The 218,709-nt window shown below is 44.1% G+C and overlaps 1 protein-coding gene across 3 annotated transcripts; it reads right to left on the bottom strand.

The window, feature by feature from the left end:
• Positions 1–13,204: 13,204 nt before the first annotated feature.
• On the bottom strand, positions 13,205–208,900 carry LOC122941072 (signal transducer and activator of transcription 5B). 3 transcript variants are annotated; one of them, XM_044298062.1, is made up of 20 exons: positions 208,504–208,900; positions 92,603–92,667; positions 66,051–66,187; positions 53,935–54,091; positions 51,367–51,456; positions 50,546–50,720; positions 44,947–45,077; positions 42,096–42,247; positions 40,640–40,795; positions 38,653–38,832; positions 38,191–38,278; positions 37,762–37,884; positions 36,099–36,191; positions 35,725–35,931; positions 34,159–34,253; positions 24,372–24,502; positions 24,008–24,172; positions 22,755–22,803; positions 22,135–22,233; positions 13,205–16,655 (listed from the first exon to the last, which is right to left on the bottom strand). In XM_044298062.1, exons 3-20 carry the CDS (start codon positions 66,176–66,178, stop codon positions 16,526–16,528), a joined length of 2,349 nt encoding a protein of 782 aa, XP_044153997.1. In that variant the 5' UTR covers positions 66,179–66,187; positions 92,603–92,667; positions 208,504–208,900; the 3' UTR covers positions 13,205–16,525. The 3 variants fall into 3 exon arrangements, with proteins under 3 accessions (XP_044153997.1, XP_044153998.1, XP_044153999.1); XM_044298063.1 differs by lacking the exon at positions 208,504–208,900 and adding an exon at positions 106,274–106,316; XM_044298064.1 differs by lacking the exons at positions 92,603–92,667; positions 208,504–208,900 and adding an exon at positions 68,253–68,360.
• Positions 208,901–218,709: the final 9,809 nt, after the last annotated feature.

Below are 218,709 nucleotides of genomic sequence, written 5' to 3'. Positions count from 1 at the left end.
CCCCGGCAGTTCTGGGAGGTCAGGCCGGGTGCTGCGCTGCGAGTTCCTAACGTGACACCGGCTTGTCTGAAAGGGGCCTAAAGGTGCCACCAAACAAATGAGCAAGTACTCGGGTGTCAGATTTTTTTATTCAGCACCAAAAATATTTGTTTGTCTTCAGCACATCATCCTGTGGAGACAAGGGTCAAAAAACAAGGAAACTGTGTGGGGATGAATAAATATAGTAATGATCATTCAAGCCCTATAAATCAGCGATTATTGCTGTATGTAAATGTAGCTTGCAAGTGTGAATGAACTTTCTTATTCCCACGCCAATGATGGACACGAGTCTGATCACAGCAGTCCCACAATTAGCTAAAAAAGGAGCCACAGTGCACTGGTACTAGCACAGCTTCTTATTCTGCATACTGCACTGCAAGCTCAATGCCATTCACATTTCTGTGTCTGTTTGACCTCTGGAAAATGTGTCCATGTTTCATCCGTGAACAATCCATGTATGGACCATGTAGTTTTTTGCCCTCAGTGTGTCTAATCTGTATTCCACAGACACTGCTTAGCTGAAACTTTATTTCCAGAGCATCTCTCTCTGATCAGTGACAAACAGACCAAACATGGTTGCCATCTGTGTTGTGTTATTAGTTTTTCACGGACCCATAGACTTCAATGGGCATGTTTGGTCCACATTATGGACCAAAATAGTTCCTGTCTGTGATTTTTTTCACTGACCCACAGTCAGTGGAAAACCATTTGTGTGAACAAATACATTATAATCACTGGGTACGCATGCTGTCCATGGAAAATGAGGATAGCACACATTTGTGAAAAAACTTAAATGTAAACAAGGCCTTAACCCCTTAAGGACTCAGCCCCATTTCACCTTAAGGACTTGGCCATTTTTTGCAAATCTGACCAGTGTCCCTTTAAGTGCTCATAACTTTAAAACGCTTTGACTTACCCAGGCCGTTCTGAGATTGTTTTTTCGTCACATATTGTACTTCATGACACTGCTAAAATTGGGTCAAAAAAGTTAATTTTTTTGCACCAAAAAATAAAATTTTTACAATTTTTTTTGAAATATTAGCAAATTTCAAAGTTTCAGTTTCTCTACTTCTGTAATACATAGTAATACCCCCAAAAATTGTGATGGCTTTACATTCCCCATATGTCTACTTCATGTGTGTAGCATTTTGGGAATGATATTTTATTTTTTGGGGATGTTACAAGGCTTAGAAGTTTAGAAGCAAATTTTGAAATTTTTCAGAAATCTTCAAAATCCCACTTTTTATGGACCAGTTCAGGTTTGCAGTCATATTGTGAGGCTTAGATAATAGAAACCTCCCAAAAATGACCCCATTCTAGAAACTACACCCCTCAAGGTATTCAAAACTGTTTTTTCAAACTTTATTAACCCTTTAGGTCTTCCACAAGAGTTAATGGCAGATGGAGAAACAATTTAGAAATTTCTATTTTTGGGGAAATTTTCCAATATAATCAATTTTTTCCAGGAGTAAAACAAGGGTTAACTGCCAAACAAAACTCAAAATGGGTTGCCCTGATTCTGTAGTTTGCAGAAACACCCCATATGTGGTCGTAAACTACTGTTTGGCCAAACGGCAGGACATAGAAGGAGGGGAACACCATATGGGTTTTGGAAGGCAGATTTTGCAGGACTGGTTTTGTTTATACCATGTCCCATTTGAAGCCCCCTGTTGCACCCCTAGAATAGAAATTTCAAAAAAGTGACTCCATCTAAGAAAGTACACCCCTCAAGGTATTCAAAACTGGGTTTACAAACTTTGTTAACCCTTTAGGTGTTCCACAAGAGTTAATGGCAGATGGAGAAACAATTTAGAAATTTCTATTTTTTGGAAAATTTTCCAATATAATCAATTTTTTCCAGGAGTAAAACAAGGGTTAACTGCCAAACAAAACTCAAAATGGGTTGCCCTGATTCTGTAGTTTGCAGAAACACCCCATATGTGGTCGTAAACTACTGTTTGGCCAAACGGGAGGACATAGAAGGAGGGGAACACCATATGGGTTTTGGAAGGCAGATTTTGCAGGACTGGTTTTGTTTATACCATGTCCCATTTGAAGCCCCCTGTTGCACCCCTAGAATAGAAATTTCAAAAAAGTGACTCCATCTAAGAAAGTACACCCCTCAAGGTATTCAAAACTGGGTTTACAAACTTTGTTAACCCTTTAGGTGTTCCACAAGAGTTAATGGCAGATGGAGAAACAATTTAGAAATTTCTATTTTTTGGAAAATTTTCCAATATAATCAATTTTTTCCAGGAGTAAAACAAGGGTTAACTGCCAAACAAAACTCAAAATGGGTTGCCCTGATTCTGTAGTTTGCAGAAACACCCCATATGTGGTCGTAAACTACTGTTTGGCCAAACGGGAGGACATAGAAGGAGGGGAACACCATATGGGTTTTGGAAGGCAGATTTTGCAGGACTGGTTTTGTTTATACCATGTCCCATTTGAAGCCCCCTGTTGCACCCCTAGAATAGAAATTTCAAAAAAGTGACTCCATCTAAGAAAGTACACCCCTCAAGGTATTCAAAACTGGGTTTACAAACTTTGTTAACCCTTTAGGTGTTCCACAAGAGTTAATGGCAGATGGAGAAACAATTTAGAAATTTCTATTTTTTGGAAAATTTTCCAATATAATCAATTTTTTCCAGGAGTAAAACAAGGGTTAACTGCCAAACAAAACTCAAAATGGGTTGCCCTGATTCTGTAGTTTGCAGAAACACCCCATATGTGGTCGTAAACTACTGTTTGGCCAAACGGCAGGACATAGGAGGGGAACGTCATATGGTTTTTGGAAGGCAGATTTTGCTGGACTGGTTTATTTACACCATGTACCCTTTCAAGCCCCCTGATGCACCCCTAGAGTAGAAACTCCATAAAAGTGACCCCATCTAGGAAACTACAGGATAAGGTGGTTGTTGTTTTGGGACTATTTTAGGGGTAAATATGATTTTTGGTTGCTCTATATTACTCTTTTTTGAGGCAATGTAACAAAAAAATTAAATTCTAAAAAATTTTCTACATTCGCTATTTAGTTTTGTGGAACACCTAAAGGGTTAACATAGTTTGTAAAGTAACTTTTGAATACCTTGAGGGGTGTAGTTTCTTAGATGGGGTCACTTTTTTGGAGTTTCTAGTCTAGGCTACATCAGGGGGGGCTTCTAATGGGACATGGTGTCAAAAAAAAAACTGTCCATCAAAATCTGCCTTCCAGAAACCGTATGGAGTTCCCTTCGTTCTATGCCCTGCCGTGCGGCTATATAGCCATTTACGACCACATATGGGGTGTTTCTGCAAACTACAGAATCAGGGCCATAAATATTGAGTTTTTTTTGGCTGTTAACCCTTGCTTTATTACCGGCAAAAGGGATTCAAATTGAAATTTTGCCCAAAAATGGGTGTTTTGGCACCGTTTTTGTTTTATATTTTTAACACCGTTCATTCGAGGCGTTTGGTCAAATGTTATTTTTATAGCGACGACTTTTACGCACGCGACGATGCCCAATATGTATGGCTCTCAGACTTTGGAGACACTAAGCAGGCATCCTAAAAACTGCGGCCCTCCAGATGTTGTAAAACTACAATTCCCACCATGCCCTGCTGATGGCTGTAGGTTGTCTGGGCATGCTGGGAGTTAATAGTTTTACAACATCTGGAGGGCCGCAGTTTGAGGATGCCTGCTCTAAAACTAATATTTTTTTGGGGAAAAAAAATTGTTTCTGTGTCTCCAAAGTCTAAGAGCCATAGTGTTTTATGTTCTCTAGTGGACTGTTGGGGATTATAAAAATTTAGTACTCCATGGAAGTGTGATACTCCCTGAAGCAATCGATAACGCAGAGGCCCGGATGATCGGGGCACGTGTCACATTGAGTGGTGGTGTCCTTCCGTATCCCCCTCTTGTGACACACTCTGCATCTTTTTTGGGTTCGTCCCTTCTTTCCAGTATGGGGGACCACACCTGGAAAGTGTTGGCCAGGGACGATCCGGGCGCCTCCAGTTCCCGAGGTACTCCGGCCTGCTCTTTCCCGGTCCGAAAAGATCAGGTCTTTGAGGACTGCCTCATAGAATTGGAGGAATGTCCCTGTGCTGCCAGCGCTTCGGGATAGTACAAAAGAGTTGTACATGGCAACCTGCACCATGTAGACCGTAACTTTTTTGTACCATGCCCGGGTTTTGCGCATGGCATTATATGGCGTGAGGACTTGATCAGAGAGATCAACTCCTCCCATATACCGATTGTAGTCGACGATACAATCGGGCTTGAGGACCGTTGCCGCGGTACCTCGCACAGGGACTGGGGTGGTGTTGTTACCGTGGATTGTGGACAGCATAAGGACATCCTTCTTGTCCTTATACCTGACCAGCAACAGGTTTCCACTGGTAAGGGCACGGGTCTCACCCCTGGGGATAGGTACCTGGAGGGGGTGGGCAGGGAGGCCGCGCTGATTTTTCCGCACTGTCCCACAAGCGAACGTGGATCTGGCGGCAAGGGACCTGAACAAGGGAATGCTGGTATAAAAGTTATCCACGTACAAGTGGTAACCCTTATCCAGCAGTGGGTGCATAAGGTCCCACACGAGTTTCCCGCTAACACCCAGAGTGGGGGGACATTCTGGGGGTTGAATACGGGAATCTCGCCCCTCGTACACACGAAATTTGTAAGTGTACCCTGAGGTACTCTCACAAATTTTGTATAGCTTCACGCCATACCTCGCCCGCTTTGTGGGAATGTATTGGCGGAAACTGAGTCTCCCCTTGAACGCAACGAGAGACTCATCAACCGCGACCTCCCTTCCAGGTACGTAGGCCTGCTGAAATGTGGCCCCAAAGTGATCGATGACCGGCCGTATCTTATACAGCCGGTCATAGGCAGGATCACCTCGGGGTGGACATGCTGCATTATCGGAATAATGCAGACATTTCCGGATGGCCTCAAACCGGGGACGTGTCATGACCATACTGTACAGTGGGGTCTGGTATAGGACGTCCCCACTCCAGTATTGCCTGACACTGGGTTTTTGGACTAGACCCATATGCAGCACGAGGCCCCAAAATGTCCTCATTTCGGCTGCACTGACCGGCGTCCAGCCACCGGGTCTAGCCAAAAATGAGCCTGGGTTTTGAGCGACGAACTGTTGGGCGTACAGATTCGTCTGCTCCACCATCAAATTCACCAGTGGGTTACTGAAAAAAAAACTAAAAAAGTCTATTTCAGTAAACCCCACTGTGGGAATCTGGATTCCAGGATTGCCAGCGAAATCCGGAATCTCAGGCTCAAAGTCCACTGGGGGACACCAGCTAAGTTCATTGGCAGGGGGCTCCGGTGAACTTATTTGGTGGGCCGGGAAACCAGTACGAACCCCAGGGCGGCTCGTACTAGGGTGGGCCACAGGATCCCTAGCATGTGTGGCCCCTGGCTCCGCCTGGCGGCGTCTCCGCCGCCTTGGTGGCTCATCGTCATCCGATGATGATGAGGAGGATGCGGATGACAGAAGGAATGTGGGGTCATCCTCATCCTCACTGGGGCTCTCGGAGTCGGAGGCAATCTGGGCGTATGCCTCCTCGGCCGAGAACACCCGGCGGGCCATGGGTGTGTGTGCGTGTAGGTGTGCGTGTGTGGAAACCTTTATTATATGTGCGTGTGTGTGGGGGCAACGGGTGTTCGCGTACTAAAAAAAGGAAAATAAAGGGGCAAGTGTTAGGAAAAAAAAAAAAAAAGTTCAAAGTTGCTGATCAGCGGTACAACGCTGATCAGCGGTGGGGCAGGCGATGCGCTAACAGTGGACGGACGCTAAAGTGCCGACCAGTCAGCGAACGCAGAAAAATAAAAAAAAAGTGGTGGTAAGGGGGCTAGTGGTGAGGGGGGGGGGGGGGAGGCTGGGGGAGGGCTGGTGGGGGGATGGGTGGGGGGGGTGCTGGTGGTGGGGGCTGGTAGGGGGGGGGCTGGTAGGGGGGGGGCAAGTGGCAGGGGGGGCTCTGGGGTCTGATAGATGGATCAAAAAAGTTTTGTGTAAAAGTTCTTTTTTTTTTTTTTTTCCTAACTAACTTTTCCCTTCTTTCCCTTCCTAATGGTGCCTCTCCCTCACTGACCCTAACCTACCTGAGTGGCGATGGGTGCAGGAGGGTGATGGATGCCGATTAGGGGGACACAGGAGCTGGTGCTGGACGATGCTGCACGGTCAGGGTGCTGGACAGGAAGAGGAGGGGAGAGAGGAGCGCAGGAAGTTTGAATCTCGCGCCTCTCTCCCCTGCACCAATCAGCACCCTGGACAGCAGTGTTCAGCACCAGGGCCAGCACCGCCTCCTCAAATCCTCGGACTGCGATTGGTGGTGTAAAATTACGCCACCGATCGCAGTCTTTTTCCGGTTCATCGGGTCACAGCACACCCGAATGGACTGGAAACGCAGAAAACCGCAGGTCTGAATGGACCTGCGGTTTTCTGCGATCGTCTATACGGGGGGGTCAAATGACCCCCCCCTGCGTTGTTACGGGATGCCGGCTGAATGATTTCAGCCGGCATCCCGTTCCGATTAACCCCCGCGGCGCCGGAATCGCGAATTGAAGCCATGACGTACCGGTACGTCATGGGTCCTTAAGGATTCGGGAAACATGCCGTACCGATACGTCATGGGTCCCTAAGGGGTTAAAGGCTATGTACACCTTCAGAGCCAATTTTTTTTTTTTTATGATTGCATGTTACTTGTTTTTGGCTAAAAAACATTTATTCAATTGGCCTTTATTAAAAATATTGATCAGTTCTGTCAAAAAGGGTTAACTGTTTTTCTTACTGTGACTGGTACTTTCACTTCGTGCCCGCTTATTTCTAAACTACTGAGAGCGGTCATAAAAACAGATAAGAACAGCTATAATGAGTGTTTATAATGTTAGAGATCAGAAAGAAGGAGCCCGTCTTCTCTTGGTCTGACGGAAAAGACAGAAAATCTAAATCAGGCATCCTCAAACTGAGTCCCTCCAGCTGTTGCAAAACTACAACTCCCAGCATGCCCGAACAGCCTGCAGGTATCAGCCTACAGCAGGGAATTGTGGGAGTTGTAGTTTTACAACAGCTGGAAGTCCGTAGTTTGAGGATGCCTGATCTAAAGGGTGCTACTAGAGCATGTCAACTCTGTAGAGAAAAAAAGGAAGTCATATTTTTTAATAAAGACCAATAAAAAAATTACTTCTAGTTCAAATTGAGTACAATGCAATAATTTTAAAAATTTTCCCCAAAAGGTGTACATAGCCTTTAAATGGGACTGAGCTTGCAGGACATTTTCTAGCTACTACACAGAGAATGGAGTTACAGTAGTGAACACTATGGCTTCCTATAAGCTAATTGGTGTAGGTGCCAGAAGTCGGACCGAGGACTGATTTATATAACCTTTAGTGAATTCATTAAGTCATATGCAGGATCACCCCTTTAGAAGACCATTTTTCAATGCAATTTTTGCTGGTCATGTTTAAAAGGTTTTAGAATTCATATGCACTAAAGGTCTGAACATTTGTAGAAGGCTGACTGTCCTACAGACCTTACTGAGAACATAAAAATAAAATGCACTCTGTTAAATAACAACCATTATGGGACCAATTTTTATTTCTTAATGGAAAATACATTTTATTTCCAAAATAAAAGTCACAGATGCACAAAACACACAATGTAATTTGCTGAATAAAAGAGTAACTATAGAACAGGGAAATACACTTAACAGCAAAGATCAGGCAAACATAACAGAGATTTTAGGAAGCAGATCTCTTTCGAACATTCAAGAAAGAAAAAAATAAAAGTATAGAAAACCCAAGAAATATTCCCTATGTATTTCTTAGGATGAAAACAGGAGGCTGGGGAGACATGAGGGACCTCCTCTTAAATGGCTATTTTAAAAAAATTAGACACTGTACTAACTTTTGACCAACCTACAGCTAGCTAATGAGTAGCTGATACTAACATGAATGAAGTTGTAGCATTTCTTAATAAACCTATCGTGCACTGTTAAAACAGAAATACCTCTATCTGAGCGCTATGGCAGTTACATATTTTATGATTTTAAATTCTATAAAAAAAATGGCAAAAAAAAGTATATAAAAAAAAGTAGTACTAAAAGACGGCCAGAAAGGTATGCATTATAATAAGGGAGTAGGAGTCGTTTTCTGCTTCTTTAAGGCACACCTAACCACTTTAAGGACACAGTGGCAGGCCATGTAACTAAATCGGTTCGCTGAGATTGGCTTTGTCATCTGGTGTCTTTGTAAATATGGTAATTTCTCTTCCTGGTAACCTTACATAAAAATCCAACATTCATAAAAACATCTTGAATCGTATATATGGAGAATTGCATTTAAAAAGATATATATCTACATATTTATACATCTGTCCTGAGTGCTGCAGTTCATTTTCTCTTCCACTTGTCTTGGAGAGCTTTTATTTTTCTGAATCTCTATATGACAACAGAACCGTGAGGATGCAATTCTTAAATAGCTAATGGAACTTAGAGGGATTGTCCATTTAGGACAACCCCTTTTTAACTTGAAAGGTGCCTCTATGACAAGCTGTCCCCAAGAGCAGCTATCACCAAGGAAACTGGCCCGCCAATGACACTGCAGGAGAAATGAGACATTACATGAAGACCATTGAAATCATTGTCCATAGAACGCACGGATAAGCTAGGTCCTCCAAAAGGGAAAGCCACTCTTTGAGGCAACTCTCTGCTCAAACTATAAAAAAGGTGTTGCCTGAACTGGATCCCCCTCCCCCCATTACATGGGTATACCCTAACAGGGAATATACAGGGATTGTCTAAAGTAGACAACATCTTCTAGGATCCAGCAGAGGAATTAACTTGAATTTGTGAGAAACACTACACAAAATGTGGCCTTATTCTGACTTGATGAGAATTTCTAGGACTTTCAGAGAACTAAACTACGGTCAGGATATGGCATCGACTACCAGGGTTTTGGCAAGAAACAAAGTTAAAAGAAGTTAAAATAAAAATAAAAAAACAACTTGGTAACAAAAACAGATTGGGCCACTAATGATTAAAAACCCTTCATATCATTGCCGAACCTATAACCAAAATATTATATACATATACACAGTAGCCTTAAAAAAAAAGTGTGGTGTAATGACAGACGTGAGAGGTTATACTCTCTGATTGTGCATTTACGGTGATGATAATCTACCTGTTACCTGGCTAGAAGAGGGAAAAGATTGACAACTTTGAAGAAAGTGGCGTCGCTATAGAGAATTAAAGACAAAAAACAATAAAACAAAAAAACGACAAGGGATAAGAAGAGCTAAAAGTCTAAAACTGCACAATGTGTAATCTTATAAATGAAAGGCACAGACAGACGTGTGTCTCATTTCCAGACCATATAAAACTAGCCCTCAAGCCTTTGCAAAATATGGCAGTAATCCAGGGATATTAAAAAGAATAAAATTTCTTCTGTAAAAAGTGACAGTTTAGGAATATACACCAAATGTATTATCTACCATCTTTTTAAAAAGTCAGTTACATGAATCCCTGACTTATCAGGGATAACTGAGAACGCCTTTGCCTGCTGCGACTTCACTTACAGAGGTCCTCCGTATAAATCCATGTTTAAAAAATAAGGCCCTGTTCACACATGTCCATCATTAGTTTGTTTCTGTCATTCCTTTACCAAGAATCATTGGAAACCAATGTCAAAACATTCAGTTGGCTCCAAGGGGAGTTTTTTTTTGTTTTGACAAAGACAATCTACCATTTCCTTCTCTGCTCTCAGTTCAGCGGCAAACTGGTATTACAGTGAAATAGGGACATGCTACCAAGAGAACTCCAATCAAAAGACGATTTTGGATGTACAGATAGCAGAGAAAGGGAAGAGCATCCAACTACATTAATCAGATAGTTAGGTGATAACTGACCTGAACTGGAAATAATTATGCTCCACTGATGGGATTCACCATTGGTTCCATCACATGTATAGATTACATTTACTAACCTTTCAACAAACTTTACATAAATTAATAGTACAAGTAAATCTAAAAATGTATTATATCTAGAGATGAGGGAAGTTACGGAAAATTCGATTTGGCTGCTTCGCCAAATTTCAAAAAAAAAATTGCTAAGTGAAGAATTACTTACCCTCAGATGCAGAGTTTATAGCTGATCGTGTCATCTGAGGCTACAATTTAGGCCTTTCGGGGGTTAATTAGGGTAAAATAAATAAATACTTACCTTATACATTTGATCCCATAGAGGGTGTCGCGGCCATTTTGATTGAAGACACAGCACTGACGTGATGATGTCATCACACTGTCCGGTGTGGCGACATAAGAAACTGTGCGCAAGCTTTCAAGCGAAATCTGCAATCAAGATGGCCACGCCCCTCTTCGCATGCAAATGGATGAGGTGAGTTTTTTTTAACCTCCATTTCAGGGAAAATTGATTCATTACCATGAAGTGCAAGGAAATTCAGCTATGGGGCATATCAAATTTTTCCTGAAATTCGTATCAAAGTCCACTTCGGATACTTTGATTTGCTCAACACTAATTATATCTTAGGAGAGATCATGGCCTCTTTCTTCCCTCATTAGGCTGCCCCCACCCCTTCCTAAATGGATAAACTCTCTGTTTTGAGGGAGGAGCAAAACAGACAGCTGACTAAAGGCCCTTTCTCAGGGGCGAGAATTCCATGCGGGTGCAATGCGTTAGGTGAACGCATTGCACCTGCACTGAATCCGGACCCATTCACTCCAATAGGGCTGTGCACATGAGCGGTGATTTTTTCACGCATTACTTGTGCGTTGCGTGAAAGTCGCAGCATGCTCTTTATTGTGCTTTTTTCACGCAATGCAGGCCCCATAGAAGTGAATGGGGCTGCGTGAAAATTGCAAGTATCCGCAAGCAAGTGCGGATGCGGTGCGATTTTCACACATGGTTGCTAGGAGACGATCGGGATGGGGACCTGATCTGTATTACCATGTTATAAGGGAAAATAATAAAATCTACACAACACCGATCCCAAACCCGAACTTCTGTGAAGAAGTCCGGGTTCGGGTCTGGGTAACAAACATGCCACATTTTCTCACGCGCAAAACACTTTGCACTCGCGCGGAAAAACGGCGCATTTTCCCGCAACGCAACCGCATATTTTCCCGCAACGCCCATGTGAACCCAGCCTAAAGCATCAGATTACATGTCGTCTAGAGAAGTCTGTGGAGAAGGGAGGAGTAGTAAGCTGACAGTTTGTCTCGCTCTCTTAAGATGTGTAATGTTAGTTTGGAGGAAGTAGGGGTATGTGTGTGTGATAAATGAGGAAAAAAGGCATTCGTCTCTGAGAAGCTATATTACAACATTTTTGATAGTCACCTGTACTATTGATTTATTTAAATGTGTGCTAAAAGTTACTGACCATTTTAGGGTGACCTATGCGCCCTATCAACAACTAACGTGATCACGTACCTTTCTACATATATGTTTTTCTTTGGAATGAGAACTATATGATTGTACTTCTGTACAAGATCTGGTTTAAAATTACAATAACAGTATATTTTATTCTAAAACACTAGCTTCAAATTCATAAGATAGAGGATAAAGTAACCCTCTAGTTACTGAAAATATATATTTTTCTGCATGGCTTATCTTATATAACATAGCTCATAAGTGCCGGGTTCTATGTTAATAATGTGCAAAATGGCTTCAGAGTCACAGTTGTGTTTCTCGTATATGCTAGAATTTAACCCTAAAACTTATTGTTATATATCCATGTAAAAACGCAAGTTTGGTTTAAATCTGCAAAATGGTGAGAAAGACATAAAGCCATCCATACGCATATGACTGTTTTACTGGATATCCTCATTTAACCAACAGGCTGCTGCTTCCAACCGCCCAACCTCCCCTACAGAAATGTAAAGGGTGTATAAGAAGAGAAAAAGGTCTGCTTTTTTCCCCCCTAGAAAGAACGTCACTCTTCCATGGGCTATATGTAGGTTTAAAAGAACGGAGCTGAAACCTCAGGCACAGCCCAAGGAAGACTACTGCAGTGATGGAGAAAGGCAACCAAGGAAATTAAAGGGGTTATCCTATGAGTAATGTCAAAAAATAAATAAAATCAATCAGGTATCATATAAAAAAATATTTTTCAAAAACTTAGAACCAGCCATGTACCTCACATGGATCCAGGGATCTGCCCATTAATTGCTGCAATTTCTCAGAATTAAATTAACCTGACAGCTCAGGGGCCGCGTCCTTTCTGCTGCAGCTGGTGGCAGTTGGAGGATGGAACCGAGCATGTATGTCAACCTCATTGAGCTGGACAGAGAATTTAGAAAAAGGGCAAACAGCAGGTGGAGCTATACAGATAGATTTCAGAGAGTAACTCAGTAGCTATGCTAAATTTTTAATTACATACAAAAGTATTCAGATCCAGGTGCTGGTTTAAAAAATGTAGAATATATTTGGTGGGACAACCCTTTTAAAGGCAAAGGTTGTCTGCATTACAAAGACAGGTTTATCAAACATGTTTGTAAAGGACCCTCTACACGGGCTGAGAACCCAACAGATAATCGCTAATGAACATTCATAGGAACGCTCTTTAGCAATTATCAGGCAGCGTAAAGGGGCCACCGATAACACGATAAACTAGCAAAACGCTTGTTCGTTGGGTAATAGAATCGTTTGTGTATGCACCTAAATCATCGTCTGCTGGCAGAACATCATGCTGTCTAAACAGGTTCTGTGATCGCTTTTTCCCATACTGTGGAGGAGATCATTGCCTGTAAATGCAGAGGTCTCCTTCACTGAGGAGCAGGCACTTGCTGGGAAGGAATGCTTCCTTCCCGGACAATCGTCTGCTAAACAGTCCCGTCTAAAGAGACCTTAAAGGGGTTTTCCCACAAAAAATATTCTACAATTTTCAAACCAGCATCTGGATCTGAATACTTTAATATTTGCATGCAATAAAAAAAGTTGGTATAGCCACTGAGTTATTTAATGAAATGTATTTGTACAGAGCCACCTGCTGTTTGTTCTTTTTCTTATTTCTTTTGTCCTGCTCACTGAGAAGGCCGCACATGCTCCGTTTCATCCTTCAACTGCTTCCTGAGCTGTGAAGGGGAGAGAGCTGCAGCAGAATGAACTGTCCATAGAAACCAATCCTGTCACTGCTGCTTTTTTTGAACCGCTATAACACGTCATCTGGGCTCTGATTGGTTGCCAACCTTATCCACTGTGTCATGATTTCAATTTTTCTTTCATACATTAGTATAAGCAAATGTTAAAGTTGTTCTCTACTCTTTAGATATTGATAACCCTATCCTCCGGAGAGGTCATCAATATTAGATTGGTGGGGGTCAGACACCCGATACCCTGACCGAATTTGCAAATCATCAACGTAGGGATGAGTGAATCTATTTGTACAAATCAATTCGTTCATGACATCAAATAGAGTTCTCCAGCTGCGAGGGCCTACAAGAGGATCCCCCTGCCACTTGACTGACAGTGACATACAGCCCGCCTAGCCCCGACAATTCTGAGTGTGTGCTGCTGTTCTGAGTGGCGTTGTAAGTGCAGAGGCTCTGCTTCCAATACCGGAGCAGGTACTGTTCCTGTGCCACTACCCAGAAGTGGGCACAGCTGGCGATCTGACTGTAGGACTAGACTGCAACTTTCTGGCAATCTGACTGTAGGACTAGGCTACAACTCTCTGTAGGAATAGACTACAACTCACTGGCAATCTGACTGTAGGAATAGACTACAACTCACTGGCAATCTGACTGTAGGACTAGACTACAACTCTCTGGCAATCTGACTGTAGGACTAGACTACAACTCTCTGGCAATCTGACTGTAGGACTAGACTACAACTCTCTGGCAATCTGACTGTAGGACTAGACTACAACTCTCTGGCAATCTGACTGTAGGACTAGACTACAACTCTCTGGCAATCTGACTGTAGGACTAGACTACAACTCTCTGGCAATCTGACTGTAGGACTAGACTACAACTCTCTGGCAATCTGACTGTAGGACTAGACTACAACTCTCTGGCAATCTGACTGTAGGACTAGACTACAACTCTCTGGCAATCTGACTGTAGGACTAGACTACAACTCTCTGGCAATCTGACTGTAGGACTAGACTACAACTCTCTGGCAATCTGACTGTAGGACTAGACTACAACTCTCTGGCAATCTGACTGTAGGACTAGACTACAACTCTCTGGCAATCTGACTGTAGGACTAGACTACAACTCTCTGGCAATCTGACTGAAGGACTAGACTACAACTCACTGGCAATCTGACTGTAGGAATAGACTACAACTCACTGGCAATCTGACTGTAGGACTAGACTACAACTCTCTGGCAATCTGACTGTAGGACTAGACTACAACTCTCTGGCAATCTGACTGTAGGACTAGACTACAACTCTCTGGCAATCTGACTGTAGGACTAGACTACAACTCTCTGGCAATCTGACTGTAGGACTCTTTGCATTGTTGATTCAGTTAATTTTAGATTATTAACACTGCAGGGTCGATTTAGTAGACACAATAAGCTTTGATAGGGTTTTCTAAACATGCCCTGAACTAAGGGGAACCTGACCTGGTGATGGGTCCCCTTTATAATAGGTATCTTATGGGAATGGACAATGTGATTGTAACAGAATAATATTTTCTAGAAGCCTGAAGAGTGGTAAAGATGTTTGCTGGTCACTTTTGTACAGTCAGAAGTCTCGCAGGACGCAAGTGCTATCCAGGACTGATTTCATGGGACCATACCACTTGTGTCACATGCCATTCTGCACTTGTGTTGTGGCTGTAATATGGTATGATAATATTACATGAGCTGAAATACATTACTGGAGGTATTTTGACAATTGTGCTCAAAATAAATGAGGCCATTTCAGAAAAGTGGAGGGAAAAAAATAAAATAGAAACAATTCATATAGTTCGTTATATTTTGAAGTATATATATTTTTATAGATATATATATTTAATGTTAAATAAACTTAAGGGGAATCTGTCACTAAATACCTCTCAATAAACCAGCAGACATGGGAGATGTGCCCTTGTCAGTTGAATCTAATTCTGTTGGTCCCATCTTGCTCTGTTGAGAAAAGAGCATCTTAATTAAAGGCAAATTAGTCCATGGGTGCAACGAGAGTGCTGCCATTGCATCTCGTTGCACCCAGAGCCTCCACTCACTTTCCTATATGCCACAGCCCCAGCATTTTGACTTACAGGGCCTGGCAGCGAAGACGTAAACACGCTTGATCTCCAAGTCTCATGCTTGCACCTTTGCTTTAGTGTTTGGTGCAGGTACAGTACAGAAGTGCCATGGCTTATGAATTCTGTACTGCTAGGGCGCCAAACATTGGCCGAGGCCAATGTTTGACATATCTGTACTGTACTGTGCCAAGCACTGAAGCAAAAAGGCAGGCGTAAAACTTTTGGGCCAGACATGATTACCTCTTTACTGTCTGGCCCTGTCCGTAAAAAAAGTGGTGAGGCCACGACTTGCAGGAGAGCGAGCGGAGCCCCTGGGTGCCACAAGATGCAATGGCAATGCCCTTGTTCTACCCAGGAGCTTATTTGCATATTATTAAATCAATGTTTTCTCTGCAATGCAGCCACAGAGCAAGATGGGACCAAAGCCGTTAGATTCAGTTGACAAGGGCACATCTCCCAAGTCAGCTGGTTTTATTGAGAGCTATTTAGTGACACGTTCCCTTTAAAACCCTAATTAACCCTAAGTAGGGTTTATTTATATTAGCTCTCTGTTATCTTCTAACTCTTCCCACACTGGGGCTCAGATATGGAGGAGAAGACTATACATATCTTGTAAAGTAAACATGATTGACATTTAGCTTGATCCGAATCCCTAAGGACTATGGCCTATACACTGCTTGTGGCTTATCGCTCAGCAACATTTCACAACCCACTGAAGCAGAGTAAAGGTTATACTGACAAAGATAAAAATCCTAAACAAAATGAACTTTAAAGAGGTTGTCCACCCTCTGTTGGACCTACTCTTACCCCATGTAATATGGAGGAATCCTCTCCTGTCATAACACAGGCTGGCAGCCATAACGGGCCTTTAAACTTTTAGGACGGGGAGGCTAATTATGTTCAGTTCCTGTTCATTACAACACTTACATACAGCTCTATAAACGACGTGTAGATGGAACTGAAGACTGAAAGCGTCCCGTCTTGTGCTGCAGGTTTAAAGCACAGTATGACTTGCACCTTCAGGAAAAAAAAGGAAGGCCAGGCATTACCTCCCCTTATATTACCTGAGGTGAGAGCAAGTACAAATGTGGACAAAACCTTTAAGTGGGTAATAGAAGTGAAAATATGGGAGGATACAGTTTTCTTGTCAAAAAAGTACCATAAAATAAACAAAAGAAAATAAAACCTATGTATCACCATGCACAAAATACCAAATTATTTTTTGTGAAAACAATTCACATTTAGATTTTTGGAGGCAGTGAGCCGTGGGTAGGACTACATCAGGACTGCGCATGGGGAATCCACTGGCTGTTATCCAGGGGTCTTCGGAGCAGTTCTTCCACGTGCCTTGCCACATCCATACTATCATCTAGGTCAAAGTCTCCATCAGGATCCAAAACAGAGTCAGGACTGTAGAGAAAGACAAAAAAGTGGTTTTAAGAACTATAGAGGTTTTTCTTCACATTTGTAGTACGGCCACACATGGCATATACTGTGCCGATTTTTTACAGTGGAATTCCTTATGGACTATGTGCAGCATTAACAGTAGTCACAAGGTAGCTGCAATTTTAAAAAATTTCATCCACAAGCTGCAGAAAATGTCTACAAATTGAATTGGAACTTGACGTAAGGTGCAGATATTAACAGAAAGTCAATTTATGCTACTAATATGTGGTAAAATCCACAGCAGATTTTCCTAAACAAAATATGCCACGTGTGGACATTACCTTACAGGAAGCCTGTAGAGAAGGAAGGCACAGAGTGCTGGAAGGTAAGGAACATTGATACAACGGATACATCAGGGAAATGAGCAGGGCCACATAATAGTGCTGAATGAAAGAGCCATGGCCAAATTCACGTCATTCACGTCATTTACGTTTAGTAAGCACTTGGCCGACATATTATTAACCAGAAATTTAAAGGGAAAATGTTTCCAGGATTTAACCTTACAAACCATTGCCACCACTTTAAAGGGGTTGTCCCATTACAACAACCTATGGGATAAGTGTCTGATCAACAGGGGGTCTGACCACCTGGTCTCCGCCGATCACAAGAATGGGGGCCCATGTTTCTGTTTGACTGAAGCACTGGACACTCCATTCAACTTTATGGGTCTTATACCTCATTCAACTCTAGGGGGGTCAAAGTTTGTACCCAGATGAAAACATAACATCTATCCACAGAATAGAGAATAGGCATTTGATTAATGGGGGTGCATTCTCAGGATTTTTGGGGGCCCCAGCAGATGGACTCCCTATAATCAAACACTTAACTTGTTGTAATGGAACACCACCTTTAACTTGACCTGGAAAGATTTTTCTAAAGGTACAGAGGTAACTGTGGCAGGTATGCCGCACTGCAAATTACAAATCTCTAACTCTAGAAAGGCAAGATGGTGGCAGTGGTTTATCCAGGTAAATTCTGGTGACCTGTCCCCTCTGAATATACAGACAAAGAGGTACTCTCAACAACTCACATGTCGCTTTAGTAATTACAAGCAAAAATGAAATAATTCCTCTGTTCTGCCTCTTAAATAAATTGACAACTGGGTGTTACCATTGCCCTTGTCAAAAGGGTGTGTCCCTATAAAGCAGGACTTTTGCCAGCACTGGCTGGACAGTGTCAGAGTCTGTAGGGACACACACACATTAATTTATTCATAACATTTTAAAAGGAACGGCACAGGACTGAGTTATGATAAAAGTTACAATAAGGGTCTATTCACATGTCCGCAAGTGTTATGCGATCCGCAAATTGCGGATCCGCAAAAACACTGGACCACACATGGCCGGCACCCCAATAGAAATGCCTTTTCTTGTCCGTGTCTGAAGACAAGAATAGGACATGCTCTATTTTTTTGCGGGGCTGCGGAACGGAAGTGCGGATGCAGACAGCACACTGTGTGCTGTCCGCATCAGCACTTCCGTTCCGCGGCTCCACTGAAAATGAATGGGTCCGCACCGTTCAACAAAATTGCAGAACGTATTCGGACCTATTCATACGGACGTGTGAATGGACCTTCAAACCGACCTGAACTCTGCAGCAGAATTTCACTTGTGGTTGATGGAGTTTATCCTAAAGGGGCTTTCTGGAACTTAAATATCGATGACTTGTCCTAAGGATAGGACAGCACACACTGTAAATGATACAGTGCAAAGACTTTATTGATGCTCCCAAGCAAACATGTGGCAATGTTTTTTTTCAGCCCACCTCTCAGCATGTTTGCCATACTGCGGCCAGACCTCCGGCCTGCCCAAATATAGTGAATGGGGCCAGAGCGGACTTCCGGCGGCACAATGCACTAGCTCACCGCCAGAACAGCCTGCCGGAGAAGGCTACCTCTAGTTTGAAAGTAGCCTAAGTCGACCCTCCCCACGCACGCTGCACTTTGCTGAATTCGCTATACAGCAGCACATACCTGTCACATCCAGTGCATCCAGGTGATGTCTCCTCTGATGTAGATCTTCTCTGTCATTATCTTCTCCACTCGGTCCAGACAACTTCTTAGCTTCCTCACATTTCTATCATCATCCCCCAACCTGGAGTCCCCACAGTGTTCTCCTACTGCTCGCTGTGCTCCCCAATACCCCCAAATACTATCCTGAATAAAAATGAGTGCTGTACAGATAGCCAGCCCGCCCCCCCCCCCATAGTAATACTGATCCTCGTAGTCCCACTAATAGTAATTCCCTTCTAGAGTGTCATCATTAGTAATACTGCCCCCGACAGCTCCCTCAACAGCGATAATGCTTCCCAAGAGTGCCTCCATTAGTAGAAGAGCCCTCCAGTATTAATAATGCACTCGCAGACCCCTCAGTAATTAGGCCCCCATAGTGCTCTTTGTAGAAATAAGGCGGATCTATAAGTCACTCCTACAGAGCCCCTAGTAGTAATAAGAATGCCTAATGTCCTCTGGATTTAAAATGCCCCCACCATACCCCCAGTATTTATACTGCCACCTACTGTTATAATGCTCTCCCCTGCAGTGCCCCCTGTAGTTATATTCCTCCTCTTCGTGTCCTCACAAACTATAATTCCTCAGCCCCTCCACCATACAGTCCCATGTAAATAACACTATTCCCCTCCCTCCGCCATAGAGTCCCATGTAAATACCACCCCCTCTCCAGCCACCATCAACACACAGTCCCATGTAAATAACATAACACCATCTCTCCAGCCCCCTCCAATATACAGTCCCATGTAAATAATATAACCCCCTCCCAGCCACCTTCAACATAGTCTCATGTAAATAACACCACCCCCTCTCCAACCTCCTCCAACATACAGTCCCATGTAAATAAAATCACCGCCTCCCCAGCCTCCTCCAACATACAGTCCCATGTAAATAACATCACTCTCTCCCACAGCCGCCATCAACATACAGTCCTATGTAAATAACATCACTCCCATCACCACCATCAACAAACAGTCCCATGTTAACATCACTCCTTCCCACAGCTGCCATGAACATACAGTCCCATGTAAATAAGGCTACTTTCACACTCGCGCTTTGTGCGGATCAGTCATGGACGGATCCGTTCAGATAATACAACCGTCTGCATCCGTTCAGAACGGATCCGTTTGTATTATCTTTAACATAGCCAAGACGGATCCATCTTGAACACCATTGAAAGTCAATAGAGGACGGATCCATTTTCTATTGTGCCAGATTGGGTCAGTGACAATGGATTGACTTAGGCTGAGTTCACACGGGCGAGATTTCCGCGCGGGTGCAATGCAGTAGGTGAACGCATTGCACCTGCACTGAATCCTGACCCATTCATTTCAATGGGGCTGTGCACATGAGCATTTTTTTTCACGCATCACTTCTGCAATGCTTTAAAATCGCAGCATGTTCTATATTCTGCGTTTTTAACGCAGCCCTGGCTCCATAGAAGTGAATGGGGCTGCGTTAACGCATTGCATCTGCAAGCAAGTGCGGATGCAATGCGTTTTTCACTGATGGTTGCTAGGAGATGTTGTTTGTAAACCTTCAGTTTTTTATCACGCGCGTGAAAAACGCATCAAAACGCATTGCATCCGCGCGGAAAAAACTGAACAACTAAACGCAATTGCAGCCAAAACTGACTGAACTTGCTTGCAAAATGGTGCGAGTTTAACTGAACGCACCCTGAACGCATCCGGACCAAATCTGTCACGCACGTGTGAACTCAGCCTTACTTGTGTGCCAGGACGGATCTGTTTGGCTCAGTTTCATCAGACGGACACCAAAACGCTGCAAGCAGCATTTTGATGTCAGTCTCCAAAGCGGAATGGAGACTGAACTGATGCAAACTGATGCAATCTGAGCGGATCCTTTTCCATTCAGAATGCATTAGAATGCAAACTGATCCGTTTTGGACCGCTTGGGAGAGCCCTGAATGGATCTCACAAACGGAAAGCCAAAACGCAGGTGTGAAAGTAGACTAACATCACTCCCTCCCCCAGCCACAATGAATATACAGTCCCATGTAAATAACATCACTCCCTCCCACAGCCGCCTTCAACATACAGTCCCATGTAAACTACATCACCCCCTCCCACAGCAGCCTTCAACATACAGCCTCATTTAAATAACATCACTCCCTCCCCCAGCCACCATCAATATGAAGTCCCATGTAAATATCACCCCCTCCCCAGCCTTATCCAACATACAGTCCCATGTAAATCACTCCCTACCCCAGCCACCACCAATATACAGCCCCATGTAAATAACATCACTCCTGAACATTTAGTCCCATGATAACATCCCTCCCTTCAGCCCTAACATACAGTCCCAGTTAAATAACCACAACTCCCAGCATTTCTCTGCCTCTCCCTTCACTTACCTCACCTCATGTAGCAGACATCACCACAGCTTCTTCCCCAGGACTTCTCCTCTTCACTGCGGGCCTCTCCTGCACTGGTCACATGATGGTGATGTCATCGTAGGTCCTTCTCAACCCCTACCTTCTGCACTGATCACGTGACCTGTGATGTCATCACAGGTCCTTCAGATCTTGCAGTGCATTATATTCAATTGTATGGCTGTCCTAAGGACGGCAATACAGTTGTATCTGCCTTGCAGGCAGCACATTCGGGGCCTGGGACAAAACATCAGGGGCCCAGGCCCCGAATGTTTTAGCCTAGCAACGCCCCTGATCCCCAGATAGGTCATCACTGCCTTATCTGGCTTCCAGAAAACCCTGACGAGAAGCTGTTAGAAAGGGCTTGGCCTCTTCCTCGGCCTGTGATATCACATCCATCGGGCATGGCCTTTGTGCAGCTCAGTCCTATTTAAGTGAATGGGACTGAGCTACAAAACCAAAACCAGCCTCTATACAATGTAGTGTACTGCACTGTGCTTGGTATGTTAAGAAAGGCCACAGTGTTTGTCGGATTGCGGAGGGCCCCTCAAACAGCGGATTGGCAGGGGTACTGGGAGTTTGACCCCAACCAATCTAATTAATTCCCAGAAAACCCCTTTAAGGATATCCACGTCTGGTTTAGAGGTACCGTTCTGATATTATACTAGTATTAAAATTGATTCCCTCTGGTCTTTATCAACTGGAGTAATAAAGTGGGCAATGCTGAGTGGCCGGATGATAGATAAACCATTTGTCTTGAACAGAGATACTCTGTCACTTGCAGCACAGCCTTTTGCCAGTGACAGGCTTCTCAAGTAGTACTCAATGACAAGCATCAGGGGCAAAAGTAAACGGCCTGTGCTGTCCATGGCAGCCAATCATAGACCAGCTTTTATTTCTTAGCAGGCTCTTCAAAAATGAAAGCTGAGCTGGTATTGGTTGCTATGGGCAACACAAGTTTTTTAAGACAGCTTTCATGAATCTGCCTCGAAAAGTTTTATCATAAATATATCAATGTATATATAATACAATGTATAGCTTACTTCTGCTGGTACAAGTTATAGTGTGACTGGGTACAAACTGCAGGGGATGGTGCCTGGTCCATGTAGCTGCTTGGTGGGATTACATCAGAGGTCACAAACCTTACAAAAAAAAAAAAAAAAAAGATAATAATGCTGAGCCATTTGTCTGAACACAAAAGTAATGATTGTTCTCCAGGTTAGATATAATGTCAGTTACCTCCATAATATAGGGAATGTGCATCTACAGCACAAAATATTAATGGGGTAGTCCAGTAATTTCACAGTATCCCCTATCCACATCTCTATGGTCCTGCTGGAAAAAGCCAACAGGTGTACTCACCTCTCCCCGTTGCCCGACCTGCCGCTCTGTTCGATTCGGGAAGGAGGGGCTGCAGGGTACGAGGACCCGTTCTTGTGATTGGTGGGGATCCCAGCGGTAGGATTCACACCGATCTAGTAGTCATACCCCTACCATGTGGACAGGGGATAACCTGAAATCCCTTTAACAGGTAAAAAGAGACTGGACACAAACTATTAAAATCTACCAGAATAATGGAACTGAATGTAAAGCGAAGGTAATGTGCAACTAGTTCTTGTGTTCTGGGATGATGTGGTATGTGCATATATATATAATGGCTTACTCTGGAACCACTTGCTTTATGGCTGGCTTGACATATCCATCTGCTTTTGCTGTAGGAGGTAAAAATATAAAAACAGGAATTAAAAAGTACACCAGTAGAAAACACATACTAAGGCTTTATGCACACAAACATATTTTTTGTCCATGTCAGGTCTGCATTTTTTGCGGATCGAACACAGATTCATTGATTTCTATGAATCTGTGTAGCCAGGCCACAAGTTATAGAACCTATCCTAGGTTCTGCAAAAATGGGTCCTGCACAAACTGCAAGATGGACCGCATCTGTATTTTGTGGATCTGTGATTTGCAGACCACGAAATTGAAATGGTCGTGTGCAGGAGGCCCAAGTATCACTGAACTTCCCTTTATGACTGGGTAATGTTATTTACAGAATACAACACTGCAATACACACCTGAACAGGTCTCCTTAAGTGTAAAAAAATACCTTTTCTAGCAGGATTAATTATCAGGACATTAGCGTTTGGATTTTGTCTTACCTGGTTTCACAATGCAATTTTCGCCCGTGTGGCAAATGTAGGTAAAGCATATAAAAACCACATGCATCAGAAGCCACTGCTGAGCAGCCAAAAACTGTATCATGAAACTGTAGTAAAATCCTCGTAAATCGCATGGGGTTTTGCCACACGGATTGCAGTTCCTAGTATGGGCACCCTTCAACCACCTTAAGGAGGACCTTTCATGTTTTTTTTTTTAATTTAAGATAAATACCTTTACTTGCGGGGTACTGATGCTGCCACCCTGCCATTTTTTTTTTTTTTTTATATCGCTCCTGCGACCCGCTGTGAAACCTTCCCCCTGGCTGTGACGCTCTCCGTGGTGTTCGGATTGCGGCATAGCCAGGGAGAAAAAGACCCACATTGAGAAACCCTGGCGTCGTCTCCTCCCTGTACCGATACTCAGTATTAACATACTGAGCGGGAAAACTACAGGGGGCACAGGAGCGATAGCTTAAAAAAACAGGCAGAGTGGCAGCATCAGTGGGGTACCCTGCAAGTAAAGGTAAAAAAAACATGAAAGGTCCTCTTTAAGACTAAAGTTAAAGTCAAAGTCACAAGAATATCTGAAGAGAGTGGAAGTAGTACAATTTTTACTTTTACATACGGTGTAAATGGAAAAGAAAATTATCAAAACCAGTACAAATAAGTATAGAAATATATGAATGAAGTTTGGCAAACTCTCACACACATACATTTATACCAATACAGGATGACCAACAGGCAAAAAAAATCTTACAAGGATTGCAGAGCACTGGGGTGTAATACTTTGAGAAAACTTCATCTTTCGGCCTGTCAGGAAATACATAGATGAGATAGTTCAGGTCTCCAAGTCGGTCCGCCAGCGAACGTACTGAAAAATCTCGGCTTGTAAATGGCATCAGGTTCCATAAGGCCCTCTCCGCTAAACAGGCAAAAAAACAAAACAAAAAACACCACAAAAAAAACAAAAACATTATCTCAATATGACATGTCAGAATTACAGTAAAAACAATACTAGAAAAGCTGGGGATGTCCTTTAACATCAGCTGGACAGGGAAACAGGACCCCGATACTAGTACAAAATTATTTTTGATGTTGTTCAGCTAAGAGCGGAAACTTACGCAACTCAAACTTCCAAGCTATTGTGATGCCCCCAATCTCAGAATCACTGAAACGCAGGAGGAAAGTTCCATCTCTTTTGTTCACCAACATATCATGAGCTTGCTGCTTGTTGACAAAGCCCAGAATGGCCCTACAATTAAATAAGGGTTAGAAAGTGAATTTAAGTCACAGACTGGCAATACGCAGAGGCACACAAGGCAGGATAGCATTGAACTAGATGAGAAAGGAAAGCCGCATAGTGGGAAATATATAATATATACAGGTATATTTACTCATTTTCTCATTCTTTCACCATCTGAGCTGATGACAGATCCTGGTTAACATGATGACAGGAGAGAACTATTGTTTTCAGGTCCAAAATTTGGTGATTAACTTCTTAATACATCCATTCACACGACAGCAAATCGCAGATCCACAAAATACAGATGCAGTCTTTGTGCATCCCACATTGTAACAAAGCCTATTCTTGTCTGGACGCCGAGTGTGTCAGCATCCAATCCACAAAAAAATACGAACGTGTGAATGGGGCCTTACAGCGAAAAGAGCTTAAATTTTATGATACAGAGCTCAAAATCCAGGACCAGGCGATTTTCATTTTTGTCTTTTACTCCCTGCCAGTGGCGTACTTAGAGAAGTAAGGGCCCATAGGAAGGATCAAACCAGGCACCCCACAAAGGACAAAAGGGTTTCCACCTAAACCCCTTTCAATGACTATTCGGCCATTTTTTCCACTGCCTCATTTGCTAAAAGTTGTTCCTTTAGAGCAGGCATGCTCAACCTGCGGCCCTCCAGCTCTTGTAAAAGTACAACTCCCACAATGCCCTGCTATAGGCTGATAGCTGTAGGCTGTTCAGGCATGCTATGGAGTTGTAGTTTTGCAACAGCTGGAGGGACGCAGGTTGAGCATGCCTTCTTTAGAGGGTAGAGTCCTGACCAAGTTTTTACACCAGTAGACGAGTGGATGATCCCAACTGTGCCCCCTCTTGCCCTGAGCCCTATAGCAGTCGCATGGTCTGCCGCTATGGTAGTTACGCCCCTGCTCCCTGCCTTCCCAAAGCCATAAAATTTTATTTTTCCATTCACAAAGCCGTACGAGGGCTTTTTTTTGTGGGAAAAGTTGTACTTTCTAATGGCACTAGTGATGGGAAGTTCGGATCTTTGAGCTGAATCGGTTCATTTGAATCAGCTCATTCAAATGAACCGATTCATGAATCGGATCTTCGGTTCACTTCATGAGCCGGCAGAGGCAAGTGAACTGAAGATCAATGCGCATGCTCAGCTCATCGAATCTTCGGTTCACTTGCTGAGTCGGCTCTCAAGTGAACCGAAGGTCAGGAGGGACTCGCTCCTGGCAAACACAGCTCTGCTGCAGTGAAGCAGACTGTGATAATTGAGAGTGTTAAAAGAATCGTGTCACCGAGTCCCTACCAGACTTCCTGCTCTGCTACAGCATGTAGCAGTGTAGCATGATGCTACACTGCTGCATGCACCCTGTACACACACAGCTCTGCTACATGCTAGATTAATGCCCCCCCTTCCCCCCGGACGGACGGACTTACAGGGAGCCTGGCAGGGACTCGGTGACTCACGGCTCTTTTAACTCAAAAGAATCAAATGAGTCTCTGACTCATTTGATTATTTTAACTAATAGACTCAGCCGATTCTCTGAGTCCCTGCGACTCCCCCTGTGCTGGTAGGCAGTGCTGGCTGCCTCTGATTGGTTGGAGGGCGGGGAGGGGCGGGGCTAGCGTCCACTGCCGGCTCCTATTTCACTGCCTGCTGCTGCCTCTGTGCTGATCTGACTGAGCCGTTTCATTCGGATCGGCTCAGTCAGAGGAACCGACTCTTCCGGATCAGTGAACTGAATCGGTTCAAAAGAACGATTCGTTCATGATCCGGACATCACTAAATGGCACCATTTACAGTTGCATACAATGTAGTAAAAAAGCGAAAAAGGGGAAAGAATTCCAAATTGAGTGGCATTAAAAAAAATAAAAAATTCCACCTCGGTTTTATGGGTTTTATTTTAACAGTGTGTCCTATGCAGTAAAACTGGCCTGATACTTTCATTTTCTGGGTCAGTACAATTACAACAATACCACATATGTATAGTTTTCCTGCGTTTTAATACAAAAAATTTGGACAAAAACACATTTTTTTTATTGCATTGCCACATTCTGACCCCTATAACTTTTTTATTTTTATGTATACTGAGCTGTGCCAGGGCTAATTTTTTTGCGGGGGCAATTTGTACTTTTAATTGATAACCTTTTAGGGTGTGTATGACTTTTTGATCACTTTTTATTCCATTTTTAGTGGGAGATCAAGCGACCCAAAAAATGGCGAATTGGCCATTTCGCTGTTTGCCCTATGGGATAAATATTTTATATATTAATACTACACAGCAATGCCCATGATGTTTATTTTTTATATATTTATTTTATCTTTGTATTTTTAAATATAATATATTTTTTTTTACTTCATAATAATTTTTTCTACAGAACTTTAACAATCATAGACTACACTGTGTTTCTATGGAGCCCTAGCAGGCTCTCCATAGGAACTAAAGTGCGGCAGCCTCGTATCACTGAGGAGCTGCTGCACACACCATCTGGCTCCCTGATCCTCACTAGGGGGAGCCGATGCACTGCCAGAAGAACGTGATCCCGGTTTTTGACCTCCCAGATGCTGTGGTCACATTTGACCACGCCATCCAAGGAGTTAAATGTATGCAATCCTTGCTATCGTCGATCACATATATCAGTCCTGGGTGCCTGCTGTTTAAAGGCTATGTACACCTTTGGGGCAATTTTTTATTATTACATTGTACTCATTTTGAGCTAGAAATCTTTTTTTCAATTGGTCTTCATTAACAATATGGAATCCTTTTTTGTGTACAGGGCTGAGATGCTCTACTAGAAGCCTGTGGATTTTCTGTCTTTTCCGTCATCTGAAGAGTAGACAGGCTCCTTATCCCTGTTCTCTCACATTATAAACACTCATAAGAATGTGGCTTAATTAAGTGTTTATGACCTCTTGGTAGTTTAGAGATAAGGGTTATAAGATGACCAAACAAAGTGAAAATGAAAGTTCCCTTACGTCCTACCAGCAGCACAGATGGGGTTAACTGCCCCCCGTGGACTGGTAGGACCGGCGGAATTTTTAATGAGCCCAAGAGTAACCAATGAAAGAACTCCAGCTCCCTTAAAGGGAGGGGTTCACCTCCCAGCCCACAGTGTTTTTTTCTGTCCTTTGGACAGGTGGACTGGAGAGTTTTCCTCTCCTTCTGGGGAGTTTGGAGACGCTTCTGACTCTGAGTTGTCTCCATTTTTCTTTAAACATAGGAGCACTTATATTTGCGCTTTATTTTTTATAATTTTTCCCCCTTTTGATCGCGCTGCGGTACCTGGGGGCATGCTTGCCTCATCTGCGCCTCCCCTCCTGCGGTGTAGACTCTGCGGCGTTCCGCCGCCGGCGTGGCATGGGCGCCACCATGACCGGAAGTGACGCGGCCTGCCGGGGCGTCCTCGGTCACAGGGGGGAGATGTGATGTGAGGGCTCTCCTCACTTAGGCAGGTTTTTTTGGGAAAAAAAATAAAAAATAATATCTTATTAAGGGTTTAATTCAGCAGTGTCGTTTAGGAGGAGGGTTGTCATAGGAAACCACTCCCCTAGGCGGAGCTTCGCTATTTAAGCTCCCTGAGTTCCTTCAGTCGGTCTTTGGCTGCGCTACTTGATAAGCTAGCTCCAGTCTCCTGTGCCGACTGAGAATTTCTGCTATTTACTGAATTTTCAGTTTCTGATATTTTCTATTTTGCCTGTCTTACTCCTCTGGTTCGTGCCGTTACATAGGTGTTAAACTCCCTTTGAGTTTTTAGGGATGTTTTAATCCTTTTTCTTCGTTTCAGCTATGGCTTCTCCTAGAGATCCAGACCAGCAGCGAAAATCGGCGACCAAGAGGAAACACCTGGCCTGCTATGATTGCAATACGCCTTTAGACGATTCTTGCCCCTATTCCAAGTGCGACAGTTGCCGTTCTGGTTCTGCTAAGGAACCCACGATGCAGGACATGTACCAGTGGGCCAAGACGTATGTGAATGATTCCATCAAGGGGGTCGTAACCCTGCTGAATGAGAGACTACCTGGCTCTTCCCAGACGCCCATGGATGTTGCCGACCCTACCCTCAGACCCACCCCCCTTTCTGTGGGGTCATCTTCCTCTGAGGAGGAAGAATCTACTTAATGTTTTTTCCCTCCAGAAAAAACACAGAAGCTATTGAAGTCCATCAGGTCAGGGGACCGTGATGTTGACATAGGGGAGTCCTCCGATCCCGCCTGTCGGACCCAGGGAGTCTTTAAGGCGGATGAGACCCTCCTTTCTGTGATGCGCACAGAATAGAAAAAAATTGAGAAAGGCCCAGTCCTTTCCGATGGCTAAATCCTTAGTGGAATCATGGGGTTCCATTCCTAAGGTGGACATGGCTATAGCCAAGTTGTCCAGACGCACCCTAGTTCCAGCAGACAATGGGTCTAGCCTGCAGGACCCTCTAGATAGGAGGACAGAGTGCACCCTGAGAAGGAGCTACACGGCAGCCGCAGCTTTGGCCTCAACTTCTATCGCAGCCACAGAGGTTACTTCCTTTCTAAGGTCCAGGCTGAACCAGATTCAGACTGATGTTGACCAAAGTGTCTCATGGGACGACATCCTGGCCGCGTTTAAACCCATAAAGCTGGCCATGGATTTCCTATGTGATGCATCCCAATTACAGCTGAAATTGGCAGCCAAGACAATGGCTCTAGTGTCAGCTGCCAGGAGACCTCTATGGCTAAAGCCCTGGAATGCGGATAACGCTTCCAAATATAATCTCTGTGGGCTCCCCTTCGAGCCAGACCGTTTATTCGGTTCGGAACTAGACACCATCATGGAGGGACTCTCCAATAAAAGGGGAAAGAGTCTCCCTCAACAGCCCTTTCGGACAGAGGTTCTGTTCCCTATATAGGGAGGACAACCCCCTGGCGATAGATGCTCTGACAATACCGTGGAGGTTCAGGCTGGCGTACATCTTCCCTCCTTTTTCCATGATTCCGAGGGTTTTGATGAAAATCTGTCAGGATCAGGCCTCGGTAATAGCCATCATACCATTTGGCCCAGGAGATCCTGGTTTACCCAGCTCATTCAGATGAGTCGGGGACAATATTGGAGACTCCCCCCAGAGCAGACCCTGGTGTCGTGGGACACTCCTCTCTGCCCAGATCTGCACAGATTCAACCTGACAGCCTGGAGGTTGATCAGTCCCTTCCCAGAGTGGATGGGCTCTCTGAGTCGGTCCTGAGAACTTTATCGCATTCCAGAGCAGAGTCTACCAAGAAGGCCTACTCCCGGATCATGAGGATCTTCACCTTCTGGTGTAGCCCCAACCAGGTGGCGTCTGCAGATCCGCCCCTCTCAGCGATCTTACAATTCCTTCAGGATGGGATAGACAGAGGTCTCTCCCCCTCTACACTGAAGGTCCAAGTTTTTGCCATCTCGGCCTGTCTCAACAGACCATATTCTCGGGACCTGCTCATCAAACGCTTCCTTAAGAGAGCGGAAAGATTGAAGCCTACAATACTGAAACCCGTTCCTCAATGGGATTTGTCAGTTGTTCTCAGGGGGTTAGCATCTCCCCCCCCCCCCCCTTTGAACCTTTGGAGGAGGCAAGCTTTAAGTTTTTAACTCTTAAGGTGGTTTTTCTCCTGGCTATTACTTTAGCCAAAAGAATTTCTAAGCCGCAGGGCTTTTCCGCTTTGCACTCATTATTTTTTCTACAGGACAGAGTCCTTCTACGATATCTACCTTAATTTTAAATCTAAGGTTCCAACCTTTCAAAATATCAATCAGGTAATTTCTCCACCTGTATTATTCTTCTCCTCCTCCTCTGATGTTCCAGTCAGATATCCTCTGGACATATCGAGATGCCTCCAGATCTATGTGGATAGATCCAGAGAATTCAGGATAGATGAGAACCTCTTCTTCCTGTTTGCCGGTAAGTTTAAAGGCCGTAAGGCGTCTAAACTACTATTAGTCGCTGGTCAAGGAAACCTTTGGGGAAGCTTTCACCTCCCAATCCTTAGATCCTCTGGAGTGTGTAGGGGCCCATTCTATTGGGGGCGCAGCTACCTCTGTCGAAGGGAGAAATCTTCTCCCCCTAGAGTTGATGTTTAAGGTGTTTTTTCCTGGAGCTCTGAAATCAGCCTTCATCTCTCATTATAGAATAGATGCTAAGGTAGCAGAGTTTTTGGCCTTTGGGCAGACAGTTCTTAATTTCTGCCAGGCATGAGGACCCTCCCTAGGGGATTCTTCTTGCTATCTCCCCATCTGTGCTGCTGGTAGGACGTAAGGGAATCGTTAATTTCTAACGATAATTTGTTTTCCCTTAGTCCTAACAGCAGCACACAAATTTCCCACCCTAAAGTACTTTCTTGTTATAGACACGGTGGGCTGGGGGGTGAACCCCTCCCTTTAAGGGAGCTGGAGTTCTTTCATTGGTTACTCTTGGGCTCATTAAAAATTCCGCCGGTCCTACCAGTCCACGGGGGGCAGTTAACCCCATCTGTGCTGCTGTTAGGACTAAGGGAAAACTAATTATCGTTAGAAATTAACGATACCAGTCACACAGTTAGAAAAACAGGTAACCCTTTGTTTCAGAATGGCTCAATATTTTTAATAAAGGCCAATTGAAAATGTTTTTTAGCCAAAAATGAGTAAAATGCAATCATAAACAAAGATTTCCCCCAAAGGTGTACATAGCCTTTAAAACAGCAGGCACCCAGGAGCTATGGCTCCCGCTGCACTTGCGAGCGAGTGCCGTCTTTAAAGGGAGTCTGTCACCTCCATATGGCCATATACAGCGCTTGCATGGCTCTGTAGCACACCCAGGGCCGGCCTTTGGGGTGTGCGGGCTGTGCGGCCGCACAGGGCGCCATAGCAACAGGGGCGCCGGGCGGCCGACAGCCCGCAATGTAATATGGGCAGGCGAGGCGGCACTTATGTTTTCCCACGGGGCGGGCCCCCCCCCCCTCCTGTATTCAGCAGGGGGCGCCCGGCGCCCGTTGCGGTTAAAAAAAAAAAAAGTTGCTTATATAAGTTCGGGGCGGCTGGCGGCGCCCCTCATTCTGCGCCGCCTGAGTGGCTGAGGCTGAGCGCTTGCTTCTCTAAAGAATCCTGCCTGCGCCTGTTAATGTAGCGTGGCCGAGCTCTGTTAGGTCCGCGGTACAGGAGCTTTTGTTTCCTGTACCCGGCCGGACTGACAGGAAGTGCTCACTTAGTGTGCACTTCCTGTCAGTCCGGCCGGGTACAGGAAACAAATGCTCCTGTACCGCGGATCGAACAGAGCTCGGCCACGCTACACTAGAGGTGGAGGTGGGAGTAGAAAGAGAGTGACAAGGGGGGAGGGGGGAGGAAATAATGAGAGTGATGGGGGGGAAATAATGAGAGTGATTGGGGGGGGGGGGAAATAATGAGAGTGATTGGGGGGGGGGGGAAATAATGAGAGTGATTGGGGGGGGAATAATGAGAGTGATGGGGGGGGGGGAAATAATGAGAGTGATGGGGGGGGGAAATAATGAGAGTGATGGGGGGGGGGAAATAATGAGAGTGATGGGGGGGGGGGAATAATGAGAGTGATGGGGGGGGGGAATAATGAGAGGGATGGGGGGGGAATAATGAGAGTGATGGGGGGGGGGGAAATAATGAGAGTGATGGGGGGGGGAAATAATGAGAGTGATGGGGGGGGGAAATAATGAGAGTGATGGGGGGGGGGAATAATGAGAGTGATGGGGGGGGGAAATAATGAGAGTGATGGGGGTGGAAATAATGAGAGTGATGGGGGGGGGAAATAATGAGAGAGATGGGGGGGGGGAAATAATGAGAGTGATGGGGGGGGGAAATAATGAGTGATGGGGGGGGGAAATAATGAGAGTGATGGGGGGGGAAATAATGAGAGTGATGGGGGGGGGAAATAATGAGAGTGATGGGGGGGGAATAATGAGAGTGATGGGGGGGATAATGAGAGTGATGGGGGGAATAATGAGAGTGATGGGGGGGAAATAATGAGAGTGATGGGGGGGGGGAATAATGAGCGTGACAAGGGAGGGCGGGTGGAATAATGAGAGTGACAAAAGAGAGGGGGGGGAATAATGAGAGTGACAAGGGAGAGGGGGGATAATGAGAGTGACAAGGGAAGGGGGGGGGGGGAAGAGTGACAAGAGAGGGAGGGGGGGGGGGGGAGAGAGTGACAATGGAGTCCCCAGAGCCAGACTGCAGCCAGAGTCCAGATCATCTTATTGTCCTGGTGGTAAGTAGACAATGCAATATGTTTATTATTTAATTGTTTAGTTATTAATACTACATTGGAAACGAATTTTCTCAGCTGGACACCGGCCGACACTGCGCATGCGCTGGGAGCCTCACCAGCGGTTAGGGTAGGGAAAAAGCACTGGCCCGTACGTAATTTTTCCCTTCCCTAACCGCTGGTGAGGCTCCCGGTGCATGCGCAGTGTCGGCCGGTGTTCAGCTGAGAACATCCATCCGATCACTGCGCCTGCGCATTGGCCCATAGTTTTTCCCTACCCTAACCGCCGGCGAGGCTCCTGGCGCATGCGCACTCTGCTGTGAAATTTCCCTAACCTGTCGTTGTGCGCCTCCTCACGTCATGTCCGGTGCGACCGGAAGTGACGAGGGTAGGGAAATCTCACGAACTAGGGAAGTATAACATTACACCGGCCTTTGGGGTGTGAGGGCTGGTAACTACTTGGTTGGATAGTCAGCCAGCCTATGCCATGATGCCAGCAACAAGCAGTGTTTTTTTTTTGGGGGGGGGGGGGCGCCACAAGGTTAGCTCACACAGGGCGCCTGAACACCTAAGGCCGGCCCTGAGCACACCTATACAGGATTGTAACGGTACCTTTGTTCTTTTCTTTAGACTTGCACCAGCAGGAAAACGAAGTTTAATTCATATGCAAATGAGCACTCGCAAGTGCCCAGGGGCGGAGTTCAGTGTGTAGGTGCCCAGGCTGCTCTGCCTTCTTTTCACTTTACTCCTCCGCAGTCTCTTCCTTTGCCCGCCCTCCAAGTCTCTTGCCTCATCGATAGGTCTGGACTTGGAGGGTGGGCAAAGGAAGAGGCTGGGGGGAGGAGTAAAGTGAAAAGAAGGCAGAGCAGCCTGGGCACCTACACACTGAACGCCCCCCCCCCCCCCCCCCCCCCCCCCCCGGGCACTTGCGAGTGCTCATTTGCATATTAATTAAACTTTGTTTTTCCTGCTAGTGCAAGTCTAAAGAATAGGTGAGCTACAGAGCCATGTAAGCACTGTATATGGCCATATGGAGGCGACAGACTCCCTTTAAACACAAACTTGTGTGCAGCGAAATCTTTTGCTCCCTCTAGGGGAGGTTTCAGGCTGAAAGTATTTTTTAACTCTATCTCTATGCGGGGGTTATGCAGCTCTCCAAAAAACTAATTTCTGGCACTAGAAATATATTATGTTAATTGGAACAAAACCATTCGACCTATTTTGATAAAAATCTAGCTAAAAAAAAACTAAACGTCATTCAATGGTGGACATTTACTATAAGAACTTGCTGATGTATTAAAACAAAGTTAAATGAACATGAGAAATGCAAGCTAACAATTGCTCATAGATAATTTGCATAAAACAGGTTATAAGTTGCCATGACTAATTTCATGTGGGTTACAGATTATCACAAGAAGCCACCATGTTTTCTAGGCATTAAGTTCACACTTACCCATCATTCCAGTGAGGCTTTAAGTGCTTTTTCAACACTTCCATTACTCCATCAAACCATTGCCAGAAAGTGTAATTCCAGCCTTGCAAATTCTCCTGAATAAAGGAAAAAACACACACTATATGAACATACAGAAACTTAATAGTCTGTAGATTCATTATAAGGATCAATGGTCGTGGATATCACAAGCTTGCATTCGTCCCCCACTCCAAGCATCCAAGCCAGTGATGTCAGAATAGTAGCTTCCAAATAGTCAATGGTCACCTGCTAGAACAGTCCCAGCTATTGACATTTGTAACTGTCCATACACTGGATAACTGAAGTTAAAATTACAGTTTTATATGCATTGTGATAGCTCCATGTTACACATTGGCAAACTCAGCTCTGCAACAGCGAAGCTCCTGTTCTTAGGTGCATCTCTTGCACCACTGACTTGATTTTGCCACTTTGATCATACCGTATGTGTACAAATATAGCATCATACCCTCCACCTACACAGACATATAAGCTGTGGGTTTTGCCATGGCAGATTTGAGAACCACAAACCCACGCTTTTATTTATTTCATAGTTCCAGCAAAGAGAATGACACTTTAAAAAACCTCATCTAAATACGGAGGAATTGTGTATTGATGTGATGTGTATTGTAAATCTGCAGCATGTTAATTTAGGGCTCATTCAGACAACCATGTATGTTTTGCGGTCCGCAAAACACAGATATTGGCTGTGCCCGTTCCGCATTTTGCGGAACACACACGACAGATATGCCTATTCTTGTGCGCAATTGTGGACAAGAATAAGACATGCTCTATCTTTTCTGCAGAAACACGGAACAGAAGTACTTTTTTTGCGGCATCATTGAAATGAATAGGACACATAAAGATCGTTGTGTGAATGAGCCCCAATGCTGCAGATTTCTACCATGGATTTCAAACTTTGCAGTGCATAGGGTCAAATCCACAGCAGAATGTCCACACTTATGTCATTATGTCAGGGTGCATTATTCCTTGCAGAACACGCTCTTTACAACTTTTACAGGATGGCAATGGGGAGGCACAGAGCAGGTACCATACCAGTACGAATGTAACAAAATGTTTTTACTTTCAATGACAAGTGGCATCTATTATCAGAACTTGCATATTAAAAGTGTGGCACAATCCCTTAAAAAATTCCAAGTTCATGTCACTAGTGACTAATGGATATTTAGCAGTAGTAACCTCACTTATACACATTCAGGAACATTTTAGAAAATATGCGTATACAAACAGGTGTAACAGAAAGAACTTTTTTCTATTCTGATATTGTGTGTTATCATTTGTGCTTTTCACAGGACTTCTCAATGTGCAGAAAAGAAGCAGTTTTTTATCTCATGTATCTGTTACATCCATCAATTTCTCTGACACTTGATCAAAATAACATGAGTGGAAACTGGAGAGGGCTCTTTGCATATTACTAGTACTTAGCAGCCGAGCAATTTTTGTACTAGCATGTGGCATGCCCAAGTGGCAACACTGGGACAGTGACCAGCTCCGTGCATGACCCTTAAGCCAGGATGTTCTGCCTCTCACCCTGTTGAACTGTGCCCAGGACACGGTCATGTTGTTAAAGTCATCCTTGTGGTTACTGGTGTTGTTATAAAGTTTCTGTGCCAAGAACACAAGATTCTCATCGCTGAGCCCTCGGTTACTCTGAACTTCTGCTTTAAACTTCATGTTCAGAGCCTCACATAGCTGAGACCAAAGAACTTTGTCTGGAACCACAAATGGCACCCGGCCCTGTAAAAAAAAAGATCAGACACATATTAGACGATGGAAAATTTTCCATGGGAAAAAAAAAATGTATTGGGAATAATATAACAGCAGAAGTATGCAGCAAGGAGATCTGACCACACGACAAAGAGGACGCAGGACCAGTGTAAGACAAGTCAAAGCTAACAACTTACTGGCTCGGCAAATGCATTGTCCCACAAGACTGTTGCTGTAGCATTGTTGTCCTGACTCCCATGGACAATTACAACAACAGGGAGAGAGAGGGTCTGTGGGAAAAGAACAGATCAATGATAAAAACTAATGGAAACCAAGAAAGTTATACAGTAAAACTTTCTAAATCTGGCACTGGACAGGTGTTGGATGATCAAATATTCTGGACTGCTAGTTGGTCATAATATAGTACAGGGATCAGCATCCTTCAGCACTCCAGATGTTGTGACAACTACAACTCCCAGCATGCACACTTACTCAGCTGTTCTTGTAACTACCATAGAAGTGAAAGGAGGATTCTGAAAGTTGTAGTTCCAGAATAGCTGGAGTGCCGAAGGTTGCTGATCGTTAGTATAGAATGTAAAACTTTAAGGGCTTATGCACAGGAACGTGTGCTGGCTGGGCCTGTGCTGCGGACCGCAAATTGTGGTCTGCAAAGCACGGGCACTGACCGTAGGGCCGCCGCATGTGGACGCGGACCCATTCACTTGAATGGGGTCTGCAATCCACATGCGAAGGTCTGCACCGCAAAAAAGTAGTGCATGCACTACTTTTTTTTGCCGCGCGGAGGGACAGAGAGAAACCCCACGGAAGTGCTCCATAGCGCTTCCGTGGGAGTCCGTGCCTCCGTTCCGCATCGACCTTCCGGATTGCGGACCGCATCCGCGAGATTAAGGGGTGCACACAGCTAATGCCCGAATATTGCGGACCCGATATTTGCGGCCCACAATACGGGCACGGCTGTGCAACAGCCGTGTGCATGAGCCCTTAATGGGGTTCTCTCATCTCAGACAATGGGGGCATGTCGCTAGGATATGCCTCTATTGTCTTATAGGTGCGGGTCCCACCGCTGGGACCCGCACCTATATCGAGAACGGAGACCCGAAAGTGAAGGAGAGCGCACTGCGCATGCGCAGTCTCACTCCATTCATTTCTATGGAGCCGCCGAAAATAGCCGAGCACTGGCTCGGCTATTGCCGTCTGCCCCATAGAAATAAATGGGAACATGGGCCGCGCATGCGCAGAACGCTCCCAATTACTTCTATGGTAGAGGCGGGGATTAGCGCTTGGTGGTGGACAGACCCCGGGAAATCTGGGGTCCTCCAGCCACAGCGCTCCCCACTCTGTTCTCAATATAGGTGCGGGTCCCAGCGGTGGTACCCGCACCTATCAGACAATGGGGGCATATCCTAGCGATATGCCCCCATTGTCTAAGATGGGAATTCTGCTTTAAGGAAGGGCAGCATAAAATGAAATATTATCAGGAAAACTACTACAATTACTTTTTTTATCCTAATCAGAGGGATTTCCTAATTGATTCTATCATCTCTATCCCCTATTTCTGGGCTTATAAAATTCTGTGTTGGAATCAGGTGTAAGATCATTTGACTTTCTGGAAAATTTGAAAATTAAGGAATGATCACAAAAAAATTGTGTAAGGTATTTGATAGTAATGAGCAATAATTGGATGTATGCGCCATGTTCTGGCTGTAAACTCTGGTAATTTAACACTTCATTACACTTCAGAAAATGACAATTTGAAATTGGCTTTAGTTATAGTGACAAATCTTACTTTCAGGAGCATCTATGGCAGATGGATCATTATATCTGTAATTGGCCTCTCACCTTCACCTGGAAAACCAGTTCATTTCCCCCAACACTGAACTGTGACTCAAACAATATAGTGAACTTCTCCTCAGTGACCGACTCTGCCCCACGCCGGTCTGAACGCTTGATCCTCTTCAAGGACTGGAAGAAAGAATTAAGGAATTAGTCAGAAGGAAGCTGGATTTTTATCATCTAATTAAACCATGTATAGGTGTTCCCAAAACATGTAAAAACTGCTTTAAAAAGACAGAGGAGTTTTTTCGAGCAAAAATATGAAATCACCTCACAGAATCTCCTATAAGAAATAATGAAGGTCACATCTGATGCCATTATTGGGGGCATATATCCAATTCAGCCAAATTTCAAGTTGCAGCATGCTGCTACTCTGGGTACATCAAAGGAAAACTTTTTCTGATACCAGAACCCATGGCATTAATGCATACCTACCATGTTTCTGAAGTGTGCGCTTAGCGTGCCGGTGGCCTGGTGGTACTCCATTACACAACAGTTATTCAGGATCTCTCCGCTACTCTCACTGTACAACAAAGGCAAAGTATTTTAGCGAACTACATCAGATTAAGTGATGAAAAATAATAAATTACAGGCAAAAAATGAACCATGAGGACTGTTCTAGATTAGGAGCTATGACATAGATAAGGACTCTAACCACAGGAGGCAGCGATGAGATATTATAAGGGATACATAACAAAGATACGTGTTAGGTGAAGAAATCTATCTGTCTCTTGACAGATGCTGCATACAGATGGAGGGCATGTTATATAACCATTATCTGCAAAACTATCTTCAAGTCAGAGTGAAGTGCTAACAAACATCTCAATGTCTATGGCCACTTCAAGACACAATACAGAAAGAGAGAAGAGATGTATACAGAGAAATGTCTCCACTTACTTGCGTGTGTTTTCATTCTTTAGAAGAGCCTTGGCTTGTAGTTCACTAATGATCGTGGCCTTCACTTGGGGTGGGTTCATGTGGACATTTAGTTTTCCACCCACCAGCAGCCGAACTGTTGCTGCAAACTTTGTCTGTGTTTTCAGTACCTGTGGAGGCTGCTTTTCAATGATAAATGTGCTGCAGAAAGAAGCAAAAGTACTAAGTGTATAGACTTAATGACAACAACCAAGCTACATCTGGTTCTTAGGGCAGATGATTGGGACAGTTATCAGGGACTGGTAGGTGAGCACCTCTGTAAACAAGAATGTCCTGTTGACAAACAATCAATATGGGAATGAATGACCATAGTAGCGATCCTTCACCCCCATACAGAGGTGACTACTGTAAATGCAGCTGTAGTGCGGGGCTAAATGATGGCGCAATAATCAGGAACACACAGTTTGTTCCTGATCATTGCACTGTGCTTCGGCACATGTGAATGGGCGCTTACAGAGAATGAATATGTAATACATGACAAAGAATGCAAAGGTCACCAATAACCACAGCCATTAAAACAGTACATTTCAAAAACTGTTCTCCAGCCTGATTTCCATAGTGAAAATGCATTTAAAGGGACTTCTCCTAGGCTACTTTTCTTTAGCGTTTTTGATCACCGCTCCTCCAACATTAAACATCCCCTCACGTTACATATCCTCAATGCTGCTAAACTCCTAATTCCTAGATTATGGAAAGAGAAATCACCCCCCTCAATTCCAGAATGGTTGAATGAAATGCACTTACTGCACAATCTTGAGAAATCAAGACTACTGAGAGAAGACAAGTTACATCATTATCATACAACTTGGGATATTTGGAACTCATTTATTAAAAATGACGTTATCTTAAAGTTTCTATAATCATCTCTTGACATTAAACATAAGTACAGATGAGTCAAGCTCACATACTGAGCCCTGATACCCCCCTTGCCCTAAGTTTATTTCCTACTCTCCCCCCAGTTATCTTTGTTAGATAGATTAAAAGGCATACAATATATACATGTTTACAATATTTATGTAAAATCATATATTACATATACCATGCATGAATATTAATGCTACGTATCTTGTGATTTAATTCTCAGACTCTAAGTTTGTTAATAAAGACTACGGTCCTTTCTAGATTGTTAATTAACTGTACAATGTCTGTTGTTATATGCATACAGTTGGAATGAAATATATTTTGTCATAAGAAATGATTATGCCTGATATATGGAAAACTTTCAATAAAAAGAAAATGTTACATAAAGGGACTTCTCCATCCAAAAGGGGTATTTTTATCTCAATATTCACGGGCAAATAATTTTTGGCAGTTTTTCATTTCAGCTGTACTATACCACTGAAAAATAAATATTGTCCTTCTGTAGCAGTCAGCACAGAAAGATAAAACTCCTATATAGATAGGAATCCCATCCCAATCCCATTTTATTTCTGCAAGGGGGAAACATTGTTCCTAAAATAGTAGATTGGTAGAATTTGGATAACAGTATGAAAGTTCTATTGTTCTCCTAATAGATGGAAATAAAGATGTTCACAGCAGAGCATCAGTGTAATGTGTAGTTACTCATCTCCTTCCCACAGTGGATGGTCTGACAGAGAGTCAAGTGAGACTGTTTGCTGTACTAAAAGTCCAAATAAAGGAGGAAGTTAAAGAGTCAGGACAGGAAGTAGAATACATGGAGTGAGTTCCAAAAATGATATCCAAAAAACCATCCTATCATTTTTTTGTAACAAAAATTGACATAGAATATTCATATATAGGCTATTACTATGTGATTAAAAAAAGGAGATGACTAAGCCACCACCCTTCTTCAAATACTACTCTAATAACCTTCCATGGCCACATAAACCACACACAGTGACAAGCTTTCTGACAACACTGCATGCTTTCCTTTATCATGTTAGAGCTGAAACAAAACCTGAGGAACACCTGGTAAGTTAGAGGTTACCTGGTTACTAAAGCAGAGATGATATCTGTGATGGTGGCATTAAGCTCTGCAAGGAGCTCTTCCACAGGCCCAGGAATAGGCAGTTGTTGGCACAGGTGCTCTGCCCGTCTTATCTGCTGTCGGTTCTGCCAGATTATTTCTGCAAGTTTTTCACACCTGTTAAGAGGAGAGGTGGGGTAGTACACATCAGTACATTTGAATGGATGGAATTAGAACAAGTCAATAGCTTTTTCTGTGATAATGGTTTCTCAGGAAAACAACTTTTCTATTTAGTCATATGGACATCCATGAGCCAGGACAAAGAATCACACTGTACAAGAGGAGCTCTTATTCTGGAGAAGGCAAACAATCCTTATAGGATATGAAAGGTCTTTCATCTGAATGACTGCCATGTAATACTACATTTACCCTGCAGGGGGGGGTTGTTGATGGTGCTGGAAAGAGTTGACTGGTCCACAGAGCAGAGTCATTTCTGATGAGACAACCCCTTCCCATTCCTCCAGTAGGTAATACTATACCTGCATTGTTCAGAAGGGAGAGACATTAAAGAGGTTGTGCCGTGTCAGGATATTGATGACCATTTTCAGAGTAGGTCATCAATATCAGAACAGCGAGGGTCCAACTCCCACTACACTCCCAGAGGAGCAGTTTGGAGGAGTCACTGCACTCATGTGAGCGCTGCATCCTCTTTAAGGGAGTCTAGCTTGTAGCAGCGGTGCAGTGTAATTATAACTGCTAATCCTATTAAAGGGGTTGTCCGGGTTCAGAGCTGAACCCGGACATACCCTTATTTTCACCCCGGCAGCCCTCCTGAGCCTGGCATCGGAGCATCTGATGCTCCGATGCGCTCCTGTGCCCTGCGCTACATCGCGCAGGGCACAGGCTCTTGTGTTTTCAATAACACACTGCCGGGCGGTAACTTCCGCCCAGCGGCGTGTTCGGTGACGTCACCGGCTCTGAGGGCGGGCTTTAGCTCTGCCCTAGCCGTTTTACTGGCTAGGGCAGAGCCAAATCCCGCCCATCAGTGCCGGTGACGTCACCGGGCTGCCTGTCAGCCCCATGGTGAGCCCGGTTCGTCACCGGAACTCAGAAAAATACCTTTGCCCTGCGCGATTTAGCGCAGGGCAAAGGAGAGCATCGGAGCATGAACTGCTCCGATGCTCATGTCAGGGGGGCTGCCTGGGTGAAAATGGAGGTATGTCCAGGTTCAGCTCTGAACCTGGACAACCCCTTTAACTTGCATAAGAAAAAATAATCTGTGCCCAAAATGTAACTTTCATACAGTCACGAAGCACAAGACAATATGTCATAAACAAAGAAAAATGTTATGGAGGACATCTATCAGCTTATGATGATCTTCAGCCCAGAGCCTCACACAATTTATCTACATAATCCCATGAACAAAGACCTTATTAGTTGTAGAACAAATACAAAAGCAATGCCAGAAGACACAAACCATGTCTGTAAAAGGTCTAAGCTGCCTTCTGGAGGACCGCCGTTTCCTGCAAGCTGTTGCCGTCTCTTCCACTGGATGAGCTCATCATCCAAGATGATTGTTTGCTGCTTGCGTAAAAGCTGCAGGGTCTTTTGGTGTTTTTCTGACAAATCCTGAAGAAACAAAATGAATCCGTGTACAACTGAACTAGGAAAGATCTAAATGTATACATTAAAAGTAGTACAGAACTATATATCAGTCTGCTCAGCTCCTCCTGCTATATAGCATGCTGTCTGCAGACTGCACTGCATTTTGTGGTGACAGGTGCTCTTTAAAAGGCAACTTAATTTAAATAAATCTCTGACGTGCCACAGTGATGAAGTTTTGTTCACTTCTGATTAAAGGGGTTGTCCCACGAAAAATATTCTACAGTTTTTAAACCAGCACCTGGATTTGAATTCTTTTGTAACTGCATGTAATTAAAAATGTATCATCGCCACTGAGTTATTCAATGGAATTTATGTGTATAGCGCCACCTGCTGTTCGTTTTTATCTTTTTTCTTTGTCCTGCTCACTGAGATGGCCGCACATGCTCAGTTTCATCCTTCAACTGCCTCCTGAGCTGTGATAGTGAGAATATGGACACGCCCCCTGAGCTGTGATAGGGAGAGCATGGACACGCCCCCTTTAGCTGCAGCAAAACAGACACTCCCCTTGAGCTGTCCGCTTGATATAAATCTAGCAGAGCAATAAATGGGGAGATCTCTGGATCCATGTGAGGTACAGGGCTGGTTCTAGCTGTGTTAGAAAGAGATTGTCATGTAATATAGCTTGCCTGATTTTCATGTTTTACATTAGTCATGGGATAACCCCTTTTAAAGGGGTTGTCTCTCTTCCACAAATGGCATTTATCATGTAGAGAAAGTTAATACCAGGCCCCTACTAATATTGCCTCCTTTGCTGGCTTGATTCATTTTTCCATCACATTATACACTGCTCATTTCCAGGGGTTATGATCATCCTGCAATCCAGCAGCAGTGGTCATGCTTTCACACTATAGAAAAAGGTGTCCACCTCTCTGGCGGCCGGGACCACGGGAGTGTGCATAGGCCGCACCCTTTCCTATAGTGTGCAAGCACGGACAATGCTACAATGCTGCTGAATTGCAGGGTGGTCGTAACCATGGAAACGAGAAGCGTATAATGCGATTGGAAAATGAATCAAGCCAGCGAAGGAGGCAATATGAATAATCCCAATATATTAGTAAGTGCCTTGTATTAACTTTTTGTACATGATAAATGCCGCTTGCTGAAGTGACACAACCCATTTAAGTTCTTGGTTTACTGTTATTTTAACAACCTTCTAGCATGTCATTGTAACACATCACATTGATTGGTAGGGTCTGAGTGCCGGGACCCCCACTAATCGTCAAAAAGAGGGGCAAAAGTACACAGCTGAGCATGAAGCCTGTTCCATTGTTTGGCTCTGCTTGGCTCCCTGAGTAAGCAGTGTACAGTCTCACAAAAACTCCACAGACTTTCAATAAATCCGTAAGCTCAATTGAAATAAAAAGGCACAACGCACAGCACCCTGACCCCCACCAATCAAAGCTTCTGAAATGTCACTATGACATGTCAGTACAGTTACCAGTTTAAAAAAATGGTAAAATGCCCCTAAAGACAAAAAGTCTTGTATGACCTTATGAGGGGAACAATGTATAATATAAAATAAAAAACAAAACAAAATAAGAATGGCAAAAATAGAGCCCCATGTATCATCAGAAAAAAGATGCAAAAATGACAAGAAAAAAAAAAAAATTATATATATATAAAAAATAAAATAAAAATTATATATATATATATATATATATATATATATATATATATTTAAAAACTGCATGTACAAAAAAAATGTCTATTGAATGGGGTTAATGGAGGAACTGCTGGAAGATATTTTCTGTGTTTATTGTTCATTTAAAAAAAGAAAAGAAAAATCGCTAAAGGCTGAGCATACATATAGATCAAAATCTATCAAACCCACCAATTTCAGCAGGTTCTTCCCCTCCATGGCAGATGTAAGGGAAAACAAGGATCAGGCATGCTGGATTGCAACATGCCTGATTCTGCATTACCTAAAACAGGGATTAGCAACCTCCAGCAGCCCGGCAGTTCTGAAGTTACAACTCCCAGAATGCTCTATTTACTTCTATGGGAATTACAAGAGCAGCTGATCCGATGCGTATGCTGGCAATTGCAGTTTCACAGCAGCCGGAGTGCCGAAGATTGTGCTGGCAGCTATCGAATGAGAATGACCGGCCTTAGGGCCTCACAATCATAATAATCAGTGACTGGTAAAACATATTCACATTTTTATTGACTGAATTTGCATTCACATTTTGATTGCTTCTGAGTAATTATTATATGTATTTGGGGGCTGTAAAAATCACTATGGCCACCTTTTAGCACATTTTGGTACTCTACTGGAGCATCCTCACTACATATACTGGCTCAGCAGCGGGACGCCACTGCATGCTGCTGATACTGCCAGAGCCATCAGGTCATTAGGAGTCAAGCCATGCCAGCTACAGACTGGGGTAACATAATGTACAAGCCTAATGAGGGGCTGGAAGGAAAGCTAGACATTTCCTCCGCTATCGGACAGCTCCTGTTGCCAATTTACGAGATACCATATAATCCCCTCATATTTTACTTCCAAACTAAACTTTCTCTAGAGCTAGTTCTAAGCAAGGCATGACTGCCACTATTCACAAGCATTCCTCTTCAGGTCTCATAAATGGTGAGAAAAAACTAAAGGACTTTATGAGCTGCTGTTTTGACAGCCATCTTCCTCTTCCTCCATGATAAGACATTACCAGTCTGTACTGCTGCAGAGTCTGGGCCTCTCGCTGTAGCCAGGCCTCTAAGGAGGCCTGCCGCTGCTGTAACGTGGCTTCACGGGGCATGCGTTCTTGAGGGCTCAGCTGTGACAGCTGCGAGAACTGAGCTGCGAGAGGTAATAAAAAACAGACAATACTTTAGAAACATCCAGCATACAACCCTTTTCACTGCATATTAATATAAATATACAATGTACACCGCCATGCTACTCATTAAATAGGATCCGTGTATTGGCAAATGATGTGTTCCTCTATGGCTCCAGCTCCCACTATATTGTGAATAGAGGCTAGTATGTAGAGATTCAGACCAGCTTTATAAGCTATAGTGCTGTTCATCCTGAGCTTCCTGGTTTATGTATTTAGTGCTAGAACTGGCAGAATCAATTGTGAAATCTAAACAGGCAGAGCATTTGGGTTGAAAAGCAGTATCAGAGCTTTAATAACTGATAATGATGACACTGACAAGTTACTTCGAGTAGCTCTTAAAGGAGTATTCCCATTTTGGCGTTTTATGGCCCCGTGCACTCTGCTGTATCTGTAACTCCCATGGCAGTGAACGGAACAGCAGAGCACAGCAAACCGTAACTCCCGAGTTATCAGACACAAAGAAGCTTCCTGTGCCACGCTGTTTGCATAGCTGTAATTCACTGCTCTAGGAGTTACACAAACAGTGGAGTGCAGCCAGCTTGGATGTTTTCTTAACGCCAACCACCCCTGGCCTCCGCTTACTCAGATTATCCTCATCTTGGCCATGAAAGCCCACAATGAACATCCTTAACCTAAGCCAGATTTTCCTTTGTATGGTACCGCCATGCACCCATCTAGAAGACAAGATTTCATCCTCAGAGATTTCATTTTATTATGAAAAACACATCTGATAGCCGGAAACTCCCCTATAAAAACAGAAGGGTCCTAGGTCCAGGTAGCCATACACAAAAGGACACCGCTCTATTAAAATCAATGAGTCAGATTTATCATTTGATTACTCCAGTTTTCGGTTATGAAAAAGTTGCAAACTGCCCTTTTTCAATGCCACTTGTCGAAACATTTTAGCACAAATGTAGTTTCTCCCCTGGCCTCGCCACTTTCCCCAAAAAGGGGCGTGGCAGCACAGACGTCCCCGACACATTTATCATCTTCTACCTAGTTTTATGGCATGGAAGAACACCGAAATCTACGCAAGCCAAGAACTGGAGTGGATTTTAGTTCAGGTGCAAAGACTGCCAGATGCAGTGCCTAATTTATGACGAAACCTACGTCTCATCATAATTTAGATGCAGCATCCGACAGAGCCAGGCTATGATAAATCAGAAAAAGTGAGAGAACTAGGGGTGGACGATATGGCCTAAAATCTATATTGAGATATAATTTTAAGCATGTGCGATATATATCACAATATATTGTTTTCTATATTTGGGGGGGGTTTAAACTTTTTTTTTTTTTTTTACTTTTTATTTAATAACTATTAGCCTCCTTAAGGTCTGGTCATATTCACCCTAATAGAGCTCTATTAGGGTGAATAGGACTTTACACTCTCCCTGCTGCCCTGTGCTTTGTGCACACAACAGCAGGGAGCTGACCATGGAAGCCAGCCTCTCATGTGCCCCCCAGCCTCTCATGTGCCCCCCAGCCCCTCATGTGCCCCCCAGCCACATTATACACTACTGTATCTAGGGTTTACAACCACCATTGCAGGGCAGATCAGAGGTGTCCAGGATGGCAGCTGCTGTGCATGCGTTCTCACTGCCCCGGCCAGCGCTTTTTCCCATAGTGTGCAAGCATGACCACCACAAATGAATCCAGCCAGCAAAGGAGGCGATATGGACAATAACAATACATTAGTAAGTGCATTTTATTAACTTTGTCTACATTTGCTGAAGTGAGACAACCAGGAATGAGCGAACCCAACGTTTTCAGGTTTGGCGTTCGGGCGGTGGAGGAATTCCGTTAGCACGGAATATAACCGAATTCTATGACAGAAGGCAAAAAGGCATTCCGTCATAATAGAAGTCTATGGGCAGCATAACAGAGCCGTCTGGTTTCCGTTATGCAGGCCAGGACTTTGTTTTCCGTCCTGCATAACGGAAACCAGACGGATCCATTATGCAGCCCATAGACTTCTATTATGACAGAATGATTCTTAAAGGGGTTGTCCGAGTTATGAAAACAAATATAAAGCACTGTAAATCTGATGGGCAGCAATACATAACTTGGGCTACTTTCACACTAGCGTTTTAGTTTTCCGGTACTGAGATCCGTCATAAGGGCTCAATACCGGAAAAAAATGCTTCAGTTTTGTCCCCATTCATTGGAAATGGGGACAAAACTGAACGGAATGCTCCAAAATGAATTCTGTTCCGTTTAATTGCGTTCCCAGACCGGAGACCAAACCGCAACATGTTGTAGTTTGCTTTCCATCCTGGGATGCGGAGCAAGACGGAGGCGGCATGACTCCCAATGCAAGTCAATGGGGACGGATCCGTTTTCTCTGACACAATAGAAAACGGATCCGTCCCCCATTGACTTTCAGTGGAGTTCATGACGGATCCATCTTGGCAATGTTAAAGATAATACAACCTGATCAGTTAATAATGGATGCGGATGGTTGTATTATCAGTAACGGAAGCATTTTTGCTGAACCCTGCCGGTCTCATATTTTCCTGGTTCTCTTCTGGCCCTTTGTTTACCTGCAATAACAACTAATCTCTGAGGTTTTCCTCATGAATATTTGTGCCCCTCCCCCTGCTCTGCTAAGGGATTGAATACAAGACCTGCCCTGAGAGACATGTCTGACTGCTGGGAGACTCAGCAGCATGTTGTATGTGTAGCACTACAAGTCCCAGCTGTACAATGACACTGCTGATACACACAGGATCTTCCCCCTACCTGTTCTTGTGCAATGCTCTGCAGAACTCCACTAGTCTGTCAGCTCCTTTGCCCAGCATTTGTCTCCTCACTGCCTGCAGCTACTCCGTAAAGACTTCAGCCCTGATTCTGTGCTATTGAAGGGGTTTAAGTTTTTTTTCTTAAGAATCCAGGAAGAGAGCAGGCAGCAGCAGACGGCAGTGCAGGGGGGCGTGGCCTGCACAGTAACGTCTGGTGTACAGACTCATATCTGCTCTCTCCGGCTTGTGCATTATCAGAGCAGGGAAAGAATCTGACATCACAGGTCATGTGACCCTCAGTGAAATCTGAGAAAGCAGCAACTGGAGATAAAGTAAGTGCATTGTAAAGTCCTTACATTTGCCTGGTTAGAAACAATACAAAGAACAAAAAAATAACTCAGACAACCCCTTTAAAGGCCATTTTGCCTTCCGTCATAGAATTCTGTTATATTCCGTGCTAACGGAATCCATACCGGAATTCCTCCACCGCTCGAATGGCGAACCTGAAAATGTCAGGTTCGCTCATCCCTAGAGACAACCCCTTTAACATAAAAGCACGTTAATATGAAAAGAAGCAGACATCACAACCTGGGCCTGCAAGTGATTTTTAAAAGGCAATAATTTGGCATGGACTATGACCAATAGTGAAATACAGCAATCACCATGATCTAGCTAGTGAGGTCCCAGCAGAAAGACTAAGAAGCCATGATTTACCCCGTATTGTGTGACGGGCACGGTAGCATATGCTTAGGGCTGTTCGTTTACCATCCGCACAGCACTGCGTGTTGATGGTGTTTAGAGGCAGCCACGCCAGCCAACCTATCTCAGCACTGCGTGCTCTCCACGCACTCAAGCTAGGCAATGCATGCCTGACACAGGTTATGACCGAGGCAATCTCTGATGGAGTTTAATTATTCCTGGCGAGGTTTAACGATAGTAAATCCATCAAGCTTCTGAGAGCAGCACAGGGTATGCAATTAAGCTCCCATAATAGGCACCTTTATTTAGAGCGGCTCGGTGGGTAATTGTTGTCAAAATGATAGTAATTATAAAAATGCAAATAATCGATGTAAAAGTAACAAATTACGCATGACGAAGGAAGGACTAAAAATGCCTCTGAATTACGACTCCGTCCAAAAGATTTTATTTCATAGGCTTTAAACATGGGGGGAAAAAAACTTTGCCATGGTCCCTATGTTTCACTAATGGAAGCCATTCTCCAATAACCGCATATTCCCCAATATGTACAAGAAATGCATGAATATAGATGGCTGTGTACTGAGCTACAGATTTCTAATTGGGAAGGAGGCTTGCCTTATATAGTTTATGTGCACAATAGTCCGCCTTCCTAGAGAAGCATGCATATGATATGAAGGAATAACAAGGCTTCTTTCCTAGTACCGTCAATGCAAGGCTGACCCAATTCTACCCTGACTTAAGAGGGCAAGGAGCTGGACCATGCAGGGAGATCTTTTCTGGAGATAGAGCATTTCTGACAATCAGAAGTTATCTCAAAGCAATGATGCCATTATTTACATCCTGTTAGATTAGTGAAGGATAAGCGCTTACATTTCATGGCCTGCTTGGCAATCTGTCCCTGCGTACCCAGACACCGTCCAATCAGCGCTGACAGCCACAAATTCTACAGGACACAACCCATTGACAATGGAATACAGACCCGTTCATCTCAATGAGGCTGCAAAAAAATGCAGACAGCAGACCATGTGCTGTCCGCATCCGTATTTCTGTTCTGCAGCAATGCAAAAAAGATAGAACATGTCCCATTCTTGTCCATTTTACGGAAAGGAATAGGCACTGATACAACGGGTCCGCAAAAAAACGGATGCAACACGGATGTCATCTGTATTTTTTTGCAGACCATAAAATGCATAAGATCGTGTTAATGCACTTTTTAGGGACCCTATTGAGGAGTTCAGATAACAGAGGCTATCCTATGTTCAGAGTTCTTCACCTGACATTTTACCCAGCCCTAACAATCTTGTGCCAGTGCCAATGCTCTGATTAGTAGCGCATGCACAGAGACTTTGTTTCTGTTACTGGAGAAGCGACTGTGCATGTGCCACTACACTTCCGGTAGTGGAAGCAGAGCCACTCTACTTGCACCACTACTCTGAGAAGTGGCCCAGGTGTGAGATTGCCAGAGTCGGGCAAGATGTCCAGTCTGTCAATCAAGTGGGGGCGCCTTCAGCAGTGAGGACAGACCCTCATAGGAGAGCAACTCTTGTAGAGGAGACAAATCGATTTGTAAAAATTGATTCACTCATCTCTAGTGACACACTGTAGGTGGGTCCAAACTGGCAACAGGCATGGTCAACACAAGAAGGTGGGATCAGCCATAGCCACAGTGGGCACAGGGGTGGCCAATGCAAATACACAATGGAATACTCTCTAATTACAGAGCTCCCCGAACTTTAAATACAGCTCTATAGTGAAATATGGGAGCACCATCATTTTATATACAGTCCTACAGTGACATTACATATGTAGTCCTATAGTGAGACAAGTAGCACATAACTATACATATAGATATATAGAGCACTACAATGAGAACTATTGACTCATAACATAACACAAGGAAATCAGAATTCAAGCAATTCTCTTTTAAAGCAACATTTAAACCCAGCACAATTTCCTGAACAGTGTAAAAATGGTTAAGAAGACATACTTACCCTGAATTCTCAGGCTCTCCTGATACTGGATAATGAAATACTCTTGTGTCTGTTGTAACTTCTTGAGTCCACTTTCTGTGTCCTGAGTAATAAGTCTCAGCTCTTCAAATGTCTGATTAATCTGGAGGTGCTTCTGAGACAGGGTGTCCACAAGGCCACCAACCGGTGAACTGGACTGTAGGAGGAATCAGCGCCATTACAAACACAATATGTGAATAACTGTGTGGAATCATTGCAGTTAATGGTATTCTCCTATAAACATTTATCACCTATTCACAGAAAAGGCATTATTGTTGGGGGTCAGACTGCTGGGACCCTCACCGATCACAAGAAAGGGGGTGCTAGTGATAGGCTGCTGTTCTCTCATGGAGTCTGGCACATCATTGCTGCAGTGTCAGAAAAAAAGCCTGCCAGGGCACTGGCATGAATGGTGGTTGATTAAGCAGGTATAGTTTCTTGTGTGAATGGAGTAGTAGTGTGCATTCCTGATCCCCACTTCATTCACCTCTGTAGGATTGAAGGAGATAGCCAGGCATTGCACGTAGCAGTCCCAAGGACAGTAAATGGAGTGGTGGTTATTCATGTGGCCCACTGCTCCATTCATATAGAGGACATAGGGATGGGGATACTAGCGGTCGGACCCCTAGCGGTCATACATTCATTACTTCTCTTGTGCATAGGTGACAACTGTTGTTGATGAGAAACCCCTTTAAGTAACGTAGAAAATAGGACGCCGCCATATTCAAAAGCCTGAGAAAACTGTGTACAAACTAAAAAAGTTGAAATACGCCTTGGAGAATTTGGAATAAGCATAGACTTACGTTAGAGGCTTCACGCACTAGTCTTTGCTCATGGTATAAGATGTGTCGAATGCATCGAACCAGCTCCATAGGACATCGTTCGTACGTATTCTACATGGAGAGTGAAGAAATAGTTACTTTAGAACAAATGACAACCTGGAATAAAAAAAAGATTTCTTTCACATTAAAGCGGTATTCCAGATTTTGCATAGAATTTTTAATTGTATGATTTGTGGAAGTTTCACCCCTGGTTCTCTATCAATCAGCAGAACTCATTTAGACTAGGCCGAGTTCACACTTCAGTTATTTGGCCAGTGATTTCCATCAGTTATTGTGAGCCAAAATCAGGTGCGAGTCAAAAACACAGAGCAGGTACAGATCTGTCCCTTATACCTCATCTCCGAGTAGGCATCACCATGCGTTTTGGCTCACAATAACTGATATAAATAATTAAAGTGTGAACTCAGCTTTACTGGTGTGCCGCAGCCCATTACTGCAGTACCGAAAATGGAGACTAGTGAAATGGGCTGCATTATAACACCTGGCAAAACACTACACTCATAGGGATGACGCTGTGCCACTGCTCCGTTATTCTCCCGACTGGTGGGGTTGATAGAGTTTAGGCCTCTATCAAACATACATCGATGGTTTACCCTAAAATAGGCTGTCAAAATAAAACCCAGAAAAAAAATAATAATTTAAAAATACTTGGTTTAACAGTTTTACCAGCTGAAAAATACTCCCAATTAGGTGCAAAGGGAGAGATTTATCAAACTGGTGTAAAGTAGAACTGGCTTAGTTGCCCAGAGCAACCAATCAGATTCCTCCTTTCATTTTCCAAAAGAGCTTTTAAAAATGAAAGGTGGAATCTGATTGGTTGCTATGGGCAGCTAAGCCAGTTCTACTTTACACCAGTTTCATAATTCTCCCCAAAGTAGCAAAAACGGTCCATGACTAGATGTTAGTGTTGTTTTCTGCAGCGGTTAAAAAAGAGCTATCCAGGATTTTACAACACATGACCTATTCACAGGATAGGCTATCAATAGTAGATTGGAGTGGGTCCAACCCTTAGCACTCCTGCCAATAACTGTTTGAAGGGGTCAGGGGTGGGACAAAAAAGAAATATCACTGCTGCAAAAAGTGGGGCGTTCTGCAATGCAAAACAATGTTCAGACTAGCATAAACAAGGCTGGCTGCGGCAGACACCCTTCAAACAGGTGATCGGCATGGGGTGCCGAGAGAGAGAACCCCAGCAAACTGATATGGGTGACCTACCATTTAATTTAAATGCAGTATTGTGACAATGCACTCAACTTTGATTTCCAGGATGAGATCAAAGGGGTTTCTCCATTAAACTTTATATTGATTGCCTATCCTTAGGCAGACTCCTGACAACCCAGCCGATCAGTAGCTCTGGTGCCAGAAATTGGCACAGGACCTACTGTACACTGCCCGCATACTGCCTCAATAAGCAGAGGTTCACTGCTTACATGCTCCCCACCTCTCTGGTCCTCCATGATGCCTCCGCTATATTCAAGTTCTGGCCCCCAGCTTGTTTTCTTCCGGAACTGCATGGGCATGGTCCCATGCAGCGCTGCAGCCAATTATTGGCTTGAGCAGTGAAGAGCCGATTCTCGTCATGTCCACTGCACCGAAACACTGCAAGGCCCGGAATTTGGAACAGCAGAGATATCGTAGAGGATTGGAGCAGCAAAAAAACGTGGGCACTTGCTGAAACAACAGCATTCCTGAAAAAAACCTTTAATATGTATTTACACCTATTTTTAAACTTTCCCCTTTTTTATTTCAGTTCTCGCCTTTATAAAATAGAGGAGTAACCTTGTATACTTATCTTGACCCGATCTACTAAGAAAAAATGGCCGTACACATAAGATTAAATTGATTAAATTACCTATTTTGGAAGACCATCATTTGAAAATTGGCATAAACAATTGTTTGCGATGGCCAGTGCTAGATTTCTGTCTGCCAAAAATGTGATTGGTCATGTTGTAAAATTTTGGCCGTTATCAGCTGAAATTACAAGTGTATGGCATGCTCGACCAAATTCATCTGGTCATTTGCCATTGTGCTCAAGGACAAGGTAGTAAGTGTTTTTTTAATTTTTTTACTGGTCAGTTACTGTAGCCTTGTTCATAAGAAAGATCCCACAGACGACTGATCAGTTGCAATGCAGCCGATCACTGCTTATATGTATGGCTATCATCACATCCGATGTTACAGTCCAGAGCTGTATTCAAAATTTTGCTGGCTGCTGCAAAGCAATGGGCTATATCGCCATTAGCATGGCTGAGCTCCCATAATGCAGTAGGACCATCTTCCCTACAACACTGTACAGTGCCGGGCGTAAATATGACACTTCCAAGAATCTAAACCTCAAGAAATGCTGAAGGATTTCAGCTCTGAAGTCTACAGAATTGTGAATGCACAAGATTAGAACACATGCTGTGAACAAAGGATCACTATAAGATACACCTATGAAGATCAATTCTATATGGATTGTAAAGGTGAATACATACAGTACATTAAAGGATTATTCAATTTTACATATAATGTAATTTCTTGGCCCACCTTGAACTGCGTAGCATAATGGCCAAGTTTAATCTTCAGTAAGAACCCATCCTCGCCTACTTGATGCTCCGCTTTCTTCTGCAGCTCCTGGACCAGCCCTTCCAGCAGCTGTGTGGCTTTCATGCTGTCCTGTGGGTTCTCTGGGTCCACCGAGTCCCTGTTAATTTAATTTTGTGATAACAATCACTTATTCCACTTTAAATGCCTTGTATAATACAGTGGTCTTATCTTTACTTTCTCATCCTAAGAGATAAAAAACAAACTGCTTCCTCATTGGCATTCAAAAACCTAATAATTCAGGGGGTAGGTGGGACTCCTCATCTCTCTCAGCATGAACATGCTCTGGCTTCTTTGGGAGAATGATTAAAATGGCAAACAGACCTACCTGAAGAGGAGTCTCGCTGCCTACATTTAGGCCTTGTGCAAACCACAGATCCACAAAATACGGATGTTGTCCTCATTTTTTGGGGACCCATTGATCTCAATGGGCCTCTGGTCTGGATGCGGAAAGCAACAGTATGTCACTTCCACAAGAAGATAGAACATGTCCTATACTTGGCCGCTAAATGCGGACCATGGACCCATTTAAATCAACGGGTCTGCAAAAATGTATATGCAACACGGTTATCTATACCTTGTGGACTGCAGAATACATGCGGTTATGAGCATGAGGCCTTAAAGAAAGGGCTAGACTGTACTGAAGACATTTTACGTTGACAATAATCAAAATTAGATATACTGACATCTTTGCTTGAGCGAAACAACCGATAACTTGACTGGGATATGTTCTGGCGGGAATAACTAGTACTATAAGGGGCTTATACCCCTAAATGTATTCTCCTGTGTGCCCTAATGGGGGTGGCTGAGTGGGGGGGGAGGGTGGGAGGGATGGTCATAGGAAAGAAATCTACTACAATATGTGGTGGATTGCTTGTAGGAGGGGGGTGAGGGGAGGGGGGCGGTGGGGTTGGGCTGTGGTGCGTCAAGGTAGGTGTGGTTTCCCTTATTTTAGTTTTCTTTGTCTTGTTCTTCCTCTTTCTCCGGTTTTTCCATCTGACCACTGGTAATGACGCTGATTAGAATTCTTGCTTGGAATATACGTGGTCTGGGAGATAGAGGTAAGAGACAAGCGATTTTTGATTTAACTCAGGCCCACCTACCAGCAATAATTTGCTTGTTAGAGACCCATCTTACCGAGGAGAATACTAGAGTGCTCGACAGGGGATGGGCTGCGCACACGTTTCATTCTACCCTCTCCAATTATTCGAGAGGTGTCACGGTGTTGATACACAGACTTATTGATTTCGTTTGTGAGGCATCCTCTGTTGACCAACAGGGGAGATTTATTTTCCTATATTGTAGGATAGGGGGGAAGATATGTATCTTGGCCTTTGTCTATATCCCACCGCCGTTTTCTCTCTCGGTTCTTAACTCTCTTTTACTATTCATGGATAAATGGCCAGAATGTCCAACATTGATTATGGGTGACTTTAACTGTGTCATCGATCCTCTTTGTGACAGGGTTTCTACGAGAGCTAGGAGTGATAGTCCGCTCCGGGGGTCCCCCCTGGCACGGTTCTGCATGGAGATTGGATTTGAGGATGCTTGGGAACACCTGAGACAGGGGAAAAGGGCTTTTTCATGCTCTAGCAAAGCAGGTAAATCATTGTCCAGAATAGATCTTGTATTGATTAACAGTAAATATGTGAAACTTATAAAGCGAATGAAATATGAAACAAGGTCAATATCAGATCACTCTCCGATACTAATTGAACTATGTCTATCTCAGGAAAGATATATACCAAAATCTCCCTTTAGATTAAATCCCTATTGGTTATCAGTTATAAAGACGCATGAAGCAATTCGAAATGACATAGGCCGATTCTGGGATATTAATTATGGTTCAACAAAAATTCAAGTAGTATGGGACACCTATAAGGCGTATATGAGGGGATTGATGGTTAGTAATATCACGTACCTTAGAAAGGATTATGGAAAAAAACAGAAAAATCTAGAAGAACACATAGTGTTGGCGACAGAATCCTTCCAGATGCACAAGACGGAGAAGAATAGGGAAAATATGCAAAGAGCCACACAAATATATGCTAAGTTTTTATTGGATAAGGCCCAACAGAACCTTTTTTTTAAGAGGCAAAAATACTTTACAGAGTCAGGGCGTCCTGGTAAACTCCTCGCTAGAGTAATCTCCAATCAACAACCTAAAAAACATATAGATAAGGTCCGATTGAGTGATGGTAGGATAGTCACTTCACAGGGCCTGGTGGAGAGGGCTTTTCTTGATTACTTTGTTGATTTGTATAAAGCTGACTCCAACATTACAGATGATAAGATAGATCTTTATTTAGATAGGATCAAGTTTCCAACTATTACTGAGATGCAAAAGAAAGCACTAGAATTGGAGGTCTCAATTCAGGAACTTGAGGGAGCTATTAAATTATGCTCAACTAACTCCACCCCTGGCTCAGACGGGCTTCCATATGAATTCTATAGTAAATATGAGGACTGTATTCTTCCCAGACTATTGGAGGTCTTTGCTGAATCAACAGAGGAGGGGATGCTTCCAGACTCAATGATGGAGGCCATAATAATATTAATTCCAAAAAAAGGCAAGGACCCTTTAGATTTAGAATCCTATAGGCCAATTTCACTGCTTAATGCAGATGTAAAGCTTCTTGCGAGGGTCCTGGCCACAAGGCTCTCCAGGGTCATTTCCTCCATTGTGCATCCTGATCAGAGTGGCTTTATACAAAACAAGGGTACACACCACAATCTACACCGACTCTTCTCTAATATCCAGGCCCCGGGGGGGACTGCCTGCTCCATCCTGTCATTGGATGCTTCTAAGGCCTTTGACAGGGTGGAATGGCGCTTCCTCTGGAAGGTTCTTGCTAAGATGGGCTTTGGGGAAAAATTTATACGTACTCTTAGGCTGTTGTATAGATCACCAAGGGCAAAACTGAGTCTCAATGGAATTCTGAGTAGTAGTATTGATCTAAACAGAGGCACCCGACAGGGCTGCCCACTATCTCCCCTGTTATTCGATATTTATATCGAGCCCCTTGCGTTGGCCATTAGGCAGGATGACCAGATTAAAGGATTTGGTACCCTAGGAACACAGGACCGCATCTCACTATATGCAGATGATATCCTGTTTTTTATAGATCATACGGAAATCATTCTTCCTAGGATTATTCAAATGGTTAACGCATTTGGTGAGGTATCTGGTCTCCGAATAAACTGGGCAAAAACTAGTCTGCTCCCAATAGATCCCCTGCCACAAAAGGAGGTTCCTGCTACACAGTTGGATATTGTTGATACTATTCAATACTTGGGTTTGACTATATCGCCTCGGGTTGAAAATTTTGTACAACTCAATCTGATCCCCATAATGGTAAAGATCAGAGCTAAAATAGGAATCTGGCTGAAACTTCCCCTATCCAGAGCTGATCGAGTTTCACTAGTTAAAATGGTGATATTACCACAATTTCTTTACGTGCTCAGGAATACACCTACTTGGATACAAGACAAACATTTTAAACTCATGGAAAGAATAATTAATGATTTAATATGGGGAAGAAAGCGAGTGCGAATTAAGCTGGAATACTTATATAAATCAGTGGAGTGGGGGGGTTTAAATCTCCCCTACTTTAAAGGGTATTTTATTGCAGCCCAGCTATTGAGGTGCTATGAATCAGAGGACAGTGCACTCCTGGGGAAGCTGGTAACTAGCCACGCTCATAACAATATTTTTACCTTGTTGGAATCCGGGCTTTTGAAGAGCTATGAGCAAGGATATAAAGAGACTATAAATCTACTCCTGAAAGTGTGGGGTATAACTAGGACATGGTTGAAGATTGGGGGTTCACTCACATTTACGCCTCTTTGGCATAATTCCTATTTACAAAGGTTAGATGATATTGCAGCTGACACTTTTTGGCAGAAGAATAAAATATTATATATTTCACAGGTAGTTAAAGATAGAGAAATTAAATCCTTTACAGAAATGACACATAATATAAGAAATCTCTCATGGTTTAGGTATTTTCAATTGCGATCTGTACTATCCAGTTTGGACGATAAACGTCTGCTGGAAATAGATAATTTATCTTTTTTGAATGATTGGGTAGGGGGTACACCTTCTAGAATAAAGATTTCTAATATATATAAGTTATTAATTAAGGCACGGTTTAGCGATACACAATCACCAGGACAAAAAGCATGGGAAGCGGACTGCCCGCACTTGCGAGTAGAAGGGTGGGAGAATATTTTTGGGAATCTGACTTCAGTATCCCAGAACTTTAACCATGTCCTAATACAATTTTACATTTCCCATAGACTATACATTACTCCCCTATGGATGAATAAATGCGGGTTGAGAGCCACATCCAACTGCCCCAAATGTGATATTGTAGGAGCAGACTTCCTCCACATGGTTTGGACTTGTCCAGAACTTGTAAAATACTGGAATAGTATTAATAATTGTATTATCCATAAATTAAAAATTCGAATTCCTTTTGAACCTCATGTATTCGTGCTTAATGACTTTTCCAAATTAAAAAATCACAAGTATCAAAAGATCTTTCTGAGCAGAATATTGATGTTGGCTAGAGTTCTGATTAGTCGGACCTGGTTTGCCCGATCCACTCCAGACATAAATATATGGATAAATTTAACTGATAAGGTAAAAAATTACGAGAAAATCATATATAAACGGAGGGAAGTTGAGGACCAGTGGAATAGGATATGGGGTGGCTGGAAGATTGACTAACTGAGGTCATGTTGGTTTGTTTATGGGGGCCCTACCTTGACGCACCACAGACTAGGGGGGAGGGAGGGGAGGGTTTTTTCTAAATGCAACTAAAAGATGAACTGACTATATTTATATTTATCTACATTTGGTTGGGTCATTAACAATTGAGGGGTTGTAAAAAATTTTGCTGTTCATGTTTTGTAATTTTCCCAATAAACTCTTCTTGCCTCAAAAAGATGAGATTTTGAGGCAATGCTTCCTGGGAAAAACGAGATTTTTGTATAACTTACCAGTAAAATCTCTTTCTCGCTCTTTCCTTGGGGGACACAGAAGACCTTGGGTATAGCTCATCTCCATAGGAGGCGTGACACTAAGTGAAGACTGTTAAGCCCCTCCTCCACAGCTATACCCTCAGCCTGGAGAGAGAGACTGCCAGTTGCGTGTCCAAGTAGTGAAAAAAGGCAAAGTCCAAAAGTGGAACCAAGAAGCCAACTACCCAACGGGTAAAACAAACTCGGAAACCGTGTAAGGAAAAAACAAGAATGGGTGGGTGCTGTGTCCCCCAAGGAAAGAGCGAGAAAGAGATTTTACTGGTAAGTTATACAAAAATCTCGTTTTCTCGCCCAGTTTCCTTGGGGGACACAGAAGACCTTGGGACGTTCAATAGCAGTCCAAGAGGGGAGGGACCACAGCACCAAGGCGAAGCACCCGAAGGAATCAAGAAACCACCGCCTGCAGACCAGGCGGCCCAAGGCAGCATACGCCGAAGCCAGAGTATGCACCCTGTAGAACTCGGTAAGGTGCGCAAGGAAAAAGTGACCGCCTTGCACAAATGAATGGCCGAAACCTAACGCCTCCGCCCCAGGAGGCACCGACCGCTCTGGTGAAATGAACGGTGACACCGAAAGCAGAACCCTGCCATTGGTGCGATAACCACAGCAAAGGCCACTCTGAGAAAGCGGAGGAAGCCACCCTGGAGGCCATCAACCTTTGCACTGACCTCCTGGAAACACAAGAGACCGAACGCCGACCAGAGTCGGAGATCTCCAAGCAAACAACTGCAAGGCCCCACAACCTCCAAACGATAAGCGACCGTTCCCGGCGATGGGAGGAAAAGGACGAAAGCCTCGTTGACAAGAAGGCAGATACCACCGTCAGAAGGAAGGAAGGGACAGGACGGAGAACAGCCCCGTCCTGGAAAAGGACAGAAGGCACAGAACACGAAGGGCCGCCAATCAGGCACCCGTCAGACATGATGACAACAGAAACACAACTGTACAGGACAGAAGGAGTAGGGAGAACTTCCGCAACGGCTCCAAGGGAAAGATTGGGGCGCCGAGAGTTCAGTATGTAGGTCCCAGGGTGGAACCAGGAAACGAGAAGGAGGAACCAAAGAGCCACTCTGTGGAAGAAGGTCATGACAAGGCCCAGGAAACGCTGGAAGGGGAAGGACAGCGCCGACACTTGACACTTCAAGTAACAGAGTCCCAGTCCCAGGGTCAGGCTGGACTAGAGAAAGACAGAACCAAGGGCGAGAAAGGCAGAGTGGGGGAATGCCCCGCTACCCACAAAACCCCAGGTAAGAACCCTAAGTCCGACAACCAAACCGGGACTAAGCAGTCGGGAGCGAACACTAGCGTGCTCGCAGGAATCACCCAGCAAGCGGGAGAAAACCCAAAGCGATCAGGCGCAGACCAGCAACACGGCCGAAGGATCGGAAACCACGGTCCTGTCGGCCCCCGAACAACACAGCCCCGCATCCAACCGGCGTGGGGGAGCAGAAGGACAGACGGAAGAACCCAGAAGGGTCTGCCCAGCATCAGACAGACGCCCAGACAAGACAGGCCAAATCTAAGTCGATGTAGCCACCAAAGAAGGAGTTCTACAGCCCCGTGTGGGAGATCCAAGGACAACCTTGACCAAAGGGCAGTCCTCCCAAGTCACCGAGAAAGTAAGTCCCACAGGACCATACGCCCAGACGGAAAAGCAATCTGCACCCAGTGGGAGGACAAAACGCGGTAGGCCCGGCAAACAGCTAGCACTACCAGCGAGAACGAGGGAGATGGTACGAGACCGCAAGTAACACCGGAACCATCCAATTGAACAACCATGCTCACCCCAGAGGAGGGGGGGGGGCAACGACGGAACAGCCTCTGAGGCCTGGCCGGGGCAGAAGCCACATTGGAGCGACAAACCCAGAGCAGAAGCCCAAAAACCGAGCCGGCGAGGAAAGGCAGAGTCGAATCCCCTCTACTCTGTGAGACGACCTGCACACCGCCTCGCAGCAGGCGAATACCCTGAAGAAACCAAAGTGGAGGTCCCCAGGACCTGGATAATCAAGCACCCAAGAAGAGTTGGGCGATCTACCCGAGAGGAGCAGTGTGAACCTGGTAGCAACAGACTGGAGCGAAAAGGGCGCCAATAGGAAGGACCCACACCACACTGCATCCGAGAGGAGGAAATGGTAGTAGGCAAGGTAGTCCCGCCAGAGCCAACGTAGAGGTCGAGCGGCACTGCAGACAACACTCTCGACCCCGACTGGTTGCGTAGGGAAACAATGTCACGAGATGACGAATGGGTACGCATCAAGGAACCCCGAACACTCCCCAGGTGGAAAGGCCAACGAACATGGTGGGTGCCGACAACAACGGGACCACACCGGAGAATGGGTACCACTCAGCTCAGTGCAGTAGCGAGCCAGCAGAGCTCGTCTACGTATATACAAGATATACAGCTGTGAATACATTGAGCATTCATTGTTGCGTGTTGGACAACAACACCTTAGGCTCACAAGTGGACAGAAGATCTCCACAGAGAAGAGTGCAAAGCTTGCGACAAGCAACCCCACCCCAGAGAGAAAAACGTATGTCGCAGGAAGAAGGGAGGCATACGTACTAGCAACCCTGCAGGCAGCGAGAAGGCCAACCCACCCACGGGAGGAGAAGGCATACACGGCCCAAACAACGCACAGAGCGCACAGCCACAGCGTCCCACAGTATCCACGGAAGTGTAAAGTGCAACCTGAAAAGGAGCTATGCACAAGACCAGCACCGGCATGCGAAGGAACGCAAGTAGCCCGCCCGGAAAAAAAGGGGGGAAAGGTACCTGGCAACTCTGATGGCAAGAGTGCAAAGGCCCTGAAAAGGGGGGGCATGCACCTGATTATCCTAGCATTAAATGATTGTGCAATAATCCACCCAACACCGAATTTCGTGAGAGTGCAACTACTCCGCCCAAGAAAGGGGAACGTACAGTACAGCATACACAAGGACAGCCGTGAATCTCGTGAGCGTACAAAATTTCGCCCATGGAATGAGAAGTGGTCATGCACAAGGCCAGCACCATTTCTAAAGGGAGTGCAAGCAGCGCACCCCTGTTAGAGCCATGCTCACGGCCCGCAACGTATTTGGTGAAAGTGCAGTGATCCTCCCAAAAAGGGGGAGGGGTGCACATGGCATCCCAGGAGAGCGCGAGCATCCGCCATGGATGGGGGTCATGCACCTGGCCGGCAACGTGCTGGCACAATGACACCCAGTCAGTGAAAGTGCATGAATGTCGCCTGAGGAGAGGAGGCATGGCCACGCCGGCAGCAATCCAGCGAGAGTGCGGAACACCGCCCACGGAAGGGGGCCATGCATATAGCCGGCAGCGGATCCGGTGAGAGTGCAAGCACCCAACCATGGAAGAGGGTCAGGCACGTGGCCAGCAACCTACCGCGAGAGAAGCCAGTAAGAGTGTATGTATGCCTCCTGAGAGAAGGAGGCATGCCCAAGGCCGGCAGCAAAAACCAATAAGAGTGCAGCATTCCGCTTATGAAAGGGAGTCATGCACATGGCCGGCAGTAAATCCAGTAAGAGTGCAGTGTTCCGCTTATGGAAGGGGGACGTGCACATGGCCAGCACCGCATCTAGCGAGAATGTGGAATTCCTCCTATAGAAGGGTTTCATACACATGGCCGACAGCGAACCCAGTGAGAGTGCAGCGTTCCGCCTAAGAAGGGGGTTACACACATGGCCGGCAGGGAATCCAGTGAGAGTGCCGCGTTCCCCTAAGGAGGGGGGTCGTGCACATGGCCAGCACCGAATCCGGTGAGAGTGCAATTATTCCGCCCCAGAAGGGGGACATGCACCTGTCCAGCATTAAATCCAGTGAGTGCAGCGTTCCCCTAAGGAAGGGGGGTGTCGTGCCATGGTCAGCACCGATCCAGTGAATGTAGTATTCCACCTATAGAAGGGGGCTATGCACATGGCCAGCCTGCGGCCAGAGAGCGCAGAATTCCACTGAGGCAGGGGTTCATGCCCATGGCCAGCACCATACTGGAAGGTGACGCCCTGCCATAGAACGGGCGGAAGAGGGGCGCCTACACTCGGCTAGCGCCGTATCCCGGGAGATGGCAAGGGTCCGCCTAAAAAGGAGACTTGCAGCCGGCCAGCACCACAGCCGGGGAGCGCGACATGTCGCCTACGGAAGGGGGGCACAGCATGCAGCCAGCACTACTGTATCATGCTGCAGCGTCCTGCGCAGCCATTCCGTTATTTAGTAACTCCGCCATGGAAGTTTTTTTGTTTTTTTTTTAAAACACAGCCACTCTTGAGGCAAGAAAAGGGGCCCCATACAGGGACACAGCCTTGTACAGGCTTATTAGGAAGCCCACCAGAACATAGAGGGGGTCCTCCAGATGGGAGCCGGCCCTTGGAGACGGCCGGCACCCAACAGGTTAACAAAGATCCGACCAGGGGGGGGCGGCGCTGCGATCCCCTGGGGGGCGGGGGACGTGCGGGCGGGAAGAATTCGCGCCGCGAGACGTTCCCGCCCCCTCCAACCGAGGCCGGGATGTTGCGGCCTAGTAGGTCCCAAAGCCGGGGCCTAGAGTTTTGCGGCGCCCGGCCGGCCAAGAGGCAGCGACGGCGAGCCGAGACCTGGAGGGAGCCGGCTGACCCATGTACCAACGGCCGCGGGTGCCCACCCCGCGGGCCGGCAGAGGCAGAAGCCCGGAACAGCAGGCCAAAGCCTGGGTCAAAGATTGCGGCACCCGGCCGACCCGATGCATCAGCAGTCGGCCGGGGCCTGTCGGAGCATCGCGTTCCACATGCAGGCCGCGAGGTCCTGCGTCCGGCAGCGTCTGGAGCGGCCCTTTGGCCCTAGCACACCGGTAAGGAGGGAGACCCTGGAGTCCAGCACTGCGCCCCCTGCCCCAATGGACAGGCCCCCGTAGAGGAGAGACAGGGGCAGCTAGCGCCGGCCCCCTGTACTGAACTGCGACCGGCAAGGGGGAGAGTCGGCATAACCCCTGTGTTAGGGGCAGCTAGGAGCAGGTCTCTGGCTCTATTTCCTCCACAGCAATGCCATGCTCACCCCTGTGCAATCCCCTATGGAGGGGCATTGTATTGTCGCCCTGCGGTCACCAGTATAGTGGTGGTGTGGGGCTATATAATTATTAGGCAACAGCTAGAAATGAGCGACAGCCCAGGAGTCAGAAACATGGCTGTTCACCTACGGCACCAGGGGTCAGCGTAGGTCCAGCCGGGACCAGCATGGGAGTCCAGCACGCAGGAGGCCAGGGAGGGGGACGTAGGGCTGGAGAAGCCTCTCTCTTACCAGCCGTCTTCACCCTCCGTCCGTTCCAGCAGGGTCGCCCCTTCAGCTACTGGCACCGTAGTGGCAGGACGCTGGAGAGGGACTTGGCGTGCGTGCGGGCGACCCTTGCGCTGGCGGGATGCAGGGGAGCTGGGCTGCCCTGGTCCACCTTGCCTTCTGTGGGGGAGGCAGCAGTGCGGATGACCGGCACTGGCGCAGCTCAACCCCGGGAGAAACAGAGAGGTCTAGTGCGTCTCTGTTGTCCCTGATGATCTGGAACAAAAAGAAAAGAAAAAAGTAAAAATCAAAAATTTAAACAAGGAGAAAAGAGCCCTGCAGAGCAGGGAGTGTCTTGCCTCCTTGGACACTAAGCAAAAACTGGCAGTCTCTCTCTCCAGGCTGAGGGTATAGCTGTGGAGGAGGGGCTTAACAGTCTTCACTTAGTGTCACGCCTCCTATGGAGATGAGCTATACCCAAGGTCTTCTGTGTCCCCCAAGGAAACTGGGCGAGAAAGTATAACTACTCACCTCTAGAAGGAAAAAAGCACCACCTGTAGGTGACTGCCCTGGAAGTCAAATGTCTGAAGTATGACTTGTGTGTCTGGTTTAGCTGATACCCAACTTGTAGACCGTACAGTTTTAGGGTACTTTTACACTTGCGGCAGGACGGATCCGGCAGGCTGGTCGTCCTGTCGGATCCATCCTTCCGCTGTTTCGTCGCTCCGTCGCAGCATGGTGGTGCACAGCGAAAGCCGCCGGACTAAAAAGTCGGACATGCAGGACTTTTTAGTCCGGCGGCTTTCGCCATGCACCGCCGGAGCTCAGCCCCCGTCTCCATTATAGTCAATGGGGACGGAGCGTCGGTCCGGCGAAACAGCGGAAGGACGGATCCGACAGGGAGACCAGCCTGAAGTTCAGTTCACCTCTTCATTGGAGAGACGGTTGCAGATTCCATCACATTTGACATATAGTATGCAGTGCTAATTTTTGACAGAACCGTATGGAGTCAAATGTGGGCCCCATGCGAGTTGCTAGTTTTCATCTGGTCATGGATCTGGAGATTGAATTTAGTTTTTCTGCTCCTAAGGCAGAATTCATAAATCAAAGTGAACTCAGGCTTAGAAGAGTTGTTGCTTCTTGTCGGTGCACAGTAGGGTTCAGATGGTAAGCTCCCTTCACGTCCATATGTGTTTTGCGGATCCGCAAAACACAGACACCAGCAATGTGCGTTTCGCATTTTGCGGACCGCACATCGCCGGCACTCTCATAGAAAATGCCTATTCTTGTCTGGACAAAAATAGGACATGTTCTATTTTTTTTGCGGAACGGAAGTGCAGATCCGGAAGTACGGATCCGCAAATGCGGATGCGGACAGCACATTCCGGCTCCAATGAAAATGAATGGGTCCGCACCTGTTCCACAAAATTGCGGAACAGATGCAGAACCATTTTGCGCATGTGTGAATGGACCCTAAACAACCATTAGGTGTCACTTGACTTTTCTTCCTTCTGTAGGATAGATATGTAGTGTAAATGTAGAGGTTTGATCATGTTTTGAGGGCTCTCAGTAAATTGTCAGCTATAATCCTAGGCTTGTCTCACGGCGGCATCTTGGCTCCTGCACAAAAGAAAAACTGTAGGGCAAAGCATGATAATCAAATATATGGCACTATTAAAATTTGGATTTTCTTTAGCTCTTAAGCTGACAGGACAGACTGGTGGAAGGTGGAAAATGGTGGAATATACATGACAGGATATAAGGAACATACCATGACTGAGCCTCTATCCAATGTGACAGGTAATGTCGAACTTCTATAGGGAAATGCTGTCCATACAAAGCCTGCATCTGCCGTAAGGCATCGCCCTGGAGCTGCTGTGCCTGAATCCACACTGCCATAGTGACAATCTGCAAGGTATAAAGCGAGAAGCTTCTTTCAGAACTACCGATTCATAACATACCAACATAGATCACATATGAATGATAAAGATAAAATCATCAGCAAAATGATCATCATTAAAATTCAAGGGGTTCTTCGGTTTCATAATGAATATTTTTATTTGTACAGAGTACTCCAAACACTGCATATTTTGCCCCATTGACCTCTTTTTATGTCATTCTCGTGTTTTTTGCATCCTTTCATCTGGGCAGAATGTTTACAAGCAGAACTTCCTGTTTTCATCAGCTTCCCATTTGGTTTTCTAATCAAGACCAGCATGTTTTGCACTGCAATATTTCACAGGGCTTGCGCGGTCTAGCTAAAATGGAGAAGCGGGGAGCAGGGGGCATGACTAATGCAGGGAGAACAATGTGGCAGGCTGAAAACATCCTGTGAAACATTACAGAGAAAAGCATGCTGGAATTTGTTAGAAAAGCCAGCAGGAAGTTGATGAAAACAGGAAGTTCTGCTTGTAAACCTCCTGCCAGGATGAACTGATGCCAGAACAAGGGAAGAAAACTGCCAACGAGAAAAACAGATATATGGGCCAAAAATATTGAGTGTTAGGGGTACTCTGGGCAGATTAAAAAAATTCATGATGAAACTGGATAACCTCTTTAAGTCCTCTGGATAGGTCACCGGTATCTGATTGGTGGGAGTCCAACACCTAGGCCGCCTCGATTGTCAGCTGTTTGAAAAGGCAGCGGTGGTCGCAGTAGCACAGCAGGCTTCTTTCAGCTTTTCCTAGGCCATGTGACATCACATTTATCAGTCACATGGTCTAGGCACAGATCAGCCCTGTTAAAGTGAATGGGGCTGAGCTGTGATACCAAGCACAGTCGCTATATAATATATGGTGCTGTGGTTGGTGAGCAGAGAGAAGGGCGCAGCACTACTGCGAGCACCAGTACTTCAAACAGCTGATCGGTGAAGGTCCCAGGAGTCAGGCCACCACCAGATACCGATGACCTATCTCAGTATAAAACTCCTGGAAAATCATTTTAAGTTATTATTTTTTTAATGTTTGTAAAACTTTGGTCAGCAATTTCACAAGGAGAACTGTTTTCTTCAAAAGTGACAAGAGAAAATGGCAGCCATTTCAACACTTAGGCCCCTAGCAGACGAGCATGTGTCATGCAGGGAGTCCGCAGGGCAGCTCCCGGTCTGACCTCCCAGCACTGACGGGGGTCACATAGCATTATATTGATTTGTGATTCTACGTAACCCTTACAGTTCAGCATTATGTCAGTGTCATCTAATACATTCCAGAACTGAAAGGGCTACATAGCATCATAAATCAATATAATGCTATGTGACCCCCGTCAGTGCTGGGAGGTCAGGCTGGGAGCTGCCCTGCAGACTCGCAGAGTGACACACGCTCGTCTGCAAGGGGCCTTATAGGCCTTGTCAGCTATTCCTTTCAGACTCCTGGAAGGAGAAATCTGCATTAGTATGTGGTGATATTTTTTATGTGCCTTTATAGATGACCCCAGCTTTAATGTGGTAGGATTCATAGACTTGTCTTCCTTCCAAAGGCTTGGAAAACATGTGGAAAAGACAATTACAAGCTACAACAAATAGATGTGATTTTACTGCAGTAAGGCTCTGTTCACAGTTCCGTAAAGAGATTCTGTCATAAGTCATAAGTCAATTGTACATCATACAATGCACCCGGCACTCCTATGACTGTGTGTAATCCGAGCCTTAGTCATACAAATGATTTTTAGGTCTATAAGCAGGCTCTCATGGAGTAATGTAAAAGTATGTACAGTTAGTAGATGGTAGGTGGCTGCAATGTTACCACAACATTCATAAAAGAAATTACCTAAAAAAAAGCAATAAGATATAATCAAAACCTATAATATGTATTCTGAAGCAGTCCAATCTAGGGTTTAAAATGTGCTGTGGCCCCTTCAGCAATGGTGGTACTCCACTTAATGTCATGGCTGGCATATGTGTATAGAAAAAAGCTCACCATGTATTTAGTACTATGTACTACGTGTAAGAGTGTCCAAAAGAACGTTCGTCACTCACCCGATAAAAACAGATAAAACTCACCACTCCGTGCGCTAGCAGTGGTATCCTGATATGTGTGCTGTATACGCTGGTTACGCTCTTGGCCTCCTGGGAGTCATTCCGCTGTATTGAGTGGACAGTTGGCACATGCGTAGTAGAGACCCAGTGGGCATATGAGCCAACTCTTGGCACAGAACAGTGGGACGACTTCCAAGACACTGAAAACATAACCAGCAAGTTCACAAAACAGCTCAATGTAGTTGACTTTTGATAGGTACACATGTAGGACAAAGGAATGGAATTTGCTTATTGGAGACCAGAGCTCGGAATCTAATGTCAGATGTACTTGTACAATAAATGTGCATTAGGGCAAATCTCACAAAGTCAACAGGGGGAATATATCACTCTTGGCACTCCGGAATTCTGGCTTCCAAAAGTCACAAATTAAGGCTTTGTGACTTTATGTACAAAAAATAAAAAAAATTGTTTTATTTTTGTTTTTACACCACTCACTTAAGTTTTAAAAAGTGTCCGTGGATAGTCTGTCAAGCTGGGTTAGGTCATGTTAAGTGGCGCTCCTATGACAGAGGCAGACCACGTACCTGCTATGAGGTCTGAGGCTGAACTGCTTCTCCTATTCCTGACATAGATTCACTGCATTTTCCATCAGCTGCCACTAGGGGCAGCTTAGTGCGAAGAGATTACCGCTGAAATCAAATGTAACCTGTAAAAATTGCTACTCCCTGAGCTCCCCTTAGTGGTGGCAGCAGGCAGTCAGTTTTCTAACATGCTGTCTGAAGGGAAACAGGAGATTTATGCACCATTTATGCACCATGATGCACCAAAACTGTGGGACATTTAATACATTTGCAAAGAAAAGTAATGCACAGTCCTGCAAAATGAACTCCACCTCATGACAAATCGCCTCCCATGAATCTATACAGGTCCATCACGTTTTTCCGATCCTTTTAACGTATACAAAAAATGTACGCGTTAAACGAATGCTTCAGACTGATGCCATACCATATCGTTCCATTGCTAAAATATATTTTTTTTAACTGGACTGTGCAGGATACAAGAACGTGGTGTGCGGTATTTTTGTATCCTTTTTTTCTAACGTGTACGTCAAACGGAGGCATAAAAGATTATGTGAATCCACCCTTTGTGACAAGAAACCAAGGACTTTGAGGGAAAGTAACACGAAAATCGGAAAAACAAGCAAACTTAACACAGCTGAACACCAAGCCACCATGTCAATGCGACTCATTTTAATCCTGGATACGCCAGTTGTCCATTATTGACCAGACGGATGAATAATCAGATACAAAACATGACTACTGGTAAGAAGAGTCAATGCTGGTGACATAAAGGTTAATATATCAATTTCAACACACGTCCGGAAGACATATTTCAGGCAGAATTTGTGTTGTGCAACCCTTGAAGCACAGGAGGGGGTAAAGAATAAAGAGAAACAGGGCGATAACTGGAGGGAGAGCGAACAGGAAGGGGGGCGTGCGCACAAACCTCCAGCCGGCAGCTTTTCCTCCTGAACCCCCTGCATACACATGGACGCTCCGCTGAGTGGATGTGTCTGAATGGTGAGAGGGAAATAAAAATGGTTCCCAGAAGCTCTAGCGTTCAGGCCTTAGCCTTATGATGGCGGACCGTCTCCAATGATATAGTTCTGAATATGAAAACTATATCAAACCGTTTCACAAAAGGCCATAAATGAGGCTAAGCAAAGCAAGTGAAGGGTGAGGTAGGACATGCGAGGTGAGGTCCTACCATTTTTGTACTACTGGCTTTTTCAGGTTTCTGTACAAGAAAAACGCATATAAAAAAAAAAAAAAAACAACCTTTGCAAAGATCAATGACCAAGAAGTGTGTCTAGATCACTTACAATGGATTGTGTACAGATATGCATAATCAGAGGCTGCCCCCGATGTCTTCTTCACTAACATCTGCACTTAGACATTGCATTCTTCTTGTGAGTGGAACTCGCTATAGCCATATTTGTACTCTTTTTGTTCCTGCTGCAATGCATCCAAGATAAAGTATGGAGCAACTTCACAAATGGCTTTGATTAAAACCTTACTGCTTTGAGTCGACCGTAATCTCTCAGTGCAAGCGCTGATGATATCTCACTTATTCCCATTACTGAGGTATTTTTACCCTTTTTGAAGAGATGCAAGGCGGTGGGATAAACAGCGCTGACTCTCTGACTGCTATAGGCTAATTGGCTGCATTAAGTTTCAGACTTAAAAGGATATTCCTATCACAGACAATGGGGGCATATCGCTAGGATATACACTGAGAACGGAGCGGGGAAGGTGACGGAGGGCGCACTGTGCATGCGCAGCGTCCCTCCATTAATTTCTATGGGGCTGCCAAAAATAGCCGAGCCCTAGCTATTTCCATCACCCCGTATAAAAGAATGGGAGCGGCGGCCGTGCAAGCGCAGTGCGCTCCCATTCACTAGTATGCAGACAGTGCTGGCGGTGGTCCTCCAGCCACCACTCTCCGTGCTCCATTCTCGGCATAAGTGCGGGTCCCTGAGGTTGGACCCACACCTATCAGACAATAGGGGCATATCCTAGTGATATGCCCCAATTGTCTGTGATGGGAATACCCCAGATAACCCCTTTAAAGGCTACGTACGTACGTACACCTTTAGGGCCAATTTTTTTTAAATTATTCTATTCTACTTATTTGGGGCTAAAAATATATTTTTTCAGTTGGTACCACTGAACCCGAGTTCGGGAGATGTTTTTTTTACAGTAAAAATTTATCTATGAAGTTATTATGCGAAGTCACATGAGACTTCGCAAAGTAATAACTTCGGCTCATCTGAGCCAATACATGCCAATACTGTACTAAGCGCTCGCCTCGCACAGTATTGGACCAAAGTTTTATGCGAATCGCTCATTCCTAGTTTATAAAAAAAAATCCGGCAGTTCTTGTACTACAGAGGTTAATTGAGAGAGTGTATGTACAGACTGTCAGTTTCTATTTCATCATCCAGCAGAGCTCCTGCTCATTCTGTAACCCTGTTCTTTGAACTCTTGACAGCTCCAATACTCATTACAGCTCAATTCTTGACACACTGATAAACATATGGATTAAACAGGTGCTTATGAGCTTCAGATGTTCACAAATAATGAATTCACATGAGCTGTCAGATGACGGGATCCAATGTAAACACAGGACCTGCTGGCTCTGCAAATACACAGATTACACTGTTATACTGGGAAAGTGGCTGAAAATGTTCAATTAAGAACAACTGAAAAAATATGATTTTCAGCCCAAAATAAGTAGAATCCAATAATTAAAACCACTGCCCCCAAAGGTGTCCATAACCTTTAAGTCAATTAGATACAGTCCTGCCAAGATACTTGTCCATAATGCTGAGCTATTCCAGCCAATTTTGAGTTGCGTTGTACAGTTGTGTTCAAAATAATAGCAGTCAGACATCACTAACCTGATCAATCACTGTTTCTGGTAGAAATGATATTTCTACATGGCAAATAATTTACTAGCAGGTGTAGTCGAGTAATAGAAACCCAACAGACCCAGCTGTTATGACATGCATGCTGCTGATTCTCTGTATTTCAATCACTTATTGAGAGCGGCATGTTCAAAATAATAGCAGTGTGGAGTCCAATTAGTGAGGTCATTCATTCTTTGAAAAACAGGTGGCAATTATTGCCCTTATTTAAGGCAGGAAGGAAGGCAGCAAATGTTGTACATGCTGGTTAAAGTGCATTTCTCTCTGAAATTCTGTGGAAAATGGGCCGTTCCAGACATTGTTCAGAAGAACAGGGTACCTTGATTAAAAAGTTGATTGAAGAGGGAAAAACATATAATGAAGTGCAGAAAATGATTGGTTGCTCAGCTAAAATAATCGCAAATGCTTTAAAATGGAGACGAAAACCTGAAAGATGTGGAAGAAAGCGAAAAACTACCATTCGAATGGATAGAAGAATAGCCAAAATGGCAAGGACTCAGCGAACAATCAGCTCCAGGAAGATCAGAGAAGGTCTAAAGTTACCTGTAAGTACTGTTACAATTAGAAGACACCTATGTGAAGCCAAGCTATCTGCAAGAAGCCCCCGCAAAGTCCCACTGTTGAAAAAAAAAAGACGTGCTGAAGAGGTTACAATTTGCCAAAGAGCACACTGACTGGCCTAAAGAGACATTTTGTGGACCGATGAAAGTAAGATTGCTCTTTTTGGGTCTAGTGGCCGGAGACAGTTTGTCAGACGACCCCCAAACTCTAAATTCAAACCACAGTACACTGTGAAGACAGTGAGGCATGGTGGCACAAGCATCATGATATGGGGATATTCTCATACTACGGTGTTGGGCCTATTTATCGCATACCAGGGATCATGGATCAGTTTGACTACATCAGAATACTTGAAGAGGTCATGCTGCCTTATGCTGAAGAGGAAATGTCCTTGAAATGGGTGTTCCAACAAGACAACGACCCCAAACTCACCAGTAAACGTACAACATCTTGGTTCCAGACCAACAAGATTGACGTTATGGAGTGGTCAGCCCAATCCCCTGATCTTAATCCAATAGAAAACTTGTGGGGTGACATCAAAAATGCAGTTTCTGAGGCAAAACCAAGATATTGAGAAGAACTGGGGAATATAATCCAATCATCCTGGGCTGGAATACCTGATCACAGGGGCCAGAAGTTGGTTGTCTCCATGCAACACAGATGTACAGCAGTTCTCAGAAACAGCGGTTATACAACGAAATAATAGCAAAGTGATTCAAAGGAAAGCAAAACCTTCAATCATTTTTCTGTTTATATAGTGAATGCTTGAGTTTGAGTTTGTAAAGAAGAATACAAACACTGCTATTTTTTTTTGAACAGTCTAATATTCACTTTGTAAATTTTTTTTAGTGTTCCCAATGCATTTGTGTGTATGGAAATAAAAGCTATTAGAAGGATTTTGAGCTGTATTCACTTTTTTAAACACACTGCTATTATTTTGACCACAACTGTATATCCCTAAAGGCTCCTAAGTTGGGCTAGCTAGGAACTTGTGCTGGGATAACCATCCATGCAACGCACCTCACAGTTCTGGTAAATGCTTTTCTGAGGGGAGATTTGCGATACGCTCTCTCAAGGGATCTGTGTGTCAATGTGTTGCATTCAGCCATGAATGTTTCATCCTTACTATTGGAACTTTGTCGCACTCTGTGGCTTTTGCTTGGAGTAGGGTTCCCACCCCAATTATCAGTAATACAAAGACTCCAGCATGTAGTATAGAAAAATGGTTCTTTTATTATGTTAAGGTTACTGCGGCTTTCAGTGTAACATTTCGGCCGGATGGCCTTCTTCAGACTAATGCCGCTATTGGAAGGGAAATCAGCACGTCTCCCTTCCAATGGCGGCATTAGTCTGAAGAAGGCCACCTGGCCGAAACGTTACACTGAAAGCTGTAGTAACTTTAACATAATAAAAGAACCATTTTTCTATACTACATGCTGGAGTCTTTGTATTACTGTTTCATCCTTACTGCAGTTTCTTCTGGCAGATAAGTATTGGCCTGTAGGAATTCTGTTGCTTTGGGTCTTTGGATGCCAGCTGCTCTAGTGTAAGAAGCTATTAGTGGACGCCGATTTCCTCAGATTATCAGTGTGGACACTGCCTCAAGGATGCAGCGATATCCTGAGGTCTTTAGCAATTATTTCATATGTAACGATGGGAGAAGTCTTAAAGGCCAGGCAATGCTCCTCTGGAATTCAGAGAAGAGGATATGCAAATGAGCTCTTACCCTCTTCCCAGATTTCCATCCTATGGGTTATAGGACTCCTCACACCATTTAGGCATTCTGCATAAAGAGATATAGCATCCCCCGAATCCTGACCTAGGTCTCTCACCAAGTTAAGCCAGTTCTCTTTGCTCTGCACCGATGAAGGGCAATCATCCCAAAACAGCAGTCTTCAGATGAGGTGCTGGCTTACTAATTATCAGAGTCATGTCAAACATTGATTTATGGGAAAGCTACCTTACATCTGGTGGCATCAGAAGCAGAGCTTGCTAAGAGTTCATTTGTAGGGATAAGCTAATTGCCCTACGGATCCAAGATCAGAAGTCTATTTACTCAAAACTTCGTATGGGCTATGGCAAGTTGAAATGAGACTTTTGTGAATAACTTCGGCATTCGATTTTTCAACTTTAATACCATTTTAAAACAGGAATCCAAAGATGGCTTCAGTACCGGCTGGTACCCCGATACCTAAGCAGACTTCGGATCCTTGTTTTAAAGTAAAAAAAATCAAATCCCGAAGTTATTCACCGAAGTCCCGCGAAACTTCAGTAATAACCAATTTCCCTCGCCAGAGCCCATACATTTGAATGCTGCATGGAGACAAATCTCTGTACAGCATTCAAACTTCAAAATTTGAGCGAATGAACTTTGGATCTTGGATCCAAAGGTCGATTCGCTCAACACTATTCATTTGCATACCATCTATTGCTCAACCTGCAGCCTTCCAGCTGTTGTAAAACTACAACTCCCTCCATGCCCTGCTGTAGGCTGTCTAGGCATGCTGGGAGTTGTAGTTTTGCAACATCTGGAGGGCCGCAGGTTGGGCATGCCTGCTCTACACTAATGCCGGTAACGCAACGGTATAAGATGTTTTGCTTCCGAGTCATCCTATTATAATAATTCAGTCAAAGGGCCGACAATAACACGAGTGGGTAAGACGATAGTGGTGCCAGTAAACAATGGCATGGATTTTCATCTTCTTACCACACGCTAGCCTGTTGTAATGACTGTCAAAGGTTAGCGGCAGCTGCCAGTTATGAGAGAACGAGTGGGTTTTTTATGCCTGCACTTAAGCCCTTCTGCTCATTACTAGGATGCAATTTTTTTCAGTTGCTATGGAAACATATAAACTACTACTTAACCTGTGCATTTAGAAAAATACCATAATGGGGCTATGAATTAAAAAGGAAGTCTACGAGCTGCACAGACCTTCTACTGACTTAGGACAAGCAAGAAATGACTTACTGGAGTAGAAGATGTCTTCAAACCATGGGGAGAGGCTCAAAACGTGACGGGCATTAAGTAGCTGATGAGACAATTAAGAGGGTCTAGGATGAGGAGAGAGTGTAGCTAAGGAAACAGTAGGCAAGCAGGCCTGTAGAAAAGCACGAGTTCAGGGAGGACATAAGTGTCGTTCACACTTCAATGTCATTTTGTTTCTATAACTAGACTGTAAAAAGCCTTAAAAGGATTTTCCGTAAATATTTTTTTTTTTTTTTATCTAATGCCCACACAGCCTGCCTCCAGGAAGAGTGAGTGTTGCATGGGAGGAGGGGGTTGCGTTTTAAAATTTGTTGTGGGGCCCAGTCAGTTCTAGTTACGCCACTGATTGAACATAAAGCTGATCTGGTCTCCTATGCCCAAGACACCTAGCGATCACATAATCGCCACGTACAATAGGGGAAGCAGCATAGCCACTTCCTCTACTAAATGCATACCTCTAATTGAGCAGTATGCACCAAGCAGAGGAGAAGGCAGAAGTGGTGATAAACTGCTTCCGTCTTCTCCTTGGGGTCCCCAGCTGTCAGTGATTGATTGCAGGAGCTATATTCTAGCTCCTTACATGTACAGTGCCATACATGTTTCAGTTGATAAATCTGAAGTGAAACTCATTAACATGGCTAATCAAGCCCATTTTACCAACCACTTTTCAAAACTGAAGTGAGTGGTGTGAAAAGTCTCAAAACCCTGTATTTTGCGATTTTTTGAAGCAAGAAATCTGTAGTTCAAGGTGTGATAAATTCCCCCTTTCAAATCCCCTTTGTCAGGACTTTTCATACGGCAGCCAGTCTCACTTTACACTCTGTCAGACCAGTGAGGAGTAAGTGGTGATGACTCAATTAGAGCACCATACCTCCTCTATGCTATCCCAATAATGTGGTTGGTCAGGACTTTTCACATTGCACTTATCACTGAACTGCTCCTCTGTTTGTACGTGTATACAGGTCCTTCTAAAAAAATTAGCATATTGTGATAAAGTTCATTATTTTCTGTAATGTACTGATAAACATTAGACTTTCATATATTTTAGATTCATTACACACCAACTGAAGAAGTTCAAGCCTTTTATTGTTTTAATATTGATGATTTTGGCATACAGCTCATGAAAACCCAAATTTCCTATCTAAAAAAATTAGCATATCATGAAAAGGTTCTCTAAAGGAGCTATTAACATAATCATCTGAATCAACTAATTAACTCTAAACACCTGCAAAAGATTCCTGAGGCTTTTAAAAACTCCCAGCCTGGTTCATTACTCAAAACCGCAATCATGGGTAAGACTGCCGACCTGACTTTTGTCCAGAAGGCCATCATTGACACCCTCAAACAATTTCTGAACGAATAGGCTGTTCCCAGAGTGCTGTATCAAGGCACCTCAGTGGGAAGTCTGCGGGAAGGAAAAAGTGTGGCAGAAAACGCTGCACAACGAGAAGAGGTGACCGGACCCTGAAGAAGATTGTGGAGAAGGACCGATTCCAGACCTTGGGGGACCTGCGGAAGCAGTGGACTGAGTCTGGAGTAGAAACATCCAGAGCCACCATGTACAGGCGTGTGCAGGAAATGGGCTACAGGTGCAGCATTCCCCAGGTCAAGCCACTTTTGAACCAGAAACAGCGGCAGAAGCGCCTGACCTGGGCTACAGAGAAGCAGCACTGGACTGTTGCTCAGTGGTCCAAAGTACTTTTTTCGGATGAAAGCAAATTTTGCATGTCATTCGGAAATCAAGGTGCCAGAGTCTGGAGGAAGACTGGGGAGAGGGAAATGGCAAAATGCCTGAAGTCCAGTGTCAAGTACCCACAGTCAGTGATGGTCTGGGGTGCCATGTCAGCTGCTGGTGTTGGTCCACTGTGTTTTATCAAGGGCAGGGTCAATGCAGCTAGCTATCAGGAGATTTTGGAGCACTTCATGCTTCCATCTGCTGAAAAGCTTTATGGAGATGAAGATTTCATTTTTCAGCACGACCTGGCACCTGCTCACAGTGCCAAAACCACTGGTAAATGGTTTACTGACCATGGTATTACTGTGCTCAATTGGCCTGCCAATTCTCCTGACCTGAACCCCATAGAGAATCTGTGGGATATTGGGAAGAGAAAGTTGAGAGACGCAAGACCCAACACTCTGGATGAGCTTAAGGCCGCTATCGAAGCATCCTGGGCCTCCATAACACCTCAGCAGTGCCACAGGCTGATTGCCTCCATGCCACGCCACATTGAAGCAGTCATTTCTGCAAAAGGATTCCGGATCAAGTATTGAGTGCATAACTGAACATAATTATTTGAAGGTTGACTTTTTTTGTATTAAAAACACTTTTCTTTTATTGGTCAGATAAAATATGCTAATTTTTTTAGATAGGAAATTTGGTTTTTCATGAGCTGTATGCCAAAATCATCAATATTAAAACAATAAAAGGCTTGAACTACTTCAGTTGGTGTGTAATGAATCTAAAATATATGAAAGTCTAATGTTTATCAGTACATTACAGAAAATAATGAACTTTATCACAATATGCTAATTTTTTGAGAAGGACCTGTATAGACCTATCAAGAGAACCATTCTGTCAGTCATTCCAGTCCTCCACCTAGTATCCTAATGAGGATTCCTTGCAGATAAGCCCTTCCCTGTGCAACATAAATGGGTCATAATCAGAGATGACTTTGTTCTCCTATTACTGTTACAGAAAGACAATAATCTGTATTTAATTTTCCATGGTATAGTACTGATGAAAAAAAAAGTCTAAAAATTCTTTAAAACATTGTTTGCTATGAATATTGTGTATAAAAAAAAAATACCCCTTTCTGAATAAATTGTCGTTTTAAAGGGAACCTGTCATCAACTTTATGCTGACCTCACTGAGGGCAGCATAAAATAGTGACAGAAATGCTGATTTCAGTGGTGTGTCACTCATGAGCTAATAGTAAGTGGTTGCCGAGAACCAGCATCATAATCATTGCAGCCCAGGCCTTGGAAAGAGTCACATCTACCTGAGAAGAGTCCTGGTTATTCCTAATCTCCTGCTCTCTCACCCACCTGCTGATGATTGTCAGTTCTCTCCTAGAGAGAAGGGGAGAAAACTAGGCATTAGACTGTCAGTCATCAGCAGGGGGGCAGGAGAGCAGGAATTCATGAATAACCAGGACTCTTTTCCAGGCCCAGTCTGCAATGATTGTGATGCTGGTTCTCAGCAACCACTTACTTTTTACTTTTAAATGACAGACCGCTGAAATCAACTTAACTATCTCTACTTTATGCTGTCCATACTAACAGCAGAATAAAGTTGATGACAGGTTCCCTTTAAAGTCCTGGCTGATAAATGTTTTACTATGTCTTTATAACAAACCTGCGCTGCTGCAGCCACCACTGGGGATGCATACAGTTAGACACCGAATCCAATGGTAAAACAGTATGCAGTAAGTTTCTCATAGAAGGGGCTGAGGCATCCTGAATTTTATGACTTGGGCTCCATTCACACGTCCTTGGTGTGTTGCGGACCCGCAAATTGCAGATCCGCAACACACTCAGCCGGCACCCCCTATGGAAATGCCTATTCTTGTCCGCAGCTGAAGACAAGAATAGGACCTGTTCTATCTTTTGCGGAGCTGCGCAACAGAAATGTGATGCCGGCAGACAATCGATCTGTATGGGGATGAGCGATCACAGTAGCGATTGTTCGTCTTCATACAGAGGGAATGACTGCTGTAACTATTATGAATGCCCGGTTCACTCCTCATAATTGCCAGGGCATCAGCCTTTAACCACCTCCCGACCGCTGTACGCGTATATGCGTCCGGGAGGTGGTTGCTTTATTCCTCCTGGACGCATATACGCGTCTTCTCGCGAGACGCAAGATTTCCTGTGAACGCGCGCGCACAGGCGCGCGCGCTCACAGGAACGGAAGGTAAGCGAGTGGATCTCCAGCATGCCAGCGGCGATCGCTCGCTGGCAGGCTGGAGATCCGAATTTTTTAACCCCTAACAGGTATATTAGACGCTGTTTTCATAACAGCGTCTAATATACCTCCTACCTGGTCCTCTGGTGGTCCCTTTTGTTAGGATCGACCACCAGAGGACTCAGGTAGGTCAGTACAGTCCCACCAAACACTACACTACACTACACCCCCCCCCCCGTCACTTATTAACCCCTTATAAACCCCTGATCACCCATGATCACCCCATATAAACTCCCTGATCACCCCCCTGTCATTGATCACCGCCCTGTCATTGATCACCCCCCTGTCATTGATCACCCCCCTGTCAGGCTCCGTTCAGACGTCCGTATGATTTTTACGGATCCACGGATACATGGATCGGATCCGCAAAAAGCATACGGACGTCTGAATGGAGCCTTACAGGGGGGTGATCAATGACAGGCGGGTGATCACCCATATACACTCCCTGATCACCCCCTGTCATTGATCACCCCCCTGTAAGGCTCCATTCAGACGTCCGCATGATTTTTACGGATCCGATCCATGTATCCATGGATCCGTAAAAATCATGCGGATGTCTGAATGGAGCCTTACAGGGGGGGTGATCAATGACAGGGGGGTGATCAGGGAGTCTATATGGGTGATCACCCCCCTGTCATTGATCACCCCCCCCCCCCCCCCCCCGGTAAGGCTCCATTCAGACATTTTTTTTGGCACAAGTTAACGGAAATTTTTTGTTTGTTTTTGTTTTTGTTTTTTCTTACAAAGTCTCATATTCCACTAACTTGTGTCAAAAAATAAAATCTCACATGGATGCACCATACCCCTCACGGAATCCAAATGCGTAAACATTTTTAGACATTTATATTCCAGACTTCTTCTCACGCTTTAGGGCCCCTAAAAAGCCAGGGCAGTATAAATACCCCACATGTGACCCCATTTTGGAAAGAAGACACCCCAAGGTATTCCGTGAGGGGCATATTGAGTCCATGAAAGATTGAAATTTTTGTCCTAAGTTAGCGGAAAGTGAGACTTTGTGAGAAAAAAAACAAAAAAAAAAATCAATATCCGCTAACTTATGCAAAAAAAAAAAAATTCTAGGAACTCGCCATGCCCCTCATTGAATACCTTGGGGTGTCTTCTTTCCAAAGTGGGGTCACATGTGGGGTATTTATACTGCCCTGGCTTTTTAGGGGCCCGAAAGTGTGAGAATAAGTCTGGGATCCAAATGTCTAAAAATGCCCTCCTAAAAGGAATTTGGGCCCCTTTGCGCATCTAGGCTGCAAAAAAGTGTCACACATCTGGTATCGCCGTACTCAGGAGAAGTTGGGGAATGTGTTTTGGGGTGTCATTTTACATATACCCATGCTGGGTGAGAAAAATATCTTGGTCAAATGCCAACTTTGTATAAAAAAATGGGAAAAGTTGTCTTTTGCCAAGATATTTCTCTCACCCAGCATGGGTATATGTAAAATGACCCCCCAAAACACATTGCCCAACTTCTCCTGAGTAGGGCGATACCACATGTGTGACACTTTTTTGCAGCCAAGGTGGGCAAAGGGGCACCTTTCGGATTTCGCAGGCCATTTTTTACACATTTTGATTGCAAGGTACTTCTTACACATTTGGGCCCCTAAATTGCCAGGGCAGTATAACTACGCCACAAGTGACCCCATTTTGGAAAGAAGACACCCCAAGGTATTCCGTGGGGGGCACGGCGAGTTCCTAGAATTTTTTATTTTTTGTCACAATTTAGCGGAAAATGATGATTTTTCTTTTTTTTTCTTTTTTCCTTACAAAGTCTCATATTCCACTAACTTGCGACAAAAAATAAAAAATTCTAGGAACTGGGTGAGAAAAATATCTTGGTCAAATGCCAACTTTGTATAAAAAAAATGGGAAAAGTTGTCTTTTGCCAAGATATTTCTCTCACCCAGCATGGGTATATGTAAAATGACACCCCAAATCACATTCCCCAACTTCTCCTGAGTACGGCGATACCAGATGTGTCACACTTTTTTGATGCCAAGGTGGGCAAAGGGGCACATATTCCAAAGTGCACCTTTTGGATTTCACCGGTCATTTTTTACAGATTTTGATTGCAAAGTACTTCTCACACATATGGGCCCCTAAATTGCCAGGGCAGTATAACTACGCCACAAGTGACCCCATTTTGGAAAGAAGACACCCCAAGGTATTCCGTGAGGGGCATGGCGAGTTCCTAGAATTTTTTATTTTTTGTCGCAAGTTAGTGGAATATGAGACTTTGTAAGGAAAAAAGAGAAAAAACAAAAATCATCATTTTCCGCTAACTTGTGACAAAAAATAAAAAATTCTAGGAACTCGCCATGCCCCTCACGGAATACCTTGGGGTGTCTTCTTTCCAAAATGGCGTCACTTGTGGCGTAGTTATACTGCCCTGGCAATTTAGGGGCCCAAATGTGTGAGAAGTACCTTGCAATCAAAATGTGTAAAAAATGGCCTGCAAAATCTGAAAGGTGCACTTTGGAATATGTGCCCCTTTGCCCACCTTGGCTGCAAAAAAGTGTGACACATCTGGTATCGCCGTACTCAGGAGAAGTTGGGGAATGTGTTTTGGGGTGTCATTTTACATATAACCATGCTGGATGAGAGAAATATCTTGGCAAAAGACAACTTTTCCCATTTTTTTTATACAAAGTTGGCATTTGACCAAGATATTTTTCTCACCCAGCATGGGTATATGTAAAATGACACCCCAAAACACATTCCCCAACTTCTCCTGAGTACGGCGATACCAGGTGTGTCACACTTTTTTGCTGCCAAGGTGGGCAAAGGGGCGCATATTCCAAAGTGCACCTTTTGGATTTCACCGGTCATTTTTTACACATTTTGATTGCAAAGTTCTTCTCACACATTTGGGCCCCTAAATTGCCAGGGCAGTATAACTACCCCACAAGTGACCCCATTTTGGAAAGAAGACACCCCAAGGTATTCTGTGAGGGGCATGGTGAGTTCCTAGAATTTTTTATTTTTTGTCGCAAGTTAGTGGAATATGAGACTTTGTAAGAAAAAAAAATAAAAAAAAAAATCATCATCATTTTCCGCTAACTTGTGACAAAAAATAAAAAGTTCTATGAACTCCCTATGCCCATCAGCGAATACCTTAGGGTGTCTACTTTCCGAAATGGGGTCATTTGTGGGGGTTTTCTACTGTCTGGGCATTGTAGAACCTCAGGAAACATGACAGGTGCTCAGAAAGTCAGAGCTGTTTCAAAAAGCGGAAATTCACATTTTTGTACCATAGTTTGTAAATGCTATAACTTTTACCCAAACCATTTTTTTTTTTGCCCAAACATTTTTTTTTTTTATCAAAGACATGTAGAACAATAAATTTGGCGAAAAATTTATATATGGATGTCGTTTTTTTTGCAAAATTTTACAGCTGAAAGTGAAAAATGTCATTTTTTGGCAAAAAAATCGTTACATTTTGATTAATAACAAAAAAAGTAAAAATGCCAGCAGCAATGAAATACCACCAAATGAAAGCTCTATTAGTGAGAAGAAAAGGAGGTAAAATTCATTTGGGTGGTAAGTTGCATGACCTAGCGATAAACGGTGAAAGTAGTGTAGTGCCGAAGTGTAAAAAGTGCTCTGGTCATGAAGGGGGTTTCACCTAGCGGGGCTGAAGTGGTTAAAAGATGAGTGAGTGATATTAACATCTCTTTTTTAAGAGTGTTAAAAAGGTTTTTCTGAGATTTTTATACTGACGAACTATCCTCAGGATAAGTCATCAGTATCTGATCGTGGGGGTCTAACACCCAGGACCCCCGTCGATCAGCTGTTCTGAGAAGGCATCGGTGCTCCTTTGAGCACTGCGACCTTCTCACAGCATATCAAGCACAGCGCCGTACATTGTATAGTGGCTGTTCTTGGTATTGCAGCCCAGCATCATTCACTTCTATGTGCCCAGGCCACGTGATTGATGAATGTATTGTCACTATCCTAGGAAAAGCTAACAAGAGCGCCGCTGCCTTCTTGAACAGCTAATCGGCGGGGGTCCTGGGTATCGGACCACCACCGATCAGATACTGATGACCTATGCAGAGGATAGCTCAACAGTTTTAATATCTCAGAAAACCCCTTTAATTCTAGAAGCTACAACTATTTAGTGCCACTACCCGTGGTGTGACCCAGAAGGATGTTGTTGGATGAGCACCAAGTACTCACAATTGTTCAAGATGTATTTATAGCCAGGACCTCAGGCAGTGTATGCAAATCAGTATCTTAAACTCTCCCAAACAAAGAACACAAATTATCCACCTGGCACCGATTTATATGAACAAAAAAGGAAAATGTAAGGACACTCATGAGAAGAATAAAATGTGAAATAATGTGAATGTGTCCTTGTGTACTAGCAACAAAAAAGTAGTCATCACTTTAACCCCAGTGTAAAATCTATAAGAGGCCCCAAGAATCATGCATCATTGATGGATCTGAGGGATCGATTGGGCTCTTGAGGGGCCAGGGTGTGCTAAAAAGGCCTATAGCTGTGACGGCTAACCTCTGGCACTCCAGCTGTGGTAAAACTACAACTCCCAATATGTAAACTTGCTTGGCTGTTCTCAGAACTCCATAGAAATGAATGGATCATGCTGGGAGTTGTAGTTTCACCACAGCTGGAGTGCCGGAGTTTAGCCTATACACTACGTGCAGAATTATTAGGCAAATGAGTATTTTGACCACATCATCCTCTTTATGCATGTTGTCTTACTCCAAGCTGTATAGGCTCGAAAGCCTACTACCAATTAAGCATATTAGGTGATGTGCATCTCTGTAATGAGAAGGGGTGTGGTCTAATGACATCAACACCCTATATCAGGTGTGCATAATTATTAGGCAACTTCCTTTCCTTTGGCAAAATGGGTCAAAAGAAGGACTTGACAGGCTCAGAAAAGTCAAAAATAGTGAGATATCTTGCAGAGGTATGCAGCACTCTTAAAATTGCAAAGCTTCTGAAGCGTGATCATCGAACAATCAAGCGTTTCATTCAAAATAGTCAACAGGGTCGCAAGAAGCGTGTGGAAAAACCAAGGCGCAAAATAACTGCCCATGAACTGAGAAAAGTCAAGCGTGCAGCTGCCAAGATGCCACTTGCCACCAGTTTGGCCATATTTCAGAGCTGCAACATCACTGAAGTGCCCAAAAGCACAAGGTGTGCAATACTCAGAGACATGGCCAAGGTAAGAAAGGCTGAAAGACGACCACCACTGAACAAGACACACAAGCTGAAACGTCAAGACTGGGCCAAGAAATATCTCAAGACTGATTTTTCTACAGTTTTATGGACTGATGAAATGAGAGTGAGTCTTGATGGGCCAGATGGCTGGATTGGTAAAGGGCAGAGAGCTCCAGTCCGACTCAGACGCCAGCAAGGTGGAGGTGGAGTACTGGTTTGGGCTGGTATCATCAAAGATGAGCTTGTGGGGCCTTTTTGGGTTGAGGATGGAGTCAAGCTCAACTCCCAGTCCTACTGCCAGTTTCTGGAAGACACCTTCTTCAAGCAGTGGTACAGGAAGAAGTCTGCAAGGTAAGAAAAACATGATTTTCATGCAGGACAATGCTCCATCACACGCGTCCAAGTACTCCACAACGTGGCTGGCAAGAAAGGGTATAAAAGAAGAAAATCTAATGACATGGCCTCCTTGTTCACCTGATCTGAACCCCATTGAGAACCTGTGGTCCATCATCAAATGTGAGATTTACAAGGAGGGAAAACAGTACACCTCTCTGAACAGTGTCTGGGAGGCTGTGGTTGCTGCTGCACGCAATGTTGATGGTGAACAGATCAAAACACTGACAGAATCCATGGATGGCAGGCTTTTGAGTGTCCTTGCAAAGAAAGGTGGCTATATTGGTCACTGATTTGTTTTTGTTTTGTTTTTGAATGTCAGAAATGTATATTTGTGAATGTTGAGATGTTATATTGGTTTCACTTATTGGTTTCACTGGTAAAAATAAATAATTGAAATGGGTATATATTTGTTTTTTGTTAAGTTGCCTAATAATTATGTACAGTAATAGTCACCTGCACACACAGATATCCCCCTAAAATAGCTAAAACTAAAAACAAACTAAAAACGACTTCCAAAAATATTCAGCTTTGATATTAATGAGTTTTTTGAGTTCATTGAGAACATGGTTGTTGTTCAATAATAAAATTAATCCTCAAAAATACAACTTGCCTAATAATTCTGCACTCCCTGTAGTTACAACCCCCTGAAACCAAGTTACTACTACATAATCATCATCCCAGTAATTAGGGTACCATTACATAAAGACATACTGTATTTATGGACCATAGGTTGTGACTAATGAGGCATCCCCTCATGTCTGGCCTCCACCCTTCGCCAACTAAGAGTGGCCATATGCCTAACTAACTGGGACAAAGTAATAAAACATTTTAAAAAACAATATAGCCACTAAATGGGATATTTTTAAAAGCATCCTAAAATCTAAATGTGAGAGGTACATACCTTATGGGAATAAAAGATTAAGGAACAAGAAAAAAATAATGTGGATAAACAGAAATGTAAAGAAAGCAATAAATGACAAAAAAAAAGCATTTAAAATCACTAAAAACAGGAGGGTAGTGAAGAAGCACTGAAAAAAAAATATATATATATATATATATATATATATATATATATATATATATATATGTAAAAAACAAATAAGAGGCCAAACTAGAGACCGAGAGATTAATTGCCAAAGAGAGCAAAACTAACCCTAAAATGTTCATCAATTATATAAATGGTAAAAAGTATAAATCTGAAGGTGTCGGCCCTCTACAAAGTGATGAGGGGGGAGTTGCAGAAAGCGATGAGGAGAAAGAAAAGTTATTAAATATTTTTTCTCCACTTTATTCACTGAGGGAAAAAACAATGTCAGATGAAATGCAGAATGTAAAAGTTAATTCCCCTTTAAAAGTGTCCTGTCTGACCCAGGAAGAAGTACAGCGGCGTCTTAAAAAGATTAAAATAGACAAAGAGAATTAAGTAATGTCATAACCAGACCCTTATTTCTGATATTTAAGGATTGGCACAAATCACTAGTCAGACCACACATGGAGTACTGTGTACAGTTCTGGGCTCCTGTGAACAAAGCAGACATAGCAGAGCTGGAGAGGGTACAGAGGAGGGCAACTAAAGTAATAATTGGAATAAATGGACTACATACCCTGGAAGATTAACAACAGTGGGGTTATTCACTTTAGAAAAAAAGACGACTGAGGGTGAGATCTAATAACTATGTATAAATATTTCAGGGGTCAGTACAGAGATCTCTCTCATCATCTATTTATCCCCAGGACTGTGACGAGGGGACATCCTCTGCGTCTGGAGGAAAGAAGGTTTGTACACAAACATAGAAGAGGATTCTTTACGGTAAGAGCAGTGAGACTATGGAACTCTCTGCCTGAGGAGCTGGTGATGGCGAGTTCACTAAAAGAGTTCAAGAGAGGCCTGGATGTATTTCTGGAGTGTACTAATATTACAGGCTATCGCTACTAGAGAGGGGTCTTTGATCCAGGGAGTTATTCTGATTGCCTGATTGGAGTCGGGAAGGATTTTTTTCCCCTAAAGTGAGGAAAATTGGCTTCTACTTTACAGGTTGTTTTTTTTTTTTTTGCCTTCCTCTGAATCAATTTGCAGGATAACAGGCCGAACTAGATGGGCTAATGTCTTTTTTCAGCCTTATAAACTATGGTACCATGTTATTGTACTTATGGACCATAGGTTGAGTCATCTCCTCATTTCTGGCCTCCACCCTCCCTCATTTACAGAAAAGAGGGACTACATCTTGTTCAGAATAGGAGCTTATTATATCCCTATATGACTGTATATCAGTGCAATTTCTCAGCTCAGTGGTGGCAAAAGCTACCAGGACACAAATCCAAGCATTTGTTCTGGGCATCGGCTTCAGAGCTGTGATCCAAGGTAGGCGTACAGCACCTGGCCTCCTAATATACTTTTGCATGACTTGTTGCCGTATGTACAAACAATTCAAAGCCAAAAATCCCACCCAAGTATAATCCTCATGGTGCAGAATACCTAAATTAAGCTCTGCTACATATATATACACCATTGCACTAGAGGTGGACAGAAAGGTTCTGATTTAGAAGATCAAGCTTCTTTAATTCTGCTTCACACAGTGTTTTCTTATACTAGCGAGCTCTGTTCAGGCAATGCACTGCTACTTCGTGCTTGTTAATGGTTCTCATCAATTAGATAATTATTTGAGCTCCTCGCCGATACACATCAGCCGTGACAATCACAGTGAGGAATAAGACAGAAGATCATGGACAGATGAGCACAAGAAAAGAATATGTCAGCGGAGAGTAGATATATGGCAGCTCTATGCTGAGCACCAGAAAGACCACTTCAAAGGCAGATACAATTGACCAGCTATCATCCTCAGGCTAGAACATCACCTAATAAAGGGGACAAGTCAGCAAGATATATTTATCTTTTAATTTTTTTTTAATTTTGTTTTTATCAGATAGCATATTTAATGTGCTCCATAAACTGGTCTAATGTCTGGATTTTGGGACAAGCATTAAAAGTTTTGCAAGTTAGATAATAGATATCTATATGTACTGTCTGGAGTGAGGTGGTGACCTATGATAGAGTTGACCAACTTGACCGAAGTAGTTGTGGACCCGCTGTGCTAACCAACCAGTTTGGCATTGGGGCTAGTCCTAAGGGTTTTATCCTGGCAGTCCTATGCTTTTCACTTTTTAACCTCTATACAGAGATCTGCAGGGGAGCCACCATGCTGCTAGCTCTTGGAATAGTCCCGGTGTGGTTTGTTGCTGACACACGGGATTTAAAGACACTGGTAAAGAAGAAGCACCAAAGTGTCGAGCAATACTTGTAGTCAGAAAACAGGCAGAAGTCAGGGCAGGTGAAGTTTGTGAAACTAATCTCAGAGAGGTCACAGTCGGCAGCAAAGGGTCAGTATAGTAAAGGGGTTGGATAAAGCAGCAGAGGGTCAGAATCAGTAGACAGGCTAAGTTCGGTACACAGGCAGGCAGGAACATCAAACCGTAATTTGGAAACTAGCAAACTAGAACAATTTATCAGATTAGGAACCCTCCCACTGGGAAATGCGCCTTAAATACCTTGAGACTGCCAGCAATAGGATGGGGAAGAATTAGGGTATGTAGGTCCTTTAAGGGTATGTTTAAACAGCATCATTTGCTGTGGATTTTGGCGCGGACACCCACACTCAAATTTCGCTTGAAGCCACATGGTTTTCTTGCTGGTTTCTGCCTCCTATTCATTTCAATCGGAGACAGTGCAGGGGACTTAATGGACATGTCCCTTCTCAGCGCAACTGTGGCTATAAACCACAATCTCCAGCACTGCCAGAAAGATTTCAGGGAAGTTTCCGTGTAGCTGTCCATACCAAAATCCTGCAGAAAAAGACACCATGTCAATGGCCCCTTAGAGCCAGGAGGCATGTGCGTGCCCTAAAGGCGGGGGGGGGGGGGGGGGGGGAACAGGCTGGGCAGCGAAGCGCAGACTGTGGACTGCAGGAGGAGACAGACTCCAGGTATGGGCCCTCTGGACCAATGCTTATAGGCCCCTCATTTGAGTGGACACAGAAAGAGGTGTGCTCAATTTATCACATCATATCTGGAGAATATTCCACTCCAGGCCGGATCTCTGTGGTCTCTGCATTTCTTATCTTTTACTAAAGAAAATTGTGAACGGATGCCAACAATAAGACCTGATAAAGCTCTCATTAACCATTTTAATTTCTCAGAGATCACTGACAGCCTATTATTGCAACTGTATTAATTCTAAATAGCTCACAATTTAGCCACTAGATGGCGCTATTTCATTGGCGTAAAATAAAAACGTAGCACAGAGCTGCCAAATACTACTGAACTCACACACACATTTATACAAAGTTTTATAGGAATAATGTCCAAGAAGCCAGTGTGTCACAGAGGAGGTAAAAATAGATCTTAACCAGTATTACTCATTTAGGGAAAAACAGAAATGTCCGATTTATCTGAAACAAACTCCACAAAAAAAATTATCCACTGTAATGCTGTTAAAAAGTGCAGTTTGCTACGCAATGGAAGAAATATGTTTAGGCTGTTGCCTAGCAACGCATGCTGTAGCCGGCAGGCATCTAATTGTGGGTTTCCGTTCTCCTAGGGAGGCCTACATAGTCACCCACCATGTCACTAGCACTTTCACTACTGCATTTCTTGGGGAGAGTGTGGAAAGAAAGCCGCGTCCATCACCATGGCTAAAACACTGCTCACAGACAATGAGAGTACATGCAGTGCAGGCCAGATCCAAACCTCCAGTCGCAGGGCTGCCGGGAAGCAGAGCTCACGGTGCCATAGGTTACCATTTTGGTCTGGCTGAAATTGTGCGTATTACTGTAAAGTATAAACGCAAGCAGGGATGTCAGGTCAACTACATTAGTTGACAAGGAAGACAACAGTACTTGTATCTAAACTAGATGACAGAAAACAATGATGTTTGAAGGCCTGGGACCTATGTCTAGAAGCGAAAGAGGGAAGGTACTTCAGAGAAAGGAAAGGCATGAATTAGAGCACAGAGATGTCACTATACACCACAGCAGAATGGTACCGCTCAACCACAACAGTCAACTGAGAGGAAACACCATCCATGTGTAGGTGAAGAGACTGAAATTTACAGTAAATGGAAGATTTCATCAACCCACTAGCTCCCACCCTCATCCCTACTGCACAAGGTCATACAGCACTCTGACGCAGCCCAACAAGCCCATCACCCAAAGGCGTAACACGGACCCATGGGGTCCCACACCAGCATGACCACTGTCAACAGCAGGAATATATGAAGATTATGTTGGTGGGCTTATGCCGACGACCGTGTATATTTTAGTCCGTAAAAAATAAGGATGACGTCCGTGTGCATTCCCTATTTTGCAGAACGGAACAGTTGGCCCCTAATAGAACAGCACTATACTTGTCTGCAATGCGAACAATAATATGACATGTTCTATTAGGAGCCCTAATGCACACAGTGATGTCACAGTGGTGGGATAATATGCACAGTGAAGCTATGGCACAGGAAGAATATGCCCAATGATGTCACAGTACAGCCATAAGGCTCACAGTGATGTCACAAAAGTATGAAAATAGGTATGGTGATGTACAGAAATTAATCAGTGATGTCACAGCAAAGAGAATGCAAATATAGTAAAAGCACTTTTCCACTGTCCATATACATTACTAACTGTACATATGTCTGGGCGGAAGTGGGGCCCTTTAGTTATTGGGCCCCATAGGAGCTGCTATGTCTGCTATCCTGGTAGTTACGTCCATGTCATTCCCCCTTTACAACCAGTTATCAGTAATAATGAGATTCTTGGGCTGCAAGTGATAAGCTTTCCTCACGGACTACTACATTTGGGATAACCCTATTTTTAAACTCAGGGTTTTTTCCACTCCATAATAAATATCATCATTACTCACTGCTTTTTTTTTTTTTTTTTACCCAAGATTTTTTTTTTTTTACTAAGAAAAAGTGGAAACAGAAGATCCCATGAAGGGGAGAATAATATTGGAAAAAAAAATCATTTATCTTTACGGCTATCTAAACTCGATCAGGTACCACAGTGTACACTAGGGTTACACGGCTACATGTAGTCAGTCGCATGACATAAAATCACAATGTTGTGCTACTACATCACACCTAGGCTTAGTGAATGTGGCTGCATTGCAAGCCTCATGGGCCGTGACCCGACAGTCAGCAGAAATCCAATCCTGATGGATATCTGGGCAACTGCAATCAGTATCATAAGCTGTGACGAACAGCACAACATTTTACGATCTAGTCTAAATCGTGCTCTACACCATTGGGCAAGAGCTGTGTCAGTACACCAGAGGTAGAAATAAATGATTAAGGTAAACAGGAGAAAACCTTGCCCCACTGGTTGTATCAGGATCGTGCAGAATGTGGAGAAGAAGTGTGGCTTGGCTGTCTTTTTATAAAACTTCTGAAAGGGACGGGAGAGGCTCCTGCTGCAGCCAAGTGTCTGGTGCCACACAATGGACAGTGAGGGGAGGAAGGAGGACTCGGCTAATCTGCTTGGACACAGAAGATTTCTTTATAGATTTCTCAGTTTTAATTATAATACGAGACAAATAAGACCAAATTGGAGGCGGTAGGAAATCATGAGACTTTGGTGCATATTCTATGGTTAGTACTGTTGAGCGAACTTGTGTTTTAAGTTTGGCGTCTAAAGTTCGGGTTATCAAAGAATCGCGTTATGGATTCCGCTACCACGGACCATAACTTGGTCCGTGGTAGAGGAATCCATAACGCGATTCTTTCGATAACCCGAACTTTAGACGCCGAACTTAAAACACAAGTTCGCTCAACACCAATCGTTAGCGTTTCTAAAAAAAAAAAAAAAAAAAAATGAAAATATTATAAATAGAGCTAAAACCTCAATCCTTTTCCATATAACAATGGCACAAAACATTTAAAAACAACAAGATAAAACGAAAAGTCATGTCTGAGGGCAGGTCCCTGGGGATATGCTAAAGGCTACATTCACACGACCATAAGTGTTTTGCGGTCCCCAAATTGCTATTGCGGACAAGAATAGGACATTCTCTATATTTTTGCGGGTCCATGGAATGGAACTACGGATGCGTACAGCACACGGTGCGCTCTCTGCATCTTTTGAGGCCCCATTTTTTTCCGCAAATTTGCTAAATGTATGCAGTCCCAGAATTATGGTCTGTGTGAATGCACCCTTCGTCACATTTGGTTGAGTAAAATGAACATGGCTTCATATTTGTACGCCTTAAAGAGGCTACCTGGGCTTTTAATATTGACGACCTATCCTCAGCATAGATCATCAATAACAGATCGGAGGGGGTCCGACACCCGCGCCGATCAGCTGTACAGGGAGACGGCGCGCGCAGTGTGCACATGCCGTCTCCCTTCTCTCTTCCTGTTGCTGCTGCTGTCCCACAGACATCCAGAGGAGAGCAGGAAGAGAGAAGGGAGACGCCACGTGCACACTGCGTGTGCTGTCTCCTCGTACAGCTGATCGGTGAGGGTGTGGGTGCCAGACCTCTGTCGATCTGATATTGATGACCTATTCTGACAATAGGTCATCAATATTAAAAAGCCCAGACAACCTCTTTAAATGCACACTTATGTTAGATCTGTGAACCAAATGTATATATAAAAAAAAGCAAAAAACAGATCAAACTTATTTCACTGCGCAATAGGTATCAATCACATGTACATCAGCCCCTACAATGACACAACTGGGAGAAACCTTACATGAGTGGAATGAATTTTACTCACGTCTCAGAGGCAGGCCCAGTGCGAGGTCACACAGTGGATAAAGTCCAATCAACTCCCAGTAATTTCTACAGAAGGAAAACATTAGTTAAAAACTTACTGCTCAAGTCATGAACATTCTATGAAATACAAAAGCATACACATATACACACAGCCCCTTTGGCTAAGGAAGCAAAACGCAATTAACCAAAAGAAAAGAACAAAACGCCATCTAACATTAGTCAAAAGTATCCTGCATACATCATACAAATATATAAAAAAAAACTGACCATCTAAATGTACAGTCAGCAACATAGCCTACACCTACACAAGTTGGACACTTCAATCAATCAAAATAGTAAAAGTGTAGGAATTATAGTACACAAGATAAATTAATCAAATATAATAGAAAATAAATCACACAATCCATCACTATGTTCTTTCACCAGTTACATGCACCAACACATGATGTACTATTACAGGGTGGATCGCTCCTGTTTAAATAGTAAAACGCCAAGTACATAGTTTAGAAATTAGTCACGGACGCCATTTTTTGGGTGGTATCTCTATAAACCAACTGTTACAATAATACCAGAGGAAAAAAAAATATGAATACTATAATCTAGTGTATGTAACAACTAGAAGCTAATGTGTAGAGTAATAAAGCTAAAGAAAATGGCTCATGCCCATCTTATAACCATGTGTCTAATCCTACATGAAATCCTGGGCCGAGGTACAATATATGTCAATCTCCTTGTATTAACATTAAATGCATAAAAATCACAGCTGTCTGGACAGATGGGAAGGGTAAGCAGCTGACATGAAGTGTAGTCGCTATGTAGGCTTAGGACTATGATAATACATGTATCAGTTGACATGTGGTTAAGACAAAGTCCTGACATTGTATCTCAAGACAAGCAATAAGGAGAACTGAAATCATCAATTGGCCTCAGGTAGGACAAATCCCAGAAATTTGTTTCTGCACCTAACTGGTTATTTCTATGGACAATTAGTGGTCCAGTAAAGAGAATGACCACAGACGAGTCACATAAGCTCATCTACGCTCATGAAGTCTACAATGCTACGACCAATCCTGGCCCATGGGGACAAAATGTTCAGCTATGATAAATGAAAAGCCCCGCAGTGAAATTGCAGCCTTCATACAGATCTGTCAGAAAATAGTGATGCAAAGAAAATTTAGATTTTTCTTTCAAAGGATTTTTTTTTTTTAAGGTAATAAAATACAAAAAAAAACAACTACCGGTATATAAATTTGGTATCACCGTAATCGTATCAACCCACAGAATAAAGAAGTCATGTCATTTTTAGCTCACAGTAAACATCGTAACATCATTAAAAAAAACCTTGGTGGAATTGTGGGTCTTTCTTTTCAATTTTACAAATTCAAGACAAGGTAAATTAAATGGTGCCATAAAATAAGCCCTCATAGGCATGCATGAATTGAAAATTAAGAAAGTTCCTGGCATTTTCGGGAGGAAAAATCAAAAATGTAAAAATGAAAAATAGGCCCAGTGTTCAAAAGGGTTGACCTATATCTGGAAGGTAGAAGCTCATCAACCATGATCATCCAAGCAGCATTGCAATTACAGGAGCTCTTAATCCTTTCCTATCATGCATAGAAAATAGTCCCTCACACAGAGCCCCAGAGATGCGCAAGGCATCTAATACCCCCACAAATATCCTTCTCCGCCATCCACAGAGAATTATGAGATCACTGCATCAGAGCTGAGGAGAAGGAAGCTACTGAGCATGTTGGTCCACCTCTGATGGGCCAAAAGGATAGACAACAGTTTAAAGGTTTAAAAAATTACAATAACCATGCAATAATGCTTCATTTGAAAAGCTGTATTTATTACATGGCAATAGTTTTTGTGGTATAACCCCTTTAAGATACCGTAAATCTGACTTTTGCAGACAGGGGTGGATTGGCCAAATTTCCCGGTGGGCCGAAGCCCCCATATCTCTGCTGTTGGCTTGGTACAGAATAAGCTATCAGTGGTAGTTACTATGTACTCGGCCAGCGACATGCCCTCCTGAATTCAACTACCGTATGTCCCACGTCTCACCTCCTAAGCCCCCTGCTCCATATCTTAATCAGAGAGAACTGGAAGAGTTGGAGAGAAAATGGCCTCTATGGATGGCCAACTTAGAGGGACAAATTTTGGGGCAAGATATTGTGTGGCACTGTAGTATGTGTTATTTTGTTCTATGGTATTGCTAACCACCCTACTTTTGTTGCCCCACCTCCTGTCAATTTAGACCCTCCTACCATAGGTGTGGTAGGTTTTTCCAGGGTCATTTTAGGTTCCCAATCCGCCCCTGTTTGTAGACCACCTATGGGTCCCCCAGGTATCTCCAACTGAAGAATTAATGGATAGGTGGTTGTGCATGTGTGTAGCTCTCTCCATTCACTTCGGTCACAGCTAGGAATAGCCCTTTAAACGGTTACAAGTTCCAATATCACAGTGTTCTAGTTTATTAACAGTATGACAATAAAGAGAACAAAAGCCCTATACCATAACATGGTCTTTATCTGTCAAACACACCTCATGTCCTATCACTTTTTCCACCTTTCAGTCCAATCCTTAATGGCTTCTCAAGTACAATTCACCAAACAACGTTCCAGATTAATATTTAAGCTGGATTTTTTTTTTTAACCCTGTGTTTAATTTTGTGACCTTTGACTCACTTTGGATCTTGCAGACCTTACCTTATCTGATTAGGTCTCCGAGATTAGAAATATTATTAATACAATGAGCGGCAAACATGATAAGACGTCTTGTGCCACGAGTTTTAAGTACATTATATCTGGCCTGCAGCATCTTAGTAAATAGCCGTCAGGATAAACACTGATATTAGAGCTGGAGTCTGCATGACAAACGCCACAATAATCTTGGGATTTAAGGATTAGGCTCATGAGCTGATACCCTCCTAGGGGGGGGTAAAGGGTAGAACCGCTAGATTCTGATGAGAGGAAACTAGATTTGTGTCTTAATGATGAAGGAGCGCATGAGGAAAGGACATTTCATTAGAGGAAAACAGGAAGATTTGAGGCCAGACAGGGATCTGTGACATTAGCTGGGCTCTTGTTATTAAGTAACAAGTAGCGTGTTATTTGCTTGCACATGCAGGCTGCTTTCTTGTGATTAAAATACAGTCGCTGATTATATGCTTTTTGATGACACACTTCTATAAAATCAATTTTATTAATGTTCTAGGAAGCTGTTTCTAGGGTCCTCATACTCAAGAACCACTCGCTTCCTACAGTATCTGCAACAGTAATTGAGGTAGTCATCAATGATTTTCTTTCCTCAGCTAACAAAATATTGACCTTTGGAGGGTTGAAGGGTCACAAGAGCCACTATGCCACTATTTGGGGGGGGGGGGGGGGGAACCAAGGGTAATGATATTTATCCCTCCATGCCATAAACAGGAACAGAAATAGCTACAAGAACCCTTCAATATGGGCAAAGCACCAAACAACTCCTCATATCTCAGCTTCTTGGAATCCATGGACTAGAATGCTTACAGGGTGTACTGCGATTTTAAGGTCGCACCTGAAAGACTACGATTTCAGATTTTGGTACAATATAAAAAAGTGTAGGAACACAGGGGGGAGATTTATCATAGACCTGCTTTCTACGCTTGTCTTTGAAATCTCCTGCGCCGCCTCGTCATAACTTCAGCGGATATTCCTCCTGTCTGTGCTACAGAATGGAATCAGTTTTCATTTGTGTCTGAAAAATGTAGTGGACCCGCTTGCCGTGCCCATGCCATGGCCCTTTTCCAGAAAGTGGCAAGGGGCTGCGTGGAAACGCTATTTAGGACAACATTTGTCACAAACTGTATTTAAAATGTTTGAAACAGGGTTTGCAACATTTTTTTTAATCCAAGAAAGAGGTGCAAAGAGATAATAAATCTCACTTGTAGTTTAGTCTGCCAAGTATTGGACAAGCGCAACAGTATAGTGTGACTTGAGATACATGATGATATCCAAGACACATCACTCAAGTGCGACACGAGCATTGAACTGTGCAAAAGTTAGACTGCGTGGACATTGCATCTTAGCCTTTCATTGGCGGTGTACATTAACGGTAACTTCTGATGGCAGCTCGGATGCATGCCACTATACAGACATAAATCGTCCATATGGTCCTACTGACGAAAAAAGTATACCACATGGAGGACTTTTGTATAAGAAAGCGGTCTACTGCGTTTTTATACAATTGAAAAAAATGGATGCCAATACTCAAAAGGTCAAAAGGACACTCTTGGCTTCTGTTGAGTAAATGGTCCGCTGTGGCTCACCAAACGATCCCCAAGGATACACTAAATGAAAAATCGGCAATCTATGGTTCCTGCAGTCAGCAAAACAGGCCATTTGTTTACTGCAGTTCTCACAAGCTGATGACATGATGTCAACTCTGCAGCCAAGTAAACAAGGCCCAACCAGGAAGACCAGAGTGACAGCTTTGGAAAGGTGGGGATTTACTCTGTCCATCTCAGAAAGAATTCCTAACCCTAAATATAGAAAAAAAACTGATTCCCCAGGAGGTAACAAGCACTATTGAAAGCGTGTATGTCCTACTTACTTCAAGTCTTCAGCAGCTTCCGGCACTCTGTACCCAGCATGCTCCATTCACTTCTGAGAGAGTTCTGGGGGCAACCAAGCAAGTGTAGTTTCACAACAGCTGGAGTGCTGGAGGTGGTTGACTCTTTCTCTCGCATTTAAGGAAAACTTATGCGAGTAGACTTTAAACTAGCTGGCTCTATTTCTAGGACCTTGAGGACCCAAGATATTTTCTCCAATTCTGCACTCTCATCCATCAGCCTCAGAACTTTGAAAATTAATGCACAAAACCTCAGCAGTCAACCCAATCTTTTAACCCCTTAAGGACTTCCACCGTATATGTACGGCGGAGGTCCAGTCCCTAAGCAAGGCGCCCGTTCGCTCGTGCAGCGGGCGCCATAGCTGCCGGGTTTCAGCTATTTTAAGGCTGATCGCATACATTTTACCCTTCAGATACCGTGGTCAAATGTGACCACAGCATCTGATCAGACCGGAAGTGGCAGTTGCGCGCTTCCGCTCCGGTAACAGCGTTTCCTGACAGAGATCGGGGAAACTGTTACATTGCTGAAATAGCCCAAAGCCTGCTTGAGGCTTCGGTGCCTATTACAGGCATATACCAATACAGGCCACTAGGTGTCAGCATAGTATTGGTATAGTGCAAATTAAGTGTTCAATGATGTCTACACAGCATTAAAACGCATTGGCTCCGTGGAGCCAAAGTTCATTTCGGCTGAAGTCATGCAAGACTTTGGTTAATTCCTACTGTGCGCATATATACGTATTGAAAAAAAAATTAAAAAAGCAATTTGATTGCTATTTTATTGCTTTTATAATTATTTTTTAATACGCAGATATGCATACAGGAGGAATTAACCGAAGTCTTGCATGAATTCGGCCTAAACGAACTTTGGCCCCATGGAGTCAAAGCTACAGCATTAAAATCTAAGTATATGAAACAATTCAACTTTGGATCCATGATCTGAAGGTCAATTCGCTCAAGCCGAGTCATCAAAATTGTAGTCGCAGGAAACTCTTTTAAGGCCATTCATGTAACAGAGGTATTGGGCATCGTTCCACACCACCGTAAACAAGTACAGGTATAGGATATGTTAGACATCACTACTGTCACTCATCCCCAAAAAGAGTAAAGGACATTTAACGGCCAATGATCTAAAAAAGAGTGAGGCAATTTTTTCTAGTTATGCAAGATGAATCATAAGGAGGAAAATAATAATTGTCTATTGTGGAATTTACAACACAAATTATTTATCAACTATATCAAAAAGTGTCAGCAGGATATAGATATACTCACAGCAAGAGGCAAGTCCACAAACTGCAAGACCTCGGCCTACCACTTGTATCAAGAAAAACTCAAACACACAAGCCAATCCATGGGGGTCATTTATTATGACTCCCGATGCCAGAAACTCAGAAAAATAAAAAAATAAAAATAAACTCACAAACTCCTGGAATTGTGCCTAAATTTACCAGCCAGGGCTGTGGAGTCGGAGTCAAAGCTAGTTTTGAGTGGATCAGTAGTGAGGTACTGACTGACTACAGCTTAAAAAATATTATGCTAATAATTCTGTGTAATTAATTAATTTTAATATAAATTTATGTTTATCATAAATATAGTTTATGTTCTATCAATCTAAGGCCCTTATTTATCAAAATCAGTGATAAGCAGGGTGGTTCTAGTGATGATAGAGAATAAGTTCTCACCTCTCCTGTACTCTCCACTGTCCTTATACTATAGACAGTAATAAACAGGATGTTTTAGTGGTGATAGAAAATCAGTTCTCATCTCTCCTGTGTTGTCTCCTGTCCCTATACTATAAAACAGTGATACGCAGAGTGTGCCATTGACGATAGAAAATCAGTTCTGACCTCTCTTGTGTTCTCGCCTGTCCCTATAATATAAACATTAATAAGCATGGTGTTCTAGTGATGACAGAGAATCAGTTCTCACCTCTCCTGTCCTTTATACTATAAACTGTGATAAGCAGGGTGTTCTACTGATGATAGGTAATCAGTTCTCATCTTGCCTGTGTTCTCTCCATTCTTTTATGCTATAAACTGTGATAAGCAGGGTGTTCTAGTGATTATAAAAAATCAGTTATACCCTCTCGTGTTCTCTTTTGCCCCTTATACTATAAACAGTGATCAGCAGGGTGTTCTGATGCTAATCGGTCCTTGTCTCTCCTGTGTTCACTCCTGCCTCTTATAATAGGTTATCTTCATGCTGCTCTGGGGTCCTTAGTTATAATGCCTGAAACTGTGCTGCACATATAAGTAGTATAGATACTGAGAACAGGGGCCCTGCACCGCATGATGCACCCCCTGAAATGGACAAAGGGGCTGGTTGGAAAAGTGCGCCACTGCTCAATTAATTTCTATGGGAGCACTAGAGATCACAGAGTACAGCGCTCTACTCTCTCTAGCACTCCTATGAAAATTGACGCATTGGTGCACTTTTCCGACCAGCCGCTTCGTCCAATTCAAGGGGCTCCATGAAGCATAGGGACCCCCTCTCATAATTGGTGGGGGTCCCTGTCATAGGACCTCCAACAGTCTAAAAGTTATCCCCTATCCTCCAACGGCACAGGAGATATAAAAAAATAATAATAATGGTATAAAATGTCAGTCTTTGACCAGTAACCTGCGACATGTTCACAGTTACAAACAGAAATATTTGTTCCTCTGGATTTGCCTCTGTGCGCATCCTCATGGTAAGAAGTCACCATTTCTTGCGGCATTCACAAAAACCCATGTTAGGCCTCATGCACACAACCGTTGTGTGCATCCGTGTCTGTTGTTCCGTTTCCCGTGATTTTCTGCGGACCCATTGACTTTCATGGGGTCCGTTGAAAACTCGGAAAATGCACCGTTTGTCATCCGCGTCCGTGATCCGTGTTTCCTGTCCGTCAAAAAAATATGACCCTGTCCTATTTTTTTGATGGACAACGGTTCGCGGACCCATTCAAGTCAATGGGTCCGTGAAAAAACACGGAGGCACACAAGATTGTCATCCGCGTGTCCGTTTTTTTCCCATCATTTTCAAGGCAAACTTGACTTAGTTTTTTCACTTTTCTGGTCTGGTGATCCTCCAAAAATCAAGGAAGACACACGGAAGAAAAAACAGACACGGATCACAGAACAACGGAACCCCGTTTTGCGGACCGTGAAAAAATACTGTCGTGTGCATGAGGCCTTAAGCTGACAAAATCCAGTACTGGCAGAAAGAGTGGACAGGAATCCTACACATACTCAGTTGTACAGAAATATCTATAGAACTGATGGGTAAAGCATGTTGTCATTAGTTTGATGGTATTATCTGTCCTCAACGGTGCAAAATGAAATATTAAAGTCTGCCAAGAGCTAAAGAGAGGAACCATCCCAATGTAACTGCCCTAAAGGCTGGTAAAGGAGGACACTGTTAGTCCTTGCTCACATTTCCATATCGGTTTGATGTCAGTAGAAAATCCATCCATGTTTCATCAGTGAAGATGTCTGTGAAGGATCCGTGTTCCAATTTTTTGCCCTCTGTGTGTTGTTCATATTCCACGGACACTGCTCAGCTGAAAATTAATTTCTAGAACCTCTCCTACCAGTGGTCAGTGAAAAACAGACCTAAACACGGATGCCATCTGTATTCTATCAGTGGTTTTTTGATGGAACCATAGACGTCACTGGGAATGTTTGGTCCATGTCAAAGACCAAAGTAGTGAAAATAACTGATGTGTGAACACATTAAAATCAATGTTACATGCGCTGTCCATGGAAAATGCAGATAGGACATGTCCGTGAAAAATGGAAAATGTTAACGAGGCTTTACAGTCAATGTTCTGCATGAATCATCAAGGATTTTCTAAGTGAAAGTGGCCGGACTAATAATCTAATCACAAGCTTAGCTTGGGTATTCACCAAATTAAGGGAAATTAATAATATTTTTTACTAATTAAATTCAGATAGTAAAACAAGTTTGTTCCTTTTATACTGTTTCTACTGTGTTTTAGTTAAAGGGGGTTCAGCAGTTCTTTTAAACTGATGATCTATCCTCTGGACAGATCATCAGCATCTGATCGGCGAGGGTCCGACACCCAGGACCCCTGCCGATCAGCTGTTTGAGAAGGCGCTCCTGGAGCGCCGCTGCCTTTTCAAGCAGCTGATCGGCAAGGGTCCCATGTGTCGATCCCTCGCCGATCAGATCTGAAGATCTATCCAGAGGATAGATAATCAGTTTAAAAGAACTGCAGAACCCCTTTAATCTTTAAAGTGGTTCTGCAGTTTTTTTAAACTGATGATCGATCTTTAGATGCTGATGATCTATCCAGATCGGCCGATCAGCTGTTTGAGAAAGCAGCGGTGCTGGCAGTAGCGCCGCAGCCTTCTCGCTGTTTACCGTAGGCCCAGTGACGTCACGACTGGCCTGGGCAGGAAAAAATTCACAGCCATGCTGCTGGACTGCTGGGTGGTCATAACCATCAAAACTTTCTCTGCATAATAAATGCTATTTGCTGAAGTGGCAAAACCCCTTTAAGTCTGATACAGAGGTCTGATGGAGCTGGGGGTCCGATACAGAGGTCTGATAGAGATAGGGGTCCGATACAGAGGTCTGATAGAGATAGGGGTCCGATACAGAGGTCTGATGGAGCTAGGGGTCCGATACAGAGGTCTGATAGAGATAGGGGGTCCGATACAGAGGTCTGATAGAGATAGGGGTCCGATACAGAGGTCTGATAGAGATAGGGGTCCGATACAGAGGTCTGATAGAGATAGGGGTCCGATACAGAGGTCTGATAGAGATAGGGGTCCGATACAGAGGTCTGATAGAGATAGGGGTCCGATACAGAGGTCTGATAGAGATAGGGGTCCGATACAGAGGTCTGATAGAGATAGGGGTCCGATACAGAGGTCTGATAGAGATAGGGGTCCGATACAGAGGTCTGATAGAGATAGGGGTCCGATACAGAGGTCTGATAGAGATAGGGGTCCGATACAGAGGTCTGATAGAGATAGGGGTCCGATACAGAGGTCTGATAGAGATAGGGGTCCGATACAGAGGTCTGATAGAGATAGGGGTCCGATACAGAGGTCTGATAGAGATAGGGGTCCGATACAGAGGTCTGATAGAGATAGGGGTCCGATACAGAGGTCTGATAGAGATAGGGGTCCGATACAGAGGTCTGATAGAGATAGGGGTCCGATACAGAGGTCTGATAGAGATAGGGGTCCGATACAGAGGTCTGATAGAGATAGGGGTCCGATACAGAGGTCTGATAGAGATAGGGGTCCGATACAGAGGTCTGATAGAGATAGGGGTCCGATACAGAGGTCTGATAGAGATAGGGGTCCGATACAGAGGTCTGATAGAGATAGGGGTCCGATACAGAGGTCTGATAGAGATAGGGGTCCGATACAGAGGTCTGATAGACATAGGGGTCCGATACAGAGGTCTGATAGTGGTCAGAAAGAGCTTAGGGGTCTGATGAAAAAAAAAAAATTCCCTCTATATCCTAGGTGCGTCTTATGGAGAGAAAATTGATTCATCTAAATCAGCAGGGCTCCTTGATAAGTGGGGGCTGTCCCTGTAAGTGAAGAGGCACCCTGACAATTTGCAGCCTGCACCGCTGAACCTGTGCAGGCTCTGAAATGTATGTCCAGCCCTGTCAATCTTGCAGTAGAGGTCCATTTACCCTTACACTGCTAAGTGTACTATGGCATGTAGAGTAAATTCTGAAACTCCACAGGAAGATAAGTTATAGCATGGTCACATACCAATGTACACACTGTGAGCGGCCAAAAATATGCCACAATGTCACAGGGCCAGATTTGCACTGCTCACTTGCTGCATCGCCATTGATCAGCTTACAGTCATACAGTGTTCTATATTTTCCCTACAGACATGCTAAATACAGAAGGTATGTAAAGTAGGACAAAGATAAAGTCAAGTCCCACTTTTGTGGGGATCTATGAGGTTATACGGTATAGTACAGTTGTCACTGAGAAATACAGATAGCTGAATTTATGTAAAAGCTCATACACAAGAGCATAACACGATACATCGCCTATAGCTGTCTGTATGGTCATACTATAAATCCTCGACTCTGATTTTATATCCAGGAACACCAAGGTGTTTTCATTAAAAAAAACGGACAGAAAAATATATTGTGGCATTGTACGCTGTATTATGGAAGTATAGTCTTCTAGAAGAATAGGTGCACTGTCACACCATGTCACCTCTTCAGTAATTCTGTACTGAAGACAAATACTACATGTCCCAGCAAGTCTTACACAGTTCATCTTCACAGAAATGTACAAGACGGGGAGAGGAGTGATCAGCCCAATGAATCCTCCCCTATACTGCTCTGGAACACAAGAACGCTTGCTGGCGGTATTCACTATAAGCCGCTCATCCTACACAGAAGAAAAAAAAAATATTAACCATTTGGTAAAAAGCTGCTTCAAGTGGAGCTTCACTTCAATATGCACTTCTGCTATAGCTAATAATAGGGAAGATGCAGTCCTAGTGTGACTACTGGGTGAGGGAGGAGGAGGGGAGTCCCATGGTGCCTACTTTTTAAAATGGGGAACTGAGAGAAGCCTTGCTGTGTCTAGAGGGAAGTGGACATCTTACCGTTCCAAAGTGTTACAAGGTGATAGCTAAGAAGTTGAAGTCTGCTGTGAATACTGGTGAGGTGTGTGAACTAGTGTACTAACTGAGAAAGGGGGAGGGTGGAGCACGAGACAACTTTTTGGGCATATTCACATGGAAGCTCAGCGCTGCACCATTGTGGCAAAACAACATGTACAAGAGCAGGTTTGCTGCGAGTTTATGACACTTATTGATTGCAGCAAAACTATAACTACTAATTAATGTGTATGGGCAGCTAGAGCACTGCTTACTTTGCTAGGCCACTCCTGTTTGAGCAGACAGCGCGCGCTGTAAGCACATGCCGAGTCCCTTCCCTCTTCCTGCTCGCTGCTGAATTCCCATAGACCTACAGCAGCAGGAAGGAAGAGGGAAGGGAGACAGCATGTGTGCACAGCACGCACCATCTCCTCAAACAGCCGATCGGCGGGGGTACAGGCTGTTGAACCCCGCCAATCTTTAGTTTTTATTGATACCATTTCAGAGTGTGTGTGACTTTCTGATCACTGATGTAAAATTTTGTAGATTTTTATTTTCTTTACCTTTTTCTTTTTACTTTTTAATAGCCCCTCTAGGAGGCTACAATATGCAGTACTCAGATTTATTACAACTTGTACTGTATTCTCATAGAATGACAGTACAAGCTGATTTCGTACATATCCTATGTTGGCCTGCCACCTGCTGGCCAACATAGGAACTGCAGCTCTAATACACTGGGTCTCTTCAGAGAGACTCGGCGTATTAGAATAAATGACCTGCACCCCCGATCGCTGTGCTGGAGTGCCGATCTTAACACTGAAGAGCGCGCTTCTGGGTTTTTCGCTATTTAGATGCTGTGGTCACACTTTACCACAGCATCCAAAGGCTTAAATGACTGCGATTGGCGTTATTGCCAGTCTCAGACATTAGCCGGAGGCCTTTGCCGTTTGAAACAGCCAGCTATGGCGTCCCCTGCACAAGCGAGCGGGCGCCATGTTTAAAGGACCTCTCCGCTCCGTACAGTCTAAGGGTTAAAGGGGCTTTCCTCAGCAAAGGTCATCAATAACTGATTAGTGGAGGTCCAGCACCTGGCACTGCCAACCATTTGAGGAGCCTGTGGTGCTCCGGCCTCCTCACAGCTTAACAAGTACAGCGCTAGGGCTGCAGCTATCGATTATTTTAGTAATCAAGTATTCTATTGATTAATCCAACTATTATAAAAGACAATAAAAAAAACCAATTAAAAGAACGTTTTCTATAAAAACTCCAGTGACATTAGCTCCCCCCCAGTGCAATCAGTTGCTCCCCCTAGTTCCCCTCCAATGCAATTAGTTCCTCCAGCAGTGCCACCAGTTCCCCCTCCATTGCCATCAGCTTCCCCATGTCTTAAGTTGCTTCCCCTCCCAGTGCCATCAGCTCCCCCTCCAATGCCACCAGCTCCCCCTCCAATGCCACCAGCTCCTCCCCCAATGTCACCAGCTCCCCCCACTACCATCAGTTCCTCCACTCCCCCTCCTAGCCATCAGTGCGCAGCGCCAGTGAACTAAAATGTCCTGACGATAACGTGCACGTCAGGAACCACTGCAGCGCTGTGCAGGCAGGCGGGTGACCACGGAGCGCGAGTCATAGCTTGCTCTTCACTCACACTTCATGGTCACATGGCACAAACGAATCATCGATTAATTAATCGATTAATTTGAGTAATCGTTTCGGCCCTATACAGCGCTGTGCATTGTATAGTGGCTCTGCTTGGTATTGTAGCCCAGGCCCATTTACTTGAAGATAGATCAACATTCTACTCCTGGAAAACCCCTTAAGTGATGCTGTACTGCCGATAAATCAAAAGATGGATTTTTTTTTTCTCAACAAGTCTGTATTAAAAGCTGCAGAAAGTCTTGCAGACTGACACAAACAATTTCCTTTCCGTTTTTGCTTTTTTTCTAGCTTTCGTTTCCCAATGACTTCGGCTCACCCATAAAACATGAACAGACACTTTGTAAGGGAATCAAGCATACCTCTCATAAAGCAAGTGCCAAAACGTCGGACCAAAAGCTCTATGATGGCTGTTGTGGTCAATATCTGACTCATCCATCTACTTAACCAACTAATTTAACACCTTGCATTTTCGTATTAAAAACAACTAAAGTCACTCTCTAAAGCGGCAAGGCAGAGTGTTGGAGAGAATACAAGTATGACATAAATGACCAAGTACATGACTTATCCAGTAGTAGTGCAGTGAGAGTCTATTAACAAAACTACCAGGGCGATAACCAGGGCAATGTGCAAGGAAAGTAAAGGAGATAAGCTGAGAGGAAACACAAGTGTGAAACCACACAGAATAGGCAGCCTGGCAACTCAACGAGGGAATCACTACTAACACAGGCTGACAATAGGCAAATTTCAAAAGAAATTAAAATGTATGGAGAATTAAAGGACATCTGTCAGCAGCTTCGTATCTATAAAACTGGCTGACCTGTTGCATGTGCGCTTGACAGCTGAAGGCATCAGTGTTGGTCCCATGTTTAAACGTGCCCGCATTGCTGAGAAAAATATGCAAATTAGCTCCTAAAAGCAACAAGGGTGTTACCCTCTCCACTTTGATTGACAGGGCTAGGCAGTGAAAACGTCATCATGCTCAGCCCTGTCAAAGTGCCGAGGGCGTGGCAGTTGCAGAGAGCGCAGAGCCTCTAGGTGTAATAGCAATGTCACCGTTGCATATATTAAAACTTATTTTTTCTCAGCAATGTGGGGGCATATGAACATGGGACCAACACAAATGCCTTCAGCTGCCAAGTGCACATGTGACAAGTCTCTGGGTACAAATCTGCTGATGGATACTACACATGATTGGAATCGCCACGTCTGTAATGACCTGTAAAAGGATCATATCCCGCACAGTGAACGCCATTAAAAAAAATAAACAAGGATGGAATTGCCTGCCACAACTCCAAAAAAAATAATTGCATAAAAAGTGATAAAAAAAAAGTCATATGTACCCCAAAAGAGTACCAATAAAAACTGCAGCCCATCCTGCAAAAAACAAGCCCTCAGAGAGCTACTCTGGTGGAAAAATAGAAATGCTTTGGATCTTCGTATATGGAAAATTAGCGTAAAACTATATAACTGTGGTATCAAACTATATAAACGCGGTATTGCTATAACCTTATCAACCCACAGCATAAAGTTATCATATAATATCTACCGCATGGAGAACCCCATAAAAAAAAAAAAAAACAATTAAAAAGACTGACAGAATTGCAATTTTTGCCCACCTCTCAAAAATGGTATAAAATAAGTGATCAAAACAGTCTTATGTACCCCAAAATGATACAGAAAAAGTACAGTTTACCCCTCCAAAAATAAGCCCTCACACAGCTTAGTAAACTAAAAAATGTAAAAGTTATGGCCCCTAAAAACAATTTAGGCAAATTCCATGTTAGAAAATCCATATGCCACTGCTTCACTTCTGAACACCGCCGTGCCCCCAAGCAGCAATTTACGATCACACACTGGGTGCTTCCGTATTCAGGGAAAAATGGATAACAAGTTGTCGGGTGCATTTTCTCCTGTTACCCCTTGCGAAAATGAAATCTTTGGAGCTAAAGTAACATTTTATTGGAAAAAAATGGAATTGTTCATTTTCACATCCAAAGTGTTTCTATATTCTATTAAACACTTGTTGGGTCAATACACTCACCACACCCTTGAGGGGTGTAGTTTCCAAAATGGCATGACTTTTAGGTGGTTTCCTTTCTAGGAGTACCTTAGGGTCTCTTCAAAAGTGACATGGCATTAAAAAACCTTTCCAGCAAAATCTGCTCTCCAAAAACCATATGGCGCTCCTTCCCTTATGAGCCCTGCAGTGTGGCCACACAGCTGTTTACAACCACATATGGGGTGCTGCAGTATTCAGGAGGAAATGCATAACAAATAGTTGGGTGCATGTTCTCCTGTAATCCCTTGTTAAAATAAAAAATGTGGGCCTAAAGTAACATTTTGTTGAAAAAGATGTAATTCTTTCATGTAAGATTGGTTAATTTTCCAAACACAAACTCTCCATACAGATATTGCACATTGTTGAATACAATCCCAGGACCCTGATGCTGTAAGACAACTGCACGATCATGGGGCCACCCAATCGACCATGGTTCCATTAGTAATTTCATAGGTTGTCTCTATGCAGTTCAAGAATCAGTCCCTAAATGATCAGTCCTGACCAAAACAAATCTGCTTTGATCTGCACAGTTGTACAGTTCCTGACGAGGAATAATGTAATACAACATAAATACATCATAAAAAGCTAGACACAGGCTGTTAATATGCAGTATTTGAGTAAATGGCTGCACAATGTACCAACCAAAAAGCCATAAAATAGCTTAGATAGAGGGACATATGTGGTAGGTTGTTTTACTACCTCTGATGGACACTTGGAGAAGCAGATTTGTGGATGAATTACTTAGAGGAAAAAAAAAATTAAAAAATTATAAAACTCGTAAGGACATACATATACATTAGTTAAGCTTGATTTCTTAAAAGAAAAAAACATATTTACACCTTTGCATAGTTATGTTATTCTTGCTTTGTTTACATGCTGCAGCAAAGCTGTGGGGGCGTGTAACAACAATGCCTGAGCTCTCCCTCATGAATATTTGTGGGCGTGAATAATCTGACCTTCCCCGCCTCCTGCACTGCAGTGCTTGCTCTGCACAACCTAACCTTGCATACAAACAGTCACATGATCATCTCCTAGTTCACACAGGCAGAAGATATTCCTGTCACATTGCAGATCGATCTATATCGCTATATACACATATATACATATGTGTGTACAGTACAGACCAAAAGTTTGGACACACCTTCTCATGTAAAGAGTTTTCTTTATTTTCATGACTATGAAAATTGTAAATCAGGGACAGATATTGCAGATGTTTGCATTCACATATACAGCCCCTCCAGGTAAACTCCAGAAAATGTCTGGATTCCACTGTAAGTGTGAATGTTGCTCGAGATCACTGCTACAGAAGGTCAATATTCTGTAATTCATTTTTAATGGCATAGCACTGCTGAAAATAATATTTCTTTGAATATTGAGTAAAAAAAAAAAAACTTGTGTAGAAGCATCCCTTAATAAATTAAAGGAGGGCAACCCATACACATACAGTACAGACCAAAAGTTTGGACACACCTTCTCATTCAAAGAGTTTTCTTTATTTTCATGACTATGAAAATTGTAGATTCACACTGAAGGCATCAAAACTATGAATTAACACATGTGGACTTATATACATAACAAAAAAGTGTGAAACAACTAAAAATATGTCATATTCTAGGTTCTTCAAAGTAGCCACCTTTTGCTTTGATTACTGCTTTGCACACTCTTGGCATTCTCTTGATGAGCTTCAAGAGGTTAGTCACCTGAAATGGTTTTCACTTCACAGGTGTGCCCTGTCAGGTTTAATAAGTGGGATTTCTTGCCTTATAAATGGGGTTGGGACCATCAGTTGCGTTGTGGAGAAGTCAGGTGGATACACAGCTGATAGTCCTACTGAATAGACTGTTAGAATTAGTATTATGGCAAGAAAAAAGCAGCCAAGTAAAGAAAAACGGGTGGCCATCATTACTTTAAGAAATGAAGGTCAGTCAGTCCAAAAAATTGGGAAAACTTTGAAAGTGTCCCCAAGTGCAGTCACAAAAACCATCAAGCGCTACAAAGAAACTGGCTCACATGCGGACCGCCCCAGGAAAGGAAGACCAAGAGTCACCTCTGCTGCGGAGGATAAGTTCATCCGAGTCACCAGCCTCAGAAATCGCAGGTTAACAGCAGGTCAGATTAGAGACCAGGTCAATGCTACACAGAGTTCTAGCAGCAGACACATCTCTAGAACAACTGTTAAGAGGAGACTGTGTGAATCAGGCCTTCATGGTAGAATATCTGCTAGGAAACCACTGCTAAGGACAGGCAACAAGCAGAAGAGACTTGTTTGGGCTAAAGAACACAAGGAATGGACATTAGACCAGTGGAAATCTGTGCTTTGGTCTGATGAGTCCAAATTTGAGATCTTTGGTTCCAACCACAGTGTCTTTGTGCGACGCAGAAAGGGTGAATGGATGGACTCTACATGCCTGGTTCCCACCGTGAAGCATGGAGAAGGAGGTGTGATGGTGTGGGGGTGCGCTAGAACAATCTGCAATCAGCATATGCTGTGAAGATACGAGATGTGCAGCACCTGAAACTACGGATACTGGAAGCCTGTGCTAGCATTTCTCCTGCGGTGTTGCTATCAGTGTGTGAAGAGTGGGAGAAGAGGGTTGCATTGACAATCCAACACAATGGGCAGCACATTGAACACATTTTATAAGTGGTCAGAAACTTGTAAATAACTCATGAAAGAATAAAGTTACTTTAAAACCAAGCAGACCATTGTTTTTCTTGTGAAATTCCCAATAAGTTTGATGTGTCACATGACCCTCTTCCTATTGAAAAAACAGTTGATTTCAAAATAGCCGACTTCAAAATGGCCGCCATGGTCACCACCCATCTTGAAAAGTTTCCCCCCCTCACATATACTAATGTGCCACAAACAGGAAGTTTATATCACCAACCATTCCCATTTTATTAAGGTGTATCCATATAAATGGCCCACCCTGTACCTCCATATCTCTCTCTCTCTCTATATAGCAATATCGATTGGTAAATATATATCTCCATATACTTATATATAGATGGTATATATAGATATATATGTATATAGAGATATAGATCAGTAAATATATATCTCTATATACATATAAAAATATCTATATCTCTATATAAATATATAGATGAAGTATATAGATATATATGCGTATAGAGATATAGATCAGTGTATATATTCCCACATACATATACACTCACCTAAAGAATTATTAGGAACACCGTACTAATACGGTGTTGGACCCCCTTTTGCCTTCAGAACTGCCTTAATTCTACGTGGCATTGATTCAACAAGGTGCTGATAGCATTCTTTAGAAATGTTGGCCCATATTGATAGGATAGCATCTTGCAGTTGATGGAGATTTGAGGGATGCACATCCAGGGCACGAAGCTCCCGTTCCACCACATCCCAAAGATGCTCTATTGGGTTGAGATCTGATGACTGTGGGGGCCATTTTAGTACAGTGAACTCATTGTCATGTTCAAGAAACCAATTTGAAATGATTCGAGCTTTGTGACATGGTGCATTATCCTGCTGGAAGTAGCCATCAGAGGATGGTACATGATGGTCATGAAGGGATGGACATGGTCAGAAACAATGCTCAGGTAGCCCGTGGCATTTAAACGATGGCCAATTGGCACTAAGGGGCCTAAAGTGTGCCCAGAAAACATCCCCCACACCATTACACCACCACCAGCCTGCACAGTGGTAACAAGGCATGATGGATAGATGTTCTCATTCTGTTTACGCCAAATTCGGACTCTACCATTTGAATGTCTCAACAGAAATCGAGACTCATCGGACCAGGCAAAATTTTTCCAGTCTTCAACAGTCCAATTTTGGTGAGCTTGTGCAACTTGTAGCCTCTTTGTCCTATTTGTAGTGGAGATGAGTGGTGCCCGGTGGGGTCTTCTGCTGTTGTAGCCTACCTTTCTTTCCCATTCTGACATTCAGTTTGAAGTTCAGGAGATTGTCTTGACCAGGACTACAACCCTACATGCATTCAAGCAACTGCCATGTGATTGGTTGACTAGATAATCGCATTCATGAGAAATAGAACAGGTGTTCCTAATAATTCTTTAGGTGAGTGCATATAGATGATATATATAGATCTATCTCCATCTCTAATCTAAACTATACATAAGGTATAGCTTAGGTATAGCTCTATATCTAATATATAAGTATATCTAAGCTATACTTTGTTTTGTTCCTGGGGATGGCTTTTGGTTCTGATGGCCAGTGGAATAGGGCAATGCTAATTTGAAAAGGCTGCCGGCACTGGTAAGGATCGCGCAGGAGCGGGCAGGCAGCCAGACGCAAAGGCAGGGAAACGGGCACACCGGGGGATCACAGGGAGGAAGTGGGCACACCAGTCAAGTGAATATTTTCACAAGGCTGCCGGACAAGATAAGGATCGCGCATGCGCGATCCCTCACAGGAGCCGACGCAGAGGGAGAGGGTGGCCACACAAGGCTCTGATGTTTCGAGTATAGAGCCAGGCCACTCCCTAAGGGTCCATTCACACGTCCGCAAAATTGGTCCGTTCCCCAATTTTCAATGGGGCCGGAATGTGCTGTCCGCATCCGCATTTGCGGATCCACACTTCCAGATCCGCAAAAAAAAATAGAACATGTCCTATTCTTGTTCGCAACTGCGGACAAGAAAAGGCATTTTCTATGAGAGTTCCGGCGATGTGCGGTCTGCAAAATGCGGAATGCACATTGCTGATGTCCGTGTTTTGCAGATCCGCAAAACACATACGGACGTGTGAATGGACCCTAAGGCAGGGATGAACCTGTACACGAAACGTCAGCACAGGGAGCTTGCTGGATGACGTCGCGGGTCACAAGACCCACATCAGCACAGAAGAAACAAGACATTATAGATAAAGAGAGTGATTTACAAAGGTAATAGTAGATATGCTAAATCATATCCCCAATATGCCGGGCCCCTCACCGGTAATATACTTACCCCGCTCCCTTGGACGGGGACAAGCCTCCCTAGCGTCACCCGCTTGTCCCTGTCCCCGCCTGCCATTGGCTGTTCCCCCCGGACACCGGATGTTTTCATCTGTGTGCAGAGAGAAGCAGCAGCAGCGGTGGTGCGGGGGCCAGGAGCGGGGTAAGTATATTACAGTTGAGGGTCACAGCACATGGGAAGGGGGGGGGGGGGAGAGGAGTATAAGAAATTGGACAACCCCTTTAATTATGCTTTATGACAACTTTAAAATACCATTAGGTAAGGGGATTATATGTCATTAAAGGAACAGTAAACACAGAAAATGCAGATAGAAAACAAAATGAATATTCCAGCACTCCTCTCATTCATCTCCACCGTTCCCTTGGTCTTACTGTGTTTCATATTGGAGTTAAAATGGAGAAACATGCAACATAATCTTCTCTCTGTGTCCAGTGACAAGCTGTAAGACAAGAGGTCGGAGCAGCAGCCTCCCTGCTGTGCACGGTCTCCAATAGGGCAAAAAGGTTGTTATGCCCCTCCGGCTAGGCTAATCCCTCCTAGCTCAATCCATCTCCAACTGAACATGCCGCAGATCAGTGGGAGATTAACTCCTTTGTCCACAGAAACTGCAATCTAACAAATCGCGAGCACAACCATATTTCTGGTTTACTTTTAGAGTGACTGCACACGGTGAAGACTTATGTGCAGAAAATATAAACAAAAAAAACAAATAAATCTTCACTGTTTATCGAGTTTTGTGTGGTTTTCGGTGCAGATTTTCCGCAGATCTCACCCTTCCATAGAAAAAGGTGAAATCCACACAAGGAAAACACAATAATTGACATCCTGCAGATTTCAAAATCCGCACAGCAGCTCAATTTCCGCACCCAAGAAAAAAAGAAAAGTGGACATGAGATTTGTCCAATTGCAATACATTTTGCTGGTACTGTATTACGTTGCGGGTTTTCCACACGAAACTCTGTGTGAAAGAACCTCAGGCAATCTGCATTGTGTCAGTCACCCTTAGCATTCACTTCTAGGTGTAGTGTACCATGGTTGAAAAACATGGACCTAATGTGGCTTAAAAGAGGTTGTCCGCTTTTTTACATTGATCAGATCAGCAGAGGTCTGACTCCAGGCACCCCTGCCAATCAGCTGCCTTATCTTCACTGTTCACAGTCGCAACCGCAGCGAGTAATTACATCTTAAGCTACTTTCACACTCGTATTTGGTGCGGATCTGTTATGGATCTACACAGACGGATCCGCACCGATAATACAACCGTCTGCATCCGTTCAGAACGGATCCATTGGTATTATCTTTAACATTGCCAAAACAGATCCGTCTTGAACACCATTGAAAGTCAATGGAGGACGGATCCCTTTTCTTATGTGCCATATTGTGTCAGTGAAAACGGATCCGTCCCCAATGACTTACATTGTGTGTCAGGACGGATCCGTTTGCCTCTGCATCGTCAGGCAGACACCAAAACGCTGCCAGCAGCGTTTTAGTGTCCGCCTCCAGAGCGGAATGGAGACTGAACAGAGGCAAACTGATGCATTCTGAATAGATCCTTTTCCATTCAAAATGCATTAGGGCAAAACTGATCCGTTGACCCAAAATGGATCTCACAAACGGAAACCAAAACGTCAGTGTGAAAGTAGCCTCAGCCATCCTAATCACTTCAATGGGACAGCTCCTTCCTATTCAAGTGCTGCTCGACAGACAGTAAGCAGGTAAACAGTGAAGATAAGGCTGCTCTTGTACTAACGCAGCTTTCTCTTCAAACAGCTGATCGCTGGGGGTGCCGGGAGTCGGTCGCCATTGATCAGATATTGATGACTTATCCACAGGATAGGTCATCAATATAAAAAAAAAAAAAAAAAAGTGGACAACCCCTTTAGACACAAATACAAAGTAATGCATACACTTCTCATAAACCTTCATAGGGTATTTTCACGCAGGTGCAGGTTTCCTAACAGAAAATCGGCACCCAAAACCGCATGTGTTACTTGCAGGTTTTTGGTGCGGATATGATGCAGTTTTGTCACAGATCTCACCCTTGCATAGCAAAGAGTGAAATCTGCACACAAGAAAAAATTAATAAAAACTAAAATAAAAATCACACAAACAATTGACATCTATGCTGTGGATTTTAAAACACAGCAGGCCAATTTCAGCATGGATGAAAAATGCGAAGTGTACGTGAGACTTGTCTACACATGTCTATACACTTTGCTGGTACAGTATTACGCTGCTGTTTTTCCGTATGAGAATCCGCACAAAAAAAACGTGCAGAATCTGCCCTAAGTTTCAGCATTTGCCACATAAACAGCGGTTGAGACTTTGGGTCCCTAGCTGAAATACAGTACATATAAAACCAAAAAAGGTCATTTGGAAACTGAACAGTAAGGAAATACTGTCAAGAATTTCAGAATTAGTCACTCTGCAAAATATAGAAGTTAATTCTTTTGGTCAAAGGCTTTACTTTGAGATAGAAGAGCGGCCCAGATCTGGCACATCTAGGGTTTCTACGCTCTTTCTGATGTGCTCAACAACGGAAGGGTGTGGAGCTTTATCAGAAAGGGGCAGGGTCTAAGATGCACCATTTTGTGCCAAAACTGTAGCATTATTCTGTTGTAAAAATCAGACTCAAAGCCATACCTTATTCACACAGTGTTTAGGAGAGAAACCTTCCTGCTAGGCAATCGCCTGCAAGTTGGTGGAGGAGACCGCTGCTATTACATGCAGCGATCTCCTCCACAGTATGGGGAGGAGCAGTCACTAATGCCATTGCTCATCCCCATACATTTGATAAGACAGCATGATCTGCTGCCGGCAAACAATGATTTTTAAACCTGCTGAAAGATTGTGATTGCCCAGAGACCAGTTTGCTTCTTCATCAGACAATCGGCGGCAGTATTACACAGGCAGATCATCTCTAACGGGCATTCCTACGAGCGCTTGTCAGTGATGATCTGCCTGACATTTGGCTAGTGTTTTTACTATGGATCACCTATCCTCAGCTGTATGAGGAGACCTCGCACACATTGTGCATGTGCCGTCACCCTTCTCTCTCTCTGTCTACAGCAGCAGCGGACAGGAAGAGAGAAGGGAGGCGGCATGGCGCCGTCTCCTCTTAAAGCTGATCGGCGGGGGTGCCAAGACAACCCTTTTATGCTTACACCATGTTTAGGATTAGTAAATTTGGGCCACAATTCTTAAATGCCTGAGGGCAGGAAAAGATATTAACTCCCAATTAGAAAACCAAAAAGAAGACCGAAATTCTTACAAATAAAGAACAAAAACACAATTCTGCATGAACTGAACAAGCATGAGTCAGTGTGACAGATTATATGTGAACCAACAAATGATTCTGCGGCTTTATGGATATAAAGATTGTGCATTGGGTCAGCTAGACCTGCTCTACAGTACCGAAGATAAAGGGTCATTCGGGATTAGATAGAGGGTCTACTTTCTCCCTCCTCAGAAACAGGGTTGCAAATGGTAGATGCAGTTCAGCCCTGACACACAATGCCTGCCATGGGCAAGAATGGCACCAATTCTGGGGGGGGGAAGCAAAATCTTTGAGATCCTGAATAATCTCTATAACATAGCGTGTAAGGACGTGTTCTTTTCTCTATCTACTAAATGTTGTAGAATAAAAGATCAAAATTGTCTGCCACCAAAAGGAGGAAAGCAGAGATGTGAAAACTGCATTTCTGACAAGTTGTGAAACACATAATGCTTACATTGCAGATGACTAATAATAATAATACGAAAATTGGTAAGTCTCAGTAAGTAAGAGACCAAGATGCAGAAAAGGGCTTTACCAGAGACCGGGTTTTAGGATTCTCTTGCATGACACCCGTCCTTAATAATTGTCCTGTGTAAACAGGGCTCTGCTGATGACAAACAATGACGACCAACATGCCAGACTTTTGTCTACACTAGAAAAACCTCCTGAACAGAAACCTAACGAACCCCATTACAGTCAACGGGGTCGGTAGGCTATGTTCACTTCAGTTGAGCGTTGAATCCAGCACTTCTGTTGTTTGTTCCTCTGCTCCTATAACGGAGCAGAAGAACCAAAATGTAAAGAGCAGATGTGAAAGCATCCCAATACTCTGCAGGGTACCTCAACTTGCCATACTGCCTCACATATGTAGAAAACACTAATATCTTTGGACTTGACAACTCTGAAAACCAACCATGCACTCAACACATTTCTGCGCTCTAACTTCTAACTGAGCAGGTCCTCAGGAGCTAAGATAACGTTAGCCATGATCCGTAAAGGTGCCAGCTACCTGCTCCACGTGCTGTAATGGCATTAATTGCCTGCTGGGAAGCTGGGTATCTAGAGCCAGGCCAGGGGTTGCTAAGAGTTCAGAGACAAGGGCTTGAAGCAGTCAGAGAAAAAGGATTAACATTTTTAATAAACTTATTGAATAAATGATTTGTAGCCAAGAAAATGTGTAGAATGCAATAATAAAAAAAGGTATTCAAGGCCGTGTGAATAACCCCCATAGACGACCATGTCGTGTGAATGTAGCCTATAACCTCTGTGCACCCTAGCTCTTCCTACTTCCTCTGCCAGACCCTCCCTTCCTGACAGACAAGGCCAGGTGAGATGACTATGCAGGAACCCCCCAAAACTGATAAAATGTGTTATGCCAGTAATCCTGAAGGGGCACATACATGACTACTTTCTTGAATTGCAGACCACCCCTAAGGCGCTGCACTAAGCATAACAGTATTCGCTTTTGCTACAATGTTCCTATTATACACTACATATATTAAGTGCAAAGATGTATCTAACAAATACAGTCAGTTAAAGGTCATTGATGGCAATGGCAGGTGGGGACGAGCCTCCCTAGCATCACCCGCGATGCTAGGGAGGCTCATCCCCGTTCGCCATTGGCTGCTCCCCCCCGACACCGGATGTTTTAATTTGCACGCGGGGAGAAGCTGCAGTGGCGGTGCAGGGACCAGGGGCCCGGCATATTGGGGGACATTTTTATCCTCTCAGATAACCCCTTTAACACTGCTCCTATATGATGTAAAGTCTACTTTAAGTTCAATGGTGGTCCTACAGAACTTGGCATAGTGGTTTGTCCATTTTAGAAATCCTATTACCATAAACCTGATTAGGGTTCGTATCTGCGCCATTAATGCCGAAAAGTGTCTGGGATCTGGCAGGCTGTTCGGCAGAGTGAGGCGTGGTTACAAATAGTATCCTTCACTATGAAGGACCTGTCCATTCCTGCATTACACAGAGGCCCGTTGAAAAGAAACGGGCACTGTGTAATATTTAGTCTCCCCTGTGGTGGCGCTGCACTCACTAAACACTCACTACCAGGTTTCTCCATAGATTTTAATTGATTGTTCAGGGTCCCAGCAGAGTAACACTTTATGATCAGCTTAAAGCATGGATGTCAAACTCATGGCCCTCCAGATGTTGCAAAACTACAACTCCCATCATTCCCTGATAGCTGTAGTATGCCCAGGCATGATGGGAGTTGTAGTTTTGCAACAGCTGGAGGGCCGCGAGTTTGACATCCCTGGCTTAAAGTGACTCACCTAACAAGTACGATTTAACCATAGCGGAAAACTACTTTAATGAAGTTATGTTTTACAGTAAAATGAAAAATCATAGTCAAAAATGGTTCTTGGACTATGGCCAACGGTCTACTAGTCGTCCTGGTTGGAAAACCAATTTGAATTCCTCAGGAATCCCAACCTTTTCCACATGACCTGATATAAGTAGTCAGATAAGCAACTGGGGTTTTTGGAATGATGGATCGTGGGCATCCAGGACCCAGGCGAGAATCTTTCTGCATTTTCTCAATTAAAATCCTGAACATGGTGCCTGACTGCGTCTTCAGTCCGTGCACTTGGTGGTTTGATGTTTCCTCAATAAAACTGCAAACAAATGCACCTTCTATAACACACTACAAGCATAAAAAGCAGAATCAAATCTTGGCTAATCTGCAGGTTTGCACCTTATCCGGTGGTGTACATGTTGCCCAACAGCCTGCTGGTTTAGTAAATCTCCTATGCCCACACAAAGCACATGGCATGTTTACAGCATCCCTGAAGAACGCTCCAGCATTTCTGAGCTGGTGACATTAATCTGTGTGTGCGAGCTGTATGTCAATTCTCTGCAGATTGAAGTAAACAGGTTTAGATGAATCAGATGCCTGGCATCCTCATCACACTACATCAATTTACAGGGGTCAGTGCAGCCCGGGAACGGTGTGTACTAAAGACATCTAATTACTCCAATGAGAAATATGGACACAGCCAGCATGAAGTGGGGACTTTACAAGAGACTCTGATAAATGGAAAATCACATCAAATTTTAATGTGCTAGAAAATCCAGGACCATGTGTGTACATTTTGCGATCATCCTATCTGTTCTACAGACATCAAAGCATCAGGGTCAGAACAAATTGTAGGACTTGGGGTAAAAACAACACTGTGCAATTTTGTTCAGACTCAAAATTTGTAATGGAAAATTGCTGGTAAATATAATTTTAGTGAATTTAAATCTTTCAAATGCACACTAAGGGGGTCATTTACTGTCCAGAAATATGCCCATATTAGGTGTATTTCTGGGACAGATTGTGGCACCAAGGTCCTTTGCGACTTTTTCCCGTTCACACCAGGTCTAAAAAAAGTGGGTGTGGCTGGGGAAGAGGACGTCTCCATCATTTTCTACTCCCGTTTTATGGTGTAAATGTAAGACAGCAAGGAAGCCGCCTTACATTTAGACTGGCGCAGGAAGTTATGTAGAGGCCTGCGCCTCTTCACAACTTCCGCAGATCCACCACCCGCTCTAGGGGTTATTAAGACCAGCGTCTAAAACGCCAGTCTTTATAAATGACCCCCTAAATCTAGAAACAAATGAGAAAGTAAAGAAATCTACAAAACTTCCGGCATGTCTCGTGTCTACCAGGCTTTAAAAAAAGGTTTGCCATCAACATTTTTCACTCATCCACTGAGGTCTGAATATTGGGACCCCCAAGCCATACAGGAATGGTGGTTCCTGAGTCCCCTATGTGAATAGAGTGGTGGTGCTCATGTGTGACCACCACTCCATTCGCTTTTATGGGACTGCCAAGTACATCAGTCTTATAGAAGTGAATGGAATGGAGAGGACATCACAGATAGTAGCGTCCTCTCCAGTCATACAGCGGGCTCAAAAACCATCAATCTTGTGATTGGTGGGGATCCAGCAGTAGCACCCCCACCAACTACACATTTAACACTTATCCCTGGGAGGATTTTTTGGGGAGATAGCTTATCCTAATTGACACTTATACTAATCCTATCAGTCAGCAGTTTTGAGGGCCAATTTTGGCACCAGTGCAACCCAGCCTCATTGCCCATTAAAGGGGGCTTGTCGCCTATCCTGGCATGTCTGTTTTAGCATCTTTTTGCATCTCTCATGTAATAAGTCTGGAACATCTATTCTGTATGTTGTGCCTTTTATATTTTTTTTAACTATTCCAGATAGAAGATATGAATGAATTGCTAGCAGTTTGCAATGAAGGTCCAGCTGGGTGTGACCAGCTGGGGGAGTGCCCTGCACAGTCTGACACTATCCAGTCAATGCTGCCAGTATTACACACACCCTGTTGGAACTTCACTGCAAACTGCTAACAATGAATTAATTTGTTTCTAGAAGGAATAATAGAGGAATGGTAAAACACATAGTCAGAAAAAGATGCTCAGGAAGTATTACAAGGGGGATTTAAGAAACAGCTAGACAGCCATATCAAGAGGGGTTACAGGTCCTCTTTGAATCCCTTTAAGAAAATTGGTGCTCATCTTGGAATGAAGGAGTAGGGCTAAACTTTTAAAGGTGGTGCTTTTCTAGGCTGATCCTTTTTATTACAGAGTAATTTACTATATGCTGGCATCGATGCATTGTAGCTCAAAGATATATGGGGGAAGTTATCACTGGATGTACAAAAGTTGCAATCTGCTTGCATTAGCGACATTTTACATAAAAGCGTGCTTCATTTCTCAGTCCTACATGGCTCATAGCCAGCCTAGCTTTGATATTCTGGCACACATACTGCCTCTTAATAAATCTAGGGTATCTTTCTACAGCGCACTTCTTACTGAAACTGCCTAGGAAATCCCAAAGCTCATTTTATGCTGCTCTGTGATATTGCTGACTCTGCCCACTTCTGTTGTCCCCGTCTACTTTTAATTCGGACCTGCCTACAACATGCGGCCACTTTTAGGTTTTTACCTCGGGCAACCTTAAGGAAGTTTTCCCCGGATGTTAATACTGATGACTTATCCTCAAGATAGGCTGTGGCGCTCAAGGGTGCGCCGGTGCCTTCTCAAACACCTGATTGGAAGGTGTCTCCGGTGCCCACCAATCAGATACTGATGACCTAGTAAAAATATTTTGGAAAAAACACTTCGCTAGGATATGCCCCCACTGTCTGATAGGTGCAGAGCGGGGGAGCTGTGGCATAACTTAAAATACATAATTTCTTTTTCTTTCCCTTTCCCCATGAAGTGTGAATAAAAGTGAATCAAGAGGTTAGGCTACTTTCACACTTACGGCAGGACGGATCCGACAGACTGTTCACCATGTCGGATCCGTCCTGCGGCTATTTTGCCGTGCCGCCGCTCCGTCCCCATTGACTATAATGGGGACAGGGGCGGAGCTCCGGCGGTGCACGGTGAAAGGCCGCCGGACTAAAATTACTGCACCGGAGCTCCGCCCCCTCCCCATTATAGTTAATGGGGACGGAGCGGCGGCGAAAAAGCCGCAGGACGGATCCGACATGGTGAGCAGTCTATCGGATACGTCCTGCCGCAAGTGTGAAAATAGCCTTATATGTACCTCAAATGGCGTCACTGAAAATTACAACTTGTCCAGCAAAGAAACAAAACTGTGATACTGCTACACTGACAGAAAATTTAAAAACGTATGACTTTTGGAAAGTCAAGATGAATAAACAAAACAAAAAACGAAATAAAAAAAATAGTTTAAAAAAATTATCACTGGGTCCTTAAGTACCAAAATAGGCCACTTACTTAGGCCTCATGCACACGACCGTAATTATTTTGTGGTCCGCAAAAAATATACGGATGACGTCCGCATGCATTCCGTATTTTGCGGAACGGAACAACTGGCCCCTAATAGAACAGTCCTATCCTTGTACATAATGCGGACAATAATAGGACATGTTCTATTTTGTTGCGGAACAGAAATACGAACATACGGAAACTAAATGGAGTACCTTCCATTTTTTAGCGGACTCATTGAAATGAATGGTTCCACATACAAAAAAACGAATTGGACACAGAAAGAAAATATGTTTGTGTACATGAGGCCTTTAGGAGATAAATATATATAAAAAAAAAAAAAAACACACACAAACAGAATTCAATTGCATTTTACTTTCTGGTTTTGAGATCCGACAGAGGATATCAAAACCAGAGGAAAATGCATCCGTTTGAATAATACAACCGGCTGCATCCGTCCAGAACGGATCTGGTTGTAATATATTGAAAATGAACATACCAGATCTGGCACTAAAACCATTGTAAGTCAATAGACGCCGGCTCAGGGTTTTTTTGTGTCTGAAATAAACGGATTCAGCACCATCAACTCGCATGTTTTTTAGGGCCGAATCAGGCATGTTCAGTTTTCCATGCCACACAAAAAATGCTGCTTGCAGAGGTTTTGTGTCCGACACGAGAACGCAACAAACTGGAACGGAATGCACTCTGGTGCACTCAGTTTCGGTTTATTCAGTTTTCTCCCCATTGCCAATAAATAGGGACAAAACGTAAGTGTTTTCCTCCGGTTTTGAGATCCTCTGCCGGGTATCAAAACCGGAAAGGAAAATGCAGATGTGAAAATAGCCTAAGGCCCCTTTCACACGAGCGTGACGGATTAGGTCCGGATACATTCAGGGTGCGTTCAGTGAAACTCGCACTATTTTGCAAGCAAGTTCAGTCAGTTTTGTCTGCGATTGCGTTTGGTTGTTCAGTTTTTTCCGCGCGGGTGCAATGCGTTTTGATGCGTTTTTCACGCGCGTGATAAAAAACTGAATGTTTACAAACAACATCTCTTAGCAACCATCAGTGAAAAACGCATCGCACCCGCTTGCGGATGCAATGCGTTTTTCACGCAGCCCCATTCACTTCTATGGGGCCAGGGCTGCGTGAAAAACGCAGAATATAGAACATGCTGCGATTTTCACGCAAGGCAGAACTGATGCGTGAAAAACAACGCTCATGTGCACAGCCCCATTGAAATGAATGGGTCAGGATTCAGTGCGGGTGCTATGCGTTCACGTCACGCATTGCACCCGCACGGAAATCACGCTCGTGTGAAAGGGGCCTAAGAATTGCTTTATATTTAATTTGCTTGCTGTTCATAGTTAGTAAATGTCGCTACCATAGTTAGTAAATGCCGCTACCATAGTTAGTAAATGCCGCTACCATAGTTAGTAAATGCCGCTACCATAGTTAGTAAATGCCGCTACCATAGTTAGTAAATGCCGCTACCATAGTTAGTAAATGCCGCTACCATAGTTAGTAAATGCCGCTACCATAGTTAGTAAATGTCGCTACCATAGTTAGTAAATGTCGCTACCATAGTTAGTAAATGTCGCTACCATAGTTAGTAAATGTCGCTATCATAGTTAGTAAATGTCGCTACCATAGTTAGTAAATGTCGCTACCATAGTTAGTAAATGTCGCTATCATAGTTAGTAAATGCCGCTACCATAGTTAGTAAATGTCGCTACCATAGTTAGTAAATGTCGCTACCATAGTTAGTAAATGTCGCTACCATAGTTAGTAAATGTCGCTACCATAGTTAGTAAATGTCGCTACCATAGTTAGTAAATGTCGCTACCATAGTTAGTAAATGTCAAGCATACTCATAACTTACCACCATGGCCTTCACAGGTAAACAAAGCTGACGGCAAGTACACAACTGTGTGCCATTCAGCCACTAGTGTTTTTTGAGGGCATATTTTTCTAATCGAGCAGGTGATGCAAAAACGCCAAGAGCTTCAACATGTTGCGTTTAGGAGAAATTCCACCAAATGAATGTCAGGAGCAGAAAACCACTTGTGTGTCCTGTGTTTCAGATTTCCCATAGCCCCCCAGCTAGCACCTGGAGCTGCTGTTTTTACTCCCAAAATAAAAGCAGCAAAAAATGTAAAAGTGCATTTCAGTAAATACGATTTTGGTCTTCCAGGCACTTGCCCCATAGATCTGCACACAATCCAATCGTGTATATACACATTTATATTCATGTACAGCCATAATGTCTTGATTTGGATGCATAACATTTCCTCCTCCTGGGTGGTTTTCTGCACAAACATTATTAATTGTGACATGAAGGCCTCAGATATTCCTATTAGAAGTAATTAATGAGACGTCTATTGTCCTCACTTAACACATTATCATGGCGCAGCGATACACATACTGTGCAGATACAATTATTGTAATACTGGCAGGAGAAACGGAAACAACGCTCTCTTTTCACCAGCTTCTTATTTGGCATCTTGTCTTTTTAATTAAACATGAGACTTTCATTTTTAACCTCGTTTGATATGCATCTCAGTGTAAATTCAAGTGTCTTATCTAGGATTAAAAATGAGTGTTCCATGCTGTGTGGTAGCTTCATGTACGTGCAGGCAGAGTAGGAGGAGATTTGTATGAGCGCAGCCCTTTACTTCCCCCTGGCTGATATCAGACCAGTAGCAGACACAGCTATAAGAACCTGGAGCATTGGGCCTCATGCACACGAGCGTTGTTTGGGTCCGCATCCGAGACACATTTTCTGCAACTTGGATGTGGACCCATTCACTTCAATGGGCCGCAAAAGATGCCAGCAGCACACGAACTGTTGCTCCGCAACAAAAATAGAACATGTCCTATTCTTGTACGTTTGGCAGGCAAGAATAGGCATTTCTATTTATGGGCGGCCTATTCAGTTACACAATCTCTGTTTTGAGGATCCACAATTTACGGACCATAAAACAAGGCGCGGTAATGTGCATGAGGCCTTGTAAGCAGCAGTACTACATTAATAGTGCATTTATATGTAATCTCCGGGATAAGGTGGCAGTTTTGTTGGGACTATTTTTAGGGTACATATGATTTTTGGTTGCTCTATATTAAATTTTTGTGAGGCAAGGTTACCAAAAATAGAAATTCTGAAATTTCATCTCCATTTGCCACACGAACGTATGGCTTTTATAGTTTTTTGCGGTCCGTTTTTCACGGATCCGTTGTTCCGTTTTTGAGTTCCGTTGCGTTTCCCTTTCTGTATGGCAATACAGTATACAGTAATTACATAGAAAAAAAATTGGGCTGGGCATAACATTTTCAATAGATGGTTCAGCAAAAATGGAATAGATACGGAAGACATAGGGATGCATTTCCGTATGTGTTCCGTTTTTTTTGTGGACCCATTGACTTTAATGGAGCCATGGAACGTGATTTGCGGCCAAATATAGGACATGTTCTATCTTTCAACGGAACGGAAATACGGAAACGGAATGCATACGGAACACATTCAGTTTTTTTTGCGGAACCATTGAAATGAATGGTTCCGTATAAGGACCACAAAAAAACAGCCCGTACACTCGCGAAAAAAAAAACGTTAGTGTGAACTAGACCTAAGGTGAAAATGAGCCTGGTCCATAATGGGTTAATCTGCAAATCCATACGTAACACGTCATGGATTTTTTTTAGCTGCTTTGCCCCAAATTTCACCCTTTGCATTGCAATGAACAATAACCTGCAATGGAAATTTCAAAATGGAAATTTACACACTGTGCAGATGAGATCTTTAAAATATCTACTTAGCCGGTAGTGTACAACATTGCGGATTTGCTGCATGGAAATCCGTAGTTGCAAATCAGCATTTACGGCACATGTGAACATACTCTTATAGCACTCCATGGAGCTGACAGACCACCTCTAAACCCTCTCTATTACAAAAAACAAACAACCAAAACATGGAATGACAAGGTGTCTTGTGTGTCTGTAGAGTCCTGTGATTACAGCAGCATCAGCACTGATTCAAGCAGATTGTCTACAGTGAGAGGGGGTAAAGACATGGGGAATTGTAATCTGAGCTAGGAGTCAAATTACAGTACATGAAGATCTAAGAGCACTTTGAAGTTTTTATTTTATAGGGGAGGGGAAAGCTTGGGATCTAGTGATCAGTCAGTCAGTGTGGTTTACTATGTGGTCTACTACTAAGTACAGTGACTGAGTCACACCACACAAAAACAAAAGTTTTAGATTTTAGAAAAACTGACTTCTCTAAAATTAGATTAGTGGTATACGAGTCCCTATCAGAATAGAGCAGTTTTAATGGAGTCCAGGAGAAATGGGGCTACTTAAAAGTGGCACTATTGAAGGCAACAGATAATTGCATTAGGCTTGTCAGTAAAAGCAAACAAAGGAAGAGACCACTGTGGTACTGGCCAAAATCATTAAAAACTAAAAGTAATTATAAAATATTTAAAAAAAAACGAGGATGACAGGCAAATTTTTAAGATTAGGCAGAAAGAGGCCAAGCAAGTTATAAGAGCTTCTAAAGCACAGGCAGAAGAGAAATTAGCTCAGTCAGTGAAAAAAGGTGATAAGACATTCTTCAGATACATAAATGAAAAAAAGGAAACCAAAACAAGGAATTACCAAATTAAAAACAAAAGGAAGGTATATGGAAGAAGATAAAAAAAAAAAAATAGATAACTGCCTCAATGAATACTTCTGTTCCGTTTTTATGAAGGAAAAGGACCTCAATTAGGAAGGAAGACTAATGAATCTTTTGATGCATGTGTCTTTACAGAGGAAGAGGTTCTAAGTCAGCTGTCTAAAATTAATACAAAGAAGTCACAGGGGCCTGATGGGATACACCCAAAGCTATTAAAAGAGCTTAGCGGTGAACTAGCAAAACCATTAACAGATTTATTTAACCAATCACTGGTAACAGGAGTCATCCCAAAAGATTGTAAATTAGCAAATGTTGTGCCTATTCACAAAAGCTAGTAGGGAGGAAGCTGGCAACTATAGGCCTGTAAGCCTGACATCAATAGTGGGGAAATTAATGGGAACCATACTTAAGGAGAGGATTGTGGAACATATAAAATCCCATGGATTGAAAGATGAAAAACAGCATGGGTTTACTTCAGGGAGATCATGTAAAACTAATCTTATTGATTTTTTTGATTGGGTGACTAAAATAATAGATGGAGGAGGTGCAGTAGACATCGCTTATCTAGACTTTAGTAAGGCTTTTGATACTGTCCCACATAGAAGGCTTATCGCTAATATGCAGTCTTTGTGCTTGGACTCCCATATTGTTAAATGGATTAGGCAGTGGCTGAGGGACAGGCAACAGTGGGTTGTAGTCAATGGAGTATATTCAGACCATGGTCTTGTTACCAGTGGAGTACCTAAGGGATCTGTTCTGGGACCCATATTGTTTAATATCTTTATCAGCGAAATTGAAAATGGCCTCGATGCTAAGGTATGTCTTTTTGCTGATGACACAAAGGGTTGATTTTCCTGGAGGGATACACCAAATGAAAAAGGAATTAGGAAAACTAGAGGAATGGTCAAAAATCTGGCAACTAAAATGTAATGTTGATAAGTGCAAGATAATGCACCTGGGGGCATAAAAACCCAAGAGCAGAATATAAAATCAGTGATACAGTTGTAACATCAGTATCTGAAGGAAGGGATTTAGGGGTCATTATTTCAGAAGACTTAAAAGGTAGGCAGACAATGTCATAGAGCAGTAGGAAATGCTAGCAGAATGCTTGGGTGTATAGGGAGAGGCATTACCAGTAGAAAGAGGGAGGTGCTCCTTTGCCCTGCGCGATTTAGCGCAGGGAAAAGGAGAGCATCGGAGCATGAACTGCTCCGATGCTCATGTCAGGGGGCTGCTGGGGGGAAAAAATGGAGGATGTCCGGGTTCAGCTCTGAACCCGGACTACCCTTTTAATCTACTTTCAATCATTGATGCTAATAAGGTACAGGCTCCATCTATCAATGCCATTAGCTTGCACAACACAACCAGAAATGTTCCTCACCCAAGTGAGGTTACACAGCCAGTAAGAAACATCTCAGAAGATCACACAAACTTTCTAAGGTTATCGCTTTCCAGGAAAAAATTAAATATATACCACTGAATTGACTAAGCTAAGGCTACAACAAATAGCCACTACAGGAAAGTGAATGGCGGTAACTGTAGTGGCAGCTGGAGAAAAAAAAGATACAAATACTGTGGATTTTTTGAATGTTACCAAATCATGTGTGACATGTGGTCATATACATAACTGACAAATAGCTGGACTACTCCCTTTATGTCAAACTTGGTTTCATCTCCTTTATGGTCTTTAGCATCCTAATGGTAACCCATCCATAGTGAAATAGAAAAGCAACACCCCCGCCCCATACACACACCCTCATATACATGTGGCAAGGCTTAGGCGTTTGCCACGTTTTGGAGTCATGTCTTGGTTTATGTGAGGCTCCTTTTTAATGTTTATGTTTTCTCCTAGTACTATAATACAGATCCAGAATTTCAGAGCATCTCACAAATAAATATTACCACTGCTGCCACATTACATAAGTTTATAACGGAAAAGCATTGCATAGGCAACTACCAACTAGCCCGATCTCTTAAAGGGGTTGCCTGGTTTCCAGAAGAAACTAGACAACACTTGGGATCAGCATGCAATTAAAAAAATGGTCTACTTGGTAGATCCCACGCCGTCACTCCAGTTCTTCCGGCCTAGCTCTGTTTACCTGGCTGTAGTGGTGACATCCACAACATGTGACCTCAGTAGCCAATCACTGGCCTCAGTGGTGCACAAAATAGGCCAGTGTTTGGCGGCAGCAGTCATATGTTGTCGATGTGACATCACTGCAACAGCTAGGTAAATAGTTAACCAAAGCCGCAGGGCTATCCTTTCTTTCAAGCAGATCCCAAGTGTCGATTTCAGGAGGAAACTTATTGGACAAACCCAAAAAGTTTTATAGTTTTTCTAAACATGGTTCTCTGCTTTGGAAAACCGGTTTTAGCTCATGAAATTATTGCCTAGTATAACAGTGCAGATAACATAGGGGTACCCATTGCAGAATATGGGGTTAACAAGACAACCAAGGCACAGGTGCGCAAAATGTTTAAGACCTTAGTAGCCAGTTAGTCCAGCTGTGATCTGCAACCAGCAGGACCCGTTCTGAGGCAACAGGAATACTTTGAGATTTCAGCTCTGAAGTCTGAAGAATTGTGAATGCAGTTTTGGACTATAATACAGGCAGTAACTTGATAGAAGATAAATAATACAAAGTATTTACAAAGCTACTCCCTACTTAATGCAGATTCATTTTATATGTAAACCATGAAATGGATGACAGACATAACCACAGACAATACTGATGACATATGTTTAGGTCTTATGTAGTAAACCAGATGTTTAATCTGCATAATTTAAGGAAAATAAATTCTGCTTTCAACAACATAAGAATGATTTCCATTCAAATGCAAGCTATACTGATGTTCATGGCAAAAGAAAGAACAAATCATGTCGACATTAGTATGACTATGCAGAGACCGTGTCAGACCTTTCTGTTCCACAAGTAGCTTCTGAGGAGCACGAGGACTGAGAAGTGGATCCTGTATGAACGGCACTGAAGAGACAAATGAGTGAAAACTAGACTGTGCCAAAAATGTGCCCGCCACATTAGCCACTCAGCGTAAGGACAAGATGAAAGCTACAATGAAGCCTTTGTGTCACGGGGTAAGAAATGAGGCAGCGCAAGGTGAAATGAGGTAGAGGAATAAGGTGACATGAGGGAAGGAATAAGGAAACTTGCAGGCAAAACACATTACTTTATGTGAACCTCTCACAGATACACATGGCTATAGTCATGAAATAATACTCATGAATTAGGCTGCTCAGGGTGAAAAAAGCTACGGGTGCTGCCCACATATTCAAGGGCATGATATACTATAGCTACAACTAAACATAAAGAGGTATTTCAGCGCAAGTACAAAGCACAGCATTTATACTCACCTCACCGATTCCCCGCCGCTGCAGTCACAACTTCCTGCGCCTAGTCTCGACACGGCAGGAAATGACTGCGGATACTGCTCAGCCAATCAGTACGCCCCGCCTCAGAAGGTGACTGAGTGGTATTCACAGCCCTTTGTTGTCGACATGAGCAGGAAGTAGAGCAAACCAGGGACCCCCGCCACCATCTAAACGGCAGTGGTGGGGGATCAGGGCAGTGAGTTCTGATATTTTTTTACAGCATCTGCAGCCCCATAGGACAGCTTTGTTTTGCGCTGGAATCACAAAGTGCTGCTTACCTGGATTTATTTATTTTTAAACATCATTACAATGGGTAAGCAATGGCTGTGACCTGAAAAGCAATAGGCCTGCCCATTCTACACTTAGAAGTCCATTGGGCTTTCACACCCCATTCTTGTCTCCCCCACTCCTCCTTTGCATGGTCGCAGTCTGTCAGTCAACTAGAACCTATCTTACTTTAAGTGGCAGAAGGATCATTTGCATGGGAGCTGTGCCAGGGATCTAAAAGCTCAACCAGCACATTACACCACCAATAAGCTTCACACACAAACCATAAAACCTGATGTCATACACTTTATAGGAGTGTGGGGAAGTGGGGGATACAATGGCAAGAAAGCCTTATAAAGCAGGAACCCTGGTAAAGCAGCAGCCTGGGGAATATTAAAGAAGGCAAAGAGCACCCTGGGCTTAAAGTAGCATATTCCGCTGGCTTACTACCACCTCTGCCAGAAGTTCACCGACCTCTGATGGAGTCCATTTACTTACTTGGCATCGCCCTGTAAAGCCTGTTCCATGCTGAGGCATATTAGATTTCCCAACGCTCGTGAACTGCGAGTAAGCCGAAGCTTATTTCTAGTTATTTTGTTCAAAATCTGAGGGGTCTCAGGAGACATTAAAAAAACTGCACGTCTTACTGGCATTTTAGCTTTATTTTTCTCCCTGGTTGTGCCTTACATTGAAATGAATGGATACGTGCTTATTCATATATCAGCATTAGGGATGAGCGAACTTCTGCTTTCAAGTTCGGTGTACGAGGTTCGGGTTATCTAATAATTCCGTTATGGATTACCATCATTTATGGTCCGTGGTAGCGGAATCCGTAACGAAATTCTTAGATAATCCGAACCTCGTACGTCGAACTAGAAACTACAAGTTCGATCAACACTAGTCAGCATCATCACATATTAATTTGCAAAATTTTATCATCATGCACTTCCATGGGATCTCAGGAGCATCAGTGACAACACACACCAGATCACTTTAATCTGCATACGCCGGACTCAGCGAGGACTATTTCACTGTTTTATTTGAACGTGATTATTAAGATACTAAGCATTACTTTGAAAAACTAAATGGTACATAGATGACACTTCTATTGCACCCATCGTACCCACTTCCGCAAGGGGTATATTTCTTGGCGCATTCATTATCTACTCTATAGTAAATCAAGAAAAGAAAAAAGATGAAAAAAATATGAGATTCGGCTTAAAGGGGATGTTAAAGTTCACCTGTAAACTAGCAGGTTTTGTTCTGGTTGTTAACGCGCTATTTAAAGCCAAAATAGAGAGTGGATCATAGATTAATTGGCAATTTTTGTGGGTATAAATTGCAAGTATAGGTGAAACACAGCAATTACTGGTAATCTGTATGCGGTTACCACAGCTTGGGTAGGGCACCAGGATATAATAAAAGGGTGCTTTCACATTTGCCATACTGATGCAATTCTGGAAACTTAAAAAAACAACAACTTGTAGATGTGGAATATCTGCTACATAATTCCCCTCACTTTACACTCTAGTCCTGTCACCGGCTCAAAGAATCACATAAAAATGTATGAAAACAGTTAAAAAGCTTTACATTTGTATTGACAGATGTTTTCCTATTGAGCCTATGCCCCGGTAGACTGCACCAAATCTCCTCATGATACCATAATCATCACACCCAACAGTAGCTTTTATGCAAGCTTAAAAAAAGCACAGAATAACCGTTCTACTGAAATTACACACATCTCGGTGGTTTTCAATCTGCGGTGCTCCAGCTGTTGTAAAACTACAACTCCCAGCAAGACCTGATAACTACAGGTATGAACACAAATTAAAGGGCTCTATGATTGGAGGTCATCTTCCAAATAAATTCATACTGAGGTAGAAATGATTAGAGCAAATAAAGAATTTTGTTGGCATGGTCTCATTTAGACTAGCCTTTTCTCATAATGTCCATGGTCAGCCAATGACAACGCAGGAAATGCAAGGTCAATGTGCGTGTGAATGGTGACCATTCTTCTACATCAGCACCCTCTGACCGTTTGGTCGCCATGCCCAAGCTGTGGGCCACGGGCCGTGTGAACGCCATGCTGTGTATGCATTGACTTGTAAGGGTCAGACCTGAAAGCCCACGGAAACGCTTCCGAGTGTTTCTGTGGGCTTCTGATCCATGCCTCTGCTCCGCAAAAGATACATGTCCTACCTTTTGCTGTATCTTGCGGATTGCGGACCCATTCAAGTCAATGGGTTTACAGGCACCACTGCCATACAGTTCTGTGTATGGGCCCTTACCTGGATCTGTCTTAAATAGGGTAGATTGTAAGCCATCACGGGCAGGGTCCTCTTTCATTCTGCCATTCATTAAGCTCATGCTTCTAAGGGTGCCCTCACACGTGATTAAATTTTCCGCCAGAAAGTCCAGAACATAAATACTTCCTCCACGTTATCCTATGGGGCTGGAAATTGTCCACCCCTGCGTTGTTACATTTACATTCCGCAGCGCAAATAACATTGTGTTGCAGATTTCCTGTATGAGAATCACTCCATTCAATTCAGAGGAAAATGCTGCAGAAAAATTTGTAACAAAATCTGCATGGAGAGGCTGTGTCTGGTAATGTAGCTGTCTGACGCTCTGGGCTGCAGTACCAAGCCCAGCTACTACATAACACAATGGTCAGCAACCTCCAGTACTCCAGCTGTTGTGACATTACAACTCCTAGCACGTACACTTAGTCAACTGTTCTTGGAACTCTCATAGAATTGAATGCTGGGAGTTGTAGTTTGGCAAAAAATGGAGTGCCGTTGGGTGATGAACCCTGGAGCTATCCCTGGTAAGCAGTGAAGAGGACGTAGCACTTGCAGAATAACCCCTTAAGGGGTGCATTCACACGACAGTATTTTTGGTCCGCATCCTATCTGTAAATAATGCGGATCGGATACCCATTCATGTCAATGGGTCCGCAAAATAGGCGGACAGTACACCGTAAGCTGTCCGCATCTGTATGTCCATTCTAGAACATGTCCTATTCTTGTCTGTTTTGCGGAAAAGGAAAGGCATTTTTACAATGGATCCGCAAAAAAATAAATATAAATATGCAACACTGATGTCACACGTATATACATACAATCATGTATGTATATACTTCCACACTTACGTTTTGGGCGGATCTGTCATGGATCTGCAAAAACTGATCAGTTACAATAATACAACCGCATGCATCAGTCATGAACGCCACTAAAAGTCAATGGAAGACGGATCCGTTTTCTATTGTGCAAGATTGTGTCAGAGGAAACGGATTCGTCTCCATTGACTTACATTGTGTGCCAGGACTGATCCGTTTGGCTCCGCTTCGTCAGGCGGACAGCAAAACGCTGCAGGCAGAGTTTTGGTGTTCACCTCCAGAGCAGAATGGTGACTGATCGGAGGCAAACTGATGCATTCTGAGCAGATCCTTTTCCATTCAGAATGCATTAGGGCAAAACTGATCCGTTTTGGACTGCTTGTGAGAGCCCTGAACGGATCTCACAAACGCAAAGCCAAAACGCCAGTGTGAAAGTAGCCTAAATTAGATGATCAGTTGGGGTGCCTTTGAGTCAGGGCAGATTCTGCAACTAAAAGGTTGCAATAAATGAGTGACTCCTCACATTTAGCGCTACATTGTAAATCGCTGGGGGGGAAAAAGTGACATCGTCCTACGTTTCCTAATTGCAGTACATTATGTAAGGCCAAGTTCACACCTCATTTAGTCAGTTATTTTTATCATTATTGTTAGCCAAAACCAGTAGTGACGCCTACTAAGAGACCAGGTATAATGATTTGATTTCCCCCTGTTTTGTTTATGACCCACACCTGGTTTTGGCTGACAAATGATAGAAATAACTGACCAAATAACTGAAGTGTGAACTCAACCTAAGGGCTCATTCAGGCGACCGTGTTTTGCGGTCTGCAAAACATGGATACCTGCCGTGCGTGTTCCGTATTTTGCAGAATGCACGCGGCCAGCCCTGTGATTGAAATGAATAAGAATAGGACATGCTCTATCTTTTTTGCGGGGCCACAGAATGAAAGTACAGATGTGGACAGCACACGGAGTGCTCTTCGCATCTTTTGCGGCCCCATTGAAATAAATGGATCCGCATCCATTCTGCAAAATTGCGAAATGGATGTGGACACAAATATGGTCGTGTGAATGAGCCCTAAGAGAGGCCTGTGCATGTGTCTTCTAAACATACTACTATAGTCTTCGCAAACCTCAATGCCCTGCCCATCCCTGCTATGAGGACAATTGCTAAAGAGGTTGCTTTTGACTTATACACCCTATAATTTAAAACTATTACGCTTAGATTAGTGGCTCATAACATGACCTAGGGAGCTTGCTTTCTAAAACAGAAGGTTGAGAGGTATATCCAGTTTGACCCATTACAATTCCACAGCTAACTCTTGATGGTTGTTATTCAGGAGTGCCAAAAATTAAAGAGGTATTTCTATCTCGGATGCTTAGAAAGTAACCTGCAAAGTATTTTATGAAGTCCTATTGAAATTAATAGAAAGCTCACTGCGCATATGCTGCCACCATTCCATGTCCGAGATGGGAATACCCTTTTAAGCGCCTATGAGCATTCTCAATACCATAGCAGACCTATAGATAAGTGGTATCACCAAGTTTAACAGCATCCTATACAGTTAGGAGTCTTCCAAACCAAAAAAACAGAGCAGAGAAGATATCTCCATTAGGGATCGACCGATTATCGGTTTTACCGATATTACCGGCCGATATTCAGGATTTTGACCGCTATCGGTATCTGCATCTATTTTGCCGATATTCCGATAGCGTATGGGGAACACAGATCGCGCTGTTGTCAGCGCTCTCCGTGTTCCCCTTAGCAGCACAGGGGATAAGGAAGCAGTGTCTCCTCCCCCTGTGCTGCTGCTGCCAATGAAAGGACAGGGGACAAGAGAAGGGGAGGGGCTGTGGCCACTGAGCCACCAATGAAGAGGAATCTCTCATTCATTCTAATTTCAAATTGAACAGGAGGCGGGAGCTGGCTGCAGTATCACATAGCCAGCTCCCGATCCTCGGTTAACCCCTCTGGTGCCGCGGATCTCAGCTACTGCTTATAGAGGTTGGGAGCCGGCTATGCGATTCTGCAGCCAGCTCCCGCCTCCTGTATATGAATAAATGAGAGATTAATCTTCATTGGTGGCGCAGTGTGCTCCCCCCCAAGCCCCCCCAGTATTAGGCATTGGTGGCGCAGTGCGCCCCCCTACCCCCCAAGCCCCCCCCCAGTATTAAGCATTGGTGGCGCAGTGCACCCCCCACCCCAGTATTAAAAACATTGGTGGCGCAGTGCGCCCCCCCACAGGATCTCCTCTCCCCTGCCTCCCCGGCCTCGATCGGTTACCATAGCAGCCAGGACGCTATTGAAGCCCTGGCTGCCATGGTAAGCTCCATGCTGCTGTGTGCACAAAGCACAGAGCAGCAGGGACAGTGTGAGCTCCTATTCACCCTGATAGATCTCTATCAGGGTGAATAGGACAAGGGTTCTAGTCCCTAAGGGGGCTAAAAGTTAGTAAAAAAAAAAAGTAACAAAATTTAAAATAAAACACCAAAATATTAAGTATAAATGAAAAAGAAAGCTATACAAAAAATACACATTAACAATAAACATTAATTTTCAGCAGATTTGTGCAGGATTTTTTTTTTAATTTTTTTTTCAAAAATAAAAATTCCCAGAATATCGGTATAAATTATCGGCTATCGGCCTGAAAGTTCACAAATTATCGGTATCGGCCCTAAAAAATTAATATCGGTCGATCCCTAATCTCCATATCCTTGGGTGTGACCATATCATGAATCTAAGGCCAATGTGAAGAGTCATAAAGCCTTGGTGTGGAGAGTAGAAAACATGACATAAGCTGACTGAGAAATACCCACCCCCACTTCCCTTTCCTGGAGTTTCTTTTTTAGCGGGAAGTGCAAGTCCTTCATGAAGTATCTTCAACAAATGCAACCAGTGATTCAGCAGGCAAACAATAGGTGTCAATGGAAAGATCCTCGCTTAAGCTAAACACTCTTTGCTCCCTATTACTAGGTACAGCCTGGAAACTTGGGCTATACACATCCCCTCTACTCACAGTACAATTATCCTTTAGGGCTTGGAAAACCTACTTGGAGGGACTAAGTGAGGGAGGGAGACATCTCTTCCACAATATCCACAACCTGCCTTATGGACCACATCCCGGGATTAGACCTCAAGTTGTGGATCACCCAGGGGATAAAGTCAGTAAAGGATATTACAGGCCTGGAGAACATACTATCCTTTGGCCACATCCATGACAAATACCAAATCCCCCACAAATAATTTTACAAATTCTAGCAGATCAGATCCTTCCTGGGGAAGAGAGAAAAAACCTCATTACAAATCCCCACGATGGGTACAAGATAGGTTCCCCAAAAGAGGGGGTATCTCCCTCTTCTATAACATTCTAATCCAAGAAAAGTAACGGACTAAACCGGACCCTTTGATAAGATGGGAAACGGATCTCCAACAATTCTTCTCAAAGGACCAATGGCAGACTGCCTTTCGCAATGCCAATACTGCTTTCCGGTGTGTGATTCACCAGGAAGCGATCTTCAAAACTAGCCTTAGATGGTATTATACCCCCACCAGACTACACAGGATGTTCCCTTCCTCACCTCCTGAATGCTGGAGAGGGTGCGGGGATAGAGGATCCCTTCTTCACACACTTTGGTCATGCCCTAAGATTTCCCAGCTATGGACTAACGTTCAGAACCTCATAACAGATCTTATTCACACTAGACTTGCAATAACGCCGGAGTTAGCGCTTCTATTTATAGGAATAGATATCTTGGGGCACCGGTATAGAAGGATAGTTACTCATATACTAATTGCAACCAAGCTGGTTATCACCAGGCACTGGAAAAGCCCTTGTACCCCCACCATACACGAGGTGATAGACTTGGTTAACTCCACCTGCATACATGAGGAGATGTTCTATGCTCAACAACCCTCCATGCCCAACCTGCGGCCCTCCAGCTGTTGCAAAACTACAACTCCCAGCATGCTTGGACAGCCTACAGCTATTAGACTACAGCAAGGCATAGTGGGAGTGGTAGTTTTAAAACAGCTGGAGGGCCGCAGGTTGAGCATCCCTAGTATAGTATATAACCCACCCATAGATAAGACTTCAACTTATTGGCCCTCACGCCGCAAGCTTACATGCTAGTATCCATATATGTCTACCTCAAGAAAGCATATGTTATTCACTCGGACACCCGTTTATTCCGTGTTTATGTTTATTTCTACCTTTGCTCTGTGTTCAGTACAATCTAAGAGTACCCACTCTATAGGTATAAGTTTACTTATACTTTGAATTGGTTGTAGACATCATCATCTGACTCTGTACTGTTGATGTATGGGTGACTTCACTATGCAGGGATCTACGTTGATGTACTTTTACAACACTGTTAAAGAATTGTAATCACTATATTTGAAACAAATACAAATTTTGTGATAAAAAAAACAAACAAATGCAACCAGGCACAAAAGGAAGATGCCAGTTGAGGAAGTTCATAAAGTACACATACTATGGTGACAACATGCCAACCATTATTATCAGAAAGCAGGCTTTACAGGGATTAGAAGGTGGCTTCATGCCAGTCAATGTAACGTATAGCAAAGCTTTCCAACTGGCAGGTCTCCAGTGTTTTTCTGCCGATGACAGCTTCCCTGAGAAATTCTATAGGATTTATTGACCTACATACGAGCTTCTGAAAGGGTTAAAAAAAAGTATATATTGTCAACTACTAAGTGATTACACATAACAATTATTTAGACATCAGTTTCCTAAAGGGAAGCTGTCATACAACTTTATGCTGCCCATACTAACGGTAGAATAAAGTACAGACAGGCGAGTTGATTTCAGCGGTCTGTCATTTATAAGTTTAAAGTAAGTGGTTGCCGAGAACCAACCTCCCAATCATGGCAGACTGGGCCTGGAAAAAAGAGTCCCGGCCACCTGAGAAGAGTCCTGGTTATTCATGAATTCCTGCTCTCCTGCCCACCTGCTGATGGCTGACAGTCTTCTACCTAGTTTTCTCCCTTTCTCTCCAGGAGAGAACTGCCAATCATCAGCAGGTGGGCGAGAGAGCAGGAGATTATGAATAACCATGACTCTTCTCAGGTAGATGTGACCAGGCAAAAAACGGAATTTCCTTCATATTTAGGATCCAATCCTGGCTTTAGTTTCAAAAAAGAATTCTACTTATGTTATTATGCTTTTATGACCCATCGTTAATAATAGAATAAGTCTATTCTAAAACTTGCCATACACAGTAGATGCATATCTGCTGAACTTACCGACCATCTAACACATAAGGCTCCTTTCACACTTGCGCTCGTCGGTCCGCTCGTGAGCTCCGTTTGAAGGAGCTCACGAGCGGACCCGAACGCCTCCGTCCAGCCCTGATGCAGTCTGAATGGAGCGGATCCGCTCAGACTGCATCAGTCTGGCGGCGTTCAGCCTCCGCTCCGCTCGCCTCCGCACGGACAGGCGGACAGCTGAACGCTGCTTGCAGCGTTCAGCTGTCCGCCTGGCCGTGCGGAGGCGAGCGGATCCGTTCAGACTTACAATGTAAGTCAATGGGAACGGATCCGCTTGAAGATGAGCCCATATGGCTCAATCTTCAAGCGGATCCGTCCCCCATAGACTTTACATTGAAAGTCTGAACGGATCCGCTCAGGCTACTTGCGAACTTAGAAATTTTTCTAAGTTATTAATGCAGACGGATCCGTACTGAACGGAGCCTCCGTCTGCATTAATATGATCGGATCCGTTCAGAACGGATCCGATCAAGCGCAAGTGTGAAAGTAGCCTAAGGAGGCCTTCCAACTCTACACAGATGGCAGATATCTAGAGTTGATAACGAATGGGCTGCTGGATGTCAGCATGCCTGATCCTTTTGTTCTCAGGGAGAAATCCCCAGTCAGATGTGTCTGGCAGTGGCTTACTCCCTATTCCCCATTCATAACCATGCATGCTCAAAACGATTCAGGCTTGCATACCTATGGGGTAGTTGGTTGAGGTGGCTGTCAGCATAAAAGGAACTGTATTTTACCGGCCAGCCTAAAGCCTGTACTGGACATGACGCTTTTTCAGCAGATGATTGCGATCATCTTGCAGTGTAATACTGCCGCCGAACGAGCTCGATCGGGCAATCCAAATCTTTTGACATGTTGCTCGTGGTGTCTAATAACAGTCCGCCACTGGCAAACCACTATACAGCATGGAGACAAGTGATGGCATAGCGATCGCTCCTCCACAGGTTGCTGTGGAGGAGACAGCTGCATGTAATAGCAGCAGTCTCCTCTGCTAGTGAGCAGGTGTTCCCTCCCAATAATCGTCAGCCACATTGGGGCAGTCTAATACAGCCTTATTCACATGTCTGTGTTTTGGTCAGTTCTTTGCATCAGTGATTGTTATCCAAATCCAGGGGTGAAGCCCAGAGACAGGGTGTAGTGGGAAGATTTTCATCTGTTCTGTGTTTCGGTCCTGCTCCTGGTTTTGACGTGTGAATAAAGCCTCATACTATGCCTGCAACAGTTCACAGAATCATAAAAATCACAGTCTGCAAATCTAAAGCTTCCTTATAAAAACAATTAGACTGGAATCACACATGCAGTCTTCGTGACAAGTTTTGATTCCAAACACAGGAGCGGATATAAAGAAAGGGCTTTCTGGTTTGAATCAACGTCCTTTAAAATAATCATTTAGGTAGCTCTAATTTTGCCAAGTATTTATTTTCCCCTTTATTGCTCCTATCTCCCGTTCTGGGCTGTAGTCACATGACTGTCCTTGCGGCTCTTTCTTATTTCCTGTGATGTGTCCATGTGAGTGTCAAAACGGCAACAGGGCAGTGATAGGGGAGTGTCTATGAAATTAGCGGGATGGAAGGGGCTATAAACTAACTGGGTGGGAGGGGCTGTGGAGTTTGGCGCAGTACTGGAGCTGTAGCAGGGAAAGGAGAAGTGCATCATGGGTTTGGTTGGATACAGCAACAGGATGTGTTACATACAAGATGGAAACAAACCAGAGAGATTGGTTTACATGGTAAAGATGGGTTAGAAGAGTCCAAATCATGGGGAGATAAATAGTATAGGGCAGCTGTTCTCGTCAAACTAAAAGTGTCAGGTTGAAACGCCCCTTTCCAGCCCATAACCCCACCCACTCCATCAACCCTTCTCAGTCCCTCCCAAAGTGTTGCACGCCCTAAACCACGTCCCAATTAATGCCAATGGCTAATTGATCTGTCTATCTTCCTAAAGCTAACGTAGCTTTGATGATGTCACCACAGGTCCTGGAAGGGAACTGGTGCAGTCCCTTTGTTAGATCCTGTAGGACCTGCGATGTTGCAAATTTATTATATTATATATTTGTTAAATAAAATCGAAAGCGTACCTGATTTAAGCAAAATATTTGATCACCGCATCTAACACAGATATGTATAATTTATAAATATTAACTATAGCTAATTGCGGCCCCCAACTTTCCCAATGACTGAAAACACGTCCATTTTGTGAAGTGCGTCAGGGTATGTTCGGACATGATGAAGACATGTTTGGGCATGTCCTAAGATGTTATTCAAGAGTGGCGAAATAATTTTGTCTCATTAGGAAATTTGCTTCATTACGAAATTATGTTTAATAAAAATCGAAGGCGTACGTGATTTAAGCCAAATGTCTATTTACGACGCATCACGGTACATTTTTTCAATAACTCAGTAGAGGAGGCACGTTTGTGCGTAATTACAGCAACGTATACATAATTGTTTCATGCGTCTAAAATTGGTTAAAAATAAGATAGATTTAAATAAATAATAATAAAATAAATCAATTATAGTTCACCACCACGTTATTAAAATTTTCTATCAGCGTCGCAGACCTCCGTGGGAAGTGGGCTTGATTCACATTAACTCCTTAAGGACACAGCCTTATTTCACCTTAAAGGATAACTGTCACACTTAGACCCTAATTTCAATTTTCATATATGTAGTTACTAATAACATGATATTTCAGAATCAGTTACTATTAGACTGACTTACCCCATATTTAATAAGATTCAGCCCTTAGCAACCAGTCTGCATAAAACTGCAATCTCACTATTCAGTTAAGATGGCCGCCACTGCCCTCACCCTGAGGCTTATCCCGCCTGCCCTCACTAGCCAGTAACAATAGCCCCCCAAAAGTGTCAGTAACCAGAGCCCTCCCCCCTAAAGGGTTAATCTCCTGCAGCACAGAGGGGTCCTCTTACCACATGTTGCTTTCATTTATACACTGAGCAGACGGCAGATCTCCCTTCCCTGCTCTGCGCTGATTCGGCTCTGCATTGTCCCAGTCTGCTGAGTGAGGGAGCGTCTGCCAAGCGCAGGGACAGGGAGAAGTTATCAGCTGCTGGGGAGGACCTGGCTTTAATCATTTACTCACAGTCCCTGGCTGTCAGTAATGTGACCTTGCATGCTGCGTGCTTCTGCGTCCGCCGTCCTTCAACAGATAGACTGACCATGCCTAGCAACCTGATTTTAAGCACAGGTAAAAGTAGGCAGTACAGGGAACAAAACTGTGGAATTAAGGGGTAATTGAATACACAGTGAAAAGTTGAAATAGGGCCACCAAGGAGATATTAATCACCACAATCCAATACTCCAAAAAAAAAAAAAAAAAAAAAATGACAGTTATACTTTAAGGATTAGGCCATTTTTTGCAAATCTGACCGGTATCACTTTAAGTGCTGATGACTTTAAAACGCTTTGACTTATCTAGGCCATTCTGAGATGTTACAAGGCTTAGAAGTTTAGAAGCAAAAACACAATTTTTAGGGACCAGTTCAGGTCTGAAGTCACTTTGCGAGGCTTACATAATAGAAACCACCCAAAAATGACCCCATTCTAGAAACTACACCCCTCAAGGTATTCAAAACTGATTTTACAAACTTTGTTAACCCTTTAGGTGTTCCACAAGAATTAATGGAACATAGAGATACAATTTCAAAATTGCACTTTTTGGGCAGATTTTCCATTTTAATAATTTTTTTTCAGTTACAAAGCAAGGGTTAACAGCCAAACCAAACTCAATATTTAGTGGTGGTCGTAAACCGCTGTACGGGCACACGGCAGGGCGCAGAAGGAAAGGAATGCCATATGGTTTTTGGAAGGCAGGTTTTGCTGGACAGTTTTTTTTTTAAGCCCCCCTGATGCACCCCTAGAGTAGAAACTCCAAAAAAGTGACCCCATTTTAGAAACTACGGGATAGGGTGGAAGTTTTTTTGGTACTAGTTTAGGGTACATATGATTTTTGGTTGCTATATTACACTTTTTGTGAGGCAAGATAACAAGAAAGCGCTGTTTTGGCACCGTTTTTTTAATTTTTTAATTTTTTGTTATTTACAACATTCATCTGAAAGGTTAGATCATGTGGTATTTTTATAGACCAGGTTGTCACGGACACGGCAATATGTATACTTTTTGTTATTTGTGTAAGTTTTACACAATGATTTCAATGTTTTAGTGTTTCCATAGTCTGAGAGCCATAATTTTTTCAGTTTTTGGGCGATTACCTTGGGTAGGGTATGATTTTTGCAGGATGAGGTGACTGTTTTATTGGCACTATTTTGGGGTGCGTGTGACTTTTTGATCGCTTGCTATTACACTTTTTGTGATGTAAGGTGACAAAAAATTGTTTATTTAGCAGTTTTTATTTTAAACTTTTTACGGTGTTAATCTGAGGGGTGTGATAATTTTATAGAGCTGGTCGATACGGACACGGCGATACCCAATATGTATACTTTTTTTTATTTACGCAAGTTTTACACAATAACACCATTTTTCAAACAAAAGAAATTATGTTTTAGGGTCTCCATATTCTGAGCCATAGTTTTTTTTTATTTTTTGGACGATTGTCTAAGGTAGAGGCTCATTTTTTGTGGGATGAGGTGATGGTTAGATTGGTACTATTTTGGTGGGCAAACGCCTTTTTGATTGCTTGCTGTTGTACTTTTTGTGATGTAAGGAGACAAAAATGGTTTATTTAGCACAGGTTTTTATTTTTTACGGTGTTCATCTGAGGGGTTAGGTCATGTGATTATGTTTATAGAGCCGGTCGATACGAACACGGCGATACCTAATATGTATACTCCCCCCCCCCCCCCCTCCCTATTTTTTACCAAAAATTTTCACTTTATTTGGGGAAAAATAAAGTTTTTGTTTATTTTTACTTGAAACTTAATTTTTTGGGGGGGGAAACTTTATTTTTTCAACTTTATTTTTCACAAAAATTTTTGTCCCACTTTGGGACTTGAACTTTTGGGGGTCTAATCCTTTACAATGCATTCTAATACTTCTGTATTGGAATGCATTGGCTGTATGAGCAATACTGTGTATTACTCATACAGCTGCACGGTGGTGATCGGAAATACACAGGGCGTACAGGTACGCCCTGTGTCCTTAAGTACCAGGACATAAGGGCATACCTGTACGCCCTGTGTCCTGAAGAGGTTAAACAGTAGTTTACTCAAGAAAGGTGGTGGCACTGCCATGTATTAGCTGTAACTTCTGAGTGTAAGTGGGAGTATGACGGTCTCTTCTAGTGCAGCCAAACACATGAGTGCCACCAGAGGACGATCCTTGCCAGAAACGACCCTTCTGTGGATTTTTGAGTTTGGAGCACATAGTGAAGGTCCATCAAATATCCATATATCGATATCAATAAGGTTTTAGTATACTTACAAAAGGTATAAAATCAACAGGCATTGAGCAATCATCAAGACTCCCCAACCCAGGTTTTGCCAAAATAGCTTCATCAGGGGAGAATGTCACACCCACATTTGGGCGTTCTGTTTATATGGGTAGCGGATGACAGAAATAGAAATAGAAAAAAAAAAAAAAAGTGAAGCGTGCTGTATTTGGACTTTAAAATGGGTTGCCTCGGCAGACATAAGACAGAAGGAATCTTTGTTTCTGGTCAACTTTATCTTTAGATCTAATCCGTTGAGCATTTCATACCGGACACTAGGTATTAGGGCGTCGATTACATGATGCCCGGGGAGAAATAAGAATTCCTGGATTGGTACGAAAAACATAAAAATTATACTGTTCATATTCATTTTAAGGAAGAACTAAAAGCTTACTGTAAGCAGGATGAGGAGGTCTTGAGAAGAGCTTGAGAGTGCTACAGGGACACGATTATGGCCATGACTGAAAAAAGGGTGAAGCGATACTTTAAACGTGAAAAGAAATACAAAATAGTTACTAAATGTATTAACCCATTTCAACTTATCACGCTGGCATCAGTCTACATTGCTATGTATCGGTTTAAATTTCTTCCCGAAAAAACTATAGCGATAGTACCTGCAGATATTTACCACAAGACCCAGAAACGATTTTTCAATGGCTCATGTGCATTGAACATACAGAAGGCATTTCTATACAACACGCCTTAAAGGGCAGCAAAAAGAAGCTGGGAAAATACTTTTTGGATATGCATTGGTTAATGGTAGACTCACAGCCTTTGAATTTTAGGCACGTTTTTATCACGGCTGTCCCGAGCTTGACCGCAATGATCTTACTAAATCAACCTACGATCAGCTGTACCCCTAATTCTTAGCCAAGAAAAGCCAATTACAGAGACAAGGATTTACAGTCCGCGTTATTTGGGAACACGAGTGGCGCAAAATGATTGTGAGTGATGAAGGGATCAAAGACTTTGTTTAAAATGAAATTTCCAATACCTTTGGACCCTCGTGACTTTATGGCGGTCAAACTAAAGCCATTAAACGTTATCACAAGGTTCAACCCGGTGAAACAGTGCATTGTTATGATTTCACGAGTCTGTACCCTTTTAATAATAAAACTAAGACTTATCCCGTATGCCACCCAGAAATCATTTATGATCATTTTGGACTCATCAAAAAATACTTTGGTATTGCGAAATTTAAAGTGAACCCACCCAGAGATTTATTTTTCCACGTCCTGCCTGTAAAACTAAATATAAAAATAATGCTTCCGCTATGCTATACATGCGCCTTGAATTCCCATAAAGGCACTTGCAACCACTCCGACAAGGAATGTTCCATGACCGGTACATGGTGCATGTGTAGAAATAAAAGAAAAAGCGAGGGTCAGTCAGATCTTAGGGATTGGTTTATCCTAAAGATAAGAACAAACTTGAGGGCGCCACTGGAGAGGGAGTATTAGCCGTGGAGTGACCGTTAGGAAAGTAAAAAGTGTGGAGAGATGATAAATAAGGACGAAGCCACTAGGTGGTGTAGGGGAGGCTGCTATTGGGAGAAAGGGAACACAGATAACTATCTGCGTATGAGAATCAAGTGAGTGAGAGCCGGCTCGTGCACTGTAGGCCCATCAAACATTGATGAACACCCAAAAACCCAGCCGAATATAGGACCCAAAGAAGAAGCGCCAAGAACCCCTATAGTGGATCATAAATGTTAGAGTAATGACACCAATAGAGGTGAAGTACTAGAAATATACTAGTGGGATACAACCTTGAGGTGGGCCAGATCAACATCTAGTAATATAATACGATATAGGTGGCTGGTAATGATAAAAGGCTTTGTAAAGTAAAAATCTCTTGTAAAAGACTCATATTAGAAAATATCATAAAAATTGTAAATGTTTACTCACTTCACTGGGGGGTAGTTTGCCAGATAGGCACATAACACCAGCAGAACCTGTACCCCCCTCCCCTAGCCAGAATCGCATGTAGAATGACAGGTATTGATGGCAGCCCAATCACAGGAAGCTTCAGATTAAATCCTTTAATGTAAAATTTGTCTCAACGCGTTTCGGGGTAAAGCAGGGTGGATTTGATTTAAATCAAGCTAGTCAGTAAGGCTTGATTTAAATCATAGTTTTCTACATAAAGACTATTTCTTGCTGGTATAACTTGGGCTACTTTCACACCTGCGTTAGATGCGGATCCGTCTTGTATCTGCACAGACGGATCCGCACCGATAATGCAAACGATATTATTTATAGATAGATAGATAGATAGATAGATAGAGAGAGAGAGAGAATATATAGAATATATATATTTCTATGCAGATTTTGTCTACCATATGGATTGGGTGTTATTAGATTAGATGTAGGGATGTTCTAATTTTATCTCCATTTTTTTTAACAATATTTTCATTATATATATATATATATATATATATACACACACACATACTGTATATATATGCGCCCCCCCCACATCATTGGTGGCAGCAGCAGTTCCGATCGGAGTCCCAGCAGTGTAATGCTGGGGCTCCAATCGGTTACCATGGCATCCAGGACGCTACTGAAGTCCTGGCTGCCATGGTATGTCTGACTATGTCAGTGAGCAGCATTATACTCACGTGCGCCGTGGCCGCTGGGCGCTCCTTCTTCTGTCTGTGCGGCGCATTGCTAATGCTTATAGCATTAGCAATGCGCCGCACAGACCTTTGAGAAGAAGGAGCGCCCGGCGGCCACTGCGCACGTGTGCTATAAGCATTAGCAATGCACCGCACAGACAGAAGAAGGAGCGCCCGGCGGCCCCGTCGCACGTGAGTATAATGCTGCTCACTGACATACCATGGCAGCCAGGGCTTCAGTAGCGTCCTGGCTGCCATGGTAACCGATCGGAGCCCCAGCATTACACTGCTGGGACTCCGATCGGAACTGCCGCTCTGTGGTCATATCGCAGTCCGGCGATAAAGGTGATATGCGCAAAATCCATATCGTGGCATAAATTTATATCTCATATCACCTATACCGCCCACCCCTAATTGGGATCTTTTAAAAGCATTGGTCAAAACAAAAACAGATTGTCCGAAAATCAATATTACGCAGCGCCAGTAATGATTTGATATCCGCTATTGGTGATATCCCTCTCAATATCCTTAGAGCAAAGATACTTCTTAGAGAGTGACAAAAAAAAATAAAAAAAAGGCTATAAAGAAATTAAGCGATAAAAGTCACCCCATCAAAGACTAGAAGCGCATTGTGAACAAGAGCGGCGGTTTTATAGGTTCTCTGCTCGGCTTTGCAATACCTTTAATCACCAGCTTGATAGCTAATGGAGTATGCAGAGAAAATGTTTCTGGTTTCCAAACACAAGTTGGACGGGCAAAAAATAAAATAAAAAATGCTGTAGAAACAACAGACATCTGCCAAACCACTACGAGGCGTTTAGATGATCAAATTAGAGAAATACTACACTGAAATGACCCTTCAGATGATGAAAAAGTTAAGAGCTACACTAACGTGTTACAGAGATACTTGACACTCGACAAACAGGCCAGTGTCAAGAAATGTCAACTCTAACTTTGATTACGCAGCCGCAACCCGATCAACAACAATTGACAAATGACTAGCGGAGACGATGTTAAAGAGATACTTAACAATGTTAATATAAGGTATAGGAAAAATGCTGAATTTTTTTTCACAAACTGCGACGATCGGGTAACAAGCTGTACTGAAACGCTAGGGGTGAATTCATTACAAAGATCAAGTTATACTAGGATCCAACATCATCAACCTGATTCGTACCGCGACGCAGTGTCACAGTTTGCTTAAGGCTAAAACGCCTCGCGGGTGGGACTTCTTCATGGAAACGATCGCTGAACTAAACGTGCCATCAACTGTGATCGGTAATACAAGAACAAGAGAACTTTACGATAATTTGCAAAGGGGGTCGCTCGGTGAACCTTTTGAAGAGGTTCATACCCCTTTTAGGGCTCTTTCACACTTGCGTTGTCCGGATCCGGCGTGTACTCCATTTGCCGGAATTACACGCCGGATCCGGAAAAACGCAAGTGAACTGAAAGCATTTGCAGACGGATCCGTCTTCAAAATGCGTTCAGTGTTGCTATGGCAGCCAGGACGCTATTAAAGTCCTGGTTGCCATAGTAGTAGTGGGGAGCGGGGGAGCAGTATACTTACAGTCTGTGCAGCTCCCGGGGCGCTCAAGAATGACGTCAGAGCGCCCCATGCGCATGGATCACGTGTCACCCAGGAGCCGCACGGACGGCAAGTATACTGCTTCCCCGCTCCCCACTACACTTTACCATGGCTGCCAGGACTTTCAATGGGCATTAATTCCGGATCCGGCCTTGCGGCAAGTGTTCAGGATTTTTGGCCGGAGCAAAAACTGCAGCATGCTGCGGTATTGTCTCCGGCCCAAAAACGTTCCGGTCCTGAACTGAAGACATCCTGAACGGATTTCTCTCCATTCAGAATGCATGATAAAACTGATCAGGATTCTTCCGGCATAGAGCCCCGACGACAGAACTCTATGCCGGAAGAAAAGAACGCAAGTGTGAAAGAGCCCTTAGTCAGCAGCCGTTCGTAACAACAACATAGGTGTTAACGCGCGGCTATTTATTACCTAAAAAGAGAAAGCCGCCTTTGTTACAGATGGCTTGGTTAACGTTGTAACTTTTACTTTGAATGTATTTGTATGTAGTGCCTGATAACTTTTACAGACGGCTTGGTTAACATTGTAAATTTCACTTAGACTGTATATAAAAATGTAATTGTAAGTAATATCTCAATGTTTTATTTGCTTTACAGTAAATGACTTTTTAAATAAAAATGTAGTCTGTTTTTGTTTTTACAATAAATACACTATCTTGATTAGTTAAAACTGCATAAACCATAAGGGCGCGTCAGTGATAGCAGGTACTTAAAAATGTTGCTAAAATGACCGCAAATGGCGAAATATTGAGAACACAGTACTACACGTCAAAAGCTGTCGGTTCTTACGGCAGCGTTAAAACCTTATTCAGGAAAGTACGAAAGTTTGGAATAAGAAGAGATGCTGTAAAAAATTGGAGGATAATTACACATTGTACAAACCGGTTAAAAAATTGTTTAAAAGAAACAAAGTTGTGGTGTCTGATATAGACGACCAATGGCAAGCCGATCTTGTGTCGATGATAGATTTTTCTAAAGGAAAAAATGGTGTAAAATACTTGCTAATTGTCATTAATATTCTTTCAAAATACGCTTGGGTGTCAGGACTTTCCAATAAATCAGGGGCGACAGTGGCAGCCGCTTTTGAACAGATATTTACATTAAGCGGGCGGTCCCCCAGGAAACTTCAGACAGATCGGGGTTAAGAGTTTATAATACAAACCTATTAGAAAACTTTGTGAAGCCTTTAAAATGCATCATTTTTTAACTTTGAATACAGTCAAAGCGTTGTTTGTGGAGCGTTTTAATAGAACGCTGAAAACAAGAATGTGGCGTCATCTTAGAGAACAAAACACATACAGATACACTTACAAGTTTCAAGATCTGGTGTATAGCTATAAATCGCATGTACCACAGAACCATAAGGTGTCGCCCTGTTGATGTGACAAAAGAGAACTCTTTACCATTTGGAAAAATATCTACAGCGATAACGCCTCTATTAAAAAAGTTAAACAGTTATTAAAAATAGGTGACCACGTCAGAATTGTGCGCTATCAGGGGATGTTCACTAAGGCCTATAAACAAACCTATACGGACAAGATATTTACCATTTACGCTGTAAACAATAGGGGCCTCAGACCCCTTTATAAGTTGAAAGACCTGGCCGATGAGCTCATTGAAGGATCGTTCTACGCGAAAGAAGTCCAAAAAGTACCCCTTGACAAGGGACGCGTTTACCGGATAGAAAAATTGTGAAAAAGAAGGTGGTTAGGGGGAAAACACTGTATTTTGTAAAGCGGGTTGGTTACTCCAAAAAGTTTTAACTCTTGGGGACCAGAAAAGCAGTAGGTGAGCGTGTAAACTATGGAAGATGGCTCATTTTTTATTATGCCACCCTGCAACGCCTCCGCCAAACTTTACCCCGAAAATACCATCACCGATTAAACCACTAAATTAGCTAAAGCCGTCCATCTTCGCGGTCCTTATGAAGAGGTGTTAGTAGAGATTCAGTATCCTCATATGTGGAAAACCTTTGGGCCCGGAGAGGGTGTATTCTACGTCGCCCAGCACGATGACCCTGTCAGAGAGATTTTTGTTTAATCGGATTATCACCCTAATATGAACGAGCTGATTAATAACAAATTGATTCTATAAAACTACCGCCTGATCAATTGAGTCTAAGATACGACAAGATTGACAGAACTGTTTATGTAACGAAATCAAGCTAATACAGGTTTATGCCTGGTGAAAAGTTAGGCAATATATTGGGGATTCAGGGGTACTTGCGCGATCGCTCGAACAAGAATGTAGACGCGGAGCACCTAGTTTTGTGCTACAACAAATCTGGTTTGCCTGTTTGTTTTAGAAAATTTTGTGGATGCTTTAGCTGATGATGATGATTTCGCTTTAGCAAAAGAGAACGCTTCTTTACCTATGAAGAGAAAAATTCACCCCGATATTAAAGCCGGATTTTATGCGATGTTTGTTTATACCAAAATCATTCAGCATCAACTTGTTGGCGATAGTTACGTACAGCTTTTAAGAACTGAGGAGCTAAGCGGCAAAAATGGCAAAATAGTCACGCAAAAGCATAACAGGCCGGACTATATACCTCTCTGCAAACAACACTGACACGATTACAATATCGATACTCACAGATCAAGCTAAATCTTTTCAATTCAAATACGGTAAAACTATTGTGCATTACAACCTTGCGCTGTGACTACGCATTAAAATGTTGTCCCAGAGAGAGCACGGCGACCCGACCGCATATACATATTATTACATAGCGCAAGCCGGTCATGGTTTGGATGGCTTTCATGGCGCAGAATTCATGCACGGTTCTGGGCTCGCTGGGTTATTTCGGGGTCTGTTCCTTCGAGTCGTTCCCCTATTCAAGAAAAGGTGTGGAACTTGTAAAACGGCACGTAAAAACAGCTGCCAGGAATATCGCTAAAGATGTTGTCACTACTGCTTCAACTGCCGTTATGGATCGAATAAATAGACCTACGCAAGGGTAGGAGCGCTCTGGCGTCGTTCAAATTCGGAGAAAAAAGCTGAAAAGAAAACGTGGCCTCCACGGCGTTGTCCTAACCCCTTTTATGTATAAAGTAGTGCCGACTAAGAGACGTCGCCACCAGAAAACAAGAAACCGTTCACCAACCGACATCTTCTAATCAAGCGCTATGGTCTTTGTACATGACGCATCCGCCGAGTACGCAAAAACAGAGTTCGATATCTTTCAAATACCGCCTATGCAAACAAGTATTGAAAAATCACTTAGAGGTACAACTGATAGCTGCCATTGCAGACAACGCTCCTTTGGAGTTCTTCATCTCGGGCAGCGGTGAATATTATTACGACCTAAATAACACGCTGTTACACGTCTTTTGCCGAATCGTTAGGCCGGATAACACACCCATTCCTGACGGATCACGACGACACGTTGATTTGAAGAAGCGAAAACCTTTATACCCATAGAGCGTATATAGAATCCCTAATAAATTATAGTTCACAAACTTTAGTGGCCCAATTTACAGCCGCTTTATTCTATAAAGTTACTGCGGGTCATCAGGACAACCGGGCTCTCGATGGTCGTAATGTCGGTTTCGCCAAGAGAGCTCAGTATACGACTCGCTCTAAAAGTGTAGAATTAATGAGACCCATTTACGCCAATATATTTAATCAGCCTAAGTTAATACTGAACGGATTAGATCTAAAGATAAAGTTGACCAGAAACAAAAGAGTCCTTCTGTCTTATGTCTGCCGAGGCGACCCATTTTAAAGTCCAAATACAGCAAGCGTCATTGTTTGTCAGAGTTCAAGTATCGCCCGCTGTGAGAATCGGGCACAGTTGCGCTCTGTTATCCGCTAACGCAAAGTACTCTGTCGATCGTGTGTCGCTTAAAGTGTGTAGCATTCCTGCAATCTTTTTCTGGTTAACATCCCAAAAACAGTAATACTAGCGTTTGTGGACAACAAATCATTTTCCGGGAATTACCAAAGAAATCCTTTGTGTTTCAAATCACTATAATGTGAATTATGCCGCCTTATATTTGGACGGGCAACAGATACCCGCAAAACAGTTTCAGACTAATTTTCAAGACGAATCAGCTATTTATGAATATATGTTGCTCGTACACATTTCAGGGAAGAAAAAGGCTGACAACGCTTTATCCATGGATCGGTCAGAATTTTTGAACGGGTACAGTTTGTTCACTTTTGATTTATCGCCGGATCAAGAACCTGGCAGACATTTCTCTCTAGTAAAAACTGGAAATCTCAGAGCTGAAATTAAGTTTGCTGAGCCGGTGCTAAACACTATTAACATGATTGCGTATTCTATTCATGAAAATATTATTGAAATAAAGAATAGAAGGGAGGCTTTATATGATTTTACCTGTGTTATCAAAGCCGGCTTTCACGTTCGATGCATATTTAAAAAGGTATATTTCCATGCAATTTATAACCGGGGAGAAAAAATTAAAATCGACCGACCAACGGCCTATATGTAAATACGGACAATTCCTATCAACAGGGAAAGCACTGGATTTTTATTATATTATATCCAAATGACATCTATTTATTTTTGATAGTTATACATTAATGGACGCAAATTAAATATTTCCTGGTGAATTTATGAAATTTTTATCTAAAAATTACAATACTATAAAAGGTATCAAAACGGAAAAATATAGGACGCCATTAGCTCGGTCTGCGGACATTACTGCATCTATATATTACATTGTATCGCTAAAGGCATGTCTTTTGAAAATGTATTAAAAATATTTACGAGTGATTTTAGAAAAAATGACCGTATTGTATGTACCTTTGTAACCAAGCGCATGAAACAATTATGTACACGTTGCTGTAATTACGCACAAACGTGCCTACCCTACTGAGTAATTTAAAAAATGTACCGTGATGCATCGTAAAAAAAGACATTTTGTTTAAACCACGTACGCCTTAAATTTTTATTAAACATAATTTCATAACAAAGCAAATTTCCTAACGAGACAAAATGTTTTTGCTGCTCCTAAATAATATCTTAGGAACATGTCCCGAACATGCCTCCAGCATGTCCGAACATACCCTGACACGCTTCCCAAAATAGGTGCTGTATTTCACAAAATGAGAGCTGAGGGCAAAAAATAAGGACAAATATGGCTTAAACGTGTTATCGGCCCCCGGGAAATTTGGGTGCTGCAATTAGCTATTGTTAATATTTATAAATGATACATATCTGTGTTAGATGCAGTGATCAAATATTTTGCTTAAATCACATATGCCTTTGATTTTATTAAACACTAATCGTATATAATTAAAGAAAATTTCCAACATTGCAGGTCCTGCAGGATCTAACAAAGTGACTGCACCAGTTCCCTTCCAGGACCTGTGGTGACATCATGAAGCTACTTTAGCTTTAGTAAGATAGACGGATCAATTAGCCATTGTCAATATTTATAATGGCTTAGTAAGAGGTTAATACAAGCTTTATACTTTAATTTTAAAGAAATAAAAAAATTTAATTGAATTACTGACATGATATCAGATCTAACAGAATAAGGAGCGTTGAATGGGGCGGTGTTTAGGCGTTGTTTGGGGCGTGCGACGGGCAGTGCTTTGGGAGGGGCTGTGGGTGGAGTGGGTTAGGTCATGGGCAGGGAAAGGGGCGTGCTGACCTGTCACTTTTAGTTTGACGAGAACAGTTGCCCTATACTACTAAGATGTACATGAGGTAAGCAATCACATGAGCATATGTGCTAAAAAACCATAGTAATCCCGGAAAACCCCTTTAAAGGGGTTCTCTGGGATTTTAATACTGATGACCTATCCTCAGGATAGGTCATTAATATCAGATAGGTGGGGGTCCGACCCCCAGAACTCCCACCTTTCAGCTGTTTGAAGAGAAGGCGCGCGCTGTGCCAGCGCTGCCTCCTCTTCTTTGTTTACCTGCTCGCCGTCAACATTGCAGCAGCTAGCAGGTGTCATTACAAGAAGCCGTCCCATTTACTTCTATGGGGCGGTCCTTCCCATTCAAGTTTATAGGAACGAGCCGTCCTATAGAAGTGAATAGGGAGGTTTCTTGTAATTACACCTGCTCGCTGCTGCTATGTAGCGCTCGCACGACTGTAGCCTTCTCTTTAACCACCTCAGCTCCCCTAGCTTAAACCCCCTTAAAGGGGTTATTCCACTTTGCCTTTTTATACTTACCTGCTGCCACCGCGCCGTTCACTTCCTGGATTTTGGCTTGGGGAGGGGTTCATCTTGATTGAAGTCTTCTCCCGGCTGGGCCGCGCGCTGGACTGAACGCGCACACCCACGCGCATGCGCCATGGTGACTTATTTCTGGCCAGTTGCCAGTTGCATTTGACACTGTACCACATAAAAGGTTAGTATATAAAATGAGAATGCTCGGACTGGGAGAAAACATCTGTATGTGGGTAAATAACTGGCTCAGTGATAGAAAACAGAGGGTGGTTATTAACGGTACACACTCAGATTGGGTCACTGTCACTAGTGGGGTACCTCAGGGGTCAGTATTGGGCCCTATTCTCTTCAATATATTTATTAATGATCTTGTAGAAGGCTTGCATAGTAAAGTATCAATTTTCGCAGATGACACTAAACTGTGTAAAGTAATTTACACTGATGAGGACAGTATACTACTACAGAGGGATCTGGATAGATTGGAGGCTTGGGCAGATAAGTGGCAGATGGGGTTTAACACTGATAAATGTAAAGTTATGCACATGGGAAGGAAAAATGCAAGTCACCCGTACATACTAAATGGTAAAACACTCGGTAACACTGACATGGAAAAGGATCTAGGAATTTTAATAAACAGCAAACTAAGCTGCAAAAACCAGTGTCAGGCAGCTGCTGCCAAGGCCAACAAGATAATGGGTTGCATCAGAAGGGGCATAGATTCCCGTGATAAGAACATAGTCCTACCACTTTACAAATCATTAGTCAGACCACACATGGAGTACTGTGTACAGTTCTGGGCTCCTGTAAACAAGGCAGACATAGCAGAGCTGGAGAAGGTCCAGAGGAGGGCATCTAAAGTAATAACTGGAATGGGGCAACTACAGTACCCTGAAAGATTATCAAAATTAGGGTTATTCACTTTAGAAAAAAGACGACTGAGGGGAGATCTAATTAATATGTATAAATATATCAGGGGTCAGTACAGAGATCTCTCTCATCAGCTATTTATCCCCAGGACTGTGACTGTGACGAGGGGACATCCTCTGCGTCTGGAGGAAAGAAGGTTTGTACACAAACATAGAAAAGGATTCTTTACGGTAAGAGCAGTGAGAATATGGAACTCTCTGCCTGAGGAGGTGGTGATGGTGAGTACAATAAAGGAATTCAAGAGGGCCCTGGACGTATTTCTGGATCTTAATAATATTACAGGCTATAGCTACTAGAGAGGGGTCGTTGAGCCAGGGAGTTATTCTGATGGCCTGATTGGAGTCGGGAAGGAAGTTTATAGTCCCCTAAAGTGGAGAAAATTGGCTTCTACCTCACAGGTTTTTTTTTTTGCCTTCCTCTGGATCAACTTGCGGGATAACAGGCCGAACTGGATGGACAAATGTCTTTTTTCGGCCTTATGTACTATGTTACTATGTTACAGAGCCGGCGTGCGCGTTCGCAGCTCTGTACTATTCTGGCTGGGAAGAAGTCACTGTCGCGCATGTGCGGCAGCGTGCGCGTTCAGGAAAGCGAGCAGCCTGGCCGGGAGAAAAGAAGGAGTCTTCTGCGCAAGCGCGGCCATCGGGATTTTGGAGACGAGCGGTGGCCGTAACCAGGGGAGACAGAGTCATAACAATAAGGTAAGTGGGGATGAATTTTATCCTAAACGGTGGGAATTTGTTAATCAAATATATTTTTCAAAAATGATCACTGTCAAATCATTAACAGATTTAACAGTGATCATTATGATAGGATAACCCCTTTAATGACCAGACCACGTTTTACAATTCTGCACTACACTACTTTGTACGGTTTATTGCTCAGTCATACAACTTACCACCCAAATGGATTTTACCTCCTTGTTTTTCTCACTAATAGAGCTTTCATTTGGTGTTATTTCATTGCTGCTGACATTTTAACTTTTTTTGTTATTAATCAAAATTTACCGAATTTTTTGCCAAAAAAAAAAAGACATTTTTCACTTTCGGTTGTAAAATTTTGCAAATAAAACTACATTTCTATATACATTTTTCTCTAAATTTATTGTTCTACATGTCTTTGATAAAAAAATAAAAAAAAGCCCCTCAGCTCATAAGCCTCGGCAAACATATCTTTTTTACTGCAGAGGAGAAATCCCGTCTTGCAGCGCCGCATACACCGACTTTTGTGTAATCTGACAGCAGCGGAATGCTTCTGTCAGAATACACATCAGTGCTGCAGCTAGTCGATCGGTTGGTCCACCTAGAAGGTAAAAAAAAAAAAAACACAGGCCGCAACACAATAATTGTATTAACATTAAACTTTATATAACATTTGAACAGAACATTAACTTTTATAAACTTTATTGAACTTTTGGAACAGAACGTTAACTTTTTTGCTTACCGGTGATTTTTATTTATTTTTTGCTTTTTTTTTTTACCTTTATAGGACAAACCTCTCCTTCCCCATGGGACAATGTGCAAAGCGCAAATCAACCAGAGATGTGGCGAAGTACATTATGCACTTTGTCCCAGGTGAAAGGAGAGGTTTGCAGCAGCTGTGAGTGAAAGGGCCCTAAGAGCCCTGTATGCCTGTCCTGTGTGACGCAATCCCTATGCTAATAGTGTACCTGTGTGTGGTACTTCTGGAAACACTCCCCTAAGCATAGGGCAGGGTGGTCAGGGCAGTCAGGACAGAAATAGCAGGTGTCACGCCTTATTCCTCTCCTGCTACAGACACTACATTTTTTTTGGGGTGGCGGTTGGTTTGAGGTACCAGCAACGACATTGGGGAAATGTCGCTCGTGTAGACGGCTCACTACACTGGTGGTTGGGGCCACGGAACCTCCTGGATACAGGAGGTTCTCGATGATCTCTTCCTGAAATTTGAGGAAGGATCTTGTTCTCCCAGCCTTACTGTAGAGAACAAAACTATTATACAGTGCCAATTGAATTAAATATACAGAAACCTTCTTATACCAGCATCTGGTTCTGCGGGAAAGTAAATAGGGAGCCAACATCTGGTCATTGAACTCCACCCCTCCCATAAGCAAATTATAGTCGTGGACTGAGAGGGGCTTTTCAATGACACTGGTTGCTCGTTCAATTTGGATTGTCGTGTCTGCATGAATGGAGGAGAGCATGTAAACGTCACGCTTGTCTCTCCATTTCACCGCGAGCAGTTCTTCGTTACACAAGGCAGCCCTCTCCCCCCTTGCAAGACGGGTGGTAACGAGCCGTTGGGGGAAGCCCCGGCGACTAGGTCGCGGGGTGCCACAGCAGCCAATCTGTTCTAAAAACAAATGCCTGAAGAGGGGCACACTTGCGTAAAAATTGTCCACATAAAGATGATACCCCTTGCCAAATAAGGGTGACACCAAGTCCCAGACTGTCTTCCCACTGCCCCCCAGCTAGTCAGGGCAACCGACCGGCTCCAGGGTTGATCTTTACCCTCATAGACACGAAATTTGTGTGTATAGCCCAGTGTGTGGCCCTTTCACAGAGCTTATACAATTTGATCCTATACCGGGCACGCTTGCTTGGGATGTATTGTTTGAAGCCAAGGCGCCCAGTAAAATGTATAAGGGACTCTTCTATGCAGATGTTTTGCTCAGGGGTATACAAATCTGCAAATTTGGTGTTGAAGTGGTCTATGAGAGGCCGAATTTTGTGGAGCCGGTCAAAAGCAGGGTGGCCTCTGGGACGAGAGGTGCTGTTGTCACTAAAGTGCAGGAAACGCAGGATGGTCTCAAATCGTGTCCTGGACATGGCAGCAGAGAACATGGGCATGTGATGAATTGGGTTCATGGACCAATATCACCGCAATTCATGCTTTTTTGTTAGGCCCATGTTGAGGAGAAGGCCCAGAAAAGTTTTAAATTCGGAAACTTGGACGGGTTTCCACTGGAAAGACTGGGCATAAAAGCTTCCCGGGTTGGCGGCTATAAATTGAGTGGCTTACCGGTTTGTTTCTGCCACGACTAAGTCCAAGAGTCCTTGAAGCGGATCCTGCGCAACCTGTGGTCTAGCAACACGGGGCCGGGTACGCCTGGTGTTATCAGGGACCTCAACCTCATCGTCCGAACTTTGGGTCAGACTGCCACTGCTTTCTACAGGTTCGTATTCTGTCCCGCTGGATTCCTCAGATGAGGGTTTCCATTCCTCATCCGACTGGGTCAGAAGCCTGTAGGCCTCTTCAGAAGAATACCCCTTACTTGCCATTTGGTCAACTAAATTTAGGGGGTATTCCCTGAGACTACCCAAGAAAAAAAGTAAGCCTGTCTTACAAATGGGAGGCTAGCAAAGTACCGGAAGCCGCTGCAATAGATAAAAAAATATTCAAACTGATTTTTTTTTTTATCGCCGCAGCGCTTGTGTAGTGATTGCACAGTGATAAAAAAAAATTGTCACTGCGGCGGGGTGGGCGTGGGTGACCGATCAGGCCTGATCGGGCAAACACTGCGTTTTGGGTGGAGGGCGAACTAAGGTGACACTAATACTATTATAGATCTGACTGTGATCAGTTCTGATCACTTCCAGATACTATAAAAGTACCAATGCTGATTAGCGATACGCTAATCAGCGAATCAGTGATTGCGGTGCGGTGAGGGCGCTAACCGACGTTAACTACCTAACAAAGGGGCCTAAACTATCCTAAAACCTAACTGTCAATACTAGTGGGGAAAAAAAGTGACAGTTTACACTGATCACTTTTTTCCCTTTCACTAGCGCTTGACCGGGGTGATCAAGGGGTTAATTGGGGTGATAGGGGGTGATCTGGGGGCTAAGTGTAGTGTTTGGTGTACTCACAGTTATGTGTGCTCCTCTGCTGGGACCAACCGACGAAGAGGACCAGCAGAGGAGCACAGAAGCCATTTAACACCTTATATTTATAAATATAAGGTGTTAAATGGATTCTGATTCATTTTTTTAAAAGTCACCATCCTGCCAGCGCTGATCATTGGCTGGCAGTCTGGTGACAAACTTCTCCTGTAACGATTCCCAACTCGCACTGCGCATGTGCGAGCTGGCTCTGCCCGAAATCTTGCGTCTCGCGAGATGGCGCGTCTAGGAGGAATAACAGGGCCGCCGCCAGGACGCAATCCTGCGTGCGGCGGTCCTGAGGCAGGTTAAAACAACTGATCGTGGGGGTGGTGTGGGTCGGACCCCTGCTAATTTGATATTGATGACCTAGCCTGAGGATAGGTTATCAATATTAAAATCTCAGAAAACCCCTTTAAGAATTTTTCTTCTTTTTGAACCTACCTCAAACTTTTGCATAAAAAAAATAAATAAGCCACCGACATACATACAAAAACCTTCCTGCACCTTTTCTCTTTGCTTTGTAAGCTTTCATGATAAATCCTTATGATTCCAAACATTGGCATAAGATGCTAGACCTAAACAAGTCTGTGCAGTACAGAAAGGCAGAACAGTGCATAGCCAATTCCCAATAACTGGCCTGTACAATCGTTCTGTCGATCAGCTGACAAAAAAGCTAGTGCTCATTTCTTGGCTGATTTGCATCTTTCGTCAGAGTGAAAGAGGCAGGATTATTGGCAGCAGATCTCCTTGTGTAATCCGGGGCGTGCTGCTGCTGATCATTAGGAGTGAATGGAGGGAAGGACGACTATGGTAGCAATCATTACTCCCTATTTACTGTGCATCGGCCTGAGTAATAGACTGATTGCTGTGTTATCGTCTATTGGCGCTCGTCCTGCTGATGTATCAGGCAGTCTAATAGTGCCCTTAGGTGGTCAATACAGTGAAGTTAGGCTTTAATACTTTTCTATATACACACACACACACGAGATAACTCAGTTATTAGATCACTGTCTGACATCCCGGTCACTATAGATAGGGATCACTATACTAATAAAAGCAAGCGCACATCCATCACTATTCCATTTCATAAACTGAGGAGGAAACACACACCACATGCCGCATGTTGTTTTTCTGCAATGCCATAGCTTCTGATTTATTACATCTGTTATGCAACGCAGCCTTGATATTCAAAAGAAGGAAAAAAAGAAATGCTCGTGAGTCATGCAGAATGTTAGTGGTAGAGAAATGACAGGATGAGGCCTGGACCACTGGTCTATCATCCACCAACAATCTTATTAGTATTGCTATAATATTCTAGCAGATTCCGGAATCAAGCTTGCCATATTGATACCCACTTCCCTCCTCACATTATGGTGACACTCGATTTCTGGTCACCATTTCAAGTACTTTTATGTGAAGATCTCATGGTTCTAAGTAATATGGTTTAAATGAGTGTTTATAAGTCATCAGGAGTTCAGAGATGGGGGCTATACACTACAGTAGCACCAGGTATCGAAGTATCGATACCCAATTGATACTTTTAGACCCGGTTCGATACGATACCGGGTCTTAATATTTAAGGATACTAGGATGCACTGCTGTGCAGCCTAGTATCTGTTAGGGCTGTTTCACACGAGCGGATGCCATGCGTGACATCCGCTGCGTGAATGACAGCCAAGACCCGATGCGGACTGCAGAAGCACGGAGCATTAACATGACTGATAATGCTCTGTGCCTCTCTGTGCCGCTCTGTGACCTCTTTACTACGAAATCACAGTGACAACTTTATCTCGCTGTGATTTCGTAGTAAAGAGATCACAGAGAGGCATGGAGCATTATCAGTCATGTTAATTCTCCGTGCTTCTGCTGTCCGCATCGGGTCTTGGCTGTCATTCGTGTGAAACAGCCCTTAGAGAACATGGCACTCGCAGCTCTCAGAGCACACCATGTTCTCCTTAACAGCACAGTGGAGAAGGAGGGAGTCTCTCCCTCCCTCTGCCGCTGCCACCAATGGGGAAATAGCACTTCGGAGGAGGGGAGGGACTGTGGCTACTGCGCCACCAATGAATGTAAGTAACAGATTAATTCAAGGGAAGGCAGCGGGTGCCGGCAGCAGTATCACAGACCAGGCCTCAATAACAGGGCATGCGATCTGCCAAACCAAGGAAATTAACCCCTCAGGTGCGGCACCTGAATAATTTGAGGCAAAGTGCGCCCCCCCCCCCCCCCCAGTATTAGAATCACTGGTGGCGATCACTGGTGGCGCAGTGGCCACAGGCGCCCCCCCCCCATTGGTGGCAGTGGCTCCCCTCCAATTTATTGGTGGTTCAGTGGCAGCTTCTGATCTGAGCCCCAGCAGTGTAATGATGGGGTTTCGATCGGTTACCATGGCAGCCATGACGCTACTGAAGCCCTGGCTGTCATGGTAAGCTCCCTGCTGCCATGTGCACAAAGCCCAGGACAGCAGGGAGAGTGCAAGATCCTATTCCCTTTCTAGTCTCTATTAAGGCGAATAGGACAAGAGTTCTAGGGGGCTAATTAAAAAATAAAATAAAATATGAAAAGTTTGAATTGCCCCCTTCCCAATTTTACATATAAAATATATAAAAACAATAAAAAAATATTATATTTTATAACAATATAATATATAACTATATTACTTATCGCCACGCCCGAAAAAGTGTAAACTATTAAACCATTAAAAAATATTTCCTATGTGGTGAACGCCGTAACAGGAAAAAGAAATATCAAAACCGCGAGATTCGCCATTTTTAGTCATCTTGTCCCCCCCAAAAAATAGTTTAGGACTGTTCTACTATGGGCCGGATGTTCCATAAAACGCGGAATGCACACAGCTTTTTTGGCGTTTTATTTTTATAGCGTGGTATAGAGTATCGCAATGCTTTTTATAGTATCGAAATCAAATCAAAATTTTGGTATAGTGACAACACTACTATACACAGACGTCAGAATTGCAATATGACAGGACTCTGTAAAACTAAGGGGTATTGCAGCTAGGCTCAAATTTAACCCTTAAATAAAGACCAATTGAAAAAATAATAAATCAAAAAATTTTAGGGACGATTCACACGGATCAGCAAAACACGGACACGGTAATGTGCGTTTCGCATTTTGCGGACCGCACATCGCCGGCACTAATAGAATATGCCTATTCTTGTCCGCAATTGTGGACAAGAATAGGACATGTTCTATTTTTTTTCAGGAAAGGAATTGCGGGTCGGCAATTTCGTATCCGGGCAGCGCATCGTGCTGCCCCATAGAAATGAATGGGTCCGCAATTCCGTACCGCAAAATGCGGAACGAAATTGCGGACGTGTAAATTGGGCCTTAGACCAAAATATGTAAAATGCAATAATAAAATTGAAATGTTCTTCCATGAGCACATCTTCAGACCCGTTCTCAAGAGCCTCAATGAGTGAAAGATTTTTTCACATCCCTGAGCCCCAGATTTAAAACCTCTCCAAAAGACAACCCTTGTATGAAGACCAGTTAGTCAAAGACAGATTCCCCTGTATATTATGTATTCTTGACCCTAGAAGAAAAATTCTGGGTGGTCGTCAATATAGGTTACACTGTAGTAGGTCAATGCAGGCAAAAGGGTTATACCCTAAAGGAGATTTTCAATTTCAATTTGCCAGGTCTTTTTGATAAGTTCCATATGAAGAAAATGTCACGCATTTGCGCCACTGCTACATTTAGTAGCATCTATGTGGTTGCTGCCTGCCACCTTGACTTGCCAGATGGAGTTATGGGTCCCTTGATAGATGAGAGTTCAGACCTTTATGTCTGAAGTGGAAAACCCCTGTTATGGTTTCAGAGGCATTAATTCACAATCCACATATGGTGGCTGGGAAAACCATTGGGTGGACGCCTCTGTTTTGTTTAAGTTCCAAATGAAATAAAAATCAAAGCAAATGGATGCAGAAAAATGATTTGCATTCATGCATCCATCTGCTTTCTTATGTACCGGACAATTTAGCAGGTCGGATGACCTGTTGCATATGCATTTGGCAGCTGAAGGCATCTGGGATGGTCCCATGTTCATATGTGGCCGCATTGCTGAGAAAAATTGTATTTAAATGAATGTTTTAATATACACAAATGAGCCTCTAGGAGCAACCGGGGCGTCGCCGTTACACCTAGAAGCTCAGCAATCTCTTCAAAGGCCGTGCCCTCTGCACTTTGATTGACAGGGCCAGACGTGATGATGTTTACACTGCCTGTTCCTGTCAATCAGAGGGAAGAGGGTGCGGCAGTTGCAGAGAGAGCAGAGCCTCTAGGTGTAACGGCAACGCCCACAGTGCACATATTTTTTCTCAGCAATGTGGGTACATATGGACATGCGACCAACACAGATGCCTTCAGCTGCCAAGCGCACATCTAACAGGTCAGCCAGTGTCATAGGTGCAAATCTGCTGACAGGTACCTTTTAAGCAGCAAGAATAAGACAAACGAGCATGGGCCTAGATCACGTGGAGCCTTTTTTCCCACTGCTGAATCTGGATGATAGCACAATATTCGTATACATAAGGATAAACGATCCCTAAAACATTTTCTATATACAATGCCTGCCATGAAGCTGGAACAGCTTATGTGACGGAAGCTATACAAAGGCTTATAAAGTACAGAAGGCAGATGACCTCACTGAAGGTCACCACAGCAGCCACTGTTACAAGGACACATCATATTAATATTCACAGGGGAGACAAAGGGTCTGTTCAGGCGGCCAAAAGACGTCCTAACCCTGAGAAAGTGTGCACATGTATAGGATCAGACAGACTAATGCACATAAACAAGGCTTGAGGAGACGCACACACATCGATACTATAGGCCCATACACCTATACAGACGTTTTCTGTAAAAAAAAAACATATATATATATATATATATATATATATACACACACACACACACACACACATATATACATACATACATATACATACACACACACACACACACACACACACACACACAGGTCCTTCTAAAAAAAAATGCATATTGTGATAAAGTTCATTATTTTCTGTAATGTACTGATAAACATTAGACTTTCATATATTTTAGATTCATTACACACCAACTGAAGTAGTTCAAGCCTTTTATTGTTTTAATATTGATGATTTTGGCATACAGCTCATGAAAACCCAAAGTTCCTATCTAAAAAAATTAGCATATCATGAAAAGGTTCTCTAAACGAGCTATTAACCTAATCATCTGAATCAACTAATTAACTCTAAACACCTGCAAAAGATTCCTGAGGCTTTTAAAAACTCCCAGCCTGGTTCATTACTCAAAACCGCAATCATGGGTAAGACTGCCGACCTGACTGCTGTCCAGAAGGCCATCATTGACACCCTCAAGCAAGAGGGTAAGACACAGAAAGACATTTCTGAACGAATAGGCTGTTCCCAGAGTGCTGTATCAAGGCACCTCAGTGGGAAGTCTGTGGGAAGGAAAAAGTGTGGCAGAAACCGCTGCACAACGAGAAGAGGTGACTGGACCCTGAGGAAGATTGTGGAGAAGGACCGATTCCAGACCTTGGGGGACCTGCGGAAGCAGTGGACTGAGTCTGGAGTAGAACCATCCAGAGCCACCGTGTACAGGCGTGTGCAGGAAATGGGCTACAGGTGCCGCATTCCCCAGGTCCAGCCACTTTTGAACCAGAAACAGCGGCAGAAGCACCTGACCTGGGCTACAGAGAAGCAGCACTGGACTGTTGCTCAGTGGTCCAAAGTACTTTTTTCGGATGAAAGCAAATTTTGCATGTCATTCGGAAATCAAGGTGCCAGAGTCTGGAGGAAGACTGGGGGGAAATGCCAAAATGCCTGAAGTCCAGTATCAAGTACCCACAGTCAGTGATGGTCTGGGTGCCATGTCAGCTGCTGGTGTTGGTCCACTGTGTTTTTATCAAGGGCAGGGTCAATGAAGCTAGCTATCAGGAGATTTTGGAGCACTTCATGCTTCCATCTGCTGAAAAGCTTTATGGAGATGAAGATTTCATTTTTCAGCACGACCTGGCACCTGCTCACAGTGCCAAAACCACTGGTAAATGGTTTACTGACCATGGTATTACTGTGCTCAATTGGCCTGCCAACTCTCCTGACCTGAACCCCATAGAGAATCTGTGGGATATTCGGAAGAGAAAGTTGAGAGACGCAAGACCCAACACTCTGGATGAGCTTAAGGCCGCTATCAAAGCATCCTGGGCCTCCATAACACCTCAGCAGTGCCACAGGCCGATTGCCTCCATGCCACGCCGCATTGAAGCAGTCATTTCTGCAAAAGGATTCCCGACCAAGTATTGAGTGCATAACTGAACATAATTATTTGAAGGTTGACTTTTTTTGTATTAAAAACACTTTTCTTTTATTGGTCGGATGAAATATGAAAATAAAATTTAGATAGGAATTTTGGGTTTTCATGAGCTGTATGCCAAAATCAGACTTAGGGGCACAAAACAAGTGATGCTGGATCTCTTGGTGTCTGACCACTAGTACCCCAATGATCCCAAGCATTTGGGGTCCCAAAGTCTCCAATTTGAATGGAGGGGTAATGTACGTCAGTCCACTACTCCATTCACTTCTATAGGACTTATCGAACACTGATAACTACTGTTCATGGGATGGCCACTGTTACCCATTAGGGATGCATCCTAGTTTGGACCTCAAAAGGAGTGTTCCATGAGGAATATTCTACATTTTTCAAACCAGCACCTGAATCTGAATGGTTTTGTGATTAAAAAAGTATTATTCAATAAAGTTATTTAAAAAAAAATGTGTATAGCATCACCTGCTGTTTGTTTTTTATTATTATTATTTCTCTGTCCAACTCCCTGAGGTGGTCACACGTGCTCAGTTCCATCCTTCAACTGCCAGCAGTCGGATCTACTGTGTGAGGTGAAGTCTCTTTCAGACGAGCGATCCGGATTGTGTCACGATCAAATCAGGGGGAAACTGATGGTTTTGCACACAATCAGTGTAATAATTTTTTTCTGCGATTGCATAGTGTGTGTGTGTGTGTGTGTGTGTGTGTTTTTTCCATCCGGGCTGGATGCGTTTTTTACACGCAGGGAGAAAAACTGAAGAACAACAATCTACATCTCCTAGCAACCTTCAGTGAAAAACGCATTGCATCTGTATGTCTTCCGTTTTTCATGCAAGCCCCACTCACTTCTATGGAGCCAGAGCTGAAAAACGCACAATATAGAACATGCTGAGATTTTTCCTGAACGCAAAGATAAGTGAAAAGCAATGCTCATGTAAATATAACCATTGAAATGAATGGGATAAGATTCAGTTTGGATTCTATGCTTTAGCTACGCGCATCGCATCCGGACAGAAAACTTGCTCATGTGAAAGAACCATTGGGGTTATGCGCATGAGGGTTTATCCTGCAAGGTAAATCTTTTTAAAGAAGTTCTGTAATCTCTCCTGACATGTCTGTTGTAGTGACTACCTGCATTCCCCCATAACAATTATGGAGCATTATTTCTTATGAATTTGTGTTGTACCATTCTTTTATTATTCCTTCTAGAAGTTATGAATGAATTACCACCAGTTTGCAATGAAGGTCCAGTTTGGTGTTACCAGTTGTCATTAGCCTCAGGGGTAAAGCTTGCATGTAGGGCTGAAACAATTACTTGATTGAATCGAGTAATTCGACACAAAAAAAATGTGACCACTTACCACTCCACCGGCCCGCACCCCGCTGCACTTTCAGCCCTGACACATGGTCAGGACATAGTGCACGCAAGCGAGCACTATGACCCGGCGCGGTGTGACGTCAGGACTACAGTGTAGCGCGCGGAGAAGACGACAGAGAGGTGGAGCAGAGCCCCTACAGGTAAGGTGATGAGTTTTTATAAAGAAAAACGTTCCTTTATTTTTTTGTTATTAGAGAACTCGAGTAATCGTTGGCTAAAATCGATAGAATACTCGATTAAAAAAATTGTAGATAGCTGCAGCCTTACTTGCATGTACAGCAAATGACCGCCAAGGCTGGCGTCCAGAGTGACAGCGATGAAGGGGGATTAAACGAGTTAGCATTGATTTTTTTCTTCTTCATTTCTTCACATCTTCTACCTGTTATCCACAGCTCTCCTTCATAGAGTACACGTTTGTCTGTTAATTGAGCCATAGAATTTCTAAAGGTCATTATGCAGAAATTGCTACAGAGACCTCCCAGTACATTCATAAAGAACATTTTCTATGCAAGTCATTAGTCTTCCATTATCACACACTTCACATTCAGAGAAAATAAGACGACTTCAGTCAGTAGCACGGCATCCATAAGAACATATAGAATAAGAAATGTATACAAGAGCAAGTTACCATTATATACAGAGGAGGCCATTTACCAAACTGACTGTAAGGCCGACGCTTCTTCATGACGTCAGCGATCCACCGCTAGCTAAAGGGCTTTATTAAGAACGGATTCTAAAACGCTGGTCTTAATAAATGTGTCCCATAAGTCCTATTAGAAATATCAATTAGGATATGTTGCAACCCACATATTGGAGCGTGGGCCCACCAAAGGATCACCTGTCCAGCCATGTGTTATAGACAGGTTTACTTTATCTAAAAGTAAGTATCAAGTCAGTAAATATAAGTGAGTGTGCGGTTCTGTTCAGTTACTAGCAGTCGACATGACCACAATAAGATCTGTCATTCACCTTTCCCCCTCTTCTACTTATTTGTCTAGTTATGCAGGCATAAGGGATGTATTCAATTCCTTTAATACAACATTGTTGGGACCATCATGGGGCCAGATTATCAGAATTAACTACAACCATAAACACACATCTGAAATCATCTACATAGACACAGAGAGGTACATTACTACTTGGCATAGGAGGATTGATGCGTCAATCGAGCAGGATATGTTTGTTACACGGTAGATTACCAAAAATGGATGCCAGATTAAAGGGGTTGTCCAGTCTTTAATACTGATGACCTTTCGTCAGGATAGGTCATCAATATCTGATGGGCAGGAGTCTGACAACTAGGACTCCCGACAATCAGCCGTTTGAAGAGGAGGTGGCTTTGTCTTGGAAGTGCATTGTAATACAAGTACCAGCTCCATTTAAGTGAATGGAGCAAGTGCTTGTAGTTACACTACGCCACCACTCCAGAGGAGACAAGACGTAGTCTGAAGACCAGGAAGCGGCAATCTAGCTGATCGCCAGGGGTTCTCAGTGTCGGACCATCACAGATCAGATAATGAGAACCTAAACAGACGATAAGTCATTAATATTAACGACTGGACAACCCCTGTAATGCAACTTTCTATCAGGAAGATATATTGGCCAACCACTGGAGGTGAAGCAATGGCAGCCCAATGACTTGTCCTCACAGAATGAAGAACAAACAAGATGGTAAATGCAGGACTAGTTGTTTTTTTACATTGTTGGTACTGCTGTATCTGTGTTGTGCCATAATTATGTGGCCACAGACCAAGAAGGACAAGGCAAAGCGTACTTGTGACCTTGTTCTCAGACTTTCAACCCTGAAGCAACGAGCAGGTTTCACTATCACTAAGCTGACTTTGGAAATCACATCAGCAAGGCTTCCTGACATCTGCTGATCCACCCTCACTCCAACGACCACAGCGACAGCTCATCCCTCAAACCGTAATCTGACACGCGCACCCCTCCGCCACTCAGACGTGACATGCCAAGAAGACCTGACCGCAATAAACACCCAAGAAGGAATTAAGATGGGGCTCATGACCCTGTAGCCTTCCAAGAGTTAAGGTATCTCCACCCTGTATCCACCCTGTGCTCTGTTCCCCCTGGAGATACGTGGATGTCACAATAACCAGGAGACGGGGCAGGACCTGTCTTTCCTGATCCTCTTTTACACTGCAGTACAACAGGCACATTAATTTATTGGGACTGATCATCTGCCAAAAGCAATAAAATAACACAAAATGATTTTTTTTTCTTGGTCGGTCTGCAAAAAAAAAAAAAAAAAAAAAAAAAAGGGGCATGCTGGGAGTTGTAGTTTCACAACAGCTGTGAGCCACTTTGGTCCAGAAAAAGATTTAAAACTCCATCAACAAGAAGATGTTTGTCGGAAACATGGCCATAAACGAGAGAGATAGCGCCAACCTCTGACTCTTCAGTTACCATCCACAATCACATTGTTTTATTATATGCAGCTGTCAGAACAAAGGATCATCCGGTTTAATTTCCAACTTTTCAGGTGCTTTCGGCAGACACCACTACACCGTTTGCGAGATCTGATAGACATGGACAGATAGCAGAAAAAAATACTTCCAAAGCAGTTTTGCATTTCATATGGAGCAAACAGCCCCTGAGCAGGTTACATACACTGACAGTGGTCTTATCTACAGACACAGCCACATAGAAAGAAACACAGGCAAACCACTCCCTATACTGTGAGAAATACTCAATAAGGTCTCATTGCTAGACGGCCCAATACACCCTAGTCTGTCGGCACTCCCATAGATGAAGCACACAATGACACTCTAGAGGGGAAACGATTGTGTATAAGTAAGGGCTCTTTCACACCTGCGTTATTGTCTTCCGGCATAGAGTTCCGTCGTCGGGGCTCTATGCCAGAAGAATCCTGATCAGGATTATCCTAATGCATTCTGAATGGAGTGAAATCCGTTCAGGATGCATCAGGATGTCTTCAGTTCCGGAACGGAACGTTTTTTGGCCGGAGAAAATACCGCAGCATGCTGCGCTTTTTGCTCCGGCCAAAAAAACTGAAGACTTGCCGCAAGGCCGGATCCGGAATGAATGCCCATTGAAAGGCATTGATCCGGATGCGGCCTTAAGCTAAACGTCGTTTCGGCGCATTGCCGGATACGACGTTTAGCTTTTTTACAATGGTTACCATGGCTGCCGGGACGCTAAAGTCCTGGCAGCCATGGTAAAGTGTAGCGGGGAGCAGCATACTTACCATCCGTGCGGCTCCCGGGACGCTCCAGAGTGACGTCAGGGTGCCCCAGGTGCATGGATGACGTGATCGCATGGCACGTCATCCATGCACATGGGGCGCTCTGACGTCATTCTGGAGCGCCCCGGGAGCCGCACGGATGGTAAGTATACCATCAGCAAGAAACTGATTTACAAGTTGTTGTCCTTTATTTGTAAGAGGGGATTTGTTACATCAACCCTCTACACAACTGGGAATGCCATTTAGCAACTAGCATTAGATACAGACGGTGGCTACACTGTTATCCACCTGAATGTGCAGCCTGCTGGTGGTGCCAGACAGGTCACAATAATGCGTCCAGGACTGGCAACACTGCTAACCTCCTAAGTGTACAGCCTGCTGGTGGTGCCAGGCAGGTCACAGTAGTGCATCCGGGACTGGCAACACTGCTAACCTCCTAAGTGTACAGCCTGCTGGTGGTACCAGACAGGTCACAGTAATCCATCCGGACTACTATTTCTCTCTAACAGTGGGAAACATGACTGCTAATTAAAACCTAAGTCTGCCCCCCAAATAAGAGGCACCACCAGCAGGCTGCACATTCAGGTGGATAACAGTGTAGCCACCGTCTGTATCTAATGCTAGTTGCTAAATGGCATTCCCAGTTGTGTAGAGGGTTGATGTAACAAATCCCCTCTTACAAATAAAGGACAACAACTTGTAAATCAGTTTCTTGCTGATGATCAGCTTGAGCAGGCACTAGCATTTACAGACGTGGCATGGCAAGAGGCTGACCTCATAGTCTTTTGCACTAATTACCCTGGTAGTGATAAACAGGGGTTAGGCTGGTTCACTGTCACCTGACTGGTACCACCAGTAGTCCACACACTCCAGTCTGCTGTACATATGGCAAGTGCATGTTGTGTTGGAAAACTGTAGGCTGCGAAACAGCCTCTCAAGCCATATAGTGGGATGAAGGTATCAGTCTCCCACTATTGATATTGGACAATAAAATTGACAAGTCCAGTTGAGAATTAGTTGAAACAACACTTGCAGGACGTGGTAGCACAAGTTGTTGCTCTCACGTCTTTTGGAGTGAGCGATTGAGCACATCGCCTCCAACCGGTTATATCCACCATCTCTCACAGTGGATTGTAGACTGTTTTTAACACCCTAGTAGGTTATTCTGTTTGTTTGTCTGTGTTCTATCACATGTGAATCACACCCACTAGTGACACTTTTTAATGAATAATATAATAAAAGTGAAGTATTAGTTTGTACTTGGGCCAAGATAGGTTTCTATTGCCCTCATAGGCATTTGTAAATACAGTTGTATAAGTAAAGCCAGCGACCGCCTCGGGAGCAGTGTTCTCACTTCGCTGATACATGGACGTCCATATAATACATGCAGGCTGCAGGGGGATCTAGGAGACCCTAATCCAGGATGAGGGCTGCGAGTCAGTAAGGCTACTTTCACATTAGCGTTTTCAATTCCGCTATTGAGATCCGTTATATTTATTGTCAATGGGGACAAAACTGAACTGAACAAAACGAAACGGAATGCACCAAAATGCATTCAGTTCGTTGCGTCCCCATCGTGGACAGAGATAAGCAGCGTTTTTCTGTCCGCTATGTGGTGCAGAGCAAGACGGATCCGTCCTGGCAATGTAAGTCAATGGGGACGGATCCGTTTTCTCTGACACAATAGAAAACTAATCCGTCCCCCAATGACTTTCAATGGTGTTCAAGACGGATCCGTCAAGGCTATAGAAGACATAATAACAATCGGATCAGTTCATGATGGATGCATGCAGTTGTATTATGGTAACGGAAGCGTTTTTGCAAATCCATGTGAAAGTAGTCTGAGCCAAACTTTCGGCTCCAACTCTGACTCTACATGCCAACGCCTTCATAAATGGCTGATAATTAACATTAAGTTTACTGAAGAAAACTGGTAACATCAGGCTTTTTAGACAGAACATAAAATAGATTTACTAGATATTAGAACATTCCTGAACAAGGTATGCAAATTAGCTGTCTTTCCAAAAAGAAAAGAAAGCTAAGCTTTTAAAAGGGGCTTTATACTGATGACCTATTGTCAGGATAGGTCATCAACATCTGATCGTGGGGGTCTGACTCCGCGGTCGTTTCAAATGGTCGAGTGTGGTCTAGGAAAAATGGTCTGTGTGACCTCCATTGCTCTTGAACGCATCTGTCGCGAACTCACAGCATTATTTTAATTTATGATGCTGTGAGTTCATGTCTGACGATAGTTATTCTACATTGTACTCACATGATGTTGTACCATATAGTGAGCCCACAGTTAGGCAAGAACTTGCATCACCATAAATCACTAATGCTGCGAGTTTGGGTCAGATGAGCCGCAGTCAGTTTGGGATAATCCCTCAGTTACATGGGCTGTTTTTCCCAGATGGTCTGAGGGCAGCTTAAAAAGCAGATACTACTATTTCTTTTTATTAAATCCATACCTTTGGCTTTAGAAACTGCAAAAAATAAATAAAAAAAAGGATCAAAACCTGACCATAAACACATCCGAAGTCGATTTGTATAAAACTTTGTGGTACCTTAGAACCGAACCAGAGTTCGGTAAAAGTTTTTTTAAAGTAGAAATCAATTTACAAAGTTATTACCCAAAGTTTTGCGAGACTTTGCAAAGTAATAACTTTGGCTCATCGGAGCCAATACCTTCTAATACTGTACAGATTCTAATTCAAACAAAGTTTTATGCGAATCGACTTCGGATGTTTCATCCGAAATCGATTTGCACATCCTTAGTTGCAGTACCTGCACAGAAATGGGTTGGGAACTTTATCACATCGGTCTGATTAGTGGCCGGTCTCAGAGTTTGGAACCCAGCAAGTAAATGGTAAACCCAAAGACATACCAAAACTTCACTATTCTTGGCGCTATACAGCCAGTCGGTATTCGGTCAGATTAGCCAAAGCCAAGAGTGGGTCCAAAACAAAAGAGGCACAAACATCTTTGTTATACTGGTTCTCTCCTGATGTAAAATACTAATCAAATACTGACTGTGTGAATGTGGCCCTGAAGTGAGCAATAAAAAGGGTTAAAAAGGCAGACAGAAAAGACTGCACCACAGATGACACTACTGCCAACAGAACATGGAAGCATAAAAGATGATTTGTGTATCCAAGCAATGCCTTGGCACACAAGCTACAGATGAATGAGCACACATGCACATACAGTAGCCCAGCAGTCCAACCTCTACCCAATACCATCAGTTCTTCGCCCTGTGCAAAAACACTCCCCACCTTAATAATTATGAGGGAACAAAACAAACACTCCAGACTGCGTGCCAAGTTAGGTAACGATGTGAGAGACTCACTGTCCCTGTATGCAAACAAAGGCCAAAGGAGAAAAAGAAAAAAAAACTGTTTTACTGAAAATAAGGCAGTTTACAAGAAAAAAAAGTCAACTTGAGAGAACTCGATTGACTATGTTTCCCAACAAACCAAGTAGTCATAATCAGCCATACAACAACTAGCATTATATAGACTTACCACAAATATTCATAGCACCCCTAACCACAGCTTGAGAAACAGGCTATAACAGAAGAAATCAGAGATGGGGGTTTGTGTAGCAGTCAACAGAACTGATACACTTTAGATAATTGTTGGCCAAACGCAAATTTGGCTGACAGCTATTCCTCCCGACCCCCTAACACAAGCACGCTCAGCTAAGCGTAGAGCTCTTATGAATAAGGAGAGGGAAATAAGCAGAAGCGAGACAGCTCTGGATTATCTCCCATGAGAAAAAAGCTGCAGAAACCTTCTTTCCCCTTAACACCTGATGTCGAGAAGGAATCGGGACATTACAATACGCATCAGAAGGTCGGCCAGTCCCGCCAACATCTACTGTGTATGGCCCCATTCAGAGACTCCTCCCTGTGACCAACACCAGTCTGTCACAACCAGACAGCTGAGAAGCTCTGACAGAGGTCTTTCAGAACCTCCTCCTTGAATTTCTGTGTTGTGGTATTCAGCTCCTCCTCTCGTCAGCCTCTCTCAGCTGTCATGTGTTAATTGCTTCCTTTTAAATGCCTCCCCAGAATGCTTTTCTGGGCGGCTTATATTACTTCCTGGAGTGTGTGTGCACGCTGATCTGTCCTCCTGTTTGCTTCAAAGCTAAGTGTACCTTTATCTCTTAATATCTGTTTGCTGGATCCCAGGTGACCCTGACTCCCTCCGTGTCTTGTGTAGGGAGCCGGTGGTCGTGTCCCCTCACTATTGTAGGGTGCTCAGGGCTTTATAGTCAAGGTTCGTGGATATGCAAACCTCCACCATTCGGATCTTTGCATAGGCTGAGCAGCCAGGGAAAGTGCCAGGTCTTCTGCAGGGGTCTCCCTTGGTTCCTTAGTTTTTGGATCCAGCGAGTCGTTTATACATGTTGCTTTGCCTTGTTACCTGTATACATTCCGTGACACAGTCACAAGAATAAATGAACCTTCCCTTTAAAAGGGTTTTTCCGAGACTTAAAGGGGTATTCCCATCTTAGGCAATAGAGGCATATAGCTAGGCTATCCCCCCATTGTTTGATAGGTGCGAGGCCCACCGCTGGGACCTGCACCTATATCGAGAACAGAGCGGGGAACACTGTGGCTGGAGAACCCCAGATTTTTCTATGGGGCAGATGGCAATAACCGTGCCAGCGCTCTGCTATTTTCGGCAGCCCCATAGAAATAAATGGAGGGCAGCTGCGCATGCACAGTGCGCTCTTCTTCACTTTCGGGGCTCCATTCTCGATATAGGACAATGGGGGCATATCCTAGCGATATGCCCCCATTGTCTGAGATGAGAAAAGCCCTTTAAATATTGATGCTCTATCCTCTGGATAGGTCATTAGTATCTGATCGGTGGGGGTCTGATAACCGGGACCCTGCTGATCATCTGTTTGAGAAGGCATCGGCACTCGCAACTGTATTAGCTTTCCCTAGGCCAAGTGACGACACGTTCATCAGTCGGCTGATCAACGCCATTGAAGTAAATGGGACTGAGATGATACTGCGTGGTGCTTGGTGAGCAGGCCACAGCAGTCATAGGAGTGCCAATGCCTTCTCAAACAGCTGATGAGTGAGGGTCCCGGGTGTTGGACTCCAGAGGATAGGTCATCAGTATTTAAGTCTCGGAAAACCCCTTTAAGTAACAAAAACAATTAGACAGCGCAAGACTTTGACCTGGAGAATGCTTCTCAACCACTTGAGACTGCAAAGGCTAGCAGAGTCCACGGGAACATGCACTTACAAATATTTGCATGGCTCAAAGGCCAGGTGAGACAAATGACCAAAATGAAAAAAGTATCTACAAAATGCTACGGCAAAAGATCAACATTTTTTATATAGCAGATAATGAAATGTTCATCTCAAACGGTTTCAGATGAGGAACAAATGCTTTGTGTTGCTCCAGAAGCCTGCTACCCAACTGGAAAAATTTAAGATTAGTTTTGGTTGTTCAGTTTTTCGTTTGACTGTTCTGACCTTGAAAGGTGCACAAAGGTAGAGGATGAAATAAAATAAAAAAGACAGGGAAATCACAGAAAACCTGCTGCAGGCTGCAAGGGAACTGCATATCTCAACTTTCAGGAGACCGAACAACACAGATGTCTTAGGCCCCTTTCACACGAACCTCTACTGACATGCCTGTTTTAGTAACTAGTCATATTCCTAATGTAATGCCAATTCTAGATAATCTATTCTCATGACTATTATTCCTGCTAGAAGTTGTAAATTAAAAGCTAAAAGACTTCAATGACATTCCAGATGGGTGTTAGCAGTTGGGGACATCCGACATTCTCCAATCAGTGCTGCCAATGTAAGACTGCGAAGGAAGACACCACCAACTGGTAACGCCCATCTGGACCTTCATTGAAAACTGGTAAGAATTTATTCATAACTTATAGCAGGAGTAATAAAGTAATGGCACAACATAAGAAAGAACAGATGGTCTGTAGTTTCACACTCAGGGTAATGTTCGAGTCCAATTCCTGGTGACTCTGAACTACAGGTAGCCAATGACCTAATGAGCCTTGTTAGCATTGTTGAGAAACGGAAAGATAAGATTAAAAAGTTTAAGAGGGAGAATAAATTATGGATGGCAATAGTAAGGAGTGAGAAGTGGGTGGATATCTTGTAGGAAACAAAGTGTGTTCTCCACAGAGTAAATTGCAGAGTAAATTGCAGGGCACGGAGGGGGAGATGTGGATAATAAGGTAGAGAGAAGGCTGGTAATTAGATTGGAGGATGAAGACAAGTAGAGCTGGAGAACCTTAGTGAGATATCTCTTCAAACTATAAAGCAGGCATGTCCAAACTGCGGCCCTCCAGCTGTTGCAAAACCAGCATGCCCTAATAGCATGCTGGGAGTTGTAGTTTTGCAACAGCCGGAGGGCCGCAGTTTGGACATGCCTGCTATAAAGGAATCCGGACCCATTCATTTCTATGGGGCTGTGCACATAAGCGGCGATTTTCACGCATCACTTGTGGAGCCGCTTCGCAGAGAGGCCGGGGCCGGGCGACAGTCGCTGCACTCTGGGAGCCGCTTCGCAGAGAGGCCGGGGCCGGGCGACAGTCGCTGCACTCTGGGAGCCGCTTCGCAGAGAGGCCGGGGCCGGGCGACAGTCGCTGCACTCTGGGAGCCGCTTCGCAGAGAGGCCGGGGCCGGGCGACAGTCGCTGCACTCTGGGAGCCGCTTCGCAGAGAGGCCGGGGCCGGGCGACAGTCGCTGCACTCTGGGAGCCGCTTCGCAGAGAGGCCGGGGCCGGGCGACAGTCGCTGCACTCTGGGAGCCGCTTCGCAGAGAGGCCGGGGCCGGGCGACAGTCGCTGCACTCTGGGAGCCGCTTCGCAGAGAGGCCGGGGCCGGGCGACAGTCGCTGCACTCTGGGAGCCGCTTCGCAGAGAGGCCGGGGCCGGGCGACAGTCGCTGCACTCTGGGAGCCGCTTCACAGAACAGATAAATAAAATAGAATAAATAAAATAACGACTTGCCTCCAGCCCCTCCTCCCTCCCCATACTGTAACTGATGTATCAGCGGCCGGCGATACATCAGTGTCAACCACGTACAAAGTCAACCATCGCTTTATAAGGCGCAGTGCCATTTTCTCCCCACTTTTGGGGGGAAAAAGTTTGTCTTATAAACCGAAAAATATGGTAATATAATTGCAGCATTTTTGGGTCGGCCAATTGGCGATTGCGATATGGCGATTAATTGCGATTGCTTTGGCGATATATTGTGCAGGCCTATTTTAGAGGGAACACCTTCAGTCTAAAATCTCAGATGCTTCGGTGGCTACTGACCATGGCATCTGAGGGGTTAAACAACCAGAATCTCCACTGCGAGCCAGCTCAATACACCTCTTGGACATACAGTAACATCCGGATGCTCGAAGGTGAATAAAATGGATGCAATCATGCTAAGAGAGCTTATCAGCAAGCAGCTATGAAGACAGAGCCCTCCAGCCTGTGTGACCCATAGCACAGTTTGGTATATTCGTCACCAAGCAAACAGCAAGGATGGAAAATATGACATTGATGCTGACAGGGACAGTCTAAAAGAGACATTTTACAAGGCACTTACAGAGGCGTAACACAGAAGGCACAAGCTGGCCATATTTACAGAGCAGCTTTACACATTCAGCAGTCTCGCTGGTGGCCAAAGAGGGCCCCTGCAAGGTTCAGCCGTGAAACCCTGGTAAGAGATAGGAGACAGTTATTTGGAAAGAGGAGGGGAGAGGAAGCATGACAAAGTAAAAATTAAGAAGTCACAGAGATAAAGCCAAAGACGCCTGCTATAATCGCTTTACCACTAAAAGGGGGGGGAATTAACTCATTGTTTTCCTCAGATATTTCAGTGCCTTTTCTGTGAGTAGAAACATGTACATGAATGTGCACGCTCCCTGGCCGGCACAACCAGGCACCCCACACTGTGCCAATTACAGCAAGTCCAGGCCTGTCACCGGTGTCACCTGTCCCCAATGTTACACATATTCCCCTGTGAATGGCCAAACCAAATGGACGTGTTCTATAGACCCCACTATGACGCCATGATGAAAGAGAACAGTGATGTCCCTGCTGACACAAAGCTGGAAGTCTACTATTCTCTAAAACAGTGGTCCGTCACCACAACGGTTGTAGAACTACAACGTCCAGCATTTCCCGAGAGCTGGAGGCAGAGTATTCAACATATAGAACTGTGTACCCTACAAACAATCCCATACAAGTTGTTAAAGGGGATGGATCATGAACAACATTTAGCACCTAGCCACAAGATCGGTGATAAAAGTCTTATTTTTGGGGCACGATCCTGAGCCCTGTATGGATGGAGTGGTAGCGCACATGTGTGACCACCTCTCCATTCACTGTCTATGGGAGTGCAGAGTACAGTGCAGTCCCACAGGCAAGAATGAAGTGGTGGTCAAGAGTGCACACTACTACTCATGCATGGGACTCCCATTAATGAAAGCACTGGGGGTCTCAGCAGTCATACCCCAAAATTATTATTATTAGGGGTGCACCGAAATTCCGGCGGCCGAAAATATCGGCCGAAAATGGGCCTAATCCATTTCGGCCGATATTGGTACATATCGGCAGAAAAGGGTAAATTACTCTTACCGGTAATTGGATTTTCCAATAGCCTCCACAACGGCATTCACAGGAGGGTGTCCTCGCCTCCAGGACAGGAAACAACGAGGAAGCACAGGATTTAAGGAGCCTCCTCCCCTTACCTTACCAGTCAATAAGAGAGGACACAGAAGTGATGCATAACAAATTATATATTCTAGTAAACAAATTACATCATTCGTCTACATTTAAAGTTTGGGAGGGAAACCAATGCCGTTGTGGAGGCTATTGGAAAATCCAATTTACCCTTTTCCCCGGCGCCCTCCACAACTGAATTCACAGGAGGACTAACCGAGTAATCAATATCAGGGGGGGGCCACAATAGATAGAACCTCACGACCAAAGGACAAGTCCTGATCCCTTACTACATCTAGCTTATAGTGCCTAAAAAAAGTCATAGGGTTGGCCCATGTGGCGGCTCTGCAGATTTGTTCCAGAGGGACTGCTTTCGTTTCTGCCCAGGATGAGGCTACTGCCCTCGTAGAATGAGCCCTTAGTACCTCTGGTGGCTGACAGTTCTTGGTAACATAGACAGAGGATATTATGTTCCTAATCCACCTGGCTATGGTTGACTTGCTAGCAGCTTGCCCCTTATTAGGGCCCTGAAATTGCAAAAAGAGGTGGTCCGATTTTCTAAGCGGTTTAGTGGCTTGAAGGTAAGAAAGGACTGATCTCCTGACGTCCAGATTATGGAGAGTTCCCTCCGAATCATTAGAAGGAGACTGAAAAAACGAAGGTAGGGAGACTTCCTGCTCACAATGAAATCTGGATACCACCTTTGGGAGAAAGGCAGGACAGTGCCTGAGGATTATACGATCATCCAGAATTGTAAGATAGGGAGGCTTGCAAGAGAATGCTTGAATTTCCCCCACTCTTCTGGCAGAGGTTATGGCAACTAAAAAAAGCTGTCTTCATGGTGAGGAGCCTTAGAGGGATATCATCAATTGGCTCAAACGGAGGAGTAGTGAGAGCAGAAAGAACCAGGCCCAAATCTCAGGGAGGAATCACCGGACGAGGGAGGAGCGAAGTTCTTTCCTGCCCCCCTCAAAAAACGTTTGATCAGAGGGGAATCTGCTAGTTTTACGTCCAGGAAGGAGCTCTGAGCACGGAGATCTGAACCTTTAGAGTTGACGGGCGGAGGCCTTTTTCTAGCCCCGCTTGCAGGAACTGGAGGACCTGAGGAACATCAGGAAAATCTACACTTCCCAAGAAGGACAAAAAAGCATTCCAGGTTCTCAGGTAGATCCGGGAAGTTACGGGTTTCCGGCTTTTGAGCATCGTGGAGATAACTGCGTCCGACAGGCCCTTCCGTTTTAGCAGGAGGCGTTCAGATTCCAGGCCGTCAAACTGAGTTGCTTTACACTGGGGTGATTTATTGGTCCCTGGTGGAGTAGGTCCGGGTATGATGGCAGTGTCCAATAAACACCGGCTGACAGTTTGAGCAGGAGTGGAAACCAAGCCCTTCTTGGCCAGAAGGGGGCCACCATAATTACATGGACCCCTTCTTCCTGAGCCTTTACCAGGACTCTTGAAATGAGGCTGAATGGAGGGAAGGCATAAAGGAGCTGTTTTGGCCACGGCCTGGAGAGGGCGTCTAGCCATACCGGATGATCCTTTTGCGAGAGGGAACAGAACTTTCTGACCTGCCTGTTGCTTTTGGTGGCGAACAGATCTAACACTGGGGTCCCCCACATTTGGCAGATCTGGCTGAAGACGTGGTGATTTAAGGACCATTCGGCCTCCCTTAAGAGATGTCGACTGAGATAATCGGCCACCACATTTTTTTCCCCCTTGATATGTACCGCCGAAAGGGACAGAAGGCTTCTTTCTGCCCAACAAAAAATGCCTTTCGATACTTCCGCCAGTGAGCGACTTCTGGTTCCCCCTTGTTTGTTTACGTACGCCACAACTGTAGTGTTGTCTGTTAATATTTTTACGTGTCTTGGAGAGGGAACTTTGTAAAGGGAAAGGAGAACTCTGTGGACAGCTGACAGCTCTTTCAAATTTGAGGAGGCGTCCTGCATGTTTTTTCCCCAGGATCCCTGAACTACCGCTCCTGAAGAATGACCTCCCCACCCTGAGTTGCTGGCGTCTGTTGTAATGACCATGACATCTCTTGGGCGCCAGTGAACCCCTACGCTCAGGTTCCCTTTTACTCTCCACCAAGTTAGTGACTGTCTTACCTGTCTGGGAACGTGAACCTTTCTGTCTAGAGATGAGTTCTTTCCGTCCCATGAAGATAGGCGAAAGGCCTGAAGGACTCTTGTGTGACTCTGGGCCCACCTTACTGACGGGATTGCGGCTGTCAGCAGTCCCAGCACCGCCATGATGTCTCTTATCGAGGACCGATCTTTGCTGGAAAAAAGAGACACTGTCTGGATTAAGTGAGACTGTTTGTCTTGAGGAAGAAAAGACATTAGACGCCTTGAGTCCAACAGCACCCCTAAAAACACCTTTTCCTGACTGGGGATAAGGTCTGATTTTTTGGGATTTATTATCCACCCTAGAGTTGTAAGACAGTCCTGGATTTGCTTGAGGCGTGAATGTAGAAGTTGGCGCGACTCCGCAAATACCAGAAAGTCGTCCAGGTATGGAACAATCTGTACCCCCTGAAGGTGAAGAAACTTCATGACATCTGACATTATTTTCGAAAAAACTCTGGGGGCAGAGGATAGGCCGAAAGGAAGGGCTGTGAACTGAAAATGGGACAATCTTCCTTGATAATAAATTGCGATCCTCAGAAAACACTGGTGCCTGTGGTATATTGGGACGTGGTAGTAAGCGTCCTGAAGGTCGACGGTGGCCATAAAGCAGTCCTGCGGAAGGATCTGAGTGGTAGATTTTATGGTCTCCATTTTGAATCTCTTGTAAATGATGGACTTGTTTAAGGACTTCAAATTTATTATTAGGCGAAAGGAGCAGTTTGGTTTCCTTATCAAAAATATAGGGGAATAGAAGCCTTTGCCGTGTTGTTCTTCCGGAACAGGGATGAGGATTCCTTTGAGGATTAATGTAGTTATTTCTGACTCTAGGGATGCCTGTTTGTCGGGCTGTTGCCTTTGGTTGATACAAAAATGACTTGGGGGTGGGGAAACAAACTCTAGCTTTAGGCCTTCTCTTACGGTACGAGTGACCCAAGGGGAGGCGTGAATTTCTTGCCAGGCAGAGGAGAATTGCTTTAGTCTGCCTCCTACCTGGGTTAGCGTGTCACTGGGTAGGGCGGGTAGAGGCATCTGGCTTAGAAAGGTATCCCCTTCCTCTACCTCTAGAAGGTTGCCATCTTTTTGAGCCGTCCCTTTTACTTTGATCTGATCTTGCCCTTTTTTGACTTTGAAAGGAGCGTCTCTGTTGGTAATAACGGTTATCCGAGGGGAAACCTTTTTTCCTATCGGAGGCCTTCTCCAGAATGTCGTCAAGAGCGGAGCCAAACAATCTATCCCCCTCACATGGGATGGAGCACAGGCGGTTTTTAGAACCTGCGTCCCCCGTCCATGAACGGAGCCATACCGCCCTACGGGTCGCATTGGCTAGAGCACTGCTTCTTGCAGAGAGTCTAACCAAGTCGGCCGAGGCGTCTGCTAGAAAATTGGATGCTCTTTTCAGGGAGGGAAGGGAGTTTAAGATCTCTTCTCTGGACGTACCCCCCGACAGATTGCTCTCAAGCTGGTCTAGCCATACCGAGAGGGTTCTGGCCGTACAAGTGGACGCTATGCTGGGGCGCAACATCGCTGTATTTGTCTCCCAGGATTTCCTTAATAGATTTTCGCATTTTTTGTCCATTGGGTCTTTCAGGAGACCCATATCCTCAAAAGGCAGCGAGGATTTTTTTGAAATACGGGCCACTGGCGCATCTATTTTGGGAGTTTTGTCCCACAAATCAGAGTCAGTTTCCGAAAAGGGGTACTTGCGCTTAAAGGCGGCCGATACAATCCACCTTTTATCAGGATCCCTCCATTCCCTGGAAATAAGGGCTTTGATATTATTGTGGATGGGGAAGGATCTCTTCTTTTTCTCCCCCAAGCCCTGAAAGATTTGATCGTGAAGGGACTGAGTCTCTTTAACATCTTCCAATCCTAGGGTAGATTTAATATCCTTCAGTAGGGACTGCGTTTCTTCGGGAAAGCACATAGGCCTCCCTGCAGCCTCCTCAGAGGATAAGGAGACCTGATCATCCTGCAACTCCCCTTCATCCAGATCCACTTGTTCTGATATTTCCAGATTTAGGGATTGGGAAGGCGCAGGGGAAGGCGCCAGTTGTCTAGAGTCAGCTGCAGCCTTAATCTCCTCTCTAATGAGGGTTCGCATGGACTCCACGAAGGAAGGGGATTCTTCAGCGATAACCCTTTCAATACATCTAGGGCAGAGGGTCTTTTTTGGGTCCGACACCAGGCCCTTACGGCAACCACCACACTTCCTGCGCCCCGAATCCCCTTTGGCTTTAAGCTTCCTGGACTCACTGTCCTAAAGGGAATAAAACAAACTTTGTATAGGCCAAAAGAGGGACCCGGAGTAAGGGTGGTGAGGGGTCAGTATAGTAAAATTACGGACACCCAGCGTGTAGGGGGAGGAGAGATACGGGACTCCATAACCCTATATACCTATGAGGAAAGACATAAGGAATAGGGATTACTCCCCCCCGGGAGGAGGCTTACCGGGCTGAGGGCCGAGACAGCGGGATCACCGGAGCGCTTGGATGATTCTCTGTCGCTGGAAGGCATCCTGCAGATCACCGGCGGAGGTGGAAGCGAACGATTCTTTTTAAAACTCCCGCGCGCGCAGGAGCCGTCTCGCGAGAATCTCTTGCCCAAGGAGATCTCGCTCCGCTGACGTCACCACGCCAGATCCCGCGCGAGTTCCGGCGGACTCGCAAGCCCGAGGATGCCTGAAACCAGGGCTTACTCCGGAGGATAGAGGAAGGGAGGCAATGCGTCCCCGGGGTCCCCCAATCCCTGCACCGACCCTCCTGAATGACAGGGACTTTCAAAGACCAGGTCGGTGCGGTATCCACTATTCCTAGATAAGCCCAGGAGTGGCTTCCACGCACGTCCGAGGACAGGAAACAACGACTGGTAAGGTAAGGGGAGGAGGCTCCTTAAATCCTGTGCTTCCTCGTTGTTTCCTGTCCTGGAGGCGGGGACACCCTCCTGTGAATGCCGTTGTGGAGGCGCCAGGGAAAAATATGGTTGGTTATATACAGGGCTTTTTTTCTGGCGGAACGCACCGGAACGGCGTTCCGCCACCTTTTGACATCGCAGCCTGCCATGCTCCAGCATCGCAGGCTGCGATGTATCAGCGGGGAGGGACTGGGAGGAGGAGCTGGGGGCCGGTGCGTTCACTGTGCTCCGGCCCCCAGCTCCAGTAGTTATAAAATGTGTACAATTAATAAGGATTCTATTCATGAGGCCCCCTCTGCAGTAGAACATTCAATATAGCCACATCCTACTTACAGGGCTGTTATCTTAATGCTGGCCGGTCGGGCAGACGAGCGGCAGCGTCACGACTGACGTCACGTGCCTGGCCTACGTTCTGAATGAAGGAGGCGGCGCAGGCATGTGACGTCAGTCATGACGCTGCCGCTCGTCTGCCCGGCCGGCCAGCATTAAGATAACAGCCCTGTGAGTAGGATGTGGCTATATTGAATGTTCTACTGCAGAGGGGGCCTCATGAATAGAATCCTTATTAATTGTACACATTTTATAACTAGTCTGTACTGGAGCGGCAATGGGGGGGGGGGGGGGTGTCTGTGGATGGCACTGTTATGGGGTGGGTGGGGGTCTGTGGATGGCACTGTTATGGGGTGGGGGGTCTGTGGATGGCACGGTTATGGGGTGGGTGGGGGTCTGTGGATGGCACTGTTATAAAATCATTAAAAAAAAGTATTTTAAAAGTATTTGGGCAAAAAGGCAGTTTCGGTTTTCGGTCAAGGGCATCCTGAATTTTCGGTTTCGGACCAGAATTTTCATTTCGGTGCACCCCTAATATTATTATCTATACTGTGGATGACTAATAAATGTAGTTTACAGGCCAACCCCTTTAAACTGGACGACTCGGATTCCTCTCATCAGGCTCCTTACGCTATATATCAGTCAGTCTTTTTCTTACCGGTTGTTTAGTTCTCTGCAGTTTATAAATAACAGAAATAATCTCTCCATGCAATGACTTCCTAAACATGCAGAGCTGCAGTATAGATCATGGGGGAATGGCAAAGCAGCCCAAGCTTCTGATGGCACGAGGAGGTAGATGTCAAACTATCTGACAATGGATCAAATCAGCCATCATCGATCCTAATCGTACATGAGCCAGAAATGAAACGCAAAAAAAAAAAGAAGATACAATAAAAACTGGCTGCATGGTTGAATCTATACTAGAATAAATGTGATCCTAGTACAACATGTTTTGCACAGACTAATGTGCTGAAAACCATCCAGGAGTGAGGGGGTTAAAGTCCTGCATCAAGCACCATACAATTCATCTTTAGCAGCTCTGACACGTAGGTCATTTCTCCACCCATATAGTCTCAAACTGTAGCCTAAAGGCCCATTCACATGACCGAATATTTCTGTCCACATTCCTCCTGCAATTTCTAAGGTCGGGTGCAGACCCATTCATTTCAATATCCGTTCCGTGGCCCATCAAAATAGATAGAACGTGTCCTATTCTTGTCCATAATTACAGACAAAAATAGGCATTTCTGCACAGGAGAAAGACGATTCGATCCGCAAAATGTGGAACACATACGGCCGGTATCCATGTTTTGCGGACGGGGTCAGGAGCACCAATATTAGTATTTGGTCGCACTCACAGGACCATGGGATTGCTGTGCCAATGCTGCAGACCACAAACTGCTGATATGCAAAATATGGGGAACGGTCGTGTGCACTTCCGGCTACGTGACTCCGCGCTGCAAAAGGTAGGGCATGTCCTATTTTTAAATTTTTTTAAGTCAATGGGTCCACACCACATTGCGGAGTGCACATGGCCGATGCCAGTGGTTTGCGGATCTGCGGACTGTCCCATGGTCGTGTGAATGTGGCCTTAGACTCTTCACTTATTACAGACTATGGTGGACAACGAGTGAACGGCTGGGCAGTATGGTAATCGGGGGCATAGTAACACTGTAGGTGTTGTGCCCGGCCTGCATGAAAACTAGGTATAAAATAGCGCCTCCCGCAGTGTTCTCACTGCCAATTGTGCCCACCACCATGATGTGAACTGTCACTTCTTGGCAAACAAATAGTTAACATGCCCACTTAAAGCTACAGCTGCTCAGGCCCTGGAGCTAAAGATGAAAGGCTCCAGTTCACACAGACTTACAAAGATGTGTATGTTGGCAGACATCAAATTCCTATGCAACTTGCAGTCGTTTTGTTTTCCCTACAGTGGTGTGAGCTACCACAAACACATGCACACAAATAATTCACTTAAAAGGGGTTATCCCATGGATAATGTAAAAAAAACCTCACATGGATCCCGAGATCTCCTCATTCATTGCGCCAATTGTTCTGCTAGAGATTTATTTCAAGCTGTAAGCTCAGGGGCGTGTCCTGTCTGCTGCAGTTGAAGCATGGAACTAAGGCCTCTAGCACATAAACGTTTTTTTTTTCCCCCCTTTATGTTCAGTTTCGTATACGGAGCCATTCATTTTAATAAGTCCGCAAAAAAAAAAAAAAAAAAAATGAATGTACTCCGTATGCATTCCGTTTAGGCATTTCCGTTCAAAGAGAGAACATGTCCTATTATTGCATGCAAGTCACATTCCGTGGCTTCATTCAAGTCAATGGGACTGTGAAAAAACTGAACGGATACGGAATGCATCAGAACCATTGCAGAACCATCTATTGAAAATTTTATGCCCAGACCAATTTTTCTATGTAATTACTGTATACGCCATGCTTCTGTTCCCGATCCCCAAAAAACGGAAATCATTATTTTTAGCATAGAACAGCTAAGTGTGAAAATAGCCTAGTACGGATCCGTCCAGACTTTCAATGTAAAGTCAATGGGGGACGGATCCGCTTGAAGATTGAGCCACATTGTGGCATCTTCAAACGGATCCGTCCCCATTGACTTACATTGAAAGTCTGGACGGATCCGCACGGATCCGCACGCCTCCGAACGGCCAGGCGGACACCCGAACGCTGCAAGCAGCGTTCAGCTGTCCGCCTGTCCGTGCGGAGGCGAGCGGAGCGGAGGCTGAACGCCGCCAGACTGATGCAGTCTGAGCGGATCCGCCTCCATTCAGACTGCATCAGGGCTGGACGGCTGCGTTCGGGTCCGCTCGTGAGCCCCTTCAAACGGAGCTCACGAGCGGACCAGCGAACGCTAGTGTGAAAGCAGCCTTAGCCATACAGTCGTCTGCAACAGGCCTAAGCATGAGACAGCCAACGGTGCTATACAGAGACATTTCACTGAATAACTCAGTAGCGCTAATACATTTTTAATTACATGCAATTACCAGAGTATTCAGATCCAGGTTTAAAAACTGTAGGAGAATTTAAAGGCCTCTTTCACATATCAGTGAATTGCAGACGTGTTCTGTCCGCGGTCTCCAAGTACGGTGCACATACCTATTGGGGGAGATTTATCAAAACTGGTGTAAAGAAAAACAAACAGTCTTACTTGCCCATAGAAAGCAACCATCTTTTATTTTTCAGAGCTCTTTTGGAAAATTAAAGATGGAATCTTATTGGTTGATAAGCCAGTTTTCCAATTTATAACAATTTTGATACATTTTCCCCACTGTCTTACAGGGCATCTGTCAGCAGCTTTGTACCTATGAACCTGACCTGTTACATGTGCGCTTGGCAGCTGCTGGCATCTGTGTTGGTCCCATGTTCATATGTGCCCGCATTGCTGAGAAAAAGGATGTTGTAATACATGCAAATGAGCCTTTAAGAACAACGGGGGCGTTGCCATTACACCTAGAGGCTCTGCTCTCTCTGCAACTGCTGTGCCCTTAGCACTTTCACAGGGCCAGGCAGACATGATCACATTTTTACTGCCTGGTCCTGTTTCATAACATTAGTTTGCATTTATAATGTAATAGCATACTTCTATATGCTATTACACTATGCTCTGTGTCAGTGTGCTCTAACAGCAGGTTTACAGGGCAGACAGCCACATAGGTCCTCAGGGCTGTCTGTGGATCGCTCCCCCAGTCTACAATTGGGTCACTGGGAAACCCCTTTGAACATGATCATCAACAGCCGGGACCAGACTGAGTTTTTTGAAGGTTCCTGAGATAAACCGTCAAGTCGAAATTTTATCCACAACACGGGTTAGTCTCATGCCGTTCTGCTCCTAAGGGTTGAGACAATTAGGTCATGATTAACGCAAAAAATGAAAATCAGACATCATACAGTACATGACAATACCTTTCTAACAAAGAGAGAACCAGCCCTTCTTCCCATTCATGCTCCAATTGTTCTGCTACATTCTCTTCAGGCTGTCCTTTCTCCTGCAGCTCTCCTCTTGTATCTGTCACAGCTTCTAACAATCAATACGGTTGGTGGCAGTTGAAGGATGGAACTGAGCATGTGCGACCACCTCAGAGGGTGGACATGCAAATTACTATACAGATTAAACACCACCAGGGTGCGCCATTATGATGAATAGAATATCTCACAACTGGAGCATTTTTGTATCAGAAAGTAAATTACAAAAGCAACTAGTTTTTCATGATGAATAAAATAACATTTAATAATGACAACCCCAATAAAGGGAGTCAGTTGGTAGTTAAATTCTGGGGAGAGCCGGACAAGCATACCTTTTTGTGGAGCTTTATTATCAGGAGTCATGTGAATATGAACTTTTATTCTGCCAGGTTCTGCTCTTGCCAGATGCAAGTGTCCAGGAGGCAGAGTTTTACTTCACAACTCCTTTGGTCTGCTCGGAGTGACTGCTGATTTAACCTAGTCCTAGCCAGATGCTATTTAAGTATGACCCAAAGTAAGGCATATCTAACCATAGTACAAAGAGACATCAATCTATAGACGTGTGCTGTTATTTCTAGCATGGCCTTTAATTGTAGCCCCACACAGATTGGCATATTGGTGGCACTATCAGGACTCATGAAAGGAGGAGAACTATTTTTCAGCATGCTACCACAGAGAACTAGAACCACATAACAAATGGCTGGGGGGACATTTCATCCAACTGTTGCATCAACAAATACAGCATTTGGTCTGAAGGATTCTAGTCGGCGGCCGAAGCTACAAAAGTGAAAATATTTTTAGAACAGATCACTTCCCTTATCTATAGTCTTCTATGGGTGCTAACATTGCAGTAGAGTTTCCAGGGACACTTGTGACCCATATGCACACAGTACAGGAAATTCCCTTTAATAAAGTAGTAATCAAGAGGCAAATGATCAAGTATCCAACACTTATTTGCCTCATGTTAAGGCCTCATGCACACGAATGGAACGTATTTCCTTTTCGTGTCCGTTCCGTTTTTTTTGTGGCCCGTATATGGAGCTATTCATTTTAATGGGTCCTCAAAAAAACAAACAAAAAAAAAAAAAAAACAGAAGGTCTCTGTATGTCCGTATTTTCTTTCTGCAAAAAATAGAACATGTCCTATTATTGTCCGCATTACGGACAAGGAAAGGACTGTTCTATTAGGGGCCAGCTGTTATGTTTCGCAAAATCCGAAATGCACACGGATGTCATCCATATTTTTTGCGGATCCATTTTTTGCAGACGGCAAAATACATACGGTCGTGTGCATGAGCCCTAAGGGTGATGCTCTGTAAAGGTATGCCACCTCTGTAGACAAGTATATATACAGACACCTCCTATACACAAACCACTAACAATAGTTAAAGAAGCACCCCCCCCCCCCCCCCCCCCCCCAATACAAATGTATTTATTTTCTGACCCATTAGAGGAGGAGATGGCAGTGTTTCGCAATGGGCATCTCCCTGGCTGTGAGCTGTCCAATCTCAGAGGAGAGCGTAACAGTCAGGGAGAAGGAGACACCCATTGAGAAACCCGACAGTCTCTTTCTCCCTGTAACGATGGTATGAATTTACATACCAAGCGGGAAACCAATACGGGGCAAACGGAGCAAACGTGCAGCGCATAGAGAAAATAGTAAGCGCTGTAACATGCCATCAGTATGCCCTACACAACCCGCTGGTTATATATTAATGTCCAGACCAGTGAAAGGTCTTCTTTAAAAGGGTTGCACAGGATTTTGGTATTTATGGCTTATCCTCAGGAAAGGCCATCAATATCTGATCGGCGGAGGTCCAAGATGAGGACAGGCCATCAATATCAAAATCCTGGACAACCCCTTTAAGGCAACATGTTGTCATGTGATGGTGGTCCAAGATGAGGACAGGCCATCAATATCAAAATCCTGGACAACCCCTTTAAGGCAACATGTTGTCATGTGATGGTGAGTAGAAGAGTGCATTAAATAAACCACAGGAAATAAATGGTCCCAAATATAACATTTAGACAAGACATCCCTTTAGCCAAAGCTGTAAGCATCAAAGGCAACAGACACCTTTGACAAAATGAATTTTATATACGTCGGTGGAAACCTTCTGTAAAAAAATTAAGAAATAATAAAAGCTGCATTACATTTTAGGCTCTATTCACATCTTTATCGTTACGATAATTTACAGCATATTTCGTTTGTAACTTCCAATTTTTATACTTTTCACATGTGGTGATTTCCTTTCCAGTATCACATGCTACATGTGAGGTGTGTGAAGATGCTGCTGCCTTCACTAGCTCTCATCTATCAGTCACTGCTGCCTTCACTAGCTCTCATCTATCAGTCACTGCTGCCTTCACTAGCTCTCATCTATCAGTCACTGCTGCCTTCACTAGCTCTCATCTATCAGTCACTGCTGCCTTCACTAGCTCTCATCTATCAGTCACTGCTGCCTTCACTAGCTCTCATCTATCAGTCACTGCTGCCTTCACTTAGCTCTCATGTGTCAGCACAGATTCCTCCCTGGACTTATTTTCCTTTCTACAGATCATGAGGAACCTCTTCTTACTTATGCTGACATTCATTATGCTGAGGAGTGCGATTCCCCTCTCTCTGCAGATGTTGCCCTGGGTGCTCTGCTTCTCCTCTACGTGTGTACACAGTCTTTGTTTTCTAACCCAGCAAACTGTATTGTGTGTGATTTCGTCCCCATCTATAATCTATGTGTTCTGCCCTCCTTGGAGTTTCTCCCCCTCTACACAATGATCTGCTGTGTACAATCTCCTCCTCTGTTTTTGATGTCTGTCTGCTCTCCACCTCCCTTCTCTTAGGCTAAGGCCTGTTGCACACGACCATACGACTTTTTCAGTGTTTTGCGGTTAGTTTCAAACAAATCATTTTTTTTTCGTTTCAGTAGTGTTTCCTTTTCCGTTCCGCTTCCATTCCGTTTGGTTTCTGTTTTTTGCAGATCGCAAATGGAAGCATGGCATATGCAGTATACAGTAATTACATAGAAATATTGGGCTGGGCATAACATTTTCAATAATTGGTTCTGCAAAAATGGAACGGATATGGAAGACATACGTATGCATTCCGTATCTATTCAGTTTTTTTTTTACAGCCCCATTGACTTGAATAGAGCCACGGAACATGATTAGCAGGCACTAATAGAATATGTTCTATCTTTGAACGGAAATACGGAAACTGAATGCATACGGAGTACATTCCATTTATTTGCAGACCCATTGAAATGAATGGTTCCATATATGGACCATATACAGAACGCAAAAAAACACAACGTAAATGGCAAAGAAAAAAACGTTCATGTGCAAGAGGCCTTAAGGCTCATGCATACGAATTTATTTTATTTCCGCTTCCGTTTTTTTTTTTTTTTGCAGACCGCATGCGGAACCATTCACTTCAATGGGTCTGTAAAAACAACGGAAGGTACTCCATGTGCATTCCGTTTCTGTATTTCCAGTCCGCAAAAAAGTAGTGCATGTCCTATTATTGTCCACAAATCACGGTCCGAGGCCCCATTCAAGTCAATGGGTCCGCAAAAAAATACGGAACGCACACGGAACACATCCGTATGTCATCTGTATTTCATCCGTATTTTGCAGATCCATACTGTAGAAATGCCATGCACAACCCATATTTCTCATGCGTTTGGCGATTAATAAGTTACTGTTTCCGATCCACAAAAAACGGATCGCATACGGATATGTTTTGTGGAATAACGGAACGGAAGAGGACTTAAATAAAGGGAACGTGTCACCGGGATTGTGTGTATAGAGCTGAGGACATGGGTTGCTAGATGGCCGCTAGCACATCCGCAATATCCAGTCCCCATAGCTCTGTGTGCTTTGATTGTGTAAAAAACAAAACGGTTTGATACATATGCAAATTAACCTGAGATGAGTCCTGTCCCCGACTCATCTCACGTAAATTTGCATATGTATCAAATCGTTTTTTCTTTTACACAATAAAAGCACACAGAGCCATGGGGACTGGGTATTGCGGATGTGCTAGCGGCCATCTACCAACCCATGTCCTCAGCTCTATACACAAAATCCCGGTGACAGGTTCCCTTTAAATCAGAGGGAATAAAAATAAAAATCGGATATAGAGCGGATTCGTGAAAGCCCTTAGTGAGAGCAGCAGGGAGAAGGAGAGCAGACAGACATCAGAAACAGATGTATGCTATATTCAGCACCACCAGCAAGATAGGTGAAGACTGAAGACTATTTAAAATGTTCCTTAAAAGGGGTTTTCAAGATTTTAATACTGATCGGTAGGGGTCAGACATCCGGGACCTCACCGATCAGCTGTTTGAGAAGGCACCAGTGCTCCTGTGAATGCCGCGGCCTTGTCACAGCTTACCAAGCACAGCGCTGTACACTGTACATGTACAGCGACTGTGCTTGGTGTCACAGCTTAGCCCCATTCACTTCAGTGGGGCTGAGCTGTGCCTATGCCCCGTGACCGATTAACGTGTTGTCACTGACCTAGGGAAAGGTGAGAGAAGGCCACGGCACTGTCTTCTCGAACAACTTATCGGCGAGGGTCCCGGTGTCGTACCCCCACCAATGAGATACTGAGGATTGGTCATCAGTATTACAACTTTAGAAAACCCCTTTAATTTTGCAGGAAGCAATTCAAATTAAAAAAAAATTCAATGCAATGGTGCCTTTAAATGAAAGATGACAGCTCTCCAGACACACCTGTTTCAATAAATATTTGTATTCCCCATGACAAACATCATTGGGGTCATTTATCAAGACTGGCGTTTTAGACGCTGGTCTTAATAACCATGTGCGGGCACTTGATCCGCCTTGGTTATGTATGCCTCTACATAAGGCACTAGCCATGCAACTAGCTTAAATATATGCCAACTCCCTTGCTGGCATAGATTTAAGTCATTTTCTACACCAAAAACAGGCATAGAAAGTGGCATGAGTGGGGGAAAAGTTGCAGATTCGGCCTCAAATTCCCGTTGCGACTGAATCTGCATTAAAAGTACGCCAAGAAGTGGCATACTTCTCATCATAAATGACCACATGTTTTTATAGTACACTGGGCTGTGCCATCCCTCTGCTATTCCTCCCAGAAATGTATGAGCAAAACAGGCAGATAACTGATCGTCTATGGGTGGATTATGCAGCAAATCACAGAAAATATCCCAAAGGTAATGGCCGAGGTTCACTATTCACTCTCTGACCCATTTTTCTACAATTCTGGTGCAAAACGTCACATCTCATATTTTATAGTTCTTTTTTTGTCATGGGAAAGTAGGCATGGTTGAAAATGCGACTTGTTGCACCAACATGTTCCAATATTTCTGGTCTAAAAATGTAAAAAAGTAAAACTGTTGCAGTAGAGGCCTGGCAGAGCATCACCAGGGATGAAACCCAGTGTCTGGTGATGTCTATGCGTTCCAGACTTCAGGCTGCAACGGATTTGCAACCAAGTATTAAAAAGTGAAAGTTTGATTTATGATTATTATTCTGTCCCATTACTTTTGGTTCCTTAACGTGTGCATTCAGCCTTAATAACACTATACCTGGTGGAGTAGGACAGTTAAAGGGAACCAGTCACTAGATCATTATGAATCCAACTTACATGCGAGATGCACACTAGTCAGTACGGTGTAATGGTCTTTGTCCTATTTCAAAATGTGGCCCCTCATCAGTGGTTTTATGTTGATTAGCCCCTGGGTGCAACTATGGCTGTGTCGTTGCACCCAAGACTCCGCTCCCTTCCATTCCCTGCAGTGCTCCCACCACTTTGACTGACAGGGATAGGCAGTGAAGATCTACTCACGACTGGCTCTGAAGCCTCCCGGCAGTGTGTTTGGCACATGCTTTGTACAGGGATGGAGCACCCCCTGGTCATCAGAATGACATAATCAGTCAAAACTAAGTGATCCCTTGATTTGTCCAATCAATAACAAAGCAGTGATCAAGCAAACAATTGTAGCCATGTCACTGGCTGACCTGTTACATGTGCACTTGGCAGCTGAAGGCATCTGTGTTGATCCCATGTTCATATGTGCCCACATTGTTGATAAAAATAAAGTTTTTATATATGCAAATGAGCCTCTAAGAGCAACAGGGGCGTTGCCATTACACCTAGAGGCTCAGCTCTCTCTGCAACTGCCTTCTGCACTTTGACAGGGCCAGGCAGGCATGATTACGTTTACACTGCCTGGCATGCAAAGGAAACGGCAGTTGCATTGAGAGCAGAGCCTCTAGGTGTAACGGCAACGCCCCCGTTGCTCCTAGAGGCTCATTTGCATATGTTAAAACTTCATTTTTCTCAGCAATGTGGGCTACATATGAACATGGGACCAACACAGATGTCTTCAGCTGCTAAGCGCACATTCAATAGGTCAGCAAGTTTGAGGAGTACAATTCTGCTGACAGATGCCCTTTAAAATAAAGGTCCTACTACCTTTTTTTGGCCTCATGCACACAGTTTTTATCTGCATCCGGATCCATTTATTTCTACGGGTGTACAACAAAAAAAGTGGAAAGCACACTGAGGTCACTGATATGGATGCAATTAGAGAGTCTTGTCCGTATTACGGAGAAGAATACAGTCAGGTCCATAAATATTGGGCCATAGACAAAATTCTAACATTTTTGGCTCTATACACCACCACAATGGATTTGAAAAGAAACCAACAAGATGTGCTTTAACTTCAGACTGTCAGCTTTAATTTAAGGGTATTTACATCCAAATCAGGTGAACGGTGCAGGAATTACAACAGTTTGCATATGTGCCTCCCACTTGTTAAGGAACCAAAAGTAATGGGACAGAATAATAATCATAAATCAAACTTTCACTTTTTAATACTTGGTTGCAAATCCGTTGCAGTCAATTACAGCCTGAAGTCTGGAACGCATAGACATCACCAGACACTGGGTTTCATCCGTGGTGATGCTCTGCCAGGCCTCTACTGCAACTGTCTTCAGTTCCTGCTTGTTCTTGGGGCATTTTCCCTTCAGTTTTGTCTTCAGCAAGTGAAATGCATGCTCAATCGGATTCAGGTCAGGTGATTGACTTGGCCATTTCATAACATTCCACTTCTTTCCCTTAAAAAACTCTTTGGTTGCTTTTGCAGTATGCTTTGGGTCATTGTCCATCTGAACTGTAAAGCGCCGTCCAATGAGTTCTGAACCATTTGGCTGAATATGAGCTGATAATATTGCCCGAAACACTTCAGAATTCATCCTGCTGCTTTTTTCAGAAGTCACATCATCTATAAATACAAGAGAACCAGTTCCATTGGCAGCCATACATGCCCACACCATGACACTACCACCACCTTGCTTCACTGATGAGGTGGTATGTTTAGGATTATGAGCAGTTCCTTTCCTTCTCCATACTCTTCTCTTCCCATCACTCTGGTACAAGTTGATCTTGGTCTCATCTGTCCATAGGATGTTGTTCCAGAACTGTGAAGGCTTCTTTAGATGTAGTTTGGCAAACTCTAATTTGGCCTTCCTGTTTTTGAGGCTCACCAATGGTTTAGATCTTGTGGTGAACCCTCTGTATTCACTCTGGTGAAGTCTTCTCTTGATTGTTGACTTTGACACACATACATCTACCTCCTGGAGAGTGGTCTAGATCTGGCCAACTGTTGTGAAGGGTGTTTTCTTCACCAGGGAAAGAATTCTTCGGTCATCCACCACAGTTGTTTTCCGAGGTCTTCCGGGTCTTTTGGTCTTGCTGAGCTCACCGATGCATTCCTTCTTTTTAAGGATGTTCTTGCTATCTCTCTGATGGGTTTGTTTTGTTTTTTTCAGCCTAATGATGGCTTGCTTCACTGATAGTGACAGCTCTTTGGATCTCATCTTGAGAGTTGACAGCAACAGATTCCAAATGCAAATAGCACACTTGAAATGAACTCTGGACCTTTTATCTGCTCATTGTAATTGGGATAATGAGGGAATAACACACACCTGGCCATGGAACAGCTGAGAAGCCAATTGTCCCAATACTTTTGGTCCCTTAACAAGTGGGAGGCACATATGCAAACTGTTGTAATTCCTACACCGTTCACCTGATTTGGATCTAAATACCCTCAAATTAAAGCGGACAGTCTGCAGTTAAGGCCTTATGCACACGACCGTATTTTGTTTCCGTGTCCAATCAGTTTTTTTTGCGGATAGGATGCAGACCTGTTCATTTCAATGGGTCCGCAAAAAACGCGGACAGCACACCGTGTGTTGTCCGCATCAGTATGTCCGTTCCGTTGCTCCGCAAAAAAATTAGTGCATGTCCTATTTTTTTCTAGTTTGCGGACAAGTATAGGCAATATTACAATGGATCCGCAAAAAAAAAAAAAAAAAAAAACTGATGCCATACGGAACGTCATCCTTTTTTTTTTTTTTGCGGATCCGCAATTTGCGGGCCGCAAAACACATACGGTCGGTTGCATGTAGCCTAAAGCACATCTTGTTTGTTGCATTTCAAATCCATTGTGGTGGTGTATAGAGCCATAAATGTTAGAATTGTGTCGATGTCCCAATATTTATGGACCTGCCTGTAGTAATTTCTAGTGATGGGAGTAAGAAAAATGCATAGTGCACACAGAGGGTGCCTGTATTTGGCAGATCCTTCATTTGCGGAACAAAATCTGGACGTAGTCGTGTGCAGGGGGCCTTACAATGTGATGCAACAAAAGGTATGCCTGACGCCATCGGGTTTATGCTGCTGCACAAGGCGGCGGTGTTTATCCATACGGTGGCCAATATGGAGGCATTATGTATACACAGTTATATTCCCCGAGTCCGTACAGCCTCAGGCGCAGCTCTGGGATCCACGCCCGGGAACTGAATTATAATATATAGAATACAATACAGCTTATGAATTAGTACAGAACGCCATTGTATAGGCGCAGGCCGTGCTGTTCTTTGGTACTTTCCCTTTATTTTCTGTCAAGCAAGTTCAGCAAAAGTTTTTGAAAAGGAAGTGAAGCACCAAACAAGTTACGCAATATCACGTACTGACTGAATAGCAGGATAATAATGTAACAAACTTACTGATTTTTGATAACTCTGGCCAAAAATCACCACAGAACCTGCACTGCTCTGTCTTTCCATTTGTCTAGAAAATAGCTTTTAATCATATGTTAATAACCTCAATAAGGAGCCCAAGGCCGCTGGAGCCCAGCCGCGCCCATTATCTCAGAGCCCATTACCACCCCACTGCTAATTTATTCACTGCTCATCGCCGGCGTAATGTGTTTGTTGCGCCCATGGATACACGTGTCAGCGCCCGCGCGGTGTACTAGCATCGGCCTCACAGAACGAAGTGCGCATGTGCCAGCTTCGCTCGACCCAGAAATGTGCGAGATTTCGGGCGCAACAAACACATTACGTCGGCGATTAGCAGTGGGGCTGTGCTGGGCTCCTTATCATGGTAATTAACATATGATTAAAAGCTATTTTCTAGACAAATGAAAAGACACAGGGCAGTAATACTGGTAGGTTTTAATGTAAATCGTGGAGACTGATGTGGTGATGGTAATAGCTCAGTAAGTGAAATCCAGGTGACAGTGTCCCTTTAAAGGAAATGTGTCACCATTCTCTCTCCAATTTTTCTATTTTCTAAACATGATTCTGGGGACGGCCATCGTGCCTGAGCTGTTCTGAGCCTTTCATGGGATTAAGTGGTAGAAACTAGTATGCTTACCAAATAGGGCGGCCCCTACAGATGACAGCAATTTATATATATTTTTTAAATACCCCTCAGTTCCAGCGCTGTGTCCCCAGCTGTTTTTGGTGCCCGATATGTTCATTCAGAGTATCGGTACAGGGAGGAGGAGGAGACAGCAGGGTTTCTCAATGGGTGTCTCCTTCTCCCTGGCTGTAGCACAGTCGAATCACAGCGGAGAGTGTCACAGCCAGGGAGCAGGTGAGCTGTTTTTTTCTCCCTGTGATGCTGGTCCAAGAAAACCACTGACAACACAGATGCTGACCATGTTCCATACATAACAACATAGGGGGTCATTTATTATCCAGAAATACATCCAAAACACCCCCATAGTTTGTAAGGCCGAGAAAAGACATCCATCCATCCAGTTCAGTCTGTCATCCTGCAAGTTGATCCAGAGGGGTATGAGCCAATTTTCCTAATTTTAGAGGAAAATGATTCCATTAAATCGGGCAATCAGAATAGCTTCCATTCCAGTTATTACTTTAGTTGCCCTCCTCTGAACCCTCTCCAGCTCTGCTATGTCTGCTTTGTTCACTGGAGCCAAGAACTGTACACAGTACTCCATGTGTGGTCTGACTAATGATTTGTAAAGTGGTAGGACTCACCACGGGCATCTATGCCCCTTTTGATGCCTGACACTAGTTTCTACAGCTTAGTTTGCTGTTCACTAAAATTCCTAGGTCCTTTTCCATGTCAGTGTTACCCAGTGTTTTGCCATTTAGAATGTACGGGTGACTTGCATTATTCCTTCCCATGTGCATAACCTTACATTTGTCAGTGCTAACCCTCATCTGCCACTTCTCTGCTCAAGCGTCCAATCTATCCAGATCGATTTGTAGCAGTATACTGTCCTCTTCCGTGTCAATGACTTTACACAGTTTAGTGTCACCTGGAAAAATAATGTATATTTCACTGTGCAAGCCTTCTACAAGATCATTAATAAATATACTGAAGAGAATAGGGCCCAATACTGACCCCTGAGGTACTACACTAGTGACAGTGACCCAATCTGAGTGTGTACCGTTAATAACCACCCTCTGTTTTCTATCACTCAGCCATATACAGACACTTTCTCCCAGTCCAAACATTCTCATTTTATATGGTACAGTGTTAAATGCTTTGGAGAAGTCCAGATATACGACATCCATTGATTCGCCGCTGTCAAGTCTAGAACTTACCTCCTCATAGAAACTGATTAAATTAGTTGGACATGACCGATCCCTCATGAAGCCATGCTGATATGGAGTTATTTGCTTATTTTCATTGAGGTACTCCAAGATAGCATCTCTTAGAAAACCTTCAAACAGTTTACCCACGACAGATGTTAAACTTACCGGCCTATAGTTTCCGGGCTCTGTTTTTTGACCTCTTTTTGAATATTGACACCACATTTGCTAAGCGCCAATCCTGTGGAACACTCCCTGTCAGTATAGAGTCCTTAAATATCAGAAATAAGGGTCTGGCTATGACATTACTAAATTCTCTTAGGATACGGGGGTGTATGTCATTTAGATCCAGTAATTTGTATTCATTAATCTTTTTAAGACTTATTCTTACCTGAGAATAGGACAAATAGGTTATTGGATTTACGGAAATCTTTAGATACCTCGAGATATCGCAGGACTGAGCGTCTCACATCCAGAGAATGGAAGCTAGACTCCCTATCATTAGAGGGATTACTGCAAAAGGAAGGCAATACTATATCCTGGTTACGGTGGAAATCCGATACTACCTTCGGTAAAAACCCTGGATCTAATTTAAGGACAATTCGATCATCGGTGATACAGAGATAGGGTTCCTGAATGGATAGAGCTTGGATCTCGCCTAACCTTCTTGCGGACGTGATGGCCACCAAAAAAGCTGTTTTTAGAAAAAGATGTTTAGTAGAACAACTAGCTAAGGGCTCGAACGGGGCGAGGGTCAAGCCTGTGAGCACCGTATTGAGATCCCAATTGGGGATCCTGGTTTTCAGAGAGGGGCGAAGTCGAGAAGCAGCTCTCATAAATCTTCTGATCCAGCGATGATTGGCTAGATCTTGATTTAAAAAAACAGACTTGTACCTTAAGGGTGGAAGGCCTGAGACCCAATTCAAGTCCCTGCTAGAGGAAATCTAAGATCTTCTGGAAATTGGGTAGGTTCTAGATTTGGGGCAGGACTGCCGCTCCAGGAACAAAACGGCTTCCAGATCTTCAGATATATTGAGAAGGTAACTTTTCTCCTACTTGCTTTTAGGGTAGAAATCACCTGATCAGAAAGCCCTTGGGATTTCAACCTCTGGACTTCAGGATCCAAGCAGATAACTTGAGGAAACTCGACTTTGGGTGGAATATCGGCCCTTGATGAAGACTGTCCCTCCTGGAGGGAAGAGGCCATGGGTCTTCTATCGATAGGTTCTTTAAGGAAGGGAACCAGCTCCTTTTCGGACAATAGGGAGCTATTAGGATCAGAGTCGAGTTTTCTAGGTTGAGCTTTTGAATTATCCTGGGAAGCAGAAGCAAGGGTGGGAATGCGTAGCACAGATCCCAGTCCCAAGGAATCGTGAGTGCATCTTGAGCCCAAGGGTTGTCTCGAGGGTTCAATGAACAAAATGTCGGCACCTTTGCGTTCTTCTTGGAGGCAAACAGGTCCACCTGTGGAGCGCCCCACCTTTCCACCAGAGTCTGGAACACGTCCTGATTCAAAGACCATTCGGTATGGTCTATCAACTGACGACTGAGATAGTCTGCCTCCACGTTTAGTATCCCTTTCAAATGAATTGCGGAGATGGACCTCACGCGAGACTCTGCCCAGGCGAAGATTTTTCTTGCGATTGACATCAGCTTCTTCGATCTCGTGCCTCCCTGATGGGAAAGGTACGCTACCGTCGTAGTATTGTCGGAAAGTATTTTTATGTGATGACCCATAAGGAGGACTTCTGCCGCTTTCAGAGCTTTTCGGACCGCTTCCAGCTCCCTGAAGTTGGAAGATTGGGAGCGGGTTATTAGAATCCAGGAACCCTGAAAGAAGTGATCTCCCACTTTCGCACCCCATCCTTTTTCGCTTGCGTCCGTAAGAACCTGGATGTAGGGGGGTCTTCTCCCAGGCGACTCCCAAGGACAGGTTGGCTGTGTATTTCCACCAGCTCAGGGAGGCCTTCACCGCAGGAGGGATCAGAACCTTGTGGTTCAGTGAGGACTGTCGTCTGTCCCAAGATCTGAGGATCCATAACTGAAGAGATCGAAAGTGGGACTGGCTCCAGGGAACGGACGGGATGCAGGACGAAAGAAGGCCCAGGAGGCTCATGGCTTCCCTTATGGGACAAGACCTCCTGTTCTGAAACCGACGAATCTTCAGTTGGAGGCTTTTGATCTTGTCTGGTGGAAGAATGGTACGTTAAGCCCGGGAGTCCAGGATGACACCTAAAAACTGGATAGTGCTGGAGGCACAAGATTTGACTTTTTCTGGTTCACCAACCATCCTAGATCCTGGATGAGAGATAGGAAGGTTAGTAAGTCTGATCTCAGATTGTCCTCTGAATTCCCGACCAAGAGGAAGTCCTCCAGGTATGGAACAATCACTAGTCCCTTGTGTCTCAGGAAGGCTACCATCTTGACTACCAGCTTCGTAAAGACTCTGGGTGCAGATGATATCCCAAAGGAGAGGGCCGTAAACTGGAAGTGGCTGGTTACCCCCCTGTGGTCCTGGATAGCAAATCTTAGGAACCTCTGGGATTCTGGATGAATTGGAACGTGGTAGTAGGCATCCTGAAGATCTACTGAGCACATCAGGGCATTCTTCCCTATTAAGGGGATCAGGGACTTTAGGGATTCCATCCTGAACTTCCGATAAGTTATGAATTTGTTCAAGGCTTTCAGGTTTATAATTGTACGGAAAGACCCCTCTTTCTTCTCTACCAGAAAAAAGATTTGAATAGAAGCCCTGACCTAGTTGAGAAGGAGGGACCCGTACTATCACATCCATAGCTAGGAGGTTCTGGATTCCCTGCAGAATTTTTAATGCGTATACTGGAGGAGCTTGGATTCGTGACGATGAAGCGGTTTGGGGGAGATGAGGAAAGTTCGATTCGGTAACCGAATTTTATGATGTCCCGGACCCAAGGATTCGGGGTAATGGACTCCAACGGAGTCAGAAATTTCCTTAATCTCCCCCCCACGCTGGCGTTATTGTTTGTTGGAGGATTTACTTTGGGAGGAAGAGGGGTTACTTCTACCCCTGCCCCCTTTAGGATGGCTCCAACCCCTACTTTCCCTTATCCCTGAAGGGTTTATTCTGGCTAGAGGGGGCCCGAAAGGGATATTTCCTCTTGAAGGATCTTTCCTCAGGGAAGCGCTTCTTGTCCGCGGCCTTTTCAAGGATACGGTCCAAGACCAGGCCAAAGACATATTCCCCTGAAAACGGAATGGAACATAGCTTCATTTTTGAAGTATTGTCGCCTGACCATCCACAAAGCGCGGCGGGCAGCGTTGGAAAGCCCAGCATACTTTGCGGCGAATCTAACAGATTCGGCCGAGGCGTCTGCCATGAAGGCTGTGGCGGACTTCAATAGGGGGAGGGACCTAAGTAACTCTTCCCTGGGGGTATTATCTCTAATGTGAGATTCTAACTCGTCAAGCCACAACCTCATGGACCTAGCTACCGAGGTGGCCGCGATGTTAGCCTTTAGATTAAACATGGCCGCTTCCCATGATTTTTTCAGGAGACTATCTGCCTTCCTATCCATGGGGTCAGGCAACTGTGAGGTATCTTCAAAGGGCAAGGCAGGTGTAGCGACCTGAATGTCCACTTTGGGAGTCTCATTAAAAATCTTCCCCTCATTAGAATCAAATAACAGCCGGTTCTTAAAGGATTTGGATACCCCCAACCATTTTTCAGGGTTGGACCATTCGTCGAGAACCATATCTCGAATATTTTCGTTAATCGGAAACACGCGGGTTTTCTTAACTCGGAGTCTCCCAAACATCTCGTCTTGTATTGAGTGGGCCTTTGGGGTGTCTTCTATCCCCATCGTGGCCCGGACAGCCCTTAGAAGGTCCGGCATCTCCTCTAGTGAGAAACAAAATTTCCTCTCTGACTCAGCAGTGTCAATGTCAGAGGAAGCCTCCTCGTCCTCCCAGGCTCTAGATGTAGAGGCATCTTCCCCCGTTACCTCCGGGTCAGATAAGGAGGGAGAGGGTTCCCTTCTCCTTTTAGGTGGATGCGGGTCCCTGAGAGGGGGGGAAATTTGGGATAAGGAGGTCTTTACTTCATCATGGATCATAGACCTCAATTCATCAAGGAAGGAAGGCTGTTCTTCCGCAATGACACTAGAAATGCAGTCCTTGCAAAGTTTCTTGCGGTAATCACGCATTTGGCCTGTTTCCTGATTCTGGGCCTCCTTAGGAACCTGGGGGAAATAATCCCTATCAGCCATGAAAATAAATGCATGGAGATTAAGCCCCAAGCCTGAGAAGTGGAGGAGGAGTAGGCAACCTGGTACAGTGTTTTCGAAGGAACAAGTAACAGAGCAACAAGCGCTTCCCCACAGGGGACTTACAGTAGGCGGCACAGGAGGGTCTCCAGGGGAGCGGGGTTCAGCCGACATGACCGCGCACAGACTCCAAGGTATGCCAGTACAGGAGGCATTCAGCGCTTGCTGGCGCCGAAATTTGAAGCTGGAGACGCTTCCTGGATGACGTCACTTCCCTCGTCCACCGGAAGTGATGTCGGCCGCCTTCAGAAGCGCTTCGGTGCGCACCCGGTGAATGCCTTCAAAGGCTCGGCGGGAGATCGCAGCCGGGAGCAGGCTCTCATCTAATAATGGAGCGAGGCCTCCCTCCTTCACCCCTGCCCAGCATTAGTACGCCGACCGCAGGAGGGCAGGGGGAACACCGGTAGGTGCCAGGAAAAGTATCCGTCTTCATCTCCTCACAGGGAGACTCTCTCTGCCCCTGTCCTCTGTAGGGACAGGAAACACTGGTGTTGGTGGTAGGAGGGGGGGATTTAAACCCTCTCTCTGTTCCTGCCGCTACAGAGGTCAGGGGTCAATCTCCTCATAGCCGTCGTGGTGATGAGGTGGAAATTAACTGTCAGATGAAATGTAGAATGTAAAAGTTAATTCCCCATTAAAAGTGCCATGTCTGACCCAGGAAAAAGTACAGCGGCATTTTAAAAAGATTAAACTAGACAAATCGCCAGGACCAGATGGCATACATCCCCGTACCCTAAGAGAATTAAGTAATGTCATATCAGAAATAAGGGTCTGGCTATTTAAGGACTCTATACTATACTCTATACTGACCGTTATTGTTCCACAGTATTGGCGCATAGCAAATGTAGTGCCAATATCCAAAAAGGGTCCAAAAACAGAGCCCGGAAACTAAAGGCCGGTAAGTTTAACATCTGTCGTGAGTAAACTGTTTGAAGGTTTTCTAAGGCTAGTTTAACACTACAGCAGGGGAGTCCGGCAGTCTGTCGTATCTGTCCTGCAGCTAGTTCACGTGTGCCCCCGAACTGCCGCTCCGTCCCCATTGACTATACTAAGGGCGGGGGCGGAGTTCCGGCGGCAGCGCACGTCGAGAGGCAGCCAGACAAAAAGTACTGCCTGCCGGACTGCCCTACCGCTAATGTGAAAGTACCCTAAGAGATGCTATCTTGGAAAAGTTAATGAAAATAAGCAAATAACGCCATATCAGCATGGCTTCAGAAGGGATCAGTCATGTCAAACTAATTTAATCAGTTTCTATGAGGAGGTAAGTTATAGACTTGACAGCAGCAAATCAATGGATGTCGTATATCTGGACTTCTCCAAAGCATTTGATACAGTGCCACATAAAAAGGTTAGTATATAAAATAACAATGCTCGGACTGGGAGAAAATGTCTGTATGTGGGTAACTGTCTCAGTGATAGAAAACAGAGGGTGGTTATTAAAAGGTACACTCGGATTGGGTCACTGTCACTAGTGGGGTACCACAGGGGTCAGTATTGGGGCCTATTCTCTTCAATATATTAATGATCTTGTAGAAGGCTTGCACAGTAATATATGAATTTTTGAAAATTGCACTAAACTGTGTAAAGAAATTTACACGGAAGAGGACAGCATACTACTACAGAGGGATCTGGATAGATTGGAAGCTTGGGCAGAGAAATGGCAGGTGAGGTTTAACACTGACAAATGTAAGGTTATGCACATAGGAAGGAATAATGCAAGTCACCTATACATACTAAATGGTAAAACTTACATGGAAAAGGGCCTAGGAATTTTAGTGAACAGCAAACTAAGCTGTCAACTGCCGCCAAGGCCAATAAGATAATGGGTTGCATCAAAAGGGGCATAGATGCCTGTGATGAGAACACAGTCCTACCACTTTACAAATCACTAGTCAGACCACACATGGAGTACTGTGTACAGTTCTGTGCTCCTGTGAACAAGGCAGACATAGCAGAGCTGGAGAGGGTTCAGAGGAGGGCAACTAAAGTAATAACTGGAATGGGGGGGGGACTACAGTACCCTGGAAGATTGTCAACATTAGGCTACATGTACACAAATGTATTTTGTTTCCGTTCCGTTTTTTTTGGGTATAGGAACGGGACCCATTAATTTCAATGGGTCTGCAAAAATACTGACCATATGTCAGTTCTGTAGCCCCGTAAAAAAAAAAAAAAAAAAAAAAAAAAAATAGAACATGTCCTATTCTTCTCCGTTTTAGGCATTGTTACAATGGATTCGCAAAAAAAAAAAAAATGGATGGCATACGGATGTCAATCGTTTTATTTTGCAGATTCGCGATTTGCGGACCGCAAAACACATACAGTCGTGTGCATGTAGCCTTAGGGTTATTCACTCAAAAATGACGACTGAGCGGAGATCTAATTACTATGTATAAACTCACCTAAAGAATTATTAGGAACACCTGTTCTATTTCTCATTTATGCGATTATCTAATCAACCAATCACATGGCAGTTGCTTCAAAACATGTAGGGTTGTGGTCCTGGTCAAGACAATCTCCTGAACTCCAAACTGAATGTCAGAATGGGAAAGAAAGGTGGTACTACTCATCTCCACTACAAATAGGACAAAGAGGCTACAATTTGCACGAGCTCACCAAAATTGGACTGTTGAATACTGGAAAAATGTTGCCTGGTCTGATGAGTCTCGACTTCTGTTGAGACATTCAAATGGTAGAGTCTGAATTTGGCGTAAACTTAATGAGAACATGTATCCATCATGCCTTGTTACCACTGTGCAGGCTGGTGGTGGTGGTGTAATGGTGTGGGGGATGTTTTCTGGGCACACTTTAGGCCCCTTAGTGCCAATTGGCCATCGTTTAAATGCCACGGGCTACCTGACCATGTCCATCCCTTCATGACCATCATGTACCCATCCTCTGATGGCTACTTCCAGCAGGATAATTCACCATGTCACAAAGCTCGAATCATTTCAAATTGGTTTCTTGAACATGACAATGAGTTCACTGTACTAAAATGGCCCCCACAGTCACCAGATCTCAACCCAATAGAGCATCTTTGGGATGTGGTGGAACGGGAGCTTCGTGCCCTGGATGTGCATCCCTCAAATCTCCATCAACTGCAAGATGCTATCCTATCAATATGGGCCAACATTTCTAAAGAATGCTATCCGCACCTTGTTGAATCAATGCCACGTAGAATTAAGGCAGTTCTGAAGTCAAAAGGGGGTCCCTAATAATTCTTTAGGTGAGTGTATATCAGGGGTCAGTACAGAGATCTCTCCCATCATCTATTTATCCCCAGGACTGTGACTAGGGGACATCCTCTGCGTCTGGAGGAAAGAAGGTTTATACATAAACATAGAAGAGGATTCTTTACAGTAAGAGCAGTGAGACTATGGAACTCTCTGCCTGAGGAGGTGGTGATGGTGAGTTCACTAAGAGAGTTCAAGAGGGACTTGGATGTATTTCTGGAGTGTAATAATATTACAGGTTATAGCTACTAGAGAGGGGACGTTGATTCAGGGAATTTTTTTCCTCCTTAAAGGGGTTGTCCGGTTTCAGAGCTGAACCCGGACATACCTTTTTTTTCACCCAGACAGCCCCCCTGAGGCATCAGCATCTCATGCTCCGATGCGCTCACTTGCCCTGAGCTTCAATAACACACTGCCGGGCTGCAACTTCCGCCCGGCAGTGTGTTCGGTGACGTCACCGGCTCTAAGGGGCGTGCTTAGCCGTTTTACTGGCTAGGGCAGATAAATCCCGCCCATCAGTGCCGATGACGTCACCGGGTTTCCTGGCAGCCCCATGGAGAGCCCCGGTACGTCACCAGAACTCCTAAAAATGCCTTTGCCCTGCGCAATTTAGCGCAGGGCAAAATAGAGCATCGGAGCATGAACTGCTCCGATACTCATGTCAGGGGGGCTGCCGCGGTGAAAATGGAGGGATGTCCGGGTTCAGCTCTGAACCCGGACAACCCCTTTAAGTGGGGAAAATAGGCAAAAATAACCCTGGGAGATAGAAGCCATTCTCTGGATCAACTTGCAGGATAAGGGTCCATTCACACGTCCGTTGTTTCTTTCCTGATCTGTTCCGTTTTTTGCGGAACAGATCTGGACCCATTCATTTTCAATGGGTCCTGAAAAAAAATCAGACATTGTGCTGTCCGATTTTTTTCAGGACCCATTGAAAATGAATGGGTCCAGATCTGTTCCGCAAAAAACGGAACAGATCAGGAAAGAAACAACGGACGTGTGAATGGACCCTTACAGGCCGAACTGGATGGACAAATGTCTTTTTTCGGCCTTATATACTATGTATTTGTAGACTAAAAGTGCACCTGACATATTACAATTTTTATTTGATAAGAGATTGGGGATCATTTTCTGCACCACAGGCACCATGCATATCTTAGTCAGCCAAGCAATTTCAAAAATGTTAATCTCACCCCTGCAGTACATGATACACAGCAAAGACCACAAAACATTAGAGATAAGGCCACGATGTGACGTTGTTGTGGACTCTATGCAGCAGAATTGCAGGTGGAAATTCTGTAGCTCTTACAGTAAAAGCAAACTGGATGAGGTCACAGAAATCTCATCCACTCGCTGCGGAAAAACCAATGGCGTAAAATGACATGCGCTGCAGGTTTTTGATCGGCAGCATATCAGTTTATAGTTCCGATTTTACAAGTGGCGTTCACCCTTTACAGTAGTAAGTAATTTCCTACGGCAATGCCGCCACAAACACCAGTCCATTTCAGGTGGCAGCAGATTTTAGCTAGGATTTTGCCGCCAAAGAACCACAGCGGACTTGCTACACGTAGTCATAATCTACCCATGTGATAGAATGGGATCCAATGATGGTAAGAACAGGCGGGAAAAACCCCAACTCACTGAGAACCCTATATCTGAACAAAACATGAACGTGCAAAAATGAATGAACCCCAGAAACACTTGGTGGTTCACCAGCTGACATGTAGACCATGTCAGAAAGAACACATACTTATACAATTAGTCCCCCGGCCCTGACGCACAACCCGGCAAGTCCCCCGGCCCCCGACGCACGCACCCCCGGCCCCCGACGCACGCACCCCCGGCCCCCGACGCACGCACCCCCGCCCCGAAAAACTCTCCTGCGCCAAGTGCCCTGGCGCACCCACCCCCGCTGAGTGTCTGGCCCTCACACACACACACCCACTTGCACCTCAGGCCTGCTGCACACCCCCACTTAGTGCAAGCCCTGAGACACACATCCCCACTTTGTGCACCAGTCCTGACATAGGCACCCCCACTTGGCATGGCAGCCCTGACATATGCACCCCCACTTGGCATGGCAGCCCTCACCTAGACATAGGGCCATAAAGTGTGGCACTCAGCACTTCACACACTTCTCTACACAAGGTGACAGCGGCCACCGCTCCTCAGACAGTCCCGCTCGCGGTGACAGCGTCCTGCACACGGACACTTCCCAGCCCACTCGAGTTGACAGCACCCCACAGCTCCTTACCTCAGGGGGGCTCAGCCGTAGCCTCTACCCCGAGGAGGTGTTATAGGTCCCTGCTTCCCCCAGGGGAGGAGGAGAACGAAACGTTGAGTCTCCTTGCTTTTCCTCCTTCTCCGCCTGCTGCACATTTAATCCACGGGTTGTTGTTATGTCTGCATTGGCTGTAGTAGTATATGTGCTATACAGGCTGCTCGGCTTGTCCCAGGCTGGAGACCTTCAGCGCACTCAGCAGCGCCACCTGCCTGCGATAACGCTCTAGCCGTCACTCAGCACCACGCCCCCATCCGTCAGCCGTAGTCCCCGGCTGCGCGCGCATTCTCCTCAGCGAAGTAGGCTCAGGCTGTAAGCGCTGTATTCACAGTCTAGCAACACCTACTAGAATGCCCCCGGAGTAGTCGTGTTTACTCCACCGGAATCTGTTGTAAGTAACAGGTGTCCACAGCTCAGCAGACCACTGTAAACGCCGCAGCCATTTCTATGAAGACCAAAAAGTAATGCTACAGAAGAAATTGTAGCTCCAACAAAATGGCCACACCTGTGGACTCGTACGCAACTGGACACCTTGCGCTCTAGCAAAATGTCTTACGTCACTTGAAATGCCTCTTGTCCTGTAAATCTGTGACGCCCATTTCTAAAACTTTATTGATAACTACGTGTATGACACTAAACGCCGCTTGTCTGCTCAGATCACTAGAGCTGTTCTCACTGTGACGAGCAGAGCGAGGTTGGGGTAAATAAAATAATGTCACATGATGCGCTTCAGCCAATCAGGCGTTCAATAAAGTCACCTCTTTCCTCCTGCTAGTAACTGCTGACAGTACCGCTGGGACTGTTCCTATTGGTGGGAGGATCCGGGAGCGGCCAATCAGCGCTGAATACGAGGTAGGTGGTCTCTAGATTGAGTGACCGTGAACTTTCCAGCTGGATGGAGCGGCTCTTTAGTTTGGCAGCGCGGTTACATTATTTCTACTGGTTGCAAAGGAGCTGTTTATTTCTAGGTCAATAAAGTTTATTCAATGTTGTACAGCAGGTTATGTGACTTTCTAATGTATTTATCAGTTATTAACCATATAAGAGCTCTGTTTTCTGTCAGTGAATGGACATATCAGTGGGGGAAATAGTTATTAACCATATAGAAGAGCTCTGTTTTCTGTCAGTGAATGGTCATATCAGTGGGGGAAATAGTTATTAACCATATAGAAGAGCTCTGTTTTCTGTCAGTGAATGGACTTATCAGTGGGGGAAAAAGTTATTAACCCTCATACATCTAAGGGTACTTTCACACGTGCGTTGTTGGATTCCGGCAGGCAGTTCCGTCGCAAACCAATACCATTTGTAGACGGATCCGGATGCATTGCAATACTGGATCCGTCTCTCCGGTTGTCAGCTGGAAAAACTGATCCGGTATTTATCTTTTTCACATTTTTAAAGGTCTGCGCATGCAGTACCGGATCTGTTTTTCCAGAACACCTGGTACTGGATCCAGCATTAATAAATTTCAATGGAAAATAATGCCGGATCCGGCATTCCGGCAAGTGTTCCGGAATTTTAGACGGAGAAAATACAACAGCATGCTGCAGTATTTTCTCCGTACAAAAAAAGTACAGCGACTGAACTGAAGACATCCCAATGCATACTGAACAGATTTCTCTCTATTCAGAATGCATGGGGATAAAACTGATCTGTTCTTTTACGGTATCGGGCCACTAGGACGGAACTCAATATCGGAAAAGTTTAATGCAAGTGTGAAAGTACCCTTAGATTTGTGGTGTGTCCATTTTAAGTGAACTGTTTTAAAGAGGACCTTTCACCGATCCTGACATTGTGAACTAAGAATACAGACATGGAGAGCGGCGCCCGGGGATCTCACTGCACTTACTATTATCCCCGGGCGCCGCTCCGTTCTCCTGCTATGTCCTCCGGTATCTCCGCTCACTAAGTTATAGCAGGCGGAGTCTGCCCTTGTTCTGCTGTAGTGCTGGCCAATCGCAGCGCAGTGCTCACAGCCTGGGAGAAAATAACCTCCCAGGCTGTGAGCACTGCGCTGCGATTGGCCAGCACTACAGCAGAACAAGGGCAGACTCCGCCTACCATAACTTTGTGACCGGAGATATCGGAGGGCATAGCGGGAGAACGGAGCGGCGCCCAGGGATAATAGTAAGTGCAGTGAGATCCCCGGGTGCCGCTCTACATGTCTGTATGCTTAGTTCAGTGTCATAATCGGTGAAAGGTCCTCTTTACACTACGTGCAGAATTATTAGGCAAATGAGTATTTTGACCACATCATCCTCTTTATTCATGTTGTCTTACTCCAAGCTGTATAGGCTGGAAAGCCTACTACCAATTAAGCATATTAGGTGATGTGCATCTCTGTAATGAGAAGGGGTGTGGTCTAATGACATCAACACCCTATATCAGGTGTGCATAATTATTAGGCAACTTCCTTTCCTTTGGCAAAATGGGTCAAAAGAAGGACTTGACAGGCTCAGAAAAGTCAAAAATAGTGAGATATCTTGCAGAGGGATGCAGCACTCTTAAAATTGCAAAGCTTCTGAAGCGTGATCATCGAACAATCAAGCGTTTCATTCAAAATAGTCAACAGGGTCGCAAGAAGCGTGTGGAAAAACCAAGGCGCAAAATAACTGCCCATGAACTGAGAAAAGTCAAGCGTGCAGCTGCCAAGATGCCACTTGCCACCAGTTTGGCCATATTTCAGAGCTGCAACATCACTGGAGTGCCCAAAAGCACAAGGTGTGCAATACTCAGAGACATGGCCAAGGTAAGAAAGGCTGAAAGACGACCACCACTGAACAAGACACACAAGCTGAAACGTCAAGACTGGGCCAAGAAATATCTCAAGACTGATTTTTCTAAGGTTTTATGGACTGATGAAATGAGAGTGAGTCTTGATGGGCCAGATGGCTGGATTGGTAAAGGGCAGAGAGCTCCAGTCCGACTCAGACGCCAGCAAGGTGGAGGTGGAGTACTGGTTTGGGCTGGTATCATCAAAGATGAGCTTGTGGGGCCTTTTTGGGTTGAGGATGGAGTCAAGCTCAACTCCCAGTACTACTGCCAGTTTCTGGAAGACACCTTCTTCAAGCAGTGGTACAGGAAGAAGTCTGCAAGGTAAGAAAAACATGATTTTCATGCAGGACAATGCTCCATCACACGCGTCCAAGTACTCCACAACGTGGCTGGCAGAAAAGGGTATAAAAGAAGAAAATCTAATGACATGGCCTCCTTGTTCACCTGATCTGAACCCCATTGAGAACCTGTGGTCCATCATCAAATGTGAGATTTACAAGGAGGGAAAACAGTACACCTCTCTGAACAGTGTCTGGGAGGCTGTGGTTGCTGCTGCACGCAATGTTGATGGTGAACAGATCAAAACACTGACAGAATCCATGGATGGCAGGCTTTTGAGTGTCCTTGCAAAGAAAGGTGGCTATATTGGTCACTGATTTGTTTTTGTTTTGTTTTTGAATGTCAGAAATGTATATTTGTGAATGTTGAGATGTTATATTGGTTTCACTGGTAAAAATAAATAATTGAAATGGGTATATATTTGTTTTTTGTTAAGTTGCCTAATAATTCTGCACAGTAATAGTCACCTGCACACACAGATATCCCCCTAAAATAGCTAAAACTAAAAACAAACTAAAAACTACTTCCAAAAATATTCAGCTTTGATATTAATGAGTTTTTTGGGTTCATTGAGAACATGGTTGTTGTTCAATAATAAAATTAATCCTCAAAAATACAACTTGCCTAATAATTCTGCACTCCCTGTAAGTACTGAGTATGTGACTGTCCATATCGCCTCCTTTGCTGGCTTCATTTTTCCATCACATTATACTCCATTCATTTCTATGGCTACAGTGCTATGCAGCGATGTATGTCACAGACAAGATTGCTGTGTAGCCCCACCTCACGGCCAAATCACAGTTCTAAATTAGTCACTCAACTTGCAGAGAAGTCGCATAAAATTGTAATGATTCATGAAGCAGCAAACACACAGGAAGCATGAGGAAGCCTGTGAAAACTGACGGATGGCGGCGATAATTGTGGTCTATGAAATGTTGTGTACTGGGATCCAGACAATCCCTTTAATCAGCCGCCTATCCCTCTAGTTTTCACTTTGTTATTGCGCTGGATTATTTGTGAAGGTTCTGGCCTTCGCTCTAATCTAACAAATAAATACAGAGGAGCCACATGTTATCTTTACAGTTCAGGAAAGGAATCCTCTGATACTGACCTGGGCGAAGCTTTCCTGCACAAATATTTTAATTCTTTGACTACCCATCAAAATGTTGTGCAACTCCTTAAAGGGGTTGTCTCACATCAGCAAATGACATTTATTATGTAGAGAAAGTTAATACAAGCCACTTACTAATGTATTGTGATTGTCCATATCGTCTATGCTCTATGGCTTCATTTTTGCATCACATTATACACTGCCAGTTTCCAGGGGTTATGATGACCACTCTGCAATCCAGCAGCAGTGGCCGTACTTGCACACTATAGGAAAAAGCACTAACTTATGTGCACTTCCACTGTCCCGGCCACCAGAGAGGCCAGAGAGTCCATCCACTGATGGATTGCAGGGTGGTCGCAACCATGGAAATGGGCAGTGTATAATGTGATAGAAAAATGAATCCAGCTAGCGAAGGAAGAAATAACAATATATCAGTAAGTGCCCTGTATTAATTTTCTGTACATGATAAATGCCACTTGCTGAAGTGAAACAACCCCTTTAAAGGAGTTGACTGATATACTTAAAGGGGTTTTCCTAGATTTTGATACTGATGACATGTCCTCAGGATGGGTCATCAGTATCTGATCGGTGAGGGTCCGACACCCGGTACCCCTGACAATCAGTTGTTTGAGAAAGCACCTGCACTCTTATGAGCACCGCTGCCCTCTCGCAGCTTACCATGCACTGCGCCGTACATTGTATAGCGGCTGTGCATAGTATCACATTCAGCCTTATTCACTTCGATACCAAGCACAACCGCTATACAATGTACGATCCTGTGCTTGGTGAGCATGGAGAAGGCTGCGGCATTCACAGGAGAGCCATTGGCTTCTCAAACAGCTAATCGGCGGGGTTCCCGGGCAGGGCCGGCTCCAGGTTTATGTGGGCCCTTGGGCGATAAAGCCTCAGTGGGCCCCCCTTTTCTAAGGCCCCTTGCAGACGAGCGTTCCTCCCGCAGCGAGTCCGCATCGCAGCACCCGGCCTGACCTCCTAGCACTGACGGGATTCACATAGCATTATATTGATTTATGATGCTATGTAACCCTTAGAGTCCTGGAATGTATTAGATGACGCTAACAGCATTGTGCCAGTGTTATCCAATACATTCCAGAACTTTAAAGGGTTAGATCATAAATCAATATAATGCTATGTGACCTCTGGCAGCGCTGGGAGATCAGGCCGGGTGCTGCGATGTGGACTCGCTGCAGGAGGAACGCTAGTCTGCAAGGGGCCTAAGGGCTCTTTCATACGAGCGGATACCGTGCGGGTAATCAGATGCGTGAAAGAGTGCCAAGCCCCGTCCCGGACAGCAGAGACACGGAGCATTAACATGATTGATAATGCTCTTTGCCTCTCTGTGATCTTTTTACTACAAAATCACAGTGACAGCTGTATCTCACCGTGATTATATAGTAAAAATGTCACAGAGAGACACGGACCATTATCAATCATGTTACTGCTCGGTGTCTCTGCTGTCCGGAGCGGGGCTTGGCTGTCTTTCACGCAGTGGATTACCCATAGGGCATCTACTCGTATGAAAGAGCCCTTGTGCATCCGTTGCGGTCCCCAATGCACGGGCAATGTCCGTGCAGCGGCCTGGACGGATCCAGACCCATTCAACTTAAATGGGTCCGTTAACCGTCCGCCCCCGCAAAAAAATGGAATAAGTTCTATTTTATTGGGGTTCCGATCCATGCGTTCGTTCTGCATCTCTGTGATTGCGGACCCATTCAAGTGAATGGGTCTGCATCTGTGATGCGGAGTGCACATGGGCCGATGCCCGTGTATTGCAATGCGGACCTGCCATATGCGGGCCGCAATACAGCCATGGGCACACAACGGCCGTGTGCATGAGGCTTAAAACATAAACTCCTATAAGAAAATAATAATCAATATTATTTCCTTTTTCTTATGAATTTTTGCCAATAAACTGTATAATTGATTTCATGCGTTCTGGTATTTTCTTATAGGAGTTTACATTGGGCCAGATTTATCATGACTCTGACAGCTCACTCCACTTTCACATATGGCTAAAGTCAGTTTTAGCCAAGTCAGATTTATGATCGGTCCTTTAAGACTGTAATAAATGTGGTTTGACGGTAGCAGTTTATCCATCAGTAAGCAGCTTTACAAAAGTTGCACATCTTTACGAAAAAGTCGCATGTTCTATTAAAAAGTCTCATAAGATAAGCATGGTCCTCACTGAAGTGAAATTGCGACTTTTTAGCGACTTTTTAAATAGTCCCAATAGTAAATCTGTCTAGAGATTAATTTACATAAGAAAACACGCCCACTTTCAGAAAACTGGCGAGCATATTTGTGCGCAGTTTTAGCGTTTAGGACTTTTTGGGGGACTTTTTCACTCCATTATTCTGACCTGAGCTAATGATAAACTGGCCCATTGTGTTTTAGGCCGAATGAACATGGCCGTGAGCGATCCGTGGTAACCCGGCCTGGTATCCTGCTGAGAGCAGGAGCGCACAGCGTCATTGGTTGCTGCTATGACGCCGTGCGCTTCATGCTGCCGCTGCACTACAGTAATACACTAGTATAGATCATACGTGTGTATTACTGTAGTGCAGCGGCAGCATGAAGCGCACGGTGTCATAGCATCCAATTACGCCGTGCGCTCCTGCTCTCAGAAGGATGCCAGGCTGGGATACCACGAACCGCTCACGGCCGTGTGCATTCGGCCTTACAGGCATGTGTGCTGCTGATGCTGAGCAAGAGCAAAGCAAGTGCAACACATGGTAATTGTTCTTTATTCAATTATTGGCTCCTTTGAGCCTTTATTTAGGTGTTTTGGTGTAGACTACTCTAGTGACACTGTAGATAGCCCAGCCCCCAGGCGGCAGGCCCCCCATGTCATACTACAAGAACTGGTCTTGGTCTGTGAGTGTTTTGTGACAGTTACTAACTTACTAGTTCACCTTAATTCTTCCTAAATTTAAACCGAGTCCAACAGCAGCAGCATTCAGCTTTCCTCTGGGCTGGCCTGCCTGGGCGCCAGGTTTCCCGCTCTGGGCTCGGCTATGAGTCCTGTCTTCAAGTTCTGAATCTTCTGCTGCTGGCTGAGGGCGGGCTTACAGCAGTCAGACTCAGATGATGATCTGTACGGCGTGCGCTGCTATGGAAACTGCCTGCAGTGCCTGGAGTCAGAAGATCATGTGAGAGAGGGGGCGGGCGCTGCGCAGCATGAATGAACTTGTATGGCTGTATGTAAAAAGTTTAAAGGGGCCGCCGCCACGCCGCGGAGACGAGTGGGCCCCCTAACTTACAGTGGGCCCGGCACTTGCCCGGGTATGCCGGGTTCTGACGCCGGCCCTGTTCCCGGGTGTCGGGGAAAAATAAGAAAATAAAAAAACTTTGCATAAAACATTGTTGGCGTCACCATATTCTGACCCCATAACTTTTTTTAATTTAATCTACGGAGCTGTGTGGGGTTCTTTTTTTGTGGGGCGATCAGTAGTTTTTATTGATACCAATTTGGAGTGTGTGTGACGTTTTGACCATTTTTTTTTTTCTTTTGGGAAGGGGAAGCAATGAAAAAACGGCAAATCAGGCCATTTCCCCCCCCCCCCCCATTACCACGTATGGGATAAATAGGTTTATATTTTAATAGTTTGGGCATTTTGGGGTTTGGAGATGCCAATCATCTTTATTTTTACATTGTTTATTTTTATTTTTTATATGTTTATTTACATTTTTTTTAAATATTTGTAAAACTTTTTTTTTTTTTACTTTTTTAAGTTCCCCTAGGAGACTTTAACATGCGATTATCTGATCACTTCTCCCATAGACTGCAATGATGTAGCACTGCAGCCTATGGGAGTTTCATTATGTCTTTATGGAGCCGTGCCAAAGGCAGGGCTCCATAGAAGCTTTGCTGTGGCAGGCCTCGGAGCGTTCATAAGCTCCAAGGCTACCAAAGTAAGTGAAGGGCTCCCTCGATCTCAGTGTAGGGGAGCCGTCCGGGCCCTGGGAGCGCAGTGCTCCTGGGGAAAGGCCATTTAGATGCTGTGGTCACAATTGATTTTGAAAATAATGAGGAATTGAAGCACAAAGTGTATTAGAAAGTTGCATAATTTTCTCATTATACAGTGATTAAGAGTTGTCCAAGATAAATAAAAGCTCGAGCAGCAGCAGTAAATGTAATTAAATAACAAAAAAAAGTCATAACCTTTTTCTCCCTTTCCACTTCCAGTGTTGCACTCCAATCCTCCCTGGCTGTAGTGGTGATGTCCCGCACACACTATGTCACTACTGCAGCCAATCACTGGCCTCAGCAGTCAAGTCCAATATACTGCTAAGGCCAATGATTTGCTACACAGTGACTTGATGTGCACAGTACATCGCTGCTGCAGCTAACGCTGGGTTCAGACCTGAGCGTACTGAACGTACGCTCTGTATGCGCGATTGTACGGGCGTTTGCAATCGCGCATACAGAGACAAGCGAACGCCCATTGTCGCGCGTTCCCGCTGAAGTCTATGTACGGGAACGTGCGACAAGACGCCCCAAAGAAGCTCCTGTTCTTCTTGGGGCGTCAGGCGTTTTACAGCGCGATCGTACGCGCTGTAAAACGCTCAGGTGAGAACCATTCCCATAGGGAATCATTGGTTCTTGCCTGTTGAGCGTTTTACAGCGCGTGGGAACGCGCTGTAAAACGCTCAGGTCTGAACCCAGCCTAAGAGTGCTGTAGGACCAGAGCAGGATGCTGGAAGCAACAGGAGAAAGGGGGTGAGTAGGACATGTTTTTTTGTCATTTTATGACCAATTGCTGCCGCCAGAGTTTATATTTATCTCAGACAACCCCTTTAAATTGCATTATTCTTGCATGTTAAATTAAGCTACCCAGAGGGTTATCTGATTGCAGTGGGTACAGCTTCTCTAACCACAGGCAGGGGAAAGTGTACGGTCACTTATTCCAGCTTGCAGCTGTACCTGCATGGAAAATGACTGTTTCTCGGGAGCTATTTTCACTACAAAGGTGCTCAGGCATGCTTTGCTGGCTGCACTTAAATGTTAAGAGTCCCCTGATGACATGCTGATCACATAGTGTCCCCCTTCTGAATAACCCAACAATCAGCTGAAATTGGTGGGTTGAGCCTGCAATGAGCATTCTATTTTCCTGCAAAACCGCCTCAGGAGAGATGACACATTAGAAATTTCCCATTAAAATCAATAAGCAAGGGGTACCCAACTAGTTTTATTACAAGTCTTCTTCCATGGTTCTGTGGTCAGATGAAGTTCTGAGCTGAACACCCAGAGTAAAGATGCTGCCTTGCTAATGTTTCATAGGCTTTGTAGAATTACTTACAAAACCTTAAATTAACCCCTTAAGGACTCAGCCCTATTTCACCTTAAGGACTATTTTTTTGCAAATCTGACCAGTGTCACTTTAGGCTGGTTTCACACGGGCGTTGCGGAAAAATGTGCGGGTGCGTTGCGGAAACACCCGCGATTTTTCCGCGCGAGTGCAAAACATTGTCATGCGTTTTGCACTCGCGTGAGAAAAATCGCGCATGTTTGGTACCCAAACCCGAACTTCTTCAAAGAAGTTCGGGCTTGGGATTGATGTTCTGTAGATTCTATTATTTTCCCTTATAACATGGTTATAAGGGAAAATAATAGCATTCTGAATACAGAATGCTTAGTATAATAGCGCTGGAAGGGTTAAAAAAATAATAAAAACGTTAACTCACCTTATCCCCATGATCGTGTAGTTCCCGGTCGGTCTGTTCTTTAGCTGTGGGCTTGGGCTGAATGACCTTTGGTGATGTCAGATCACATGCTCCAATCACATGGTCCATCACCATGGTGATGGAGCATGTGATCTGACATCACCACAGGTCCTTTAGTCACAGCTAAAGAAGAGACCGACCGGGAACTAGGCGATCATGGGGATAAGGTGAGTTAACTTTTTTATTTTTTTTAACCCTCCCAGCACTATTAT

The sequence above is a fragment of the Bufo gargarizans genome, chromosome 6, assembly GCF_014858855.1.
Source record: "Bufo gargarizans isolate SCDJY-AF-19 chromosome 6, ASM1485885v1, whole genome shotgun sequence".
In the NCBI taxonomy this organism is placed as follows: Eukaryota; Metazoa; Chordata; class Amphibia; order Anura; family Bufonidae; genus Bufo; species Bufo gargarizans.
Note: the sequence above shows the minus strand (reverse complement) of the source record. Positions and strands in the feature narration are given on the sequence as shown.

Bases quoted from the DNA above. Each gene is read 5' to 3' on its own strand.
- LOC122941072 (XM_044298062.1), bottom strand. From the start codon at position 66,178: ATGGCAGTGTGGATTCAGGCACAGCAGCTCCAGGGCGATGCCTTACGG. The intron at 35,932-36,098 runs GTAAGTTGTTAG...TTTTTTTTACAG, and splicing joins ACAATGCATTTGCCGAGCCA to GGCCGGGTGCCATTTGTGGT. The intron at 22,804-24,007 runs GTAAGATTTTTT...TACCTCCTACAG, and splicing joins CCCAGTGCTCTGCAATCCTT to CAAAAGCAGATGGATATGTC.